Here is a 236,134-nt window from a genome sequence, read left to right as displayed (position 1 = left end):
CAGTGTTGTTACTTTAAAGTGTTGTAACTAACCTTTTTCTCTTTTATTTTCTTTACCTCACCTGTAACTGCTGAGACCCTGAGGAACATGCACACTGGACTGACCTGCTCTGGCAACCTGATTTCCACTGTACTTAATAGTACTTGGTTATGGTATATTATTTATATACATCAAAGGCACAATGCACCCCCCAGAGACACACATTGAGTGTGATATTTTGCATAGGTCATGTGAAATCATCTTTACATACTAGAAAACTGTAGGAGCGGCAACTTGTTTTGAAATAGAATTTTTAATATCTGATAATTAAGTTGAGCTGTTTTCTTTATTCTTCTCTCTTCCCAGCTCCATCCATCACCATTCTCTGTTCCTGCAGGTCCTGCTTGCTAATCAATGCTCATATTTTTTTACACAATTACAAATAAAGTCAATGTATTGTATGACAGGAAGTTGTGCTTCATTCTGAGTCAATAATAAATTCATTCTGCCTTCATTCATTTTCCCTTCAACTGCACAATGATTGTGGAGTGCACCGACATCCATGTAGCTGCCCCCCTGTAAGATGAACCAAGCAAAGTTGACATACTCAACATACAGCTGTGCTCTTAAGTTTACATGAAGAATTTGTGAAATATTGTAATAACAGGTTTAAATGATTCTTAGTAATTAATTATATAATTGTCTCATTGTAGACGAGCAGACAGGGAGCCAGATGAGAAAAGCAGAATATGCAGCTGCCATTTTCTACATGGAAAAGAGAAAGGGCCAATTGTATTTGAGTGGACAAAAGAGAAAGGGAGCTTAGCTGTTAATCTATCTGTTAACTATTTTCATAAAGAATATACTGTATATATTTTTCAAATTCAAAGTCAACTTTATTGTCAATCTTACTCAGTTTGTGTTTATAGACAGAGAGATCAAAAAGACGTTTCCAACAATCCCAATTACGAAAAATAAAATTATACAATTTACAGATATGTATACAAATATATATATCCTATATACACCATCATGTTATAATGATGGTGTATGATGTTGACGGAAGTGTGGTAGATAACAAGTAAATATAGAGTTACATACAGGTCCATGTTACAGCAAAAGATGGGATAACTAAGAAGCACGCAGTATAATAATAATTACATGCAACAATTAAATAACTGCTCAGCATCTCCACCACAATCCCAATATATGACCCACCCTCCTCACTGAGACAGAAGGATGGTAACTGGACTGCCTCCGCGATGGTCATGTTCCTCTGGCTGTGTGGACACTTCACCTCCAGCAGGACAGATAGCTGCACAAGTCCATCGGGTGATGCTCCCAAAACACCCGACTCACTCACAAAGAGATCCAAAATCCTTGAATCTACACACAGCAAATAAACTCAAATGACACAACGAGATGTAAAAGGAGATCACACATACAGTATAGTCGATATAAAACTGTCCGCTTCAATCTGAAGAGCAACTAAAACAAAACACGGGAGTGTATCTTGTTCTTGTGAACACTAATGTTATCCTCAGTGTAAGGGAAATTCTGTGTAGCAAAGTAATGGGAGTCACAGACTCAGGAAAGAGACACGGGAAGAGCAGGAGCTTTGATGACAAACACTGATGGTTTATTTGGAGCTTCGGCCGGAGGATTCACATCACAAGTCACAGCAGTCACGGTCTGACTGCACGGTAGAGTTGCCACGTCAATTCTGAAGAACTCTACCCCAGACCCATGTATTTAGCTAGTTCAGAGAGAATAATCAACATGCTGCATAACAAGATAGAATCATAACACCTCTATCAGCTGACGCCAACAGGCAGGAACATAGAACCATAACACCTCTATCAGCTGACGCCAACAGGCAGGAACAGGGAGACAGAACACTGAGAGCACAGCAGCCAAGGTTACAGGTGCCTGTGCTCAGTCAGGACAGTTTGAACTGATACACTGGGTCAAAGTTATGGGCCTTGGAAAATATTTCCCCAACACACAGCATACACAGAGACCACGAAGTTCTTAAGGAGAAAACTAGTTGCTAAAACAAAACACGTTGGTGTACCTTGTTAGCTAATGTTAGCTAGCTGACATTAACGTTAAACATTGCACTGATATTACTCACCGAAACCTTGTAAAGCCGGTCCCGCATGCTGGCTCTTACAGAACCGACTAACTCCCCTTTCATGTATGTATAGCTCTCAACATGCCCAGACTTGTAGTGATTTTCACCTCGTTTTATACTTTTCGCCTCATTCTGAAAGAAACAGGTGAAATTTGCTAACCTGACAGCCATCTTTGTGATGGTGTATTGTGCGAGACCAGAGACCTGTAGTTCACTGAGCGGTTTCACAAAAAAAAAATTGTAACTTCACAGTTTTACGACACATTTTTATTTTTTTGACTTGCAAAATGTTCTTTTAAATTGACAAATGTCAAATATGTGTCATTCGTGGCACAATTCAAACGGGATCGAAAGATGACTTTTCTCTCTCCATTGACTTCAATGTATAATTTTCCGCTTCTGGGGTCCCATGGGTCGGAAGTAGATGGGCGGGACATCGCCTCTCTATAGTCCATTTAGCTTAGGAACCTTCCTAACCAAGTGAAATTACCCGGAAGTACGTCAGTGGCAGCCATGTTAAGTTCCGTTCCAATTCTCTAGAATGATAGGAAAAGAGGTTTCAAACTTCCTTTATAACCTCCTTTAGCTTAGGAACCACTGGACCTCCCTTACCGAAAGGAGAGGAGAAAATGCTGTCCCACAATGCCTTGCAGCCGCAGCATTTGACGTCACACAACAGTCGGCCGTTCACGGACACAAACGATTATGACGGAGAAATTATATCATGAAAGTTACGGTGCTTATTAAGCTTTTTAAAACGTATGTGGTAAGTTGCCAAAGTGCTTTGTTTTGAACGTTCATCAGTATTATAATCAAAAAGAGAAATATGAACGTTTATGAAATGATCAAATAAAGTCAACATTTCACTGAGCTGTGTGGGGGTTGTTCAACTTTTAAAAGATGTTTGAATGGTGATATACATAGTGATAGGTGTTAAAGACTAGCGTTTATAATAAATACTTTTGTATTGATTTTAAGATCTTTTCATAGTTCATACAATCATGCATATCGGGATCATTTGTATTAATGTGGACCGGAGGGAGAGGGTGACGAGCATAAGTTTCACTTTCATTTTTTATTTAAATTCCAACTTTGGTCATGAAGAATATGTTTCTCTGTTGTTCATAAAGCATAAAACAACAGCATCAGAGCACGGTGCAGAGTCTCTAGATGAGTTTACAGTAGTCCGTCGTTCTTATTAAACATCCATGTTGTAGTCCGTTGTATAGAACACTGTAGTTTCCATAGTTTCCCCACAGCAGCAGACGCACAAAATGACGTCTGCTGGCGCATCATAAACACGTCGGATAGTGAAAGTGCATTCGGATTCTCTAGAGCACTGCAGTCTCTTCTCCTAAATCCTTTTGAATTCTCCTATCCACTATCCCTTAACCCCGTGACGTTTCACTCAGAGGTCAAGGAATAGACGATAGGGTTAGACGTTAGGAGCTGATTTTTGGATTATCGGAACGCAACCCAGGTGTTGTGTCAAATGATGCACCCCCGTCGTGAAATGCACCCCTTGACACGGGAACGCGCATTTGAATGTATAGTCCGCTATTCTAAGGCCCGATCCCAAACCGCCCCCTATACCCTACACACTATCCCTCCGTTAACGCGGAGGGTCCGCCACATTAAGTGCTGTTCCAAGCCAACGAGTGTGGAGTGGTGTGGAGGGGGAGTGGGCTATCAAGCCCTCAAACAGCGAGTCTGCATCGGTGCTGACTTGAGACCCGTCTCTACCTGACTGGTCTCAGCGCTGTGTGTGTCCGTCAGGAAACACGCTGTTTACAAGTAGTTCCAGCAAACATCCACTGATAAATTGCGATGTTAACAACCTCATGATAACCTCATATGTTTTAACTTAGGATCATACCTGTGTTTAGTCTAGAAAAAGATACATGTGTGCATTTTATTATAAAGTTGTGTATATGTACAGACTGTTGCAAAAACTAAGAAGCTTATAAACATCAGATTTCAAACTAAAGATGTTTGGAGTTTTATTTGAGTTATTAATTTACATTTTTTGTCAAAGAGATGCTGATTTGAAACCGTTGTTACATACAGTTACGGCATTTCCTGTTTCTGCCGGAGAGAGGGGAGGCCGTCCCAAAGCATCCGACAGGAGGGAGCCTCATTCAGCTGCGAGTGCGGCTACAGACGGAGTTCACTCCGTCACGGAGGGGTAGGGTCGAGGGAGTGGTTTGGGATTGGGCCTATGTTGTCTTTTTGATGGTTGGGTTGTCGAATCCTGGATTTTGCATTCATTAGTCACTTATTTTTCATCTTATTTTTTATTTAATATGTTTTTATTTAATTGTGACGTCCTGTCTGTATACTTTTGCTTGTACTTGTCTTTTATAATGTATTGTTTATTTTTACATCAAGTGCTTGAGGGTGGGATTAATATAATTTTTTTTATTTTGGGTGGTGCTTTTTATGAACAGCCTGGTTGCCACGATATGCGCCCCTTGCTATCTCTGACAATACACGTGTCACATACATGAAACGTGCTCCATTTATTGGTACTAGTCCTACAACTATGCCCTCCAAAGTGCTTGTGGGTGGGAATGATAGAAGCATTTTATTTTGGGGGGCGCTTTTTACGGCAGGCCATGTAATAGTCCTTTATGTTATATAGTTGACCGCAGGTCATCGAGAGTAATGAGGTATTCGTAGACCTTTGTATGAGGCATCTTTATTTACGTAACAGGTCTTCCGTCATGATACATCCATGCGTCCTAGATGAGGGCTTGCATACGCACCGTATCACTCCGCAGCCGCACCCCATCAGTAACGTCCTGATGGTATACGTGCGCGGCACTATATACTACATCCTCCTTTCTTACAATGAAAGTTGCATATAACATTCGCTGTAGTAAACATTCTATAACGGTCTCAATATTAACATTGTTCACATGTTAACATACGAATATATGAAATTATATTTTGTATGAACATTAACATGTCAACTTAGAATCAGTGTATATCACTCCAACATCCTCATATAAACATGAATCCTGTATATAAACAACACACCTTACTCTTGTCTTTTTTTATTTCTTTTTTTAGCAAATAGAGTATGGATTTTAACGTATAAACTCTGTCTTAGCACAACCTTTAGCCTGAGCTAATTAGGAAATCTTTGTATCTCTCAGGTGGTCGAATAAGTCGGCCACATCTGGTTCTTCTTGTGCTCTGCGGTGATGACATTTCACATTCAACAGTGTCTGCATCTGGCGTGCATAGTTGATTGTCTTCAGGTAAGTCAGGTTCTGGGTCCATTTGGGCATCATGTGGTGTTTTCCTCAGATTTCTCCTGATGCGCCTGTAGTGCTGACCTGAAGATGTGACAACATCATAGGAACGTGGCTCACCTCTCTGTGCAGTGACCAAAGCTGGACGCCAACCCTGTTCAGTTTCCATGTGAACAGTACTTCCTGGTTGCAGCTCAGGAAGCGGCCTCGTTCCTCTGTCATAATACTGCTGCTGCCTCCTTTGTAGATTCTCGAGAGTCGAGTGAGCATCCTTAGGCACAGCAGGCTGAAGCACCACTTGGAGCTCGGTAAGGTGCTCCTTAGCACTCTCCCCATGAGCATTTGTGCGGGTGAGTATTGCATGCCTGTTACAGGTGTGTTTCTCAGGATGAGCAGGGCAAGATGACGGTCTGTGTTCATTAGTTGGGCTTTTTTAAGAACATTTTTAACAGTTTGTACGGTCCTTTCAGCCAGACCATTGGACTGTGCATAGCCTGGGCTGGAATGAGTGAGTTTTATGCCCCATGATTCTGCAAAGTGGTCACACACTATCTCTTTTGACATTCCTATCCTGGAGAAGACTGATTTTATTTTATTTTCACAATCCTTGCTCTTTTGCTTGAGCTCTGTCACATATTTCTCAATCGTGGTGTTACCTGACATAGGATGTGCCCAAAACTGATGTCTCTCAAACACTGTGTTCTTCTTAGGCAGACAATAGGCTCTGAATGCTGCTAGAATATTAGTAACAGTCTGTTCATCTTCTTCTTCACCTTCATCTTCACCATGTGCAATGTCTAGCGTGTTGTAAACTTCAAGAGCCTCCTCTCCTAGTGCATGCAGCAGTATGGCCACTTTAATCTTCCTGTCCTTACCGTCTGCACCACTCGTGGTCACGTAGATTTTGAAACGGACCACTATTGCGGTAAGCATGTTGTAACTTCCGGTTGTTGTTGACATCTCCGGGTATCCCGTGTGCCTGTTCTGTTGCTGATAGCTTATTATCTTAAACTTAATCGATCGTTTTAAAACTCTTGATCACGGCAACTGCCTGACGTTGTAATCACACGTTACTACAGCTTAAGCACTCACAACTCTCCTTCTCTTAGCGACTGTAACTCCACAGTTGCCTACACTCTTTTCGGGTTTGCTAATGGTAGCTACTTTAGCTTGATAGCTAGCCATGGCTCTTTCCCCACCCTCGGGTGCTATTTCCTGCTCTAACTGTATCATGTTTGGTTACTTCCCTACCTCCTTTACTGGTACCGATACATGTGTTAAATGTAGTATAGTTGTTAGGTTGGAGGCGGGAATCATAGCCATAGAAGTCCGGCTCCGCATCTTAGAAAGTAACTCAGCTACAGTGAAGCCCATGTTAGCCGGTGCGGACCGGCAAAAGGTAGCTCCTCTTAGCCGTCCCCCGGCAACTCCCGAGCAGCAGGGAGATTGGGTGACTGTTCAGAAGGGGCATAACGCGAAACCCGCAGGTCCCCACCAACCCATTAACGTATCTAACAGATATTCCCCACTCAGCGAGACACCCGCTGAGAAGCCAACTCTGGTTATTGGTAGCTCTATTATGAGACACGTGAATTTAGAGACCGAAGCCTCCACAGTCACATGCATTCCGGGGGCCAGAGCGGGCGACGTTGAGGCGCATCTTAAACTGCTGGCTAAAAATAAACGTAAATACAGTAGGATTGTTATTCACGTCGGTGGTAATGATGTTCGTTTACGCCACTCAGAATGCACCAAACTTAAATATGGCGTCGGTGTGTAGTTATGCTAAAACAATGTCGGACACCGTAATCTTCTCTGGACCCCTCCCCAATCTGATCAATGATGACATGTATAGCCGCATGTCATCATTTCAGCGCTGGTTGTCTTGGTGGTGCCCAGCAAACAATGTGGGCTTCGTAAATAATTGGACAGCCTTCTGGGGAAAACCTGGTCTGATTAAGAGAGACGGCATTCATCCTACTTTGGAAGGTGCAAATCTCATTTCGGCAAATATTTCAGGGCTTTGTGGACTTAATCCATGACAAACTGGAGTTGAGACCAGGAGGCAGAGTCGCAGTCTTACACGCTTCTCTGCACTCTCTCCTAGGCAGTCATCCATAAGAATCCTGAACCCAATAAAATACCCAATATTAACGGTGTGTGTGTCTGCCCAAGGACAATTTAAGGTAAAACCTAATAGAGGTGTCATACATAATAACCTAATAAAAGTAAATGTAACAACTAGTACAGTGCAAAAAAACAGGAAGATTAAATGTGGTCTCTTAAACATAAGATCTCTAGCATCTAAAGCAATATTGGTAAATGATTTAATATCAGATTATAATATTGATATATGCTGTCTCACTGAAACTTGGTTGAGACATGAAGAATATGTCAGCATAAATGAGGCCACTCCAACCAGCCATATCAATACTCATATTGCCCGAGGCATGGGACGAGGAGGTGGAGTTGCAGCAATCTTTGACTCGAGTTTACTTATCAATACTAAACAAAAATTAAATTATACCTCTTTTGAAAGCCTCGTTTTTAGTCTTACGCATCCGACCTGGAAAACTTTGCAGCCAATCTTATTTGTTACAGTGTACCGTGCACCAGGTCCTTATTCAGAATTCTTATCAGTATTCTCTGAGTTTTTATCAGCTTTGGTACTTAAAACAGATAAAGTAATTATCGTAGGTAACTTTAATATTCATGTTGACGATGATAAAAATAGCCTTACTGTTGCATTTAACTCTATATTAGATTCTGTTGATTTTTGTCAGAGTGTAAATAAACCAACCCACTGCTATAATCACACTCTCGACCTTGTTCTGATTTATGGTATTGAAATTGAGCAACTATTAGTCGAACCGCATAATCCTGCTTTATCCGACCATTTCTTAGTGACTTTTGAAGTACTGTTACTAGACTACAAAGCATTAGCCAAAAGCTCCTGCAACAGAAACCTATCTGTTAGTGCTATAGCCAAATTTAAGGAAGAGATTTCACCAATACTTAACTCGATAGCATGTCTGCATGTAGGGAAGGAAACGTATACAAAATGTACACCACCCCAAATTGATCATGTTGTTGATAGTGCTACAGATGCGCTGCGAATAAAATTAGACTCTGTTGCTCCTTTGAAAAAGAAGAAAATAAAACAACATAGATTAGCTCCATGGCATAATGCCGAAACCCGCAAAATGAAACAAAAGTCGAGACAACTTGAAAGGATATGGCGTTCCACTAAACTTGAAGAATCTCGTTTAATTTGGCATATTACTCTCAATGAATATAAGAAAGCACTGTGTAAAGCGAGAGCAGCCCAGTACTCTTCATAATAGATGAGAATAAGAATAATGCAAGATTTATTTTCAGCACTGTAGCCAGGCTGACAGAGAGCCACAGCTCGATTGAGCCTTCTATTCCCATAGCACTCAGTAGTAATGATTTTATGTGCTTCTTTAACGATAAAATGTTACTCTTAGAAACAAAATTAATGACCTCTTGCCTTTGACCAGTATAGTGTTATCAACAGCTCCCGGAAACGTAAGTTCTAATATTACACTAGATAGTAAACTAGAATGCTTTTCAGCCATAAACCTTGAACAATTCAATTCAAAGATTCTCTCTTCTAAACCATCAACGTGTATCTTAGACCCGATTCCAACTAAGCTGTTAAAATAAGTTTTTTCCATTAATTAGCACTTCTTTATTAAATATTATGAATATGTCTTTATTATCAGGCTATGTTCCACAATCATTCAAAGTAGCAGTGATAAAACCGCTTCTTAAAAAGCACAACCTCGATCCAGAGGTTTTAGCCAACTATAGACCTATTTCTAATCTTCCGTTCCTCTCAAAAATTCGTGAGAAAGCAGTCGCAAAACAGCTGTGTGATTAGTTAAAAGACTATGATTTATTTGAAGATTTTCAGTCTGGCTTTAGAACACATCATAGCACAGAGACAGCTCTGGTTAAAGTCACAAATGACATTCTAATAGCCTCAGACAAGGGACTTGTCTCTATTCTTGTTTTGCTCGATCTCAGTGCTGCATTTGATAGTATCGACCATGATATCCTATTGCAAAGACTAGAGCACTTAGTTGGCATACAGGGAACTGCTTTAGGCTGGTTTAGGTCCTATCTATCTGAACGCTCTCAGTTTGTACGTTTCAACGATGAATCTTCCACGCAAACCAAAGTTAGCCATGGAGTGCCACAGGGCTCAGTGCTCGGACCTATTTTGTTCACACTATATATGCTTCCGTTAGGAAATATTATAAGGAATCATTCTGTAAACTTTCATTGTTATGCGGATGATACTCAACTATATTTATCAACCAAGCCTGATGAAATTAATCATCTAAATAAAATTCAAGACTGCCTCAAGGACTTAAAAACGTGGATGACCTTAAATGTTTTGATGTTAAACACGACCAAAACTGAAGTTATTGTACTTGGCCCAAAGAATCTACGAAACAAATTATCTAAAAATATACTAACTATGGATGGCATTAATTTGGCCTCCAGTGAGACTGTAAGGAATCTTGATGTTATATTTGATCAGGATTTATCCTTTAACGCCCACATAAAATCAATTTCAAGGACCGCCTACTTCCATCTACGTAACATTGCAAAAATCAGGCATATCTTGCCTCAAAACGATGCAGAGAAACTAGTCCATGCATTTGTTACTTCAAGGCTGGATTATTGTAACTCCTTATTATCGGGGTGTACCAAGAAGTCAGTCAAGTCGCTTCAGCTGATTCAAAATGCTGCAGCTGGTGTACTAACCAGAGTTAAGAAAAGGGACCACATTACTCCTGTTCTGGCTGCCTTACACTGGCTCCCTTTAGAACACAGGATAGAATTTAAAATTCTTCTTCTCGCCTACAAAGCCCTTAATGGGCAGGCGCCATCTTACCTTAAAGAACTCATTATACATATATACAATCTATAATGTCGCTGTATTGTATAATTAATTGTAATATTATTCGTTTGTTTTACTTTGATGTGGGTTTATTACATTTGTTTTTTTATTTGTTTTTTTTTCGTTTTATGTTTATTTTCATTTTCATGGCTCTGTTGTTTAAGTTATATTGATGAGCATTTTTTTTTTTTTGTATAAATGTTTTTGGTTTCGTCAGTGTGGGCATGTGCGGGTGGAGGGAGGGAGGGGGGAGTGTAGTGAGTGTACTGTGATATTACAATATATTAAATGGAATCGATTATTGTACACTATAATGAAATAAAAAGACTTGTAAAAAAAAAGAACTCATTATACCCTATTGTCCTACTAGGGCATTGCGTTCCAAGAATGCAGGGTTGTTGGTTGTTCCTAGAGTCTCTAAAAGTACAATGGGAGCCAGAGCCTTTTCTTATCAAGCTCCACATTTGTGGAATAGGCTTCCAGTTTGTGTTCGGACGGCAGACACCCTATCCGTTTTTAAGAGTGCGCTTAAGACCTTCCTTTTTGATAAAGCTTATAGTTAGGGCTGATTAGATTCAGCCCCTAGTTTTGCTGATATAGGCTTAGTTTGTCGGGGGACATCTTACTTCTTCCTTCTCTCTGTCTATACCTGTGTACTCTCATGTTCCGATTAACCAAGCTTCCCCAAATGTCTTTCTTTTTGGTGTCTATATACGCCGGGATCCGGAGTCATGGATGATCCTGCGGTCCTGTGTCATGGATCGCGAGTCCTGGATCTTGAGTCGTGGCTGTGGTCCTGGATCATAAGTCCTGGATGGATATCTTCGTGGATTCATCTTCCTGTTATACACACATGCATTTCCAAACATTTGGACTACCTATGTTACAAATGTATTATCTTTTCAATTTACACACGGCATCTATTGCACGTCTGTCCGTCCTGGGAGAGGGATCCCTCCTCTGTTGCTCTCCCTGAGGTTTCTCCCATTTTTCCCTTTAAACTGTGGGGTTTTCTCCGGAAGTTTTTCCTTGTACGATGTGAGGGTCTAAGGACAGAGGGTGTCGTATTGTCATACTGATATTCTGTACAAACTGTGAAATCCACTGAGACAAATGTAACATTTGTGATATTGGGCTATATAAATAAACATTGATTGATTGTTCCCATCGTCGCCAGTTTTCTCCCAAGTTGACAGTGAGTACCAGTGGAGATGGTGATTGGAATCGATCCATCTCTCTTTTTTATTTCTTCCAAAAAAAGTGCGACTCCCACTCTCTGGGAACCGCACCTGTTAGCTAGGCTTTAGGCTAACAACACTTTCATCTGTTTACCTCCGGCAAAATGACGAACTTGACCGACTACTGACACCATGTAATAGTCCTTTACGTTATATAGTTGACCGCAGGTCATGGAGAGTAATGAGGTATTCGTAGACCTTTGTATGAGGCATCTTTACGCAACAGGTCTTCCGTCATGATACATCCATGCGTCCTAGATGCGGCCTTGCATACACACCGTATCACTCCGCAGCCGCACCCCATCAGTAACGTCCTGATGGTATACGTGCGCGGCACTATATACTACAGGCCAGGGGGTGCATTTCACGACGGGGGTGCATCATTTGACACAACACGGGCAACCCTGGCTGAAGTCGAATAGTCCATTTAGCTTAGGAACCTTCCTAACCAAGTGAAATGACCCGGAAGTCCCTCAGTGGCAGCCATGATAAGTGTCGTTCGAATTCTCTAGAATGATAGGAAAGGAGGTTTCAAACTTCCTTTATAACCTCCTTTAGCTTAGGAACCACTGGACCTCCCTAACCGAAAGGAGAGGAGAAAATGCTGCCCCACAATGCCTTGCAGCCGCAGCATTTCACGTCACACAACAGTCGGCCGTTCACGGAAACAAACGATTATGACGGAGAAGTTATATCATGAAAGTTACGGTGCTTATTAAGCATTTTAAAACGTATGTGGTAACTTGCCAAAGTGCTTTGTTTTGAACGTTCATCAGTATTATAATCAAAAAGAGAAATATGAACATTAGTTTTTACTGAAATTATCAAATAAAGACAACATTTCACTGAGCTGTGTGGGGTTTGTTCAACTTTTAAAATATGTTTGAATGGTGATATACACAGTGATAGATGTTAAGGACTAACGTTTATAGTAAATACATTTGTATTTATTTTCAGATATTTCCATACAATCATACGTATTGGGATCATTTGTATTAATGTGGACCGGAGGGAGAGGGTGATGAGCATAAATTTCACTTTCCTTTTTTATTTCAATTACAACTTTGGTCATGAAGAATATGTTTCTCTGTTGTCAACGTTCATAAAGCATAAAACAACAGCATCAGAGCACGGTGCAGAGCCTCTAGATGAGTTTACAGTAGTCCCTCATTCTTATTAAACATCCATGTAGTCCGTTGTATAGAACACTGTAGTTTCCATAGTTTCACCACAGCAGCAGACGCACACAATGACGTCCGCTGGCGCATCATAAACACGCCGGATAGAGAAAGTGCATTCGGATTCTCTAAAGTACCGCAGTCTCTTCTCCTAAGTCCTTTTGAATTCTCCTATCCACTATCCCTTAACCCTGTGACGTTTCACTCAGAGGTCAAGGAATAGGAGATAGGGTTAGAACTTAGGAGCTGATTTTTAAACTATCCGACCGCAACCCCTGTATAGGCTCTGTGCACAAGATGACGTCTATCAACTTCCGGCGGCTGGGTGTGAGGCTGAGTACTTCCGGTTTGAGTACAGAGTTTTGACAGCTTGACAGTTTGACAGTTTGTTATGACACACCGAGAGCAAGAATGAGCGGATTTCGGGGTAAAGAAAAGCGATTGGCCTTCCAGCGTGTAAGAAAGTCGGCACTACATTGCTGTGTGCCCCTTTGTACAAATTCGTCCCGTTATCAGAATCAGAATGCCTTTATTAGTCCCACAGAGTTGAAATTTGCCGCGTTGAAGCAGGAAAGAGCCACAGACAGCTTAGTGTTGAATATCTTACATGCGTTAAAAAGTACTAAGTTATAATATAATAAACAATATGCTAAAAAAAAGATAAAAAGTTACATCATTTTCAAAAATACAGATCAAAAACAAATCAAATATACAAATCAAATCCTGTAGCAGTTCTTAGGATTTAGCAGCCCGGTGTATATTACAGTTATTAAAGATGGCATATGTATATAAAGTATATATTGCACATAAAGCACATATTGCACATAGTTTGACGGTATTTAACAGCAGCAAGTTACACAATGTTATAATCGGGAGATAAGTTTCCATTCATTTCGGCAAGCCTGGGCAACAACGATTAAAAGATTTATCGCTCCCAGACCAATTGTGTATTTCATTACAAAAAGCAGTTATACCATATTATGTTTAGGTACTAATTAAAGATATCCTCAAAACAAACACACACATAAATAACATAATTTAATAAATCCACAATATGATAACATTTTACAGATTAATTTAATAAACTTTTACAAAACATAGGTTGATGTTATATCGGGGGGAAAAATACATATTTAAACATTTCAATTAGTCTCTGCATATTTAAGTAATGCTAATTTATATAAAAGATGAACAGATGTACAATATCCAGAAAGTAGATGCAAAAAATATATATAATGTGTGCATTTCCAGCATATCCTCTGAAAGAGTGTTAGTCGTTGAGTTGAGTATTGAGCCATTCGTTTTCGGTTTTTTTCGTGGTGCGATGTCTGCTGAGAAGTCCTTGTATGTTGTATGCCTCGCTGACTTTGAGGACATCTGGGTCTGGCAGCTCCCCCCGCACGGCCTTGTAACGGGTACTCCTTTGAACATGTTTATTTGATAATTAGGACTTTAAGAACAATTTTACACTCAGACAACAATCACAAAGTTGTAGCAGGCTACATACAATTACTTAGGACAATATATATTACCTTACACCGTCAGCAACTGTAAACTGCTTTGGCTTAGTGGAAATTAACACCATGTCACTCACTCTGCCTGGTTTCACACCCTATTAATTACACAAAATAATTGTCAAATTAATTGAAAAGGTCATTGATGCAACATACTAAATCAGCTCTTGGCACAAAGGAAATACTCATTAAACCGTTGATTGGTTGTGAACACATACTGTACTTACCATGGTTCTTGGCTTGTGCCATCGCTGCTCTGTTCCAGTGCAGCTGAGGACAGGGGGTACAGCAGCCATGGCAGGTTTAGTGTGGAGTAGTGTGCGGTCTGGAACAGCAGTGCAACATTGTGCTTGCAGAGTGCTGTTCCAGCTACACAGGAACACTTTGCCACTGCAATCTCCACAGGTGAACAGTTCTTAAAACAAAATGTCAGTCATTTTACATTTATGACATTGCTTCAATACAACACAAACAAATGAGAAAGCTGAGAGCAGGCTGATCAGGCAAATAGTAGGTGTGGGAAAAGGCTAAACCATGTCAGGTTGTCAGTCACATCACATACACAGAAGTTCTGCTGTTTGGAATACTGTAATTTAAGGATATTCAAACAGATACGCTTGTATAGCCTGTCTCAGCTCTCTCAATGTATTATCTTATATTATAACTACATAAAATAGTGTTAGTAAGTAGAACGTTGAACAGCTTCACATAGATGTAGGGTACAAAACCAGCATTTACCTAACACTGGCCAATACAAATAATTGGACCCTACATGGATTATACTAACCATTCAGTAAAGAACAGCAGCCGTCACAACCAGTTTATTCTCCATGAAAGCAGAGACGTTTTTCAACCTCTCATTAAGAATCTTTGATGAAAGCTAAGTTTGGGTTTAGCTAATGTATTTATCATTTTACACGAGAGGGTTACAAAACGAAAATAAATCTGTAGCCCCTTCATGCTACACACACACAGCTAGCTACCAGTTGATGTGAGCAAATGTATTGTCACTATGTAATCTGTTGCAACACGTCAGCTAGCTGGGATTATTTGAATCCTAAATCACAGGTTACCTACTCTAGCCACATCAAAACCCCAGAACATGAACCTGATTGAGGTTTCATGCTTTCTCATGGACCTGTAACAGCTAGCCCTGATGCTCACTCTCCCTGAAGGTAGATCTTTGTTTGAAACTGTGGGGAATTGGATATCATTCATGTTATCCAAAAAAACGTAATAGTACATCATTAAAACGCTTTACACTGTATCAAGACTGTCAATTTGTCAAAGTTAGCCAGTAACTATAGCTTTGTTTGTCACTTACCTTCATAATTGTCGAGATAGCTGGATATGTAGCTACATCTTGAACCCCTTTTCTCTTTTGCTCCTCGGGGCTGAGCCCGCTGCTTGTACCAGTCGATGTACATCACTGATGTTAACCTTCGGTATGTCTTGGAGACATCGAGTGTAAAATAGTGCCTATATAATATCTATACGCTATCTCTCTCACTATCTATTGCTATCTATACGCTATCTATCGCTCTTCCCTCTACCGCTCTACCGCTCTACCGTAGACCGGAAGTTTACAACCGCACACTCAATGAACTGGAAGTTGATAGACGCCATCTTGTGCAACTACCGGATTGACATTCCCCTCATTAGAGGCTTCTCAATTCTTAAATTTCCCCTCCTCGACTCCTATCCTCGAGACTTAGTCCCGCCCACAGGAGATGCGAGCGGAGGACTGAGGAGGGGAAGCAGCAGGCGGTTAGAGAAATGAGAACTCCTCTCCTCTGTGCGGTCATTTTAAAGAGACGTCCATTAATGATGACAGGAGGCACAGCAGCCCTCTGTCTGATGGACAGATGTGTTCATGACGACTTATATATTTACTTTTAATCAATTCACAGTGCGGTATAATGAGACAATAACAGGCTACAGATGCGGACGGACACACACACACACACACACACACACACACACGCACACACACACACACACACACACACACACACACACACACACACACACACACACACACACACACACACACACACACACATATTTATATAAATATATACAATTTAAAGTATGAGAGCACTCTCATAATAACGTAACACAATCAGAGACTGGATATACCCCCCCCCCCCCTCTCTCTGGTTGCTGAAATGGGGAATTGAAATTACGGGCCAAAAGTTGTATTTACAAGTATTAAAAGTAAGCAGAGGACACCAAACCAACTGAGACCCGTCTGTCCGCCGCATCTACGCACTGTACAACACACACACCTACACACTGTACCACACACACACCTACACACTGTACCACACACAGCTACACACTGTACCACACACAGGGGCGCCGCCAGGGATTTTGGGCCCCATGAAAAGATATCACATTGGGCCCCACCACCAGGCCCAGGCCGCGCCAACCAAGCACAATTGCTGTAACCACACCTCCAGATCCTCTCTGAAGAACCAGCACCTTACCGTGGTAGAGAGGTTTGTGTGCCCTGATGAACCTGGGGGCTGTGTTGTCTGGAACCTTGTGTTCCTGGTAGGGTCTCCCATGGCAAATTGGTCTCAGGCAAGGGGCCAGACTAAGATTGGTTCAAAAGACCTCATGAAAGACGACACACGAAGTGAGGATACCCGGCCCGGAGGAAGCCCGGGGTCCCCTTCTGGAGCCAGGCCCAGAAGGAGGACTCGTCGGCGAGCGTCTGGTGGCCGGGCTTGCCACGGAGCCCGGCCGGGCACAGCCCGAAAAGGCAACGTGGGCAACACCTCCGCTTCTCCGTCCCGCGGGCCCACCACCTACGGGAAACAGCAATGGGGTCGGGTGCGCTGCCAGAAGGGTGGCAGTGAAGGCAGAGGGTCTCGACGGACCAGACCCGGGCGACAGAAGCTGGCTTTGGGGACGTGGAACGTCACCTCTCTGGGGGGGAAGGAGTCGGAGCTTGTGCGGGAGGTGGAGCGTTACCAGTTGGATCTGGTTGGGCTCACCTCTACGCACAGCGTCGGCTCTGGAACCTTACTTCTGGATAGGGGTTGGACTCTATTCTTCTCCGGAGTTGCTCAAGGTGTGAGGCGCCGGGCGGGTGTGGGGATACTCACAAGTCCCCGGTTGGGTGCTTCGTTGTTGGAGTCTACCCCAGTGGACGAGAGGGTTGCCTCCCTACGCCTGCGGGTTATGGGGGGGAAAACTCTGACTGTTGTGTGTGCTTATGCACCCAACAGCAGTTCAGAGTATACGGCCTTCTTGGAGACCCTGGAAAGAGTCCTGTATGGGGCTCCTGAAGGGGACTCTTTAATCTTGCTGGGAGACTTCAACGCACATGTGGGCAATGATGGAGACACTTGGAGGGGAGTGATTGGGAGGAACGGCCCCCCTGATCTGAACCGGAGTGGTGGTTTGTTACTGGACTTCTGTGCTAGTCATGGATTGGCCATAACAAACACCATGTTCGAACATAAGGATGCTCATAAGTGTACGTGGTACCAGAGCACCCTAGGCAGAAGGTCCATGATCGATTTGGTTATCGTATCATCGGACCTGAGGCCGTATGTTTTGGACACTCGGGTAAAGAGAGGGGCGGAGTTGTCAACTGATCACCATCTGGTGGTGAGTTGGGTCGAGTGGCGGGGGAAGCCTTTGGATAGACCTGGTAAGCCCAAACGTGTAGTTCGGGTGAACTGGGAACGTCTGGAGGAGGCCCAAGTTCAGGAGGCCTTCAACTCACACCTCCGGCGGAGCTTTTCGGGCATTCCTGTGGAGGTTGGGGACATTGAACCAGAGTGGTCGGTGTTCAAAGCCTCTATTGCCGAAGCCGCGGCGGGGAGCTGTGGTCTCAAGGTCCTAGGTGCCTCAAGGGGCGGTAACCCTCGAACCTCCTGGTGGACACCGGTGGTCAGGGAAGCCGTCCGACTGAAGAAGGAGGCCTTCAGGGATTTGTTATCCCGGGGGACTCCCGAGGCAGTTGCAAGGTACCGACAGGCCCGAAGGGCAGCAGCCTCAGCCGTGGCCGAGGCAAAGCAGCGGGTGTGGGAGAAGTTCGGAGAAGACATGGAAAAAGACTTTCGGGCGGCACCAAAGTTGTTCTGGAAAACTGTCCGACACCTCAGGAGGGGGAAGCAGGGAACCATCCAAGCTGTGTACAGTAAGGATGGGACGTTGTTGACCTCAACTGATGGAGTGTTAGGGCGTTGGAAGGAGCACTTTGAGGAACTCCTGAACCTGACAACTCCGCCCTCTATGTTAGAGGCAGAGCTGGAGTATGAAGGGGGATCGACACCAATCTCCCGGGGGGAGGTCACTGAGGTCGTCAAACAACTTCACAGTGGCAAAGCCCCGGGGGTGGATGAGATCCGCCCAGAAATGCTGAAGGCTCTGGGTGTTGAGGGACTGTCATGGTTGACACGTCTCATCAACGTTGCGTGGAAGTCGGAAACAGTACCGAAGGAGTGGCAGACCGGAGTGGTGGTTCCCCTTTTCAAAAAGGGGGATCAGAGGGTGTGTGCCAATTACCGAGGCATCACACTACTCAGCCTCCCCGGGAAAGTTTACTCTAAGGTACTCGAAAGGAGGGTCAGGCCGATTGTCGAACCTCAGATTGAGGAGGAACAATGCGGATTCCGTCCTGGTCGTGGAACGACGGATCAGCTTTTTACTCTCGCAAGGATCCTGGAGGGTGCCTGGGAGTATGCTTATCCAGTCTACATGTGTTTTGTAGACTTGGAGAAGGCATATGACCGGGTTCCAAGGGAGTCACTGTGGGAGGTGCTGCGGGAGTATGGGGTGAGGGGGTCTCTACTCAGGGCCATCCAATCTCTGTACTCCCAAAGCGAGAGCTGTGTCCGGGTCCTCGGCAGTAAGTCGGACCCATTTCAGGTGAGGGTTGGCCTCCGCCAGGGCTGCGCTTTGTCACCAATCCTGTTTGTAATATACATGGATCGGATTTCGAGGCGTAGTCGTGGGGGAGGGGGTCTGCAGTTCGGTGGACTAAGGATTGCACCACTGCTTTTTGCAGATGATGTGGTTCTGATGGCTTCATCGGTCTGCGACCTTCAGCACTCACTGGATCGGTTCGCAACCGAGTGTGAAGCGGCTGGGATGAGGATCAGCACCTCCAAATCTGAGGCCATGGTTCTCAGCAGGAAACCGATGGACTGTCCACTCCAAGTAGGGAATGAGTCCTTACCCCAAGTGAAGGAGTTCAAGTATCTCGGGGTCTTGTTCTCGAGTGAGGGAACAATGGAGCGTGAGATGGGTCGGAGAATCGGAGCAGCGGGAGCGGTACTGCAGTCTCTTTACCGCACCGTTGTGACGAAAAGGGAGCTGAGCCAAAAGGCAAAGCTCTCTGTCTACCGGGCCATTTTCGTTCCTACCCTCACCTATGGTCATGAAGGATGGGTCATGACCGAAAGAACGAGATCGCGGGTACAAGCGGCCGAGATGGGTTTTCTCCGCAGGGTGGCTGGTGTCTCCCTTAGGGATAAGGTGAGAAGTTCGGTCATCCGGGAGGGACTCGGAGTTGAACCGCTCCTCCTTCGCGTCGAAAGGAGCCAGTTGAGGTGGTTCGGGCACCTAGTTAGGATGCCACCTGGGCGCCTCCCTAGGGAGGTGTTCCAGGCACGTCCAGCTGGGAAGAGACCAAGGGGTAGACCTAGAACCAGATGGAGGGATTATATCTCTTCGCTGGCCTGGGAGCGCCTTGGGATCCCCCAGTCAGAGCTGGTTGATGTGGCCAGGGAAAAGAAAGTTTGGGGCTCTCTGCTGGAACTGCTACCTCCGCGACCCGACCACGGATAAGCGGGAGAAGATGGATGGATGGATGGATGGACACCTCCAGAACCCAACCCCCTCATTTATGCTTTAAATAACTGTACCTGTACAGGCTCGCCTCTATCTTGTCGTCCAATACTAACCGCACAATATTTACTGACACTGAGCGGTGAACATATAACACTGTGCAGACTGCAAATTCTATTGCAACATTCTGCTGCAGTAGAATTCACTATTTGATATAAGACTAACATTCCTGACAATAGACCTCAATAGTCATCTTTTGTGGTGTACATGCCTTTTTAATAACATTTTTCAATGGAACATTCATACATCTAAATAAATATAACTTAAATATACATGACCTCTTAAATTAAAATAATGTGAACATTAACACCAATATTATCATTTATAAAATGCTATAACAAAAAAAATAACATAAGCAGCAGATTTTTTCAATTAAAATATACATACCAACTACAAAATAAGCGGGTATTAAAGTGTAAACGGACAACAAAACGGAAATGGAAATGGAAAGGCCTGATGGTGGTGCTAAATTAGAGCCTATTACCTGTTCTGTCTTTTTCTCATCATGCGTCTTCTGTGTGATCCAATATCGTTACCATAGCCTTGCCCTTCAACAGTTATTACGAGCCCTTGCTCAGCCTTCACCAAGAGCCCAGCGCCTAACCTTCTTACAGGCAAAGTCGCTGATCAAGTCCTTGAAATCCAGCTTTCTAGCCAACTGGCTTTCAATGGACAGCATGGCAAGACTGCAAAGCCTTATGGGGGGACAGGGCTGCTGAGCCTAGAGATGGATCGGTTGGTCCTGGCACCAGGGGGAGGGACAACTGATTTAGTATGAATAGCTGCCAAAAATGTACCTGCATTTATTAAATGTGAGCTAAAAGAGGAAGGAAATGAAAAACCTCTGAATTTTCTGTGAAGTTATTGACAGTACTTAATGTCAGCAAAACATTACAATTATTATTTACAATGGACTAAGCTTAGCTAACAGACTAATTTCCACCATGGACCACCCACCTTTTCTTTTGAAAAACTGGGTGACATACTGTCGCCCTTTAGTCCCTCTCTCCTGTCTTTTCTTTCTTGAAAGCTTGACTTTGTGAGTGGTTGAGAGATGGCACACTAGGCATGGGCGGTATCATTTTTTTCATACCGTCATACCTTGCTGACATCATGATGACATGTATAGCCGCATGTCATCATTTCAGCGCTGGTTGTCTTGGTGGTGCCCAGCAAACAATGTGGGCTTCGTGAATAATTGGACAGCCTTCTGGGGAAAACCTGGTCTGATTAAGAGAGACGGCATTCATCCTACTTTGGAAGGTGCAAATCTCATTTCGGCAAACATTTCAGGGCTCTGTGGACTTAATCCATGACAAACTGGAGTTGAGACCAGGAGGCAGAGTCGCAGTCTTACACGCTTCTCTGCGCTCTCTCCTAGGCAGTCATCCATAGGAATCCCGACCCCAATAAAATACCCAATATTAACGGTGTGTGTGTCTGCCCAAGGACAATTTAAGGTAAAACCTAATAGAGGTGTCATACATAATAACCTAATAAAAGTAAATGTAACAACTACTACAGTGCAACAAAACAGGAAGATTAAATGTGGTCTCTTAAACATAAGATCTCTAGCATCTAAAGCAATACTGGTAAATGATTTAATATCAGATTATAATATTGATATATGCTGTCTCACTGAAACTTGGTTGAGACATGAAGAATATGTCAGCATAAATGAGGCCACTCCACCCAGCCATATCAATACTCATATTGCCCGAGGCACGGGCCGAGGAGGTGGAGTTGCAGCAATCTTTGACTCAAGTTTATTTATCAATACTAAACAAAAATTAAATTATACCTCCTTTGAAAGCCTCATTTTCAGTCTTACGCATCCGACCTGGAAAACTTTGCAGCCAATCTTATTTGTTACAGTGTACCGTGCACCAGGTCCTTATTCAGAATTCTTATCAGAATTCTCTGAGTTTTTATCAGCTTTGGTACTTAAAACAGATAAAGTAATTATCGTAGGTGACTTTAATATTCATGTTGACGATGATAAAAATAGCCTTACTGTTGCATTTAACTCTATATTAGATTCTGTTGGTTTCTGTCAGAGTGTAAATAAACCAACCCACTGCTATAATCACACTCTTGACCTTGTTCTGACTTATGGTATTGAAATTGAGCAACTATTAGTCGAACCGCATAATCCTGCTTTATCCGACCATTTCTTAGTAACTTTTGAAGTACTGTTACTAGACTACAAAGCATTAGCCAAAAGCTCCTGCAGCAGAAACCTATCTGTTAGTGCTATAGCCAAATTTAAGGAAGAGATTCCACCAATACTTAACTCGATAGCATGTCTGCATGTAGGGGAGGAAACTTATACAAAATGTACACCACCCCAAATTGATCATGTTGTTGATAGTGCTACAGATGCGCTGCGAATAAAATTAGACTCTGTTGCTCCTTTGAAAAAGAAGAAAATAAAACAACATAGATTAGCTCCATGGCATAATGCCGAAACCCGCAAAATAAAGCAAAAGTCGAGACAACTTGAAAGGATATGGCGTTCCACTAAACTTGAAGAATCTCGTTTAATTTGGCATATTACTCTCAATGAATATAAGAAAGCACTGCGTAAAGCGAGAGCAGCATACTACTCTTCATTAATAGATGAGAATAAGAATAATGCAAGATTTCTTTTCAGCACTGTAGCCAGGCTGACAGAGAGCCACAGCTCGACTGAGCCTTCTATTCCCATAGCACTCAGTAGTAATGATTTTATGTGCTTTTTTAACGATAAAATTGTTACTCTTAGAAACAAAATCAATGACCTCTTGCCTTTGACCAGTATAGTGTTATCAACAGCTCCCGGAAACGTAAGTTCTAATAATATTACACTAGATAGTAAACTAGAATGCTTTTCAGCCATAAACCTTGAACAATTAAATTCAATGATTCTCTCTTCTAAACCATCAACGTGTATCTTAGACCCGATTCCAACTAAGCTGTTAAAAGAAGTTTTTCCATTAATTAGCACTTCTTTATTAAATATTATGAATATGTCTTTATTATCAGGCTATGTTCCAAAATCATTCAAAGTAGCAGTGATAAAACCGCTTCTTAAAAAGCACAACCTCGATCCAGAGGTTTTAGCCAACTATAGACCTATTTCTAATCTTCCGTTCCTCTCAAAAATTATTGAGAAAGCAGTCGCAAAACAGCTGTGTGATTACTTAAGAAACTATGATTTATTTGAAGATTTTCAGTCTGGCTTTAGAACACAACATAGCACAGAGACAGCTCTGGTTAAAGTCACAAATGACATTCTAATAGCCTCTGACAAGGGACTTGTCTCTATTCTTGTCTTACTCGATCTTAGTGCTGCATTTGATACTATCGACCATGATATCCTATTGCAAAGACTAGAGCACTTAGTTGGCATACAGGGAACTGCTTTAGGCTGGTTTAGGTCTTATCTATCTGAACGCTCTCAGTTTGTACGTGTCAACGATGAATCTTCCATGCAAACCAAAGTTAGCCATGGAGTGCCACAGGGCTCAGTGCTTGGACCTATTTTGTTCACCCTATATATGCTTCCGTTAGGCAATATTATAAGGAATCATTCTGTAAACTTTCATTGTTATGCGGATGATACTCAACTATATTTATCAATCAAGCCTGATGAAATTAATCATCTAAATAAAATTCAAGACTGCCTCAAGGACTTAAAAACGTGGATGACCTTAAATTTTTTGATGTTAAACACGACCAAAACTGAAGTTATTGTACTTGGCCCGAAGAATCTACGAAACAAATTATCTAAAGATATATTAACTATGGATGGCATTAATTTGGCCTCCAGTGAGACTGTAAGGAATCTTGGTGTTATATTTGATCAGGATTTATCCTTTAACGCCCACATAAAATCAATTTCAAGGACCGCCTACTTCCATCTACGTAACATTGCAAAAATCAGGCATATCTTGCCTCAAAACGATGCAGAGAAACTAGTCCATGCATTTGTTACTTCAAGGCTGGATTATTGTAACTCCTTATTATCAGGGTGTACCAAGAAGTCAGTCAAGTCGCTTCAGCTGATTCAAAATGCTGCAGCTCGTGTACTAACCAGAGTTAGGAAAAGGGACCACATTACTCCTGTTCTGGCTGCCTTACACTGGCTCCCTATAGAACACAGGATAGAATTTAAAATTCTTCTTCTCGCCTACAAAGCCCTTAATGGGCAGGCGCCATCTTACCTTAAAGAACTCATTATACCCTATTGTCCTACTAGGGCATTGCGTTCCAAGAATGCAGGGTTGTTGGTTGTTCCTAGAGTCTCTAAAAGTACAATGGGAGCCAGAGCCTTTTCTTATCAAGCTCCACTTTTGTGGAATCAGCTTCCAGTTTGTGTTCGGACGGCAGACACCCTATCCGTTTTTAAGAGTGCGCTTAAGACTTTCCTTTTTGATAAAGCTTATAGTTAGGGCTGATTAGATTCAGCCCCTAGTTTTGCTGATATAGGCTTAGTTTGTCGGGGCACATCTTACTTCTTCCTTCTCTCTGTCTATACCTGTGTACTCTCATGTTCCGATTAACCCAGCTTCCCCAAATTTCTTTCTTTTTGGTGTCTATATACGCCGGGATCCGGAGTCATGGATGATCCTGCGGTCCTGTGTCATGGATTGCGAGTCCTGGATCTTGAGTCGTGGCTGCGGTCCTGGATCATAAGTCCTGGATGGATATCCTCGTGGATTCATCTTCTTATTATACACACATGCATTTCAAAACATTTGGACTACCTATGTTGCAAATGTATTATCTTTTCAATTTACACACGGCATCTATTGCACGTCTGTCCGTCCTGGGAGAGGGATCCCTCCTCTGTTGCTCTCCCTGAGGTTTCTCCCATTTTTCCCTTTAAACTGTGGGGTTTTCTCTGGAAGTTTTTCCTTGTACGATGTGAGGGTCTAAGGACAGAGGGTGTCGTATTGTCATACTGATATTCTGTACAAACTGTGAAGTCCACTGAGACAAAATGTAACATTTGTGATATTGGGCTATATAAATAAACATTGATTGATTGAAACATTGACATCATACCGTGGTATACGGTATATGACGGTATCAGTCCCAATTTAAGGGGTCAGTTCTCCCAAAAAAAAAATGTTTTACTCACTATATCAACAGCCCCACCAAAAATATTTTCCACCAGCCGCCACTGACGGTATGACTTGGGTCGACTTGAGCGAGGTGGCGTTCGGCGGCAAATAGATGTTTCGAACGGTATATTATATGTTCGGTGTAAAATGCAGCCCGAGCCGGTAGACGCTCGCAAAGTGCCGCTACGTGCGCGCAAGTGCAAAACAAGGGCTGCATACATGACACATTGTGCAAATGGCACATTTTGAGATCGGATACAGGACGCGTTTGTAGATGTCCGACGTTGTTTCCATAGTGAGCTAAGTTAACAATATATCATCATACATAAACATTTTCCGGGAGTAAATACTTGACTTATTGAATAAAATTTGCTATATTCACTAACTAGTTTGGCAATATTATTCCGTGCATGTGTTAAAAACCTTATTTCCATTTGATTCATTGGATTACTCGCGTGAATGTTTAGCACGTAAATGCTTTCGTTTTTAAAACCGTCCGACCTCGACTACAAAACCATCAACCAGTTGCACAGGATTAAAAAAATTCAACACTCACTCACCCCGTCTTAAACATTCCCAAAGAAGTGCCTCTGTCTCTCGTTGTGCTGGATGAAGTCACTGGCAACGAGTAAACCCAAAATAGTCCCAAACAGGCGCAGAGGGCATTTTTCTTTTTTACTAGTTGTCCGAGTTCGGGGCCGGCAAATGCTGCCGCCATCTTGCTCAGCTCAGCTCTGTGCTGAGCTCTGAGAGCGGGAAAGACGGACTGCCCTCCCCTGCCCTCTGCTGGCGCGTGCTGTGCATTACAACCAATGTCGTGCCTGTCAAAACTCTGTGTCAGTGTAATAGAATGAAACGCATCTGTGATTTGGCGCACAGTCTGTGACGTCACGGTATTGAAAATCATACCGACGGTATTTCGAAATACCCTGGTATACAGTAATACCGTCATACCGCCCAAGCCTAGGCACACACGTAAGTACTAGCACCCCTCCTCACATGCTCCCACTCTCTGCCAGAAAGTGCGGTGCCGCACAGCATTTGGAGGCAGGACCAAACCATTACATGTAAATAGAGAGGGGTGTACAGAGGCTTTCGATAATTAACTTTTGGCAGACAAAAAGTGAAATGAATCGTAAGTGGAGTGAGTACATTATGAATTTAACGTCATATTAATGTTAATTGTTGATGGTTGATGAAAGGTTACTCAAACGTTTTTTCTTAATGTTCTAAAATTGTTTGGGGCCCCTGTCAGTCACGGGCCCTTATAATCGTCCTAACCTTTCACCCCCTTATGGCGCCCCTGACCACACACACACAGCTACACCGTACCACACACACACACACACACACACACACACACACACACACACACACACACACACACACACACACACACACACACACACACACACACACACACACACGCACACACACACACACACACACACACACACACACACACACACACACACACACACACACCTACACACTGTACCACACACACCTACAGCTCATAAATCATAATCAGGCTACAGCCGTTATGTGAAGCACTAAATGGTCTTAGAGAAATATCGACTCTTTGTTTGTAGTTATCTACTAAACTAAAGCAAATAAAGACAGTAGGCCTGTTATACTGAGTGATATATATTATACACACTGCTCTGCTTTCTGCACCTGCCGTGCGTCACGCCTCCACCGTTCACGGAAATGCATCCGCGGAGGAGCCGTGGAGGAACCATCAGTGTATCCTCAGTTATAGCTCCTCCAGAGAGCCTCCTCTCCTCGGTGTGCATTTAGAGAAATGAGATGTCCTTCAAAATGGCGCGCTGAAATTCATTTCCAGGTCACTGTCGAGGAGTCAAGGAGGGGAAATTTGAGTATTGAGAAGCCTCTATTGTGCGTCAGCAGAGACAGGCTACATGTGTCTTAGGTTCAAGTTAGACAGCTAATGTCTGGGGTAGTGTTCATGACTTCATGTTTATGTCATCTTAATGGTTAATTTTAATGCACACACATTTTCCGTGCTTTCCAAGAGTTTAAAATAGTTTTATTCCACTGTTAACCTGTTCAATACAAACATGCCACTTGTAAAAATTAAATAACATTTCTGTGAACTGATATTTGTTTAGTGAGCTTATTAGAGGATGTTCCCTGAAAGATTGTAAAATGTCAATGAAGATATCAGACTTAGTATGTTTGTTAATAATTCAACCCACTCTCTTCAGTCTGCGTACAAATGACACGACTTTACACATTGGAAAATGCGTGCAATAGATACGCTAAAGTCCGATTTTGCGTGCATATCATACGCCAACTATTCCCATTGAATTCTGAGTGCGAGTTTTGCGTGCATATGAGACGCAAATGGATACGGTCGTGTCTGAGAAGACCGGAAGCTGTGTGGTCCATAAAAACATGTTATTACTCAATATCAAGCCACGATTATTGATTTTATTTGTAATCGTATAATTTCTGACTTTTTTTGCCGTCCGTGAGGAAAATAAATGGGGCTCAGAGCCTCAAAATACTGAAATCTGTATTGTTTTTAATCTTTTTTTCCTTCGAATTTGTTATCCTTTTCTAAATAACACACTGTTATTTACTCAACAATAACACACTATTATCCTTGTTTTTATTTATTCGTTTAATTCTATAATATTGGGCTTTTTAGCCGTCCGTCAGGAACTGATTTTCAAAATAAAGTCACCGGAAACAGACGTAGGCCCGGTTCAAGCTCGATGATTTGGATGTTGTAGCCGCAATGCACGGTGCATGGTGCATGGTGTTCCCCACATAGCACGTTTCGTTAAAGGTCCACTGGAAGCAGCGCAGTCCAATTCGAGAAGGCGATTCGCCATTAAAAGAAGAAGAAGAAGAAGAAGAAGAAGAAGAAGAAGACGACGAAGACGACATTGAACCCTCCTTGACACGGAGTTCCTTGAGGTAAACCCGTTTTCTGTAATGTAATAAAGACATTTACAGTGTTTTTTAAAAATGATTTCAGCTTTTGCATCACTTTACACAGCACCATGTGTCGACATACAAGTTTACGCGTGCGAATTATTTGCTAGTTAAACCGTGAACTGCTCAGTTAGCATCATTGAGTTAGCCTTAGCTAACGTCTGTCGTTTTACGGAGCTGTTGCAGTTTAAAATCAATCGATAGTAACATAGTTGATCATGTTATGACATGGTTCTTCAGTTTTTTTTTTACTTAGTCTGTGACAGCACCACACACGAACAGACTGTGTTAGTGTTATTAAGTAATGGTAGCCGACTGAACCCGCTTTAAACGCATTTGTCAACCTGATTTAATCCCAAATGAGTGGCGATTTACTTCTTATAAATCATGTTTGGGGAAAAGGCATGTTAATGCATATATCTGTAAGTCTTATATGTCACTTGGTATCCCTGTTTAAGGTGATTATCGTACATAATACTTTACTGAATCCAGATCAGTATTTCGGGTTTTTAAGCTTATATTCACTCTTCGAGCCAATCTGAGGTCTGCTCAGATATTTGTCCCATTGATATTTAAACAGACATTACTTGCCGCTAGCCGATACACGATCCGGTCCACATAAACTGTGAGTTTAGGAGTAGGCCTATATGGATATGTAATTTATAATTTAAATCATATGTACATGTCGTGCTTTTAACCTAAACGAATAGTGTATAGATAGATACTTTATTCATCCCAAATTGGGAAATTATTTCGTTGCAGCCCAGTGTTATTGGACATTACAAATTAATTACAAATATGTAGGAGGAATACAAAATACAATACAAATAATTAGCATAAACATCAAATATATTCATATCAACAGTAGCTCGAAAGAGTATCTGAATAATAGAAATATAAAAAAATGTGTATTACTCTATAATAAAAATCGAAAAGAAAATTATGAATAAAACTGAATATATGAATATTTACTTCAGGAACATAAGAGCAATTTAATATTAAGTACTAGTTTGACTACAGTAGAGTCTCTATCTCAAAAAACATGCATTATATCACGCAATAAAAGATACATTTTATGAACAAACATGATTTGAGGTTTATGATGATAGCTAATAGAAAACATCTTATCATGCCAAAAAAAGATTACACAATACGTACTGACTATTACCAGAAATTGAAAGTTTTTATGATATTACACTGGAATTTGTGAATTTTAAAGTGCTACTAATTGAACTTTGATATCACACTTAACATTATTTTGAAGTTGAATTCAATCAACATCATTTGGATTATATCATTTGACTTTAGTAATCATACATGGTTATATGGAAGAATTTTTGTTTTGTGTCATGCCAATAACTATATGTGATACATGTGATGTTTTTGTTTTGTTCATAAGGTTGCAACTATGCAAGGTGGATCCACAAAAAGACAGTGCCCCCATTGTTTGGAAAAATCAAACTGCGCAAATCGTAGATGCACAAAGGTAAATATAACTATATATATATATGTCTACTAAAGTATTCATAATACAGTCTATTATACTGTCTCTCGGACAAAGCCATTTTCATACATAAATGGCAGTTAGTTTTGCCTATAAATATCTCATTGTTTTCTGCAAAACCCAATACAATAAAAGTGGCGAACAAAGTGGTGACTTTTTTCTAACAAAAGCCGGAAAGAGTTTTGTCACTCCACAAATGTCCATCACAGTATAGGTGTTTTTTAGAACATTACATTTACTGCATGTGCCTGTTCCATTGAAAAGTTTGACTGTTGGTTCTTTTAAATAACAATATTTTGATTTTAAAAAATGAATAATATTTTATTATGATTATATATGAGGCCATATAATGGACATTCATAGTGTCAATTAAAATATGAATTGCTACAAATAGTTAGATAAAGTGAATGTGGCCCCTCTGTATACTGTTAATTAGATATCCTAACTTGGTTAGCCTGCTGAATAAATGATCCGGTACATTTACTCGGTTGCATATTTTATCAGTCTGTACAATCAGTTGAATTTAATTGATTTTCCGATTCATTTTTTTGGGAAGTATTGTATTATATTATAATATATATGGTTAAAAGAAAGAAATAAGCAATACTTTGTTTCCCAACTGTTTATAACTGTCTTTCTCTCAGAAAAAGTAAGTATGTCCTTCCTACTCCCTCTTTCCCTCTCACTTCCTCAGTGTGGGAAGATGTTGGAGCTGAAATCAAGGCACACGGCCCGTATGAAGGATTTCCGGCAGAAAGCAAAAGACTGGGCCCAAAAAGTACACCGCTCAAGAAATCAATCGAAGATATTCGATAATTCTGCCCTGGTGTTAATAAACATTTTATTTTATTTTGGTCAGCCATTGAAGGTTACTGTCCCACAACATTAGAAAAATATTAATTGAATCTATATTGTACAGGGAAGGAACAACTTTTGAAATGTCATTCAATTATGTGTCAAGATTTCATTAACCCAAATGCATTTGCAATATTTCAATAATTAGCTAGTATAAATATAAAAAACGATACATTGACTTTGGCCCTGTCAACATTGTTTGCCATTCATCCCCACCCCCCAAAGCAATTTTAGACTAAATCTTCTGACTCACCAACCAACATCAAAGAACTAGTAGCGATGTATGGTATCCTCACGTTGCCAGAAGGTCAAACAACACACAGATTAAAACCTACTGCCAACTCTCACTTACACTCTGCACCTGCATAAGATGATTTTACTCTCCATAACAGCAGGCAGAAGTATGTCTTCCTCATTTCAAAAGGGACAACAAAATACATAAGGCTCTAGAAATAAAGGCAATGTTTGTGATACACTCTTTAAAACATTTTCACAACACTCTCCACTCAGCTTCATGTTGGGAATATCTGAGTAATAGAACGACCAGATGAGATAACAAATTAAAAGACTTTGTGTGAGCCTTTGGACTGTAGTAGTTTGTTTTCCTCAAGTCCTTTTTTCTTCTTGTGCACAGATTTCCTTAAGCTAGCTTATTTTGCAGACAGCTCTGCTGCCAATTCAACATGTTGAATCATCAGCAAAGGTTGTTGGGAATGGCAAAAAATGCCAATGATGCGGGACACACCACAAAAACATGGCTGACGGCCAATGCGGTGTGGTTAAGAGGTGTCTCTTTTGGTTCACTTGTAATGTGGTAGAGTGAATATAACTTCATGGCAGATGCTAATGAATGGCAAAACAGAACAGGAACACAATTGTCTCTTTAGAGCAGGGGTTCCCAAACTTTTTCAGCATGAGACCCAAAACAGAAATAAGGGACCCAAGCTCAAAAAATGTCATGATTTTCCATAATATCTACTGTTATAAACAAAGAATGCAACACACCATGAATTTAAAATGTAAATGAAAATATTTATTGAATTATAAAAGTGCATCGCAGCAATTAGGTTTCTCACCATAACAACCTTCCCTTTGAGCTTGCCCAGAAAAAATAAGGATCAAAGCAGAAAGACGAAACATGAGACATGCAGTCAAGTATATACAGTATAAATCAAAATTTCAATTAGACAATTATCAAAAGTGCAATATTAAGTTTGTCGCTAGCTCAAAAACTATGTACCGTAATTTTCGGACTATAAGCCACGCCTTTTTCCCTATTTTTCGACGCTGCGGCTTATATAACGGTGCGGCTAATCTATGGATTTTTACAGCTAACGGCCAACACCTTTAACTCTATGGGCTCTATGGCCGGTCCGCGGACCCCCACCTTTAAGCGGCGGGTTCCAGCAGGAAAAGCTGGAGGCTGGAAAAGAGTGAGACAGGTAGCGCGCAAAAGTAAAAGTGGAAGCGAGAGTGGTATGCCGCTGCTGCGGCTTATATTCAGGTGCGCCTTATAGTCCGAAAATTACGGTACACACCATTTTAAACTATTTTAAATGAACAAAGAACAAACATGTTGTAAACAGAAAGGGACAAAACACTAACTGAAGTGCAGTCAAGTGTATACAGTACATCACAGGTGAAACCACATTTAAATTATCAGAAGTGCAACATTAACTTTGTCACTAGATCAAAAACTATGTACACACATTCTTTAAACACTTTTAAATGAACAGAGCTGTTTTAAAACACTCTGAGAGACAAATAAACTCCAACACTTGGCAAATGATTAACTTTTTTTAGAAGGTAGTTCACAGCACATTCATGATTCTTTATTAAGTTTAATCCTGTATTGTGTACCTATCCAGATGGATCAGATAGAAATGTCAGTCAGATAATATTTTAGACAACATAAATTGGTTTTGGACAATTGATTTATTCCTTTTTCTTTGTTAAACTTTAATATTTGTTTTGGTTAATCATATACTCAGAGGAAGAGTTTGGACCGGTGGTGGCAGGAGAGATGGAGGCAGGCAAGGAGAAAGAACAGGTGGTGGAAGTGGAGAAAGAAGAGTTTGAGGCAGAGAAAAAAGCAATCGACAGGTAGGTATCAATATAGAATATATGATGTAGAACAATGAGGGAAATCTTGAGTCTATACAATATGAGATACAGAACGGTTAAAAAAAAAGTGCCAGTGTAAAACAAAAAGTAGCACCACCAACTGGCCTCTAAACCAGAAGATTTTTCACTCTTTGCTTTTCCAACTTTTTCTTAAAATTGTTTTCTTAAAGTGTTCTCGCAACCCTGGTTTGCAAAGCACACACCACATGACTATTGCAATTAACACTTGTTTTTTGTTTCTCTTAATAGAAAGAGAGCTGTTAATATATCAGCAAAAAAGAAGTGAGGCAAGAAAAAACTAAACAAGGAGGAAGGAATGAAAAAGAATACAGGCATTACAGATCTGTAATAAAAAAAATATATACAACTTTTGACATAATAGTAGTTATTTTGATTCCTAAAAAAAGCTTTGTGGCACATGGAGATAATCTGTGGTTCACCAGGTGCATTATGTCATATAAAGTATAGGAAAATTATGACATGCATTTGTTTGAGGCCTTACAAATGGTGTTTTTCAATTTGAAAACCCAACTTATAGTTTGCAAGACCATACATGATATCAAGTTTGGGATTTATGGACAATTTAATTCCATGTTTCTTTACAGTGTGTGAATATCACAGCAAACTGGACACGTTTCCAGTCAATTTCTGTGTCAAAGACACGTGAAAGTAAGGTTAGAAGCTATATTGTTTGCATGAAGTACACAACAGGTATGGACCTTCAACACAACAAACATAATAGTTTTCAAATTGTTGAATTTTGTCAGAAATTCAACAATTACATGTTGAGCTGTTCTCTGGGAGGTCTTACATTAATCCAAACATTTACCATTTTAAAATCCTGGGGAATGAAATGCAATGAAGTATTGAATTATAAATTAAAATAATTAATATTTAGTTTTTGTCCTCTCTTCTGTTTCAAGGGGCTGTAAAGAAGTGCTGGTCCATTGGCTGCCCTGCCCTGCATGGTAAATTCAGATTTCTTGTTTAACTCAATTGTCAATAAATTGACAGTTCGGCCTAATTAATAATGGAGTGTAACGGGTACACCTGTATGTTTGTATACCTTATGTATGCCATGTGATCTTTGTAGTGTATCTGTGACTCTGGTTGTTCTATATGTATACCTGTGTTTATGTGTATTCTCTCGACTGCCCAAGGCAAATCTCTCCCAAGGGAGACAATAAATCTCTATCTGTCTGTTTAAGAAGTCAGTTTTGCCATGAATTGTGAGTTATTTAAGTTCATGTAATAAGCACCTGCACCATTTTAAGTTCAGAAATCCGAGAAATCAGGGTTGCTTTGTAATTATAGACTGTGAGAACTTAAAGAGGACATAGTCTGTTAATTGCCAGGTTCATTAGTATTACGTTTTTTCCTGCTTAAATGTTCAAAAAGCTCTTTATTGTTCTCATACTGCCTGTGCTGCTGCACCTCTTTTCACCCTCTGTCTGAAACCAGAGCCAACCGCTTGGATACGTCCCGCCCCTTAGTCTATTACGTTTAATGTAGGAATTAGTTTCAGTCAGGTTTTTTGGAGAGAAACATTTTCTATTAAGCTTTTGCAGTCCCTTTACATTCATAATTACGTAATCAACACACTACTGGAAATGGAAAAGCCCAAAAAGCACTATTGGGCCCTTTTTAATATGTGGCATTGGTGATAGCCTAAAGAGAGATGTAGCTTTGTCAACACCTAAATCTACTGTTAACTGTGTTTTTACTAAATAGTTACGAAGACTTAAATGACATGCTAAATTGTGACCAGCTTGAATGTCAACAATGTCCAATATGCAGTTATGGTCATCATTATTGTTGAAGGAATCAGGTGAACTGCTTATCATAGAATTAAAATAATGCAGTATGGTTTGGGGTAAACAATGTTTAAAACACTGCTGTCCCACAGACAACATTAAAAAAACAAAAAACATGCTGAATACGTTTCGGTGGTTGGAAGCTTAGCAGCATAAGGATCACCCTCAGTTTCCTTGGAAAGTCGGAACAAGAGTAGGCACTAAAGGCCCGACCGACAGGCCTAGCATCCAGGATTTGAAAACAGACCGTTATGTGTATGGCCCTTCTTAGGGTTGAGAAGACATTTGAAAGGATTTTGTATACTCAACATATTTCAGATATTGAAAAAAAATGTCTAACTGTTTTTTTTTTGCCTTGTTTTTCTTTCAGCAAAAAGACCTGGCCACCATCCTGGGAACCGCACATGAATATAAACATGACAGTGTCCTAAATGTTCGTTGTTGTGTTGTAAATTATGAAGTTCTGTTGACGAACAAGTTCATTTAAAAAATCTCATAAATAAATCATATATAAATATATTTGAAATCAAAATAAAAGTATTTGTTTATAAATATCTGTTTCATCATTTACAGTGTTAGCAAGGCACTCACCATATAGACCCTTTTTGTGTTTGTACACAATGATGACGTAGAACGTATGCGCGCGCATTGTGGCAACAGAAGGATGGCAGAGATAAACAGCTTGTCAAGCTACGCAAGGGGACTATCAACTAAAGATCGTGAATGTTACCTTAACAAGTTGACTTTGACAAATGGTGTCCGACTTCCAGATCCGTGTTCTATTGATGAGTGGGTTGAAGACGTTAGCAAGTGGCCGAATATACAGTGGCCAGATATATATACCTATTTAATTGAGAAACCGAGCGTGTACACCAGAGAGAAATTACGAGCCTATAAATCAGTGGATGCTTACGAATACGTTGTCTGTGGTCATGTACAGAACGTCAAATACCATGACATAGACTCAGAGTTTTGTATTTTGAGATCAGAAATTCTCCCTAGTCAAAGACAAGGACACAAGACAACGATGTATGAGGCTTGGGTCATAATCAACCAACGAGAAAACTACGTCCTCACAGCGAATTGCACCTGTATGGCGGGGTAAGTAGCCTATTATTTGGTGTTGTGGGCTTGTAGGTAACAGTTCAGGGGTGTGTTACTGTCCTTTCAGCTGGCTATTACTCTCCTTTCCATATCAAAAATCGTATGCCTTGCCCTGTAACTTTCTCATCATAACCAGAGTTTGAAACTAACATGTTCATGAACAACAACACAGTGACAACAGGGTTCAAAATGTCAGCAGCCAATATCATTCAGTTACATTCAAAACCTGATTAAGCTTAGGATACTCACATGTCTAGTAAGTTAGATGTTTACCTACTTCATAGCCAGAGCCGAGATTTGTCTGAGAGCAAATGTTACTTTCAAGCCCAGTATGTTTATTATGATTTTGTGAAATGTCAGGCTTGGGTCATGCTGCAGCCATGCAGCTGCAATATTATTCAAAGTTGAGCTCTATGTTAGGATGGGAAGGACAGAGAAAGCAGCGGTTACTTCTGGAGTGTGCATGTGGAAAGACATCAGCAGGAAAGAAGTCAGACCAGCTCCATTGAGGGAAATCAGCTTCCACAAACCAAAGAGGCTTGGCAGGCAACTTCCAGCAGCTTCAACGTCTGCTAGGAAGAATAGTATCACACCCAGAGGCATGTAATAGTTGACAGAGCCTAGATAAGTTTCCTTTTGCCATAGTGCATTTAATTAATTCTCAGGATTTCTCCTCAGTGTCTTGACACCATAATGTAGCCTGAGAAAGGTGTTACTTGGTGATGCAGAGATGAAAAGGCCTACAGACCAACGTGGCATCATGACTTTTTGTAAACATACACGCTCAGTTTGAATAGTTTCAGTATCATTTGTTATGTTAGTTTGAATATGTCTGTCCTTTTGTCTTCAGATTACTGATTCTAGAAATTCGATTGTTTGTTATCTACAGCTTAACTGGTCCGGTTTTAGAATAATTCAGTCATTATTCTTAAAATGTGAACATTATGCAGCACACTAATTGTGTCTTTTTGTTGCTCTATTATCAGTGTTGACAGATGATGACATCCGGGAACTGCGGGATGTGAACCCAGGTGCTGCAGTGCTGACGAGCCTGGAAAACAGTGACACGGACACTGCATCGTCTGACACTGATTCAGAGGAGCATCCAGACTTACCTGAGCCCTTGACTGCTTTATTTGATGCAACACTCCAGGAACTCTCACCACAGGAAATGAAGGTGAAATGTGAGGATACATTTCACAAACTAAAAACTACACTACAACCTCAACAATGTGAGAAACTGGAATTAGTGACACGGAAACAGTCAAGGTCAAATGAGTGGCAGACCTATAGGGCTGGTCGGATCACAAGCACCAAATTTCACCATGCAGCCACAACTGACAAGATCAGCAAAACATACCTAAATGATATAATGCAGTACAACAAAACAGAGTTAAATGTCCCATCTGTGCTCTGGGGTCAAAACATGGAGGAAACGGCAAGACAAGCCTACACTGCATTTATGTCCCAAAGCCATACAGATTTCAGCATCAGCTCATGTGGCTTAGTAGTGCAACCTTCTGAGCCACACCTTGGATCATCGCCAGATGGGATAGCAAGATGTACCTGCTGTGGCAAAGGGGTGGTAGAGATAAAATGTCCCTACAAATACAGGAATAGCCTTCAAGGATGTACAGAAGACAAGCAGTTTTGTCTGGACAAGTCATTCTCTTTGAAACATTCACACACATACTACTATCAAACTCAACTTCACATGTTTGTGTGTGGTGTTAGCTACTGTGACTTTGTGTTGTGGACTAAGGAGAAGTTCATTGTGCAACGTATCCTAAGAAATGAAGAGTTTCTGCAGGAGGCTTTGCCAAAAGCACATGAGTTCTTTAGCTCGAATGTGTTGCCTGAATTATTGACAAGAAGACATGATCCTGTCTTGGTGTCACAGAGAGCCTGTGAATACTGTGAAAGACCAGATTTTGGTAAAATGATAATCTGTGTCAAATGCAACAACCACATTCACTACAGTTGTGCACACATAAAAAGGAAGCCAGCAACATGGTTATGTAGGGAATGTCTGAGAGTTGAGGCTGGAATGCCTTCATGTAGGAGTGGGCAATATAATGTATTGTATTGTGATAGGAGACCAGATATGGTGTTAGATGTCGGTTATGGATTGTCTTTCCCTGGTTGTTAAAGTTGCATTACAGTTGAAACAATGAATTCATCATCAGCCTTTTCTTTGCATTTGATGTTGTTATTGACAGCTGTGTCTAGATGCACTTCAGTGCAACAAGATATTTTAAGTTTTATTCTGTAATGCTATATATGTATCCATAGAGATAATTAGCGACCTAAAATTATTATTTACTGTTTACAACATACAGAACCAGTTTGATTCTAATATATTGTACATACTCCTACTTTTTATGTTGTTAATGTTTAGTGGCACTTTAATGGCACCTGAATGGAATTAAACTCTGTTAGTAACAGCATTACAAACAAATGTGATACTGCACTCTGAATTGTTGAGATAATCTGGGGGGGAAAGGACCATTAGACACACCAGTGGCAGCCAATGTGGGGAGGTTTATTCAAATGCATTAAGTTTTAAGTACAGTAGACCTATATACATGTTTTACAAATGTAAAATCACTTTATAAGTCATACATGGTTATGTGTAACTCATTTGGGAACAACACTCTTACAGAGGTTTGTGAGGGCACCACATACAATAACAACATCATCTAGTATGTCAACCTGCGACAAAGGAATAACTGTTTGTAAAATCTTAAAGTTTTTCCACCGACCAATAACTCGCTCTACATGGATCCTCACACGAGAAAGTTGTCTAGATGTGTCCACTTCCTGTGCAGAAAGCTGCTCCTTTCCTTTTGTGAAATGAGGGATACGAAGGGTTGCACCATAGGCCGCAAGCTCATCTCTGATGAGAAATCCTCTGTCTGCTAAAACCTCATCCCTAGGCTCCAAAAGTTTGAGGAAACATGACTCCTTAGTGATCTGCTTGTCTGAAACCCGTCCACCCCACCCAGGAGACAGAAAGGAAATTGCACCAGCTGGAGTGATGCCGATCAAATATTTAATGGTGTTGTGTTTATAGTTTGACCATGTCTGGGCCCTGGAAGTCAGATTACTGGGTCTAGCTATAAACATTTCTGTGCAATCTATTATGCACCGGCATCTTCTAAAGTTGCGCTTGAATATTTTTGGCATATTTTTAAGTACTGCACCCTTGGCCATTTAATGAGTGGCTTGAGGACCAAGGCCATAGCAGGGACCCAGCTGTGCAAAATATTTGATAAGGTGGTTTTCGATACCTGAAATCTATAAGCCAAGTCAGTATTACATAGGCCCAACCTTAATTTCATCAATATAATCAATAGGTGGTCCTCTACTGTAAGTTTGTTGTGAATTCTTTCTACGCTGCCCATCATTTTTGTAATCAGCCACTCAAAGACCACAGAGGTCAGTCCTGTGAGAAAAATCAATTGTCCAATGTTGCACTTAACAGTGGTGTGGGAGAATGTAGTTTTTTGCAGCTCCTCTTTCAGCTTTACATTTTCTGCTCGTAGTGTGTCAAACTCCTGTCGCAGGTTGACATATTCCTCCTGAAGTTGACTGTATCTCAGGTTCAGATCATCGTACTCTCTCTTCGGAACTGGGATATCCTCTTCAGCTTTAATATAGAAAAGTGAAAAATTGTGCTGCAACCAATGCAAACAAGTTCACAATTCAGGGGTTCTCACACATTTTTACCAATGAATTTTCAAAACTTTTCCATGACAGAAGAGAAGATACATTATCGATCCCAGGGGGAGATTTTTCCTCTGCATTTGACCCATCCAGGGGCCAGTGTACACGTCACACACAGACATACATAGCAATTGGAGCAGTGGGCCTGGCAGGAGCACACACACACACACTAGGAGCACATTGACTCTTTCAGTGAGGGTGGGAACCCTGACAATCAATCAGTTAATTCTAAGATGATATATTCATATATTCATACCAGGACAATGATCCATGCTGCATTCTTGTTCTGGAGTTTCAGAAGTAACACGTTGATTTACTGCAGTGTCAGCTCTCCTCCTTTTCCTATGGTACCTACAGTAACAGCAGAAATTCATAGTTAGACTAATCCATATCTCAAAACAGCAGCTGTAGGCACCAAAGCTTATGCAAGAGAGGAAAACAAAACAAAAAACGACAGAGGATGTCAACTCTAATCTTACCTGTCCATCTTTGCATTTGGGTTCTGGCTTTGTTTTGTGTACATGAACACAGATGGCACAAAATCAGGACTACTAGAGTCCAATGATGCCTCGCCTGCAAAAATAAAACACAAACACGTTTGTTTAGCCTAGTAAGCTACTAGTAGTGATGGCAGTTTGACACTGAAGCTTCGAACGGAGCTTCAACCCTGGACTTCCTATTCCATAGAAGCAGTGCTTCGAAGCTTGCTTCAAATCACGTGACATGTGACGTCCGAAGCAGCAACTGCTTCAAATCACGTGACATATGACGTCCGAACCAGCAACTGCTTCATTTCCTGAATGAATCAACTCACTGGTTCGCCGTCCAATCAGGTGATTCAATGCACTGCCTCGTCTCGATTCTGACAGGTGACAGGTTGAAACAGTTTCAAATTTGAGCGCTTCAACACTTTATAACCGCTCTAAACAATGCGCAATGTGTGGGTTGTTGTCGTAGTTTGCATTGTTGCTGTTGAGTTGTTGTTGGCATTGCATTTGAATTGGATCATTATAGAGCAAGCCAGGAAGAAAAATAGGTCGTTCTGGCTTGTGAAACACTTCGAAATGTGGAGAAGTTGTGAACAAAAAGACAATGAGTAATATGAAAACACTTCAATGGTCTAAGGAATTGATAGCCCAGTGGATAGAGCCGGCGGCTAGGATGCGGCGATATCCTCCGCGCAGCTGGTTCAAAGCTCGGAATAGTTAAACTTGTAATCATTGCTTTTCTACTTTAATAACTGATAAAAGGCCCTCTCCGCCCAAAAAAATGTCAAGCACTCTCTAGTCTCTTCTCAATAACCCAATATACACTATTATCAATCTTTAATTGCAAATAGAACATGATATTCAGTCTTTGTGTGTGTGTGTGTGTGTGTGTGTGTGTGTGTGTGTGTGTGTGTGTGTGTGTGTATCGAATATTTTTCAAGGCAAAGATACGTTAAACCAACTGCAGCCTTGCACTTCGCCAGGAGAGGTCGCTGTAACTGAAGCTTCGAGAAATGAACCTATTTCCAACACAATTGTCCAAGTGGTTCGACGCTTCATTCAAAGCTTCATTTTGCCATCACTAGCTACTAGGCAAATCTAACGCCAGCTTATCAAACTTTAGCTGCATTTGATTATTATTCTACATCATAGGCCTACAGACAATCACTAATGTAAACAAGGCTCTCCCTTAAAATCAAAGAGTAGGCTAGATAACCTCATTACCTGATATAAAGTGGGCGCTGCAGACGCGAGCATTTTTGATTATGTCCTCATTCCAGTCCACACGTTTAATCGCCTGCAGCCACAGACGCCGCGGGTTGCTCTGAAATGGTCGTGGTCCTCTCGGAATCCTATAAAACTTTAGTCCCCCGGTGGAATAGCGATTCGTACAACCGTATACGCAACAACCAGACATGTTGATGCTGGGTACAGTTTGTAAATGCTTGCTAACCAGTTGCTACCTCGTCTTTGTCATTCAGAACTGCTTGAAAACACCACTACTTCCGTTGCCCACATGCGCGCGCAACTTTTTGATGACGTCGGCTGTAAAAGGGTCTATTGTTCAATACAGTCGTGATTGATACAAGTTATGATTGATACAACTAGTAAATCTGTCAGATTTGACCCGAAGACCACAACCCAACTTTGTAGGCTGTTTTTTTTCCTCATTGCTATTGATATCAATTAAGAAATTAACTTATAGGGACAACCATAGCTGGTCAGGGTCAGGAACTTTCCAAAAACGACAGATCTTATAGAACAAAGTTTATTGCTCACCTCTCTCTGGCAGAAGATTCGTTCAGGTGTAGATTCTGAGACCATTTGGGACTCCAGCCTCAAGTATTTTGAATAATTGATTGTTTGATGGTAGGAGATCTTTAAGGTATAAAAACATGTTATGCCTTCAGATGCTGGCTTTATACCTTTTTTAACTACAAAATACACAAAAATATACACTGAGGGTCAGGATTAGATAACACTGCTGTATTCAACCCGGTATCAGGCAAGACGTGAACATGTGAAGATTTACCATGCTGGGAGACGTGAAGATGTCACGATTTCGTCCCTTCAAACGTGACAGTTACACGGTATTGTGAACATGGAGAACCAGAGGAGAATACCCGGAAGTGCCAAGCAAATAAAATAATACTTTATTCCGAGTGTGCTTGCTTTTCTCTTTGGAAGTCATCACTGTTGGGGAAATATTTTCCAAGGCCCATAACTTTGACCCAGTTTATCAGTTCAAACTGTCCTGACTGAGCACACGCACCTGTAACCTTGGCTGCTGTGCTCTCAGTGTTCTGTCTCCCTGTTCCTGCCTGTTGGATCAGCTGATAGAGGAGTTATGATTATATCTTGTTATGCACAATGTTGATTATTCTCTCTGAACTAGCTAAATACATGGGTCTAGGGTAGAGTTCTTCAGAATTGACGTGGCAACTCTACCGTGAAGTCAGAACCTCTGGCTGCTGTGACATGTGATGTGAATTTTCCGGACGATACTCCTAAATAAACCATCAGTGTTTGACATCAAAGCTCCTGCTCTCCTTATGTCTCTCTGAGTCCTGACTCTCCATTGCTACAGAGGTTTCCATTACAATCACATAAATGCATTGTAATACATGGTTCGGCTGCATTAAATATTACACATCTGCCATAGTTCTTTATTTATAGAGCCCTGACGAGAAGACTTCTGGACAAACTGAATAACTGCTGCCGAAACTGAATATGTGACGTGGATCATAAATATATCAACAATTAAACAACATCTTACATTTATTTTCACAAAATACGTCTCCTTGCAATATAAATACTAATTCGGCTGAATTTTATATTTGATATATATTTGGTAGATAGGCTTTATTTACCCCATAATGGTGCACAGCTAGATAGATAGAAAAGGACACCTAGTGGTTAAAGCACGCTATTGAATATTTTAGGGGGAAAGTAGAAATGATAGAAATATAGAAAGAATAGAAAAAATCAAGAAGATGCTGTAAGTGATCTCTACAATAAAACTGTTTAGTGCCGGATGTACACAGATATTAATAGGAGGATGTGCAAAACAGACAAACTAATAAGGCACTATATGTATTTTACTCTTATAAGATGTAGGTAGATAGTATAATGAATGTGCAGAATATGACAGTTTATTGTTGAGGAACCTGCAACCCAAGCTTTTCATTCATTGCATAATGTTTTTTATGTAGTTTTGTATATGATACTGTATGTCAATAAACCGAAATCCTGAAAGGGATGTGCAAAATAGCCATTACATACAGTCTTTAATTAACTATTAGTAGAGAATAACAAGTAATGAATATACTTTATAGGGATCTGCAGATAAATGTTTAGTCTTTTCAAGCACCAACTATCAAATATCTCTCCTGATTGTTGGCACTTGACAATCACCTTCCCTGAATTTTACTCAGGTGTAACTGAAGTCTGATTTAAGGGTTGTTTATATTTCACATCATTAATCAGAATGTGGTCTAGTTAATAAAACATAATATCAAACATAATATTACTATTAACTTTATTGTGAAATAAATACACACAGCATACAATGCCATAATAACATAATTTGTATTATTAGTGTAGGACACGTATGCATGTATAACATCTGAATATGTGTAGTTTTATTCAAGTTTCCACATAATTTTAAAGGATATTGCTATAAGATTTCACATTAATATCTGTTTTTTCAGACAGAAAGGTATATCCGTCATTTAACGGTAAGCTATTGAAATTCTGATTCCATAGATGTGTCTCCCATCACCCAAAACCCCTGAATATTTTCTCAAAGAAAATTAAAAAAATACAAGTCCCTGTCTGTCAGCTGTGCACCATTATGGTGTAAATACAGCCTATCTATCGATTGGATCAAATATAAAAGTCAGCCGAATTAGTGTTGATATTGCAAGGAGACGCATTGTGTGGAAATAAATTGAAGATGTTGTTTAATTGCTGATATATTTATGATCCACGTCACGTATGTTTCGGCGGCAGTTCTTCAGTTAGTCCAGAAGTCTTCTCATCAGGGCTCTATAAAGAGAGAACTACGGCAGATGTCTAATATTTAATGCAGCCGAACCGTGTATTATAATGCATTTATGTGATGACTTCCAAAGAGAAAAGCAAACACACTCGGAATAAAGTATTATTTTATTTTTAAAACATGTTTTCAGATTTCATATCGCATAAACACCATATCCCAGCATGCTTTGCGGCTAAAACATCCAATCAGCTGAGGATCACACGTCACATCACTACGTCTGTTTCCGGTATTGTGTTTATGACAGATGTATTTTGTTATAAACACATTCCTTCACATTTTAATTTACATTAAAGTATTTCGCGAGGCCTTCTAAAAATGTTTTAAATATAACTAGGGTTGTAGTTGAAGAGTTTGTAAATTAACATGAACCAAAGCTGTTGCATGGCAACGCAATCGCACAACGTCCAGTATTTCCACAACCACACACATCGATTTAATACATTTAAATTTGTTTACCACTGGTGGATGAGTTTTTACTATGGGAGATATTTCCTATGCATGGCCTCAGATTAGTAAGCTTTTTAAAATAATGATCCAACTTGGATGTTTTAATGGGTATTGGATACATTTTTGGTAATATTTGTATTAAACTTTATAGCCGATAGTAGCCTACGACAAGTGGTGACTATGTGGTTAGTATTGTTGAATTGTTACTTTGATGTACTCAGTGTTAGGGCTTTACACATTACAACAACGTTACACTGCCAATGTCTGTCTTTATTATCTGACCCTTTAAGATGTCCCGTACACTACCAGTGCTTTTTGGAAGAACTGTTGTCCCTCTCCCGATCCTCAACATAGGTTCTAGTTAGTTATGAATTATGTTACACATCCAATATCAATCTCTGTTATAAATGACTGTAACCTCAGTTCAAGCTAATTATTTGATGTGTGAAGACAACTCTATAATGTAATAACATATCAAGTGGGTATCAGTAAATATTTACAGACATCAGTTATGTACAAAATCAAGTTTATTACTATTTTGGTAAGATAAAAGAGCATATGTAGCAAAACACAGGTTACAATATATGATAATGCACATGACAAAGTAAAGAAAAGAGGTGCTGCAGCACAGGTAATATGAGAAAAAAAGTAATTTTTCAACATTAAAGCATGGAAACATGTCACAGTAGAAGCACTCATTTCAAACTCAAATAAGCTTAATATGTCTGCTTTAATGTAAAAACTGCACACTTAATCAAATCCAGACGGAAACATCTACATGTTAGCTCGCTGTGTTAGCGTGCTAGTGTTGTGCCTGTCAGCTAGCTAAACACCACGGGTTAGTTGTGAGACTGCTTTGTGTTTGGTGTCACTTTACTACCTTTTTATTCACTTAAAACAGTCAGCTAGCTGAAATCTGATTATTAAGTCAGAATGGCTGAAGGGAGCTGTGAAAATGAAGAACAGTAAAGGCAGATATATGGACACAATATGAACCTGAAAATAAGCATAATATGTCCGCTTTAACTATATAACTGCATAAGGGCACCAAGTAACTTTCCACAAGTCAAGTCCCTTCTTCTGCGTCATCTTCATCATCTGAGCTGTTGTCACTTTGCCAGTCTTTTTCTTCTTCTTCCATGTCCTCGTCCTCCTCCTCCACCAGCCTAGGACTGGGTTCCAGAATTCCTCTGTAGGCGCCTGCTACTGTCTGCTGTTTGAGTCTGAGGTCATGCAGATTTCTCCTTAGAAGACACATAAGGCCCTTGTACCCAGGGCTCGAGCTTAAGGACGTCCCGTCGTCGAAAAAAATAGTGTCAGGGAGGATAAAAAATAATTTGGGGACGAATTTGGGACGAGAGTTAAAATAAAAATACGCTGCTAACTCTACTACAAACGGCGATGAAAATGAAATCGACTGCACGTTGTGTGTAGCACACAATTATTAAACCTCCTTGTCAACATAAACACACAAAACATTTAGCAACCCGCGAAACACACACACACACTCACACACAGACAGACAGACAGACAGACAGACAGACAGACAGACAGACAGACAGACAGACAGACAGACAGACAGACAGACAGACAGACAGACAGACAGACAGACAGACAGACAGACAGACAGACACGTAAGCTGTGCCCATGTGCTGTCAGCCAGCCGCACAGCTGGCTGTGCCCACGAATTCCTGACCCGCAAATCCGCGGGTCTATCTACAGTAGGCTATGTACTGAGTGTGTGTATTTCGCAGGTTGAGTGATGTAAAATGACAATGGTATCCCGTGGAGGAATTCTGAAATGTTTTACCGTTACATCACAAAAACGCACAGCAGAACCAGACCCTGGAGCGCCGGCCTCTTTATTTACTTACTCCACTTCATCCCCTATGGGTAATAAGGCTGAGATGAGAACCCTCCATCGTATTTAGTCCTTAGCAATATGCTGCGCCTCTCCCCATGTATGGATGGGTACCGAGCCCCGGTATTAAACGGGCTCCGCCCGGGCCGGAATTATTAAAGACAGTGGTAACGTTAAGCTCCGACGTTATCTGACTTTTTATCGGTACTGGAGACATTTAAAAAATATATGTCATATGTAGTATTGCTACATAAACATTATATCGCAGTTTTAGTTTATCCAACTCCGTTTCTAATATGCAATAAGACTACAACATGCGTCTATGATGTATTTTCGAGCTTTGCAATCCAGACGAGATCTCTCTCTCCCGTCTGTGTGCGAGGGGGCGGGGCAGTTTGTAAAGGTCTCCTGACTGTGTTACAGACTATCCTCCTGGTTAGTAGTTACTCTGGGTTCTGTCTTCAGGACAGAGTGTTGGATTTTTTTTGATAATTGGATGGGACTTGATTTGATTCAATATTAGTAATTTTCTCGTTGTGTGTTTGTTTAAATATATTTGGCCTTTGTCATGTGATTGACTGATTTACTCAAATAAAAAGGTTGATGAATTATCATCTAATGATTTGTATGATGTTTTATTTATGTTAAAGGTCACTTTGAATGATTTTAACTAATGATAAGTAGTAGAAAAACTAATATTTTAAATTCGGGACGGTCCACATTAATTTCGGGACGGCTTAAATTGTATTTCGGGACGGTTCCGGGAGGATGGTGAAAAAAGTTAGTCGAGAGCCCTGCTTGTACCCCTCCTCTGTGATTCCATTCGGATAAGCTACAGGTTATATAGCAAACATATAAATTGTGAAAATGATTCAGAGAAAATGTATTTAGGTCAAGAAAGACTAGAATGCAGTCAGACTCAAATAAAAACAAACAGATGGATAAAATCTTCTTTAAAGTGTGTTTGCCTTTGCTGGTTTGAAAAACATTGGCTTATGTATTTTAAAGTGAATAAATCCGTGTGGTTCACTTACTTCCTGTCTGTGTGATCAATGAAACTGGGGCCATCAGTGTCTGGACCTTTGATACAGAGTCCTTGAGGTACTGACAGTGCTGCATCATCTCCTTCACAAGGATCTGCTTTTCTGCCGTCAGTCGTGACAGAAGCATTTTTTGGTGAAACAGCCCCTTCTTAGTGAGAATGTCCACACCGTCTGATAGGGCTGGGCGATATGGTCTCTAAATGATATTGCGATATTTACTGACTTTATCGCGATATACGATATATATCGCGATATTCTGAAATGTCCTCTAATTTTTTTATTTATTTAACCCCTTGATGTTTACAGTCACGCCAGTATGATGATTCTAGTAATCCCTGCAACATATGTCTGCATTAAAAAAATCGACTAATAATGAAGAAAATTAACACATTTGTTGCAATAGTAATTTATGCACTAACTACATTACTACTTGTACTACAACATTTGAATCATCAGTTCTTCCTCATTTTCCTCAATTGTTCATATTTGGTTTATTAAAATAATGATATTGTGGTCATTGTTCAAAAATGTCTGCTATTATTATAAGTAGTATTATTATTATTATTAGTATAATGCGCTTTCTGTCTTCCTGTCATTATCAGGAATTAGACATGTAATGGTTATGTATTAGATTAGATTAGAACCTTCATTCTCCTAAACTGCTGGGACATTTCCCTATAGCCAATACCTTTTATATTTTCTACTCTTCACTTACTTGTCAGCATAGGTCGGCATTGATGTACAGAGCCGACAGAAGACCTTGTTTATATTGGCATCATATTGAGAGGTGCAGTGACGCGTCCTAAAACCAGGAAGTAAGCTGCTGGTTCCCTCGACAAAAAAGCAATGGAATTTCTCCATAGGGTTTTGGAAAATAGCTGGAAATAAGGTCTGTGGAAAACAAACCCGTTTGATAAATGCACGTTTTGTTCAGCCGGATAATATCCACATGTCTACCCTACTTTTACAATTTTCGAATCATAAATCTAATCGATAGATTATAAAAGGGTTTTAGGACGCGTCACTGCACCACTAGAAAACAACTCCATCGATCAAGCTGGCTGAAACTTTCTCTCCCTCTTCTTCTCATGCGTCACTCTCCTTTAACTCCTCCGGTGACTTTCTTTTATTTGAAGATAGTTTTTTGCCCGGCGCTCACGGGCAAACAGGAGCCTGCTCGCGCTGGCTCCGCAGCAACAGCTGTTTGCTGCGGAGCCAGCGCGAGCAGGCTCCCGTTTGCCTTTCACCCAACAACGACGACCGCCTCACGAAACGCTATGTTGTAGCGTTAATAAACGAAACAATTTAACAAAATTGCTTGTCAAAGTACCTATACCACTGGACAAATTTTTTTTTTTTAAGCAATATTTTTAGTGGCCCGAGCGGGCAAGTGGAAAGTACGTTATGCTGGCCCGGGGTGTCTAAATAGTGCTTCCGAGCCAGCGGGCCATTTATAACGTCGAGCCCTGCTCTCTGTCACTGTGCATGTGTGTAATGTTTGTGTGCAAGTTAGAAGGGGCCTGCGTGTGTGCCTGCGTGTGTGACTGTGTCTATGAGGGAGAAAGGAAAGCTCATTTTAGCCGCGGCGGGAAATTGATTTGACAACATAATACTCGATGTTCACGATGTGGTCATTTACGACATCGCATGGAGTGCAATCCACGATGTATCGTGTCAACTCGATATATCGCCCAGCCCTACCGTCTGAGAATGAATATAAACATTTCACATTAATGAACACATTTTATTACTACAGTTTTGTAGATTAGAAGTAAAATCTTTATACAGCACCTCTGTTGGGTTCCTGCCAAGGCCAGATCATGCTCTCTGCAGATTTGGTTGAGAGTTTCTCCACAACCGAGTTGGTGTCAATAGGGTCACCATCAGGTTGCTGGTTGTACTTGTGGATGTCCTCTAGCAACCTTTTCTTTTCTTGGGCAACCTTTTGGACGATCTTTTGGACGATCTTTTGACGCCTTTTGTTACGATCTGTAATGAGAGTAACACATAGATTACAAAAGAGCTGACGGGATTTAATCAACACAACCAATAAATGTCCCAAAATGCTTACCATTTTGTCTGCAAAGGTAGTTCTTTTTCTGGCAAATGCTAACAAAGAGTGCTTCTATTGAGATCTGCAAACAACCAGCATCTGCAGGACTGGCTGATGCACTTCCTAAATGAATAAGATAAAAAGAAGAAAACAAGTTTCAAACACAATCAAGGTCTGTTATTTGCACATCGCACACTAACAGGCACACTAAAGGACAAAGTTGAATTTGGACAGCATTATTTAGTTTTTATGAACCGACTCCATCTATGTATACGTCAAAACAGCATTGTTCTTACCTTTACTGGCCCACTGTTTGACATCATCAACCCACAGTTCTAGCATGTCATCAGAGCAATTCAACTGGTCCTGCATTTTCTTCAGGCTCTCAGTTACAGCCTCTGTCTTTTCTGCTGTCTGCAAAATAGCAAAACAGAATCATGCCATTTTATAAAATAATTCAATGAAAATAAACCAAAAGTATGCATTTTAAGGAGGAAATTAACGCAATAACATATTTAATGAATTTCGTAGCTCTAGTCCTGCACCACTGCAATGTCTATATGGGGGTGTCATTTTTATATATTGGGTGGACTTAAATTTCAAATTTACAGCTTAAAATAGTCATTTCCATTTCAATACACAAACAAACTTTTTTGAATCTAGAGGACATGGCAATGTGGAGGCCATTCTCTTTGTTATGATTCCAGCCCATAGCATGGACTATGAGCATGTCAGTTCTTGCTGTGAAGAACAATACATCTCATTACAATGTTATAAAATATAAATGTGTATATTTACAGGAAGGCAGGGCCCAAACAAGTTCACAAACCTGACTTGGCCATGTATTTAGTTGTTAGGCCACATCTGGATAAGAAGCTGTTTACTTGTTCCACTTCTTCACCAAGAGTGGTGCCGGCACCCTCCTGGTTACGTGCATTCCAAATAATCTAAAGCATGAGGTAATCAATGTTGATACAAATCTCAAGGTCAACAACTCATTACTTAAAACATTCTCTTGGATCAGTTCAGACCCATGTGTAGTGGTCAGATTTACCATTAATTGTTGTTTAAGTCATTCAAATCCTCATCTCGTATTTGGTGGGCTTTGGCATGCATCACAGACAAGCAATGTCTCATTTCCTTAAGGGGCTGAAGATGAGGCAAGGCTTCTGACACTTTGTCAAGATATGGTACATACCGACACGTCACGTCCATTGCCAAAAGTGGGGCACTCTGGAACTCTTTTTGGAGAAACATCGGATAGGCAAAGATTTCTCCTCTATCAATATTTAAAGCTTTTTAAAAAAAATAAAAATAAAAATAAAAATAGTGAGTACAAAGCAGATAGAAGGTAAGGCTTCAGATTATCTACAAATATTTTTAATTGAAAATGATCAAGACAACTACCAAGCTTTGAGAAGAAATCCATGCCTACACACAGCAATTTCAACACCTTCTTCATCCAACTCGTTGGCTCGCTTAGAGGTCTCCCTTGCTGCTGTCCAGTGAGATTCCCCACACATTGCTTTTCCTGCAGTCTACCAAAGTAAATCGTTTTTAGAGAATCATTATCAGAAGTTATTTCAAAACACTGGATAGTGGGACCAACTGACGGTATAATCAAACATGTAAACTATTACACACAAGTGTTTTGTGCTCGACTGCCAGATTCACCTGGATATGCAACTCCCTGGATAATAACAAACCTGTTTTTGGATAATTGGAAGGCTCCAAATTTGTAATATATTCTGGATTAGAATTTAGCTGTTTTTTCAATCCAGTTTTACAGCAATAATGTTTGTGACAGTTTGACCGCATTGCTAACCTCATCACCCTGTCATCTGGTCTCAACACTTCTATCCCATCTCCAAACAAATATGAAGGCAACTGTGTTACTACTATTTTAACTTATATTAGTTATTAAGAAAGGTGAGATACATTTTGCTCTGCTTAATTTAAAACTCACACTTTTGACAGCCCCTCGAACATCCTCCACAAAAGTGGAAACCTCAGAGTCTTGGGCTAAAAACACTCTGTCAAAGAAGCCTGGCTCTTCACTCCTATAAGAAAAGGAATTATAGATAACCACTCTAGTTACAAATTGAACATAGTAATAATAATAATAATAATAATATTTAAAGCACATCTTTCAAAACAAGGTTATAAAGTCTAACAGAAATATTTTAGATTCAACAGCTGTAGTTTTAACAGCTATATAACAGGAAAGAACTATAGCTACTAATTGCTCCTGTGGGGATTGTCCACTGTACTGAATGTATGTAAGTCGCTTTGGATAAAAGCGTCTAACAAATTACATGTAATGTAAAAAATAAATAAAAATAGCAATCCCAATGTCAAATTAAAATACAAGGACTAAGGACAATTGCTGTGTCAATGTAAAAAACTTACTGGTTTGTTTTCTGGAACCTGTAAAGTTTCCTATTGCCATCTACTGAAACAGCCACCATTTCAGGGCTACAGGCTGGACAGACAAATGGCTCTTTACCCAGAAGTTTATTCTCTTCAAATGTGCAGTACACATACTGCAGAAAGCTTCTCTGAAAAGCATCTGCATTCACCTTGCCAGTCTGAAATAAAAATACATTATATATGTTATCATATTTTGTATCATATCTCGCTCATCCATATTTGGCCATAAATATATTTATTATGGTAATACATGTATTTGTCTTTCAGCTTCACATTTGTACTTACTCTTCCAAACTGCTTTGTTCTCTGGTCCAACATTGCAGTAAAGGCTTGTCTAGACATTCCTGGAGCTGCCGTCTTCATAGCCTCAAAGGAATGGAACAGATCTTGGTGGAACAGGGTCTGTGCTTGCATGGTAGCTGGCCAGTATCCACTCCAAACCAAGTCATTGAATTCTGGACCCCATTTCTTTGTGCAATGTTTGCATGTTAGCTCTGGAACATTAAGATCGTAACGGCCTAAGAACACATAAAGAAAAAAACAATAACAATGAATTAGAGTAATGTATTAGTTAAAAAATACTTAAAAAAAAACAATTTCACCAAAACCTACCATTTATGCACACCAATATGATAGGTCTACCAACAGAGACTGCGACATCGAAAACTTCACAAGAACATATCCTTGAAGGAAAGGATGTTGGAAGCAAACGGTCTGCAAGGTCAAAGTACAATCAGGATGAGATTTAACAATGTTGTAAGCAAGCACTATGATAACAGAATGCAATTTGAGATTCAAATGAGTTTTTTTGTGAGGGGGAAAAAAGGCTGATCAATTAAAAAAATGGGACACTAACCTTGTTTAGAAATGATGTATTTGCCATCCTGGAGTTTCACAGACTCTGTTGGAGGAATGTACTTGTAAAATCCATTACAGGTGGTTTGCCTACTGTGCAGAGTGTGTTTTGTATGAACCAAGATATCACACTCTGCACAAAACCACTCTGATGGCATACATTCCTCACAACTAGTGCTGCGTACCGGTACGCCGAACCGGTACTGGACTTGTAAAAAGTTTCGGTTCAAGTCCGGTTAAAACCGGAACGTCAGGAACCGGTACTTACGTATATTCTCCTTTGTGTTCTAAACCATCTAAAACCTTCCCTAGATCGAGAAATTTGCGCTGAGAAAAGACGAAAAACATTGTTTTGGCTTCTGATATGGCGGCCATTACTGAGCTCACGAAGTCTCGCAAAATATCGCAACTGCTCGCGAGATCTGTGTGACGTCAAGGGAAGCTGGCTTAGACATAGTGGACACTGACAGCGTGGGATGCTGGTTGCCATATTTGGTAGTGTAGCTAAGCTAACTCCTTTGTATGTATGGTGATATAGTGTCTGCCGAAAGAGCAACACTTCACCCAGACAATGTCAATATGCTGTTGTTCTTGAACAAGAACACATAGACTTGTACTCTTGCATATTGAGTCTTGTATGTACATCACTATGTATGTAGTTGTGTTGTGTAGTTAGTAACACATGTAGAGTTCTATAAAAGACATGGTGTAGACACAAGTTGGAAGGGGGAACAATAAACCTGACGAGTTTGAATTTGAGTTGATTATGAGTTTATTTTCAATTGATAATTAGCTCACAATAAGTTCACTTTAGTTACTCACACAACTTGACACAAGTCCGGATTTATAAGTCCGGACCTGAACCTGAACCTCTGGACTTGAGTCTGGACCTGAACCTGAATGTGAGTCCAGGTACACAGCACTACTCACAACGGATGACAGCTTCTTCCAGGAGACAGTGATTACAGGTCATCTTGACGACATTCTTAGTTATTAATAAGTTGTCAACGTTCTGTGGCCTCGCCTGTTGCCAACACTGTTGAAACTCTTTTTGCCTTTGAGTCCAAGATGACAATGGTGGCACATCGCCAACATCTTGCTCCTTAATGGTCTCAGAGTCCCATAGAAGGTCTTCTAGTCTCTGCATATTAAAATCTTTAAATACAGAAATATAAATACATACCATGAGGAAAACATTTCATATGAAACATACCTTATCTAGAAAAAGTCTTCAAAAGTAGCTTTTTTCTTACCAGGATCTTGGTAGCTTAGACATGGTGTTGTTATGGTGGAACTACTGCATGGAGGAGTACCATCTGTTTGGGGGGGAAATTATTCAAACCCATTAAACAGATTATTTTAGCTAATTGACAGATTTAAAGAAATGTTACAAAAACACCAACCTTCAGCAAACATGAAAAATATCAAAGCTCAATGTATTTTTTTTGCATTATCATGTAATTTACATCCGCTTATTGGTTTTAGTCCTTAGTCCTCTGACAAAATCGATGTGCAAATATATAGAAATATGAAGTATCAACAGCATTATTAAACCAGTGGCTACTTTAAATCACATATACTGACTTTGATTCAATTCATAAAATGTAGACTAACCATTAGAAGAACTTTTTTTCCTTCGTTTGCTGCTGGCCACACGTTGCCCATCTTGGTCTTTCTTCCACCAGGTCACTTTTGGACGTGGTTCATCTTCTTTTTGCATCTCCTTGTTGAGTCTACTTGTTGAGTTTCCTTGTTGAGTTTCTTTATGGACATGGAATGTAATGAAACACAGAGCGAGAAAAAATGGGCATTAACTAACTGGATTTAAATAATGACACTTTGGGTATAAAAAAACAAGAAACTTGCCTGTGTGTCCTCAACATATGCATCCCCAAGCAGAAGAAGAGCTTCTACTTTGTTGGTTTTTTCAGTTTCTTTCGACATTGTGCTGAAACAAAAAAAGAAGGTGTTAGTTAGATCATAGATGTAGCTGTAATTTAAACTAGCCTAATATTAAGTGAATTAAAGTTTAGACCAACATCAGCATTATGAGTGAAAGGTATGATTAAAATATGTTGGTGTAGGGCATTGATGTTATTCTATTAGCAATGGAGGAACAAGAGTATGTAGACCTCCTTTGAAACCCCACCCCTGGTTTTAACAATAATTCAGTTATTATGAATTCCTAATGTATAACATATCATCTTCAGATGCATGTTTTTTGGTAACCTGTACCTGCTAATGCGTTTTTACTTTTGGTTAATGCACAGAATATACTGGATCATGTATCGGCTGGCGGCTAGTAATGTCTGTTTAAAACCCAAAATACTGTCAAAAAACTGAAGAAGCCCCATTATATTTACAACATGAGCAACTATGTTACTATCGATTGATTTTAAACTGCAACAGCTCCGTAAAACGACAGACGTTAGCTAAGGCTAACTCAATGATGCTAACTGAGCAGTTCACGGTTTAACTAGCAAATAATTCGCACGCGTAAGTTTGTATGTCGACACATGGTGCTGTGTAAAGGGATGCAAAAGCTGAAATCATTTTAAAAAACACTGTAAATGTCTTTATTACATTACAGAAAACGGGTTTACCTCGAGGAACTTCGTGTCAAGGAGGGTTCAATGTCTTCTTCGTCTTCGTCTTCGTCTTCTTCTTCTTATTCTTCTTCTTCTTTTTTTAATGGCGAATCGCATTCTCGAATTGGACTGCGCTGCGTCCAGTGGACCTTTAACGAAACGTGCTATGTGGGAAACACTATATCCCAGCGTGCATTGCGGCTACAACATCCAAATCATCGAGCTTGAACCGGGTTATAGAGAGGCGAAGTCCCTCCCCTTCCGGGAGCCTCCATGGGACCCCGGAAGCGGAAAATTATACATTGAATTCAATGGAGAGAGAAAACGTATCTTTTGATCCCGTATGAATTGTGCCACGAATGACACATATGATGTTTGTCAATTTAAAAGAACATTTTGCAAGTCAAAAAAATTAAAATGTGTCGTAAAACTGTGAAGTAACACATTTTTTTGTGTTAAGCCGCTCAGTGAACTACATGTCTCTGGTCCCGCACAATACGCGTCACCAACACAAAGATGACCGTCACGTTGGCACATTTCACCTCATTCTTTCAGAATGAGAATAAAAGTATAAAACGAGGTGAAAATCACTACAAGTCTGGGCACGTTGAGAGCTGTACATACACGAAAGGGGAGTTAGTCGGTTCTGTAAGAGCCAGCATGCGGGACCGGCTTTACAAGGTTTCGGTGAGTAATATGAGCGCAATGTTTAAGGTTAATGTCAGTCAATAAGGAGGAGAATGAAAAAGAAGATGATGAACCACAGACCCGGCATATAATGACTGCAGTGTGCAGGGCTGTGTTAATTTATGTTACTGTTATCAATAGCATTAGTTGACTGAGAAAACCGTAAAGAAAAAAAGTTTAGCGATGTTACGAGTCGACTAGCATAATATGAACCACGGCTGTGATTGACAACCTGGACAGCCAGTCAGAAGCTAGAATACCAACCTAGAGAGCCAATCAGAACCTAGAACGGGTGTACTGTATACGGGTGTGTATGCTGTGGATAACATTAGTGTTCACAAGAACAAGGTACACTCCCGTGTTTTGTTTTAGTTGCTCTTCAGATTGAAGCGGCCAGTTTTATATCGACTATATGTGTGATCTCCTTTTTACATCTCGTTGTGTCATTTGAGTTTATTTGCTGTGTGTAGATTCAAGGATTTTGGTTATCTTGTCAATTTGTTTGGTTATCTAGGCACAGCTGTGTGTGACTCCCTCTGGTACACTGGTATGTTTTCCTAATGTAGAGAGCATTGATTAATTCATAAACTACACACTGAGTCTAGACCCTGACCAAATCCTTTTTTGTTGATCAAATGTTTTTCAAAAATGTAATACACATTTAAAAAAATACAATGTACAATCACAACCAATACAACACAAATTACAAAAAATTCAGAAAAAACAAACAACAACAATCAGACAAGAGGACAAAACTATGGAAAAATAAACCCTCCCACCCCCAGATCTGGACCATCCTTGTATTGCTCATTCAATCTATTATAGCATGTTAACAAACATGGTACTTACTTTATTTGTACAGATCTACATGGGAGAGGATGGCGTGATGCAGAGCGCTGTCTGTGGTTGTGCACGGGGGATGTACAAATGCAGCCACGCTGCAGCATTGGCAATATTTGCCATGTGGCAGATCAGCTCCACAGAAGTTGAGTGCCAGTGGAGGAAGCCTGGCACTTCAAAAGTAGTCCAGCCGGTGTCTCAACTCTACCAACAGCAAGAGGAGACATACAACCCACTGGCCAGAGACATCGCCACTGAGGAAGTAGACTTGTTCAGGTCTCCACTGAGGGGCGCAGCGTGGCATGGCATGGCTTTTGTCACCTGAGCCAGAGCTGCAGCCTCAACATCAGGCCATTTTCAACGTGCCGGAGCTGGTGAAGGAGCGTGGGGGTCGGGGGCTTGAGGCAATTCTTGCCTCAATGCGACTGAGCAGAGACCAGCAAGCTGCCATCCAGACAGCCACCGTAGGACAGCGGACAAATCCTAAGTGGCAGTTACACAGGCAGGGCAGGTTGACAGCCAGCAATTTTGGTGCTGTGCTGAGGTCGGGACTTTCATCCACTCCATGCGCGTCCCTCATGAAGAGGGTGCATGGGGGTTACAATTTAGACGGAGTCATGAGTGTCAACTGGGGAGTTGTAAACGAGGTGTGTTTGGCCAGTGTGTTTGGCCTTTTAAGTGTGACAAATATGTAGTGATAAATGCTTCACCTGACCACTGTTCCTAAATAAAAAAAGTTTTCTGCATCGTCAGTCATTTTTTCCAAATAATTACCAATATTTCACAAATTCTTCATGTCAACTTAAGAGCACAGCTGTATGTTGAGTGTCAGCTTTGCTTGGTTCATCTTACTGGGGGGCAGCTACATGGATGTCGGTGCAGTCCACAATCATTTTGCAGTTGAAGGCAGAATGAATTTATTATTGACTCAGAATGAAGCACAACTTCATGTCATACAATACATTGACTTTATTTGTAACTGTGTAAAAAAAATAAAGCATTTATTAGCAAGCAGGACCTGCAGGAACAGAGAATGGTGATGGATGGAGCTGGGAAGAGAGAAGAATAAAGAAAACAGATCAACTTTATTATCGGATATTAAAAATTCAATTTCAAAACAAGTTGCCGCTCCTACAGTTTTCTAGTATGTAAAGATGATTTCACATGACCTATGCAAAATATCACACTCAATACATGTGTCTCTCTGGGGGGTGCATTGTGCCTTTGATGTATATAAATAATATACCATAACCAAATACTATTACGTACAGTGGAAATCAGGTTGCCAGAGCAGGTCAGTCCAGTGTGCATGTTCCTCAGGGTCTCAGCAGTTACAGGTGAGGTAAAGAAAATAAAAGAGAAAAAGGTCAGTAACAACACTTTAAAGTAACAACACTGAATAATTATCTATTTTAATAATTTTCTCTCAGTAATCACTCAACTACTGTCTTTCCAACAAACAGATTGACTCACCCTCACTGTCATCACAATGACACATGTCCAGAAGAATGTCATGCAAAGCTCCCTGCCTGCCTGCCTTCCTTCGACTCTCCCTGAACTGCTTCCTTAGCACCCGGTGGAGGGCGCAGTAGGCCACTCTTCAAATGTTTCACGAAATACTTACCATGATGACTACTCTTACTGTTTAACATTTTGGTGTACTTCATGTAATAAAATAATAACTTAATGGTAAGGCTACTAAAAATGACAAGGCTAAGTAATGTAATGCTAACTAACGTGCTCGCTACTCGTCGCTACTAGCTAGGTAGCTAACTTGACTATGTTCCATGCACAACATGTATATTACCTATGATATTACCTGATATGTCTGATCCAGCGACTCCTGGTCCTTTCATAAGAGGGGAAGCGATAGAACGAGCAAGTGGTATGATCACTTTTGTGATTACAACATGGTACAAAGCACACAGGCATCTTGTAAAAGTGAATTTATTGGAGGAATCTCTTATATTTATTGGAGGGAATAAATCAGTTATGAAATCTTCTTCTTCGCTTTAATTACGAGTCGCAACCACTTGGAGCATTATCGCCTGTGACATCACATGCGCGACCCAGAATGGGATTTGGGATTTGTAGTCTTTGTAGTCGCGTATTTTTCATAGTCTTATATTTCAACAGTATTACGACAAAATGTGACTTTTTTGACATGGAAATGATTGTTTAAGATTGACAAACATCATATGTGTAGTTCGTGGCACAATTCAAACGGGATCAAAAGATACGTTTTCTCTCTCCATTGAATTCAATGTATAATTTTTCGCTTCCGGGGTCCCATGGACCGGAAGTAGATGGGCGTGACTTCGCCTCTCTATGGCTAGAAAGGATCCGTCTAATGTAAATATGACGTCACGTTCTCGTTCTAACTCTCGTTGTAATCGGAGCGGCTCGGCTGTAATCGGAAAGGGTCGGGGTGGGCGGGACGCGGGAAGAGACGTCGTTCTAACTCTCGTTGTAATCAGAGCAGTGGTAACCACTCAAAGTCCTCAAGAGATAGGAAACGACAGCAGTGTGGGACCTTGTTGCGGGAAATTACTGAGCACACATACCACCTACAGGATGAGACGTTCATGTGTACAGTGATATCAAGACTAAATTATCTTTTGGAGGGCGTAAAGCAACACACCCCACATGACAGTAGTCTTCCTCTCACCTTCACGCCCCCCAAACACAAAAGGCAGAAGAGGACCATAACACCTCTCAGTACCAGCCATCGTAGACACCCTTTTTCAGGCCGGGTGGGTCATAAAGCTGAGGTCATGAGATCCAACTACAGAGTGGACAGCTTGAACAAGATTTTAAAAGCCCCCAGAGTCTAATGCGGGAGGAGCAGGCAGGGGTACGAAGAGGAGGATAGATGCTTTAGGTAAGAACAAAGTATATTTACTTTTGCCATCTCCTCTATATTCACAAAACACAGCCAATCCTATGTGACATGGCACAGTTCATTTCACTCCAATAGAAATTGGTATAAAAGAGACCATTAGTCTTCTCATTGTGCTTATTGCTGTGGCTAGGTGTTAACTATTGTTGTTGTATTGTATCATATCAAAAGTTGTTTTCATCCATCACCGCCAGGTGAATGTTGGAAGCTTGGAGATGAATGGAGCTGTAAAGAGGTGGTAAGTAAAACAACGTTTTTAATCCATTGCATGTGATTGATGTAGTTATAAAAAGTATATCATAAGCTGTCATTACAGTCTAAATATCTAACAGCAAAAGGAGGAGAGTCTGAGGAGGAGAGGAGATGAGGAGAACAGAGGAGAGGAGACAGCAAAAGGAGGAGAGTATGAGGATAGGAGAACAGGAGAGGAGAGGATACAGCAAAAGGAGGATAGTCTGAGGAGAAGATGAGGAGAGGAGAACAGAGGAAACAGGGAAAGCAGAGTAAAGAGCAGAGTTGAAAGAGAAGTTGAAAGCAGAGCAAACAGTAGCAGGAGAAGTAGAGCAAATGTAAAATTAACTTTGAAAAGTATCAGCAAGAAGATCAGAGTTGCATAATGTTATTTTGTTTTATTCGTTACTGTTATATTAATGTTGTATGTTAATTTTTGTACATAGGATAATAAAGATGATCTTAACCTTGAACTCGATTCATGACCTCATTTCATTATTAAAACCTTAATATCAAATTACAGACTGAATTCAAATTAGGATCTCCAAATGTGTTGATGTCATGTTTGTGATAAACTGAAGGATAAAGTGTTCCTTTATGTGTTCTCCTCCCTCTTAAGCCAAGTAAGGTGTTTAAAAAGCCTCTTGGATCAGCTGGAAAATACATCACAAAACTGAAAACAGCTGTTTCACTTTACTTTTGAAAGATACGACAGAGACAAAGCTACACATATATGATGATATTATAGAATATGATGTATTGCTGAAGATTAAACTACCCAACGGGATATAAAAGAGGTAAACACATCTACAGCAGTAACATGCAACATATATTTTATTGCACCAGAAGCTATCTTGGGACTTTTACTGCAACAACGTTGACTTGCCTGTGAATACAAAATAAACCATAGTGTTGCTGATCTACAGTGTTGTCATTCTTCTTTCAACAGCAAGACCGCTAACAAGTATTTACATACTTAATATAGTTTAGTTTCTCGCCATCCCAAACGTAAACATTCAGCCACGTGACTGCGCTTCCGAGCCGCTCCGATTACAACCGAGCCGCTCCGATTACAACGAGAGTTAGAACGAGAACGTGACGTCATATTTACATTAGACGGATCCTTTCTAGCCATAACACTTGAACTACGTCTGTTTCCGGTGACTTTATTTTGAAAATCAGTTCCTGACCGACGGCTAAAAAGCCCAATATTATAGAATTAAACGAATAAATAAAAACAAGGATAATAGTGTGTTATTGTTGAGTAAATAACAGTGTGTTATTTAGAAAAGGATAACAAATTCGAAGGAAAGAAAGATTAAAAACAATACAGATTTCAGTATTTTGAGGCCCTGAGCCCCATTTGTTTTCCTCACGGACGGCAAAAAAAGTCAGACATTATACGATTACAAATAAAATCAATAATCGTGGCTTGATATTGAGTAATAACATGTTTTCATGGACCACACAGCTTCCGGTCTTCTCAGACACGACCGTATCCATTTGCGTCTCATATGCACGCAAAACTCGGACTCAGAACTCAATGGGAATAGTTGGTGTATGATAGGCACGCAAAATCGGACTTTAGCGTATCTATTGCACGCATTTTCCAATGTGTAAAGTCGTGTCATTTGTACGCAGACTGAAGAGAGTGGGTTGAATAATTACATACAATACATGGAATTGTGTGCGTGTGTGTGTGTGTTCCTAGTGAATCTGCGGCGCCCTGGTGGCCAGTACATCAATTATGTGGCCCCCACCACCATCCAAGTTGCCCATCCCTGACCTAAAGGAACTGGACAATATTTTTAGGAAGGATTGTTTGAATAAATACATAAATATTAATAAATGTAACCATGCAAAAAACTCAGAAACGGTAAATACAGTGGTGTAAGGTAACTAAGTAGATTTACTCAAGTCTGCTCTTAAGTACAATTTTGAAAGCATTTATGCTACTTAGTACTTCTACTCCACTATAGTTCAGAGGTAAATGGTGTACTTTTACTCCACTACATGTATTTAATACCTTTAGTTACTTTACAGATGTGGATGAATGATGTGAAATATAATCAAGTGTTAAATCAGACTTTAGTTCCACCTGGAGTAAATTCACAAGCTACCCTGCAGTATACAAAGTCATTCAAACTAGCTGCACCTTTACCAGCTTCGGCATCGGGCTGGACACTTTTGAAGCTGTGGTTGAGAGGAGGACACTGAACAGGCTGTTGTCCATCATGGATAACCCGCCGCCCCTCTCCACCTGCAGCTGGACAGACAGATAACCCCCCGTCCCCTCTCCACCTGCAGCTGGGCAGACAGATAACCACCCGCCCCCCCTCTCCACCTGCAGCTGGACAGACAGCGGAGCTCCTTCTCCAACATACTGCTGCAGCTCTGTCACAAGGACCGATACAGGAAAACATTCCTGCCCACTGCAATAACTCTCTATAACAAATGACCTCTGGCTGGAAGAGAACTCTCCACTCCATAGTTTTTCTCTTCACTTCACTTTTATATATTCAGATTAATATTTAATATTCCATATGTCAAATACTAATACCTTGCTTTATATCTTGTTATTGTTAATTTGTAATTCAACATGTATATTTTCTACTTTCCTGTTTATTTATTGTCTTTTAATTTTTATTGTACAATGCCATGTCTTTTTATGCTGCTGCAAGATAAACATTTGCCAAATTGGGATCAATAAAGTTCTATCTTATCTTATAACACTTTAATCATCAATAATTATAAAATTATTCTGAAATGGACCAATCTGCACAATGACTACTTTTCCTTTTGTTACTTTAACTATTTGGATGATAATACTTTTGTACTTTTCTTGAATAACATTTTACTTGTAACAGCCCCCCATAGGGCTGGTGTTGGTGAAGGAGTGGGTGAAGGAGCCTCCTCTGTGTTCTCGGTTTGAGTCTCTGTCCTGCAGGGGGCACCATTGTGCTCCGCCTCTCACTGCCAACATTACGGAATGACAAGAAGAAGAGGAGGTTAGTGGCTGCAGACTCCAGAAAAAGCAAGTTGAATCACTACATGTACTGCTCTGTGGACATATCGCAATAAGTGTATATATTTACACTTTTTCAGACTTAACGTAGTATACCAGATCGTTAATTTGCTCACGTGCCTTAAACGTCAGGAGCATGGGACGGAAAGTGACGCTCGCGACCTGCTCTCTGAACCAATGGGCTCTGGACTTTGAAGGCAACCTGCAGAGGATCCTGGAGAGTGAGTGACAAACTACAGTCTCTACATATCACTGTTGACTGGCTCTGCTGATATTCATAATATACTCAACCTGCTGTTTCCTCGTGAGTCATACTTCCCTGTTACATAATGTATGAGCACGCGGCGTGACATCACATGTCTGCAGTCAGTTGTGTGTACATGATCATCAGTTTTATTATCAGATGTACTCAACTGCGGTCAAGCCATCCTCCAGTCGGGAAAACCTAGTCAAGCCAGCCCGCACGTGATATTGCGGTTCGCGAATATCCTATGCATTACGGTAGAGTCCTGGAAACACTGCCTTCAAAAATAAAAGCACTTACTCGGTCAATAACAAACACAACAAAATAACATACCAAACATATTAAATTAAGAAATATGTAGTATATCATGTGATCAATACATATTTAAAACAAACTACGTATAACTACCACATTATAAATGAGTGAATGTAAAACTGAAGGAGTTTCAAAATAAAAGACCTTTGAAATCTCTATTGTATGAGCTATCATCCCTCTGTTTTTAGATGAGAATAAAACAAAAACTGTCCCGTATCAAAGACTCATCTCACTCCAGGGTGATAGCAGGACACCCCATCTAGTCACTCAGAAAAGATCAGGGTTGCGTTCCAATAGTCCATTTAGCTTAGGAACCTTCCTAACCGAGTGAAATGACCCGGAAGTACGTCAGTGGCAGCCATGTTAAGTGCCGTTCCAATTCTCCAAATGAAAGGAAAGGAGGTTTAAAACTTCCTTTATAACCTCCTTTAGCTTAGGAACCACTGGACCTCCCTAACCGAAAGGAGAGGAGAAAATGCTGCCCCACAATGCCTTGCAGCCGCAGCATTTGCGTCACACAACAGTCGGCCGTTCACGGAAACAAACGATTATGACGGAGAAATTATATCATGAAAGTTACGGTGCTTATTAAGCATTTCAAAACGTATGTGATAAGTTGCCAAAGTTGCCAACGTTCATCAGTATTATAATCAAAAAGAGAAATATGAACGTTAGTTTTTACTGAAATGATCAAATAAAGTCAACATTTCACTGAGCTGTGTGGGGTTTGTTCAACTTTTAAAAGATGTTTGAATGGTGATATACACAGTCATAGAGAGGCGAAGTCCCTCCCCTTCCGGGAGCCTCCATGGGACCCCGGAAGCGGAAAATTATACATAGAAGTCAATGGAGAGAGAAAAGTTATCTTTTGATCCCGTTTGAATTGTGCCACGAATGACACATATGATGTTTGTCAATCTTAAACAATCATTTCCATGCAAAAAAAGTCACAGTTTGTCGTAAAACTGCTGAAATATAAGACTATGAATAATACGCAACTAGAAAGACTACAAATCCCAAATCCCATTCTGGGTCGCGCATGTGATGTCACAGGCGATAATGCTCCAAGACTGGTTGTGACTCGCAAAGCAAAGAGGAAGAAGAAAACTGATTTATTCCCTCCAATAAATATAAGAGATTACTCCAATAAATTCACTTTTACAAGATGCCTGTGTGCTTTGTACGAGGTTGTAATCACAAAAGAGATCATACCACTTGCTCGTTCTATCGCTTCCCGTCTGATGAAAGGACCAGGAGTCGTTGGACCAAACATATCAGGTAATATACATGTTTTGCATGGAACATAGTCAAGTTAGCTACCTAGCTAGTAGCGAGCATGTTAGTTAGCATTATATTACATTACTTAGCCTTGTCATTTGTATTAGCCTTAACATGAAGTAAACCAAAATGTTAAACAGTAAGAGTAGTCATGATGGTAAGTATTTTGTGAAACATTTGAAGAGTAGCCTATCGCCCCCTCCACCAGGTGCTAAGGGGGCGGGAGGTAGGCTAACCACACATTACTATCAGCGATCTTTTCTACTTAATGCTATCTGCACAAATGGTTAACATTGACCATTAAAAGATCAGGCAGTTCAGGGAGAGTCGAAGGAAGGAAGGCAGGCAGCTTTGCATGACATTCTTCTGGACGTGTTTCATTGTGATGATAGTGAGAGTGAGTCAATCTGTTTGTTGGAAAGACAGTAGTTGAGTGATTACTGAGAGAAAATTATTAAAAGAGATAATTATTCAGTGTTGTTACTTTAAAGTGTTGTTACTGACCTTTTTCCTCTTTTATTTTCTTTACCTCACCTGTAACTGCTGAGACCCTGAGGAACATGCACACTGGACTGACCTGCTCTGGCAACCTGATTTCCACTGTACGTAATAGTATTTGGTTATGGTATATTATTTATATACATCAAAGGCACAATGCACCCCCCAGAGACACACATGTATTGAGTGTGATATTTTGCATTGGTCATGTGAAATCATCTTTACATACTAGAAAACTGTAGGAGCGGCAACTTGTTTTGAAATTGAATTTTTAATATCCGATAATAAAGTTGATCTGTTTTCTTTATTCTTCTCTCTTCCCAGCTCCATCCATCACCATTCTCTGTTCCTGCAGGTCCTGCTTGCTAATCAATGCTTTATTTTTTTACACAATTACAAATAAAGTCAATGTATTGTATGACATGAAGTTGTGCTTCATTCTGAGTCAATAATAAATTCATTCTGCCTTCAGCTGCAAAATTATTGTGGACTGCACTGACATCCATGTAGCTGCCCCCCAGTAAGATGAACCAAGCAAAGTTGACATACTCAACATACAGCTGTACTCTTAAGTTTACATGAAGAATTTGTGAAATATTGGTAATAACAGGTTTAAATGATTATTAGTAATTAATTATATAATTTTCTCATCGTAGATGAGCAGACAGGGAGCAGATGAGAAAAGCAGAATATGCAGCTGCCATTTTCCACATGGAAAAGAGAAAGGGCCAAGTGTATTTGAGTGGAAAAAAGAGAAATCCCAAATACGAAAAATAAAATTATACAATTTACAGATATGTATACAAATAAATATATATCCTATATACACTATCATGTATAATGATGGTGTATGATGTAGAAGGAAGTGTGGTAGATAACAAGTAAATATAGAGTTACATACAGATCCATGTTACAGCAAAAGATGGAATAACTAAGAAGCACGCAGTATAATAATAATTACACGCAACAATTAAATAACTGCTCAGCATCTCCACCACAATCCCAATCTGCTGTGTCCTGTTTTCCTCCCCTCTGCATAACACCCCATCACACATACGAAACACAACGCAGAGTCCGAGGGTGTTAAGAGTATGTTTATTGAAATGTCCTCCTCTCTACTGGCCAACACAGGGAGCATATGCTGGGTGTAGAATTGTTCCAGGAGGAGGAGATTTCCATGCCATGCAGGGTCTTTGGGGATGGGGAGGATGATCGCCTCCATCGTGGTCCACAGCAGCAGAGACTCCGGTCTGTGATGTGCAGCTGTTATATAATATACAATACATTTGTTTGAAAAACATTTGATCAAAAAATAAAGATTTGGTCAGGATCTAGAGTCAGTGTGTAGTTTATTAATTAATCAATGCTCTCTACCTTAGGAAAACACATACCAGTGTACCAGAGGGAGTCACACACAGCTGTGCCTAGATAACCAAACAAATTGACAACAGGGATGCAAACTCATCAGGTATGAAAAAGGTGACAAGGATCCGAGCCCCCTGACCCCACAGAATATCGGCTTTAAAATTAGGAATAACAGGATTTTAGCAGTCAGAACAACTAAAGCAGCAGTGTTAATATTAACAGAAACGCCATAGAGTCACATCTAATAGAAATATATAAAAAGCATTTATTTTAATTGTGTAGCAGTCAGTTTATAATTTTGGCAGCACTGTTGAGCATTTTGAAAATGTATTTTCATGCGTCTGTGCAAGGCTTAGTCTTTCTATCTTTATAGCCACTGGTGTAAAGTAACCAAGTTCATAAACTCAACAAGTACTATACTTGGGCACAATTTTGAGATACTTGTACTTTACTTAAGTATTTCAATGTTTTGCTACTTTGTACTTCTACTCCACTACAGTTCAGAGGTAAATGGTGTACTTTTACTCCACTACATGTATGTAATACCTTTAGTTACTTTACAGATGTGGATGAATGATGTGAAATATAATCAAGTGTTAAATCAGACTTTAGTTCCACCTGGAGTAAATCCACAAGCTACCCTGCAGTATACAAAGTCATTCAAACTAGCTGCACCTTTACCAGCTTTGATAACACTTTAATGATCAGTCATTATAAAACATATCATATTATTCTGAAATGGACCAATCTGCAAAATGACTACTTTTACTGTCGCTACTTTCACTATATTTTGATAATAATAATTTTCTACTTTTACTTGAGGAACATTTGGAATGCAGGACTTTTACTGTAACAGAGTATTCCTACACTCTGGTACTTCTACTTTTACTCAAGTACAAGAACTGAGTACTTCTACTTTTAATCAATTTCAAGATATATACTTATACCACCTCTGTTTATAGCCTATGAAAAAAACGATTAGAAAACGAAGGCTAAAGCTAACGTTAGCAGATAGTGACAATGTATGCTAGTTAGCTAGCTCAACGATAATATTGCGACGGGGAAAAAAAACTTTTCAGTGCATATCACGCTCTGCCGCTCCGACAGGGAGCTCTACTCTGAACACCTGAACGGCCCGTTCTAACAGCTGTTCACCAGCGGTCCAGTCTGTGCCACAGTGACTCCGGACGCACAGTTAATATTAACGAACGCACCGTAGGTAATGTAGCTGCTGAAGCTAGACCATCATCGCCGAGCAGCAGAGGCTTATTATACATCATGAGCAGAGCCGACAGGCAGGAAGACTCGAGCACACAGCTCGCGCTTCATTATAATATATATAAAAAAAGCTCGCGGCCGCACATTAATCCGGGTCCCAGACCCCCTCCCATACCCCAAAAATATTTTTATTGCAGATCTACAGGAATCATAAAAACGACCTATTTTGGATTCAAAACGGAGAATTTCGCCGAAAGGTGACAAGTTTGCATCCCTGGACAAGATAACCAAAATCCTTGAATCTACACACAGCAAATAAACTCAAATGACACAACGAGATGTAAAAAGGAGATCACACATATAGTCGATATAGAACTGGCCGCTTCAATCTGAAGAGCAACTAAAACAAAACACGGGAGTGTATCTTGTTCTTGTGAACACTAATGTTATCCACAGCATACACAGACACCACAAAGTTCTTAAGGAGAAAACTAGTTGCTAAAACAAAACACGTTAGTGTACCTTGTTAGCTAGCTGACATTAACCTTAGACATTGCACTCATATTACTCACTGAAACCTTGTAAAGCCGGTCCCGCATGCTGGCTCTTACAGAACCGCTCCCTTTCGTGTATGTACAGCTCTCAACATGCCCAGACTTGTAGTGATTTTCACCTCTTTTTATACTTTTTCGCCTCATTCTGAAAGAAACAGGTGAAATTTACTAACGTGACAGCCATCTTTGTGATGGTGACGCGTATTGTGCGAGACCAGAGACCTGTAGTTCACTGAGCGGTTTCACACAAAAAAAATTGTAACTTCACAGTTTTACGACACATTTTTATTTTTTTGACTTGCAAAATGTTCTTTTAATTTGACAAACATCATATGTGTCATTCGTGGCACAATTCAAACGGGATCGAAAGATGACTTTTCTCTCTCCATTGACGTCAATGTATAATTTTCCGCTTCCGGGGTCCCATGGGTCGGAAGTAGATGGGCGGGACTTCGCCTCTCTATTGGTGTTAAGGACTAACGTTAATAATAAATACATTTGTATTTATTTTAAGATATTTTCATACAATCATACGTATTGGGATCATTTGTATTAATGTGGACCGGAGGGAGAGGGTGAAGAGCATAAGTTTCACTTTCCTTTTTTATTTCAATTACAACTTTGGTCATGAAGAATATGTTTCTCTGTTGTCCACGTTCATAAAGCATAAAACAACAGCATCAGAGCACGGTGCAGAGCCTCTAGATGAGTTTACAGTAGTCCCTCGTTCTTATTAAACATCCATGTTTTAGTCCGTTGTATAGAACACTGTAGTTTCCATAGTTTCCCCACAGCAGCAGGCGCACACAATGACGTCCGCTGGCACATCATAAACACGTTGGATAGTGAAAGTGCATTCGGATGCTCTAAACTTTACCGCAGTCTCTTCTCCTAAGTCCTTTTGAATTCTCCTATCCACTGTCCCTTAACCCCGTGATGTTTCACTCAGAGGTCAAGGAATAGGAGATAGGGTTAGAATTTAGGAGCTGATTTTTGGATTATCGGAACGCAACCCAGGACATTCTGATGTCGAGTTTCAAAATAAAAGACCTTTGAAATCTCTATTGTATGAGCTATCATCCCTCTGTTTTTAGATGAGAATAAAGCAAAAAACTGTCCAGTATCAAAGATTCATCTCACTCCAGGGTGATAGCAGGACACCCCATCTAGTCACTCAGAAAAGATCAGGACATTCTGATGTAGAGTTTCAAAATAAAGGACCTTTGAAATCTCATATGAGCTATCATCCCTTTGTATTTAGATGAGAATAAAACAAAAACTGTCCAGTATCAAAGACTAATTTCACTCCAGGGTGATAGCAGGACACCCAATCTAGTCACTCAGGGAGAATCAGGACAATCTTATGTAGAGTTTCAAAATAAAAGACCTTTGAAGTGTCATATATATGAGCTATCATCCCTCTGTTTTTAGATGAGAATAAAACAAAAACTGTCCAGTATCAAAGACTCATTTCACTCCAGGGTGATAGCAGGACACCCCATCTAGTCACTCCGAAAGAATCAGGACATTCTGATGTAGAGTTTCAAAATAAAATACCTTTGAAATCTCATATATGAGCTATCATCCCTCTGTTTTTAGATGAAAATAAAATGGTCTAGCGGTCCGTATATGGCCCGTGGGCCAGAGGTTCCCCACCCCTGCTTTAATATAATAACATTAGTATTAATATCATAACCAAAATGTTGCCGATTAACATTTTGTTTACCTAATACAGACTGATCACTCAATTCTTCATACTGTCCATCATCCTAAATAGACTAAAAGCAGTTTTTTGTTTTATATAGATCATATGTGGGAAAATATTGTGTGTGAAATGTATAATTTAAATTAGATGTTAGCTTTTTGTTATATATGCATATTTTGTATTCCAGTCTCCCTTCAAATATGTTAAGTGGCATGTCATTCAACACAATGCTGCTCACCTCCTTCAGTTCGGAGTAAAGCTGGTTCAGGTTCAGGTTCAGCCTTATGGGGGGACAGGGCTGCTGAGCCTAAAGATAGATCTGTTGGACCTGGCACCAGTGGGAGGGACAACTGATTTAGTATGAATAGGCGCTAAAAATGTGCCTTCATTTATTAGGGTAGGTAGGTAAGAATGGAGAAACCAGCTCGAGTGCGCTAGAATTTGAAAATACACAACCGAAAAAAATCTGCCCCTTCCTTCAGAGCCCCTCCTCCAACACACACAAACGTGCACATGACCAATGAGGGCACAAGATAAGTTTGTGCACAGATGGAAGGCTGACAGGCTGGTAGGCCATCCAGTCATTTTAGCTCGGCCGGCTCAGATGATTGGTCGTGCTTTTTACTAGGGGTGCACCGAATGGGAAATTCTGAGCCGAAACCGATACCGAAAATAGGAAACAGTTGGCCGAAAACCGAATGCCGAAAGGCCGAAAATGATTAATAGAAATATATATATATATATATATATAATGTATACATTTTTTACCAATGTTGTTCAGCTACCTGATTATGGAAAAAGACATGATTATGGCAAAACCTAACTTAAATAATAATCACTATTATGGGTCCATAAAACATTTATTAAGCACTTTTGAATGCATACAGTACATTCATTCCAAGTCAAGTGCATTTTCTTTTCTCTGTAGGATAACTACAACAAAGTGCATTCAGAACAAAGCCAAGGTGCTTTAAAACTGCATAAACATCTAGGCCAGTAGGCCTACAACAAAATAGTGTAAATAAAGACTGTAACAGCCAGGCCTTCAACAACAACAAATGCACCTGTAAGTGCATGCATACAAATGTGCAAACTGGATAAATCCACATGAATGTAACTATTTACAAATGAAATTACAATTGAATTTCAAGAATCTGTAAATAAGGCTGTCTGTCCTCATAAGCAAAGTAGTAAACATTGTATAAAGATACATAAAGTGAAAACTGGATACAAAATCCACAATCAATTACAAATTAAATTACAATTTCAAGAATCTGCAAATAAGGTGGTCTGTCCTCATGAGCAATGTAAACAACATTGTATCATTTAGATACAGAAAGTACAATATATTTAACACTGTGCTGCTGTCATTTCCCCCTAATGATAACCTGAGATGGTGAATTATAACTCACAATGAAAATTGTTCAGGAAAGTGGGTATAGAGTAGACATGTAGAACTAGATAAGCTTATGATAAGCCAGCCTTGTCTACTTATAAAGGAAAAGTGGGAGGTTCTTTTGAATGAACATTAGCTTCTCTGCTTTATCAGCCATAAGTCTGCTCCTCTTCTCATCAAGCACATGAGAGGCAGCGCTGAACAGTCTCTCGCTGTCAGTGCTTGTGATTTGATCTTACTCCGCATATTTGTCCGGGTGTTTTGATTTCAAGTGGTGGAGTAATCCCGAAGTGGTGAAAGTCTTTGCAGTTACACCCCCTCGAGAAATGTCAGCTGAACAAGTTTTACAAATCGTAATCCGCGCCTCTTTCTCTGATATTTTTAAATATCTCCAAGCGGCAGACATGTTGGCTGTGAGCCAGCCGCGAGCATGGTCGCGCGCCGTGCTTGTCGCCGCGTTTTGATTACGTCATCACAACAACACGTTAGCTTACCAACGTAACCCTGTTCTCTGACATTCGGTGATATTTTTTCGGTGCTAGAACCCTTTCGGCCGAAAGAGCCTTTTTAACCATTTTCGACCGATAATTTTCGGCGGCCGAATATTCGGTGCATCCCTACTTTTTACAGCCACGGCTTCCACAGATTACATTTTTGTATGTATTTATTGTCAAGGCATTTCATATATTTATTGCTATCGGGGTGTTAAGAGCATTACATGGAATATAACAAAAAGTGTTTCTGAAGTGAATTACCTACCATACCTTTTAAATGTCAGTTAAAAGAGCAGTGAAATGAAAGACCTCTGAATTTTCTGTAAAGATATTAACAGTACTTAATGTCAGCTTAGTAAACAAAAAAACATTAGCTAACAGACTAATTTCCACCACTCATGGACCACACCCACCTTTTCTTGTGAAAAACTGGGTGACATACTGTCGCCCTTTAGTCCCTCTCTCTTGTCTTTCTCTCCTTTCTGTTCTTTTCTTAGAGCCTGACTTTGTTGGTCGTTGAAACATGGTACAACACACGTATGTAATGCAAGGCAAGGCAAGGCAAATTTATTTATATAGCACTTTTCAACACAAGGCAATTCAAAGTGCTTTACAAAAAATGAAAGACATTAAGAAAATGGCATTTAAAATCAGTCATTAAAAAGAAAAGTTAATAAAATAAACATTAAAAGAAAAAATACATGGATAAAAGTTACAGTGCAGTCTAAGATATGAATAGTTCAATTAAAAGCAGCGACAAAAAGAAAAGTCTTCAGCCTGGATTTAAAAGTAGTAAGAGTTGCAGCGGACCTGCAGGTTTCTAGGAGTTTGTTCCAGATATTTGTAGCATAATAACTGAACGCTGCTTTACCATGTTTAGTTCTGACTCTGGGGACAGAAAGCTGACCAGTCCCTGAAGACCTGAGAGATCTGGATGGTTCATCATTTAGCAGGAGGTCAGAAATGTATTTTGGGCCTAAACCAGGGGTCGGCAACCCAAAATGTTGAAAGAGCCATATTGGACCAAAAAAAAAAAAAAAAAATCTGTCTGGAGCCGCAAAAAATTAAAAGCCTTATATAAGCCTTATAATGAAGGCAACACATGCTGTAAGTGGCTATATTAGCCTACTATCAAAATTATAAGTAGGCTACAAATACATAATGAGCATTCATGATTAAATGTTTATTTTCCCTGCAGCGCATCCTGGAGAGAATGACGCACCACGTGACTACTCTGCTGTACGATGGTGCTTTAAGTTGAACTTCCATTATAATATTAATGTATTATGTTTCGTTGCATTGATGAAATTATAGAAATACAATAAAGAAATCAGATTTTTTATGTCATTTTTATTTTAGGATTCGAAAAAACAACAACAAAATGTGCAACGTGCATAATAGGCCTCCTGTAATTTCAGAAATTAATTATAATATATATAATATTTAATAATTAAACCTCCCCATGGAAATAAAATGCAGTCCTTTTCAATCCTCAATAATACAATACAATACAATCCTCTTCTCTTTTCCCCCTTATCTGGGCAACAGACAGAGTGCAATAAAACAGCAGCCTTTTGAAAAGGTAAAGTATATACAATTAAAATAATACAGTTTAAGTTCGATTTCTGTGCATTATCCTCTTCTCTTTAGTTTTCTGCAAATGTGCAAGGGTAAAATGCAGCAGCACCCTCTTCTCTTTTGACACGCACAATACAATGCAGCCATCCTCGGACCTGAGCAACAAAACACAATAATATCCCTGTGTCATTCCAAATATATACTGACAAAAATCAGAAATCACTTTATAAAAACAGCCACTTTGTTACTAAATATGTGCCTATGACAGGATTGTGTTCTTACCCGTTTAATGTGACTTCTGTTTTCGGACATCACTGGACAGCTTCTCAACATCGGGCATGTAAGATGTAACTTTAATCTTCACGCAGGACTGCAAGCTCTCATCTGTGAGGCGGGTGCGGTATTTGGATTTTATGTAGTTCATGTTTGAGAATATCTGCTCGCACAGGTATGTTGATCCAAAGATGGATAATACTCCAAATGCATATTTCTTCATGTTCCTATAACTGTCTGGAAGAGCATTCCATGTTTCAAACACAAGTTTCTCGGGTGTTGGGAGGCTTTCAATTTCGCTCCATTTGTGGCTTTGGGCAAGCTGGGCTTTCTGGCGAGTGACGTCTTCAAGCTCGGCTGTCAGACTTTTGAATTTGGACATCCATAAATCTTTGTCAGCTATATCAGCCATTTCCATTTCAAGGTCAGCTTGATTTACTCCTGGGAATGTGTGCAACAAGGACGGGTCAATCTCCAGGGGTGTGACAGGGAAAGATAGTGTCATTTTTTCCTTTCGGAACTCGCTAAATCTGCTCCCAAATGCAGTTTGCATATCAACGATCGCACCTTGTAAATAATCACCGTTGAGTGTGTGATCGTGATGGGCTTCTTTGAACTCTCTCAGGGAGGGGAAGTGAGAGAGCGTGCCTCGCTGTACATCTCTGGCGAATACAGTCAGCTTGCGCTCGAATGACAAAACAGCTTCCAGCATTTGCAGTGCAGTGTTTCCCCGGCCCTGGAGACTTTTATTCAGCATGTTTAGGTGACTTGTCATATCCACCATAAAGTGCAGTTTTTCCAGCCACTCGGTATCTTCCAGTTGCGGGTAGTTCAGGTTTTTGCTTTTCAGGAATGTTTTCACATGTTCTAAACAAGCAACAAAGCGACGCGAAACCTCACCCCTGGACAGCCACCGGACTTTGTTGTGTAGCAGGAGATCGGAATATTCGCTGTCAACTTCATCTAGAAATGCACGGAACTGACGGTGGTTTAATGCTTTTGCAATTATCTTGTTCACCATCTCGATGACAAGGTTCATCACCTCCATACACTCCGGTGGGAATGTTTGTGCACACAGTGCTTCTTGGTGCAAGATGCAGTGAAATGCAAGCAGATTTCGATCCAACGCTTTCTGTAGTAAAGTCACAAACCCCTTTTGTGATCCTCTCATACTGGGTGCGCCATCTGTAGCCACTGAAATCAGGTGGTTGGTGTTTATTCCATTGTCATTTAAACACTTCAGCACAGCCTCACATATGTCCTCCCCGCGTGTTTGGCCTTTCAGTGGTATTAATTTGATCATTTCTTCTTGCGGCCCATCAGAGTTCACATACCTGCATAACAGCGCTGCCTGTTCAATATCGATCACATCACACGACTCATCACAGGCAATTGAGTATGCTGGAGCTGAATTAATGTCCTTGATTTGCTGATTGGTGATGTTGTCTGCCATTTTAATGGCCCTTTCCTTCACTGTCTTTGCGGAGAGAGGCATGTCTTTAATTTTCTGTATTATCTCGGTTTTGTTTTTGAAGTCTGAAAATAGGTGCTCTGATATTTTAATGAATGAATCCTTCATGTAGTCACCATCTGTGAACGGTTTTCCACGCTTTATTATCTCCCGGGTTGCAACAAAACTAGCAGCAGTAGTGGAGTTTGGAGATGCAATCCACTTCTTAAATCTATCTTTGCGCTCCTCTAATTTCTCCAGAAGTAATGCAATCGCACTTTTTCTCTCACTCCCAACTGGGTACTCGGCTGCAAATGTAGCATGCCTTCCATGGAAATGTCTTTCCACGTTACTTTTTTTGTTATTTGACAATTTCTCATTACAAAGCAAACATACAGGCAATCCTTCCGCATTGGCAATGAAAGCAAATGATTCGGTCCAAGAACTGTTGAATCCTCTGTTCTTCTCAGCTATCTTTCTCTTGTTCCCTTTGGGATCCGCCGGTTTGTTAGCAACAGTTAGCACCTCGGAGTTACGCGGTTAAATTACGCGGTTAAAACACGCGCAACCTGAGGCGGAGTTCCCTCCCCCTACGCTGCTGTGATTGGTTGATGACCTGAGGCGGAGTTCCCTCCCCCTCGATGACGTGAGGCGGAGTCCCCTCCCACTCCTCCGTCGCGAATATCCAGTCTAGCCCTGACCCTGGCACTACGCCGAGCTGAAACGTGTGTCGCAGGCTATGACGTAAATCTTCGTTGACAGAAATGTTAAATTAAATTAAATTAAATATTTATTATACACATTTTTACAGCATTGGATAATAAATTATATTTAAACAAAAAATATATTCACACCATCTTTTTCCATTTTCATATTTTTGAAAAAGCTCCAGGGAGCCACTAGGGCGGCGCTAAAGAGCCGCGGGTTGCCGACCCCTGGCCTAAACCATTCAGTGCTTTATAAACCAGCAGCAGTATTTTGAAATCTATTCTTTGACACACAGGAAGCCAGTGTAAAGACTTCAGAACAGGAGTGATGTGATCCATTTTCTTAGTGTCAGTGAGGACTCGAGCAGCGGTGTTCTGAATCAGCTGCAGCTTTCTAATAGATTTTTTAGTGAGACCTGTGAAGACACCATTGCAGTAGTCCAGTCTACTGAAGATAAAAGCATGAACAAGTTTTTCCAAATCCTGCTGTGACATTAGTCTTTTAATCCTAGATATGTTCTTTAGGTGATAGTAGGCTGATTTAGTAACTGTTTTAATGTGACTGTTGAAACTCAGGTCAGAGTCCATGACAACACCTAGATTTCTGGCTTTATCTGTTGTTTTGAACATTGCAGGCTGAAGCTCAGCGCTAACTTTTATACATTCTGCCTTGGCTCCAAAAACCATTACCTCAGTTATATCTTTGTTTAATTGGAGAAAGTTCTGACACATCCAGTCATTGATTTGTTCAATGCACTTACTCAGTGTTTTAACTGGAGAATAGTCTCCTGGTGAAATTGTTACGTACATTTGTGTGTCATCTGCATAGCTATGGTAACTTATTTTGTTGTTCTTCATTATCTGAGCCAGTGGTAGCATGTAGACGTTAAAGAGCATCTTGCAGGTTTTTATTTTTTCTAAATTTATGCTTAAACTTGCTTGAAAATTACAATTAAAAAAGTGAATGCAGGATTTGATATGCTTTACGAGACATAAGGGGAGGAATTCAGAGGGAAAGGAGCAATTTTGAGCTCTGCTCTTAAAAACTGCTTTTTTTTAAGGTCATACGTCAAACGCGTCATATTACATCACACAGGGGACACATCTCCGCTCTCTGACCGCGGGTATAGTAGAGTTGCGTTGAGTAGAGCGGTTGTGTTTTAAGGAGCTGGTATTTTTTCGGTAGTTTTACATTGTATTTCACCATTTGTAATCATGGTGCAGTATTGTGTTTGTGCAGGTTGCACAAATACCAGCCTGTCAGGACATCGAGTCCACAGTAAAAAGGACCGGAGCTAGCGTTCGTTCCTGGGTGCGTTGTGCATCCAACTCCCTGCAGCACATACTCTCCACAGCTTTATCAGGAAACCGTATTACTTCTCTCCCCCCCCCCCCCCCCCCCTTCGCTGCTCTCTCTCTCTCCCCTCCGGTATACGGCACCGTAAGACATAGTGTGGAGTTGCATTAGGTAACGCTGTGGTGGCTGTACTGCTCCAGCCGTCTCCTTTGTGTTTGTTTGTTTCCCCCTGTCTGTGTTGTTTGTGTGTGCGTGGTGGCTGTCACTCCTGGCTCCCGGCTCAACCTCCACTCACCTGCTGCAATCAGCTGTGCACCCTCCCCGACTACACACCTGCTTTCCATCAAGCCATTTACAACGACATATCAACGGAGGCTCCACAACCTTTCTCCGCCAGATCGTCAAGTATCAGCCGTATCTCGCGTCTCTCCTCCGGTACACAGCACCGTAGTGTGGAGTTGCATTAGGTAACGCGAGATACGGCTGATACTTGTGCATTAGTTTCTGTTATGGATCAGTATCAACAGTCCTGCCAGTAACGTTACTATATTATCAATGCTACTTTAGTTATAGCCTGATATATGATAGCTAACTTTACAATGTTGTGATATGACGTTAGCTAACATTCTGCAGCTAACGCCGGTCACTCACCAAGATAGCTGCCCAGTTCTCCACTGGTTCTCCTCACACCACAGCTCAATTTCTCTCCGATGGCCGTTATTTCTTCTAATCCTTGGCTGCTCCTGGTCTCTTGGACGCCTTGCAGGCTCATAATTATAAGGTTGTGGTCCGTCATATGCATTCGAATATTCATGTTCAACTTCTTCTGTGTCGAAACTAGCATTGAGATCCATGTTTATTAATACGTTACACCGGCCGCTCTCCTCCTTGTGTCCCCCGTGTTACGTCACACGCGGGAGGTTGAAAAACAACTTTTTCAATGATTTTACCTAGAAATGGCAGGTTCGATATGGGCCTGTAATTGTTCATGACTGAAGTATCTAGATCAGGGGTGGGCAATTATTTTTTCCATGGGGCCACATGAGAAACAAAAAATATTGTGGAGGGCCGGGCCAAAAGGCTGAACTCAATTCTGCATAATATTAATTGTATTTCTTTATAAAAAGCAGTAAATAGCATTGTTTTGACAAGCTGGTAAGAGTATATGTTATAGTTGAGCAATGAAAAAGTGAGGTTGCCTTACAAAAAATGTAATTTATTCAATCAAATTTCCCAAAACAATGGTAAACAAAATGTGAACGTTTTTCACCATTTCTGACTCATATTAGTGAACATTTTCAGTCGCATTCACTACAAAACACATTTTGAGTTTCATATACTGTTGGAAAGTTGTGTAAAGGTTCTTAGCATTCTTAAGACATCACAACATTGTCTTTGTGCTCCAAACATTCAGCAAGATACATCATATTGAACTGTCACTGAACATCACTGAACTGTGATTTTGAGAAAAGGCTTCCAAAGAAAGTGTCCCAGTTCACTGCTAGTTGGTTCCTTTACATGCCTACATTTGTAGTCTAACCACCTCATTTGGTGTTTTTAAGTTCTTTTTTCTTGTTCAGTGAGAGAAATCTAGTCTCTGCTGGGCTTTAACGAGTGCATCGAAGTCAGGTTGAATGTCTGAGGTGGAGATGCGAAGCACAGCTGACAGATGATCATCAGTGAGAGAGGATCTATACCTGGATTTCATAAACTTCTTCTTTGAAAATGTTTGTTCACATATGTAGGTAGAGCCAAAGAGAACCAACATCTTCTGAGCATGTCTCCTCATGTTTGGCAAGTTCTCCTCCTCGAGAGAAGAGTAGAAATCCAGCAGAGATCCTGACTTAAAGCGCTCTGCCAGTACTGCATCAGACTGCAGGTCAATGAGTTCCAGCTGAACATCACTGGGTGCATTATCCATACTGCAGGTAAAGGGAGAGGAAATCATGAGCATTTCATCCTCGATTGTTCGGAGATCTTCAAATCGCCTTGAAAACTCACCATGCAATGCTCCTAACATGGATGAGTACCTGCGGAGGTGATCAGCTGATGGTGTGACTTCTTTCAGGGTTTACATGTGAGTGAGAGTGTTGCTCTCCAGTTGGCTTGAAAGAAACTGCATCTTTCTCATGAAAGCCTTCACCAGGCTGTGCATTTCATGAACAAAAAGGCCCTTGCCTTGCAGTTTGGTGTTCAGTTCATTCATCAGTGCAGTCACATCAACAGCAAATGCAAAATCTGCCATCCAGTCCTCGTCTGAGAGCTCTGGGATGTCTTTGCCTTTCTTCTCACAAAACTCTTGAATCTCTGCTTTCAGGTCCCAAACTCTTTTTAGCACTTTGCCCAGGCTGAGCCATCTGACAGCTATGTGGTAGCCAATGTCACTATGCTCAGTCTCATGCTCCTCCAAAAGTGCAACAAACTGTCTGTGATTCAATGCCCGTGCCCTGATGAAGTTTACTATTTTAGTAACAACATCAATAACATGGTGAATTTTTAGCACTGACTTGCACAACACATGTTGGTGTATAATACAATGCAAAAATACCCATTTCTGATCTGCGTCGATTTCAGTCACTTTATCTTGCATACGTTTCAAAAGTCCAACATTTTTACCTGTAAGATTTGGACAACCGTCTGTTGTGACACCTGCCAGTCTGTCCCATTTCAGTCCCAGCGTGTCCATGCACGCATTTACCTCCGTGAACAGATCGCTCCCTGTCGTCGTCCCTTTCATCGGCCGCATTGCTGCCAGCTCCTCCGTAATCTTGAAGTCCGGCGTTATCCCACGGACAAATACGAGTAACTGCGCTGTGTCGCGGACATCACAGCTCTCGTCCAAAGCCAAGGAGATAAAGTCAAAACTTGCCACTTCATGTTGCAGCTGAAGCTCCAGATTCCCCGCAATGTCCTCGATCCTTCTCGTCACGGTTCGCCTGGACAGCGGGACTTGCTCAAAGGCTTCTTTTTTTTCAGGGCATATTAGTGCTGCAGAGTCCACTAAGCACTCTTTGACAAACTCCCCCTCTGAGAATGGCTTACTGTGTTTAGCTATTTTGTGGGATATCACGAAGCTGGTCTTGGTTGCTGCATCCTTGGATGTGTGAAGCTTGGTAAAAAAGCCTTGCTGCTTTTGCAGCCTAGCTAGCAAAGCGTTCGATGTGCGCGCCCTTTCAGCATCAGTCAAGTTTTTGTATTTCTCCGCGTGTTTCGTCTCGTAATGCCGACTCAAATTGTAGTCCTTGAACACGGCGATCTGCTCCCCGCAAACTAAACACACGGCTTTACCTCCGACTTCAGTAAATAAATACTTAGCAGTCCAATTTTTGTTGAAAACCCTACATTCGGCATCTACCTTTCTTTTTTTAGCATCAGCTGACATTTTTGAGCGCTAAAGTCGTCTTGTGACAATTATCCAATAACGCGCACGTCTTGATTTGACGTATTGCGTCATTATGTACGTGAATAAAAAACAACTTCAAAATAAAAGCATTGCAGCTTTAGTCCATGCATGAGGTAAAATTAGAAAATATGTTTATTTTGTAATTTCCAATTAACCTTACACGGGCCAGTCAGAGTCAACCAAAGGGCCGTATGTGGCCCGGGGGCCGTACAGTCCCCAGGTCTGATCTAGATGATTCTTTTTTAAGAGTGGTTTAATGACTGCAGTTTTCAGGGCCTGTGGAAAAATACCTGAGTGAAGAGATTTGTTTACTATATGAAGTAGATCTGAGGCCATGCAAGGAAAAACATCTTTGAAAAATCCTGTTGGAATAATATCAAGGCAGCAGGAGCAGGATTTCAGAAGTTGAATAATGTCCTCTAGGTTTTTATCATTAATCTGATGGAATTGTGTCATGATGTCTGAATTGATATTAGGTGGACATAGGCTGTAGGCCTACCTCTTCTAGGCTAATAGTCTAGCTCTTGCAGGAAGGGCCCGCAGATTTTGAGATACCCCTACCCGAGGTAGAACAAATGACAACAATGATTTTTCTTATCTTTAGGGTCTCCCATTAATGAAATTGATTGTTGGCAAATTTTATTTTGGGGGGAAAATCATTTTTTTGGTTGTTCTTTAGAACTACCCCAATCCCTGAAAAAGAGCCAAATTAGACAAGGCCAAATGTGGGAAAGGTGACAAAAAAGCCCATAACTTGAGAATGACAACTCTTTTCCTCTTCAGATTTGCTGAGGTATGAACCAGGTGGCTGTCCTACATCACCAAATAGTCAGACAATTATTTAACTAAAGAAATACTGAATTATAGTCCTGTAAACTTAGCTTTAGTTTAGATGGAAATTGTACTTTTTGGTGATAGGAACATAGGACTCAATCACTTTTTTCTCATTTATCAGAAAAACAGAAATCCCTAAAAACATATACCATTACTGAATTGTCTAGTGTGCTATTGAACACTAACCAGTAGTTGTATGGACATATCTGGTACAGTTTTATTGCAAAGGAGATTTCTTTAGACATAGGCCTACCTCTTCTCTGATACAGTCAAATTCCGAATGGGGGATAAGTGGCATAATAGCCTATAAGTTAAGAATGCTCACTCTGATGGTCATTATATTTGGAGAGGGAAATACCAGGTGGCTGAACTACATCACCAAATAGTCAGAATAAGAGTAACCCAATACAATAAAATGTATTAGTTCTAAATTGCAAGCCTCTAAAACATAGGTGTAAATAGTACAGGTTTTATTGAAACTTTAACCTTAATTCAAAGTACAGTCTATAATTCATCAAATAATTTTGTGAGAGGTCAAGTATATAGATACTAGAATATAATGTTAAATGTCAGGTTCCTCACAAACGTTAGGGGACACATTTTGAAATTCTGCACAGCAGGTGCAGAACTCCGTCCAGGGAAGGCCAACTGAGAGGCACTGGCACTTTCCACTCTCTCCACACTTTGCATCTTTGCAATACAAGTGAGTAATGTCTCTCACTTCTGTAGCAAGGTTTCCGTTAGCCGGTAATTACCGGTTTTTAGCTGGTAAAATGTAATAAAAACCGGTAAATTCAAAACCTGCCTGTCAAAATGTCCGATGCTCCGATCGATTGGCCGCCGATCGTTATCGGCCGATATTCACTCTAAATAGTTTGATCTGTGCTCTCTATAAAGGCCGATCAGGAGAGCTGGATCTGATCGATATTGACATAAACGCGAGTGAAGTGTAACCGGACGCGAGAGAGAGATCAGATCAGCTGCTGCATAATCACCTGAAGCGCCGCCCACTGTTTAGCGCGCTGCATGAGAAACTGACGGGCTGTCAGGAGAGAGAGGGAGAGAGGAAAAGAGAGGATCCGTTTCTCCCGTGTTATTATTCAAAGTTAATTTAAACTTTTGAATAATGTACTTCATCTACTACAAGTAGTTTCTTTGAATGTAATAATTATGTTGTTTGTTGTTTGTGGAATCATTTATTGAAAAATGAACCTGAATTTTTCGATCTGTTACGATTATAAACTGAAGCAATATAAAAATGACTCTCATTAACTGAGTTTTAAACATCAGCATATCCGGTCCTAGTCCGGTAATTACCTGCTAACGGAAACTCTGCTACACAATTCTTATTATTCTTATTATTAAAACATGACCGGTAAGTTTCAAATGTGTCCGGTAAAATTAATTCTGTCCGGACGTTTGACTGGCGAGAAAAAATCCTAGCGGAAACCCTGTTCTGTAGGTGCTGGGGTTTTTGTAAATAGCACTGGTTGAATGGCCCCATCTCTGACAATCCACCCCCTGCCATCAGGACTCAATAACAAGGGTTTGGGTTCGGGCTGTGACACCATATCGCTGTCTGAAACATTGCTCTTTACATGTTGTTGAAATGCATCCATGATCCTGCGGTCCTGTGTCATGGATCGCGAGACCTGGATCTTGAGTCGTGGCTGTGGTCCTGGATCATAAGTCCTGGATGGATATCCTCGTGGATTCATCTTCCTATTATACACACATGCATTTCCAAACATTTGGACTACCTATGTTGCAAATGTATTATCTTTTCAATTTACACACGGCATCTATTGCACGTCTGTCCGTCCTGGGAGAGGGATCCCTCCTCTGTTGCTCTCCCTGAGGTTTCTCCCATTTTTCCCTTTAAACTGTGGGTTTTCTCTGGAAGTTTTTTCTTGTACGATGTTAGGGTCTAAGGACAGAGGGTGTCGTATTGGCATACTGATATTCTGTACAAACTTTGAAGTCCACTGAGACAAATGTCACATTTGTGATATTGGGCTATATAAATAAACATTGATTGATTGATTGATCCTCTGTTGGAGGCAGATTTTCCGAGGCTGCATCTGTTGTTGATGCAATTATGAACCTCAGTTCATCCAAGTTTGTGCACATCAGTCCAATTTCCTTTTTTCCGTATAGCAGAAGCAAAAATTCTCTTGCGACTGGCAAAGACTCTTCCAAGCTAGCAGAGAGTCCAAAATGGGCCAGATCTTTGAGCTCGCTGAGATGGGTCTTGAGTTTGGTGAATGATGTTGTCTTTCCTATTCTGTACAAACTACTTGTTGTGCCACAAGGGTGCATGACATGCTGGTAGACAGTTAGACATGTGGTTTCCATCTCCAACTAAACGGCCTCTTTGAGAAATTCCAGTCCGGTTTCCATTCCGCCCACAGCACTGAAACAGCTCTGGTCAGGGTCACAAACGACCTGCTGATGGCGGCTGAACCTGGTTCCCCATCTCTCCGCACCCTCCTGGATCTGACTGCAGCATTCGACACTGTCGGCCATAACATCCTCCTTCAGAGCCTCGAACACACCATCGGACTCTCTGACTCCGCCCTGAGCTGTTTCCAGTCCTACCTGTCTGGAAGAACAGAGTACGTCTCCTTGGGAGGTACGAGGTCCCAGACACACCCTGTCACCCGTGGTGTCCCACAAGGGTCGGTCCTCGTGCCCACTCTGTTCAGCCTGTACACTCTGCCCCTTGGCCGTGTCATCAGCCAGCATGGAATATCATTCAATTGCTACGCTGATGACACGCAGCTATATATAAAGATAGACCCTATCTCACATGCATCCTCACTGTCGCCATCATTATCACCGTTCCCATCAACATCCTTTAACACCTGCATTGAGGAGATAAAGGCTTCTTCTACACAACACAAATATATGTTGCTCTATATATGACACTTCAAAGGTATTTTATTTTGAAACTGTACTTCAGAATGTCCTGATTTTTTCGGAGTGACTGGATGGGGTGTCCTGCTATCACCCTGGAGTGAGATGAGTCTTTGATACTGGACAGTTTTTGTTTTATTCTCATCTAAAAACAGAGGGATGATAGTTCATACAGTGGGGCAAAAAAGTATTTTGTCAGCCACGAATTGTGCAAGTTCTCCCACTTAAAAAGATGAGAGGCCTGTATTTTTCATCCTAGGTATACCTCAACTATGAGAGACAAATTGAGAAAAAGAAATTCAGAAAATCACATTGTCTGATTTTTAAAGAATTTATTTGCAAATTATGGTGGAAAATAATTATTTGGTCACCTAGAAACAAACCAGATTTCTGGCTCTCACAGACCTGTAACTTCTTCTTTAAGAGCCTCCTCTGTCCTCCACTTGTTAACTGTATTAATGGCACCTGTTTGAATTCGTTATCAGTATAAAAGACACCTGTCCACAACCTCAAACAGTCACACTCCAAACTCCACTATGGCCAAGACCAAAGAGCTGTCAAAGGACACCAGAAACAAAATTGTAGACCTGCACCAGGCTGGGAAGACTGAATCTGCAATAGGTAAGCAGCTTGGTGTGAAGAAATCAACTGTTGGAGCAATTATTAGAAAATGGAAGACATACAAGACCACTGATAATCTCCCTCGATCTGGGGCTCCACGCAAGATCTCACCCCGTGGGGTCAAAATGATCACAAGAACGGTGAGCAAAAATCCCAGAGCCACACGGGGGGACCTAGTCAATAACCTGCAGAGAGCTGGGACCAAAGTAACAAAGGCTACCATCAGTAACACACTACGCCGCCAGGGACTCAAATCCTGCAGTGCCAGACGTGTCCCCCTGCTTAAAGACCCAGTGAAGTGCATGTTTTTGCACCAAAATGAAATGGCAGTTTCATTCCTTACATATCATTGTGCCTGTTCATGGCTAAAATAATTTTTAATAATTCATAATTAATGAATGAATGAATGATTAATTTTTACGTCTGAGCCTAACGGAAGTTGCAGACGATAGTGGCTGTGACGTCACAAGATGTACCCAGTTGCGATTGTAAACATGGCGGAGACTTTGGAAAGTGATACTAGTGTGAGAGAAATGATTGATTTGGACAGCTTTTCGGACAGGATAGATGAGGAAAGTGACCAATTTGGTGCACTTTGAGGGCAACATTAAGAGATTTATGGATACAGCTCTCAACACTCATATGAAACATATATTTCAATAATCAAAAAACATTGGAAGGATTTCTTAACCTATTTTATACAACTAATATTACATAGATGGAAATATTTGTTTACATAGATGACCAAACCCACTGAGATAACTTAGGCTACAGTTTACCTCCCTGAGCTGACGTTATCTTTCTCAGTCCCACAGGAGAGCACTCTCCCTCTCCTTATTGTTGAAACAGCTAATCTCCGTTAGCTCCGAGCTAGCACCAGATGCTAACGACAACCCTGTAACTCTCTCAGTCTCTCTTTCTCTCTCTCTCGAATCGACCAGTGGCCTTTATTTATCATTATCAATCAAAGAATCTACGAAACAATGACACCAGCCAGGCTCACCTTCATCTTTTGGGAACAGAAACATCGCCACTTAGGCAGACTTGACATTACTACAGCCAGCGGCAATGCATCGTTTCCCCTGTGTTTTTCATCCCTCTTTCTTCACTGTCGCCTCCATTGTCAGGTTTTCTCGATTGGCAATAACTTCCAGTCGACTCCGACACACTTTCCAGGAAAATACTAGCTCAAAAACGTTGAGAAATTCGACTTTGAAAAAGAGAAAAAATGAACGGTGGTGAATGTAAACAGTGCGGCGGCGTCCATCTCGTGATGTCACGCAGTAGATCGCAAGCCACGCCCACGAAGGCAAAGGTCGACTGCAGATTTCCCCGGCAAATTCAAAACTCGTCAAATTTGTTGCTATTCCAACATCTTTTGATATGGGTTCCAATGGACAATTTTGGTCATTACTATACGTATTAGCATAACAGATCATGCACAGGTGCACACTTCACAGGGTCTTTAAGCCAGTACATGTCCAGGCCCGTCTTAAGTTTGCTAGAGAGCATTTAGATCAGGCATGGGCAAACTAAGGCCCGCGGGCCATATACGGCCCGTTGGGCTTTTGAATCCGGCCCGCCGAATATTGGTACAAAATTGTCCAAATTATAGTAAAGACCGCATTAATTTTGCGTTTTTCCTGCAATACCCGGCATTTCAGTTGATCCCACTAGATGGCACACTCTAGACACAATTTACCTTTGCTGGAGTCTGGTCTATTCTCTCAGCTGGCCCCACTCGGCAACCCGGCAAGATCGGGGAATACAAGTTGTAACAAGCAGTAGCGCTGAGCAAAGTGACTAGAACGCGACCACACACTTATAAAAACACTTATGTAAAGTCAGGCAACACAAACCAGGCTTAGTGTGATTCTGTTTATTTTACCTTACTTTAATGACCTTCCATTCACTGTTATTGACCATTAGAGGCAGACGTTTTCCTGTTGTTTTGTATTATTGCAACTATCGGATGGAATCAATACATGGGCTACATGTGGCCATCACAAGTCAAATCATAACGAAAACTACGTCGGTAAAATATGCGTGTAGAAAACGGCTTATGCCACAATATAATAGCAACAAGTAGTCAAGATAGTCTGATTAGCTAACATCAACTGTAGAATGCCAGAGAAACGTTCATAACAGCGTTGTGATGCCAAACATCTTTCAGACTAAAACACATTCACTTATGGGGATGGGGGATATTTATCAGCTGCTTGTGTGACAGTCAGACAGGCCTCTATCATCTTTTTAATTGGGAGAACTTGCACTTGGTGGCTGACTAAATACTTTTTTGCCCCACTGTAAGTACATCAGATTTCATAGAGCCAAACATTTCAAGTGCTACTCAACTGGCTTTAGATAAGCCAGCCCTTTATTAGTATATAAGTGCTTTGTTAGTAATTCTATCGCTCGAAGTGGAGTTGAAAGACATGAGTTTTCAGTCTGCGCCGGAAGATGTGCAAGCTATCTGCTGTCCTGATTTCAATGGGGAACTCATTCCACCATTTTGGAGCAAGGATAGCAAACCCACGTGTTTCTGCTGATGGGAACTTGGGTCCCCCTCGCAGTGCGGGTGCAGCGAGCTGTTTGGCTGATGCAGAGCGGAGTGCAGGCCTCTCTCATCTTTTTAAGTGGGAGAACTTGCACAATTGGTGGCTGACTAAATACTTTTTTGCCCCACTGTATATATGACACTTCAAAGGTCTTTTATTTTGAAACTCTGCATCAGAATGTCCTGATTTTTTCTGAGTGACTAGATGGGGTGTCCTGCTATCACCCTGGAGTGAGATGATTCTTTGATACTGGACAGTTTTTGTTTTATTCTCATCTAAAAACAGAGGGATGATAGCTCATATATGAGATTTCAAAGGTCTTTTATTTTGAAACTCTACATCAGATTGTCCTGATTCTCCCTGAGTAACTAGATGGGGTGTCCTGCTATCACCCTGGAGTGATATGAGTCTTTGATACTGGAGAGTTTTTGTTTTATTTTCATCTAAATACAAAGGGATGATAGCTCCTATATGATATTTCAAAGGTCTTTTATTTTGAAACTCTACATCAGAATGTCCTGATGTTTTCTGAGTGACTAGATGGGGTGTCTTGCTATCACCCTGGAGTGAAATGAGTCTTTGATACTGGAAAGTTTAAAAAAAATTCTTATCTAAAAACAGAGGGATGATAGCTCATATATGAGATTTCAAATGTATTTTATTTTGAAACTCTACATCAGAATGTCCTGATTCTCCCTGAGTGACTAGATGGGGTGTCCTGCTATCACCCTGAAGTGAAATGAGTCTTTGATACCGGAGAGTTTTTGTTTTATTCTTATCTAAAAACAGAGGGATGATAGCTCATATATGAGATTTCAAAGGTCTTTTATTTTGAAACTGTACATCAGAATGTCCTGATCTTTTCCGAGTGACTAGATGGGGTGTCCTGCTATCACCCTGAAGTGAAATGAGTCTTTGATACTGGAGAGTTTTTGTTTTATTCTCATCTAAAAACAGAGAGATGATAGCTCATACAATAGAGATTTCAAAGGTCTTTTATTTTGAAACTCCTTAAGTTTTACATTCACTCATTTATAATGTGGTAGTTATACGTAGTTTGTTTTAAATATGTATTGATCACATGATATAGTACATATTTCTTAATTTAATATGTTTAGTATGTTATTTTGGTGTGTTTGTTATTGACCGAGTAAGTGCTTTTATTTTGAAGGCAGTGTTTCCAGGACTCTACCGTAATGCATAGGATATTCGCGCACCGCAATATCACGTGCGGGCTGGCTTGACTAGGTTTTCCCGAGTGGAGGCTGGCTTGACCGCAGTTGTACACAGATCTTGTACATGACTTAAAGTAGAAGTACTCAGATCTTGTACTTGAGTAAAAGTAGAAGTACCTGAGTGTAGGAAAGGAATACTCTGTTACAGTAAAAGTCCTGCATTCAAAATGTTACTCAAGTGAAAGTAGAAAAGTATTTGCATGAAAATATAGTTAAAGTAGTGACAGTAAAAGTAGTCGTTATGCAGATTGGTCCATTTCAGAATAATATATGTTTTATAATGATTGATCATTAAAGTGCTCTCAAAGCTGGTAAAGGTGCAGCTAGTTTGAATGACTTTGTATACTGCAGGGTAGCTTGTGAATTTACTCCAGGTGGAACTAAAGTGTGATTTAAGACTTTATTACATTTCACATCATTCATCCAGATCTGTAAAGTAACTAAAGGTATTAAATACATCAGTGGCGTAACAAGGTTGTGATTGGCCCCGGTGCAAATATTTTATTGGCCCCGGTGCAATGCACCGGCTGCACCGGCCGGCGATAGTTACGCCACTGAAATACATGTAGTGGAGTAAAATTACACAATTTACCTCTGAACTGTAGTGAAGTAGAAGTATTAAGTAGCATAACATTGAAATACTACCGCGGTGAAGTTAGTTTTAGGTTTGATATTCGACAGACATTCAGCGCCAGGTTGCGGTCGGATAATCCAAAAATCAGCTCCTAACGTCTAACCCTATCGTCTATTCCAGTGGTTCTCAACTGGTCAGGCATTGGGACCCACTTTTTACTTGGTCAATAAATCGCGACCCAACATTTTTAAGCACTCAAATATTTAACAAAACATCTTGCTGTAATATATGCTTTTCAGCATACAATATTAATTAAAGTGAAGTACAGTGCATATACCCCTTCATAGAGATGATGGAATCAAAGCTGAACTGTACAGATGCTGAAACCCATCCCCAGAAGGGGGGTCTGGGGGGATTCTCCCCCAGGAGATTTTTAGAAATACTAACATAAACTACGCATTCTGCTACACTCTGAGAAGAAAATAAATAAATGTATTACAACCCGACATATTAATTATATTTTATGCCATTGTTTGTTTTTCACTTTGTTCTGACAGCTGAACTTGCTGCTCCACACAGAGAGAAGAGTAAAAAGGAGATAGTCTGTGTGAATTACTTTAAATTGTGGGTAAGGGTAGATAGCTCCCATTGTTCTGTCATCAATCATCAAACCGGGGGTCATATTTCATTATGTGTTCATTTTTATCTGAAGTTGTACCCATGGATGTATAAAGAATAGTTATACCGCAAAGTTATTCTCCGTGGGGACTTCCGGCAACAATCTTGATTCTGATTGACCAGAAGACTCGAAAAAACCTCAGCAAAGATGTTTTATTGAGTGGATGATCACTACGTGACAGAAGTTTTCAAAACCGTTTATGGTCTCCGGTACTTCCAGTCCAACGCCTACTATATGCACAGCGTTAGAAAATCGGGCCTTCAAAATAAAAGATAAAAGATAATTCCAATCCTTTTTTCAAATTTTTTTTCTTCACTCACACATCCGCGACCCTCTTTCCACCAGTTGAGAACCACTGGTCTATTCCTTTACCTCTGAGTGAAACGTCACGGGGTTAAGGGATAGTGGATAGGACAATTCAAAAGGATTTAGGAAAAGAGACTGCGGTAATTTAGAGAATCCGACTGCACTTTCACTATCCGACATGTTTATGATGCGCCAGCGGACGTCATAAATGTGCGTCTGCTGCTGTGGGGAAACTATGGAAACTATAGTTTTATATACAGCAGAGCGGACTACAACATGGAGGTTTAATAAGAACGAGGGGCTACTGTAAACTCATCTCGAGACTCTGCACCATGCTCTGATGCTGTTGTTTTATGCTTTATGAACGTGGACAACAGAGAAACATATTCTTCACGACCAAAGTTGGAATTGAAATAAAAAAGGAAAGTGAAACTTATGCTTGTCACCCTCTCCCTCCGCTCCACATTCATACAAATGATCCCAATATGTATGATTGTAGAACTATAAAAATATCTTAAAATCAATACAAATGTATTTATTATAAACGTTAGTCCTTAACATCTATCCCTGTGTATATCACCATTCAAACGTCTTTTAAAAGTTGAACAACCCCAGACAGCATGTTGACTTTATTTGATAATTTCAGTAAAAACTAACGTTCATATTTTTTTCTTTTTGATTATAATACTGATGAACGTTCAAAACAAAGCACTTTGGCAAGTTACCACATACGTTTTAAAATGCTTAATAAGCACCGTAACTTTCATGATATAATTTCTCGGTCATAATCGGTTGTTTCCGTGAACGGCCGACTGTTGTGTGACGGCAAATACTGCGGCTGCAAGGCATTGTGGGGCAGCATTTTCTCCTCTCCTTTCGTCAAGGGAGGTCCAGTGGTTCCTAAGCTAAAGGAAGTTTGAAACCTCCTTTCCTATCATGTAGAGAATTCAAACGGCACTTATCATGGCTGCCACTGAGGGACTTCCGGGTCATTTCACTCCATTAGGAAGGTTCCTAAGCTAAATGGACTATTCGACTTCAGCCTCAGTTTCCAATAGAGGCGAAATCCCGTCCATCTACTACCGACCCGTGGGCCATATTTCTGAAAAATTATGTATGGAAGTCAATGGGGAGTGAAATATTATCTTTCGATCCCGTTTGAACTGTGCCATGAATTACACATATGATGTTTGTCAATCGTAAAAAATCATTTCCATGTCAAAAAAGTCACAGTTTGTCATAAAGCTGTTGAAATATAAGACTATGAAAAATACGCAACTAGAAAGACTACAAATCCCAGAATCCCGGTCCCGCATGCTGGCTCTTACGAAACCGACTAACTCCCCTTTTGTGTATGTACAGACCTCAACATGTCCAGACTTGTAGTGATTTTCACCTCTTTTAATACTTTTCGCCTCATTCTGAAAGAAAGAAGTGAAATGTGCTAACGTGACGGCCGTCTTGGTATGTGGTGCGAGACGGGAGATGTAGTTCATTGAGCGGTTTCACACAAACAAAGTGTTATTTCACAGTTTTTTGACTTGCAAAATTATCTTTTAAATTGACAAACATCATATGTGTAATCAGTGGCACAATTCAAACGGGATCAAAGGATAATCTTTCTCTCCCCATTGACTTCAATACATACTTTTTCCGAAATAAGGTCCCATGGAGGTCCCCTGGAAAGGGAGGGACTTTGCCTCTATACAAAGCTGCAGCGTCGGAGACTGTAGTTTCAGGGACCGCACTCCTGGGACCGCACTCCTGGGACCGCACTCCTGGGACCGCACTCGCCACCTAGTGAATTGGATGCCCGCAAAAGTAAAACCAGCGAGTATTGAGTCTCATACACAGCGAGTCTCTTTAGACATTGTAATACTTGTTATTAACGATCTAAAAATATTAAATTATTATTATTAACAACAATTTGTTGTTATTATGTTTTTGTTTTTTAATAACAAATGTATTTTGTATGTCAGATGTAAAAAGATAGTCTTTTATATTTGTCTTATCAAATTTGACATACAGCGTACATATATATATATTGTAGTAAGAATGATATAATCTATTTATAATTGTAAATCTATATTGTATGTAGACACACATTTAGATGTATATTTTGTTAAAAGAAAACAAAAATGTTAATTTAGTTTTTGGGAGAAGGGGTAGGATTAAATACCTGTAAACTCCTTCCCACGCCTTTTCGGATGTGTAATTAGGTAGATCATTTGTTTATATATCATTTGTAGGTCAATAATATTTAGTTTATCAATTTGATACTGCTTACGTTTCTGCAGTATCATAATTCTCTTGTTTCATTTCATTATTAATATTATTATTTATTTTTTTTGTATTACACGTTCGAAATAAATCATTTTAAATGTGTCTTTGAAGAGGTGCTTGATTACTCAAAAACAAAAACAACTGTTAGTGTGTTTATGCACCTGGCTGCCAAAGATAAACATGCAGTTTGACAGAGAGGCCTTTCAGTGCAGAATCCATTTTTATTTATTTAGAAGACGGGCACAATTTCTACACTGAGGATTCTTCACTGGGGTGAGGCGGGATCTGTTGTTCCCTCAGCCACCAGAAAACAGCTCCAGCTGCAGTACCCCGGGAAGCCCTCTTCGGAGTAAAAACCCTCCAAGATTCCTCGCTTTCCACTTCCCCGGTAGCCTATGCCAACGTCCTTATAAAGATGGTCGCATTGAAAGCACCCTGTTTCATTAAACAAATAAACAAAAAGGCTAACAGTTGGTTTTGCAGCGAGTCATCATAGGCTAACAGATGACTCAATGCATCAGAATAGTTGTTCACTTTAAACAAACAACACGATGCACATTACTCACACTATTACTGTAATTAGTGATTAAATCCACAATTAATGTAGGACACCTAGTTGGGCTTGCCAAAATCACGCTACAGTTTCATTAAACAAATAATCAAATATGCTAGCAGTTTATTTTGCCGAAAGCTATAGCTAACGAATAATTGTGTTTAGTGTCTTTAATACGGTTAGAAGCTAACAGATGTTTGTTTGTATTGCCTTAAGACTATCATAGTTAACGTTAGATAATCACACTTCATTTCAAGACACCGGAATTGTTATTAATGTTGAACAAATAAAACTTTAAAAGCAATTCACATTACTCACACTCTGATCGTCGTTCATCTTCATGTCCCCTACTCGCTAGGTGGCAGTGTCACGAAAAACTAGGGTCCTAGGAGTGCGGTCCTAAGAGATCTCCTCGAAACGATGCTTTCACTCCCTAGATTCCACCGGGTCCGTCTACAGCTGTGGTTCTCAAACCTTTTCTGTCATTCCCCACTTTGAACAGGTGGGCCTTTTCAAGCCCCACCTGTTCCTCATCGCTCCAATAAAATAGTAGGCCAAGCTTAAAATTGTCAAATGTATCGTTCTATAACAGGGGTCTCCAACCTTTGTTAGGATGAGGGCTACTTTCAAAAAATAAAACAAGTCGTGAGCTACTTTTACTCCTCTTTTTAGTTTTTTTTGCAGTGTATATATTTAGCACATTTTAACATTATTATATGCTTACCTTTAACCTTTGTGTGCTGTCGGGGACTGTGGGACCCGTTTCCAGTGTTTACTAGAGCTGTACCCGAATATCCGAATATTCGTTCGTTGGAGTACTATTCGGGTTTCAATTTCGTTATTCGTTTTTATAAATAAATTGAAATCTCCAATATTTCAACGTAAGAGCTTGTGCCTCTTCGGGGGGTGCTAACACTTAACCATAAACGTCAGCCTTTCATTCAGAATTTCCTAGCAAAAATAAAAAAATGATATTAAACTAATCTTTCAACATAGTTTTAATATAAAAATAAATATTAGGACAAAGCCCTACAAATAACCACAATAAACATACTAATAAAACAAAAAACATGTTGTATTCAGCCCTGATTAAAACAGCGGGCCCAAATCCTTGATGGGCAGACCCGGCCCCATGGGTCTGCTGTCCTATAGTACACATTGGAATGATTTTTTACTCAATTTTTTACAACTAGGCTGTATTAAATAGATAACGGTGTGCTCTCTCTATCTCTTTCTCTCTCCCTCTGTCTCGCTCGCTCACAGAGGCTGTGTTCTCCTCCGTGGCGATGACGGCTTGCGTTAAAATAATAAACATAAGCCTATTTGTAAAGTGGACACACACACACAGGATTTCGAAAAGTTTCACGGTTAAACTCCTTATGAAGTGGTGAGGTGCCGCTCCACATTGCTTTCCTTCCCGACTGCAACTGTGTGTGTGTGTGTGTGTGTGTGTGTGTGTGTGTGTGTGTGTGTGTGTGTGTGTGTGTGTGTGTGTGTGTGTGTGTGTGTGTGTGTGTGTGTGTGTGTGTGTGTGTGTGTGTGTGTGTGTGTGTGTGTGTGTGTGTGTGTGTGTGTGTGTGTGTGTGTGTGTGTGTGTGTGTGTGTGTGTGTGTGTGTGTGTGTGTGTGTGTGTGTGTGTGAGCAGGCTCGGATTGGCCATCGGGAGATTCGGGACTTTTCCCGGTGGGCCGCTGCCTTTGGTGGGCTGCTGCCTTCAGTCGATTTTGATGATTGATACCTCTTCTTAACCGTCAGAGCCAATAGAATCGAGGGGAGGTTCCTAAAATCCATCTAAACATTACCCATTGGTGAATGAGTGATGCGTAGCCAGAATGCCCAAAACCGGAAACTGTCATACACCAGGGTGTCCGCGGGATCTTAAAAAGTATTAAAAGTTGATAAATCAATTTAGCGAAAATTAAGGCTATTAAAAAGTATTAAACGGCATTTTCCAAGGTATTAAGAAGGTCCACAACAACGACAACATGAAACACCCTTTAATTTACTGAAACGACATGTCGGGAAACCCCCCAAGGCGGCCCCATGCATAGCGCGCCGTAAAATGGTGCTTATTATTTTAAGTTTCGTTGCCTTGCTCCGCTCTGTGTGGGGGACTGGGGACGGGGACTAAACAACTACGGTAACGGGTCCCAAGGTGGGTAGACCGGCATACGCAACGCTCTGGGGGTCCAACGGCTCCATGTGTAAGCCCTATATGATCATTTTCTGATAACGATGACATAGCCCTTCTCCCTCTCCCTACGTCTCCTGCTGCTGGGCTGTCAGAAGAGGGGGAGGAAAAGAGAGGCAGGCACTGTTTATTAAATATTATTCTATTATTATACAGAAAACAGAGTCGTTATCAATTTGTTTAAAGCTCAATAAATAACAAAGAAGACCTCTGACCGGCACTTTTCTAATTTTGTACGGAAGATTTAAACTGTAACGGACATGTTGACCGGCGGAACATTTTTTTTACGGAAACTCTGCCGCACGGTCCCCTCGTTCCTTGGAAGAGGCGGAGAGGTGGGTGTTTTTCATCTGCTGGTGGACTACCTGAGAGATACAGCAGGAGAACACGCCGTCCACCGCGGAGAATAAACAGAAGGGCAACCATGGCAACCATTGGCAACCATGCTCCGAGGTCTTTTTCGCTGCTTTTGGTGTATTTTGGGCGGCAGCAGCACCACTTACAGGCCTGACATATGTACTACATCGTTTCCAGCATTTCCAGCGGTCTAGTGTGAACGGACACGTTAATGAATCAAATGCGTGTGAACGGAAGCCTTTTTTGCGCTTGCTTATGCGTTTTACCGTATGCGTCCTTGTGGGGCCGGGGTCTAAGCCAAACTATATCCGGTCACAGAGATCTGCTATTTTAAAGTAAAGTCAACACATATAGACCCTAAATATAGTCTATATTAAGAACGGGAAAAGTCTCAACATATATATCCTTTTTTGTAAACATATGACAAATGTGTGAAGGTGATGACGTCAGAGCATCGTCCTATGTGCCGGGGCTTAGCCCCGGACAGCCCCAGCCCAATTTAACCCCTGGTATTTTGGAGGGAGCTCCTATATGGCATTACCCCGCTGAAGCTCACCAAAGTTTCATATATTTCATAGTTCAAAGTTTTGTCAATTGTTTTGTTTATTGGTCAAATACTGGTTTCTAATGGTTTCTGAGGAGTTTTACTGGAATGAAAGAGCACAGAGTACAGAAGCAAAAAAGCAGCATACTGCATTAAACCTGACCTTCACAGAGAGGTTGAAGTTCATGTGGAGAGGAGGCTTCAGTAGTCTGTCTGCACTCTGTTTAGTTTTGCTATCTTACAATCAATATAGTAAATGTGAGGTAAAGTGTGTTGCCAATGTAACCGGTTAGAACTCAAAGTTGCGATGAGGTCTTAAAATGTATGGAAAGGGTCTTAAAAGGTATTCAATTTGACTTCAGGATTCCTGCATATACCCTGTACACTCTGGTAGCTCTCATAGCAGCTATATATGAAAACTCCGTTATTGACATAAAGATGGATTATCAGTAATCATTTCAGACACATTGGATTAACCTATGGATTAACCTTCAGCAGCGTTTTTATCGTTTTAATGCGATTGAACACGACTTTTGATCTGAACAACAGCATAGGTAAGACAATGTCCCGTTTTTTCTCCGTAGAGCTCATTGTTGGGATGTCTGTGTTTGCTTCCCCTGTCACGAGTTCTGATCGCTCAGTGATGATAATTATACCCCTAGAACAGAGGTGCCCAGTACGTCGACCGCGGTCGACCGGTCGGCAATGCTGGTAGATCGCGTTTCATTCATAAAAAAAAATAATCCAGCTCCGTTAAAATTAGTAGCTTGAAGCTGCAGCCTCGCAGACCGCAGTACTATTGGTTAAAATAGACAAAACAGGTTTTGATCCCTCCTCCCTTGGCCTCCCTGCCACTTAATTCAGGAGTTTACTTTATTGACAGAAAAAGCGACCTATCGCTTTCTAGTCTGTTAACCCAGAATGCAAAGCGATACAAAATCAGTCAAGTGCCGGGAAAACTCAAATTAAGTTAAAGAGACAAACAACAAAATGAGTGCGGGACCGAGCAAAAAGCTAAAGACATACCACTTCCAGCCAGAATGGGAGGACGAATATTTTGTTGTGATGTCACATTCAAAGGTTATTTGCCTTATTTGTAAAGCAAGCGTCGCTCTGCCAAAGAAAGGTAACGTGGAGAGGCATTATCGGAGTGTTCAAAAGGCATATGACAATGACTTCCCTCCGAGTAGTGAGTTGAGAAAGAGAAAGGTCATGTATTATTGCTACACAAACATTATCTCGCAGTCTTAGTGTCGCCAACTCGTTTCTAATATGCAAAAAGACAAAGCAATGCACCTATGGTCGGTGTATTTTCGATCTTTCCGATCCAGGCGAGATCTCTCTCCCCCGTGTGCGAGGGGGGCGGGGCAGTTTACACACACGCGGCTGCTACATGCAGCAACACACGGCGGGGATGGCGGAGAGAAGCACTCCAAGGTGTGGTTAAATGTTACCCGTCTTGAGGTGGACAATGCTTATTGCCACGAGTGTTTAGCATGTAAGGGCGGTAACACGAGCAATTTTTCTAAACATTTAGTAAAAGTGCACCACATTCAGACGGAGGAATGCACCGGGTTCCACTGTCTTTCTAGTAGCTCTGTAGCCCCATACACAGGGCTCGACATTAAGGGCTGCCCGATGGCCCGGGGCCATCTAGTATTTAGCTCGGGCCATGAAGCCTCACCTGCTGATTGCCCGATCGGGCAATCTATTATGCTAGTATCATGCAGCTCGCGGATCCAGTATTGAGTGACCCGACAGTAAAACTAAACATATCTATAACTAGTTTAGGTAGTTTGAGAGGTAATTAAAATAGCTACGTGTGATATTCTAACCTGAAGTGTGTGTTTTTGTTCCGCTCACCGCTGCATGGGATCATGCAGAGCTGCATGTCGACTCGTCAGCAGCAGCTGATCTCTCTCTCCCGTCAGATTAGACTTCACTCGCGTTTATGTCCATATCGATCAGATCCAGCTAGTTCTAGCTAATGATAGGACTACCTGCTTATTAAAAGACACCTAAACAATAACCGTCGCTATGCAACTGGGTGAGGCCACAAAGTATAGCGCAGCATTATGCATTTGTTTACATGCCCACCGGAACCCAGAGGCATTACCAACAGATCAACGCACAATCAACCCATACAGCACATCTCTTTCTCCACATTACGTGTTAGACATTAGAATTGACTCTTCTTGTCTGTCACATACTCTTCTTGTCTTTCACATAAGTGGGGCAACTGAAGCGGTATTGCGCTAAAGGGAAATTATTTTGATCGAAGAGATTTAGATTTGCCGGCTAAAGGGAACTCTGACGTCGCCATTTTGTGTGCTTCGCGGATGCGCTCGGCTCCTCTCGACTGCTGCTCGGGTCTGCTCGGTCAGCTTCCGGATGAGGAGGCATTCGTTGGTTATGGCTAGAAAGAATCCGTCTAGTGTAAATATGACGTCACATTCTCGTTGTAACTCTCGTTGTAATCGGAGCGGCTCGGAAACACATCTACAGCAGTAACATGCAACATACACATTAAAGCAGCAGCAATATTAATAGAGAAACATCAGACATAATAGTAAAACACTGCAAAGGAACATTTTATTGCACCAGGAGCTATCTTGGGACTTTTACTGCGACAACTTTGACTTGCCTGTGAATAAAAAATAAACCATAGTGTTGGTGATCTACAGTGTTGTCATTCTTCTTTAAACACCAGCAAGACTGCTAACACCCTATTTCAACAATCACACTCCCTGTAATTGACATAATTAATAGATAGTTTAGCTTCTCATCATAATAATAATAATAATAAATGGGATTTATATTGCGCTTTTCTAGACCCAAAGACGCTTTACATTATGAGTCAGGTCGACAAACAAAGCAAGAACAAAAAACACAAACAAAAACAAAAAACAAAACAAAAACAGAAAAGCAGTCAGGAGGATGTTGGTTCAGAGGGGGGAGGGGCAGGTTTAAGGATAAGCAGAGTTGAAGAGGTGGGTTTTGAGACGGGACTGGAACAGGGTGAGGGAATCAGACTCACGGAGGTCTTGGGGGAGGGAGTTCCAGAGCTTCGGGGCTGCCACAGAGAAGGCTCTGTCCCCGAAGCTCCGGAGTTTGGCCTTGGGGATTGAGAGCAAACCGGCTGAGGTGGATCTGAGGGACTGGGGTGGTTGGTAGAGGATGAGGAGGTCAGTGAGGTAGGGGGGGGCCAGATGGTGGAGGGCTTTATAGGTGAGGACCAGGAGTTTGTAGTGAATGCGGTGTGAGACGGGAAGCCAGTGGAGTTCTTTGAGGACCGGGGTGATGTGATGCCATGATTTGGTGTGGGTGAGGAGTCTGGCGGCTGCGTTCTGGACACGCTGGAGTCTGTTGAGGGATGTTGTGCTGATGCCGAAGAGGATTGAGTTGCAATAGTCAAGGCGGGAGGAGATGAAGGCGTGAATGAGTCGCTCAGCTGCGGGGCGGGTGAGAGAGGGACGGAGTTTGGCGATATTGCGGAGGTGGAAAATTGAGGTTTTTACAACTTGGCGGATGTGGGGGTCGAGGGAGAGGGTGGGGTCGAATATCACGCCAAGGTTGCGTGCCTGGGTGGAGGGGGAAACAGGGGTGCCATCGATGGTGAGTGTCAGGTTGGGGGTTTTGCTGAGGGTGGATTTGGAGCCGATGAGGAGGAGTTCAGTTTTATTGCTGTTGAGTTTGAGGAAGTTGTGTTGCATCCAGGATCTTATTGCAGTCAGACAGGATTCGATGTGTGTGAGAGGGGGGTTGTGGGGGGATTTGGTGCTGAGGTAGATCTGTGTGTCGTCAGCATAGCAGTGAAAGTCCAGGTTGTGATGGCGGAGAATCTGACCAAGGGGGAGGATGTAGATGATGAAGAGGAGGGGGCCGAGTACTGAACCTTGGGGAACACCTTGGGTGACTGAAGCTGTGGTAGAGGAGTGATTGTTGAGGGAGATGAAGTGGGATCTGTCGGAGAGGTAGGACTAGAGCCACCATCATCATTTGCTGTGGCCCACTGATGTTAACGATCGTAACTGAAAGGCTGCCTGCCAAACGTAAACATTCAGCCACGTGACATTCAGCCAAACTCTTGCGAGAGTTTTACACAAGACGGATCCTTTCTAGCCATAACCGCATTGGTTCGACCAACTTACAGTAGATAACATTACAAACACTTTTAACAGGGGCCATAATAGTGTAAATAATGTTTGTTTTGGCAGTTACAACTGAATGTAATGTTTTCTACTTTTTTACATCTGGGAAGGCATTTGCCTTCATCAGATGGAAAGTGTCTTGACCAACAACTTAAGTATTTCTTATAGCTATGCAAGGCATGCAAGAGAGCAAACACAAACAAGAACAAACAAACAAGTGAAATGAAGAATAACATTGAAATTGTACAATATAATATTGTGGTGGTTCATCTTATAATTCAGTCTAGAGAATGCACCAGACAGCATCTAAGACCTGCAAAAATCTAAATGTTCTAGGGGGAGGCCCCCCAAACCCTTCGTGCCATTTCGTCCGCGCGCATTTTTCAGGGCAATCTCTATTGGGCTCAGGGCCATCTGTAAATTAGCTTAGATGGCCCACAGGGCCATCTCCCAAAATCCTTAATGTCATGCACTGATACACGAGTAACGTTTCCACGTCAGGTATTATGTATGCTAGCAGCAACACACAGAGTTAACACAATTATGATTAGAGGTAACTGAGTTACTCTTTATTTTGTTAAAGTTTCAGCTATTCTGTTTACAGTTTTCTGTCATCAGATTATTTAATACGATTCGTTAAAACATTGTTGTTTCTTTTGATGTGAAATATTATTTATTTAATTTAAATAAAAAGCAATGTTAATTTTGTAAACAATTTGTTAAGTTCATTTAATAATATATGTATTTTTGAATCAAGTATTCATCTTTATTGTCTTCATTGTTAGTTTCCACATGCCTAAAACAACCTCAAGCTAAGTCTAAAAGTTGATGGCTAAATAAGAGCGTTTGAGAAATTGTGCAAGGCATACAGTAATAGTACGAATAGTCGATTAATCGTTTCATTAATCAATAGATTAATCGATTATCAAATTAGTTGTTTGTTGCAGCCCTATTGTAGTTATCCCATGTATAAATAAAACGTGTTATTCAGCAACCCTTGCAATTTGGGATTTTATTTTTGGTTGTTAGACCTCGGTGAGCTGGTCATTTCAAAAGTAGCTCACCAGCCAAAAAAGTGTGGGCACCCCTGCCCTAGAATCTGTGGAATCTCGGCTTGCTAATCGATATATTGTTTGTGCAGATCCTATATGTAATAAGGTTATTTATACCTAGAATTCTGTGCTCTCACAGATTTGTGAGACTTGTGTTTTGTTTCTGTAAAAATTGTTCGTATCATCAGTTAGCTGAGTTTCTTCCCGTTAAGTGGGTATGACACATTAATAGGTTTTTAAATGTTAAGAAGCCCTAAGACACAGTTTCGTGAAAAAAAAAAAACAGGTTGAAAAGAACATTGTTCTTGTGTAATTGAAAGTCATTCGCTGATGGTCCCTAAGTGAAAGCCTCGTTTCGCGGAGAAGATCTCGCCGCCGCAATACTAGTATAGCTAGTTCCAGAGGTAGATAAAATAGCTAATGGCGCGTTTCCACTGCAGCGCGGAGCTCGCTTTAAGCGTGCCGAGCCGTGCGGAGCCCATTTTTGGTTGCGTTTCCACTTGGCCTAGTACCGGCTAGCGGGTCCTAATTCACAGTTTTTCTGGCCCCATAAAATCGTGGTTCTAGGGCCAGGAACAACCAGGCCGAGTCGGGCTGAGTGTGCTAAACTAGAGAGAGAATCGCTGGCAAGGGGGCCACAACTACAACAAGATGAACATATTTGACCGTGATTTAATTGTAATACACATTTCAAAATGATGCCATACTGATATCGGTTAGTAAAAACCATGAATGAATGCTTTAACAAGTCTGCAGACAGACGGCAGGCGAAAAACCTTTTAAAATGCGTGTTGTCTAAATGGAGATTGGCCAAGCTAACGTTGTATATGCTCCGACCGTCCACACTCACAACAACGGCCTATACAGACATAAATAAACCAGCGACTGTATTCGCCATGACACAGACAGTCTGTGGTTTGTACTTGTTTAACTTTTGTCTAGTTTCTGAACAGATATGAGGAGCAGTGAGCTCTCAATGCTAACAGCTAACGGCTGTGTTGTTTTTCTGGGGCTCTCATTGAAGATGACGTCACGGCTCCGCCTACACTGCGTTACTATAGATACTACCCCAGTTCCTAAACTGTAATGGAAATGCGCCATAAAGTGAGCCAGTCCTAACGAGGCCTAGCCATACCGAGCGAGGCCGAGCGAGGCCGTGTAGTGGAAATGCGCCATAAGTGTGTTAGGTCTAACTCTTACGGCCCGTCCATACGGCGGCGTGCGTTGAAGCTTCAACGCTTCTGCCCATTCACTTTGAATGGGGTTAAGTCACGCTTAGCCAAACTGCATTGTAGGAGCGTCACTTCGCTTTGCTCGCGTTGCTCGCTTCAAAAGTTGAGCAATGTTCAACTTTTGAAGCTTCGACGGAAGAGTCAGCCAATCAAATCATATGCCAGTACAAGCTCTAGCCAATCAAACCGCGTGCTTGTGTGTCCGGGGCGGGAGATTCATGTGATTGGTTGTTGGTCGAGCTTCAAACACGCCCGCCGGCAAGCTTCAATGCACGCCGCCGTGTGGACGCTGCGTTAGTGTGTGTTTTGCTCCGCTCACCGGCCCGTCACAGCGGGTGGAGCTGAAGGATTTGTGCTTCACACACGTTGCATACCGCTATTTTATTGTCTTTTTCGGACACTTTAAAATACTACCAGACCGGTGAAGCCATTTTGGCGAGCTTGTTTTGCCGCGCACAGAGAAAAGTGTCATGTATTTTACGTCATGTGATCAGCTGATACCGATCGGCGGCCGATCGATCGGAGCATCCCTATCGCCCAGCACTACCATGTATCTCTAAAAGTCATAGAGATTTTGAATGACAGCCCTACATTCAGCCATACACATACAGTGGCAATGTGACCTAGCTCAGAACTAGCAATCCCTCCTCCCCAGGTCTGGGTAAGGTCATGGGGCCGGTATCGTCACAGCTTCTTCTAAACTCCAAAAAAACGTTTCCTGAGGATCTCCTCACAAACTTGCCCTCTCCATCCAGAATTACACATCATTAGGGCCCGAGCACGATGTGCTAGGACCCAACGGCGTCCTAGCACGAAGTGCGAGGAAACCTATTGTTATTGGTGGAATTATTATTAGGGCCCGAGCACGATGTGCTAGGACCCAACGGTATCCTAGCACGAAGTGCGAGGAAACCTATTGTTATTGGTGGAATTATTATTAGGGCCCGAGCAAGGAGCGCTAGGACCCAACGGCGTCCTAGCACGAAGTGCGAGGAAACCTATTGTTATTGGTGGAATTATTATTAGGGCCCGAGCACGGATGTGCTAGGACCCGACGGCGTCCTATCACGAAGTGCGAGGAAACCTATTGTTATTGGTGGAATTATTATTATTATTATTATTTTTAGTCACCATCTTTCCTGTTTTTGAGGCCTTTAGGATGCTGACAAAGTTGTATAATTTTGCACGGACGCCAGGACCCGTAAAAATTGCAACATTCTGGAGTCAATGGGTTAAAATATTCCAACGTGCTCAATAGCGCCAGCTATCAAAATCCCATTTCGGAATAAATTTACAAAATCGCACCGTAACTCCGAATGACCTGAAATGTTGCACACATATCCGGGTGGACCTGCTCTACAAATAATCCTCTTGGAACCCTAAGCTCCGCCTCCATGTTTGTTCTTCTAAATTAGCATAATGTTCAAAACAGTTAAATATTCACTTCAATTTCAATTTTCAGTTTTTCAACACCAAACTTCATATCCCGCATCGGTGGAGGGTCAGACACATTACCGTAGAAAATGAGCATGTTAGGACGATAAATATTGCCGCCGTCAATCAAAACGTACTCCCAAAAAGGCGGGGCTTAGAAAGAAATGCTCATAACTCATCAACAATGTATCCAAACAACACAGATTTCGGTAGATAGGTTCAGACTGTCTTGGGGAATAGGCACACCAAAGCATTTTCATTTTGGACTATAGGGGGCGCCAAACACACCACCAATTTATAACTCAAGAGCGGATGGACTAATTTTATTTTATTTTTTAGACATACTCTCAGGGTGACTACGAACTCAGATTTAAAGTGTCGCAAAAGATTCAGAATGTGGGCGTGGCCTATACATTTTTAAAATTGCTATAGCATAAAATGAGCTTCGGACGCAAAACTTGGGACACACGTCAGAGCCCACGACCTTTTCGAGAATGTAAAAAAAAAACTTAATCTTTCAAAAAAGCTGCTCACTAGCGCCCCCTATTGTGTGGTAGTCACATATAGTTTCTTAGAACTTCACGAATCTTTGCACAGACATTCCTCATGGAATTGCGGACATATTTGTAAATAGATTCCATTAGCCCCGCCCCCCAAAAAGTTGGCCATTTTGAAATATGTGCGTTTTTCAGCCATTTTAAGCACATTCTTGCAAACTGCTCCTAGGGGAATGATCGGAAAAATTCCAGTCCATGTTGAGTTCAGCCCCTATCCAATATGATGCCAAATTGAGAAGAACATTTTTGATAGCTTACGACCTCCACGATTGAGCTAACAGCGAATAAACCATTTTTGACGATTTACATGTCGCAAATGACTCCAAACTACTCCAAATTACTCAAATACAGTTGTTCCAATATTCACGAAACGCTATATCTACATTACTATTATGATTGCACACATATTTGAATGTGCTTTCCATTAGCCCCGCCCCCAGAAAGTTTGCCATTTTGAAATATGTGCGTTTTTCATGCATTTTAAGCACATTCTTGCGAACTCCTCCTAGGGGAATAATCGGAAAAATTCCAATGCACAAGTTCAGCCCCTATCCAATATGATACTTAATTGCGGAGCACATTTTGGAAAAATCACTCGTGGAGGTCGTAAGCTAACAGCGAATACACCATTTTTGACGATTTACATGGCGCAAATTGCTCCAAACTGCTCGCATATAGTTTTTCCGATATTCACGAAACGCTGTATACACATTACTATTATGATTGCACACATATTTCAAATTGCCTTCCATTAGCCCTGCCCCCCAGGAAGTCGGCCATTTAGAAAAATGGGCGTTTTTCAGCCATTTTAAGCACATTCTTGCCAACTCCTCCTAGGGGAATGATCGAAAAAATTCCAATCCAGGACAAGTTCAGCCCCTATCCAATATGATACTTAATTGTGGTGCACATTTTTGAAAAATCACTCGTGGAGGTCATAAGCTAACAGCGAATACACCATTTTTGACGATTTACATGGCGCAAATTGCTCCAAATTGCTCGCATATAGTTTTTCTGATATTCACAAAACGGTGTATACACATTGCTATTATGATTGCACACATATTTCAAATTGCCTTCCATAAGCCCTGCCCCCCAGGAAGTCGGCCATTTTGAAAAATGTGCGTTTTTCAGCCATTTTAAGCACATTCTTGCCAACTCCTCCTAGGGGAATGATCGGAAAAATTCAAATCCAGGACAAGTTCAGCCCCTATCCAATATGATACTTAATTGCGGAGCACATTTTGGAAAAATCACTCGTGGAGTTCGTAAGCTAACAGTGAATACACCATCTTTGATGATTTACATGTCGCAAATTGCTCCAAACTGCTCGCATCTAGTTTTTCCGATATTCACGAAACGCTGTATACACATTGCTATTATGATTGCACACATATTTCAAATTGCTTTTCATTAGCCCCGCCCCCCAGAAAGCTGGCCATTTTGAAAAATTTGCGTTTTTCATGCATTTTAAGCACATTTGTGCTAATTCGTCATAGGGAAATGATCTGAATAATTCCAATCTTGGGCAATTTAAGCGCATATCCAATGTGATGCTACATTGGGAAGGAATAGTCGATCGCTTAAACATGGAGCTCGTAAGCTAATGGAGAATGTACCATTTTTGACCATTTATTTCACAGACTACCTTAAGCTACTGAGACCTGCCTGTCTGCCTGCACCATCAACTCTCACTCACACACACACACAGTGTTGGGCAAGTTACTTCCAAAATGTAATATATTACATATTACTTATTACTCTCTTTTGAAAGTAATAAGTTACATTACAATATTACTGTCTCTGAAATGTAATGAGTTACACTACTTTAGTTACTTTTTAGTTACTTTCACCAAAATAACCGCAAAAGAATAGCTAGGTATTTTAAATGCTAAAATGTAGTTTAGTGCAGCTCATTATGTATCCAGTGAAGGGCAATGTGGTATAGCATAACAACTGTGTAGGCCCTTAAGGCTACTAACAACTTGTATTACACGGCTTAGTTGAATACTCGATTCTGATTGTAAATTCTTAACATGTGACACGTTGTTAATATAGCAGTACAGACCGCTGTCAAGGACTATAATGAAGGTTAACATATTGTAAATCAAGGCAAATATTATTTAAACCATGCTCATGGTTTGAAATGGCAAACATTGAAAGGCAAAAGTATTATTAAAACCATGTAGCCTACTACATCATCACCTTGGTCCCATCATATACGCTGGGAAGAGAATATTTACTGTGCTTGAAAACTGGTATCACATCATCATGTGAGGTTGACTTTGTGACCTGGAGAACATTTCAGCTGCAACATTAGCTCGTTGATAAGCTTGGGATATGAGATCTTTTTGTAGCCATTCGTGGTGAAGGCATCTGTGCTATTGTATGCATTATTTTTGACCCAACATTTATACAGGCATGTCAGAATATGGTACTATTTTCACATGAATATTCTAGCCATTGTCTATTTGTATACCACAAGCTGCAAAATGACCGCCTTACCCCACTGTACAGGCGGGTAGTTGTTTAGATATACCTGGTACCTGCGGGCCGCAGAGGGGCGGCGTAGTTTCGGGCGACGAAGACTGCTGCTCCGGGGCTGGCGAGTCAGGCGGGAGTAAGCTAGTGTCCACAACGGAGGGTAACGTGATGTCCGCATCTGACCTGTTGCTACTGTCTGCAGTAGATGCAGTGTTGCTGGCATTTAGTGATGGTTGCTTTAACCATTTTCGTATAAATGATTATCCACAGATCAGATGTGTGTCACTGCTGTGGAAGCACTTTGGAAATGATGCACGTGCAGCGGATCAGGTCACGCGCACCTGACACAATTTGTTGTTTGTATTTTTCGCTACGTTCTCTTTTTTGAATGGTTGCATAACGTTCAACTTCCCCGAAGATCTCGACGCGAAGCCTGAAGGGTAAACACCAGGTTTACTAATCTACCCGCACAATTTGTCCGGTGTCGGAATGTCTCGCTATGTTAGTACATTCTTAAAAAACAAAACACCATTTAATTTCGGGTTAAAATGTGTTGTAACTGCGTTACTGAGCATTGTAACGGGTAATATATTTCCCACATTTCATTAGTAATGCGTTACATTACTTCGTTACAGCAAAAAGTAATATATTACTGTAACTCCGTTACTTTTGTAACACGTTACACCCAACACTGCACACACACACACACACACACACACACACACACACACACACACACACACACACACACACACACACACACACACACACACACACACACACACACACACACACACACACACACACACACACACACACACACACACACACACACACACACACACACACACACAACCACACACACACAACCACACCTACACATTGTACAACAAACACAAACAGCTCCTAAAGCATAACTAAATATCAGGCTACAGCCCTTGTATATTTTATTATGTGAAGCACTATATGGTTTCATGAAAAATATCTACTGTTTATTGGTAGATATCTCCTGAAGCCTACAAATAAAGTGTGAAATGTAGGCCTGTTACATATATTATTGAGCGATATATATTATACACACTGTTCTGCTTTCTGCACTGACCTCAGCAGCTGTTCTCACTGTAAACATCGCCTCACAATGAAAGCATAACCTAACATCCAGGGGAGATGTGATTAGTGAGTAGACAAACAAACGGTAAAGGGTAGAAAGTCTGATGCACATTTGATCATCTTGAATAACTTATCACAACTGGAACAGTTTGCAGAGCTGTGCTTCGTTGACATCCAGCCATGCGTCACGCCTCTTTTAAACATCACTGTTGGCTGAAATCGTCTCCGGAGAATACTTCAGTGTACCCTCAGTTATAGCTCCTCCAGAAACACTCCTCTCTCCTCTAAATCATGTGTATCCTCGGTCACGGCTCCTCCAGACAGCCTCCTCGATAATCGATCCTCGACGAGCCTTCAGAGAAATTAGTTTTCCTTCCAGACGCGCGCCGACATCCGTTTCCGGGTTGCTGCCGGAGGACCTGGGAGTCTGGGACGCGAAATTAGAGAAATGAAAAACGGCTCATTTCCGAGGACTCGCGCTCGTCTGCTTGACGCCGGGACGACCGGCCGCCCTCCCCGACGGACGCGAGGGCCCGCTCATCACTGCGCGCACAAGTGCGACCGCAGTTTTAATTATTATTATTATTATTATTATTTTTAGTCACCATCTTTCCTGTTTTTGAGGCCTTTAGGATGCTGACAAAGTTGTATAATTTTGCACGGACGCCAGGACCCGTAAAAATTGCAACATTCTGGAGTCAATGGGTTAAAATATTCCAACGTGCTCAATAGCGCCACCTATCAAAATCCCATTTTGGAATAAATTTACAAAGTCGCACCGTAACTCCGAATGACCTGAAATTTTGCACACATATCCGGGTGGACCTGCTCTACAAATAATGCTCTTGGAACCCTAAGCTCCGCCTACATGTTTGTTCTTCTAAATTAGCATAATGTTCAAAACAGTTAAATATTCACTTCAATTTCAATTTTCAGTTTTTCAACACCAAACTTCATATCCCGCATCGGTGGAGGGTCAGACACATTACCGTAGAAAATGAGCATGTTAGGACGATAAATATTGCCGCCGTCAATCAAAACGTACTCGCAAAAAGGCGGGGCTTAGAAATAAATGCTCATAACTCATCAACAATGTATCCAAACAACACAGATTTCGGTAGATAGGTTCAGACTGTCTTGGGGAATAGGCAAACCAAAGCATTTTTATTTTTGGATAATAGGGGGTGCCAAAAACACCACCAATTTATAACTCAAGAGCGGATGGACGATTTTTTTTTAGACATACTCTCAAGGTGACTACAAACTCAGATTTAAAGTGTCGCAAAAAATTCAGAATGTGGGCGTGGCCTATACATTTTCTTTAAATTGCGATAGCATAAAATGAGCTTCGGACGCAAACTTGGGACACACGTCAGAGCCCACGACCTTTTCGAGAATGTACATTTTTTTTTCAAAAAAGCTGCTCACTAGCGTCCCCTATTGTGTGGTAGTCACATATAGTTTCTTAGAACTTCACGATCTTTGGCACAGACATTCCTCATGGAATTGCGGACATATTTGTAAATAGATTCCATTAGCCCCGCCCCCCAACAAGTCGGCCATTTTGAAATATGTGCGTTTTTCAGCCATTTTAAGCCCATTCTTGCAAACTGCTCCTAGGGGAATGATCAGAAAAATTCCAGTCCAGGACAGGTTCAGCCCCTATCCAATATGATGCCAAATTGGGAAGAACATTTTTGATAGCTCAATCGTGGAGGTCGTAAGCTAACAGCGAATACACCATTTTTGACGATTTACATGTCGCAAATGACTCAAATACAGTTGTTCCAATATTCACGAAACGCTATATCTACATTACTATTATGATTGCACACATATTTCAAATTGCTTTCCATTAGCCCCACCCCCCAGAAAGTCGGCCATTTTGAAAAATGTGCGTTTTTCATGCATTTTAAGCACATTCTTGCAAACTTCTCCTAGGGGAATGATCGGAAAACTTCCAATGCAGGACAAGTTCAGCCCCTATCCAATATGATACTTAATTGCAGAGCACATTTTGGAAAAATCACTCGTGGAGGTCGTAAGCTAACAGCGAATACACCATTTTTGACGATTTACATTTAATTGCTCCAAACTGCTCGCATATAGTTTTTCCGATATTCACGAAACGCTGTATAAACATTACTATTATGATTGCACACATATTTCAAATTGCATTCCTTTAGCCCCGCCCCCCAGGAAGTCGGCCATTTAGAAAAATGGGCGTTTTTCAGCCATTTTAAGCACATTCTTGCCAACTCCTCCTAGGGGAATGATCGAAAAAATTCCAATCCAGGACAAGTTCAGCCCCTATCCAATATGATACTTAATTGTTTAGCACATTTTGGAAAAATCACTAGTGGAGGTCGTAAGCTAACAGCGAATACACCATCTTTGATGATTTACATGTCGCAAATTGCTCCAAACTGCTCGCATATAGTTTTTCTGATATTCACGAAACGCTGTATACACATTGCTCTTATGATTGGGGACATATTTCAAATTGCCTTCCATTAGCCCCGCCCCCGAAAAAGTCGGCCATTTTGAAAAATGTGCGTTTTTCATGCATTTTAAGCACATTTCTGCGGACTCCTCCTAGGGGAATGATCGGAAACATTCCAATCCAGGACAAGTTCAGCCCCTATCCATTATGATGCTAAATTGCGAAGAAAATAGTTGCTAGCTCAAATGGGGAGCTCGTAAGCTAACCGAGATTGTACAATCTTTGACGATTTATGTCAGATAACCTACTGACACCTGCCTGCCTGCCTGCAACATCAACTCACACACGCACGCACGCACGCACGCACGCACGCACGCACACACACGCACCTACTGTTAGTCCAACAACGCCCTTTGCTGGGGGCATATTCATTACAACAGACACCTATACACTCCCTAACCCTAACCCTACTGTTTATTTGTAGATATCTCCTAAAGCCTACAAATAAAGTGTGAAATGTGGGCTGCCTGTTACATATATTATTGAGCGATATATATTATACACACTGTTCTGTTTCTGCACTGACCTCAGCAGCTGTTCTCACTGTAAACATCGTGTTACAATGAAAGCAGTTGTATTAAAAAAAGAAATAGCCTAACATCCAGCGGAGATGTAATTAGTGAGTCAACAAACGGTAAAGGGCAGAAAGTCTGATGCACATTTTATCATCTCAAATAACTTATAATCACAACGGGAACAGTTTGCAGAGCTGTGCTTCGTTGACATAAGTCCAGCCATGCGTCACGCCTCTTTTAAACATCACTGTTGGCTGAAATCGACTCCGGAGGATACATCCCTCGGTTATAGCTCCTCCAGAGAGACTCCTCTCTCCTCAAAATCAGTGTATCCTCGGTTACGGCACCTCCAGACAGCCTCCTCGAATATCAATCCTCGACGAGCCTTTAGAGAAATTTGTTTTCCTTCGAGACGGCGCGCCAACATCCGTTTCCGGGTCGATGCCGGAGGACCTGGGACGCGAAATTAGAGAAATGACAAACGGCTCATTTCCGAGGACTCGCGCGCGTCTGCTTGACGCCGGGACGACCGGCCGCCCTCGGACGCGAGGGCCCGCTCATCACTGCGCGCACAACTGCGACCGCAGTTTTAATTATTATTATTATTTCTGCCTTTGCTGCTTTAGCTGCTTTACATAACCCCTGTTACATAGATTGTGACCTATTTATGGGTCACTCCCAATCCTCCTAATTCATGTAATACACAGTTACATACAGAATCAGTACATCTCATTTACTCTTGCTGTGTTCTGTCTGTGTCTCTCTGCAGGTATTGCGATTGCTAAAGCTCATGGAGCCAAATACAGACTTGGCCCAGAGCTGGAGATATGGTATGAATATCCATGATGTGATGATCAGACAAGCATCCATCATTTTCACTGACATCAGTTTCCATACTGAAATACCAGCACTAAACCAGTTTCAGCTTTACTCACATCTATTTTCTGATTTACTACATGTTTTACAGTGGTTACGGCTGTGCAGACCACTTCTATGAGTCGGACACGTTGCTTCACAGCTTTCAGGTTCTGAGGAAGCTTCTAGAATCTCCCATCACCCAGGACATCATCTGTGACGTCGGGATGTGGGTATCACCTGCCAGCAGTCAGACAAACCTAATGTGGTCCTGTCCAAACAGTGTCACATGGTTTTGTGTGGATTATTTTCATAATCCCATAAATCATGTAAGGTGTAGAAAAGGGCTTCATAATTAATCAAAATATTATCAAAATTGCAATCTTCAAATTGCAGGAAGCACAATATTTTTAAAACTGTAATTATGTATTTAAAATGAAAAATACAGATGTATGTACAGATTCTTAAGAGAACCACACCATGATCAAATAAATATATTTTTCAATGAAGATGGGAATATTGGTGCAAACATAATCAATCCCTTCTGTGATTCCAAATCTTTTCAGTTTTTAATCAGTTTGATTAATAAAAAAAATCAGTAATTATTCCTGGTTGAGAGGATTGTCCAGAACCACAATCGGGGCTGCAGATGTTAAGAGTGTCCCTCTTAACATCTGCAGCCCCGATTTCTGATTTCAAACTAACAGGACAAGTTTTCAGTTGTTACCATAAAGAATTCTCCCTTTGTGTGGCTGGAAGTCTGGTTTGGTGACAGCACTGTGTTCCCCTCAGGCCCATCATGCATCACAACGTGCGCTACAACTGCCGGGTCCTGTTCCTCAACAGGTACGTCAGCACAGCACTCTCATGAGACATGTTGTTTGTGCTCTGTTTGTATGCATTTATGTAACTTGACTTGGCATATACAGTATATGTATTCTATTACCTGCAGAAAGATACTGCTGATTAGACCTAAAATGCTGATGGCCAACTACGGACTGTACAGAGAGATCCGCTGGTTCTCCCACTGGAACCAGTCAAGGTCGGTCCCCACTGCCCTTCTCATCTCTCTGTCATTATGATATATCTTGATATTGAATGTATTGGTCATCTTGAGTCGTGTCTCAAATAATGAGTAAGCTGTATGTGATGTGTAACAATACTGTCTTGACGAAATAATTCTAACTAACTAACTTAACTTTTGGGGAAATCTGTTCGCTTGAAATGTTATTTCATCAATTAAAGGTGGGGTAGGTAAGTTTGAGAAACCTACTCGAGATACGCTTGTTGTTATATTCCATGGAATGCTCTTAACATCCCGATAGCAATGAATATCTTAAGTGCTTTGACAAAAAATCCATAAAAAGATGTCATCTGTGGAAGCCGTAGTACTGTAAAAGCACGACCAATCGTCTGAGCCGGCCCGGCTAAAGTAACTGGATGGCCCACCTGCCTGTCAGCTTTCCATCTGTGCACAAACTTATCTCGTGCCCTCATTGGTCATGTGCGCGTTCGTGTGTTGGAGGAGGGGCTCTGTAAGGAGGTAGCAGATTTCTTCCGGCTGTGTATTTTCAAATTCTAGCGCACTCGAGCTGGTTTCTCCGAAATTACCTACCCCATCTTGAAGCCCCTGTCACACTGTCCCGAAATTGACACCCGATGGACACACGATTAAGGAAATGTTCAAATTCGGCTCTGATCGTAACAACATCGGGCCATTCGTGAGGGCATCTTAAGCCATTGTATGACCGCCGGTGGAGTTTCTCAGACTCCGGCAGCAACTTCGGGAGCGGTGGCAACATCTTTGGCATCACAAAGCATTGCCGAAGGACCTTGTGAAGGTTCATTTTCGTGTTGACTTCGTGTGTCCATTTTGCCCTTCGTAAGGCATTCGTGAGGGCATCTTAAGCCATCGTATGACCGCCGGTGGAATTTACTAGGCTCCGGCAGCAACTTCGGGAGCGGTGGCAAAATCTTTGGCATGCCAAAGATTGGCCTGATGTTGCTACGATCAGAGCCGAATTTGAACATTTCCTTTATCGTGTGTCCATCTGGTTGTTTTATTGCACAACAAAATCATGTAAACATATTATGTAAATAACCCAATTTGTGTTCTGTGAAACTAAAAAGGATATAATATATTATTTTAAAGGCGAGGAAGTTGTTGTTGCTATGGAAACAACATGACGAAGAAAACTCAATATCTTCTACATATAAAGACGGAGAAAGTAAAGGACAAAGTCGGAAAATATCAGTACAGTATCATAATACTTTAACATAATTGTTTGCGTTACTTTCGTAGCAGTAATTTTGACAGCATTAATATATATATATATATATATATATATATATATATATACATTACTTTTGTAGGGGCTAGAACAGATTCCCCATCATTGTAGGGAAACTGTTCCTTTTCACCTTTCACTTTAAGCTATATTTTCAAAGAGGCATTTGATGCCAATTTAATCTGTTTATTTTTTCTTTAAGGCGTGTGGAAGAGTATTTCCTGCCCAGAATGATTCAGGAGGTAACAGGGCAGGTAGGAAACACCCTTCATCATCTGTGTTTAGCTAACTCTGATCAGTGAAACAGGGACTAGCCAATCTGTTCTGCACAGCAAACATTAGCAAACAGGGTGAATGCTTGTATCTTGCAGGACACAGTCCCATTCGGTGACTGCGTGCTGTCCACGAAGGACACCTGCATAGGAACTGAGATGTGTGCAGAGCTGTGGAACCCTAGAAGGTGAGGCAACAGAGGATTGCATGGGGATTGCATGGGTGTTGTGGTTTTCTGTGGACTTTCTTTATCAATCCTGGTGAATTAACCAGTTTTCCTTTCTCTCAGTCCCCATATTCAGATGGGTCTGGATGGAGTTGAAATCTTTACCAATGCGTCTGCCAGCCACCACGAGCTGCGCAAAGCCGACCAAAGAGTCAACCTGATCAAGTCAGCCACCACCAAGGTATACTTTAACCAGGGGCCACACACATCGGCTCCTTGGTTCACATTGACACATGGAGCCTTTGTTATCATGCAAATATAGAAGATTATGTAGTAGACAAATATAGGCTGAGAGCAGTGGGTGATCCTCAGGATAGAGAAGGATAATATTTGACCAACTATCATACTTGTTTTACCCACACAACATAACCTCTGCTCTCTCAGTGCCTGCCTCCCTGCAGTCCTGTAGCGTTGCAGTGTCCTGCATATGAGACGTTCAGGGAACATTGGTTCATTTCAGTGTCTGCCGATAGCCTTTGTATGTTGTGCACAATATTGTAGGGACCAATATCCTAGGAAACGCTTCGCCTTCTCTCGTCAGCTTTCCCCTTCGCCCCTCATTTCAGCTCTAGAGTTTCATTTACAAGTATTGGAAAACGTCCAAACTGCGATCAGAAAATGAGCAGTTACACATTTACCATTTTTAAGTCATTCAGCTCTATCAGCACCTTTCGCCACACTTAATGTAGGTCTTTGTTTTAATGTGTCAACCACCTTTACAGTACCTAGACAGGCAATGCAATGCAGAGATCACCAGAGGGCAGTATTGTTCCACAAGAACAGGATGCAGAAACTTGGGTTGTCAGCACATTCTCTGTTTTGAGGATGCAACTGATGACTAAAAGCTGTACTGCACCTCTTGTATGGTTGGTGTTGTTCCAGAGTGGAGGTATCTATCTGTATGCCAACCAGAGGGGCTGCGATGGAGACCGTGTTTACTACGATGGCTGTGCCATGGTGGCCATCAATGGAGACATCGTGGCTCAGGGAGCACAGTTCTCACTGAGCGATGTGGTAGGTATGACCTGGAGAGAACCAGAGCCAGTGTGTTTTTGTGTGTGTGTGCTAGTGTTTTCAGGATCTCAGAATGTCTTTATTTTATACAACGCCTGTGTGTGTGTGTGTGTGTGTGTGTGTGTGTGTGTGTGTGTGTGTGTGTGTGTGTGTGTGTGTGTGTGTGTGTGTGTGTGTGTGTGTGTGTGTGTGTGTGTGTGTGTGTGTGTGTGTGTGTGTGTGTGTGTGTGTGTGTGTGTGTGTGTGTGTGTGTGTGTGTGTGTTAGGAGGTGATTACTGCCACTCTTGACCTTGAGGATGTGCGTAGCTACAGAGGAGAAGTGTGCCAGCCAAACATGGTGAGTCCCTCCGACTGTGTAATGTACAGGGCTGCAGAATTATGGCCTATATCGTAGACAAACTGCATTTTTATTGCGCCTTTCCAGTCCACTCAGTGCTTTTTCAAATACAGGTCAGCATTCACACACACCTGCTCATCAGCACTGATAAACATTCACACACACTGTTAGCCATTCCCATACTGAGGTTCAGTATACGGCCCAAGGACACTTCCACATGTTGACAGGTGGAGATCGAACCATCGACCCTCGGTTTGGTGGACGATCACTCTAAACCCCTTTCGCCCAACCCTCAGTGATTTCACGTCTCACTCATTTTTATTTTCTTCCATACCTCTGAAGCCCACTATGTTGTGTCTGGCAAAAATGTTTAATTTGTCCAATATCAGCCTCAGCAAACATGCTGAATAAAGATAGTGAATGTGGCTATTCACTGTATACTGCAGCATATTTACATTGTGACTGGGGCATATTGGCATGCTAATGTTTGCAAAAGGATTTTTAAATTTGTCATAGCCAAAGGTATAATAAGTAACATTTTAGTATTTCTACAGCAACTTCCTCCATATCCTCTCACTCCCAATATTTCTGTGTTTTAGGAAAGTGAACCTAAACCTTGCCACAGGGTCAAGGTTGACTTCTCATTATCCAGTGGTGACGATATCTACCTTCCCACACACCAACCGATAACATGGAACTTTCACACACCAGAGGAGGAGATCAGGTACACATGCATACACCTCATCTGTTACAAAATATGTATTTCATTCTGAAAAGAAAACCATTATAATCGAGTAGCTTCTGAAATGCCACATTGCAGAATCCAAGTGTCTAAATTGCTGACATCTGTGTTGTTCAGTCTAGGGCCGGCCTGCTGGCTGTGGGACTACCTGAGGAGGAGTGGACAGGTGAGTAGGAACACTGAAATAAGATGCTGCTGTACTGTTGTGATTGTCCCATCTGATCTTGGATCATTAGGCGTTAAAAAGCTCTGGAACTAAGAAGCTGTTAGACGCTGATGTGTAATGGTTGTGATGTGTGCTGCAGGCTGGCTTCCTGTTGCCTCTGAGTGGAGGTGTGGACAGCTCCTCCACCGCCTGCATCGTGTACTCCATGTGTGTGCTGATCTGCCAGGCCATACAGGACGGCAGTGAGTCATTTGCCTTCCCTTCACTGTAGTGTACACCTTCTCATTCTCTCAATGCAACTATTGACACACATCATTCGGTAATTCTATTCTATGTATGCAGTGACTGATTTAAAGATATGAAAACCATTTTACAAAAGCACACACATACAGGATAGGTGCGGGACAGAAGAAGACAGAACAAATAAACCCTGCAAATTAGATTATGCTTAGATTATCTGTCAATAAACCACCACTGTCTTTAAAATATGAAAATAGGCCAAGCAGCATCTTAACGACATATCTTAACCCTTTGGAGTCGACCGTCACGCCGGCGTGATCAGATCACATGACCTGTTCAAGCCTGTGCCTCATAAAAACAGTCCGGACAACATTGCCGTGTGTTTCCGCGAAAGAACTGGCTTGAAACTATATGCCAGTCTTTGTTTCATGCAAAAAGACCCAGTAAACACGGAGATATACGATGACATAAAGTTAATACAAATATATTTCAAAAGTATGAAAAATGGAAGCACATATTTTAATATCTTCGCCGTATTTTATCATTTTACGAAACGGAAAATATTGGAAACTGTAGATCCTGCTCAACAGGATGTATTTACCAGGGAGGGGGTGAGGTAATCAGGTAAACTGAGTTATACGAAGCGAGACGAAAAGAGACGAAGAGGGACAGCGGGAACCGAAGAGAGACGGCAGGGAATGGAGAGAGACGAAGATATACGAAGACAGGCAGCGGGAGACGAAGAGAGATGGCGGGAGATGAAGAGAGACGGCGATTGATGTAAAGTGAACGACAAACATTGAGAATTTAGATATAGTTAGATAGATTTAGAGTTTTGAAGATTCAATTATGATAAAGAGAACTCTGAACGTGAGTCAAGCTATAAGCTTGTTTTTTGACATGGAGAAGGAGGAGGAGTTGACAGAAACTGCTTTGAAGCGTGGCACAGATAAAGACATAAAAAACAGATTTTTGTACATAATGTGTATATATATATATTTGTATTATATTGATAATAACACTTTTGCCTTATCAGAATGAAATCACATGTACATTATTTAAGCTTTTAAATGTTTTGTTGTGCCTACTGTGTCACTGTTGACAGAACTTGAGAAATGAGGAAAAAAAGCCTATGGATACACCTGTTATTTGTTCATAAAATGTGTATATAGGTTAATGCTACCTCGATCACACTTTCACATTATCATAGTGACATCCCATATATATATTTCCAGCTTTCAAATTGTTTCGTTGTACATGTTTGTGTTACCTATATAAAAAATTATATAATTTTCAAAATCCGTTTTTTTGTGATTTTGGGTCCAAAATGTTCATATAGTATCTCAAAATGAAAAAAAAGAACTATCAGGTTATATACAGTAGGTGAGGTTGTCCTAAAAAAAAGATACCAAACATTGACATACCAAACATTTCTCAATGGGGTTTAATAAGACAAAAAAAATGGGGTTTAGTAAGACAAAAAAAGTATGCGAAAACAGCCAAATTAGCCCAGGACTCCAAAGGGTTAAAGACACTGCATTTAATTATGTTTTCATATTATTTTTTGGGGATGAATGGGAATGTTCTTTGCCGTCTGTTTTTCCTGCACTTTAAATCTACACATATGTCCTTTTATCCTGGACTATGTCACTTGTGCTTTTATTGAGTTTTCACAACAATAATAACAGAATAACATACACAAATCAGTTGTAAAATAAAGCACAATAAATACTAGTTACCTGAAGAACTTCAATATTCACACATACTGTACAGGATTGAATTAGTCATTCACTTACTCATTGGTGTCAACCATGTAAATATTCCACTTTTCCCATTTCCTATTGAATGCATTCTCTTGGATTCTCAAAACATACGTCAACTTTTCCATGACAAAAATATCTTGAACAATTTCCAGCCACTGCTCCTGGGTCGGAGCGTTCACATTAAGCCAATTTCTAGTTATAGCTTTCTTACTCGCTGCAAGTAAAACCGTAGTCTAATATAGATCGCCTCCCATCACAACATCCTTAATGTTCCCAAGATACATCACCGGGCAGGTATTTGGGATTCCATACCCCATAATAATTTTTACAACTGCATTAACCTTCTCCCAATATGAGCTTATCTTTGTACAGTTCCAGAAAATGTGCGAGTGGTCAGCCTCCATGTTCCCACACAACCTCCAACACTGTTTCTGTACACCAAGTTGCCTGCTCTTTATTTTGGGTGTTATGAAAAAGCGAGTCAGGTTCTTCCAGCAGAATTCCCTCCATACTAATGAGTTTGTGGATGTAAATTGCGTCTCGAACATTTAAAACCATTCTTCCTCTAACATTTTTATTTGTAACTCCGCTTCCCATTTTGCTTTTATGTAGATAGACGATTCCCCCTTGTTTCCCCCCAAAGCCTGGTAGAAAGCAGAAATGATCCGAGGTATGTAGATATAGTGCAAAATGCGAGAGTGCATACATTTACACTTGTTTAAAATATCCACGTACTGTATCTGTGAACCAAATTTGAAGTTTTGTAGTTGTAGAAAAAAAATGAATTTAGTGATGAAATGTTCACTTGCAGAAAAATATATCATTTTAAAATATATTTTCCATTACAACTGCAACTTGGTTATTACAACCTCTCAAATCAGTCATTACAACTTCACGAATCTGCTTTGTGGCAGTATACATTTACGGCACTGCGGCCTTGACTTTAGCTACACTTCTTGCGATGAATGTGTCGCTCAAGTAATATTCACCTGTAGATGTGGGGGGAGGAACATGGGGAGGAAAGGGGGTTGGAGCGAAGGGGCGGAGCTATCAGAACGACGAGGCGCAAGCGGGTCACACAGCCATATAGTCCAAATATGGTCCGGCTGCGAACCGGATGACTGCGGGGCCCCGCATGTTGCCCCTTTCACACTAAAGGCCCTGACACATCTACCCGATTGTGGGAGTCAGAGGCCGTCAGAGTCAGTCGGGCATTCGCGGCACCCTACTCAGGTTGGTGTGTCCCGCACCGTCGTCTCTTTACGGCACATTTTCACACCTCCCGCGGGAGGCCAAAGAAAGTCGGGACAAATAAATCACTCTGATTGGCTGTTCAGCTTAGCGAGTCAGTGCATGAGAAGCGAAGCGGAAGTGAGGGACCAAAACAAACGATTAAGAAGGCACACACAGACAGTTAATCTCTTTCATTTTCTTCTCACCCGGACGCAAGAGTTTCTTTTTTATGTTTACATGTTTTGATCAACGAGAGAGAGTGAAAATGGAACCCAGACGCCATTTGTTGTTTGTTTATATCACGCAGCCTGTTCTTCTTCTCTCAGTGTATAAAACGCAGTCTGTCTTCCGGTTGTTGCCTCTTTTGAATGACGAATACACACTACTGCTGGCTGCTGGTAAGGACAGTTATTGCCACTGGTCAACTGAAGTCTTTGCGGTGTGTTCGTAGGCGGGCGTTACAGGCAACGTAGCGGACATAAAAGTCGGGACGCCTTCGGTACGCGTTCTTTGGCCTGAGGTTGGTGTGTAGCGGCCTTAACATGGTTCCAGGGCCAATTCGTGTGATTCTGTTTATTTGTACCTTACTTTGACCATCCGTTCGCATTCATTGATCATTGTGGAGAGAGGCAGACGTTTTGTTTTGTATTATAGCAGATCGGATGGAATCAATACATGGGCTGCACAGGTTGTCATGTCTGACTATCACAAGTAGAATCACAATGAAAAATAACATCTTTGATAATGTCTTCTGGCCAATCAGAATCAAGATAACGGCGTGTTTTTGTTGCAGGAAGTCCTGACGGAGAATACTTTTGCTGTAGTACATCTCTATGTACATCGATACAACATTATGTGTTGATAGAAATCAACACGTAATGAAATAAGACCCCACGGTTTGATGATTGATAGGTGTGTGGGCTGTCTGTCATTTTGACACACAGAACAATGTTATAATAAACAATACATACTGTATGTTAAATGGATATATCCGCCTTCTTTCATTTATCTTTCCATTCCCACAACAATATACATAAAGAAATGGCATATTTTGGACATAGTTCGTATGGTGATTAATCATGATTAATTAATTTTTAAGCTGTGATTAATCTGATTAACATTTTTAATTGTTTGACAGCCCTAGTTTTTTTTAAAGAAAAATTAACTTGTCCACATTGCTTGCCGAAAGGGCAGATCTGCTGGCACTAACAATGTCTCCTGCTGTGGAGAACACCCTCTTGCTAGGGACAGAGGTAGCAGATACAGCCAGGTAGCGCTTTGCTAACATGGCAACATAAGGATATTTGGCGTTTGTAATAGCTTTGGCTCGGTCTGAACTTTTTGCGAGTGGTGGAGGCTTGAATGCTAGTGGGAGTTGGGTTTGCACTTCAGTCTTTTTTCTTTTGGTACCGCCGGTGATATTCACGTTCGGGTGATGCCTTTTCAAATGAGTGTGCAAGTTTGATGTATTGCCAGCCGCGTAACCAATTTTAGTTGAACAATGCCGACAAACAGCTTTGGTTCAGTCCACCTGTCTTTGTCCGTCATCCTTGTACGTAACTGCGAAACCAAAATGTTCCCAAGACTTCAATGATGCTGGAGGATTTTCGAGCTCAACTTTATCTGCGTTCGCCATTTCGACAGTTCCACAAATTACTGACTAAATTTGAACGCATCCCTGTGACCAGCTCTCAAAGTATGCCTCTCGTCCAATGAAATGACTTGGTCGCTCTATGACGCGTTGAACCCAATGTGAGCAAATTACTCTGAATGCTGCGACGCAGCACCTGAGATTACTTCCAAAAAGTTGTCCACGTTCTCAATTTTTTACTTTTAACGTTATATCCGTTCGGTACACACGTGTACCGAACCGAAGGGCCGTACCGAATAATTTTGGTACGGGTACGTATACCGTTACACCCCTAGTTGCTATGCTAACATCACCCATTTTATACCAGAGAAACGTTCATAACAGCGTTGTGATGCCAAACAGCGTCAATTCAGACTGACACACATTCACTTATGGGGAATTGGGGATATGTATTAGCTGCTTGTGTGACAGTCAGACAGTGAACACTTTACAGCGCCCGCTGCTGTGAATTAACGGGAAAATAAACTCCAGTGGACGAGCAGCACTGCAGCGGTCGGTAAATGACGCTGAAACACATTAATAAACAATGAACCGCAGCACTCTGGAGAAAAGTATAAGGTTGGAGAAGTAGGCCTAGTTATTTAATTTAATCTGGCTTCGTATGATTAAAAGTAACAGGATCATCGACCCAACGCATGTCCCCCATTGTTGAAGACGCTGAAGTTGGCTTCCGATTCAGAGCTTCCGATTCGGCAGTTAAGGGGAAAGTTAAGGGAAATTTAATTTACAGCACTGAGCGAACAATCCTCCGTGTTTGAACCTCTTAAATCGCTGCATAGCCGATTTATTTGGACTTGATTATCCGAGAGACTCTAAAGATTCTTTATATCCCAGTTTGAGATTTGTGAAACCTTAATTATATTTGTGAGAAGAATTTAAAAAAAGGCAGATTTCAGTGCTTTTTTCGCATCTTGACCACATTGGACCAGGTCCTGATCTAAAACCACTATACCTAGACTCATTAAATCTGGAGTAGATTATCCGAGACAGGCTAAACATTCTTTATAACACAGTTTGAGATTTGTGAAACCTTAATTCTATTTGTGAAAATACAAAAAAGGAAGATTTTGCTGCTTTTTTACATCTAGACCACATTAGACCACCCAGCTAGCGGGGAACATTCTCACAACTTTGGCTAACGTTACCTATTGGTTCTAATAAGGTTTATAGTTTGCCACCTTTCTTTTGACTTCTAGTTCTCTTTCACCCTCTCATTCCAATAAAATTACATCGATTTGTATATTATTTGGCGAGTTAAGGGGGTTGGTTTCCAATCACTATCGGGAGCTAAAAATTAAGCAGCCATCTCACTTGGCTTGCTCACCGGAAGTCAGAGGTGGGAGTAAGTCCTACATGTGCAAGTCATGAGCAAGTCTCAAGTCTTGTCCTACAAGTATCAAGCAAGTCCCAAGTGAAAGTCAAGCAAGTCAAGTCAAGTCATTTCTCAGGTCAAGCAAGTCAAGTCATACGAAATTCTGATGAATAAACCCAGTTTCCGCATTTAAATCAGTTAAAAGACAGTGGTTATGAAAATGGATTCAACCCACACTATGATCTTCATTACATACACAGTTAATCATTTGAAATCTAATTTAGACCGATAAAAATCATATTAGATTCATATTAACCCTAGAACTGCAGACAATATAGCTCGGACTCAAAAAGTCTGTTCTAAAAGGTGGAATTCCAGGCAAGAAAATCAGATATGGCATTTGCCATTACACATATTTAATTTAAATGTATGTTAACACTTGAACCGCCAACAGCGTCAGCACCTACATAGATATCATTTTCAAACCATTTAATTTGTTCCTCTTCATCATTTCTTTATAAACTAAGTAGGACGATTTAAAACTCACTTAATTGGGTTAATTTAGAAATTGCTTCAGTTTATCATCATAACAGATCAAATAGTTCAGATTCATTTTACAGTAAATCAAGGAATGATGCACTTCTACAAACAAAAACAACATAATTAAAACATTTAAACAAACTACTAAAAGTAGATGAACTACATTATTCAAAAGTTTACAGTAACTTCTGATAATAACACAGGGGAAATAAACGAGGAATCTCTTTTCCTCTCTCTCTCTCTCCTGACAGCCAGTCAGTACCAGGGTTAGTTAAAATGAATCCCTTGGCGGTTCTAGTGTTAATTTACCGTTTTGTCTTCTCTTTGCAATGCTTTGTTGATTTGAAACCAAGTCTTACGTTAGCTTTCTAGCTAACACAACACATGCACGTACCTTTCTCTGTGGGTTTTGTTGTAGTGACGAATGGAGTTGGGTGTAGTGGTGGTCCTGTCACTGATCTTTATGCTGCAGACCCTGCATACCGCTGTTCTCTTCTTATTACCGTCATCGACAAAATAATCCTTGAATCCAAACTATTTTTGGAGTAACGCTAGCCGCTGCCATGTTAACTGAGACTCCTGCCTTCTAGTGGGTTGCCAGGTTTGCGCGCATGGCGCTATAATCACGTTTCGAAAAAACTAAACGTAATATCTCACTACAAAAACAAACGCAAATATTTAATTTCAAGTCATCTATCTCAAGCTTAAGTCAAGTCTCAAGTCATGAATACCAAGTCAAAGTCAAGTCAAGTCTTTTATCAATGTTAGTCAAGCAAGTCTCAAGTCTGACTCGAGTCAAGTCATGTGACTCGAGTCCCCACCTCTGCCGGAAGTCCTGGACTATGTTTTTAAATCATGGATGTACATATGTGTCTTATATTATAGTTAACTTGGTAAAGTATTACCCTCTGCTGTCAGTACGCTTTTCCATGTTTGTGATTGGTCAAATGCTGCTAACTCTGCCCCTTTCATATGAACGCCCTCAGTGTAGTGTTACTGAGTTGATAACCAGTGTTGTGAGAGTGCTAAACGGGATCAAGGTTGTTAGGGTTCGTTAAACCAAATAACTCAATGATAGCCAGGGTCTGTTGAACTGACTTGTTGTACAGGACCTGTGTTCCTGCACGTTGTACAAAACACAAGTCTGAGCATTCTCACACACTGTTCCTGTCGATGCTGTCCCTGTCTTAGGTTTGAAACTAAGTCATATGATAACACATACACTACACTGTCTATTGAGATTCCATCAACATTTAACTCAATACCACATCTGTATGTGAGGGAGGAATCTTATACAAAATGTACATCACCCCAAATTGATCATGTTGTTGATAGGGCGCACTGCGAATACAATTAGATTCTGTTGCTCCTTTGAAAAAGAAGAAAATAAAACTAAACTAGCTCCATGGTATAACCCCGATCTTACCTGTCATAGGTTAATCAGTCTTCCAAACTTGACCCTTTCTTCTATTCTATTACTTTTTTTTGGTTTTGCCTCATTCATTGGTAACATATCACCGCTAGTCCAGCTTTGAGGAGAAAGTTAATGCCATGAGTATATATTTTGTGATGGAAACTTCTGAGGCAATGGAGACGAGACTCAGAGAGACACAGGGAGAGCAGGAACTTTGATGGCAAACACTGATGGTTTATTTGGAGCTTCGGCCGGAGAATTCACAAGACATGTGCTGTGCCGTGAGTTGACACAGCGGATGCCAAACCAACTCTTCTGTAGTTCGAGTGTAATAATCAACATTCCTCATCAGCAAGACTAAACAAATATGGACCCTGAATCTAACTACAGCTGTCGTCCATAGAAAAGAATGTGCACCAGGGAACCTACGTTCGTGAACAATAAACTACCTCATGGCAGCTTGTGCTCTGTCATAGCCTCAACAATGCACCAAAGCTGCCCCTCCTTAACACTAGTACCGCCAGAGGTCGCTGTATACCTAAAACCGCCAACGGGTCAAATGTACCCGCTATTGATTTTCAAGTTACAATGTTCTTTATTTATCATACAGAACAGTGAGTTTTGATCGCACAGGGATGAAACTTATACCAATATAATCTGTGGACTCTCAGCTTTTGATATGATATAGTTTGTGCAGATAGCATGAAGTATAAAATATCGCTACCAGTGCTGATTTAAACGCTTGGTGCGAGACTTGTGTTTTGTTTAGGTACAAATCTCTCTATCTCTCTCTCTATCTATCTATAACTATCTATCAATCTATCTATAACTATTCTCTCTGTATCTCTCTATCCCTCTATCTATCAATCTATCAATCTATCTCTCTCTCTCTCTCTCAATCTATCTCTTTATAACGAACCGCAGTAGACAAAAGGCATTGCTATAGCAACAGGTCATGTTTACGCTGCATTTTCTATGAGGTAAATATTACCCGCTGGCGGATATGGGTATAAATGGCATTTCTTTTGGCGATTTTTTCAATCTGACTTCATATTGACCATTTTTAACAACAGAGGGTGCTACATACAGTAACACACTTTCAGGAAAAGTGACGGACTGGGAGACTTGAATATATTATTGAAAAAAAGTTACATACAATCAAAAAACAGCTGTGGGTAAAATTGACCCGTTGGCGGTTCTAGTGTTAAGAGAGATAGCAGCAATACCTAAGGCCCTACCTATGCGAGTGGAAAAGAGACAGTGAAAGGAGAAAACAATGAACTGTGTCAAAGGTTGAATACCTAAGCAAATTATTCCCTAACATCTTTAGATAGTTTGTTTCCTAGATTCTTGGGGCCAAGTACGATAACTTACATTTTGTCCTCCGTGTTAAACATAAAAAATGTGGTTTTAAGTCATTGAGGCAGTTTTGAATTTCATTTAGATGATTGGTTTCATCAGGCATGATAGATAAATATAATTTAGTGTCATTCGCATAACAGTGAAAATGCACCAAGTGATTCCTTATAATATTGCCTAACATAAACAAGATTCTTCAAGCGTAGTGGAACGCCATATCCTTTCATGTTGTCTTGACTTTTGCTTTATTTTGCGGGTTTCGCCATTATGCCATGGAGCTAGTCTTTGTTTTTTTTATAAGATTCCTCCCTTTTTCCTCCCCTCTCTAAGAAAGCCAGGTGCTGGAGGACGTCCGCAGAGTGGTAGGGGAGGACACCTACTGTCCCCAGAGCCCTGAAGAGCTGTGTGGTCACATGTTCACCACCTGCTACATGGCCAGTGAGAACTCCTCACTGGACACATGCAGCCGGGCCAGAGAGCTGGCGAATCAGATCGGCAGGTAGGCGAGACTGCACCTACAGGGCTTTCTTAGAAGACATTGTGAGATGCTACGTGCTGTAGCAACTAATAAGTGATGCAAATATGAGTTAATATTATCACAATCACTGTCATAATACTAGAGTGTGATACAAATAAATATGCCTAAGTAAACGTCTCTTTTTGAAGTTTTATCAATTGTATGCAATGGGCAGAGATTTAAAGCATACTGAGGGAAAAAGAAAATGTTGGAAAATAACAATGGCTATGTTGAAGTGTCACCTTCTTGCTGTGAGACATGAAAGTGATATCATCTAACTCTTGGCAGGGTTATGAGTGGATTTCTTTTAGTAACAAGAAACTAAAAAGCTGTATGTTTGGTGTAACAATGTTTCCTTTACATGAACAATGACGGGACGGATGAGTTACCGACCGACCATTAGGTAGCATGTTTACAATTCTTTATCAACCGAATTTAAGATAAATTGGAGTCAAGATTCCAGGAGCAAATTGTAAGATTACTGCCTCACAAGAAGGCTGAACAGGATACAAAAAATACAGTCTGAACATCATATATATTATTTTTTCAATCTATTTTTATTTATATCTTTATAAACAAGGACCGTGTATAGAATAACATTCATCTCAAAAACAGAAGAGATGGTTTATCGTTCCATAGGTTAAACATCATTATTAATACAGGCCAATATATAATTATCATTTTCTATTAGGTAGTCTAATTATTTCCTGTAGAGTTTTGATTTCTTTTAAACATAAATATGTGTCCCCGGTGTGTAAGGAGACTCACTAAGTGTCAGAAAATAAAACCCAAAACGGGGGTACAACGGAGCTGGTCCAGATTTGCTGCGTCATATCGACATTACTAAAATGTGGGCTGGTTTTACGTTGAACTCCTGGCCGTGGCCCAACCTATCTTCCCCATACACAGTCGCTAGCTGAATCCCCTCCCTCAGCTGTGTGTCTGTGTATTCAGCAGGATGTCTACGAGAGACCCTTAGAGTAAAGTTTAACAACAATATATATATATATGTAATACATATAATGGCACTGTAAAAACTGAATAAAGAACATGTCAAGCTATGTGCTGTATCAGAAACAATGCACGACTTGTTTTGGAAGTAATAAGGTCTTTGTTTACATTAGCAAGCATCGCTAACACTCAGAGTTAACCTGTACTGGAGAGAATACGTGTAAAGAAGCCGGAAATAAAAGGTACTGTCCTTGTGGTAAACCCGCAAGAGAGAAAGCGTTTGAGCTCCATACAGTTTCAGAAATAATGCTTGATGTGGTTTGGAACATAATATGGCGTTTAATCACGGCAGCGTTTAGCTGAGTTTCTGCTGGTAGACAGCCTTCTCTTCACAGACCTCACTGCTTGCATGCGGAGGCTCAAAATGGGCGTGGGCAGCAGCAGCTCCAAAGGGGCGTGGCCAGCAGCAGCTCGGTTACATTTAAAGGGCCAGACCCAGAATCAGCACTTTATTAACAGGGCTGAAATAGAGTGGTGCAGTGACGAGTCCTAAAACCCGGAAGTGAGTTAGCATTTTACCACTACCGGTTCCCTTGTCTCAGAGAACCCATGCGCAGTTTACTTCCGGGTAAATACGTCATCCCTGCACCACTCTATAGAAGGGTATGACGCATGCTACAATTGGTGATCTGTTTGGTATTTTGAGCAAAACACTTCAGAGACATGTTTTGTATAGATATGGTCCTATAATATGTTGTTCAAATATAGCGTAATAAGTGAGCTTTAAAGTTGCTTTGAAATAAACATGTCATCTTTTTATCTCTTGGTCTGCAGCACACACATGAATATTAACATAGATATGGCGGTGAAAGGCATTCTGGGTATCTTCTCCGTGGTTACTGGAAGCTGGCCAAAGTTCCGCGCTTATGGAGGCAGCCCCAGAGAAAACCTGGCTCTGCAGAACGTCCAGGTCAGACCCTCTCACACTGAGTTTCTCACCACTCCGCATACTGCATTCATTTTTTCCTTTACACAATTTATTGCTTTTCACTCGTGGTGTCTGTTAAGCTTTTTCCATCTATAAGTATAATCAGTAGGGATGGGTATTGAGAACCGGTACTAAGTCAGTACTGGTACCTGATTGGACGGTATTGGTATACCGTTAAACCGCTGGACAAACGGTGCTGCTATCGGTATATGAATAACGCTACTTCCTTAGCTTAAACAATTCTGGTTGGTTGGGAACCCTCATCCCGTGTGACGTATCCGGTTTGAGTACCACTCTGATTGGCCCACTGTGAATGCCACTCGTCATCTCTCCTAACAGCGCTCTTATTATTGTGAGTCTCCCGGGGGCAGACCTTAGCAGGGGCAGACGCATCATCTTGCTAGAAACAGCGTTTCAAGGCTTCTTAACATTTAACAACCTAATAATTATGCATACCCACTTAACGGGAAGAAACTCAGCTAACAGACGATATTAACCATTTTACCTAAACAGAACAGAAGTCCAACACCAAGAGTCTAAATCAACACTTAGCAAAACGGGCTAACGGGGCTAACGGCTACTTTAGCACATAACTGGCAAAAGCGATCTTCTCTACGTAATTCTAAACGGTTAATCCAATGTATCTGTGTAACTTTAAAATGATTACTGATAATCCATCATTACAATTATAAATAATAAACGCAATAAATGGATTATAATTGTTAGCCGACCGGAGCTTCCGGTTTAGGAGGTGCCCTAATTACCGCCCCCTTTCCAGAGACACACTGTCAAAAACACTCATACCTGCTTGGTATGACATTGAAAAAGTTACATTAAATAATAAATACAAATAAATTACAATAAAATGACTGTTGTTTAATCTTCACATCTTGTAATCATGTCTATAATTTTGAGCACCAAATTATTGAAAAGTATCGAAAAATACCGGTATCGATAAAATCCTAACGATACCCATCCCTAATAAGCAGTGCCTATCCAGGCTAAAAATCCCTGTGTACCCACCAGGGGGAGTTTCTCCCACACACTGTAAAGGAGATGAACAGTCAGAGACAGTGATGATATAATGATTGTTTTGACTAAGATTTAAGGAGCCACAGAAATGTCTCATCTCTAAAAGAAGTGTGTGTGTGTGTGTGTGTGTGTGTGTGTGTGTGTGTGTGTGTGTGTGTGTGTGTGTGTGTGTGTGTGTGTGTGTGTGTGTGTGTGTGTGTGTGTGTGTGTGTGTGTGTGTGTGTGTGTGTGTGTGTGTGTGTGTGTGTGTGTGTGTGTGTGTGTGTGTGTGTGTGTGTGTGTGTGTGTGTTTCTCGGCAGGCTCGGGTCCGAATGGTCCTGGCCTACCTGTTTGCCCAGCTGGGTCTGTGGGCCCGGGGGAAGCCGGGGGGACTGCTGGTGCTGGGTTCAGCCAACGTAGATGAGAGGTATTACGTGTGAGAAAATAAATGCTGCTAAAACCCATATTTACAAACCACATCACATTAATGAATCATGAATGCACATACAGTCCACACTGTCCAGTTCTATATTATATTAGTGTAATTAAAAAAAGTTTATGATGAATAGGAAAGACCAATAAAATGTCACGTACAAAACCTGACATGATACATTTCATTCACCTTGAACAGGGGTGCCCACACTTTTTCAGCTTGGGAGCTACTTTTAAAATGACCAAGTCAAAATGATCTACCTACATTAAAAATGCTAAACATATATTTATATATATACCTTATGTTGGTGTACCTTGCATAACTTCATGAACCCGTATGGCACAATACAACTCTGTAAATGTTTGGTCATTATGTCAATTGTATACCCTTTCTTGGTAACACTTTGTATTAAGGTACACAAATTAACCATCAACTAGTTGTTCATTATCACGCATATTAGCAGTATATTGGCTCTTTATTAATCATCATAAAACACTTATTAATGCCTTATTCTACATCACCATATTCTACAAGTAATAAGCCATTAGTTGAGAGGTTTTCCTCAATAACCCTCTAATTAGTGCTCATTTATTGCAAGGAAGGAAGTTGTTGTCCATGAGTTTTGGTCTTAATATGCTCTGCTCAATATGGGCCTAATAAGGCAGTAGTACCACAAGAATAGTATTTCTCCCATAATAACACTTAACAAATAGGATCTATTCTTATGTAACAAGACATGAAATTATAAATGTTAATTGTGTCTAAATAACTCAAAATTAGGTATTTATATCAAAGAATATGTTCCCTATTTTAAAGTGAAGTCTTGTTCATAACCAATAAGCTAGTAGTCGCAATAAATAAGCACTAATTAGAGGGTTATTGAGGAAAAACTCTCAACTAATGGCTACTAGCTGATGGTTAATTTGTGTACCTTAATATAAAGTGTTACCCCTTTCTTTAGTAGAATTGTATATATTGGAAGGCTAACTAGGTAATCAGCTCCCCGGTGAATTGCAGCTGGCGCGGTTGACTGCGCATGCGTGGTGAACTGCGTGTTAGAAAAGATGAGATCTCAGACTGGCTTACCTGTACTGTATGTCAATCAAGTGGCAAATGCCATAGTAAGGATGGATGATAGGCTAACTTTTTTTTTTTTTTTTAAATGCCATGCGATCTACCTTTGCGATCAACGTATTGGGCACCCCTGACCTTGAACATAACAAACCAAACCAGGATAAAACGTATTATTTTATTAACATCTGACGGTTTCTTTGACAGAAATTAGCATAATTGTTCGAGGACAATCTTCCCGATTGCGCCTGCTGGCAAACCAAGATACAAAAGGTTTCTTTATTGTTTTTCTTCATGATATTTCATTCAAAAATATTCACAAAAATACCTTTTCATTGAAGTAAAATTATCGAAAGAAAAGAAAAAGTTGACTTTAAATAAATATTTTTCTCCAAACATCTGTGCCACAATTATTGGCACCCCTAGAAAATCCTATGTTTAAAATCTAACTGAAGTATATTTCCAGTCGTATCTTACATTTTTAGGTTCACCTGTTTGATTAGGAACTCTTAATTGGTCAACCATGACTTCCTGTTTCACTGGAGTATTAATATGAGGTGACACAGGCCAAAATTCCCTTTGTCATTCATCACTATGGGAAAGACCCGAGAACACAGTGATGATCTGCGACGGAAAGTTGTTGAGCTGCACAAATTAGGAAATGGATATAAGAAAAATCTTTAAACAGTTGAAAAGGCCAATTTCCACTATCAGGGCAATAATTAAGAAGTTTAAAGCAACAGGAGATGTTAAGAATCAGCCTGGAAGAGGACGTGTGTGTACAATGACACCACACACAGTGAGGAAGATGGTTCGACTGGCAAAAGAATATCCAAGGATCACAGCTGGAGAATTGCAGAGGCTAGTTTAGTCTTGGGGTCAGAGTCTCCAAAACGACCATCAGACGCCACCTACATCACCACAAGTTATTTGGGACGGTTGCCAGAAAAAAGCCATTGCTGTCATTTAAAAACAAACTAAAGCGCCTACAGTTTACCAAACTTTACTGGGACATTGAATTGGATAGGGTTATATGGTCAAATGAGACCAAAATAGAACATTTTGGCAACAAACGTCAAAGGTGGGTTTGGACAGAAAGATAGCCATACAGAAAAGCACCTCATGCCCACTGTGTGGCCCACAAGTATGGTGGTGGATCTTTGATGTTGTGGGGCTTTTTTTCTTCCAAAGGCCCTGGACATCTTGTTAGGATACATGGTATCATGGACTCTATCAAATACCAGCAGATATTAAATGAAAACAACCTCAGCTTAAAATGTTTTGTGTCACACAGAACGATTTTAAAAGCAATGTATTCCTATTAGTAATGTGTTTCGTGCCTGCAACACATCTTTTCCTCCGGTCGGGTCTTGCAAGACTGGAAGCTGTGTGGTTCATAAAAACATGTTCTTACTCAATATCAAGCGACGATTATTGTTTTTATTTAAAATCGTATAATGTCGGACTTGTTTTGCCATCCGTGAGGAAAAGAAATGGGGCTCAGAGCCTCAGAATACTGAAATCTGTATTTTTAAAATCTTTTTTACTTCTAATTTGTTATTCTTTTCTAAATAACACACTGTTATTTACTCAACAATAACACACAATTATCCTTGTTTTTATTTATTTGTTTAATTCTACAATCTCGGGCTTGTTTGGCGTCCGTCAGGAACTGAATTTCAAAATAAAGTAACAGAAAACAGACGTAGGGCTATAAGGGACATTTGGAGCATCAATCAATCAATCAATCAATCAATCAATCAATCAATCAATCAATCAATCAATCAACCAATCAATCAATCAATCAATCAATGTTTATTTATATAGCCCTATATCACAAATGTTACATTTGTCTCAGTGGACTTCACAGTTTGTACAGCGTATCAGTATGACAATACGACACCCTTTGTCCTTTGACCCTCACATCGTACAAGGAAAAACTTCCGGAGAAAACCCACAGTTTAAAGGGAAAAATGGGGGAAACCTCAGGGAGAGCAACAGAGGAGGGATCTCTCTCCCAGGACGGACAGACGTGCAATAGATGCCGTGTGTACATTGAAAAGATAATACATTTGCAACATAGGTAGTCCAAATGTTTGGAAATGCATGTGTGTATAATAGGAAGATGAATCCATGAGAATATCCTTCCAGGACTTAGGATCCAGGACCACAGCCACGACTCAAGATCCAGGACTAGCGATCCATGACACAGGACCGCAGGATCATCCATGACTCCGGATCCCGGCGTATATAGACACCAAAAAGAAAGAAATTTGGGGAAGCTGGGTTAATCGGAACATGAGAGTACACAGGTATAGACAGAGAGAAGGAAGAAGTAAGATGTCCCCCGACAAACTAAGCCTTTATCAGCAAAACTAGGGGCTGAATCTAATCAGCCCTAACTACACTGAACAAAAATATAAACGCAACACTTTTGTTTTTGCTCCCATTTTTCATGAGATGAACTCAAAGATCTAAAACATTTTCTATATACACAAAATAACCATTTCTCTCAAATATTGTTCACAAATCTGAAATAATCTGTGATAGTGAGCACTTCTCCTTTGCCGAGATAATCCATCCCACCTCACAGGTGTGGCATATCAAGATGCCGATTAGACAGCATGATTATTGCACAGGTGTGCCTTAGTCTGGACACAATAAAAGGCCACTCTGAAACGAGCAGTTTTGCTTTATTGGGGGGATCTGGGGGGGTCCGAAAACCAGTCAGTATCTGGTGTGAGGGTTAGGGTTAGGGTAATGTTGTGAATCGAGTGGCCCATGGTGGTGTTGGGGTTATGGTATGGGCAGGCGTATGTTATGGACGATGAACACAGGCCACTCGATTCACAACATTACCCTAACCGTAACCCTAACCCTAATCCTAACGGCCCGTCTACACTACCGGCACCAACAAATCTTGAAGCTGGGCGTTTCTGAAGCTTGGCGATTTTTTGCGAGCAACGCGACCAACAACCAATCACATGAATCTCCCGCCCCCGACATACAAAGCAATAGCAATGTTAAAACGAAGTAAACTGGATATAAACTCTCCAAACAGGCGAAAAACCTACCAGTTTCACCCACTGTCTCTGCCACCTCCCTCCATGCCTGGTTCCTCCGGTTTGTATCCCGGTAAATAGTTCTGGTCATAAAGAACCGGGTGATTTGCTACCGTAATATCTCGTTTGGAATATGAGGAAATAAACTGCGGTCTGGCTCTCCCAGCTTGCACGCGGTTTGATTGGCTGCGCTTGCACTGGCGGGATTTGCATAAACGGGATTTGATTGGCTGATGCCAAGCATCGAGCCTCAAAAGTTGAACATTGTTCAACTTTTGATGCCGATAGATGCTCGTGATGCTTGCAAAGCCATGCCATGCTCCCCACAATGCAGTTCGGCGAAGATTAAAAATCTTCTACGTCACCCCATTCAAGTGAATAGGCGAAGCGTTGAAAGCATTTTTCGATGCCTGTAGTGTAGACGGGCCGTAACCCTCACACCAGATACTGGCTGGTTTTCGGACCCCCCCAGACCCCCCCAATAAAGCAAAAATGCATGTTTCAGAGTGGTCTTTTATTGTGGCCAACCTAAGGCACACCTGTGCAATAATCATGTTGTCTAATCAGCATCTTGATATGCCACACCTGTGAGGTGGGATGGATTATCTCGGCAAAGGAGAAGTGCTCACTATCACAGATTTTTTCAGATTTGTGAACAATATTTGAGAGAAATGGTTATTTTGTGTATATAGAAAATGTTTTAGATCTTTGAGTTCATCTCATGAAAAATGGGAGCAAAAACTAAAGTGTTGCGTTTATATTTTTGTTCAGTGTATAAGCTTTATCAAAAAGGAAGGTCTTAAGCGCACGGATAGGGTGTCTGCCGCCCGAACATAAACTTGAAGCTGATTCCACAAAAGTGGAGCTTGATAAGAAAAGGCTCTGGCTCCCATTGTACTTTTAGAGACTCTAGGAACAACCAACAACCCTGCATTCTTGGAAAGCAATGCCCTAGTAGGACAGTAGGGTATAATGAGTTATTTAAGGTAAGATGGCGCCTGCCCATTAAGGGCTTTGTAGGCGAGAAGAAGAATTTTAAATTCTATCCTGTGTTCTATAGGGAGCCAGTGTAAGGCAGCCAAAACACGAGTAATGTGGTCCCTTTTCCTAACTCTGGTTAGTACACTAGCTGCAGCATCAGCTGAAGCGACTTGACACCCCGATAATAAGGAGTTACAATAATCCAGCCTTGAAGTAACAAATGCATGGACTAGTTTCTCTGCATCGTTTTGAGGCAAGATATGCCTGATTTTTGCAATGTTACCTAGATGGAAGAAGGCGGTCCTTGAAATTGATTTTATGTGGGTGTTAAAGGATAAATCCCGATCAAATATAACACCAAGATTCCTTACAGTCTCACTGGAGGCCAAATTAATGCCATCCATAGTTAGTATATCTTTAGATAATTTGTTTCGTAGATGCTTCGGGCCAAGTACAATAACTTCAGTTTTGGTCGTGTTTAACATCAAAAAATGTAAGGTCATCCACGTTTTTAAGTCCTTGAGGCAATCTTGAATTTTATTTAGATTATTAATTTCATCAGGCTTGATGGATAAATATAGTTGAGTATCATCCGCATAACAATGAAAGTTTACAGAATGATTCCTTATAATATTGCCTAACGGAAGCACATATAATGTGAACAAAATAGGTCCGAGCACTGAGCCCTGTGGCACTCCATGGCTAACTTTGGTTTGCGTGGAGGATTCATCATTGACACGTACAAACTGAGAGCGTTCAGATAGATAGGACCTAAACCAGCCTAAAGCAGTTCCCTGTATGCCAACTAAGTGCTCTAGTCTTTGCAATAGGATATCATGGTCGATAGTATCAAATGCAGCACTGAGATCGAGCAAAACAAGAATAGAGACAAGTCCCTTGTCTGAGGCTATTAGAATGTCATTTGTGACTTTAACCAGAGCTGTCTCTGTGCTATGATGTGTTCTAAAGCCAGACTGAAAATCTTAAAATAAATCATAGTTTTTTAAGTAATCACACAGCTGTTTTGCGACTGCTTTCTCAAGAATTTTTGAGAGGAACAGAAGATTAGAAATAGATCTATAGTTGGCTAAAACCTCTGGATCGAGATTGTGCTTTTTAAGAAGCGGTTTTATCACTGCTACTTTGAATGATTGTAGAACATAGCCTGATAATAAAGACATATTCATAATATTTAATAAAGAAGTGCTAATTAATGGAAAAACTTCTTTTAACAGCTTAGTTGGAATCGGGTCTAAGATACACGTTGATGGTTTAGAAGAGAGGATCATTGAATTTAATTGTTAAAGGTTTATGGCTGAAAAGCATTCTAGTTTACTATCTAGTGTAATATTAGAACTTACGTTTCTGGGAGCTGTTGATAATACTATACTGGTCAAAGGCAAGAGTTCATTAATTTTGTTTCTAAGAGTAACAATTTTATCGTTAAAAATGCACATAAAATCATTACTACTGAGTGCTATGGGAATAGAAGGCTCAATCGAAATGTGGCTCTCTGTCAGCCTGGCTACAGTGCTGAAAATAAATCTTGCATTATTCTTATTCTCATCTATTAATGAAGAGTAGTAGGCTGCTCTCACTTTACGCAGTGCTTTCTTATATTCATTGAGAGTAATATGCCAAATTAAACGAGATTCTTCAAGTTTAGTGGCACGCCATATCCTTTCAAGTTGTCTCGACTTTTGATTTATTTTGCGGGTTTCGGCATTATGCCATGGAGCTAATCTATGTTTTATTTTCTTCTTTTTCAAAGGAGCAACAGAGTCTAATTTTATTCGCAGCGCATCTGTAGCACTATCAACAACATGATCAATTTGGGGTGGTGTACATTTTGTAGAAGTTTCCTCCCTTACATGCAGACATGCTATCGAGTTAAGTATTGGTGGAATCTCTTCCTTAAATTTGGCTATAGCACTAACAGATAGGTTTCTGCTGCAGGAGCTTTTGGCTAATGCTTTGTAGTCTAGTAAAAGTACTTCAAAAGTTACTAAGAAATGGTCGGATAAAGCAGGATTATGCGGTTCGACTAATAGTTGCTCAATTTCAATACCATAAGTCAGAACAAGGTCGAGAGTGTGATTATAGCAGTGGGTTGGTTTATTTACACTCTGACAGAAACCAACATTATCTAATATAGAGTTAAATGCAACAGTAAGGCTATTTTTATCATCGTCAACATGAATATTAAAGTCATCTACGATAATTACTTTATCTGTTTTAAGTACCAAAGTTAATAAAAACTCAGAGAATTCTGATAAGAATTCTGAATAAGGACCTGGTGTACGGTACACTGTAACAAATAAGATTGGCTGCAAAGTTTTCCAGGTTGGATGCGTAAGACTAAAAACGAGGCTTTCAAAGGAGGTATAATTTAATTTTTTGTTTAGTATTGATAAGTAAACTTGAGTCAAAGATTGCTGCAACTCCTCCTCCTCGGCCCGTGCCTCGGGCAATATGAGTATTGATATGGCTGGGTGGAGTGGCTTCATTTATGCTGACATATTCTTCATGTCTCAACCAAGTTTCAGTGAGACAGCATATATCAATATTATAATCTAATATTAAATCATTTACCAATATTGCTTTAGATGCTAGAGATCTTATGTTTAAGAGACCACATTTAATCTTCCTGTTTTGTTGCACTGTAGTAGTTGTTACATTTACTTTTATTAGGTTACTATGTATGACACCTGTATTAGGTTTTACCTTAAATTGTCCTTGGGCAGACACACACACCGTTAATATTGGGTATTTTATTGGGTTCGGGATTCTTATGGATGACTGCCTAGGAGAGAGCGCAGAGAAGCGTGTAAGACTGCGACTCTGCCTCCTGGTCTCAACTCCAGTTTGTCATGGATTAAGTCCACAAAGCTCTGAAATGTTTGCTGAAATGAGATCTGCAACTTCCAAAGTAGGATGAATGCCGTCTCTCTTAATCAGATCAGGTTTTCCCCAGAAGGCTGTCCAATTATTTACGAAGCCCACATTGTTTGCTGGGCACCACCAAGACAACCAGTGCTGAAATGATGACATGCGGCTATACATGTCATCATTGATCAGATTGGGGAGGGGACCAGAGAAGATTACGGTGTCCGACATTGTTTTAGCATAACTACACACCGACGCCACATTAAGTTTGGTGCATTCTGATTGGCGTAAACGAACATCATTACCACCGACGTGAATAACAATCCTACTGTATTTACGTTTATTTTTAGCCAGCAGTTTAAGATGCGCCTCAACGTCGCCCGATCTGGCCCCCGGAATGCATGTGACTGTGGAGGCTTCGGTCTCTAAATTCACTTGTCTCATAATAGAGCTACAAATAACTAGAGTTGGCTTCTCAGCGGGTGTCTCGCTGAGTGGGGAATATCTGTTAGATACGTGAACGGATGGGGACCTGCGGGTTTCGCGTTATGCGATACACACCCACTGAATGCTGTGAAGTGCGCTGGTTTCATCGAGCTGTTGGCTAGTTTTTCCCCACAGAAAAAACCCAATGCCTGGGTCGGGTTGCCGTTTGTTGACGTGAATCCCATCAAAGCATACGCCTCCTGATATTGACGGCATTTTGTTGGCTCAATTTTGGCTCTCTTTTTTTCTCCGTTGTGCACGTTCCCTGCTGTAGTGCTGCTACGTTCTAACCACGATTCAATTTCTATTTGTTATGATCTAATATTGCAACTGGCTTCACGCTCCTTGTGGTTCCGGGCTACAGCCTGATTTAGCTCTGGTTCTTCCTGTTTCCACCGCAGCGGAGCCGGCTCTAAGTACCGAAAACCGGTTCTTAGCTGGCCCCACTCGGCTGCCCGGCAAGAACCAATACTTCACGCTTACGTCGGAGGGGGGCGAGATTATCCTGAGCAATTACAGTTAATGGCGAGTACGGCAAATAAAAGTTTTAACAAGCAGTAGCGCTGAGAAAAGTGACCAGGAAAGCACAAGAAGCCTTTTTGGTTCTAGGAATATTTTATATAAAATTATGTTTTCTATTTTACTAATTGTACTATGATTATTTTTTGTAATCATGCATGGTATCTTTTTAATTAACCTTTTTTTTATCTCACGTACCCCCTGCAGTACCCCAACGTACCCCCAGGGGTCCACGTACCCCCATTTGAGAATCACTGTTCTAGAGCAGGGGTTCCCAAACTTTTCAGCCCGCGACCCCATAAATAACAGTGCCAGAGACTGGCGATTTGTAATCTGTTCTAGAAAAACGAGGTTTTTTTTAGGATTTCAAGAAGCATATAGAACAAACAATGGATATATTTTATGAACATTTATCCATGCTAAAAGTAGATTTAGATGTGTTAGGAGTGAGATAGAGATTATTATCTAATATATGCATCCAATGAAGCATTGCATGAAGTCTGTTGATGATCAGAGGCTGTTGTTGGGGCCGCATAAACTTTTTTATTTTTGTTTTGTAGGCAGACCATGCTGGCCAGCCCAATGGTCACCAAGGTTCATGTTTTAATAGCATTTTTTTTTTAAAAAGCCCACGCGAGTCTAACGCGAAAAAATGGCTTAGACCTCAGAGAGTTAAACTTGGGCCTGCGACCATAGTTTTACTGTTATGTACTGTTGGAGTGGTAAGCAGGCCTATTGTTTTTGGATATGTGTGGAGTTAGGTAGTCCGTGAGTGTTTTTTTTATTGGTTAAGACGGTCCTTGGTATGAAAAAGTTTGAGAAACACTGCGCTAGTGGATCAACGGGGGGAGCCTTGCTGCGGGGAAATTATACAGATGGCCAGTTATTATTAATAATATTTTTTTTTGTAAGGGCCAGGGCATTCTATCAAGGATATAGAGAGACCCAGAATAATATCTGATTGTTTGCATTTAAAGAAAGACAAACAAATCAACATAACAATGTAATATAATAATAATATAAATCAACAACACAGATACGGTTCTCATTTATTCATTTTATTTGAATTGTATTTATATAGTTAATTACATTTTTTGTTTGTTTTATCTGAGTGTTCTGGGTATTCTCTTAATACCTTGAAGGCCCTGACGGTTCACCACTGGTGTGATGGTTCTTTTCTAGGAAATCATACATCATGCGATATATACTGTTAAACAGTTGGGCCTTTGTTATCATGTGCACCTCTGTCCTTGAAAGAGCACATTCAGTATTTTCCCCAACAAATAACAATAGTAATAATACATTATATTATTATAATAATACAAGCAAAGGAAGTTTCTCTTCTCTCATGTACTTTTTTCTTTTTACATAGTAACTGTATGATTCACCATCGCAAAATCTGACATGACTCAGATTCAGATCGTACAGATCAGGACCCATGCTACAGTGTTTGCCATGCAATAGGTCACCTTTGAATTTCTTATGTGATCAATGCTTCAGGGAAAATGTATGCTCAGCAACCAATATTTAAACACATACAGGCAAACACACGTCCTGGTAGCTTACTTGGTAAATGTTTCATAACCTCACATCATCATGGGGAGGTTAAGTGATTGCGGCGGTGATAACATGCAAAAACCTGTTTCAGTTATAAATAAACATGCAGTGTTTTAAAGTCTGAGTTTGAAGGTTTATCCTCCTAAATCGGCCCTGTCATGTCATTAACTTACCTAAAACAACAGACCCCCCCCCTCCCCCCAATGCTTTTCTGTTGGCTTTCTGCTAACAGACATTCATATTTGGGGTTAGGAGGCTTTACAGAACTGTTCATTTGCTAAACAGTACTAATGAAACCATGTGAGTCTAGCTAAAGCGGAAGATAAATGTTCTTTTTTTTGTAGAGAAATATCACAGCCAAATTTCTCTCCTGAATGACTCTTCCTGTTCAGTCTGACAGGCTACTTCACGAAGTATGACTGCTCCAGTGCTGACATCAACCCCATAGGAGGCATCAGCAAGACGGACCTGAAGAGCTTCCTGCTGTTCTGTGTAGAGCACTTCCATCTCCCCGCCCTCAGAGGGTAAGCTGTTAGCACTGAAAACACACACACACCTAACAGAGGGAGGGATTACTAGGCTAAATATGAAATTAGGCTTATTTTATCACCCGTTCACTAAACACTTCAGATGTAAAAGTAAAGGTACCTCCGGGATTTATGTGGAATATGTTAAAACACCAGCTTGAGAAACGTAATGGTGTTGCCAAGATTTGACATTAGATTCAAGATTTATTGTCATATCTTATTCACAACTACGATATGGTACCGCCTGCCAGACGGCAGCAGACAGAACAGTTTGTGGCTGAGGTGATGGGGGTCTTTGATAATCCTGAGGGTTTTCTTCCTGAGCCGCTGGGAGTAAAGTTCCTCCATGGATGGCCGCTCCGTCCTGTAGAGTCTTACGGTTGGGGGCGGTGCAACTGCCATACCAGGCCGTGATGCAGCCAGGCGGGATCCGCTCGTCTATGGACCTGTTTGCTCTGTAGGCAAACTGCAGGGGGTCCAGAGAGTCAGGAAGGGAGGAGGTGATGAAGGTTTTGACTAACCGCTCAAAGCACTTCATGATGATGGAGGTGAGTGCTACTGGGCGGTAGTCATTGAGCCTGGTGATTTTTTTCTTTTTGGGGACAGGAACGATGGTGGAGTGTTTGAAGCATTCGGGGACTACAGACTGCAGCAGGGACCTGTTGAAGATGTCTGTGAACACCTCTGCCAGCTGAACTGCACACACCCTGAGAACACGGCCGGGATGCCATCAGGTCCAGGAGCCTTGTGTGGGTTAACCCTTTTAAAGGATCTACACACATCTGCCCTGTTTAAAACAAAAGGGCAGGGCTCTTGGTCCTTCTGTACCTCCACAGCCTGGCTGCTCTCAAAACGTGCGTAAAAAGTATTCAGCTCATCTGGGAGAGAGATGCGCACACACTGAGTCCCCCAGCACCACCTGCTGCTCCTTTGTAGTCAGTCACTGTCCTTAGTCCCGCCCACATGTCACAGCCTCTGAAGTCAGACTCTACTTTTTCTTTGTAGTGTCTCTTTGCACTGCTGTGTCATGTCATTCAGTTGACATTTATCCATAGCAGACATGCCTGCTCGAGCAGTTTGGGGTTAGGTATTGTAACTGCAGAAAAGTGATATAGCTGTGTCAGATACATTTTTACAAAATCCCCTGGAGGTCTGTTGCAGAGTTAAGTAAAAGCAAAAGTGTTTGTTGCTGGAATATATTTAACTAAAAGCTGACTTGGTGCGTAGTTTGAAACTCTGTGGCTCTACAGCGAGCTTCCTCTCCACAGTTCTTCAGCACTGTTAAAATAAACCTACCATGAAAATGATGGACTGTTAATTTCTTTGTAAGTGGGCAAACTTACAAAATCTGCAAGAGATCAAATACTTATTTCCTCCACTGTATATAACACATCATTTGTTTGTTATTTTTTACTTGTAGATGATAATAATAATAATAATCAAGCTTATTTATTAGCGCACTTTTCATTTGCGTAAACAAAACTCAAAGTGCTACAGAGTAAAAAGGGTGAAACAAAACAATTAAAACAACAGAATAAAAGCAGTGACATTTATGCCTGCATTGCAAAATGTGGGGATTTGAAAAATCTAGTAAAAGGCTATTCTAAAAAGATGCGTTTAAGGCCTTTTTTTAAAGCATCCACAGTCTGTGGTGTCCTCAGCTGGTTTGGGAGGGCACTCCACAGTCTCGGAGCAGCGGAGCAGAAGGCTCTGTCTCCCATGGTTTTCAGTTGGGTCCTGGGGGGAAGGAGGAGGTTTGCCTTTTCAGAGTGTACGTTCCTTGTGGAGGTTTGTGGGGTGAGGGAGCATTTCCATGTATGCACTGATGAGTGAAGAGGGTGATTTTGTGGTCAATCCTGAGTGAGACCGGGAGCCAGTGCAGTGATTGGAGGATGGGTGTGATGTGTTCATACTTCCGCACTCTCATCAGGATCCTAGCAGCGCTGTTCTGGATGTATTGCAGCTTCTGGATGTTCTTGCTAGGAATCCTAATGAGAAGTGCGTTACAGTAGTCCAACCTGGAGGAGACAATATTTAGCAATATTTCTCAGGTGGTAGAAAGAGGTCTTGCATATTTGCTTGATGTGGGCCTCAAAGGTCAGGTGAGGATCCATTTTAACTCCCAGATTGATAACCGTTGATGAGAGTGGAATTTTCTGACTGGAGAAGGTGATGCTTGTGATGGAGGATGAACGGACCTGATGTGGAGTGCCAATAAGAATGGCTTGGAGCTGTTTAGCTGGAGGAAGTTGTGCTTCATCCACACCTTTATCTCCTCCAGGCATGTGGTTATTGTGGATGATGGCAGAGGTGCAGAGGGGGTTGGGTTTGCTCTGATGTAGAGCTGTGTGTCATCAGCATAGCAATGGAATGATATTCCATGCCGGCTGATGATAGTGACACATGTGTTACCAAGAACAAACTGCAGCACAATTATACACAATGTTTATTTGAAGTACATGTTAGAATGTTGCGGTTTGATGTCAGAACTGCTGTGTGTTTCCTCTGCAGCATCCTGGCTGCTCCGCCCACCGCCGAGCTGGAGCCTCTAACAGACGGCCAGGTGTCGCAGACAGATGAGGTCAGAACGGCAAACATTTCTATAGATCTTTATAATGAAAGAACCAAGCTTCCAATACTGCAGGTCAGCTGGTGAATAAATGTTACAAATTATATTTCACATATTATTAAATTACTGCACATCGGTCAATTAGGGAAGAAAAAACACTTTAGAGGCAAATAATTGAAACATTTTAATAATGATTGGACTCTAGGCTAACTGAAGTTTTACAAACAGAGCTGGAGGAGAAGGAGGTAGTGTATTCCATTTGTTCACTTTTATGAAAGGACAGATGAGTAGGAAAAGTCATTTTGTTTTTAATTCTGTAAAATACAAATAAGTATATTTGAAAGATTCAAGCCACTTAAAATCTGTAACACCAGATGTTGATCTCCATAAGCAGCCACATATACATTTTTCATCCATCTCTCTCCAAACACCCCCAGGCAGACATGGGGATGACCTACTCAGAGTTGTCTGTGATTGGACGGCTGAGGAAGATCTCTAAGTGTGGCCCCTTCAGTATGTTCTGCAAACTCATACACACGTGGAAGGACGTGCTCTCACCCACAGAGGTCAGTGAATACGTCACAGTGCGGGACATTTTTCTGTTTTGTTCCTTTCATTTATTTTTTATAAATTCAGACATATTAAAGAACAGCAGACAACTTCAAGACCGGTGGGGGGGGCCATGTCTGCGCCCTTTTGAACTTTGTTGTTATAACCATTTAAATTATTTAGAATAAACTGGAATTGTTGTTGCAACAACACTACATTCAATTGATGCTAGTTATACAATAGGATCAGATAATACAATGCAATTTATAACTTTTTAGAAAAAATTGAGGATTTTATCTCACATTTGTAAGAATATTACTAGTATATTTATATAAAAATGTATTAATAACAGCTACACATGAATCAATCCGACAATGTTTGTATTATAACTCCTAATATCGTTTGATAACTCTTAATCTTGCGGTATGATAACTTAATAATAAATATTGATTACACCCAATAATACTGATTAGAGATGATCAGCCTAAATAACACAGTTGAGAGCTCATGACTTTAGCTGTTGGAGTTAAAGTTAGGTTGATGGTTTCGGAGCTTTAAAGGTGCTTAAAAGTTGAATGAGAAACTTCTTCAGCCATACACTAATAATAATACATATTGTGGATTAAGCAGATATTTAGCCTCATCAACATCAATGTACTGTCACTTTCTTCAGGTGGCCCAGAAGGTGAAGCACTTCTTCCGGATGTACTCGATGAACCGCCACAAAATGACCACAGTGACGCCGTCCTACCATGCAGAGAGCTACAGCCCCGACGACAACCGCTTTGACCTCCGACCTTTCCTCTACAACACACGCTGGACCTGGCAGTTCAGGTGCATCGACAAACAGGTATAAATAAGTGTCTGTCTCCACAAAGTGCCAGCATCTCTTCCAATCATTTACAACGAGGACTGAGTGCATGCCTCAAGAGAGAGCACGTCACCAAGCTGCTTTTTTGAGAGCGCACCGTTGGTTTGTGTGGGCGCTCCAAGTCCTTAAAGTTGCAAATATTTAAACAGCTCTATGGATTTAGAACGTGTGGTGAAGTTCATTCATACAAAGTGTGAGAATTTTTAAATACAAGCACAATCGTGAGACACAACTAAAACATTCTTAGAAATGTTGACTGTGTGACTGAAACTTGGGTGCGTGTCCCGATGCTAACATTACCCCCGCTGAGTAAGTATTAATAGCATTAGCTGTATTGTTAAGGTACAACAAAGAATATCCATTAATTTTAGCAACATTTTAGCTGACTATTATAACTGTTTATCTATTACATTTTTGGATTCTTGTACCACATTCCTGCATCGTTTCTGAACATCTTTAGATTACCAGTGGATTTAGTTAACGACAGACAGGTTTTTTTTAAAGTTCAAAGCTCCTCCCCCCTGTAGCCGTGATGTCACCCACTCTAAGGCTAGAGCCACACAGAGACGATAACGAAAACGAACCGAATTCGATATCAAAAAAGTCTTCCGTCCATACGAGAAAGCTTGACCCGCTGGAGACGCTGTAGTACATATGCTGGGCCTGTAAGTGGCGCTGTACTTCCGCCACAAAATACACCAAAAGCAGCGAAGAAGACCCAAGCATGGTTGCCTGGTTGCCCTTCTGTTTATTCTCCGCGTTGTATTTAGCAACATGTAGTTCATGTAGTTCTCCATGTCCACTTGTTGCTGATGGTTGTGGTAGAGGAGCTGTAGATTCTGCACTAACATCTGTAACATGGTCAGTAGCATGGTCAGTAGCTACTGACCATGCTAATGACCATGCTACAGCAGTGAGCAGCAGAGGTGGGGAGAGGCGGGGCTATTGCGTCATCGTTATCAGGAAATGATCGTATGGGGCGTACACACGGAGCCTTTTGGCCCTCCAGAGCATTGCGTCCGCAGATCTACCCACCTTGGGACCCGTTATCGTTATCTGCGTTTCCCTTTCGTTCTTGTGTGGCGGAACCGTCTATAACAGCGGTTTTCAAAGTGTGAGGTGCGCCTCCCTGGGGGGGCGCCAGAGAGCTTCAGGGGAGGCGCAGCGTGAGAAAAAAAAAACGAGAAAAAGATGAGTAAATTGCACACTTTTGGCTGTCTGTGGAGACCGAGCTCCCTCAACTCGCCAAAAAGGCTGTAAAAGTGCTCATTCCCTTCACCTCCACCTACCTTTTGTGAGTGCGGGTTTGCCGCATTGGCTTTGATCGAAAGCAAGTACCGTTCAAGGCTGCAGCCAGAGGATGATCTGCGTTTATTCCTTTCTACGTTGCATCTCCGCCAGAGTCCTGCACGGGTCTGATTTTCAAGACCCGCTCCCGCCCTGTACCCGCAACGTGCAATACCGAACCCGCCCCGCCACCCGCACATATTGCCAATTAGTTCCGCAAACCATCTCGACCCGTCGGCACATGATCCGCAAACCAACCCGAACCCGCATATCCTAGTAGCAGAGAAAACATGCAATTATGAACACACGCAGTTGCGTATTTGGCTCAAAAAGCATGTGATGTTGGTTATTTTCTCCATCTAGGATAACACCAAAAGCCTCCCACACGTTGGATTTTGCTCTTGAGGAAGAGTTATTTACAATGCTGTATTCTCTGCTAGAGAGCTTCACCTCAGCCATTTCGAATGTGGCGCGCTCAGCAGCAGACCCGTTGCAGAGGTTATGATTATGCGCGGTCCCACGGGGGAGAGGTCTGAGCAATCTTTAAACATAAAATAAAATTATTATTATTTAAATATATTTATTATGCAACACCCGCGACCCAACCCGCATCTTCTTTGTTTTACCCAGAACCGAAAATACCACCCGCGAATCACTTGTGTTGCGGGTCACCCGTCGGGTACCCGACCCGATGCAGGACTCTGATCCCCCCAATCATCCGCCTGTGCGCATCAAAGATGCAGACTCATTGTTCCCACTAAAGTAGGGGTGAGTGTAATAAGGAGGCAAAGTTGACGTTCAGTGTGTTGCCGGGAGCATACTGTATAAGGATTTATCCACGATCTTGAAAATGTAAAAAATGTAGTGTTCAAAACATAAAGATAAAATGGTTTTAAAAAGTTATTGTTTAATGTTTAAAGGAGGTGATGCTACTCAGCCAATCAAATCGGTGCAGTCATTGAGTAATTTCAAATGGTGCTCAAAAAAGAGAAAAGGAGAAAGCGAAAACAGAGCATTTAATTACATTTTCTCTTACTGGACCTCTTTGAAATGCAATTGAGTACCCCTGCATTATAGCATCAACAACAATAATAATAATAATAGCAATAATAATTGGGAGGGGGGGCGCAGCTGTTCTTATGTTCTCTGAGGGGAGGCTCACCTTCCCACACTTTGAAAACCCCTGGTCTACAAGATAGCTCTGTAGCGGATACGACCCGTTTCGTCTCCGTGTGGCTGCAGCCTAAGTCTTAACCAGCTCTCCAGTTCATTCCTATGGGGCAAATGATCGCAGTTTTCTGCGATTTGCGTGAAAACGGCTTGGCAAATCTCTTATAAAAGACATAGCAACCCGATCCCGGTCATTCCGCACGTTTTTATGTGTTCTTTTTGTGTGTTTCTCTTTTGTGTGTTTCTTGTCAACGCTGCCGGACGAGTAGCATAACAACATTTGTGGCGGAAGAAGGAGAATAAGATCAGATGAGATAAGTATGTTGAATACTATACTGTGTGGCTTCGCCAGTCTCACAGAATGAAGATATGTGTAACCCGAAATTAAATGGTGTTTTGATTTTTAAGAATGCACTAACATAGCGAGACATTCCGACACCATACAATAGCACAGATGCCTTCACCACGAATGGCTACAAAACTATCTCATATCCCAAGCTTATCAACAAGCTGATGTTGCAGCTGAAATGTTCTCCAGGTCACAAAGTCAACCTCACATGATGTGATACCAGTTTTCAAGCAAAGTAAATATTCTCTATATGATGGGACCAAAGTGATGATTTAGTACATGGTTTTAATAATACTTTTGCTTTTCAATGTTTGCCATTTCAAACCATGAGCTGGTTCAAATCATATTTGCCTTGATTTACAATATGTTCTCATTTGTTTTATCAGTACAGTTTTGAAGCTTTTGTGCTTTTCCTTGCCATAGTCCACTTTGGACTATATGAAATATTTCATGATTGCACTTTTAACTCACTTGAAATGTTCTCACTTGCTTGGTTTCAAAACATAACAAATGCCATAATCTGTTCATTGGGCACCATCAATGCTATTTTTCATTGCTGTTGCCGGCCACTAATGTAAACCTACTACCTATTACCCCTGTAATCTCAGATGCACCCTGAGTCATTTTGTTCTGGAACCGGGCCTGTACATGGCCATATACTAAACAAAATACAGAGCCCATTCCGTGTCCTGTTATTGTTTACTTCCTGTCTGCCTTCTTCTGGTGATTTATCTGACGTCCAGTGCTCCGTCTTTTAACCTCTTTTCCTTTCTCTTTCTTGATCCTCCTTAGCAACCTTCATTATATAGACCCTCCAGAAAAACGCAATTCTGCGATCGCAGAATTTACCGCATAATCAGCAAAATGGCGCAGATTTTTAAAAGGCCGCATATTTATCAAAAGGCCGCATAATCCCCGCATTTTTCCACACAAAGTTGAGGGAAAAAAAGTTAATGCGTCTTGACGTGACGTCATCAGCTCGCGCATCACAGAATGTAAACAACACTGTATAGAGTGTGAACGTGTGGAGCTCACACGATAGAGAAAACACCAAGATGAAAAAATCTAATCCATCTCATTTACCGACGAACATTTCTACTAAAGACCGGGCAAAAAGTGGGGGGAAACTATTCTGCACCCCGTGCAACTGTGTGTTGGAGCATAAGAGAAAATCGACGGTGACGACCCACTTTGATTCATTCAAACATTCGAAAATGCTTTGTGCTGCTGCGGACAAGAAAGCCAAACAACTCAGCGAGGCATCAACCTCCAAAACCCTTTCGAGGGCTACAAGAAACGAAGTGAGTAGCCTACAAGATTGAAGCTTGTCAGATAACGAAGGAGTAAATGAAAACAGAATGAGGCGGAGAAGTGTGTGTGTGTGTGTGTGTGTGTGTGTGTGTGTGTGTGTGTGTGTGTGTGTGTGTGTGTGTGTGTGTGTGTGTGTGTGTGTGTGTGTGTGTGTGTGTGTGTGTGTGTGTGTGTGTGTGTGTGTGTGTGTGTGTGTGTGTGTGTGTGTGTGTGTGTGTGTGTGTGTGTGTGTGTGTGTGTGTGTGTGTGTGTGTGTGAGATTAAAATAGCCCAATTGCTTTTACAATAAATAAACATTGAATGTGTTTAATTGAATAGTAAAGGGGTTTAACGTTAGTGGCAGGTTGTGTGTGAGAGAGAATAAATAACAGCCCAATATTTTAAAAAAATGTTATTCTTTTCCCCCGCTTATTTAGCATATTTCGCAACTTTCCGCATATTTCGCAACTTCCCGCAATTTCACCGCATAAAATCACATAAACACCCCGCATGTTTAATCGCATAGTCAAGGATTTTAGCCCGCATAATCAAGGATTTTTGCCCGCGTTTTTCTGGAGGGTCTAATTATAGTCCTTGACAGTGGTCTGTACTGTATTAACAACGTGTCACGTGTTAAGAGTTTACAATCAGAATCTAGTATTCAACTAAGCCGTGTATTACAAGTTGTTAGTAGCCTTAAAGGCCTACACAGTTGTTATGCTATACCACAGTGCCCTTCACTGGATGTATAATGAACTTCACTAAACTACTTTTTAGCATTTAAAATACCTAGCCATTCTTTTGCGGTTATTTTGGTGAAAGTAACTAAAAAGTAGTGTAACTCATTACATTTCAGAGACAGTAATATTTTAATGTAACGTATTACTTTCAAAAGACAGTAATAAGTAATATGTAATATATTACATTTTGGAAGTAACTTGCCCAACACTGGTTGTGACTGATAAGGCCGAACACTGTGGTGTCGTCTGCAAACTTAATGAAGGCACGGGAGGCATGAACAGGAATGAAGTCATGTGTGAAGAGGGAGTAAAGGAGTGGGCTGAGCACTCAACTCTGTGGAACGCCACTGTTCAGGCTCAAGGCGTTTCGGTTTGAAGCTGTGATGTAGATAGAGTTTATTTAGTTTTGCGTTAAGTTTTGTTTTTGCAAGACATGTAAAATATGTTGTATTTTAGCTTTATCTTGTCTGGCAGCAGTCACTCAGTCTGTAGGGACTTGGCCTTGGAACCGAAGGGTCGATGGTTCAAGTCCCAATCGGACCAACATTACGGAGTGTGGACTGTTAGCTGGACAGGTGCCAGTTCAACTCCTGGGCACTGCCGAGGTGTCCTTGAGCAAGGCACCCTACCGCCAACTGCTCCCCGGCTCTGGAGCACTGGCAGCTGTTTCACTCTGCCACTTCTGCAGAAGTGCATGTCTAAAGGTCCTGTTTGTGCATGTGTGAGTGCATTTCAGTCCTACTGTATGTGTGAAATTGTAAACTACCAGAGTGGAAAACAGAATTTCCCCTGATATAATCCTTATATTTACTTGATTTTTATTCTTATTTAGATCCCGGTGCTGAGTGTTCCACTGCTGGTCACTGCAGCTGGAGGAGAGGATGCAGCCTCTGAAGTGGAACCTTCTAAAACAGAAGGTGGGGATCCTGGTTTCGGTTATTAGTTAAGAGATTCTTTCTTTCTTTCGAGAACATTAATTTATTGGTGCATAAATGAGTCCTCAAACCCGGTAGTGAGTTAGCATTTTAGCCCTTCCTGTTCCCTCGCCTCAAGATCAATTGTTTTTGGTTAGAGACTTGAAATAGGATGTGAGGTAACACAAACTGAAGAGATTTTAACGTTTTATTCTACAAGATGAAAAAAGTCAGTAAATACCCCACTGGTGGATATCTGAAGCTCTTAAAAACAACGGTTGCTAACAAGTATCTAAATGAGACGTCATTAGCTTAGCGCTGGTGATGTGAAGTAATGAGATTATCCTTCTGAACAAACGTGAAAGTATCATAAACGTGTGTTTGCCAAAGATCTTATTTTCTGCAATATTCCAAAACCCAATGGAAAGATCCCATTGCTTTTTGCTGATGCAGCCCTTGTGATCCTAACTCTCAGGTCAGGCTACAAAAATGCGTCATCACGGCACCACACTTTTTTCCTATTTCTTTATTTGTACTTCAGTTGCTAGTGTTTGAGTTCCATCTTTTCTGTTAAGCTAGCTTAGCATGAGTCAGGTTTCGTTAAATTCTTCTATGGCAGGGGTGTCCAAACTCCGGCCCGGGGGCCAAATGCGGCCCATCTTTAAACGGGCCTCAGCTAATTGAAATGGTATAATGAAATAAGGCCCACAAATTAAACTTGTGCTTGTCATATATTGTACTAATTAAATATATATGTAAAAATATATCACAGTATTCATGTGTGCCCACTTTTCAAATAAATTCAATCAATTAAAGTTGGAAACATTTTCAAACTAATCTTAGTTGATATAAAAAGCCTAATCCTTTATTTGCATAACAAATCTTTTTATAAGAAATCTGAAGCTTCTGTTTTAAGCCATGAGCTGCAAACTAAATAAATGAAACCCTGTGGAGAGCTGTGATGTAGGCTGTTGTGTTTCTTACAGCATTTTCAAGTATCAAGCTTAATTTACCTACATTTGATTGGTTTTGCTAACTTATAACTTAGCATATACCTCACCTCTAGTGAGGGGCCCAGCCCTTCTTGTATTTTTCTGTATGTGGCCCTCGGTGAAAAAAGTTTGGACACACCTGTTCTATGGGCTCAGAACTTCATTGCAACTGTTTAAAATTGTTTTTGGTTGAATAAAACCCTGTGGTTCCTCTAACCCGCCAACTCCAGTGTTTCCTCTCCTTCCCCACAGGTACCGTGTCCCGGATGGCAGCAAACAGCCTGAACCAAAAAGTTCTTCAGTAAAAGTAATAAAACTCTGACTGGTGGAGAAGACCATTTGTTACCATTTGTGATGACTTTGTACTGTGCTAACAAGCACATGAGCCCATAGAACAGGCGTGTCCAAAACTGTGCTAACAAGCAGGGAGAAGAAGAACTGTTGTGTGTAAAGAAGCTTTGATCTACCCCAGCCTGTTTCAATTTGTATCAGCTGACATGCCGTCATTCCAAAGCTTTACCAAGTGGCATTGGAGCATTTTAAATCTCTCTTTTGTATAGTCACTTTTGTCAACATATTTAATCAAGGCCTAGGAAATAGTGTCTTCTCCACCTCTTTGAAGCTCACATGTACCAACTAGAATAAACATCTTAGAATAACTTGAACTTGTGAATAAACCCTGTTCACAGTTTGAGCCTGTATGTGAGGAAGTGAATATATCTACTGCTTTTGGAAATGGTTCAAATGGTTTGCACCGTGATCATTGTTTAACATTAGGGCTCTGCACAGGTCATAATAATAAAACTTCATGCATGTTGGTTGAGTTTAAAACTACAATGTCATGCAAACATAAACTTTGGAAACATTAATCAAGACTTTTCCTCTAGTTTTGACATTATTTCAAAAGTACTAACAAACCCAATTCTAAATACGGTAACTAAACAAGTTCTACCAACAACATTAAATAAATTGATATTCATCTTTTTACATTAAAATACTTTCCCTTTACAGAATATCGTGCCTCCATCTCTTTTAATGTTTCTTCTCATTTCATTTTTCTCTTTCTTCATCTCTCCACTTCTCATTTGTTGTTGTGTTGGCTATGTAATCCTTTCTTCTCCTCTGCTTATTTGTTAACAACAATTATAATTACAATAATAAAGGTGTTAAGGTATTCATTAATACATAGTTATAAATAAAATATTGTATATATTGATATTGACCATAGTGAGGTGTACCCCTAATGGTGCCCTATATAGTTATTAAACACATTTAAAAGATACTTATTCATTACGAAGTAAAGGATTATCAATACATACTTATCCAGGGTTCACATGCAGTTGCTCTCCTTCACATCTCTCTTAAAAAGCAAACGACAGACAAAATTGGATAATAGTTAAAAACTTTAAGTACATTTAATGATGTTAATAATAATAATGTGTCTCTCCTCTCCCCCCTGCATGCATGTGTCACTGCTAAATAACAGTTGAGATTTGATAAAATTACAAATGTATAAGTAATTATTAATATTGAGCCCACCTCCCCTCTGTACTTTCTTCTTCTCTTTTGTCCTCCCTTTTGTCTCAAATATTTTGTAGTCTTTCTCTTCTCTCCTTCTGTTACCCTCAAATCTCTCACATTACAGGCTGCAGTTTGATTACCAAAGTGAAAAAAACGACAAAGTGTTCATCAATGTTTCAATGTAAGCTCTCCTGCTGATAAGAAGTCAATGGTAAATAATAGGGATGCACCGAATATTCGGCCGCCGAAAATTATCGGCCGAAAATGGTTAAAAAGGCCCTTTCGGCTTTTGGCCGAATAACACCGAATGTCAGGGAACAGGGTTACGTTGGCAAGCTAACGTGTTGTTGTGATGACGTAATCAAAATGCGGCGACAAGCACGGCGCGCGACCATGCTCGCGGCTGGCTCACAGCCAACATGTCTGGCGCTTGGAGATATTTAAAAATATCAGAGAAAGAGGCGCGGATTGCGATTTGTAAAACGTGTTCAGCTGACATTTCTCGAGGGGGTGTAACTGCAAAGACTTTCACCACTTCGGGATTACTCCACCACTTGAAATCAAAACACCCGGACAAATATGCGGAGTAAGATCAAATCACAAGCACTGACAGCGAGAGACTGTTCAGCGCTGCCTCTCATGTGCTTGATGAGAAGAGGAACAGACTTATGGCTGATAAATCAGAGAAGCTACTGTTCATTAAAAATAACCTCCCACTTTTCCTTAATAAGTAGACAAGGCTGGCTTATCATAAGCTTATCTAGTTCTACATGTCTACTCTATACCCACTTTCCTGAACAATTTTCATTGTGAGTTATAATTCAGCATCTCAGGTTATCATTAGTGGGAAATGACAGCAGCACAGTGTTCAATATATTGTACTTTCGGTATCTAAATGATACAATGTTGTTTACATTGCTCATGAGGACAGACCACCTTATTTGCAGATTCTTGAAATTGTAATTTAATTTGTAATTGATTGTGGATTTTGTATCCCGTTTTCACTTTATGTATCTTTATACAATGTTTACTACTTTTTCTTATGAGGACAGACAGCCTTATTTACAGATTCTTGAAATTCAATTGTAATTTCATTTGTAAATAGTGTGGATTTATCCAGTTTGCACATTTGTATGCATGCACTTATAGGTGCATTTGTTGTTGTTGAACGCCTGGCTGTTACAGTCTTTATTTACACTATTTTGTTGTAGGCCTACTGGCCTAGATGTTTATGCAGTTTTAAAGCACCTTGGCTTTGTTCTGAATGCACTTTGTTGTAGTTATCCTACAGAGAAAAGAAAATGCACTTGACTTGGAATTAGTGTACTGTATGCATTCAAAAGTGCTGAATAAATGTTTTATGGACCCATAATAGTGATTATTATTTAAGTTAAGTTTTGCCATAATCATGTCTTTTTCCATAATCAGGTAGCTGAACAACATTGGTAAAAAATGTATACATTATATATCTATATATATATATATATATATATATATATTTCTATTAATCATTTTCGGCCTTTCGGCATTCGGTTTTCGGCCAACTGTTTCCTATTTTCGGTATCGGTTTCGGCCAAGAATTTCCCATTCGGTGCACCCCTAGTAAATAACATGGGTGGGAAAAGTAAACAAATCTCACATCTGCCACAAAAAGAGTCTGATCCTGATCTGTCGTGGATCCGAAACCTTAGACACTCAAAGACATTAAGATATAACAAAATAGAAACACAGACACACTGCTCAAGATTAAAAGGTTTTATTGTCATATGCACATAAGCTACAGTGTAGAAATGGCAATGAAATTCTTCTGACCTGCGGTCTGTACTAAGCAGGATTTTCGCTTAGCGAGGTAACTTCAGGATTAACTCTGGGTTTTCTGTCCTACGGCGCTGGTTCACTTCTTACTGGTGTAGATCTCCATGGTAACTTGTGCTGAACGGTTCCAGGGCTGCAGTCGAATAGTCCAAAAATCAGCTCCTAACATCTAACCCTATCGTCTATTCCTTGACCTCTGAGTGAAACGTCACGGGGTTAAGGGATGGGGGATAGGAGAATTCAAAAGGACTTAGGAGAAGAGACTGCGGTGCTTTAGAGAATCCGACTGCACTTTCACTATCCAACGTGTTTATGATGCGCCAGTGGACGTCATGAATGTGCGTCTGTTGCTGTGGGGAAACTATGGAAACTACAGTTTTCTATACAGCGGATGTATAATAAGAACGAGGGACTCATCTAGAGACTCTGCATCATGCTCTGATGCTGTTTCTTTATGCTTTATGAAAGTGATGGTGTTGTTTATGCTTTATGAACGTGGACAACAGAGAAACTAATTATTCATGAACGAGGTAGTTATTGAAATAAAAAAGGAAAGTGAAACTTATGCTCGTCACCCTCTCCCTCCGGTCCACATTAATACAAATGATCCCAATATGTATGATTGTATGAAAATATCTTAAAATAAATACAAATGTATTTATTATAAACGTTAGTCCTTAACATCTATCACTGTGTATATCACCATTCAAACATCTTTTAAAAGTTGAACAACCCCCACACAGCTCAGTGAGACTGTGAAATGTTGACTTTATTTGATAATTTCAGTAAAAACTAACATTCATATTTCTCTTTTTGATTATAATACTGATGAACGTTCAAAACAAAGCACTTTGGCAGCTTACCACATACGTTTTTAAAAAGCTTAATAATAGGGATGCTCCGATCAGGGATTTAGGGGTCGATCACCGGAATCAGTATCGGCCAATCCGATCATAGGGTGGGGGGGGACTTTGGGGATCTTCCATTTAAAGTGATGTTTAAAACTCAGTTAATGGAGCTCATTTTTATATTGCTTCAGTTTATAATCGTAACGGATCGAACAGTTCAGATTAATTGTTCAATACATGATGCGCTTCCAAAAACATCAACCAACATAATTATTACATTCAAATGAAGTACATTATTCAAGTTTACATTAAGTTTGGATAATAACGATAATAACACGGGAGAAATTATTGGAAGCGCTCTCTTTTCCTCTCTCTCTCTCCTGACAACCTGTCAGTATCGTCTCATGCAGCTCACTGATCCTGTGATGAGTGACCCGACAGTGAAGAATAAATATATTTATAACTAGTGTAGCTTGTTCCAGAGGTAGATAAAATAGCTAAGTGTGTAAAGTCTAACTCTTAGTGTGTGTTTTGCTCCGCTCACCGGTCCGTCACAGCGGGTGGAGCTGAAGGATTTCTGCTTCACACACGTTGCATACCGCTATTTTGCTGTCTTTTTCGGACACCTTAAAATACTGCCAGACTGGTGAAGCCATTTTGGCGATTCATGTTTGCCACGCACAGAGAAAAGTGTCATGTATTTTACGTCATGTGATTGGCTCTCCTGATCGGCCTTTATAGAGAGCACCGATCGGTCGGCCGATAACGATCGGCTGCCGATCGATCGGAGCATCCTTACTTTTAATAAGCACCGTAACTTTCATGATATAATATCTCGGCCATAATCTGTTGTTTCCGTGAACGGAAAGATGCTATGCACTTAGCACAGAACTCACGGTAAAAATACCCTTATTACTTATCGTAACTGCACATACAATATATCGATTAGCAAGCTGAGATTCCACAGATTCCAGAAATATAGGTATCATCACTGAGCGATCCGAACTCGCGACAGATCCATGTGAAAACAGACATCACAACACGTAGCATTACGGAGCATTCACGTGACATCGTCTTAGCTGTTGTTCTGATCAAAGGCGTGTTGGCATTAAAACGATAACAACGCTGCTGAAGGTTAATCCAATGTGTCTGTGTCACTTTGAAATGATTACTGATAATCCATCCTTCCATTTTTATGACAATAACGGAGTTTTCTTATTAGCTGCTACGATCCCAAAGTGTATCGCAGCTTCCGGTTCCGGGGCATTCTGGTTACGCACCACTCATTCACCAATGGGTAATGTTTAGATGGATTTTAGGAACTTCCCCTCCATTCTATTGGCTCTAATGGTTAAAAAGAGATGTCAATCATCAAAATTGAACGAGGGGGGCCAGAGATATGGAAGTAAGAAGTAAGGAACAGAGGTGGAGAGGCACAACGTGTCTACGTACATGCACTCCCTTAGGATAGGGTGAGGGAAAAGAGTAGGAACTAAGATGTATGCACCACATCTATACCATGAGCGCATTGCTCCTACAAAGTTTTTTTGGCACTGACACCAATCAACAGTTGTGCGTCGACTCGGCAGGGATCAAGGCACGTAGTATATGCCTCTCCCTGCTTCCACCGTCTACACACACACAACCAAATTACATCTATACCATGAGCGCATTTCTCCTAAGCCGTACTAGTAGAGAGAACCAAATATGTGACCTGCTCTATCGAAATCAGTCGATTGACCCGAAGACAAATTTTGAGTTGTATACACTGCTGGAAAGAGGATATTCCTAGCTTTCTAATGATATCAGAATTGTTTTTGTACTCCAAATATTAAGCGAAATATGTCACATTATATAATGACTGTCACCGAGTCATCATTTTGAGAAAAAGACCTTCAAAGTTTTCTCTTCTCTGGAATCCATCGATCTGATTGATTATTAGCAGCTGATCAGAATACTACGGAGGGAAGATATTTTCGTTTGGATTACTGGTATGGGGGAAGCTTGCGAGTGTGTGTGTATACGTGTGTGTGTTGGTGTAATTTTGCATTTGTGTGTATTGTGTTTGTTTCCCGGGGAAAACACTCACGAGAAACACCGGCTGCTGTTATGCCTGCTGTGACGTTAAGTTACTCCGTTCGCCGCTTCTAATTATGCCGTTACAAGCTTCAAAGCTGTATTTATCATCTGAATTTGCCGAAACAAGTTTAATATTGGGAAAGCCAAGACTTTGTTTAATTGAAATCAGATGAAAACAAACTGTAACGGACCCTGCCATGTTATCTATGATTACTATACGCTTACATTCATAATTTCAGCCGGAGGGAGGGGGGGGGGCGGCGCTGCAGAAGAGCAGATTGCGATCGAGAGGTGCCTTTCATCTTCCCTTTACAAGCTTCAAAAATGTATTGATCGTGTGATTTTGGAAATAAAAGTTTAATATTCTGAAAGCCAAGACTTTGTTTGTTTCAAATCAAACGAAACACCCGAAAAAATAGTTTTTTACGCAAATCCACGTTTATTTTGAAATGAGCCGTTGCGACTTCCGACTGATTTTGATAGAGCGGGTCACATATGTAAAGCACTTTTTTGTTAATTTATGATTTTATGAGATGCGCATCGCATCGGCCTCAGTGATGGAGATGCACATCCCTACTCTGAACCCATCTGAACCACTATCTGAAGCAGTCACTGGCTTAAAACAATACAAGCCTCAATACGCGCTTCACCAGAAACTTCGTGGATAACTCAAACCATGCTCCGAAGCCTCGGCACGTCACATCACTAGTTCAATCAGGAGAGACGGTTTTGATGGAAGAATACATATTCATTGCCAGGGATACACAATGAATGTAATGGTGATTTTGGCGATTAGGCCCTATTGTGCAGGAGTATCATTCGGGAGGGGAGAACCGATCCGATGAAACCCCCCGGGGTCTAGACTAGGGATGGGTACAGAGCCCCGGGATTAAACGGGCCTCGGTGCTGAATTATTAAAGACCGTGTTACTGTTAAGCTCCGTCTCCGGTCTTTTTATCGGTACTGGAGACATCTAAAAAATATGTGTTTTATGCTAGACAAACATTATATTGCAGTTTTAGTGTCGCCAACTCCGTTTCTAATACGCAAAAAGACTGCAAAATCAGTCTATGATTATTTTTAGTATTTTCGATTTTTCCAATCCAGACAAGAGATCTCTCTCCCCTGTCTGTGTGCGAGGGGGCGGGGCAGTTTACACATACGCAGCTGCTACATGCATGCAACACACACACACGCGGCTGCTACATGCATGCAACACACCAGGGCCGTATTCACCATATACATTGGGGGGGACACATCCCCCCCAATATTCAGATACACTCAAAATGTCCCCCCCAATAAATAGCAAAAAAAAAATTTTTTTTTATTTTTTTATTAAAATAATATTGCTATTCTATGACTTCTTTATTTTGGTTATTTGTATAGTTGAAAATCTATATTTTCTGTTATTGTGAACTTCACCAAAATGATATTTCTTTTCAAATGTAAATTGGTTGCTTATATTGTACCCGGGGGTGTATTTCGCTGTTGCACGTCTGAGTCCACCTTCAGTTAGCTTGATGCTCCAAGCAGGTCAGTCATGTTTTAATTTGCCCTCCATCAGTTCTGGTATCTTTTCTAGTTAGCCCTAAAGTAATCTATATTATTTTTATTTCGTAATGGTAATTTTAATGAACCCTCCGGTTTAGCTTCTTTGTGTAAGTAACTTGTAGTTCTGACGTTAAAACCGAACTTTTCAGGAATAGTAGCTAACTAGCTGTGGGCTAGCTGGTTTCAGTTGTTAGCCAGGGTTTGGCGGGCTAGTGTCAGCTATGTTGAAAATGACGGTGTCGTTTTGGATGTAATCCAATAGATATTTATTCATGTGGATTATTTCTATTTTATTTTGTAATTTGTAGGGTGTGGAAAGATTTAAAACTGTGATGTGTGACACCTATGGAATACCAAAGGTGCCAGAATTAATTAAATAATACATACTCTACAATTATTATGAAATAGTATTTCATAATCGTCAGAAGCATTTAAAAGATACTCACACGCAGGAGGTTTGCAGTGTGCATCATAGCTTGTGCTGGGTTTAGAATGCTCAGAATTGCTAATAAACATGTTTAATTATCTTATATCCAGCGCTGCTGACCCGTATTAATCACATCAGCAACTGCAGATCGCCGAGGTCAAGCTGTAAGCATGAGCAAGAGGAAGGGTGGCAGTGACATTAGACCGTTTTTTGGGCAGCCTCAAGTTAAGAGCAGTGAGAAAGTGAGTATTGTTACCAGTCAGATAGCTTGTTTACTGATAATATTTCTTCCATGTTCACTCTGGTGTGTTCAGAGTAAAGAGAGAGAGGGAGAGAGAGAATGTGAGCATGGCGACCGGACAGGAAGAGTGTGCGCTGGTGACATGGAGGTAAGCCAGAAAGGAGCTATATTGATGGTTAAGACAGAATAATGACAACATAGAATTATAATGTTAATGTACAGACTCCTGTGTCCCCCCCATATGTATAATGTGTATCAACAGTCTTTCTAGTCAATAGTTTACTAATATTTCTTCCATGTTCACTCTGGTGTGTTCAGAGTAAAGAGAGAGAGAGGGAGAGAGAGAATGTGAGCATGGCGACCAGACAGGGAGAGTGTGCGCTGGTGACATGGAGGTAAGCCAGAAAGGAGCTATATTGATGGTTAAGACAGAATAATGACAACATAGCAGTCTAATGTTAATGTTAATTTAAGATGAGATCATCCTCATATGTATTTCAGATAATACCATCAAGCAGAGAGAGTGAGTTTGACAATTAGAGAGAGAGCAGCCAGGCCGGCGAAAATGAAGGTACAGGAAAGGAAGGGGAGGGGCTTGGACTTTGCCCAAATCATCCAAATGTCAAAGTCATACCCAGTCAAACCCTATCAAATAGAATACTCTACTTTCAGGAGAAGTGGTTTGAAGATCATACATGGCTCCATTACAGCCCCTCTGTAAAAGGGGTCCTCTGTTTCTATTGTGCTAAATACTTTGCAGCACAAAAGTCTAAGCTTGCGTCAAAAGCAGATTCAGCGTTTGTCAAGACTGGTTTTAACAATTGGAAGAATGCACTGGAGAAATTTAGTGTGCATAAACACAGCCAGTGTCACAAATTAGCTGTGATGACTAGGATTCAGGAGCCAGAGCCTGTTAATGTACAACTTTGACGTGAGCTTGAAAGACGGCAGCAACAAGCAAGAAGAAATCTGATGAAGATTGTTGAGGGTGTGAGGTACTTGGCGTGGCAAGGTCTGGCTTTTCGAGGCGATCAGAAGGAGAGTGGGAATTTAAGCCAGCTTCTAAAGTACAAGGCAACGGGCGATGCAGAGCTGACCTCCTGGCTAAAAGGTCCCCTCGATTTCACCAGTCTGGAATTGCAGAACGAACTGTTGAAGATGATGGCCAATACAATCATCAAATAAATTGTTTCGGAAATAACATCAATGCCAGTGGTCCAGTTCGCAATTATCATTGATGGCACCCAAGATATATCAGGAGTTGAGCAGGAGTCAATATGTGTGCGCTCTGTAGATGCAGATCTACAACCAAATGGCCCTTGAAAAAATTGCATCATGCAGCTCACCTGAAACTTCAGCCAACGCCAATGGTCTTCATGGAACATTTCTTAAAGGGAACACTGTGCTCGGCCTTTTAATGGCTGAAGACCTGATTGGGGATTTGGAGTGCCTGAACACCTTCCCTGCAGCTTAGGAAACAGACCGTTTCAGGCATGTTGGAGGCTGTAGACCATGTCAAAACAAGCATGCAGGTCAAACGAACGGAGGAGCATTTTGATGTATTGTTCTCGAAAGCAACTGCTGTGGCAACAAAGTTGGACATACAAACCAATTCAGATCCCTCATGTCCGCAAACCTACAAAGCGTTACACCGGTCAGGCTGCAGCCCATATCCCTCCCGATGCCTAGTCCTTGTACAGAGTCCAATTCTACAATGCCTTGGACACAGTGAATACTCAATTCATAGAGAGGTTTGAACAAGCTGGATTCCACAAACTGCAGTAGCTTGAAAATGTGCTGCTACACGGAGACATGGACAAGGTGGTAGAAGAGTATCCTGAATTGAATTCAAGACTACTGCAGGTGCAGCTGGCCATGTTTGGGGCTAATTACACCTATGCAACAAGCTCAGATGTTGCTAGCATTGTTCGGGAAATGGTGCCAGAGGTGATAGGTCTCTTCGGTCAGGTGGAAGCTTTAGTAAGGCTTCTGTTGGTCGTCCCTGCCTCTTCTGCAGAGTCTGAGAGGAGTTTTAGTGCCCTGAGGAGGCTTAAGACATGGCTTAGATCATCGATGAGTCAAACGAGGCTGAATAATGTGGCCATATGTCATGTGCACCAGAAGAAACTGGACAGACTGGACCTTGAAGGAATATGCCAGTCTTTTATCAGTGCCAACGATAAGCGCAAAAAGGCTTTTGGGTCCTTTACTTGAGGGTTGGGCTTTTTGGGCGGGTGCCTGGGAGGAAGTTGGGGGTCTTTTTGATTTTGAATGAGCGGCAAGCAGCTAGTGCGAGTCGTGGCTGTAAAACAAAAGGGCAATAAAGTGTTCCTGTTTCTACTGAAATTGTGTTGCACAGACCTTTCTATGGATTGAAATGCTTTAATGTGATTATGGTTATAGTTGTACTTTATTCATCCCTAATCTCTGCCATTACAAACAACAAAACAAGAAAAGCTAAACTAGATAAAATAGGGCGATGTAATACAATGCACAATTAGACATTATGGTAAAACATTTTAACCAGTTAAGCCCCAAGCCTGTTTTTCAGGTCTCAGGTTTGAAAATGACATTCCCAGAACAATTGACTATATCTTCACTTCTAAAAATGGTTAAATGAATAATCTTTTTTTCTCAAAGCAATGATAAACCTGTGCGTTGGATGTAGAAAAAATCAGAATAAATATAGATGTTTTTAAAGTAAATTCAGATTGAACATAGTAAAAAAAATTAAATGATGGTGTCCGTGCAAAAAATAAACCATCACTTATTGTGAAAACCACCCTTGAATGATGGGATAGTAAAACTATAATCCAAACTAGAACATATAATAAGTACACTGTATCAAGATTGATGCAAAACAAGTATTTCCAAGGCACACCTTTACAGTATATGTTCATTATAGTTATACAAAATAAGAGAATAACAGAATAACAGGTATTAAATCATTCCAACTCATACTACAGTTTAAAAAGGGAGTGATTTGTAAAATATGCATAAAGAAAAAGTAAATCTGTTCAGTTCTGTTTCACATGGGTGTTGATGAGATGTATCCATAGATTTAGTCCCTAATGTTGCTCTCAAAGTGCACCAGATTGATGCTTTTAACTTCAACATTTAAAAAAAAATCTTCCCGGGGGAACATGCCCCCGGACCCCCCTAGAGGAGGTTAGGTCCCCCGCCCACCCACACCCCCCGTCAAATTGTCCCACCCACATCGAGGATGCTTCCTACATCCATGCCTGAGACACAGTTTCGTGACTATTGTTGTGTTTTGCCCCCACGGGCAGGGGCATGGGGTTTAACAGGTTTTAAAGTATCCAATGTGTTCGTGATTTTTTATGTATTTTCCTTTAGAATGGCAGGAAATTAGTATTCCAATTTTTATTGAATTTTTGGTCCCCCTCAATGTTGACTCCATGAATATGGCCCTGCAACACACACACACACACGGCGGAGATGACGGAGAGAAAGCGCACCAAGGTTTGGTTAAACTTTACCCGTCTCGATGTGGACAATGCTCGTTACCAAAAGTGCAATAAGAGTTTAGCATGTAAGGGCGGTAACACAAGTATTTTGTCTAAACATTTAGCAAAAGTGCACCACATTCAGACGGACAAATTTACCGCCTTTCTAAAGAAATTATACAAACATGGTTAATGGTTAGAGGTAACTGAGTTATTTATTTTGTTAAAGTTTCAGCTATTTTGTTTACAGTTCTGTCATCAGATTATTTAATATGATTTGTTAAAACATTGTTGTTTCTTTTGATGTGAAATAATATGTATTTAATTTAAATAATAAGCAATGTTAATTTTGTTCACAATTTGTTTAGTTAGTTTACCTTGTTTTTTTTCTCCAAAAGAACCGATAAGAGTACCGTTAAAATACCGGATCGATAAGCGGTATCGATAAAAGTAGTAATACCGTTAAAACCTTAACGATAGCCATCTCTAGTCTAGACACTGGTGGTGGTGAAGGGATAGTTGGGTCAGTCTGAAGGCTTAGCTTGACCCTGGTTTCAGAGGGACAGGAGGTGAAAAGGGGTGGAGGAGGCTTGCGTTGAGTCACCTGAAATGACAGCTATCAGAGGGGGGAGAGCAGATTTAAAAGGGTTAGCAGAGCGCTATGATAGGCTTGTGCGAATAGAGCAAAGTGATTGGTTGAACTGGGCAGTGATGCCCCCAATCACTTATTGAGAGGAGAGAGAGTAGTAACATGGAAATAGTAAATGAAGAGTAAAGACGGTCTTCCTAGTTGAACTTACGCTGAGCTTCATTTCAATCAGGAGAGACGGTTTTGATGTAAGGATACATATTTATTGCCAGGGATACACAATGAATGTAATGGTGATTTTGGCGATTAGGCCCTGTTGTGCAGGAGTATCATTCGGGAGGGGAGAACCGATCCGATGAAACCCCCAAAAGAAAATAAGTATTATGAAATAAGTTGTACGGGTTTCTTACCATACGAGCTGGATGCGGAGATCTATGGGATATGATGAGAGAGTTATACAGTGTAAGAGTCGGGAGGAGCCGATAATTTATTCCGAGAAATTACTCAGACCTACTAATTGACCTAACCGAGGTTATTGAGTCTATGTAAGTTTACTGGTTGGCTCAGATCCACCAACGTCAGCAATATCTCACCTCTATTAACTCCCTGAAGAACCAGGTTCAATTAACTGCTGTTTCAATTCAGACAACTCTCTTAAATCTGTTTAAGCGATCCCGAAGGATTTTGATATCAGTAAATGAGGTGTGGCCCTACCTAAGTGTGAGTGTGGCAGGGTGCAATCTTACCCTTGAAGCGGGAAAGGAGAGCGCAGATGTCTTTTAAGTTGTCCCAGTCCAAAAGGTGGCATCAGTTTATTTGAAGAAAAATAGGTCCAAACTAATACAGGTTTTTTACCTTCTCTCTTTACAACATTATAATTATACTAAACCTATCATGCTGGGGTTATTTTCTAATCTAAAACCTTAATTCACAGTTTTACATTTATTACCAAAATTGTAATTTCAACTGCCCAATTCAGTTGTGATTTTTAAATCTCCCGATAGAATTTAGAGGCATTTCCTCATAAATGACCAGTGATAATAAAAAGCACATTCAAACTTTCATTTTCACCAAATCAATTCACATCAATTTCATACCTTTTTTCCGACACAGATGGCGGGAATAACATTCAAAAACCCATTCCTATCCGCATGGATTCGGAGGAAGATTCCTCACAGGTGGCGGGCCTAATATTCACAAACACATCACCCATCAAATCATTCCACTCAGTTCACAAAGAAATTCACTCAGCATTCAACCAAGAAATTTGAGAGATATTTACTAAGTCTGAGAGAACCTTACCGAGAGCTATTAACCCAGCTCTGAGGGACAGAGCTTACAGAGAGAGAGTATACCAGGGGAACCCCCCTCTCTGTCTCGCTCTCTCCCAAAAAGAAAGTTCCTCCCTCTCTGCCAGAGTCTTTATGCTCAACAACAGGATATAGAAACCTAAAGACACCTCCGTTATACCCAAATTTGTGAAAACTGGGCATGGCCTCTGATGTACAGGACTGGACATGACCAGACATATTCTATTGGCTATGGCATAAGACACACCTTCCCATGTTTGTGTAAAAAGGACATGAACCCTGCAAAATATTATTCTCGGATATGACATAACCACCTTTTTGGGACCTCAGTGTGTTTCTCCTTAACTCCGGAACCCCCCTCCCTGTGTACTGCTGTGAGAGGAGAGGGAAGAAACTGCCTACTCTCTTATCAGAGAGTAAGGCATAAATCATTATAGGCCTTTTTTATAGGCCATTATAGGCCTCAATTTAACAAATTGTTTATAGAAAAACCTAAAATATGAAGCATTTTCATTGTCGGTTATACAAGAATATAATTGATTATATTTGATTATAACTTACTTTCGTTTTAAGTATTCAACATACTATGAAGATCTCAACAACAGGGATGGAGAAGACGTGTTATTGAATAGCATAGAATTAAAGAGTGGAGTTATGCTGCGTTCACACCGGACGCGATGCCAATTGCTCAAGTTTCACCGTACACCATTCGCAGCCCCGCCTCCAGCAACCCTACTTCCCGCGTCTATGTGCATGAGTCAACAGCAGACTCAGAGATTCGCAAATCCTGAGTCACAGTGCAAAACATAGCAGACTCGTGCGGACCCAGAGCCGTAACCGTATAGCAGCAGACTCGTCGTCGTCATGCACGAGTCAACAGCAGACTCAGATTCGCCAAATCGCAAAATAACCCTTTTTTTTATGATCAACATTTTGTATTAAAGCAAAAGACACTGTGTAGCAGAGGTTAATGTAACGTTAGTTTAATATGCTCGTGAAATGCAACAACTTTTCGGTTTCACCGGTAGGATTTCTACGCTCTTGGTGAGGCTGACTCATATGACTCAAAGGACTCGTATGATCCGGATCACTTCAATGACTGACTCAGAAGACTCCGAGTCCGTAAAAGGATCCGGATTTGCCATCTCTAGTGTGACTGACACTAGTTTGCGCCTCGTCGTTCTGATAGCTCCGCCCCTTCGCTCCAACCCCCCTCCCTCCCCCCACATCTACAGGTGAAAATTACTTTAGCGACACATTCATCGCAAGAAGTGTAGCAAAAGTCAAGGCCGCAGATTCGTCGATTTATACTGCCACAGAGCAGATTCGAGAAGTTGTAATGACTGATTTGAGAGGTTGTATTAACCAAGTTGCAGTTGTAATGGAAAATATATTTTTCTGCAAGTGAACATTTCATCACTAAGTTCATTTTTTTTCTACAAGCTACAAAACTTTTTTTCTTCTGTGACTACAAATTTGGTTCACAGATACATACATTATTATTATACAAGTGTAGATGTATGCACACAAGCTCAGATTTCTTTTCTGCAAGTGCTCACATCAGGTTTTACAAGCTCTCACATTTTGCACCATATCTACCTTCATAGGTAAGTTGCTTTTTTTGTTTTTTATTAGCGTGTTAATATGAATACAACATATTTAATTAATCTTGCACGTCATGGTGAATCAATGCCACAGCACTATGGATCAAAAATGAACTGTTTGTTGTTATTATTTAATTGTAATAAACGTTTAAAAGGGATGCTGAAATAACTCCCATCATGATAGTTTGAATGACTTTGTATACTGCAGGGTAGCTTGTGAATTTACTCCAGGTGGAACTAAAGTCTGATTTAAAAGTTGATTATGTTTCACATCATTAATTCAAATCTGGAAATTAACTAAAGGTATTAAATACATGTAGTGGAGTAGAAGTACACCATTAAATGTAGCCTAATTAGTTACTTTTCACCACTTTATCAGGGTATGTCTTTATAGAACTTTGTTTGATTTATTTTATATATATATTTCTTTTTTTGTGCTGCAGATATCTCGCCACTGGAGATTTATTCAGGACAATTGCCAACAGCTTCCGTGTTTGTGTCTCAACTGTCTCTACTGTCATCCCTGATGTGGCCACTGCTATCTGGGACTGCCTTGTGGAGGAGTTCATGGCTGTGCCCTCTACAGAGGAGTGGAGGTCAATAGCAGAGAAGTTTGAGGAGCGGTGGAACTTTCCTCTCTGCTGCGGAGCATTGGATGGGAAACATGTTGTCCTCAAAGTCCCAGAAAATACAGGATCCCAGTTCTTCAATTACAAAGGAACATTCTCACTTGTTCTTTTGGCAGTTGTGGATGCAGAGCGTTGCTTTCGTGTCATTGATGGGGGGCTATGGAAGAACTAGTTATGGTGGCATTCTGGCCAACTCTGCTTTTGGTCAAGCCCTGAAATCTGGCTCCCTCCAACTGCCTGCTGGCCTGCCACTCCCAGCAGGTGACCACCTGGGACCGCTGCCACATGTATTTGTTGCAGATGAGGCCTTTCCTCTCAGGAAAAACCTCATGAGGCCATTCCCAGAGACCGCAGAATATTAAATTACCGTCTGTCTCGAGCTTGGCTTGTTGTGGAGAATGCCTTTGGGATTCTTTCATCTCAGTGGAGGGTGGACAGGCGTGTAATTGAGGTCCAGCCAGAAGTTGTAGAGGAGTTTGTGAAGGCTACATGTATTCTCCATAACTTCTTGCGCAGGACAACACAGGCAAATGTGGAACTCCTGGGATGTGTGACCACATTAATATAATAATAATAATTATTATTATTATTTAGAGTTAGAATATGCATTTATTTTGTACATCTGTCTATTTTCATTTAATTAACGGGGTTGAGCAATGCATTTAGTAGTATGGCGGAATGGTTGTGTTCCGGAGACCGGTTGGAGGGACGGACTTCCGGTGTTTCCTCAGAAGCAATCTGGAGGGAAACCCAATAACCTGTGTCCTCATTGCTCCTGCCTCACCTGCTCATTACAGGTTGGTAAAAGGTGCAAAAATCATACGAACCCCCCCCCCCCCCCCCCTCCCTAGTCGCGACTACCAAGCCAGCATCCTCGAGATTGAGAAACGGTAAGTGTGTCTGAAGGCACCCGCCCACTAAATATTTCCACACATGTGTAGTTATGAATGACGTTATGAATAAATATGCACCTTATGAAAGGTTTAGTTAGTGTTATACTGGATGTTTGTTACACAGGTATGCTGTAGTGTTTGTAGCATTATGATTCTCTAGTTTAAATGCATTTTAGTGACCTGCAATGAATGGCAGAAGGGTAATAGTCGAAGTTACAGTTTCAAGGGATATTTAATACAGGTTTAATACAGGTTTAATACTGTAAAACAAGATGTACGAAAGGTACAAAAGATTAGTGAATGTAAAGTTCAGCTTAAATGTGTGTTTGTCACAGAAGGGGTTATTGACTGGATGTGTGTTGATGGAGCTGTCAGGAAAGTGAATGATTACGTAAATACACGGAAATTCATAAGAGAATTAAGATGTTTCAATAAGTTTGCGTAATAAAACTACCAGGAAAAGCAATCTGGAAGGAAACCCAATAACCTGTGTACTCATTGCTCCTGTCTCACCTGCTCACTACAGGTATCGTTAGTGTTACTGAGGTCCTCATATCGGGGATCCGTAAGTTACACAAACACACAGAGGGCCATCTCAGTTGCTGATGTGGAGCCACTGCCAGGTCTAGGAAGAATTGCAGCCAACAACTCTGCAAGAGAGGCCATCAGGGTTCGGGAGGTGTTCACATCATACTTCAATGCAGAGGGAACGGTCCCATGGCAAGACAACGTGTAATGCACCAGCACACATTAAAAGGCTCTTTTAAGAGCCACCCACACATACTATTGAGCAACCTCCTGCAACATTTCTATCCCAACACCAGATTTAGGACACCAATTCATATAATTATTTATGTTAAATCCATGAATTATTGTTTTGTGAGGTAGTGCCACTTTCTCTTATTGTGACGACCCCTCCACACCATGATGGGTGCCGTTGGCTCTGTGTGTGTGTGATTACGCAGTGGTTCTCAAACTTTTTCTGTCAGGCCCCCTGGGGGGAGGTTTTTCCCCCACCCCCCTTTCTTTTGGGGGTGCTGTGGGGTAGATTGACGTTTCATAGAGGGTGCTCAAACATTTAAACCCATTAATGTACCGGGCGCTTCAGTGGAATTTTCTACTGCAAAAATCCCCACGCATATACACAGTGTACCCGCAACTGTTACAATGAAGGCTCGATGATCAGCTCAAGGCATATAGGTGTAAGCAGGGGTAAAGTGCTATTTTTATAGGTGGTGTGTGGACCTCACATAGGGGGGTCCGGGGGCAAGCTCCCCCGGGAAGATTTATTTTTAAATATTGAAGTTAAATGCATCAACCTGGTGCACTTTGACAGCAAAATGAAGAGATCTATGGATACATCTCTCAACACCCATATGAAACAGAACTGTAAGCAGATTTACTTTTTCTTTATGAATATTTTACAAATCACCCTTTTAAACGTTATTCTTTTTTTACTGTCATATAGTATTTCATACCTTTTTTTCATTTATTATCTTATTTTGTTATACCTATAATGATCATATACATGTGTGCCCCGGAGATAATTGTTTACATTAATGGTGACCAAAAGGTTTGAGACCCACCGAGATAACACTCATGGGGCTTTCACACCAGTGCTTTTCCCGTTCTAGCTGCGTGCTATAGAGCTTTTCTGGTTCAGCTCCGGTTTCCCTTTTCTGCTCCCGCTTTTTTCACACCACACAGAGCCGGGGTGGTACTGCGTCATTGCCTCATCGTTTGCGTCATGACGTAACCGTTTACGTGCCTGCTTCATAAAAGCCAAACCGCGCGGAAATCCCTCACATCGACAACAACAATGGCAATGCTGCTTATTAAGTTTGAGGTTTTCCATCGTTGTGTACAAACTGGATAAAGCATGGGCATTTTGTTGTTGTTCAGGAGGTTGATCCCGCCCATGCCCCTGCCCCCGCCTCGACGTAAGAGAGACGTAAGCGGCGCCGCCTCTTAGCTCCAGAATCTTGCTTCTAGACCGACAATTTTTTGGAGCTGGAAATGAACCGGATTCCGGAGTTAAGAGGCGGCGCCGCTGCGATGTGAAGAGGAAAAACCGGTACTTTTCAGGCTCTAGCTCAGAGGGGGCCCTGAAAACGCGTTGTGTCAGTGATGCAAATTAGTCGCTTTTCGGCGCCTCCCGCTTTTTTAACGCTGATTTGGGTGACTTGTGTAATTTGTGGAGAACCGAAGATTTTTCGTTTTGGGCGGGGGGGGTCCGTCAGTCCGTCCGACTGACGGACTGACTGACGGACAACTTCTCACCTCAAAAAAGAAGAAAAAATCTAGATCGCAAAATAATTAAACAAGCGAGTGCCTGTTTTTCCTGGCCAAGGACAGGTTCCTTGCACACAACACGAGCGTAACGTGTCTTCACGTGGTTATGTCTCTTCGGAAAGGAGTGCTGATGGAGAGCACCGGAACGCCGCTCCAGCTCTTCAAATATTGCAGTACCCATAAGGAGCCGTACACATGCCACAGTCTTTGCGTGGCTGTGTCTTTAGTTGTAAGCACAGTGGCGATCTGTTGTTATTAGCATGTGGTTAGCTAGCTATGCTAACGAATTTAAAGAGCTTTTCTACAACCAGGTGGAAGAGAGCTCTCTCCTGAGAGGCTCAAATAACCTCAGCTCAGTGAGGTTAAGGCACACCTTGATATGATCATTATAGTTATTAATGAGACTAAATGAAAAACAGGTATAAAATACTATATGACAGTCACAAAAAAGTTGTTAAAAATAACAAGAATAGAGTTTAAAAGGGGAGTGATTTGTAAAATATCCAAAAAGAAAAATCTGCTTACAGTTCTGTTTCATATGGGTGTTGAAAGATGTACCCATAAATCTCCTAATGTTGCTCTCAAAGTGCACCAGATTGATGCTTTTAACTTCTATATTTAAAAAAAAAATCGAATACATTTGCACACATCTTGTGTCCATATCTTTCTGTTATGGTGGTCATGCCACAACAGTGCACGTGCATGCATGCGCGAGTCATGGTAAGATCTCTGGATTAAGAGGTTGCTTTTTCTTTGCATAACATGAAAGAAAGGCAAAATGAATGGGCTGTGATTTTAGTATTTTTAAGCAGAGGTTGAGTTCAATAATTTGTACGGTCCTCGGAGGATGTTGTAAAAATTGAAAGGAAAAAGGTTCCCCACCCCTGCTGTAAATAATAATAAAAACCCTTGATTTATAACTTAACATCTCTGTCTCTATTGATCTGAGTATATTATAAAGAATAGCCAGTTAATTGAAGCATTATAGCACAGGCCTTTGTCAGATGGTATATCACGCTGTTTTTTTTCTGCTTCGAATAGTTCTCTCTTTTTTCACCATACGTGTGTTTGCATCACTGTAGTGTGAAAGGGGCATGAGAGAGTCCTTTAGCTCAGTGGTTCTCAAATGGGGTTACGCGGACCCCTAGGGGTACGTTGGAGTACTGCAGGGGGTACGTGAGATTTATGTTATGTTAATGAAAAAAACAACATAAGTAATGCATTTAAACAAACTACTACTAATAGTAGATTAACTACTTTATTCAAAGGTTTACAGTAATTCTGGATAATAAAATAGGAAAAATAAACGGGGTGCTCTCTTTTCCTCTCCCTCTCCTGACAGCCCAGTCTCGTGCAGCTCGCTGAACCTGTCTAACCGGCCTAAGTGACCCGACAGTAAATAATACATATATTTATAACTAGTTTAGCTAGTTCCAGAGTAGCTAAGTGTGTTAGGTCTAACTCCAACCGGATTCGTCCCTCGCTCTCATTCCTCTAGCCACTCTCTCCGTGCCAGCCTCGGGGGACCTATTGATGGCTTCGTTTATTTGTTTAAATATAAATAAATTATTGTTATATTGTCGCACCTCGTCTCGACTCTCAGGTTTTTGTTATAGCCCAAGAGCCGGGCTGTAACACTTATATTTCTAGAAAGGATTATATGTTATAGGAATACTCTGTTACAAGTCGAAGTTAGTTACTTTACACCAGGGGTTTTCAAAGTGTGGGAAGGTGAGCCTCCCCTCAGAGAACATAAGAACAGCCGCGTCCACCCTCCCAATTATTATTGCAATTATTATTATTATTGTTGTTGTTGCTATAATGCAGGGGTATTCAATTGCATTTCAAAGAGGTTCAGTAAGAGAAAATGTCATTAAATGCTCTGTTTTTGCTGTCCAGCTTTCTCTTTTTTGAGCACGCCATTTGAAATGACTCCGACTGTTTCTCTCTTCTTGTCCCATCTCTGTGTTTGAATCTATCGTGCTGACTCACCGACTGCACCGATTTGATTGGCTGAGTAGCGTCACCTCCTTAAAACATTAAACAATAACTTTTTAAAAAAATTGTACCTTTATGTTTTAAATATTTTCTTTTTTTTTATTAAAATGTTCAACATCGTGGATAAATCCTTATATGCCCCCGGCAACACACTGAACGTCAACTTTGCCTCCTTATTACACCCACCCCTACTTTAGTGGGAACAATGAGTCTGCGTCTTTGATGCGCACAGGCGGATGATGCGGGGATCAGAGTCCTGCATCGGGTCGGGTACCCGACGGGTGACCCGCAAAAAAAGTGATTCGCGGGTGGTATTTTTTCAAAGATTTTTTTCCGGGTTCGGTTCTGGGTAAAACAAAGAGGATGCGGGTCAGGTCGCGGGTGTTGCATAATAAATATATTTAAATTATAATTATTTTTATTTTATGTTTAAAGATTCCTCAGACCTCTCCCCCGTGGGACCGCGCATAATCATAACCTCTTCACCGTATCAATCTGTAGACAGGAATAAACGCAGATCATCCTCTGGCTGCAGCCTTGACCGGTACTTGCTTTTGATCAAAGTAAATGAGGCAAACCTACACTCACACAGGTAGGTGGAGGTGAAGGGAATGAGCACTTTTACAGCATTTTTTGGTGAGGTGGGGGAACTCGGTCTCCACAGACAGCTAAAAGTGCAAGTGACACTTTACTCATCTTTCTCACGCTGCGCCTCCCCTGAAGCTCACGCTGCGCTCCCAGGGAGGCGCCTCACACTTTGAAAACCGCTGCTTTACACTACTGTGCACAATACAATCACCTTAATTACGATATTAATTATGTGATGACCATAAAGAAACCTAAAGAAAAGTACCTGATGGCAAAAGAATAAAGGAACATACGTGGGTAACATTAAACAACGTTTTATTCAGATATTTGAATACAAAATTACAATTTAAACATATATACAGTGGTTACATTTTTAAAAAAAAGCCTGGTTTGTTCCCTTCAAAGATTGTCAACCCATGGCAGGTAAACTATTCAAATTCTAAATTTAGCACAACTGTGCTTGCTTCATAAATTAATTAATGTATTTCAAACTTCACAAAGTTCTTTTGCTGCGTTGGCAGTCTTTGAAGGGAAGGAAGCAGGCTTTTTAGGAACAGTTCATCCTCAGTTAGTGGGGCAGCAGGCAGAGCACCGGATCCCCGCATTGCCAAGGCATCAAGGAGGCGTTCATGCACATCCCTTTCCTTCTCGCTCTCGCTGTTTCTGGGCCTTTTTCTTCCTGCATGACAAAAACACATTTTTAGTGAAGGTACAGCAATGCATCAATACAATAAAATGCAATCAAAACTGTCATGTACATACCCTTGTAGCTCTGCCTTCACCACTAGGTCCTGCAGGGACAGCAGCAGGGACAGCAGCAGGGGCATCGTGGTGATCCTCTGCCCCCTCTGCCTCACTGCCCTCTGAACATTTATGTTTTTCATCTGTAAATATTGAAAATATAAGAAAGATGTTTCTTGTATTCCATTGAGGCAAATATAATGAGATAATAAAAGGGCACAGGTAATGTAATTCTAGATTTTGTGTGAATACAACTTTTTGCAATTGCACTTGTATTATTATAATTACTTATTGATAAATTAAGCAGTTATAGCCTTGATATTCTCTTCAACTTAGATTTTTACACAGCCCATCACAGTAGTGACTACTAAGATATAATTGATATACATGTTTTTCTGTATGACTAGCTATATAGATATTCTGTATGACTTCCCTATGCAGTGCGAATGAGTGTCTCCAGTCCACTTGTCAACCAACCTCTCCCGTCTGCTCCCTGTGCTTCCGCTCCGTACTCTGAGGTCCTGCTTCCTCGACCCCCGACACCATATTGCTGGTAGTTTTTCTCGGGGTAACAAATGGGTCGAGGAAGGACAGGACCGCAGAGTATTTCCACTTTTTAGTGGTCCCTGCTTGCTGACCCACTCCTCCTATCCTTCTCCCTCTTCTTTTCCTTGACATAGGTGTCCCTCAAACTCTTCCACTTCCTTCGGCATACCTCCTATGACAAGATTTTTTTTTTTTTTACAAACAGTCACTTTTAACCGTTATCTGCCGTTAAACCGGCAGTTGAGCTAACTTGGTTAATGCTAATGTGTTGTTGTCAACGATGACACCTGACTCGATGCCGAACCGAGACACGGACCTGTGCCCTGGGTCAAATGAATAGTTAGCAAAGGGACGTGACACATGAATATATATAACGGGCTGTAAGTGCATGAAATGGGTTTTTAACGTGAGACGGTGACACATAAACGAGTATCCGGGCTTAAAAGTGCATGAAATGCGCGGAGGTTTTAACATGAGAATGGTGACATACATATATGTTGTAATTTTGAATGTAATGTTATTATACCCCCACTCATCGAGTAAAAATAAAATCATACAAAAAAGAAAGAAAATAAACCACATTAACGAGCTGGAAATAGTTAAAATGCACTAGAGCTCAAAGGGAAAAGTAACCATGGTGATACTTCTGTGCAGCCCCTGTAAAAACACATCATCAAATGATTTAGATTTTAATGTGCACATGTCAGTTAGCAGCTTCAACTTTAAAATAATTACCAAGATCAATACTTTGAATCAATGATTAGCTCAAAAATCACAAGTGGATCTCTGTGAAGGAACTTGGATTCTTGATCTCGGGAACAGCCGTTAGACGAAACAATCTGTGCTCAGGTCCGTTTACAAGCTTTTGTCTGGCTGTCTTCTCTCAGCGAGTTTGCTCAGTTGTCATCACATAATCATGAAATGTGAAACTTTGGTCACATGCCATTTGTTTTTCAGGTATCTGTGCGCTACCACATGCAACTGTTTAACACGTGGATGAAGAGGGAGCAGAGAGTGCGGCTGCAGATTCCCCCGCCCCCCCACACCACAGCTCACCAACAGACGCTCAACAGAATCTGCCTCAGCAAAGCCCCTAACAAAGAGTCCAGCGTCTAAAAACAGAGGAAACAAAGCTAAAGACATGATCCACTCCTGACAGAACATTAGAGCCAGGGTTGGAGGACTCCTTCAGGAGGACTGTCACCAGCGTACGTACCCTCTTCAGGGAGCAATTACCAAAGGAGCCTTTAAACCTGAGAAGAGAACAGGTTCTGTACCTTTCTTCAAATCAGAGCAGTCATCCTAGAACCTATGAACACCCTGCTACAAGGGAGCTGACTGGACTTTTGTATGTGGTTCACAATATCTGACCAACTACTTTAACAAAGAATTCAAGCAATGAAGTATTTCAGAAAAACTGTAACTCTAATGAGTAAATGATCTAAGAATTTTGACTTCACCGTGAAGTGTTCAGTGAAACTACTTACTGAAGAAATAGTCCCTACAAACACTGTTCATAAAAATAAATTCATTTATCTGAACGTATGCAAGGTGATGAGACAATAGAGCAATTGTTCCTCTTAAGTGGAGTTATGTAACAGTGAGTGGCAGCAGGACATGAACGATTTCTTCTGTAGCATTCTCAGTATACAGCAGTGCAAAAAATGCTTGAGCTCGTTCCATTTACGTTGGAAGCCGAAGTTCAGGGGCCTCATGTATAACACCGTGCGTAGGATTGACGTGGGAAGGTTGCTTACGTAGTAGAAATCCGAAAAATAGGTCCATAAATGTTCCGCCACTTTCCGATTCACCAAACATTGCGTACCGTGTAGGAAAGTGCGTATGGCACTTCCTACGCCTGTTTCCCTTTATAAATCACAACCGACTCGAAATGCGCTGCAGCTTTTGCGGGCTTCACGTAACGCCCATGTTTGCCTATAGTCAAAGAAACGCCCTTTCAATCATTCATTTTGACTGACTGCATTGTGAAGATAGCAGGAAATGACGACAGAACGCCTAAAAAAGACATCTCACACCGTGTCAGATTTTGGTTATTTTGGGGAGGTCGAGATAAATCATATTGTTCGGTGGATGCAGTTTGACCCAGAGTAGCAGCATGAAGGTCGGATCGTCACAAAAATAAATAAATAAGTGGTCCGAAAAAGGTTAATGACAAAAAATATATAGCCTTCCTCAGGAAGTGTGTTTGTACCGGGGACAGGAGACACCCCCTTGATGAGAAATGTGGTTTTAAATAACATATCCGTATTTATTTATTTCTCCCAGTTATGTTTTTGTGTGCACTGAGGAGTCACAAACAGACGTTTGTTAAATCATTTTAAGATTGGCTTTAATCCATGTTTGAAAATGAATTCTTCATATATGATAAATGAGAGGTAACATTTTATTTATGGTATTATTTCCACATATTTCTCTCCATTCTTCCTTCTGCCAACGTTGTCGCAGTTTCTCGTCTCTCCCGTGTTTGTGCTTAGTGCGTACGCATGGGTTAGAGTTTGCGTGGAGGACCGCACGTTTTCCCGTCAAGTTAGTATTTTATAAACCGCAAACATTGCGTAGAAACTGCCATACGCCATTTTTTGAGCGTATATCCCTTTATAAATGAGGCCCCTGAACTGGGAGTGACGTCAGGAAAAAGATAGTCACGGATTGTGAGCAACTGGTTGATAACTGCTTTATTTTGTGAATACAAACATGGTAGCATCATATACATAGATAGAAGATGAGCAGTATTTGTACAGTTGATATCGTGGGACACCAATAATACAGAAGAGCTAAAAATGTTATCAAGATGTTCTCTGAATGTTCATATGTGCAGACTCCATGTTGAATGATGATCTTGGGTATGGCGAGGCATCTTTCAGCCCCCAAGTAGGGAGTGTGACCTCATGGGGCGCTCTAGTTGAAATTGCAGTGGGAACTCTGATATTCCCACTTCCCAGTACCACTGGAACACACCAATATATCAGCATGCAGGTAAAACGCTAACTATGTACACCGTGTTACATGCTCAGTAAGCATTCAGATGAAGGGTTTTCATTGAACCTGGTCCAGGATTGTCAGTTTTAACTGCCTCAAATTGCTTCATGTTTTTCCAATGCTGTGAACAAATAAAACTAAAACCACCTGCATTGCTACAAACCACTAAAATGTGTTTAAAAACATGCAAACTTTTTGCCAAGCAAGCCTATAACAGTAATTCTGTCCAACTTTCAGCTTCCTTCCTGCTCTGTTTCTCAGACTGTGAGACATTCACCACTGGGAGCACCTTCTAGAATTTCCCACGGAATTAAAATATAATTGCATTCTTTAATAATTAGAGCCAAGTGTCTGACCGGAGTGCATTTATATAACTTTATTATGACTGAGTTTTATTTCACACACACATTCATTTAAATAAGATCAAGTCAAGGCAAAGCTCTTGTCTTGTGCACTGAGGAATACTGAGGTTGATGGTTTAGCTCTGAGGCATCGAGGCTCTCAGCAGCAGAGGTTTGCACTCCAAGGCTCCTCAACGTCACATGACGGCACAGCTCGCCTCATTGGATAAATCCTTGAAAACAAAGCAGCAGTGGTAACATATTTCATCAGTGACCAACGGGGGGGGGGGGGGGTTCTGCTGGGTTCTGGTTTGGCTGAGCATGCACTTAGTGAGAGAAATGGCAGAAGAGCCTGCAGCACTTAATATTTAATTAAGAGCACAAGCTATTTTCTCCATGAAACTAACTGGGCTTCATAGTTTCAGAAAAAAGTAATTATTCACTGTTCATTGTTGTGCAGAGAATTAATCACAAACAAGCATATCTCTCTGGAAGTAAGCAAACACTGAGCACTCTATATAAAAGTATGAAGTTAAACTGGCCCAATTCCAAAACTACATATAAGTGGGGGTTCTAGAACAATTTACATGGAGTGGCAAAGGGGGGGCAAGAGGTCATGCCAGGGTGGCATGGGAGGGCGGACAGCACGTGGTATTTTATACTGTATATATAACCAATTTATTGTTAAATCATGCCCTAACACAAGTGTTCTTAATGCACAAGAGAAACAAGTTGTTCAGACAAACAAACTAAAATATACTATAAAACAGCAGAAAATACCCATGATACCCTAGAATTCTGTTTACTGTAAGTACAGTAAAAGTACTTAGTAATAATTAATCAGCCATCTTTTAAGAGAGCTAAAGGTGACCTGTGCAGCAACACAAGAAATATGTGTTAATACTAGAGACGCTAGATTGTGCTGCTGTAATGGAATATGTATGCAAGGAGAATACAAACATACCATGTGGTCCAGCTGGAGTCTCATCTGCCTCCTGATCACTGCCTCTTAACAGGTTTATAATATCACTGCCCCATCTACGACATGAGTGGATCTGACTTTAAAGGACACCTATCATGCTATATTTGAGTAATATATTGTAGGGCCATACCTATATAAAAAAGGTATATGTATGCGTTTTTATTTTCAAAATACCAAACAGATCATGCATTTTAGCCATGCCTCATTTTCCTCTATTCCACCCTGTCTTTGCATGCGCTGCAGCTGACCACGCCCCCCTGCAAAGGAGGGGGCCGAGTTACGAGCGCCATGTTACCATGCTGCTACCATGCTGCTACCATGCCACGGCAACCTCTCATTCCCCTGATTGGTGGAGAGTTGGCCATATAGGCGGAGATCCTCGTCACTGACGTCAGACTATTTTCAAATCTGTATCAGTCTATACCTGTCAGGATACGGGAATTTTAGGACTCAAATGCAGTTTTAATAAGACAAAAAAAGGTAAAATAACAAAAGGCAAGCTTTATTTACCAAAAAGCTGTAGACGATAAGCAAACAAGACAGAACATCGAGAAATCCGTAGCATGATAGAACCTAACATCCATAAATCCGTAGCATGAGCTTCCAAACAAAACAAACATGGAGGGTGACAGGAAAGGTAAGACAAACAATGAACCGACATCGAACACAGGAAGAGACAAGACTAAATATAGGGAGGGGTAATCACAAGACGAAAAACAGCCGGGCAGGGAAGGAGAAACACAAGGGCCACAGGTGAACACAATCAAGGGACGGATCCCAGACGTCCATAATAAAGTCCAACATTTCCAAAAGGGTGGGTGGAGGGGGTCTGGAGGACGGGTTTGGGCTGACAGCCCGGGGGCACGGCAGAGGATCAGGAAGGGGTCTCGGGCGGACGGCCCGGGTGCAAGGCAGAGTTCGTGGTGGGGGTCTCAGGCGGACGGCCCGGGGGCAAGGCAGAGTTCATAAAGGGGCGAAGGCCACAGCGGGCGAAATCAGGGGGCCGGGCGTGAGGGCGAAGACTGTGGCACTCAGATGGCCGGGCTCGAGGGCGAAGGCCGCGGCCGGGGAACTCAGCGGGCCGGGCACAAGGACGGGCAGGAGCTGGTGGAACCCCCGGCGGGACAGGCGCGGTGTCAGTGGGACCCACGACGGAGCAAGGGCTGGTGTCGATGGGACCCCAAACAGGACAGGACATGGTGTTGGCAGGAAACCCGGTGGAGCAGGTGTCGGCTGGACCCCCACTGAAACAGGTGTTGGCGAGACCCCCGGCGGGACAGGTGTCGGCGGGACCCCCAACAGGTCAGGGCACGGAGTTGGCAGGACTCCCAATGGAATCCCCAACGGAACAGGACATGGGGTTGGCAGGACCCCCGACGAAACAGGTGTCGGCTGCACCTCCAACGGCACAGGACATAGGGTTGGTAGGACCACCGGCAGAACATTAGTCGGCGGGGCCTCCAACGGCACAGGACATAGGGTTGGCAGGACCCCCGGCAGAAGAGTAGTCGGCGGGGCCTCCGACGGCACAGGACATAGGGTTGGCAGGACCCCCGGCAGAACAGTAGTCGGCGGGGCCTCCAACGGCACAGGACATAGGGTTGGCAGGACCCCCGGCAGAAGAGTAGTCGGCGGGACCCCCAACGGGACAGGACATGGACCCGGCAGGACCTCCAGCGGAACCTCCAACGGCCCAGGACATTGGGTAGGGACTTGAGAGGGGATTTGTGTTGGTCGGTACGCTGACAGGACACAGGGAGCTGGAGTCGGCCGGAACGCCGACAGGACACGAGGGGCTGGAGTGGGCCGAACCGCTGACATGACACGTGGGGCTGGCGTCGGCCGGGGAGCCAGTAATGGAGCCAAAACTGGAGCCAGAAACATGGCAGCAGGGGCCGAAACCAGGGCCGGAACCATGGCTGCTGGGGCCAGGACTGGGGCCGGAACCATGGCTGCTGGGGCAGGGGCTGGAATCCTGGCCCTGCATCTCCTAGAGGCCCTTTGGAGACACCGTGGACCTCTACCAGGATAGTAGTCGGATCCCAGGAAAGGGTTAGAGGCTTGAGAAGGACTACTGGTAAAAAGTTGTAGCCACTCAGGCAACAAACTCCTGAGCCAGGGCTTGCGAGCAACCTCCTGGCGTGCATCCTTCAAAGCAGCCACTCTACCCTGTATAGATGAGGCGTCATACCACGTATAAAAAATGTACTCCAGAGAGTACCAAAGACGTTCCGCCTGTAGCATCAAAAAAGCTGAATCTGCTGAGTCCATTTGTGGTCGGTTCATTCTGTCAGGATTTGGGAGTTTTAGGACTCAAATGCAGTTTTAAATAGACAAAAAAAGGTAAAATAACAAAAGGCGAGCTTTATTTACCAAAAAGCTGTAGACGATAAGCAAACAAGAAAGAACTTAACATCGAGAAATCCGTAGCATGATAGAACCTAACATCCATAAATCCGTAGCCTGAGCTTCCAAACAAAACCGACAGTCAAACATGGAGGGTGACAGGAAAGGTAAGACAAACAATGAACCGACATCGAACACAGGAAGAGACAAGACTAAATACAGGGAGGGGTAATCACAAGACGAGGAACAGCCGGGCAGGGAAGGAGAAACACAAGGGCCACAGGTGAACACAATCAGACAATTAGACACACCAGGGAAACTAACGACAGGGAGGACAGAACAGCAAAATAACCCCAAAACTAGACACACCAAAACTCAAACCGTGACATGACATAAGAATCGCGACAGTGTCAAATCCGTTGCAGCCCCGTTTTTAGAGATTTGGGTATGGAGGAAAAGAGAGGGTTGTGTTTTCTGACACTTGGTGAGTTCCCTGACACACCGGGGACACATATTCATGTCTAAAAGACGTACAAAGGTGCATTTTGCATGATAGGTCACCTTTAATACTCCACTGCTCCTAGTACTAGACTCCTGGTACTAGGATGGGTTAAAAGCAGAGAACAAATGTCACTGTGTGTACGGTGTGCTCTGCGTGTGTGACCATTAAAGAGGGTTTCATCCCTCCCAATTATATTTTTATATAAAAAATAATATATATATATAAATATATATTATAATTATAATAACATTTGAGTGTTTGGTCAACTTAAAATGTTTTAAATAACACTTCTGCATACAGTATGCAACAATGTAAGTGTTGCACAGCCAGATACCTCGTTGAAGCTGGCAAAGATAAGGTCATATATGATATATTATGATTGATGCTGTGATCCTATGAATGATAAGTGGGACACGTCAGCGTCTGCACTCACAGTGTCGCGGACTGTACGCAACAGTCCGAGTTACTTTCCTCCGGTTACTTATGTTGTGGCAGATATTTAAGTAAGCTTGTTTAACGCAAATGTTATAATTGTCAAATTGCTCTAAAGATGGGCAGTGACATTCTATTAATTGTCATATTCACACAGTCGGTGATTTTTGCCTGCCGTCTTTCTTGCATACAGCAGTTTAAACTGTATTTCCTTTACCCATGAATATGACTTGATAGCTTTACTCTCTACACACTGAGCTCTGATTTGTCAGCAAGCGGTGCTTTCACTGAGTTGATCTCTTATCTGGAACATGACCTGCACCTGTAGACTGTAAGTGTAAATATGCACATTGACATTGAATTTGATGTCGTTGCACTCGTTTATTTATTTGTGTCTATTTTTGTACTGCTGTAGTTTGTATGATGACAATAAAGATATATTCTGTTCTATTCTACCCTGTTAAGAAGTGAACCAGCGTCGTAGGACCGAAAACTCAGAGTTAACCTTGAAGTTACCTCGCTACCCAGTGAAAGACGTGCCACTCATTTTTTTCTGTCCCTGAAGTTTGAATAACTTTAAAAATGTGAACATTTCACAATAAAGTTATAATTTACTTTAAAATATCATTTTCTTTGGGCCCATATCTTGAAATACCTGATTTTGTTAAGTTTTGAGATAATATTGAGAGAATAAGGGCAATATTGTCTAAATGGTGGAACCATAAAAAATCAGTACCAAGAATATAAATTGTTGAAAAAATGTGTAATAATGTTCTAAACAGCCTCTGAAATACATTGGCATAATCTTAAACAAGTATTTTTTCATACCAAATAATAATAGAGACACATAGCAGTTCTGAATATTTCCATTAACATGGGGAATCATGTCTGCTAAGTCAAACTTCTGGTATGTCTAGTGGTGTAACCACCCTTTTTGGAGCCATTTTGAAAATGTTTGAGCCAGAAGATCATGTGACATAATGTGATGTCAAACAGAAGGACCCCTGAAGACCCCAACTGCCACAAGTCAAGGTTAGTAACTCTCTCTAAAATTTGACAAAATAAAGCATTTTCAGGTCAAGGTCAAGTATGATTAGAATACATGTCAAATGGTATGACCTCAGTAAAATGTTAATAAACATAGATGATCATAAAATATTCAAATTAATATGAAAAATAGTTTAAAATATTTAAATCAAGGTCAAGAGTTTACATAGTCGTCCACAATAATGCCTGCAAATTTTGGTTTCAATTTGAAATGTCCAGTGGGGTAACCGGGTTACTCTATTTGACCTCTTCCTTCATGAGAGTAATTTGATCAATGTATGGACAATAGTTCTTCTTTTGTAATGTGTATTATTATTATTATTATTATTATTATTATTATTATTAATAATAATAATAATAATAATACTAGTAATAAGAATAACTTCAAAATGATTATTGTTGTTACTGTTAAAATGATAATAGGATGTGCAGCTTGAAATATAGTCTAAAAGAACTTTAAAATCTCTAAATCAAATATTTTTTTAGTTTCACATTGCTATACGATAATGCACGTAAGCAAGCAGTATATAGATGGAAACTTGTGTGTGTATGCAAACAACAAACTCTCTCTTCTTCTCCTAATAGATGCCTCTTACAAGTAAAGAAAAAGTGGCTCGCCACAGAGCGCGGGTTAATGCAGATCCTGCTGCAAGGGAAAATTACCTGGCTAAAAGAGGGCAAAGGTACACACACACACACACACACACACACACACACACACACACACACACACACACACACACACACACACACACACACACACACACACACACACACACACACACACACACACACACACACACACACACACACACACACACACACACACACACACACACACACACACACACACACACACACACACACACACACACACACACACACACACACACACACACGTGCTTCATGAGAAAGCAAAAATATCAGTGATGTAGATCTCCTAAAAGGGTAGTTTTAGTGAGAGATGTGAAGTTAAAATGGAAGATGAATTAAGGCTCTGGACATAGGACTAACAGTTGTATTTATCTTTACTCTTAGCTATCAAAGGAGAAAGAGACAGGGAAAGATCACAAACATCCCAGTCGCAGATCTGTCCAGGGAAAAACAGGTGCAGATGAGGAAAAAGTGGAAGCAGTATCAGAGGCAGTACAGAGAGAAGAAAAGGGTGCTTGCTGAAGTTTTGAACCTTACTCCTCCCTCACTGAATTCAATAGAAGATGACCAGCTTATTGGACCTCCAGAGCCCATAGTGGTTGTTGCTGATCATGACTATGTGCAGCCAAGTTTAGAGAGACCACAGGCATCCTCAACTCCTGTGAGGGCAGAGCAGAAAAGTACCAGCAAACAGAGCAGTGCTGAAGGAAAGGGAAAAGCTAAGGTTTGAGCTTATCAAAATAAAGAAGGAACTTAAGAGTGAAAGAATGAAGGCAAAGAAAGTTGATAAGCTCAAAGTGAATAAAGGAAAGGAAGTAAGTGTGAGAAACACGAAGAGAGACAAAAAGAAAATTGCAGAGGAGAAAAAGGAGAGGGTTGTCGGCTTTCTCTGTAGAGATGAAAATAGCCGCATGCTGTCGGGTAAGAAAGACACAGTTACAAAAAATAAAATGAAACACCAAAGGAGAGTACCTCTTCATTCTCTGAAAGACCTCCACTCCAACTACAATACAACCGCCCTGAAACACCATGCAGTCTCCTATCGACAGTTTCTCAGATACTGCCCTTTTTATGTTACTCAAGCGAAAGAGTCCGACTGAAACACCTGTAGCTGCTTTGACCATGACAACTTTAAAATGATTGTTGACAGACTCTGTCAGAAAGGCATTCTGTTGACTAACAGCATTTCGGAACTTCTGGAAACCATTGTTTGTGACCCGACCAACCAGAAGTGCATGTAACGCTTATGTACTAAGTGTTGCTACAATGAAGTGGAGTTTGAGGGCCCACTACATGATAGCATCATCACATGGGAGCAGTGGGAGAGGATTGTTGTTACAGTGGAGGAGAAAACATCTGCAAAATAAAAAGATTGAAAAGAGTGGCAGGATGGCAGACCTTCTCAGTCTCCTGAACAAGAAGCTAGATGCCTTTACACGCCATCAGTTTAACTGGCTGCACCAGACCCGGTCTCTAAGAGAATTAAAACATTCTCTGCTTAGAGATGAACTGTGTGTTCATATTGATTTCTCCGAAAATTATGGTTGCAAGCTAAATCGCGAGATCAAGGCGTTTCACTTTGGTAGCAGCCGGAAACAGGCCACCATCCACACCTGTGTGGTGCACACAGGTGATGCCACTCACACCTATGCCACCATCTCTGGCTGTCTTCGCCATGACGAACGTGCTGTGTGGGCACATTTAGAACCTATTGTGAGAGATGCCATGACAAAATGTGAAACGCCACCTTCCTCCCTCCACATTATAAGTGATGGGCCTGTAACACAGTACAGGAACCGAAATAACTTTTACCTCTTGAGGACTATCCCTTTTCTCTTGGGTTTCAAGAGTGTGACTTGGAATTTCAGTGAGAAAGCACACGGGAAAGGCGCACCAGATGGAGTTGGGGCAACTGTGAAGCTTCTTGCCGATACAGCAGTGCAGAGAGGAAAAGATTTGCAGACCCCTGAGGATGTTTATGACTTCCTGATTAAACAGAAGTCTACCGTTAACTTCTCCTGGATATCTGAGGAGGATATTGAAAAGTTTGATGAAAAAGTGCCAGAGGTCGTGCCAGCTGTAAAGGGCACCATGAAGCTGCATCAAGTCATCTCCACAAAGCCAGCCACAATTCTGTACAGAGACATTTCATGCTTCTGTTTGAGACCAGCAGCCATTTGCAAATGTTACAATCCGTCGACAGTAGACTTCAGAAATGTGTCAGAAGTCCCAGAACCACCCAGGCTGAATCAGAGAGGCAAATTCATTGTTGTGAATTATGAGGGTAAGCCTTTTGTGGGGCAAATCGTTCAGGTTGTGGGCGATGAGATAGTTGCTTCATGCAGCTCACCTCTGAGTGCAAAGAATGTTTTCACCTGGCCCCACCCACCCGACCTCCTCTTCTACTATGAATATGATGTGCTCTTCATGATCTCCGATCCAGAGCCTGTCAACTCCCGCCATTCCCAACTTACAACAGAAGACTGGAAAAAATTCCAGACTCAAAGCCAGGATGTGTAATCCTTGTGAACTTTTGTCATTGAGATATGGATGTTTAAATTGTCAAAACGTTGCATAAAATATATCTCTCTCTCTCTCTCTCTCTTTTTTTGTTGAATCACTCCAGCCTGCAAGAGTCTACTTATGAAAAGCACTGGTAAACATTATTGAATAACTTTACAAGTTAGGGTAATGTAGCCGCCTGATAAGTAGCCTATAATACATATAAAACCAGAAAGGGTTTATCAAATATGACGCACACAGGCAGCTGTGTTTAGAGCCAGTTTGACGGTAAAGGACGTATCCTGTTTTTTTAATTGATGTTATGTATTTATCTATCATTGCTGTGATGTGTGAGAGTAACTTACGTGGATTTAATAGTAGCGCATAGTTTAGCAAATAAAAGTGACCAATCTCCCAGCTAACGCTGTGTCTGTGTAGTATTTTGTAACCTAACGCCCCGAACAGCGACTGTCTGTTAAACGCTATCGATTCAAACAGGAAAGTTTTATTAATATTTTGTTTCAAGCTCTCGTCTTTAGTAAAAACAAAACTAGTCGAAGGGGAGATGCTCCCAGGGGAAGCTGATCCACCTTCAGGTGCTGAGACAGCTCGGTCTCTCTGCAGCTGTGTGAGCCGCGGTTTGTGTGAACGTTGCTCCGCAGTTTAATGCAAGGCCGTAGCTGCGTTCTTAACGGGCCTAAGATGATATTAAAATGGTTCACTTTGAATTAATGTATTGCTTGGTTCGTTGCTTGATCAGCTTGTCAACATAGTGTACGTTTGTTTCCACAAGTACAGTTTTAGGGACACAAAAGTTAGGGGGCAGCTGCTCTACAGTGGAGCATCTACCCCCCCTTGCCCCCCTGTAGATCTGCCCCTGCTACGTATTCATGTTACAGAAAAACATACACATGTATCAAATCCTAGTTTGTATACTGAGACAGATGAAATAACCGGAATGAGTGCTCCATGGTCCATCCTGAGAACAGTGAGGCAGCCCAAGCACGTTTAGCAGTTTGTTAGTACAACACAGAAGCAGCCATCATGTGAAACAAGCCATGCATGTGTGACTACACAGAGCTGCACAGCAGGTACAGGCAGGGGGGGGGGGGGGGGTACCTACTGTAGAGCACGCAGTCTGCTCTGCTCTCAAGAGACTGAACAACACTTCTTTCTCTTTGGCTTCAATGCGGGGAACAGAAAAACAGTGACGTTAAGTTCCATGTACAAACTCTTTGTATCTGTAAGAAAACGTCCTCCTGTTTTTTTATTGAAGACACATAGAAAGACATTTGGTACATTGATAGGGACAACAGTTCAAAGCTACTAGTAACCATTTAGTGTCTACTATTGTGCATCAATTGACAAGCTATACATAGTTGATTTTCACTTGAAGGCATACAATATTTAAATCACCTTCATAACTAGAACAGACCAGATAGGTCAAATATAAGGGAGTGATGTACCGACTAACAGCTTCCTTATACACCGAGTGTATTAATGGGGCCAATTCAGATTTACATCTTAAAATAAATTCTACTGGGAATCCATCAGGGCCAGGAGCTTTATTATTTTCATGTTATTTATAGCGAGGATGATCTCACCTAGGGTTAATGGAGAATCAAGTTATTTTGAAACATCAGGACCTATGGTAGGGGAAATTGAGAAAGCGCCCATCTCAGAAGTGTCGGGTGGCGATTCAGACTTGTATAGAGAAGAATAGAATGAGCCAAAGACTGAGTTAATGGTAGGATTTGTATGCACCGTACCTGATGAATCTTTTACTCGGAGGATCATACGTGAGGCTGCCTAACGACGCAATTGGTGGGCCAAAAGGCAGCTCGCCTTATCACCATGCTCATGCTCGTACGTTGAACGCGAGCGTAAAAGATGGCGCTCTGCATCAGTAGTTGTCACTTTGGAAACAAGTTTGGCATCGATGGAGAAATAATCAATTAGAGAAAAGGATTTGTGCATATGTGACCCGCTCTATCGAAATCAAGCGGAAGTCGCAATGGCTCATTTCCAAATAAATGTGGATTTGCGGAAAAAAATAGTTTTTCGGGTATTTTGTTTGATTTTAAATAAACAAAGTCTTGGCTTTCAGAATATTAAACTTGTTTCGGCAAATTCAGATGATAAATACAACTTTGAAGCTTGTAACGGCATAATTACAAGCGGAGAACGGAGTAACTTAACTTCACAGCAGGCATAAGAACAGCCGGTGTTTCTCGTGAGTGTTTTCCCCGGGAAACAAACACAATACACACAAACGCAAACATACACAAACACACACACGTATAAACACACACACACTCGCAAGCTTCCCCCAGACCATGTTTACCTGTCTCCGAAAGTGCTTGATGTCACTGCCTGCAACATACTCTTCATCAAACAGTTCAGTTTCCTCATCCCCTCTATGCTGCATACACACCCTGCGCTCTGCCATTTCCTGGAAAAGGGATCACATGACTCCGAGAATGAGTTTCATCCTACACTAATAGCTGAGACAAAATTATTTTAGGTAGTACTCTAAAAAAACACCCCTCCAAGATGGTGGCGTGCTAGGTGGCAGCAGCTCCTGGTAAATAATTTCCCAAACTGGGATCACTAAAAGTATATCTTATAATTCTTACAAATGGATGGATTGATGGATCTAGAACACTGATGAGGGTATGACCCAGATTCTCTGAGGCCACTGTGGCTCAGGAGGAGTTGTCACCCATCGGTAAGGCGGTGGTTTAAACCCCAGCCCCTGGGGTCAACATGTCAAACTGTCCATACTGCAGTTTTTGTGAGTGTGTGTGTCAACATTTTTGGCTCCTTATGAGCACAGTATAGTACACTGCCATGAGTATGTGTGAGAACTGACTTTTGACTGCAGTGATTAAAGGAAACTCCCGGAATGTAAACACTGCTCAACCTACCTCGTGGTCCTGGTTGAGGAGAATCACCCTGACATCAGTGACAGGGACCCAGCTATTCTGGCCCTGCAGAACAAGGTCCCCAGGATCAGCTTCCGCCTCAGCCCCTGCTGCCCAGATCTGACACACACACACACACACACACACACACACACACACACACACACACACACACACACACACACACACACACACACACACACACACACACACACACACACACACACACACACACACACACACACACACACACACACACACACACACACACACACACACACACACACACACACACACACACACACACACACACACACACACACACTTTACAGTTTGCTTTGTCTGCAGGAAAGCTGTGGACATAGTAACAGTGAGCACTCACTGTGAGCGTCTGGCCAGCAGAAAGGCTGCTGGAGGGGGGTATGTGGAACGAGAGGTCTCCAGAGTGGGGGTATAACCTCCGCACCACCCAACCCCCCAGCGGTTGCTCCTGGAGACGATAAGATGAGACAAACAAGCAGTTTAATATATACATGTCATTTTGTTGCATAATATTGATGTTCTGCAGGGGGTCCCACTTTGAGTCCACTCAAAAAGCCATCTGAACACATCATGAGAGAGAGTGAAGCAAAGCAGACTGAGAAGGGGGGGGGCTGTGTGTCATAATGACATTAGGAATAGTCCTACGTCACACTTCCTGCTTCCGGAACGTTAAAAATCGCAGAGCAGTGTACACATACCTCCGGTAGTTAGTTAGTTACCATAGTTACGTGACAAACTATGGCCGCCTCCTCTCGTCGTTGTTATTGTAGTGTACCGGTCTGGGAAAGTGGGCGGAAGAGGCTAAAAACTCCAAGCCGGTTTCCCTGGAATAGCTGGGGGGAGAATCGGAGGAGGAGCTTCAGGCTTGCACGAACAGCCCACCGCTGAAGACGACCGAGAACCCGCCTCAGACCACAACTACTACGCCCGCAACTCCTCTGGTGTAGTGGATGCTGCTGCTACTGAAACCAACAGGCAACTGGAAGCTAAGATCAGGAGTTTAGAAAGTCAACTGAGGGACATTTATTGTACACTGAACATCAACAGGTATTGTGCGACTGACGAGGAATTCCGATTCTACACCCGATTTCCGTCAGAGAAAGTGTTTTGGTAGTTTTGGGAATCCGTCGCCCCCTCAGCTTTCAGATTAGTGTATTGGAGCAGAGCCCAAAGGACAAGTGATGCCATGGCACTAGAGAAACCGAGCCCTAACAGGAGGCTAGCACTTGCGGATGAACTCTTTCTCTACTGCTGTCAAGTTGCCGTTGGCATGAAAGAGAAAGTGATTGCTGACATATTTGGCATCAGTACCACTACAGTGAGCAGAGTGATAATTACATGGACCAATTATCTATACATTGTTTTGGGGTCAGTGGCAATTTGGATGACAAGGGAACGGGTGCAAGCAACAATGCCACAAAAATGTATTAGTTACTGTCCAAATGTGCGAGTGATTCTAGACTGCACAGAGATCAGATTTGAGGCATCATCATCACTCACCCTCTAGTCTGAAACATTCTCCACCCACAAGAACACCAACACCTCCAAAAGGTCTGATTAGCATTGCCCCGTGTGGTGTAATTACCTTTATTTCAAACCTGTTCACTAGTTCAATATCAGACAGATAAATTAAACGGCAGTCAGGGATCCTCCGCCTACTTGAGCCTGGAGATGCGTGCATGGCTAAAAAAGGCTTTGTCATTGACCAGATGCTGTCTGAAGTTGGGACAACCCTCGTAATCCCCTCATTCAAAAGAGGCAAAAGGTTCAGCAGAGAGGACACTGATTATTAATAGACATGCCCCCCTTAGAAAATTCAGAGTCAAGAATAGGAACACTCCATGGTTTACTAGAGAACTATCTGATCTAATTCATGATCGAAATGAGCAATGGTCTTTAGCTAGAAAGTCTAACACTAGTGATGACTGGCTTCTTTTTCGTGTCCTCAGAAATAAATGTTCAGCCCTTATTAAAAAAGCTAAAGCTGATTACTATCTGAGCTTAACCACTGATTGTTTTAATGACCATTCTAAGTTCTGGAAAACAATTAAATAACTTCAGAACAAGAAGGTTTGTAGTTTCCCACAAAAACTGAAGGTCAGTGATTCTTTTATTTCAGATTCAGATGGTATGTCTAATGCTTTCAATGCTCACTTCAAAAAGGCTGGTCACATTTTTGATGAGCAAAGTCATGACTCTAAATGGTCGTACTCACAGCCCTAGTCAAGAGATGAGCTCCCCTGTTTTTGATTTAGCTTCTTTCTCGGTCTCTGAAGTCTTAGTGTTTGCACTCAATTGATCCTAAAATGTCTGCCGGGCCTGACGGCCTCGACCCGTTCTTTTTAAAAATTGCAGCTCAGATTATAGCACAACCAGTAACTGATATTTTTAATCTCTCCCTGTCCACTCACACACTGCCAGCTCTGTGGAAGCAAGCTCTGGTATCGCCCCTCTTGAAAACTGGTGATCCCACTGAGTTAAATAATTATCGTCCTATCTCAAATCTTTCTGTGTTATCAAAGATTCTTGAGTCCCTAGTTTCTACTCAGCTAAAGCTTTTTTTAAATTCACACAACATCCTTAACCCTATGCAATCTGGATTCCGATCAAAGCACAGTACTGTGACTGCCAGTCTGAAAGTCTTAGACGATATCAAGGCTGCTTTGGATAACAAATCTGTTTGTGTTGCATTGTTTATTGACCTAGCCAAAGCATTTGATACTGTAGATCACCACATTATGTCTAATGTTATGTTTCAGAGTTATCTAACCGACCGTACTCAATGCGTCAGGTTGGGTAGCACTGTTTCTGACCCTGTCACCTTTGAGAAGGGAGTTCCACAGGGCTCTATTTTGGGGCCTTTGCTCTTTTTATTATATGTAAACAATATTTGTAATCAGATGCCATTTTCTACCTATCATATGTATGCTGATGACACTATTGTATATTCATGTGCTCCTTCTCTGGATATGGCCGTTTCCAATTTAAAATCAGATTGTATCACGCAACAGCATGCACTTCTTGATTCCAAACTGCTTTTGAACAGTAAGAAAACCAAAGCAATGCTTTTTGCTCCCAAGTCAGCGTCCTCTTGCCTCTCCATTGACACCCTTGATGTTGAGTTTGTTGATACCTACAAATATCTTGGCTTTTGGTTGGACAGTAATCTGAACTTCAAACACCATATCGAAGTTCTAACAAAGAAATTGAAATTCACTCTTGGCTTCCTTTACAGAATTAAATGTTGTTTTTCAACTTCTTCCCGTAAAAGGTTGGTCTCTGGCTTATTCCTGTCCCAGCTGGACTATGGTGATACCATTTATAGATTTGTCTGTCCTACTGTCTTGGCCAAACTTGACCCACTTTACCATGCTGCACTGCGTTATATATCAAATGCACCCTATAGGACTCATCATTGCACACTGTATAGCCTAACTGGATGGTCCTCACTCACTATGCATAGGATGCAGCATTGGTTTTTATTAATGTATAAAGCAATTTTAGGAAAGCTTCCACTCTACATATGTGCCAGATTTGCTCCAGTTTGTGACTTTTACAACCTCAGATCCAGTGCCTGGATACGGTTCCAGGTTCCTGCTGTGCGGACTGAGGCTGGAAAAAGGAGTCTCTTTTATTATGGTCCTTGGTCTTGGAATGACCTTCAATCACGCCTCAAACTGACGGCACTTGTCTCTATAGCATGTTTTAAATTGAAGTTGTCAGAAGTCCTTACCACCAGCTGCTCTTGCAGTAAATGTAGTGACTGCTTTTTTCGTCTTTTGTTTTCTTAATTATGTTCTCTGTATTTTATATGTTTGTGTTATGTGTTATGTGTAACGTTGCTGCCTTCTTGGCCAGGTCAGCATTGTAAATGAGATTTTATCTCAATGCTTTTTATCTGGTTAAATAAAGGTTAAATACAAATAAAATTTTTAAAAAACAGAGCATTGCCGACCAAGGATCTTGGCGGAGAGGGCCATCAGAAGGGTAAAGGAATATCACATCTGGGACACAACCTTTCCTTTGACCCTTTCATGCTCTGTCAATCAGCTATGGGCAACTTGTTGCTTAAAGGTCACATGTCATGGCCATATCCACTGATCATAATTCCATTGTTGAGGTATACTAAAATAGAAAAATACTTTGCAATTTTCCAAACTCACATTGGTTTCGCATACAGCATCACTGTAAAGTATGTGTATTCAGCAGTATTCACTTTCTCCACTAAACGGCTCGCTGCAGCTCCCCCCCCCCCTCCGTGATTTCCTTGTTTAGCGATACACAGCCAAACACAGCCAAACTCAACCTGAACACACACAAAGTCACAGCCGAAATAAAAACAATAAGTGTGGCTTGATATTGAGTAAGAAAAAGGTTTATAGGTTGATAAACGCTGTGAGAATGGGTCTGCAGAGAGAATTTTGCGCGATCCCAACTGTCTGTTATCAGCCTGCAGCAGGGAGCAGAAATCAGCAGGGCTGCCTGCACTGAGTGTGTGTGTGTGTGGATTGGTCAATTTGGACCAATCAGCGGGGGCTTAACGTAACGGCTCCGCGGATTGGCCCATTTAGTTCCGGGTACGTGCTTTCGTAAGCACGTACCCGGAAGAATCAAATGGATGATGACGTCATGATGACGATTCACCAACGAGGCGTTTTGGGGAGGTATTTTCTGTTTTAGAGTTTTACTCGCTACAGAGTGTACTTTGAGGGTTTTGACTCTGCACACCGTTTACATGCAGAAAAACCTTCATAACACATAAGGGGACGGGTAATAACTGGAAAAGCATGACATGTGACCTTTAATGTCTAACTGTCAAGGCCCTTTAGATGTGAAGGGTGATTTCCCAGTGTGAAACCATCCATCCATCTTCTCCCGCTTACCGGGGTCGGGTCGCGGAGGTAACAGTTCCAGCAGAGAGCCCCAAACTTTCTTTTCCCTGGCCACATCAACCAGCTTTGACTGGCGGATTCCAAGGCGCTCCCGGGCCAACGAAGAGATATAATCCCTCCACCTGGCCCTAGGTCTACCCCTCAGTCTCCTCCCAGCTGGACGTGCCTGGAACACCTCCCTAGGGAGGCGCCCAGGTGGCATCCTTACTATGTGCCCGAACCACCTGAACTGGCTCCTTTCGACGCGAAGGAGGGGCGGTTCAACTCCGAGTCCCTCCCGGATGACTGAACTTCTCACCTTATCCCTAAGGGAGACACCAGCCACCCTGCGGAGAAAACCCATCTCGGCCGCTTGTATCCGCGATCTCGTTCTTTCGGTCATGACCCATCCTTCATGACCATAGGTGAGGGTAGGAACGAAAATGGCCAGGAAGACAGAGAGCTTTGCCTTCTGGCTCAGCTCCCTTTTCGTCACAACGGTGCGGTAAAGCGACTGCAGTACCGCTCCCGCTGCTCCGATCCTCAAGCCCATCTCACGCTCCATTTTTCCCCCACTCGAGAACAAGACCCCGAGATACTTGAACTCCTTCACTTGGGGAAAGGCCTCATTCCCTACTTGGAGTGGACAGTCCATCGGTTTCCTGCTGAGAACAATGGCCTCACATTTGGAGGTTCTGATCCTCATCCCAGCCGCTTCACACTCTGTTGCGAACCGATCCAGTGAGTGCTGAAGGTCGCAGACCGATGAAGTCACTGTTCGAACCGCTGCCGTCCGGCAGACGGTTCAGGTCAATAAAGTCACACACCAACAGACTGAAGAACAGCTTCTTTCCCAGAGCTGTGGCCTCCATCACTCCCATCCCTGCCCAACCACAAAACTCACTATAACTTTGAACTTTGAACATGCACACACACAAACACACTACCTTCCATCAAAGACTGTAGCCAAAAATGCCATATGTTATCTATTTATTTGTATATTTATTAAGTATCAAACTGATATTTTTTAGTAACTATTTATATTTAGACATTGTAGCTTTTCTTTATTAAATAATCTTTAAAAATGTATTTGTAACATTCTGATAAAGTGCATTTAAGTGATGACCCTGATTATTGCAACTATCTCTGCTTTTATGGATGTGTTGTTGTTTATGTACTGCAGTGAGAGATGCCAACTGAATTTCGTTGCACTGATGTGTGATGACAATAAAGATATTCTATTCTATTCTATTAGAACTAGGGATCGACCGATATGGTTTTTTCAAGGCCAATACCGATACCGATTATTAGTAATCAAGGAGACCGATAACCGATATTTGGAACCGATATACATTTGCAGTAAAATCTGAAAATCTTGGTGTCAAAATGTAGAATAACACAAACTCCAACACAACTCAACACAACTTCTTTGAAATGCATTCAAGCATATATTATGTTTAATTACATTTTAAACATCTTACAACTGGTTTCTTCTCTGTGTCCTTTTCTTTAGTGCAGCCATCTCCAATGAGTTAGAGAGAGACAAGAAGTGGGGCTGCAGGCTGACATGCTTAACTAACAATAATGCTTAATTTATTATATCAAAAACAATGCCTGTCTATCTAAAATAAAATCCCGATAAGCTGCTAGCAACTGCAAAACACTAGTGCTAGCTAATGTTTTGCAAACTATTAAAAGTGAGGCTATTACAGTAGACCTAACGTTAGTCTAGTAGCTTCACTTCTAATATTTTGCTAAACATTTGGTAGATACATGTTGGCTAGCTAATGAGCTTCACATATCAACCTGAAAAACGGCAAGGCTCAACTCGGCCCTGATACCTGGCCGATTATCGGTCGACTCCTAATTATAACCACATCATCTGCAAAAAGCAGTGGTGCAATCCTTAGTCCACCAAACTTCAGACCCCCTCCTCCACGACTACGCCTCGAGATCTTATCCATGTATATTACAAACAGGATCGGTGACAAAGCGCAGCCCTGGTGGAGGCCAACCCTCACCGGAAATGGGTCCGATTTACAGCCGAGGACCCGGACACAGCTCTTGTTTTGGGAGTACAGAGATTGGATGGCCCTGAGTAGAGACCCCCTCACCCCATACTCCTGCAGCACCTCCCACATTAACTCCCTGGGAACCAGGGCATACGCCTTCTCCAAATCTACTAAACACATGTAGACCGGATAAGCGTACTCCCAGGCCCCCTCCAGGATCCTTGCGAGAGTAAAAAGCTGATCCGTCGTTCCACGACCAGGACGGAATCCGCATTGTTCCTCCTCAATCTGAGGTCTGACAATCGTCCTGAACCTCCTTTCGAGTACCTTAGAGCAGTGGTTCTCAACTGGTGGGTCGCGAAAGAAGGTGTGAGTGAAAAAAATATTTGGGAAAAAAATATATATATTTTGGAAAAAAGTCAAACTTTTTTTGAAGGCCGGGATTTATAATGCTGCGCGCGCAGTCACCGTTTGCTGCGTCCTGGGTAGAAAGCGTCTTGGGCGTTGTCACGTGACAATGCCCAATGTCATGATAACGGGCCCTCCGTGCATCTTACCTCGTAGCTCAGCGTATTGGAAAGAGCAAAAAGCCCCACACCATTGCAGAGGACCTTATTTTACCTGCCGCCGTCGACATGGTCAGAGACGTTGATGAGACGTTGATGAGACGTGTCAACCATGACAGTCCCTCAACACCCAGAGCCTTCAGCATTTCTGGGCGAATCTCATCCACCCGCAGGGCTTTGCCACTGTGGAGTTGTTTGACCACCTCAGTGACCTCCCCCCGTGAGATTGGTGTTGATCCCCTGTCTGGCATACTCCAGCTCTGCCTGTACCATAGAGGGCGGAGTTGTCGGGTTTAGGAACGGAGTTCCTCAAAGTGTTCCTTCCAACGCCCTAACGGCCCCTACACACGGCGGCGTGCGTTGCCGCTTCAACGCTTCTGCCCATTTACTTTGAATGGGGTGACGTCACGATTCGCCGAAATGCATTGTGGGAGCAAAGCGTAGCTTTTCTCGCGGTGCTCGCTGCAAAAGTAGAGCAATGTTCTACTTTTGACGCCTCGACGGAGGCGTCAGCCAATCAAATCCTGTTTATGCAAATCTGCCAGTACAAGCGCTAGCCAATCAAACCGCGTGTATGCTGGGAGAGCCATACCGCAGTTCATTTCCTCATATGCCAAAAAATGGAGGAGAAAATAATCGTAGCGGTAGGGAATCACCCAGTGCTTTATGATCAGTCCCTGTTCACCTACCGGGATACAAACCGGAGGAGCCAGGCATGGAGGGAGGTGGCAGAGAAAGTGGGTGAAACTGGTAGGTTTTCGCCTGTTTGGGGAGTTCATATCCAGTGTACTTCGTTTGACAGCTAGCAGGCATAGACATTATTTAGCCAGCATGGAATGTTGCGTAAAATAGCACCATATACATTAATGTCATAAATGTTCATCATATAAAGTGTGAGATGAAAAACCTTTTATGCAATTGACAGGAGAGATACATGTGATTGGTTGTTGGTCGCGTTGCTCGCGTAAATTCCCCAAGCTCAAGACACGCCCACCGCCAAGCGGCAACGCACGCCGCCGTGTGTAGGGGCCGTAACACTCCATCAGTTGAGGTCAACAGCATCCCATCCTTACTGTACACAGCTTGGATGGTTCCCTGCTTCACCCTCCTGAGGTGTCGGACAGTTTTCCAGAACAACTTTGGTGCCGCCCGAAAGTTCTTTTCCATGTCTTCTCCGAACTTCTCCCACACCCGCTGCTTTGCCTGGGCCACTTGGGTCTCCTCCAGACATTCCCAGTTCTCCCGCACTACACGTTTGGGCTTACCAGGTCTGTCCAGAGGCTTCCCCCGCCACTCGACCCAACCACCAGATGCTGATCAGTTGACCGCTCTGCCCACTCTTTACCCGAGTGTCCAAAACATACGGCCTCAAGTCTGATGATATGATAACGAAATCAATCATGGACCTTCTGACTAGGGTGCTCTTGTACCACGTGTACTTATGAGCATCCTTATGTTCGAACATGGTGTTTGTTATGGCCAATCCATGACTAGCACAGAAGTCCAGTGACAAACCACCACTCCAGTTCAGATCAGGGGGGGCGTTCCTCCCAATCACGCCCCTCCAAGTGTCTCCATCATCAGGGCACACAAACCTCTCAACCACCGTAAGGTGCTGGTTCTTCAGAGAGGCCAGTGTGAAATATTGAATGAAAATAAAAAGGAGTCCGTTTTTTCAATGTTCAATAATGATTTAGTTTTGTTTACATTTCTGTGTTTAAACATGAGAGCACATTTTACTGTAGTTAAAAATACGTTATATCTAAAGTTTCAAGGCTTTTATGTTCTTGTGTGCATAGCTACAGTGTAGTTATGACAATCAAAATCTTAGGTCAAAGGCTCCTCCAACAGTGCAACACAATAAACAGATAAAATAGTACAAGTAAATAAAATAAAAAATAGAAACAGAATATGATAGAAACTGTGCAGAATAGTCTATATACAGTAATTGGAATATTGATATAATATATGTGACCCGCTCTAACGAAATCAGTCGGAAGTCGCAACGGCTCATTTCAAAATAAACGTGGATTTGCGTAAAAAAAAAAATTCGGGGTTCGGGTGTTTTGTTTGATTTTAAACAAACAAAGTCTTGGCTTTCAGAATATTAAACTTTTATTTCCAAAATCACACGATCAATACATTTTTGAAGCTTGTAAAGGGAAGATGAAAGGCACCTCTCGATCGCAATCTGCTCTTCTGCAGCGCCGCCCCCCCCCTCCCTCCGGCTGAAATTATGAATGTAAGCGTATAGTAATCATAGATAACATGGCAGGGTCCGTTACAGTTTGTTTTCATCTGATTTCAATTAAACAAAGTCTTGGCTTTCAGAATATTAAACTTGTTTCGGCAAATTTCAGATGATAAATACAGCTTTGAAGCTTGTAACGGCATAATTAGAAGCGGCGAACGGAGTAACTTAACGTCACAGCAGGCATAACAGCAGCCGGTGTTTCTCGTGAGTGTTTTCCCCGGGAAACAAACACAATACACACAAATGCAAAATTACACCAACACACACACGTATACACACACACTCGCAAGCTTCCCCCATACCAGTAATCCAAACGAAAATATCTTCCCTCCTTAGTATTCTGATCATTTGCTAATAATCAATCAGATCGATGGATTCCAGAGAAGAGAAAACTTTGAAGGCCTTTTTCTCAAAATGATGACTCGGTGGCAGTCATTATATAATGTGACATATTTTGCTTAATATTTGGAGTACAAAAACAATCCTGATATCATTAGAAAGCTAGGAATATCCTCTTCCCAACAGTGTATACAACTCAAAATGTGTCTTCGGGTCAATGCGACTGATTTCGATAGAGCAGGTCACATATGTGAGTTGCAAACAGATGAATGTTATGCATGTTCTTTCAAAAGTTCAGGTGTTAAAGATTCTTATGGCCTGTGGGATGAAACTGTCCCTGAGTCTGGTAGTTTTAGTCTTGATGCTGCGGTACCACATACCAGACGGCAGCAGACAGAACAGTTTGTGGCTGGGGTGATGGGTCGGTTGCAAGGTTTTGCAACCAATAATTCCACATCTCCGGTGTGGGAATATTTTGGATTCAAGCCAAATCAACGAGGCGAACCTACGGACTTGAATGAGCCGGTATGTCGCATTTATTTAAAAAAGGTAGCAACAAAAGCTGCCAATACGACCAACCTAAAACTGCACCTGAAACAAAACCACCCCATTCCGTTTTCCCAGATGGGAGCAAACACGGCAGCCGGAGATGGAGAGCCTCCACCTTCCCGACAGTTTGCAATCGATGCATTTGCCCAACAATGCAAACATGTTGGTGTGCCTTGCTCTAAATCTTTGAAATACAGATTTGGATATGGCCTGTTGAGGCATCTGGGTCTTTGTATGGACAGTGGACTGTACACTTGACTGTTGTTTTAAGGAGGTTTTTTTTGCTTGTGAGACAATGTGTGCTCATATTTATTTATATATATATATACACATACGATGACGGTCAGAAAACAGCAAACATCAGCAAACAGCAAACATCAGCAAACTTCACGATGGTGTTGGAGCTGTGTGTGGCCACGCAGTCGTGAGTGAACAGGGAGTAGAGGAGAGGGCTGAGCACGCAGCCTTGGGGGGCTCCGGTGTTGAGGATCAGGGTGGAGGATGTGATGTTTCCCACCTGCACTGCCTGGGGTCTGCCTGTCAGGAAGTTCAGGATCCAATCACAGAGGGCGCTGTTGAGCCCGAGGTCTCTGAGCTTGATGACCACCTTGGAGGGCGCAATGGTAGGCCTGTCGCGATAAGCAATTAATTGACTTATCGTATGATATATAAAAATGAACTCGATAACTTTTCTGACCTCGATAAATTGCCAGCCAGGCGCGCTGTTGCTGCCAGCCACTCTACCGGCCAGGCGTTCTGTGGCTGCCGGCCAGGCACGCCGTGAGGGGCGGGGCTCACACACAGCCAAGTCAGGACACTCCGCGTGCAACAGTGTAGCAGCCAAATGAATAATATAGAGACAAGCAGGAGACAACGTGTGACTTACTCGAGGGGAATTTGAAGCTAAATGGAATTGTTTGCAAAACCTAATTCCACATCTCCGGTGTGGGAATATTTTGGATTTAAGCCAAATCAACGAGGCGAGCCTGCAGACTGAGCCGGTATGTCGCATTTGTTTTAAAAAGGTAAAACTGCACCTGAAAGACAACCACCCCATTCCGTTTTCGAAATATATATATATATATATATATATATATATTTTTATTTTTTTTTTATTTTGTAAGTTTATTCTCACATACAGTGGGGAAAAAAGTATTTAGTCAGCCACCAATTGTGCAAGTTCTCCCACTTAAAAAGATGAGAGAAGCCTGTAATGTTCATCCTAGGTATACCTCAACTATGAGAGACAAAATGAGAAGAAAGAAATCCAGAAAATCACATTGTCTGATTTTTAAAGAATTTATTTGCAAATTATGGTGGAAAATAAGTATTTGGTCAATAACAAAAGTTCATCTCAATACTTTGTTATACTGTATACCCTTTATTGGCAATGACAGAGGTCAAACGTTTTCTGTAAGTTTTCACAAGGTTTTCACACACTGTTGCTGGTATTTTGGCCCATTCCTCCATGCAGATCTCCTCTAGAGCAGTGATGTTTTGGGGCTGTCGCTGGGCAACACGGACTTTCAACTCCCTCCAAAGATTTTCTATGGGGTTGAGATCTGGAGACTGGCTAGGCCACTCCAGGACCTTGAAATGCTTCTTACGAAGCCACTCCTTCGTTGCCCGGGTGGTGTGTTTGGGATCATTGTCATGCTGAAAGACCCAGCCACGTTTCATCTTCAATGCCCTTGCTGATGGAAGGAGGTTGTCACTCAAAATCTCACGATACATGGCCCCATTCATTCTTTCCTTTACACGGATCAGTCGTCATGGTCCCTTTGCAGAAAAACAGCCCCAAAGCATGATGTTTCCACCCCCATGTTTCACAGTAGGTACGGTGTTCTTTCTGATCCAAACACGTCTAGTTGAGTTTTTACCAAAAAGTTATATTTTTGTTTCATCTGACCATATGAATTTCTCCCAATCCTCTTCTGGATCATCTAAATGCTCTCTAGCAAACTTCAGACGGGCCTGGACATGTACTGGCTTAAGCAGGGGGACACGTCTGGCACTGCAGGATTTGAGTCCCTGGCGGCGTAGTGTGTTACTGATGGTAGCCTTTGTTACTTTGGTCCCAGCTCTCTGCAGGTCATTGACTAGGTCCCCCCGTGTGGTTCTGGGATTTTTGCTCACTTTTCTTGTGATCATTTTGACCCCATGGGGTGAGATCTTGCGTGGAGCCCCAGATCGAGGGAGATTATCAGTGGTCTCGTATGTCTTCCATTTTCTAATAATTGCTCCCACAGTTGATTTCTTCACATCAAGCTGCTTAGCTATTGCAGATTCAGTCTTCCCAGCCTGGTGCAGGTCTACAATTTTGTTTCTGGTGTCATTTGACAGCTATTTGGTCTTGGCCATAGTGGAGTTTGGAGTGTGACTGTTTGAGGTTGTGGACAGGTGTCTTTTATACTGATAACGAGTTCAAACAGGTGCCATTAATACAGTTAACAAGTGGAGGACAGAGGAGGCTCTTAAAGAAGAAGTTACAGGTCTGTGAAAGCCAGAAATGTTGTTTTTTTGTAGGTGACCAAATACTTATTTTACACCATAATTTGCAAATAAATTCTTTAAAAATCAGACGATGTGATTTTCTGGATTTGTTTCTTCTCATTTTGTCTCTCATAGTTGAGGTATACCTAGGATAACAATTACAGGCCTCTCTCATCTTTTTAAGCGGGAGAACTTGCACAATTGGTGGCTGACTAAATACTTTTTTTGCACCACTGTATGTGTTCCTCTGGTCCAGGTGGGAGAGGGCAGTGTGGATGGTAAGAAGGGCTGAACGATTAATCGATTTTAAATCGAAATCACGATTTTAAATGATGCCATTATCAAATCGCAAAGCCTGCGACCTTTTTTTTCTTTTCTTGTGTGTCAGTCATCCACACCAATCAGAAGTGCTGTGCTCTACATGTACCAGCCATTGTTAACCAATCAGAAGTGGCCCATGATAGAAGGTGACAGATTGATCCAATCACCTGCCAAGTGCCTGCCCTTTCCAGATGGCTTCCAATGGAGCTTTCCGAGATGGTTTGGTGAAACAAACCATCTGAGTCAGGTTAGTAATGCTCCATCACATGTTTCTATTACAGGGTGAATCTTAAACTGAAGCTTGACTTTAAAGCAACCCAACAGAAGTTTCATGTAAGTTTAGTTCTTTCAATCATAGCTCGGGCTGCGGGGATGCTAGAGACCGGAGCACGTTGATACGACCTTCCTAGCCGGAGATATGGCCGCATTTTACAATAAACTTCCGTTGGGTCGCTTAAAAACAAATATCGCAAATCGAATCGCTGTCAGATATATCGCTGTCGAATATCTGTCAGAAAAATCGCAATTAGATTATTTCCCCAAATCGTGCAGCCCTAATGATGAAGGCTATGGCGTCGTCTGTGGACCTGTTAGCACTGTAGGCAAACTGCAGGGGGTCCAGGGAGGGAGGAGGTGATGAATGTTTTGACTAACGCAGCGTCCACACGGCAGCGTGCGTTGAAGCTTGCCGGCGGGCATGTCTGAAGCCAACAACCAATCACATGAATCTCCCGCCCCGGACATACAAGCATGCGGTCTGATTGGCTAGACTCGAGCTTGTACTGGCATATGATTTGATTGGCTGACGCTTCCGTCAAAGCTTGAAAAGTTTAACTTTTCTCAACTTTTGAAGCGAGCAACGGAGGCAAAGCGCTGCAACGGAACCACAATGCAGTTCGGCAAAGCATGACGTCACCCCATTCAAAGTGAATAGGAAGCTGCGTTGAAGCTTCAACGCACGCCGCCGTGTTGACGGGCCGTAACCGCTCAAAGTACTTCATGACAGGAACGATGGTGGAGTGTTTGAAGCATGTGGGGACTACAGACTGCAGCAGGGACCTGTTGAAGATGTCTGTGAACACCTCTGCCAGCTTAACTCCACACACCCTGAGAACACGACCAGGGATGCCAATGGAAAATAGGTATTTGTGTCTTGAAGCAACGGGTGTGTGGAACATTTGAGCTAAGAATTCATGCTAAAAAGTGGGAATAAAGTTCCCCACTGTCCAGTGGCATTACAGCCTTACCGTCTCAGAGTTGTTCTTTAGTCTGATATATTTCCCGTCCATGTCGACTCCGGCCACGCTCACAGAGCCGTGCTGTGTTGCATGGCTGCCCGAGGCTCCCTCGTGTTTCCGCTTCTTCCCTCTAAGCTGCCGGCTTAGAGGGAGGGGTGTCCGAGGGATGGCTGAATGCTGGGAGGGGCTGGGGGTCAGCTGCAGTCTGCGAAGAAAATCGGATTTATTTGGATTAAAAGAAACCAAGTCACATTTAATCCATGTAGCCTAATATCATAAAGTACAAATATGCCGTCATTAATAAATGAAAAAAGTCCTTGCAGCTGCAACATTAAGTTATTTCAACATCAACAGGCGCTGCCATGACCCCTGAGCCGGACTGGGAGCAGAGCAGCAGCCGGGCTCTGCTCCTGATGTATGACAGCAGATTGCACAAAGATGACATCCGTACCTCTGCTCCTCAGCTTCCAGCATTTTCCTGTAGGCATTGATCTCCATGTCCAGCGCAAGCTTCACATCCAGCAGGTTCTCGTAGTCTACCAGCTGGGTAAACATCTGGCTCCTGATGTTCAGCAGCTCCTGCTCCTTCTGACCCAGTCGCTGCTGCCACACCTCACGCTCCTTGTCCAGAGTCCTCTCCAGATCATGAAAGCTGCCCTCCAGCAACATTTTCTGAGAAAGGAAAAAGAATAAGACGACAAATGCTGGTAAGTGAGAATCAACAAAGCAAATCAAAGAGAATTTTCGGGTTATAGTCAAACAGGTTTTACACCACTGCCGTCGCCCCATACTTCAGCTGCCCTACTTGGATCATCTTCCAATACATTTTTACCTCAAGTTCAAACCTGAGGTTTAGTTAGACCCTCCAGAAAGACGCGGTCAAAAATCCTTGATTATGCGGGCTAAATTCCTTGATTATGCGATTTAACATGCAGGGTTTTTATGTGATTTTATGCGGTGAAATTGTGGGAAGTCGCGAAATATGCGGAAAGTTGCGAAATATGCTAAATATGCGGGGGAAAAGAATAAAAAAATGTTTTAATATTGGGCTGTCTTATTTATTCTCTCTCACACAAAACCTGCCACTAACGTTAAACCCCTTTACTATTCAATTAAACACATTCAATGTTTATTTATTGTAAAAGCAATTGGGCTATTTTAATCACACACACACACACACACACACACACACACACACACACACACACACACACACACACACACACACACACACACACACACACACACACACACACACACACACACACACACACACACACACACACACACACACACACACACACACACACACACACACACACAGACCCCACACACACACACCCCCCCCCCACACACACACACACACTTCTCCGCCTCATTCTGTTTTCATTTACTCGTTCGTTATCTGACCAGCTTCAATCTTGTAGGCTACTCACTTCGTTTCTTGTAGCCCTCGAAAGGGTTTTGGAGGTTGATGCCTCGGTGAACGTGAGTTGAATGGCTTTCTTGTCCGCAGCAGCAGAAAGCATTTTCGAATGTTTGAATGAATCAAAGTGGGTCGTCACCGTCGATTTTCTCTTATGCTCCAACACACAGTTGCACGGGGTGCAGAATAGTTTCCCCCCACTTTTTGCCCGGTCTTTAGTAGAAATGTTCATCGGTAAATGAGATGGATTAGATTTTTTACATCTTGGTGTTTTCTCTATCGTGTGAGCTCCACACGTTCACTCTATACAGTGTTGATCACTTTCTGTGATGCGCGAGCTGATGACGTCACGTCAAGACGAGTTAACTTTTTTTTCTTCTCAACTTTGTGTGGAAAAATGCGGGGATTATGCGGCCTTTTGATAAATATGCGGCCTTTTAAAGATCTGCGCCATTTTGCTGATTATGCGGTCAATTCTGCGATAGCAGAATCGCGTTTTTCTGGAGGGTCTATTTAGTGGCTGCACAGGTGAGACCTGAGCCTGGCGTTCTGGAAACAGATGTGTGTGTGTGTTCTGTAAACACAGGTGTGTGTGTGTGTTTACTGTAAACAGATGTGTGTGTTCTGTAAACAGATGTGTGTGTTCTGTAAACACACCTGTGTTCTGTAAACAGATGTGTGTGTGTTCTGTGTATGTTCTGTAAACAGACGTGTGTTCTGTAAACAGATGTGTGTGTTCTGTAAACAGATGTGTGTGTGTTCTGCGTGTGTTCTGTAAACAGACGTGTGTTCTGTAAACAGATGTGCGCGTTCTGTAAACAGATGTGTGTGTTCTGTAAACAGACGTGTGTGTTCTGTAAACAGACATGTGTGCTGTAAACAGATGTGTGTGTTCTGTAAACAGATGTGTATTCTGTAAACAGATGTGCGTGTTCTGTAAACAGACGTGTGTTCTGTAAACAGATGTGCGTGTTCTGTAAACAGATGTGTGTGTTCTGTAAACAGACGTGTGTGTTCTGTAAACAGACATGTGTGCTGTAAACAGATGTGTGTGTTCTGTAAACAGATGTGTGTTCTGTAAACAGACGTGTGTTCTGTAAACAGATGTGTGTTCTGTAAACAGATGTGTGTTCTGTAAACAGATGTGTGTGTGTTCTGTGTGTGTTCTGTAAACAGACGTGTGTTCTGTAAACAGATGTGCGTGTTCTGTAAACAGAAGTGTGTGTGTGTGTGTGTTCTATGTGTGTTCTGTAAACAGATGTGTGTGTTCTGTGCGTGTTCTGTAAACAGATGTGTGTGTGTTCTGTGCTTGTTCTGTAAACAGATGTGTGTGTGTTCTGTGTGTGTACTGTAAACAGATGTGCGTGTTATGTAAACAGATGTGTGTGTTCTGTAAACAGATGTGTGTGTGTGTTCTGTGTGTGTTCTGCAAACAGATGTGTGTGTGTTCTGTGCGTGTTCTGTAAACAGATGTGTGTGTGTTCTGTGTGTGTTCTGTAAACAGATGTGCATGTTCTGTAAACAGATGTGTGTGTTCTGTGTGTGTTCTGTAAACAGATGTGTGTGTGTTCTGTGTGTGTTCTGTAAACAGATGTGCGTGTTCTGTAAACAGATGTGTGTTTGTGTTCTGTGTGTGTTCTGTAAACAGATGTGTGTGTGTTCTGTGCGTGTTCTGTAAGCAGATGTGTGTGTGTGCTGTGTGTGTTCTGTAAACAGATGTGCGTGTTCTGTAAACAGATGTATGCGTGTTCTGTAAACAGATGTGTGTGTGTTCTGTGTGTGTTCTGTAAACAGATGTGTGTGTGTTCTGTGTGTGTTCTGTGAACAGATGTGCGTGTTCTGTAAACAGATGTGTGTGTGTTCTGTGTGTGTTCTGTAAACAGATGTGCGTGTTCTGTAAACAGATGTGTGTGTGTTCTGTTTGTGTTCTGTAAACAGATATGCGTGTTCTGTAAACAGATGTGTGTGTGTTCTGTGTGTGTTCTGTAAACAGAGGTGTGTGTTCTGACCCACGTCTCTCTGGACCTGCTGCAGCTGGGCACTGAGGGTCTCCACTCGGAGCCGGCAGCTTTCCAGCTCATCTTTAGTGGCTGACGCGGTGTTGTTCTTCTCCAATGCAGCCTGCTGGGCATTCTGCAGCTGTAGCACAGGACAGAATTCTATATCAGAATATATACTATATAAGTCATTAAGGAGCTCTGGAGACACATCATCCTAGCTTCTTTTTGAACCTTGGAAGTGAAGGTCCGGTGGAGCTCTTCTCTGTACTGCTGCAGCTGGGTCTCATGGTCCTGGCGGAGCTGCTGCATGTTGTCCGACAGTTTACCCTCAAACTCCCTCCGCCGGCCTGATTCCACCTCCACCAGACGACTCTCATGGCAGCTTCGGATCTCTAGGATCTCCTGCAAAACATCAACTTAACAACTGAGCTGATACAAAAAATAAAGATATTAAATCAGGAAAGACATGAATTGGTGGAATTTAATATTGCTAGCCTGCTTAGCAACAGGTGTTTTACTTACCAGCTCGGTGATGTTCCTCTGGAGCTCCAGCTGTTCTTTGAGTGTCTGCACCTGGTTTTCTAGGTCCACTCTCCACAGGATCTCAGAGCTCAGCTGGTTCTTTGTCTCTGACAGAACCCCCTCTACCTGGTGAAAGCCCCCACCCCCAACAAACACAGTTAGAACATTTGAAAATATTAGCCTGATCTCTGTTAAAGTCAACGCTTTTAAAAGGTGTGATGCACATTTGTTTCCCGCAGTACAGTGCTTGAATGCAGACATGTCAGAAGCATGGGTCATTCAAGTTTTAGAGGAAACAGCAGTGCTGCTGCTCGCCTGCCCCACCAGCACCCAAGATGACTATCCCCTGAGCCGTTATATTATCATCACTCCATTTTCTGTGTAAATCTGTGGAGTGATGAGGCCCGAGCCTAGATGCCAAACTATATGCTGCTTCTAATAAACATATGAAGAAACACGGGAGTTGTCTGACTGAACTTACAAAACTGACAATGAGTCTAAACCAACCAACAGTATCTTTATGGGAACAACCACCACCTCCAATATTTATAATGGAGGGATCATAGTTTACTATGTTAAGCAACTTAAGCTTTTCTTTTGAAAATCTGATGACATGTCAGTCTGTGCCGCAATTCTCACCCAAGGTTACAAAGCGTAATAAGACAATTGTTCAATCATAATTTTGATGATTTTAGTGAGGGAATATATATCCAACAGATTCTGATAAATGGGTACAGTGTTTCTCCTACCTTTGTCCTTTAACGCGCTGCACCCCGCCAACGGAGCCCTGCACCCCCCCTGAAGTTCAAGGTGTTTTCTTTGTTGTTTTTTTTATATACAGTGGGGCAAAAAGTATTTAGTCAGCCACCAATTGTGCAAGTTCTCCCACTTAAAAAGATTGAGAGAGGCCTGTAACTTTCATCCTAGGTATACCTCAACCATGAGAGACAAAATGAGAAAAAAAAAATCCAGAAAGTCACATTGTCTGATTTTTATAGACTTCATTTGCAAATTATGGTGGAAAATAAGTATTTGGTCAATAACAAAAGTTCATCTCAATACTTTGTTATATACTCTTTGTTGGCAATGACAGAGGTCAAACGTTTTCTGTAAGTCTTCACAAGGTTTTCACACACTGTTGCTGGTATTTTGGCCCATTCCTCCATGCAGATCTCCTCTAGAGCAGTGATGTTTTGGGGCTGTCGCTGGGCAACACGGACTTTCAACTCCCTCCAAAGATTTTCTATGGGGTTGAGATCTGGAGACTGGCTAGGCCACTCCAGGACCTTGAAATGCTTCTTACGAAGCCACTCCTTCGTTGCCCGGGCGGTGTGTTTGGGATCATTGTCATGCTGAAAGACCCAGCCACATTTCATTTTCAATGCCCTTGCTGATGGAAGGAGGTTGTTACTCAAAATCTCACGATACATGGCCCCATTCATTTCTTCCTTTACACGGATCAGTCGTCCTGGTTCCTTTGCAGAAAAACAGCCCCAAAGCATGATGTTTCCACCCCCATGTTTCACAGTAGGTATGGTGTTCTTTGGATGCAACTCAGCATTCTTTCTCCTCCATACACGTCTAGTTGAGTTTTTACCAAAAAGTTCTATTTTGGTTTCATCTGGCCATATGACATTCTCCCAATCCTCTTCTGGATCATCTAAATGCTCTCTAGCAAACTTCAGACGGGCCTGGACATGTACTGGCTTAAGCAGGGGGACACGTCTGGCACTGCAGGATTTGAGTCCCTGGCAGCGTAGTGTGTTACTGATGGTAGCCTTAGTTAATTTGGTCCCAGCTCTCTGCAGGTCATTGACTAGGTCCTCCCGTGTGGTTCTGGGATTTTTGCTCACCGTTCTTGTGATCATTTTGACCCCACGGGGTGAGATCTTGCGTGGAGCCCCAGATCGAGGGAGATTATCAGTGGTCTTGTATGTCTTCCATTTTCTAATAATTGCTCCCACAGTTGATTTCTTCACACCAAGCTGCTTACCTATTGCAGATTCAGTCTTCCCAGCCTGGTGCAGGTCTACAATTTTGTTTCTGGTGTCCTTTGACAGCTCTTTGGTCTTGGCCATAGTGGAGTTTGGAGTGTGATTGTTTGAGGTTGTGGACAGGTGTCTTTTATACTGATAACGAGTTCAAACAGGTTCCATCAATACAGTTAACGAGTGGAGGACAGAGGAGGCAATCTTGTTTGTTTGTAGGTGACCAAATACTTATTTTACCGAGGAATTTACCAATTCATTCATTAAAAATCCTACAATGTGATTTCCTGGATTCTTTCCCCCCATTCTGTCTCTCATAGTTGAAGTGTACCTAGGATGGAAATTACATGCCTTTCTCATCTTTTTAAGTGGGAGAACTTGCACAATTGGTGGCTGACTAAATACTTTTTAGCCCCACTGTATATATATAGCACCAAATTGCAACTGAAGTCAGTGTTTCCCCTATATACAAACAGTGGCGGCGCAGCGCCGCTGCTGAAATATGAGCGCCGCTGCTAGGGGGAGCCAGCCAGGTACCAAGAAAAAGAAAAAAAAGATTTTTTAAACTTTTTTTTTTTTCTTAAAATAATAATAAGTGGCGACCCTTTTTCATTTTTTATTGTTTGTTATGTGGATTTGTAGTATTTTTGTTACTGTATGTTCAATAAAGGTGTATTTTTGCTAAATCTTGAGATATTTTTCCCCGGACCCCCCTAGAGGATGTGATGTCCACCCCACAATTCAAACATGTTCATACAATACTGAATACATTTGAAGCCATTTTGACGTCTATTACGTATGTCAATAAGTTCCTGTTTTTGCAGTGTATTTGTCTTTTGTAGATATTTTTCATTTATTCTTTACATATAAAATGTCGCCTAAAATCTCACCTAGGGCAGCAAATTGTCTAGAACCGGCCCTGGTACTAGGCCTCAAGAGCCTTTCTTGTGCTGACACATAGAAAAAAAATTGGCGGGGCGCACTTCGCACGCGCACACACTAAAAAATTCCACGCGCTCCGCGCTCACATTGTGCTTGGCCCACATGCCTTAGCACCGCTGCTATGACTCCATCCTAGGGGAAACACTGGAAGTAATCTATATATGCTCACTTTTCACATTGAACATGTGCTCTTTTATTAAATGAACTAAACGCTTATGTTATTTATCCAATTTATGTGCATGTTTCAGTGTCTGACTTGTTTATTTTCTGCAGATTTGACTGGGATAACGACTGACTTTCATTTTAAGTTGTGAGTTTAGTGTGTATGACCTTAAGAAACACGGATGCATCAATCAATAACAATAATCCACAGCTCCTCTCTCTGCTCCAGAGATATACCACTATGTTTGTTTTTTTCTTGTGTTTTTGAAGTTGTTGTTTTTTTTAGACAGAGCCCAGCTAGCTATTTATTTTCTGATTTCGATCATTATGGAACGCTAGGATAAGCACATCCTGAATTATGCTCAGACATCTAGTATCATCCTTGTGGCATTTTATCATTTCGGATACCTTTTCTCCTTTGGAAAAATTAGCTGACCTATCAACATAATGTAACCTGGTCAGACAACAACATTTTCCAGAAAACAGACAAGCAGATTATTTTGATTATACTATGAGGAGTGGCCAAGAGTAAAAGCTTTTTTTTTTATTATTATTATTATTATCCTAGACATCATTACACCTGCAGTTAGCCCTGTACGTCAGTTAGCATCAGTTCCTACGTTTTCCAGCTGGCCCCGCAGGTCAGCAACGTCGTCGTGGAGTCTCCTTTTCTCAGACAGCAGATTCTTGTACTCTGCATCCTTGCAGCTTAAAGTTGCTTCAACTTTCCTCCACTGGGCCAACGCATTTGCCAGATCACTCTCTTTCTTCTGGTTCCTGAAGGTGGAGAACATGAGAACAAAGAAGGTTGATTACATTGGTCAACAGCAAGGAAGACATGAAACCCCCTTTAATTTATTGCCATGTACAAGACACTGCAATGACATGGCTGGAATCCCCCTTAAGGGGGCCCCATGCTAGTAGCGCGCTGTCTAAAGCTTCATAATTTCAGCTCGGTAACTTCAGTTCTGTGTGTGTATTGGACCATATAAACAAATGTGTTCAACAAAACGTACCTTGCAAATGTTTGTATAGCCTTAAAAGTATTGTACATCTGCTCTAATAGCAAAGTATACATTTCAAACCATATTCAGATTAAGGATCAATGATATAATCAAAATATAGTACCTGTGAATTTACTCCAGGTGGAACTAAATTCTGATTTAACACTTGATTGTATATTACACATCATTCATCCACATCTGTAAAGTAACTGAAGGTATTAAATACATGTAGTGGGGTAGAAGTACACCATTTACCTCTGAACTGTGGTGGGGGTAGAAGTATTAAGTAGCAAATAATGAAATACTCAAGTAAAGTACCTTACACCACTGCTTCCGAACCTTATTCTACAGAGGGACAGTCATGTAGAAATATGTTCATTTGTTTTCTACAGCTGCTTGCTTCCAACTCCAATCAGGACTGCATTACATCACTTCTGAGTGGAATCCTGAGCGGATACAGCTCCAGCACCTGCGTGCACCTACAGTCTCACGCTTTACCTGGCTTGGATCTTTCTGTAATCCTCGCAAAGATTTCCATAGTCGATCTGCAGACGGGCCCTCTCTCCGGCCAGGCCGTCCAGGGACTTCCGGACATCGGCCAGCTCCTCCTCGTACAGCCGCCGCACGATGCCCATCTCTCGGCTTTTCGACTCATCCTTTTCCTCCAGCTGGAACAGTATTGAAGACCTCTCACTCTCTAGCTCTTGGACCCGGTGGATGTAGTTGGCGAGGCGGTCGTTGAGGTGTCGCAGCTCCTCCTTCTCCTGGCCGCGCAGCAGACGGGTCGGGCTGGGGCTGGAGGCGGGCAGGCCGCGCTGCGTGCGCCCAGCACCGGCTGCAGCGGGGGAGGCAGCTGCAGCGGGGGTGGCAGCAGCAGGGGTCGAGGTGGCAGAGGCCATGATGCTGGAGGCTGGACAGTTCTGCAGTCAAAGTTGGACAACCAGCCGGACAGTTCAGCCTTACTGACACTATGGGCGGCCGAAAGGTAACGTGAACACTCAGTGATGCGATGATATTTAGAATGAATAAAAATCACATTGAAACGCTGCTGTAAAATGCATCAATAGCGGCAACACATGGAAACCTGCACATGTCCCCTTTTGTTAAATGAGCCTTCCCTGCGTTAACGTTGTTAAATTAATTATCATATATGACGAGATGACACAGAACAAGTGAAGAGTGCCAAGTCATCCTAACCTTTTCCGGTTTGGATTTTCAAAATAATACGGTATTGTATGAGGTACATTCTCATGAAGTATATCCGTGCTGTCGAATTTAGTGGTTTTTTTGTACTTGTTTTATGCGTGAAACATTAAATATTCTTCAATAAAATTACAGCAAACGAAATAAATTCCTTTCATAGGAAATGCCCTTTTCACTCAGGCCCAATCCCAAACCACTCCCTCGACCCTACCCCTCCGTGACGGAGTGAACTCCGTCTGTAGCCAGACTCGCAGCTCCACTGTGGGATTAGTTTTGTATCATAAAGATAAAGCAACACTTTCTCAGAATAAAGCAAAACTATGAGTTTGAAAGAAAACAAAACTGAGTCAAGCAAAATAAAATACATTTCAAAAATAAAACTATAAGTTGCAAACAAATCATTTGTCTAATCATGTAAACTATAAGTATTTTTTCTTTCTTTTAACATAGGTTTTTGTTTGCAGTTCTTGTTTCTTCTTTCTCAATGATCAGACTTTTGCTCTCGCTACAGCTTTCTCTTTTGCGCTCCCTCATTTTTTGTTTGAGATTCTGACACAAACCTCCCAGGTGGGCGGGACTTTCAGGGGTGCGTCCCCATTGGGTACTCAGTTTTTGAGTGACAGCCCAGTCCTCCAGCGATTGTACAGTGCAGGTGTGTGTGGTACACCTACACACTGTACCACAGACACCCCCCAGAAGAACCAGCATTTCAATTATTATAATACTACAAGTGAAAATAAGTATTGATCAAATTGTGTGTTGTTTGTGCTGTACTATGTCTGTTTCTTTATTGTGTTAACTGAGAATTAAAGCTGTGCTATGAAAGTTAGCTTTTGCTACCTTTAGATCCATAATAATGCAAGCTAAGTAGCCTAACAATTAGCTACATAGCTAGCAGTGAGTGAGCGTTGAGCGCACACACTCAAACTGACTCGTGTGCCTGACTCTACCAACAGGCTTTCATGATTCTGTTTAGATATGCAAGTTTAAGCCATGATAGCTTATTTTATTAACACGCTAATTTGATATGAAAATCAATGGAGGCTGAGTTAACTTTGTAAGAAAACCTACCTTCCATGACTGCCCCTGAGCTGTGTTTTATTTGTTAACTTCATATTTTTCATTTCCTAAAACATTTATTTTCCTCTCATATTAACAGTGTGGATCATTGAGACAGCGTGGTGTCCACAGGTCTTATCCCGTTTCCTCACTTCCTCTGAGGGGACAGCACGGAGGGGGGGGGGGGGGGGGGGTGCATGAATAAATAACTGCTCCAGCTTCATCCACACGTTGTTGTTATCACTGGCTCAGTGTCATTTCATTTGACCAACTGTCTTTTCATTTAATATATTTTATTATTATCCACCTTTTTGTTGTATGTCCTTTTATTTAAAACATTCTTTGAGACTTCTTTTTCTGGTTCAAATTTCAATAAATGTAATTTTTATTATCACTCTTTTGTCTTTATTCTACATGAAAATGTTAGAGATTCCATTCAAATCTGTTGATTATTCATATCTTCCTCAGGCTAGGAATAGTATGTTTAATTTGTAATGCTAAATGTATATCATTTTCTATCCATTGTGTATGAATGCTTCAGCTCTTCAGACCAACATAGTGAGATGTGAGCATGTTCCTAATTGTGTTGGTATGCAACCTAGGTCTGGTCTGTTTAATAAAGCAAATCTGCCCCTTTTATATTGTAGAATTTGTTAAATTAAAGCAGTCTTTAATTGTTTGTCCTAAACATAGCAATATATGCTTTTGAAAAATGTATTTGAAAAATAATAGTATACCATTTATATTGTGTATCACCTTTAGCTTGAAAATACATAGATGTGTTTTTTGTATCTATAAAATAAATAGACAGACAGACACTTTATCGATTCCAAATTGGGAATTATTTAACAGCAGCAGTGTTTTCAGGTATTAACATATTTAAAGTTGGAATAAAGTATAAACTACACAACACAAGTCGAATGCACAGCAATCCATAAGAGAAGTCCGATATGTTCATGAAAACTCCCCAGGAGACACCAACACAAACGTGGCCGAGTGGACTCCGGAGTTTGCTGCATGAGTTGCACTGTATGATCTGTGGTGTAGTGGGCTGTCACTCAAAAACAGAGTAGCCAATGGGGACACACCCCTGAAAGTCCCAACCAACTAGGACGTTTGTGTCAAAATCTCAAACAAAAAATGAGGGAGCGCAAAAGAGAAAGCTGCAGCGAGAGCAAAAGTCTGATCATTGAGAAAGAAGAACTGCAAACAAAAACCTATGTTAAAACAAAGAAAAAATACTTATAGTTTACATGATTACACAAATGATTTGTTTGCAACTTATAGTTTTATTTTTGAAATGTATTTTTTTTATTTTTTTTTATTTTAAACTTATAGTTTTCCTTTATTCTGAGAAAGTGTTGCTTTATCTTTATGATACAAAACTAATCCCATAGTCAACGAGGCTCCCTCCTGTCAGATGGAGGGAGTAAATACAGCAGCAAGCTTTGGGACAAACTCCCCTCTCTCCGGCAGAAACAGGAAATGCCGTAACTGTATAACTGTAATAACGGTTTCAAATCAGCATCTCTTTGACAAAAAATGTCAATTAATAACTAGAATAAAACTCCAAACATCTTTAATTGTGCTACTTTTTTGTAAAGCTCTTTTAGTTTTACACCTGATGTTTATAAGCTTCTTAGTTTTTGCAACAGTCTGTAAATATACACCACTTTATAATAAAATGCACACATTTACCTTTTTCTAGACTAAACACAGGTACGATACTAAGTTAAAACATGTGAGGTTATCATGAGGTTGTTAACATCGCAGTTTATCAGTGGATGTTTGCTGGAACTACTTGTTAACAGCTTGTTTCCTGACGGACACACACAGCGTTGAGATGGGTCAGGTAGAGACGCCTATGGTAGAGACCGGTCTCAAGTCAGCACCAATGCAGACTCGCTGTTGAGGGCTTGACAGCCCACTCCCCCTCCACACCGCTCCACACTAGTTGCTTTGGAACAGACCTTAATATGGCGGACCCTCCGCGTGCACGCGCAAACGGAGGGGTAGGGTGTAGGGGTAAGGTGTAGGGGCGGTTTGGGAATGGGCCTCAGTGTGTATCTCAGTGGTTCCCAAAATCGCAGGGGGGGCGCCAGACCTCAGATGATTTGAGGCCTAATATCATATTTAGAATAAAAAAAATGTAAATATAATTATTTTTTTACATTTAGTTTTTTTACATAATGTAACGCAATACATGATTGGCGCTAAAAGCCTTGTCTACATTACAATAAAATATAGAAATTAATTGATTAACTAAAATTCAAATTCAAAAAATTCATCTGATACTCCTCCGATTGGCGCCAACAGTTTGCTGCGCTTGCTAGCTAGCGACCGACTTCATAAGGTGAATATTTTTGTCTAAAAATGTAAAGGAGATGACAGCTCATCTGCAATCAAAAAGAAAATGAGGACCTACCTAGAGAGCTATCTTAACTTCAGTTTCATGGAGGGAACGGACAAAACCCGCCCAGAGTGTGTGATATGCAGAGAGAAGCTAGCCAGCGAAAGCATGAAACCCAGCAAAATGAAGAGACACCAACAGACCATGCACCCAGAAACAGTCGGGCGTGATCGGGACTTTTTCATAAAGAAACAACACCTTGCAAAGGCAAACAAGCCAATGGATATTAGAACAGCGTTTGTTAGGGCTGGCAGCGAGGCCTCTTTTGAATGTGCACTTTTAATAGCAAAGGCAAAGAAACTGCACAACATTGGCGAGCAGTTCATTAAGCTAGCTTGCATTAAGATGGCTGAGAAACTGTGCGGCCCGCAGGTCGCGGAGAAGCTAAAAACGGTACCACTGTCAAACAATACGGTGAAAGACAGAATTGAGAAGATGGCAAGTAACTGCGAGCTGCAGCTGCTCGAAAAGCTTGGAAAGGGGCCATTTGCCATACAACTTGATGAAACCACAACTGTAGCAGACGAGGCTGTGCTGATCGTTTATGTGCAATATATCGATGGGGTAGATTTGAAGCAGGACATTCTTATGTCAGTCAACCTTACCAATACCACCCGGGGTGAGGACATTTTTACTGCAGTGGATTCTTACCTCTCATCCCACAAGCTTTCCTATGAGAATTTAGTTGCATGTTGCACAGACGGAGCTGCCTCTATGATGGGGAAAAACAAGGGATTTAGGCTAACAGTCGCTTGAAAGAAAAGGCCCCACACTGCACAATATTTCACTGTGTGATACATCGCCAGGCCCTGAAACTGTCAGAAGACCTCAGCGAAACACTCTCAACTGTTATTAAAATAGTCAATTTCATCAAAGGTCGCCCCACCAACAAGCGTCTATTCGCAGACTTGTGCGAGGATGAAGCGCGCCAAACCCTCCTCCTGCACACCGAGGTGCACTGGCTCTCACGCGGCCGAGTGCTGGCACGCTTTGTAGAACTGAAGGAAAAAATTGAAGAGTTTCTACAAACTCGTAACCGCGCACTGTCAGAGCAAGTGACTGAGTCATTCTGGATTAAAACAGCATACCTGGCCGACATCTTCAGTCTCTACAATGAAACAAACAAGCGTCTGCAAGGCGTGGAGTCCAACATTCTCCAATGATGCATTTGTGCACAAACTGGAGTACAGGGTCGGGAAAATGGAGATGGGGGAGCTGCAACAGTTTCCACTACTGCTGAAACAATCCTGAAACGGTGCCTGTACGTCGCGAGTTCATCCGCCATATGAACGCACTGCAAACGGAAATGCAATCACGGTTCGCTGACATAGACGAGTATCTCTCCAAGGAATTGTGGGTTTTAGATCCCTTTATTGCCAAAGTTGAGGATGTGGAATACCTGGATTGCAAAGATGAGCTCACCGACATCCAAGCTGACTCGCTGTCAAAGAAATACTTCCAGGAAAAAGGATTTAAAAAGTTTTGGATTCTCAAAGGACCAAGCCTCGCTCCAAAGTTCACACTGCATGCCACGACCAGGATTATACTCCCATTCAGTACGACATATCTATCAGAAACAGCCTTCAGCGCACTTGTTGCCATCAAAACAAAAGCACGCAACACACTGGACGTTCACAACGACTTTAGACTGGCTGTCACTCACATTACACCGGACTTTCCATCCCTGGCTGCGGGCGTGCAAGCCCAAGGTTCACATTAATGAACCTACTTGAACCTCGTCTTCTCTTTGCTACCTGTTCCATGGCAGACAAGCATTTGATTTACCTGCTTAATATGCCAGTTTTTCATTTTTGTTTTATACAGGCCTATGCAACCATATTACCATTTATTTATTAGACATAGTATATTCTTTTGAAGTGTCCTGGTCTTCGACATTTGAAATAAATATGATGCATACATTTGCAAGTTAGTAGCTAATAAAAGCATACAAAGACAGAAATGTATCATTTTTTCTTTAATATAAATGTTTCTTCTGCGCGTAAAGTGTCGGTTTCAGTTGGATTATTTGTCACAGTTGCTCCAATCAGATCGGTCTCCTCCATTTTGTAGATTATTTACGATTTTTTAATCCACATAAACACATCGCCAAAATCCGGTTTACTATGAGCATGTGTTTTAACAGTTGAACCCCTTTGTGAATTGTTTCCACTTGCGCCGTCCTTTAATTTCTTGATACAGCGGGCATCCAAATTCATTAATCCTGAGTCCAATAACCAACAAAGTCACTCCAATAGTGCTCCTTAATTACGCTTTCATCCTCCTTTAATGAAATACTTCACATTCATCCAGTTTGTGACAGTAGTTGTAGCATTTTTGAGACTTTAAACTTTAATTACCGCTGTTGCCGTGTGTGTGTTTGTGTGTGTGGGGGGTGTAACCGCTGTTACCAGGCACGGCTGTCACTACCCGATCTGCCCCCCTACCCGATCTGTACTGCGCATGTGCGAGATGGTCCGCCATACTGGACAACTACATACGGCAACTGTAATAGGACACTTCACACAGTGGCGTTTGGCAAAGCAGAAAAAGAACACAAAAAAACCGGGAGAGATGAGTTATTGTTATGACAACGTGACTTCACTATTATTTAACAACTCTTTTTATTGGGTTCTTTTATTTGGGGTTAAGTACATTGTCAGAATAAGTGAGACATAGATTTAAGTTATGTTAGACAGCTATATGCCATACATTTTTGCATACATTCACAGTAAATATTTATTCAGTATGATAACTGCCAAACAGAAGTTAAATCCATTTTCTTTTTGTGCTTTGCCAAACGCCACTGTGTCAAGTGTCTTAGTTGGGTTGCCGTACGGAGTTGTCCAGTATGGCAGACCATCTCGCACATGCACAGTACAGATCGGGCAGGGGGGCAGATCGGCAACAGCGATAATTAAAGTTTCAAAGTTTTGGGGGGTCGCAAATTCCAACAGGAGTCATTTGGGGGGGCCCTGGGTGAAAAAGGTTGGGAACCCCTTAGAGGTTTCTCCAGGGCAGGCCCGTAGCACTGGCGTTATAGATGTTCGCCTAGGGCGCCAGATCTGGGGAGGCGCTGCGCTGGTAGAAAAACATTTTTGACCGTTGGTGCTCATCCTAATTTTCGGCCTTGATGTAACAACATTCAGTAGCGTGGCGTGGGGAAAAAATTAGGGGAAGCCAATAATACGTCCTTTCTTTTGGGGTGGGGGGGGGGGGGGGTGTGGTGGTCAATGTAATAACGTAACCAGATGAGTGACTACAGCGCCAGTATCATTTTACACACATTTGTATCATACAGATGCAGGACTTACACACGCTTGTTATCTGACCGACAGGTCTGCACGCACTCTCCAGCCGAAACTCTAATAAGCATTCATTCACAAACTAAATCAGGAGACCTTTAACGTTTTACGTCCGGTTCGCTCCTTTGTTCCTCGCTGTACACAGCTCCAGTTTGGGCATTGGCCTGTCATCAGATTGTATTTGTTGTTGCTGCTGCTGCAGCGGAAGTTTAGTACAATTATTTTTGATTAAATACTCCAAATCTCCACCCTCCATACTTGCACTTGCTTCAGTTGCTTGCTACTTTCTAACGGCGGTGAGAGTGGTGCAGTGACGCTATCTATCTTCTATCGATTAGATTTATGATTCGAAAATTATAAAAGTAGGGTAGACATGTGGATATTATCCGACTGAACAAAACGTGCATTTATCTAACAGGTTCGTTTTCCACTGACCTTATTTTTAGCTATTTTCCAAAATCCTATGGAGAAATCCCATTGCTATTTTGTCGAGGGAAACCGAGCGAAGCTTACTTCCGCTTTTTGGGACGCGTCACTGCACCACTAAGTTGATGCGATTTGATTGGATTGTGAGGCAAGGGAAGCCAGCCGCCTCTGGCTTCCTTTGGCATGGCCCTGACCAATCACAGGTTGGCAGGGGCATGACATGAACCTCATCTGATTGGTCAATCCCTCCATTTTTTTTCACCAAGGGAAGCAAATTTCGGCTGGCCTCCTCTCGCAACAGAGAGTGCAATCTACTGTTTCACCATAACATCTAGAGGGCGCTGTTTCACTCTTTGTAAAATACTCAATGAGAATGGGGGAGAGACGGGCCGGCAGCAACACACAACAGAGAATTTCCGAAACTAAAGGAAGTGTTTTTATTTATTTATTAAAATTATAACTACAATCCGAAAAAACAGGGGAAGCCTGGCTTCCCTTGGCCTTCAGGAGAAAACGCCACTGACAACATTCATAATTAAGTAAATGTAACACCCTTTTTTGACCCCGGTTACACTTTTCATTTGCCCTGTACGATGGGCGCTGTAAGTGATGAAAATGGGGGATGTTGGCTTATCTGGCATCCGCAGCTCACAGCCAAAGTGCGAGTGAGCTTGCGAGCGAATGAGGGAGAGAGGGAGGGTGCACCGGTACCGGCGCTGTTGTTATTAGAATCTGGTGCTAGCTGCTCTAACGGATATTAGAAGAAGACGTTTCTACAATAATATGGAGGGAGAGTCCTCTCCAGTCAGACTGAGAGGCTGATAACTACAGCTCAGTGAGGTAAAGGACTCTGAGTGTTTAGATAGTTAACTTTAGTCTAAGTCAGGGGTGCCCACACTTTTTTGGCTGGTGAGCTACTTTTGAAATGACCAGCTAACCGAGGTCTACCAACCAAAAATAAAATCCCAAATTGCAAGGGTTGCTGAATAACACGTTTTATTTTTACATGGGATAACTACAATAGGGCTGCAACAAACGACTAATTTGATTATCGATTAATCTATAGATTAATGAAACGATTAATCGACTATTCGGACTACTACTGTGTGCCTTGCACAATTTCTCAAACGCTCTTATTTAGCCATCAACTTTTAGATTTAGTTTGAGGTTGTTTTAGGCATGTGGAAACTAACAATGAAGACAATAAAGATGAATACTTGATTCAAAAATATATTATTAAATTAACTTAACAAATTGTGAACAAAATTAACATTGCTTTTTATTTGAATTAAATAAATAATATTTCACATCAAAAGAAACAACAATGTTTTAACAAATCTTATTAAATAATCTTATGACAGAACTGGAAACAGAATAGCTGAAACTTTAACAAAATAAATAACTCAGTTACCTCTAATCATTAACCCATGTTTGTATAATGTAGTTAACTCCGTGTGTTGCTGCTAGCATACATAACACCTGACGTGGAAACGTTACTCGTGGATGGGGCCACAGAGCTACTAGAAAGATAGTCGAACCCGGTGCATTCGTCCGTCTGAATGTGGTGCACTTTTGCTAAATGTTTAGACAAATTGCTCGTGTTACCGCCCTTACATGCTAAACACTTTTGGTGACGAGCATTGTCCACCTCAAGACGGGTAACATGTAACCACACCTTGGAGCGCTTCTCTCCACCATCTCCTCCGTGTGTTGCTGCATGTAGCAGATGCGTGTGTGTAAACTGCCCCGCCCCCTTGCAAACAGACGGGGGAGAGAGAGATCTCTTCTGGATTGGAAAGATAGAAAATACACCGACTATAGACGCATTTGTTTGTCTTTTTGCATGTTAGAAACGAGTTGGCGACACTAAGACTAAGAGATAATGTTTGTGTAGCAATAATACATGACCTTTCTCTTTCTCAACTCGCTACTCGGAGGGAAGTCGCTGTCATATGCCTTGTGAACACTCCGATAATGCCTCTCCACGTTACCTTTCTTTGGCAGAGCGAAGCTTGCTTTACAAATAAGGCAAATAACCTTAGAATGTGACATCACCAAAAAGATTCTCCTTCCCATTCTGTGTGGAAGTGGTATGTCTTTAGCTGTTTGCTCGTTCCCGCACTCATTTTGTTGTTTGTCTCTCCCGGCACTTGACTGATTTTGTATCGCTTTGCATTCTGGGTTAACAGACTGGAAAGCAATAGGTCCCTTTTTCTGTCAATCAAGTCAACTCCTGAATTAAGTGGCAGGGAGGCCAAGGGAGGAGGGATCAAAACCTGTTTTGTCTATTTTAACGGAGCTGGATTTTTATTTATTTATGAATGACTCGCGATCTACCAGCATTGCCCCCGCGGTCGACCGGTCGACGTACTGGGCACCTCTGGAGACTCTAAGTTATCTCAGTGGGTCTCAAACGGTTTGGTCACAATTTATGTAAACAAATATTTCCAAGGCACTCCTTTATAATTATTGGGATAAAACAGGTTTGAAATCATTTCAATGTATACTATAGGACAGTAAACCAAAAATATTGTTTTCAACTGGAGAGATTTAAAAAAATGCACAAATAAATAAATGTTAATAGGTCAAATAAGATATGAATGAACAACAAAAATAAAATAAGTTACATTTATTTGTTATTGGCTATGGTAGGTTATTGGTTATGTTCACATACTTATTTGATTAATAAAATGTTGAATTATTCTATAAAGTATTGACATAATTTCACCCAAATTCAAAATAAAAATGTAATACACAATGTGTTTCCAAAGAGCACAGCTGCAGGTCACTCTCTGAACCTCTGCATGCACTCAGGTGAATGATGGAGGCTGACAGAAAGCAGAAACTGGTTTGATTGATATGTCAGCTTTAAAACTTTAGGGATGTTCTATATTTATAGTATTCTCAAAATTCTTAAAAATATCTGTCTACCAATGCTTTTTGACTTCACAGCTCATCGGTTCATTCTGAAAATAAAAACCTTAAAGCAGGCCCTTTCCAGTATTTCCTAAATACAGAGGTCCAAACCTGTAGCTGCTCCGTCCACACTCACAACAACATCATACAGACATAAATAAAGCAGCGACTGTATTCGCCAGGACATAGACGGTCTGTGGTTTGTACATGTTCAACTTTTGTCCAGTTTCTGAACAGATATGAGGAGCTATGAGCTCTGAGTATGCTAACGGCTGATGTGTTGGTACATATTGTGCTGTCGGGTGCTGACCAATCACGAAGCGTCATTTCTTGACTGGCAGCAGAAGCAACCAATCACAGCAGTGCTTCTCTGGCTGGCTCTGTCCAATCACAAACAAGAAGTGTATTCCCTAAAGCAGGGGTGGGGAACCTTTTTCCTCTCAAGGGCCATTTCAATTTTTCAACATCCTCCGAGGGCCGTACAAATAATTGACCTCTGCTTAAAAATACTAAAATCACAGCCCATTCATTTCGCCTTTCTTTCATGCTGTGCAAAGAAACAGCAACCTCTGAATCCAGATATCTCACCATGACTCGTGCATGCATGCACGTGCACGGTTGTGGCATGACCACCAAAACAGAAAGATATGGACACAAGATGTGTGCAAATGTATTTAGTATCCTATCCATGTGGACATGATTTAAGTGGGGGGGGGGGGGGGGGGGGGGGGGCCTAACCTCCTCTAGGGGGGGTCCATCCTCCCCCGGGAAGATTTTTTTTTTTAAATGTTGAAGTTAAAAGCATTAATCTGGTGCACTTTGAGAGCAACATGAAGAGATCTATGGATACATCTCTCAACACCAATATGAAACAGAACTGTAAGCAGATTTATTTTTCTTTATGGATATTTTACAAATCACTCCCCTTTCAAACTGTATTCTTGTTTATTAATAACAACTTTTTTTACTGTCATATAGTATTTTATATCTGTTTACTTTATTCTCTTATTTTGTTATAACTATAATGACCATATAAAGATGTGCCTTTACCTCACTGGTTGGAGAAAAAGCTTCTTATATTCGTTAGCAGAGCTAGCTAACCAGATGCTAATAACAAGAAAGTTATTGACTGTATGATCAGTATGACAGATGAACAGATCGCCTCTGGGCTTTCAACTAAAGACACAGCCACCGAGCCACGCAAAAACTGCGGCATGTGTACGGCTCCTTATGGGTAGGCCTACTGCAATTTGTGAAGTGTTGGAGCCGTGTTCTGGTGCTCTTCGTCAGAACTGCACCCCTGTCAGACGAGACATATACCACGTGATGACACGTTAGGCTCGTGTTGTGTTCAAGGACCCTGACCTTGGCCAGGAAAAACAGGCACTTGCTTGTTTAATTTTTTTTGCGGTCTAGATTTCTTTAATTTTTTTCTTTTTTGCGTGTGTTTATAAATTACCTCGAGGGCCGTACCAAATGGTCTCGCGGGCCGCATACGGCCCGGAGGCCGGAGGTTCCCCACCCCTGACCTAAAGGAATACCCTTTCTGTCCAATGTGAAATGCTGTGGTGTTTTTTGAAATGCTTTTGTGTTTTCTGAAATTCCGTGGCATTTTCTGAAATGCTGCAGCGTTTTGTGAAATGCTGTTGTGTTTTGTGAAATGTTGTAGTGTTTTCGGAAATGCTGTAGCGTTTTGTGAAATGCTGTGGCGTTTTCTGAAATGCTGTTGTGTTTTCTGAAATGCTGTAGTGTCTTGCACTTCAGGGCCACCGTAGATTTGTAAATGTAAAACACTATCCACAAATGCATTTAAAAGATTTGCAAACTCACAGATCTGCAAATACCCAAAATATTTTCACAAATAAAAAATGTATATGTGAATACTACAATTAATTTACAAATAAACAAAAGGAATTTGTGAATATCTCTTTAACATTGACAACTTTCGATCAGGTATTTGTGAATCCATTTTTAATTTGTCAATCAAAAATGCGCTTGTGGATCTGAAATCTCTGCTTATGGATCGTCTTTTTACACACACAGAGTTTTGAGACAAACTTTCCGCTGGTCTCGACCGAAATCTGCTCGGGTCACTCGGTTATTTTCGGAAACCAGGTGATGGCCTGGTAATGATGACATTTCCGCATTTCAAGGTTTCAAAGTAAGAGCATGATGGCTTCCCTCTGGAGTCGACGCTCGCAGCGCCATGTCGAAGTGTGCATATTCTACGTATTTAATCAGATCTTTTTGATTATAAGGAGGACAAATATCATGCATATAACCACCGAATCGCTGAAACTGTAGCTTTCCAGCGGTACCTATTGTGAGACTTTGCCCAGCGACTCAGTCTCACAGCAGCCAATAAGGCCGCTCAAAGTAGCTTGACTTTGCATTACACTGTTTGGGATTTGTTACTCTTGGAAACAAAATTAATTACCTCTTGCCTTTGACCAGTATATTGTTATCAACGGCTCCCGGAAACGTAAGTTCTAATACACTAGATCAGGCCTATTCAAATGGCGGCCCATGGGCCAGATGCGGCCCATAACCAACTCCAGAGTGGCCAAGTCTCCCGTGGCCAAATTTCTACACTAGTACAGACCATGAACGCAACACCCGAGTGGCCCAGCCTCCCGTGGCCAAATTCCTACACTAGTACAGACCATGAACGCAACACTCCGCGTTGCCTAGAAACCACCAAACAACAACAACGTAGCACGTTTTTTGAAAGTACATCTAGTGGTCCTATGATAGCAACTTTAAAATATGTCTCTCTCAACTCTGAAGCGTAAACTTGACGATGAAAACCATCAGTTTAACCCTGCCTGGACCGACAAATACTTGTTTATTCAACCGTCAAATCCAAACGCCAAACCGATGGGTTTAATTCAACCCAGTCTCATAAAAAAACGTGTAATAACTACGTTGGTCCACAACTTGGGACGTAGTATTTCTACAAAAACGCCTCTGAAATTGTAAGATCTCTACGTTTTTTTTCATCATTCATTCCAATGGCTGGCGTCTACAGATGTAGCGATTCATTTCAGACAGTTTGAAACGCGAGGGCCGTGATTGGTACGTGATCTGCCCTCGCTCAAGGGAAAACCTCCAGCTTGACTTGAGACCGCCCCCGTGATAGATACATTTAATTATAATGAAGCCAGCTGCAATGGATCATTGATCCACCAGGGGGTGCAGTGGGGTTCCACACTGGAGCTCATGTGAAATAAAGTCAGATACAGTATGCTGGATGTACAGCGGAACTTTGTTAAGATCCATATGTCACGGATATCATACTACTGTGCTAAATAAGAGACATGTAATCATTTACAAAACATCACCATGTTGTTATTTAACAAAATAATTTTGTTATTCGAAAAAAACGAACGGGAGGAAATGCAGCCCGGCTCTCGATTTTTAATCCTAATTTAATCATCATCTTCACCACGATCATTTATGTTTATGTTCGCCGAATTGACATGAAATCACTGAAACATATGAATATACTGTATTCAACTTCATTAAAACGTTATTAACGTGCCTAAACTCAGTAATTCACCAAAAATATGTATATTTTAATGGAGCTTCGTCGGTCGATCAGGATCCCAAAGTGTAGCGGAGGGATCCTCATCTGGATGAAGGGTGTTATTTTCCCCATAAGGAACAAGTCGCTGCAAATTATCCCCGCTTATTACATGGCCACATTCTCAACAAAGTCAATATTAATTGAAATGCTTTTATGGATTTAGAAAATGTTTTATTGATTTAAAAAATAGTTGTATTGATTTAAATTGACATGCATCCGCTAAGAAAAATAGTCCGTTGTTACAGTTTTTTAAACAGTCTGAATGAAACGGCAGCTCTCAGCTGTGTATTTACACAACAAATGGCCCATCAACCACAGCTCTCTCCCCCCCTCCCCCCCCCCCCCCCCTGATCTTTCTTCTCCAGCAGCTAAATTAACAGTAGGTTACTCTGAGTGACCATAGACTGTATGTGACAAGCTTACAGTTAGTGACGTAACAACACCATAAAAGCTGGTGGGTTGAAAGCAATACGGGAGGTACAAATAACTAGAATAATTGTGATTTATTTATTGTGGCTTTTATGTTTTTAGGCATAAGATGTTATGTAATTCAGGCTTATAGTTCACCCTTCTATAAAAGCCTTCAACAATGAAAATATTCATTGTAATATAATAAATCCTTCCAACACACATTGTAAAAAATAGCCTACTGTAAGTTAAGAAATCATTTCAATATGTACATCTTCTGATGTAACAACAATAACATTATAAATAGTAACATAGCTGAACATGGTATTGCACATTTAGCTTTGAGTGTTACTGACCTGAGATGTTTTTATTACATGAATTAAGGTGACTGAGGCTTTTTAACATACAGGGATGCAAACTCATCAGGTATGAAAAAGGTGACAAGGATCCGAGCCCCCGGCTCCCCCACCCCACGGAATGACAGAGGATTTTAGCAGTCAGAACAACTAAAGCAGCAGTGTTAATAATAACAGAAATGCCAAAGAGTCACATCTAATAGAAATATATAAAAGCATTTATTTTAAATTGTGTAGCAGTCAGTTTATAATTTTGGCAGCACTGTTCAGCATTTTGAAAATGTACTTTCGTGCCTCCGTGCAAGGCTTAAGTCTTTCTATCTTTGGTCACACATGGTGTAAAGTAACTAAGTTCATAAACTCAACAAGTACTATACTTGGGCACAATTTTGAGATACTGGTACTTTATTTAAGTATTTCAATGTTTTGCTACTTTGTTCTTCTACTCCACTACAGTTCAGAGGTACATGGTGTACTTTGACTCCACTACATGTATTTAATACCTTTAGTTACTTCACAGATCTGGATTAATTAAGTGAAATATAATCAAGTGTTAAATCAGACTTTAGTTCCACCTGGAGTAAATCCACAAGCTACCCTGCAGTATACAAAGTCATTCAAACTAGCTGCACCTTTACCAGCTTTGAGAACACTTTCATGATCAATCATTATAAAACATATCATAACTATCATTCTGAAATGGACCAATCTGCACAATGACTACTTTTACTGTCGCTACTTTCACTATATTTTGATGATAATACTTTTCTACTTTTACTTGAGGAACATTTTGAATGCAGGACTTTTACTGTAACAGAGTATTCCTACACTCTGGGACTATTACTTTTACTCAAGTACAAGATCTGAGTACTTCTACTTTTACTCAAGTACAAGACCTGAGTACTTCTACTTTTACTCTAGTACAAGATTTGTGTGCTTCTACTTTTACTCAAGTACAAGACCTGAGTGCTTCTACTTTTACCCTAGTACAAGATCTGTGTGCTTCTACTTTTACTCAAGTACAAGAGCCTATGAAAAAAACTATTAGAAATAGAAGGCTAAAGCTAACGTTAGCAGATAGTGACAATGTATGCTAGCTAGCTAGCTCAACGATTCCTTAAATAATATTGCCACAGAAAAACTTTTCAGTTCACATCACGCACTGCCGCTCCGACAGGGAGCTCTACTCTGAACACCTGAACGGCCCGTTCTAACAGCTGTTCACCAGCGGTCCAGTCTGTGCCACAGTGACTCCGGACGCACAGTTAATATTAACGAACGCACCCGTAGGTAATGTAGCTGCTGAAGCTAGACCATCATCTCGGAGCAGCAGAGCCTTATTATACATCCATGAGCAGAGCCGACAGGCAGGAAGACTCGAGCACACAGCTCGTACTTCATTATAATATATAAAAAAAGAACACCATGCGTGTCATGATGGCACATAACAGCTCACGGCCGCAGATTACTTCGGGTCCCAGCCCCCCCATACCCCAAAAATATTTGTATTGCAGATCTACATGAATCACACAAACAACTTATTTTGGATTCAAAACGGCGAATTTCGCCGAAAGGTGACAAGTTTGCATCACTGAACATAGACAGAGCACAACTGAAACATAACATCTGAAACGATGTAACAACATAATACACTTTTCGGGGATGCTTGGGATGTGAGGAGTGAGGGACACGGCTTAGAACGGGCGTGTCGCCTGGCAGGACAGGAGAGTGTGTGCACCAGTCTGCCTTGATCTATGAATTCATGTCCGTGACACTCACTGCTGCCCACAGCTGTTTTATAGAAGGAAATTCCTTCACTTCATGAAAGTGTTTTAACCACACACACCTCTACACACACATGACGGGTGTTATTTTCCCCATAATGAACAAGTCGCTGCAAATTATCCCGCTTATTACACGGCCACATTCTCAACAAAGTAACGACATGACTCCCAATATTAATTGAAATGCTTTTATGGATTTAGATTTTTTTTTTATTGATTTTAAAAATAGTTGTATGTATTGATTTAAAAAATAGTTGTATGTATTGATTTCAATTGACATGTATCCGCTAAGAAAAATAGTCCGTTGTTAGTTTTTTAAACAGTCTGAATGAAACGGCAGCTCTCAGCTGTGTATTTACACAACTAATGGCCCATCAACCACAGCTCTCTGCCCCCCTCCCCCCTTGATCTTTCTTCTCCAGCAGCTAAATTAACGGTAGGTTACTCTGAGTGACAAGCTTACAGTTAGACACAACACTGTCATTGCAAGTGACCCTCAGTTAGTTGACTTTTATGTTCAACTGCTAAATTCGTTACTGATAAAAAAGGGCTTCTACTGTACCTAATTACCTTAACACTAGAACCGCCAGAGGTTTTTGTATAGGCCTACCTAAACCCGTCAAATCCCGCTATTAGAATGCAATTTTTAACAACATAGGGTGCTACATAACACACTTTCAGGAAAAGTCACGGACTGGGAGACTTTAATATTTTATTGAAAAAAAGTTACATTGCACACACACAACACACATCACACAAATTGACCCGATTGGCGGTTCTAGTGTTAAATAAACTCACTAATTAATTAAACCAGTTCAATACGCATTATTCTTATTCTTATCATTCTTTATGAGCGCAGAAATAGTCTTAAAATCAGATCTGTTTTTTAAATGAAATCTGACGGCAGGCAGTTAGCTCTGATCACCTATGATAAATGCGCCGCACCTAATCGCTGGCCATTCAGCCAAAGACACTGTTCGAAATGGGGGGGAGCTAGGGGGAGCTTGGCTCCCCCGAAGAGGGAGGGAGCTCCCTTGATGGCTGACTTTGAGATAAATAGGGGGAGCCCAAAACAATCGTGCATATTTGTGTCACACAGATTAGAAATGTTGAGTTTCTGTAAATAACAGTTCTTGAAATAAATAATAGTTATTGTTCATTACAGTTTCTGAATATTTGTTTTATATTTGTGAATATGTCTGGGTGTTGCCATCTGTACGTGGCGGCGCTGCATTCTTACTTACGTTGCTATGGTTATGGCGTTGATGCTGGCGCGGTATTTGAAATGTTCATATTGATATTTTTTTAACTCTGGCTGTGTAATAAAAAAATATGGCAAAACGAAAACAGCCAAGCGTCACAGCTTTTGGATTCACAAGCAAAGAAGCGAAGGAGTCTAAAAATGACAACATGAACGGAAAACAACTTTTAGTTGGCCGGCTGTAAGCGGCGTTAGGGTCGAGCTTGACAGCTCCACACCGAGGGAGAGGCCTGCCGATGCGGAGCCTGAAGAGGCTTCAACAACGGCCACATCCGCCGGCATAGTGACACCGTCTGTATTAGTAGAAGAGTGTTTTTATAGCAATTGATCGCATCCGCGCTGCTGCGCCAGTCAACAGAGCGTGCGTGTGACATATTTAGTAGCAGGATGTGCTCTGAAAAATAGGGCTCCCCGAAAGCAAATGGGTAATTCGAAAACTGACAGAGCTCCCTCTATACAAATCAAACTGTAGACGGTGTGAAAGCACCTATTGTTTTAAATAATGGTCGGAATGTGACCTGTGAGCCTTCTGAATTACCGTGGGACAGCACATTCTAAACTAAAATGTTCAATCAATAAAGTAACATCTTATCTTATCTTAATAATATCTTCATATTAATAATAATAATAAATCATACAGTATGTGTCCGAAAAGGAGCAGGAGGAAGCAAACACAAAAATATACTGCATATTAAAGCAAACGATTGTAAAGGTTAAAGTATGAGCATAACAAATAAAGAAGTGTAATGTAAACATTTACATTATGATTATTTAATATATAAAGACTATATATTATTGAATTACAAGATTAGATATACTTTAGTTGATCTAAAATATTGATGTGTTCAAATGCTCTTCAAAACACAACTGAAAGTCCATGAAACTTGTCTTTCTGTATTTGTGAATGAAGCGCCATCTCCTGGTTAAAACCTGAAATTGAAAATCTGGCAACGCCCTCTTGGAAAATAGTGGGAGGGCTTAACATTCCTCTATAGAGCTCCTGCGGATGATGTCACATATGCTGGTCACGTGACGAGAAACGAAGGGGGCAGCCATTTTGGCAGTAATCGCGTCAGTAAATTCATTGGCAGGCACTGGCAGACTGTCGAGGATGGTGGATAACTGCTGTGCACCAGGTTGCACAAATAGGCGTGGGAAGAAGAAAGGTGTATCTTATTATCGCATTCCAAAAGACGCGGAGAGGAGGGAAAAGTGGATCGCAGCGATTAAAAGAGCCAGGAGCCGTCTGAACAAGACTGAAAGATGGGAACCCCCGGCCGTTTGCTTTCGCTTATGCAGTGATCACTTCATATCAGGTGGGTGAAGGAATACAGTACAATGCTACAAAAAGTTTCTGGTCAGTTTAATTTTTACCGAAGTAGAATCTAGCACCCAGTTATTATAGCTAACGGACTCTGTGATGTCCCTTTTTAACTCAACAAGTGTGGCTCTGGTGCAGCCTAGCCAGTTAGCTTGTAGCAAGCTAGTGGTAAACAAACCCGTGTTGAAAATATTCCTCGGGACTCGGGGAGAGCAGCTCTCCCCGAGTCCCGCTGTGCAGTTGCAGTGGGCTCCCAGCACAACACCGTCGTTCCTGACCACCACCCATGGCTTTAGTTGACTTTCATTAAGCCTTTGGGAGTGATTAACCTATATATGAAATTCAAAAATAGATAAATAAAGGTTAAAAACGCCAGCCACTTTGGTTGAGTACGTTCAAAAATACAAACTAGTTTCAGACGCACTGCAGTAGCTATCCAAGCTAATAAACAAACATGCTAACGTGACACTGCCGTAGCTAGACAAGCTAATAAACAAACAATGCTAACGTGACACTGCCTATCAAACTGGAATAATTTAATACTTACCCTTGCAGTGATGATGCCGAAGTTTTTGGATGTAAGACTCCACAGTTGAATGTTGTTTACGAAGCCGGACTGACACCATTTGTAAGCCTCCAAGCTTTTGTAAGCTCTGAGGGAGTCTCCTGAGTACACTGATGGAAAGCTTACAAGATAGCTGTGGATGTCCGCGTAGCGCAAGTCGGGTACATCGTCTTCAGAGCAGGAGGTTATGCTCTTGAAAAGCAAACCGGGTGCATTATATGGGTTGCTTATATTTAATCTTTCTAATTTTGTACTATAAAGCCGAATTTCACTTGAATTAAAATGAGATGTATACTCGCACGGTAGGAAAACGCTGGCGCCGGTCGTCATGTTTACTGCCAAAATGGTGGCTGATAACCAAAAGTCACGTGACCGCAGGAGCTCTATACTGGTCTTTGGCAGGTAGTAGGCAGGAAGCTGTAAGCTGGAGTCCGAAATTCAGTGCTACATCTGTATGTCACGTGATCTTCACATTTCTCCCTGCGGAAAAAAAAACATGGCCGAACTTCGTTTTATTCTCGGTGGAAAATGCCTACTTTAAAGTTAGTTTGGCCATTAAAATGCGTTTTGATGTCATTTGATGCGAGAAATATGAGTTGTTATTTCAGATTATGTGTGCAGTGGATTTACATGATCTTTAGTTTGCTAGTTATTACGAAGATTACTTCAGGAAATTGTGTCCATACAACGTTTTCATTGTTACCAAGGTGGTTGCTAGGGACGCTGCTATCGATATTATTTCTGTTATGTTGTGTAACTGTTTAATGGTGTTATCTTTATTTCTACCCCCTTCCCCGTCAATGTATAGTGTTGGTCCACAGCGCAAACGTATTAGTTTAACAAAATCCGCATCTAACATTGTGGCATAGATACGTTATTTTCTCCTCTGCAATTCTCCATTTACTCAACAATAACACATCATTATCCTTGTGTTTATTTATTTGTTTGATTAATAAACACAAGTTGGAGTCCGTCAGGACCGAGGGTCGGAGCAGCTCATTTGCTTTAGAGAATATTACACCCGGAAGTAATTATTCTCTCCGCTTCGCTTGACAAACCCCGTGATAGTCCTCAAGCTCTGTGATTGGAGAATGTGCTCCGAGGGTTACGCCGAGCGTCGAACAGCACTTGAAATGGGATGGAACCACGGCAGACTGTCCAAAACTGGATTTGAACCGGTCCACCCCTTCCCCAGAACTACACATGCTGGTTATTGTGTTTCGCAACATGTTCTCTATCTATGGCACGTCTGTACTGGGAGTTGTAGTTTTAAAAGACGTTTTTGTATATCCCATAATAAGAAATTGCCAGTATTAAACTGTTTACATTCCTGGAGGTATAGGGGATAGGAAACACATAATTAATAAATGGGTGAAAATTGCTTGTGCCCATAATGGGCAGCATTATGTCATGTCTCGCAAATTATGTTCGTTAGTTTTTGTCTTGGTCTAGTGATTTTCCCCTTTATTTTTGAATAGTAACCTTCCCTCTCGTTTCAGATACTCTGACCTCCCTTCCTTGTGTGTCTCCCACTCCTGTGATTGTCGACCCCGCCCCTGATTGTTTCCACCTGTTCTCCATTACCTGGTGTATTTATTGTCCTCGTCTCCCTTTGTCCTGTGCCAGTTCGTTTCGTTCCTTGTGACTACCACCAGCATTAGCAATCCAGGATTAACCCCAAGCAGAGCTTTGAGCCACGTCTTGTTTAAGTATTTTTGTTGTTCATGCTCCTAGTGTTTTTCCTCTTTAAGAGTGATTTTGTTTTTGTACCACTATCGTTGAGCTTTGGTTTGAATAAAACCTTTTTTTTGTTAAATTCTGTGAGTTGTGCATTTGAGTTCATACCCGTTTAATCAGTCGTAACAGTACGAACTGGCCTAAACATGAACCCAGCCGACTCTGAACAGCTGAGAGCAGCGCTTCGCTCTCAGGGAGGCCGCCTCGCTCAACAGGAGGATCAGTTAACGGCCATCCAGCAGGGAGTATCACACGTCACAGACAGCCAGAGGGAGTTCGAGTCATCTGTTACAAACCAGATTAACCACCTGGCGGGGCAGATCCACCACCTGCTCGCTCACCTCAAGACTGAGCCCTCACACCCACCTCCGGCCGGACCCGAAGCGAATGCGGACCCGGCGCCCGCTTCCCACACCGTGTCAATCCGCCTGGCTCCGCCTGAGAAGTTTTCCGGGGAATCCCATGACTGCCGTCCATTCCTGGTGAATTGCAGCTTACATTATAGCCAACTACCGACAGCCTTTCCCACGGAGAGATCCAAGGTGGCTTTTATGATTTCCCATCTCACCGGACGAGCGGCGGCGTGGGCTACGGCTGAATGGTCACGTGACTCGCCAATATGCGAGTCTTTGGGACAGTTTACGGACTCCCTGACGCACATTTTTGTCCACACGTCCCCAGGCAGGGAAGCAGCTCGGGCTCTTTACAAGTTAAGTCAAGGAAGACGCAGTGTGTCAGACTACGCAGTGGAATTTCGCACCATTGCGGCCGATAGTGGCTGGAATTCTTCTGCTTT

At 41.4% G+C, this 236,134-nt stretch overlaps 6 protein-coding genes and 3 long non-coding RNA genes across 28 annotated transcripts; 3 read left to right on the top strand and 6 right to left on the bottom strand.

Moving 5' to 3' along the window:
- Positions 1–13,320: 13,320 nt before the first annotated feature.
- On the bottom strand, positions 13,321–16,159 carry LOC307028315 (uncharacterized protein). The gene is made up of 4 exons (XM_079663238.1): positions 15,558–16,159; positions 14,461–14,648; positions 14,252–14,331; positions 13,321–14,140 (listed from the first exon to the last, which is right to left on the bottom strand). Exons 1-4 carry the CDS (start codon positions 15,658–15,660, stop codon positions 13,990–13,992), a joined length of 522 nt encoding a protein of 173 aa, XP_079519364.1. The 5' UTR covers positions 15,661–16,159; the 3' UTR covers positions 13,321–13,989.
- An 11,745-nt stretch (positions 16,160–27,904) lies between these two features.
- LOC307028468 (uncharacterized protein) lies at positions 27,905–37,380 on the top strand. Of its 5 annotated transcripts, none has more exons than XR_013804994.1 (7): positions 27,905–28,155; positions 29,573–29,659; positions 30,372–30,455; positions 32,524–32,635; positions 33,580–33,624; positions 34,841–35,571; positions 35,995–36,535. XR_013804994.1 is itself a non-coding variant. In XM_079663513.1 (7 exons), exons 2-6 carry the CDS (start codon positions 29,650–29,652, stop codon positions 34,899–34,901), a joined length of 312 nt encoding a protein of 103 aa, XP_079519639.1. In that variant the 5' UTR covers positions 27,919–28,155; positions 29,573–29,649; the 3' UTR covers positions 34,902–35,571; positions 35,935–36,542. The 5 variants fall into 5 exon arrangements, 3 of the variants coding, with proteins under 3 accessions (XP_079519640.1, XP_079519639.1, XP_079519638.1); XR_013804993.1 differs by lacking the exon at positions 35,995–36,535 and adding an exon at positions 36,561–37,380 and having other exon boundaries at positions 27,906–28,155; XM_079663513.1 differs by having other exon boundaries at positions 27,919–28,155; positions 35,935–36,542.
- Positions 37,381–38,095: 715 nt separating this feature from the next.
- Positions 38,096–49,997, bottom strand: LOC307028466 (uncharacterized protein). The gene is made up of 7 exons (XM_079663510.1): positions 49,902–49,997; positions 49,549–49,666; positions 49,271–49,375; positions 48,991–49,188; positions 39,780–39,873; positions 39,557–39,651; positions 38,096–39,223 (listed from the first exon to the last, which is right to left on the bottom strand). Exons 1-7 carry the CDS (start codon positions 49,980–49,982, stop codon positions 38,715–38,717), a joined length of 1,200 nt encoding a protein of 399 aa, XP_079519636.1. The 5' UTR covers positions 49,983–49,997; the 3' UTR covers positions 38,096–38,714.
- A 240-nt stretch (positions 49,998–50,237) lies between these two features.
- Positions 50,238–55,343, bottom strand: LOC307028467 (uncharacterized protein). The gene is made up of 11 exons (XM_079663511.1): positions 55,141–55,343; positions 54,404–54,485; positions 54,152–54,298; positions 53,791–53,853; positions 52,539–53,692; positions 52,295–52,396; positions 51,968–52,200; positions 51,662–51,840; positions 51,219–51,312; positions 50,688–50,790; positions 50,238–50,547 (listed from the first exon to the last, which is right to left on the bottom strand). Exons 5-11 carry the CDS (start codon positions 52,693–52,695, stop codon positions 50,309–50,311), a joined length of 1,107 nt encoding a protein of 368 aa, XP_079519637.1. The 5' UTR covers positions 52,696–53,692; positions 53,791–53,853; positions 54,152–54,298; positions 54,404–54,485; positions 55,141–55,343; the 3' UTR covers positions 50,238–50,308.
- Positions 55,344–56,463: 1,120 nt separating this feature from the next.
- Positions 56,464–60,882, bottom strand: LOC307028940. The gene is made up of 2 exons (XR_013805173.1): positions 57,922–60,882; positions 56,464–57,701 (listed from the first exon to the last, which is right to left on the bottom strand). It is a non-coding gene; the product is annotated as an uncharacterized lncRNA (long non-coding RNA).
- Positions 60,883–62,453: 1,571 nt separating this feature from the next.
- On the top strand, positions 62,454–177,696 carry nadsyn1 (NAD synthetase 1; the record flags this gene model as incomplete). Of its 8 annotated transcripts, none has more annotated exons than XM_079666779.1 (23): positions 62,532–63,028; positions 112,041–112,101; positions 112,239–112,355; positions 112,919–112,972; positions 113,079–113,168; positions 114,617–114,668; positions 114,786–114,874; positions 114,977–115,094; positions 115,796–115,927; positions 116,194–116,265; positions 116,865–116,989; positions 117,125–117,173; positions 117,313–117,415; positions 127,016–127,184; positions 128,988–129,123; positions 130,474–130,580; positions 141,541–141,672; positions 144,187–144,319; positions 144,682–144,810; positions 145,467–145,643; positions 148,391–148,439; positions 151,333–151,417; positions 168,302–168,439. In XM_079666779.1, exons 1-22 carry the CDS (start codon positions 62,944–62,946, stop codon positions 151,392–151,394), a joined length of 2,241 nt encoding a protein of 746 aa, XP_079522905.1. In that variant the 5' UTR covers positions 62,532–62,943. The 8 variants fall into 8 exon arrangements, with proteins under 8 accessions (XP_079522902.1, XP_079522900.1, XP_079522905.1 ...); XM_079666778.1 differs by lacking the exon at positions 168,302–168,439 and adding an exon at positions 152,659–153,421 and having other exon boundaries at positions 62,533–63,028; XM_079666774.1 differs by lacking the exon at positions 148,391–148,439 and having other exon boundaries at positions 62,455–63,028; positions 168,302–169,858.
- LOC307030405 lies at positions 64,150–66,472 on the top strand. The gene is made up of 2 exons (XR_013805654.1): positions 64,150–65,246; positions 65,467–66,472. It is a non-coding gene; the product is annotated as an uncharacterized lncRNA (long non-coding RNA).
- Positions 65,482–68,733, bottom strand: LOC307030404. Its single transcript, XR_013805653.1, has 2 exons — positions 68,298–68,733; positions 65,482–66,405 (listed from the first exon to the last, which is right to left on the bottom strand). It is a non-coding gene; the product is annotated as an uncharacterized lncRNA (long non-coding RNA).
- Positions 174,557–214,586, bottom strand: lmnl3 (lamin L3). 9 transcript variants are annotated; one of them, XR_013805651.1, is made up of 13 exons: positions 213,503–214,585; positions 212,621–212,777; positions 208,909–209,034; positions 208,618–208,788; positions 208,400–208,525; positions 205,412–205,632; positions 204,970–205,165; positions 190,658–190,765; positions 190,279–190,395; positions 189,696–189,803; positions 188,475–188,533; positions 175,021–175,142; positions 174,922–174,937 (listed from the first exon to the last, which is right to left on the bottom strand). XR_013805651.1 is itself a non-coding variant. In XM_079666782.1 (12 exons), exons 1-12 carry the CDS (start codon positions 213,901–213,903, stop codon positions 174,886–174,888), a joined length of 1,905 nt encoding a protein of 634 aa, XP_079522908.1. In that variant the 5' UTR covers positions 213,904–214,584; the 3' UTR covers positions 174,557–174,885. The 9 variants fall into 9 exon arrangements, 6 of the variants coding, with proteins under 6 accessions (XP_079522908.1, XP_079522909.1, XP_079522913.1 ...); XM_079666782.1 differs by lacking the exon at positions 188,475–188,533 and having other exon boundaries at positions 174,557–174,937; positions 213,503–214,584; XR_013805649.1 differs by having other exon boundaries at positions 188,475–189,803; positions 213,503–214,586.
- Between the last annotated feature and the right edge of the window lie 21,548 nt (positions 214,587–236,134).

The sequence above is a fragment of the Notothenia rossii genome (assembly GCF_949606895.1).
Source record: "Notothenia rossii genome assembly, chromosome: 2".
Classification (NCBI taxonomy): domain Eukaryota; kingdom Metazoa; phylum Chordata; class Actinopteri; order Perciformes; family Nototheniidae; genus Notothenia; species Notothenia rossii.
This window is presented reverse-complemented; position numbering and strand designations above follow the sequence as displayed.

What these genes read in the sequence shown, in the direction of transcription:
- LOC307028315 (XM_079663238.1), bottom strand. Translation starts at nt 15,660, where the DNA reads ATGTACATCGACTGGTACAAGCAGCGGGCTCAGCCCCGAGGAGCAAAA. An exon ending in GGCACAAGCCAAGAACCATG is followed by an intron (nt 14,332 to 14,460) that starts GTAAGTACAGTA and finishes TGTAATTAATAG; the next exon opens with GGTGTGAAACCAGGCAGAGT. An exon ending in ACAGTTGCTGACGGTGTAAG is followed by an intron (nt 14,141 to 14,251) that starts GTAATATATATT and finishes ACATGTTCAAAG; the next exon opens with GAGTACCCGTTACAAGGCCG.
- lmnl3 (XM_079666782.1), bottom strand. Translation starts at nt 213,903, where the DNA reads ATGGCCTCTGCCACCTCGACCCCTGCTGCTGCCACCCCCGCTGCAGCT. An exon ending in TGCAGCAGGTCCAGAGAGAC is followed by an intron (nt 205,633 to 208,399) that starts GTGGGTCAGAAC and finishes TTCCTTTCTCAG; the next exon opens with AAAATGTTGCTGGAGGGCAG. An exon ending in CTGCTGGCCAGACGCTCACA is followed by an intron (nt 190,396 to 190,657) that starts GTGAGTGCTCAC and finishes TGTGTGTGTCAG; the next exon opens with ATCTGGGCAGCAGGGGCTGA.
- LOC307028468 (XM_079663512.1), top strand. Translation starts at nt 29,582, where the DNA reads ATGCAAGGTGGATCCACAAAAAGACAGTGCCCCCATTGTTTGGAAAAA. An exon ending in CAAAAGACTGGGCCCAAAAA is followed by an intron (nt 30,456 to 32,523) that starts GTACACCGCTCA and finishes TCATATACTCAG; the next exon opens with AGGAAGAGTTTGGACCGGTG. An exon ending in GAGAAAAAAGCAATCGACAG is followed by an intron (nt 32,636 to 33,579) that starts GTAGGTATCAAT and finishes TTCTGTTTCAAG; the next exon opens with GGGCTGTAAAGAAGTGCTGG.
- LOC307028467 (XM_079663511.1), bottom strand. Translation starts at nt 52,695, where the DNA reads ATGCCATCAGAGTGGTTTTGTGCAGAGTGTGATATCTTGGTTCATACA. An exon ending in ATACATCATTTCTAAACAAG is followed by an intron (nt 52,397 to 52,538) that starts GTTAGTGTCCCA and finishes TTGACCTTGCAG; the next exon opens with ACCGTTTGCTTCCAACATCC. An exon ending in CATATTGGTGTGCATAAATG is followed by an intron (nt 52,201 to 52,294) that starts GTAGGTTTTGGT and finishes ATGTGTTCTTAG; the next exon opens with GCCGTTACGATCTTAATGTT.
- LOC307028466 (XM_079663510.1), bottom strand. Translation starts at nt 49,982, where the DNA reads ATGCTCATAGTCCATGCTATGGGCTGGAATCATAACAAAGAGAATGGC. An exon ending in CCAAATGCAAAGATGGACAG is followed by an intron (nt 39,652 to 39,779) that starts GTAAGATTAGAG and finishes CTGTTACTGTAG; the next exon opens with GTACCATAGGAAAAGGAGGA. An exon ending in CAGCATGGATCATTGTCCTG is followed by an intron (nt 39,224 to 39,556) that starts GTATGAATATAT and finishes TCTATATTAAAG; the next exon opens with CTGAAGAGGATATCCCAGTT.